Source organism: Acipenser ruthenus, chromosome 4, assembly GCF_902713425.1.
Source record: "Acipenser ruthenus chromosome 4, fAciRut3.2 maternal haplotype, whole genome shotgun sequence".
NCBI classification, from domain to species: Eukaryota; Metazoa; Chordata; class Actinopteri; order Acipenseriformes; family Acipenseridae; genus Acipenser; species Acipenser ruthenus.
Window position 1 is genome coordinate 97,615,427 of NC_081192.1, and position 207,932 is coordinate 97,823,358.

The 207,932-nt window shown below is 38.1% G+C and overlaps 1 protein-coding gene across 1 annotated transcript; it reads left to right on the plus strand.

Annotated features, from left to right (window-relative positions):
- Positions 1 to 4,567: 4,567 nt before the first annotated feature.
- Positions 4,568 to 165,298, plus strand: LOC117399531 (plexin domain-containing protein 2-like). The gene is made up of 14 exons (XM_059023146.1): positions 4,568 to 5,469; positions 63,931 to 64,139; positions 87,655 to 87,801; positions 96,627 to 96,696; positions 118,916 to 119,038; positions 122,022 to 122,140; positions 122,491 to 122,590; positions 126,899 to 126,994; positions 128,312 to 128,393; positions 136,897 to 136,957; positions 138,962 to 139,109; positions 143,027 to 143,065; positions 161,769 to 161,926; positions 164,379 to 165,298. Exons 1-14 carry the CDS (start codon positions 5,361 to 5,363, stop codon positions 164,496 to 164,498), a joined length of 1,581 nt encoding a protein of 526 aa, XP_058879129.1. The 5' UTR covers positions 4,568 to 5,360; the 3' UTR covers positions 164,499 to 165,298.
- The last annotated feature ends 42,634 nt before the right edge of the window (positions 165,299 to 207,932 follow it).

A 207,932-nucleotide genomic window follows, 5' to 3' on the forward strand; every position in this document is an offset into this window, starting at 1 on the left:
TGTAATTCTAATAGCCATATTGTAGCCCTCATTATCCAGTTTCTTTTCAACTGAAACAATTATGAAATTCAGTCCTTGTTAGATTAGAAAGATAGCATAGCTGAGCAGTTCTGTTACCTAAAATGTGGGAGAACCAACAGGATACATTTTTTGTATTTATTTTGTGTTGTATATATGGTCACCGAGAGCATTTGCAGTCAAGGTCCTATTTTCAAATAGATGCTACAGTAAATGATTTTATTGACCCAGCTCTCGATCTTACTGGATTATTATTATTATTATTATTTATTTCTTAGCAGACGCCTTTATCCAGGGCGACTTACAACTGGATGAGTATCTTGCCAGTCAGGAACTGGAGAAGATAGTGTATCAGGGGTGAAAATTTAGATTCCAGTGCTAGGGTACCTCATATAGCTCCAGCAAGATTAAATTCTGGTGCCAGTAAACAAGTTACATTTTTCTTCTCTTCTCTGTTTTTTTTTTTTTTTTTATTCCTTAGCAACCGTAGCTGATAGTTTTTCATTGGCTCTAGACAACCCACCCACAATCATCCACATACACAGGAGAGAAGGTTATTTACTGAAACACGAAACAATAAAAACTCTTTGAGGGGGGGGGGACACTGTATCTTGATAATTTAGGGCCAGCAGGCTATCTGGTGCTAAACTTTCTAAACAGTTTAGCACACTTTTCAAAACGATTTGCACCCCTGTATATGCAATACTGAAAACAGTTACTATTATGACCAAAGACAAATTCAGGATTTGAAGATATCCCCAGACCTTAATCAATCTTTAATATAAACTACAGTACACACAACCTTTTGTACCCATATGCATATACATGTGTACCTTACTATGTCATGCGATCCACGTACTGTAGCTAATGCATGCAGTAATTTGAGGTTTAGAAGGAACCATTTTGTATCTTGTGTTATTGGTGAACATGCCCTTAAGCAATGCTCGAATGTGAATGCAATGTTGCATGTTATTGGAAACATTTGCAACAAGTTATCCTATGTACATGTAAATGAGCTTTTATGGAGAACTCTGTAAATTCACCAGTATACTGAAACACCCAGGCTGACCGGAATTGAAACATTGCCCTATGTGGCAGTATCCACTTTGATTCCATGGCGATATCAAGATTTTTTTCACAGGAAGTGGCCAGTATGGGGTGGGTCATAAGGCTTTGATTTTGGCCTATATGACCACTTGGCACTTAGACATCAGTATTAAATATTGTGTTAGCTTGGTGGTACAATTAAAAAAAAAAAAAAAGCTTAACCCATTTTGCAGATCAGTGTTCTTGGTAAAGCATCCATAACAGTAAAAGAAGCAGACACACATCTGGCAAGCGGAATGATTGAGGCACCAGTCTAAACTTCCTAGTAACGCCTCTTTAGATTAGAAAGGTTTTTCTCCATCGTATTAATTACATTTTGACATCTGCGCTCTTCCTAGTGTGCTAGGTTGACAATCTGAGAGATTTTGCAGCAGTTCTCCCTAACAACTTTGTTCACTGAGAAGTAGCTGATAGCACAAACCCCAGCTCTTTAAATGACTCATTTGAGGCATGTATCTTACACAATCTCAAGGTAAATATATAAACCAAAGAGGAAATTCATGAAAAGTGTCACATCATTGTCTGGAAGGAAGCAAACACAAAAAACTCACTATAGACTAAACACACTACACTAAGTATGTTTTATTTTACTTTTTGTTTTTACTTTCCTTTTCAATGGTTTGTTAAATATTGCATTGCAGTGGGAGAGATGTATGAATTCATGAACAAACAATAAGGTTAAATTGAGTAAGCAATCACATTTAATAAAATGGTAAGTAAATATCAGTCAATCACTTCATGTGCAGTGCATCCAGAAACATACATTGAAAACTATATGGGGTTGTATGAGGCTAGAAGTCCCAGATTCCAGGTTTGTGAACAAACTATTGATTATTATATTAGAGGCTTTGAACTAATGCCCTATCCACACAACCTAAACAATTCAAGTTCAACCCACTTGAAAACCGTGATTGCCATTTTGAAATGCTGATGTTTGCTCATTATATAGTTGACGTGAATAGAGATATGAAGCATCCTAGCTAAATTATAACAATTAAACAAAATGGGTTCAGCTGAAATGAGTGTGCTGTTATAGCGTTTGTGGTCTGTATTCAGTCTTCAGTCTGTATATAAACCTCATTCTTGGGATCCATGCTAGAATGAATCAGCCCACAGAATTTTTTATTTTAATTTTTTCAATTGCATAATACAGTGGAATGCAATTCAGATAAAGTTTGTTTACATTAACTTTGCTTAAAGTTTTGTTAAACCCCGAGCTACTGCAAATATAAATATGAGATACAATGCAGTATTGTACAACTCATTTAAATATGCGTGTTATTGTATTATTTAGGGTTAATAGGATTGTAGGACAATGTTATTAAACAACCTTTTAAAGGTTGTATTTTAATAATTCAAGGCATTTGTGTCTCCTGTTTTCTTCTGTGGGCGTAGAGCATTTAGGTTACTACTCAGGAATGTATTTAAGTTAGTAATCAACAGTTTAGATCTAGCCCTGTGGAACATTAGAAAAGTCCAGGCGTTCTTGTGCATTAAGGGAGAACTGTTGTGGACAATGGTAACAATAAATGTTTGTATTGTTTTGATTATATTATGCTATGGGTGTTTGTGCACATATCTGAAGCTGTTGGTTTTGAAGCAACTAATTAATGAAATTATTTATACTCAGTATATCTGGTTTATTATTTCCAAACATCCGTCATATTAAAAGTACAGTATGTAAAATCCTGTTAGAGTTAGATATTTGCTCAACAACACAACTTAAAAACTTCATGCACAGGGGGCCTTTGTGACTAAGAAAAAAAGAAAATAAACAGAGAATAATTGACAGAAGAGGCAGAAGACTTCTGTCTCAGCACATGACAGATATATTGCTGGTGGCAGAATCTGGCATTTTTATGGTGGTTTGAAAATATATATATAGTGTAGCGTGTTAGCACGCCAACAGGAGACCCACCAGTTCCCAAGCAATAATAAATGTTCCAGAGATGATTGACAGCTTAGGGGTCCAAGGGAAGTTTTCCGCAGGTTATTTAGGGTCTGTTATTGGGGGGGGGGGGGGGTGTGGGGGATAAAAAGGAAAGAGACGGGGCTTCTATAGGGAGAGGGGGCAGATTTAGGCTGGGATTCCGGGAGGTGATACGCTATTAGAGCAGGTCATTACTGCTGTAACTAATAAAAAGAAAAATAAAGACTTTCATATTTGCAAAATGTAATGTGCTCCCGACCTCGTCATTATCAGGACAACCTGCTGTGCAAAGGTCTGTGCATTTTCCTACTCTGATGCATTATGAGTATCAACAATTTACTCAAAGCCTCCACTAGTGTTTTCTACTATCGTAACAACCTTAACTTGCATAAAGAAGGAAAGACATTGAGTGAAATAGCTTGCATCACTCGATTTTCAAGGTGTGGTAAGTATAATCAACAAGTACAGAGAAGCATCATCTGTAATTGACAAACCCAGGACTTGAAGACCCAAAACGCTGTCTAACAAGGATGAGCAATATTTGAAGATAATATCCTTAAGGAATAGAAAGAAGACAAGTGTTGAATTGACAGAAGGCACAGAGTCTAGTTTCGCCCAAAGCTTTAATTGCTATTTCAGGTTTTTCACTCCATCTTATTCGTATGATTCTGCTTGACACACGCATCCACAGTGTTTAAAATTCACATCCTAGCCTTTTATTTAATGTATTATGCCTATATTTAATGTATTTTTTAAAAATGTTGCATTTAATGTACTATGCCCTGTATTTCACTGTATTTAATGTATTATGCATTGTTCCTCACTATCTAAAGCACTTTGTGGTGGTGGTCCACTATGAAAGGTGCTATATAAAATAAATACTGATTGATTGATTGATTGATTGATATCTGCAGCATCAACAGAGCGTTCTGTGTGTGTCTCTCTCAGGTTCAATGAGAAATTCCTTACAGCATGTCCCCTTGGGTATACTGTCCTGAAATTGGGTCAAATGCCACCTGGGATACTCATTAATTGGTGCCAGTCTACTACATAACAGAGGCTTTTGTCTCCCCCTTGGGGAAGGTATTAGAAGCTCTTGAGGAGACTTCTATCACCTGAGAGAGACAGCTAAACAACGAGCTGCAATACCAGTCCTGTATTTGTAATATCCAACTATCGGTGGCTAATTGTCCAGAGGAGATCTTCTGATAAGTGTTATACTGCAGAAAGAAAAAAAAAATAAAGTGAAACAATATATGAAACCCCCCTTTCAAAACAAAAACACATATAAGTACTGTTTAATAAATCATGAAACACGTTTGCCGTACAAATGTTCCACATACTGTGACTTCCATAACCCTTCTAAAAAAAAAAAAAAAAAAAAAAAAAAAACAGCAGTTAATTGATTTTCTGACAGGCTTCATTGCATTCCAGCTTTGCAATGCAGATAATACTCACTGCACGTTGCTTTTTTGTTGTTGTATACGATTGTGTTTGTTTTTATGAGCTCTAACCCATCCCACTCAGTTTTTCTCTCTTCAAGTAGCAATTGGACAGAATACTTCCGGTTTCAGACACATTGTATCTGTAGAAACTGCAAACTGCGCTCAGTGGGAAAGTAAGCAGAGAGTCGAGATTGAATAGCCAAAGACAGCGTTGCTGTCTGGACAACTATTCTGCCGAGACCCCTAACTCATCAGAAAACAAACAGAAGCTGGAGCGTCACAAGTCTGGGTTCTCTACTGTCCCTCGCTTGATCCTTTGCAGTGCAGCCTGGATTTCAGAGAGCCGTTATGTTTTCTCATATACCTGTACAGCGGTTAATTTAGCAGAAGACTGTCTTTACGAACTCGTTAAGATAAATCTGCTAATTGAAACCATCTCAAATAACTATAATAAATTAAAGAAAACTTCAAAGCAAATTGGGTCATTTTGAAAGGTTTTGGACTACAAAAAAAATTGTCTGTCTGCAACAAGTTCCAAGTAGGCTAACCCAGACAGAAAAAAAGACTTAATTATCCCCATACAACACTCGTATTGCAAATTTTATTTGACCATTAGAATCAGCCATACCTATGGACCTGGATTGACCCTGAGTATTTTGAGCAGCACTTTCGTTTGTGGGACTGTGGACACACACAGATCGAACTCGCCGTCTGCGCAGCACGGCGAGCTGGGAGACTTGGGGGTCCTTATTGACTCGGCGATCAGAGCTGTGAAGAAGCGAGGGATTGACATTAAACTGTTTTTCAGTTTTAATTGAAAAAGTCAGCAAACCCCAAGCCGAGGAAGAACTCGCTGCATTATGTCGGGTTTTAAAAAAATCGACCTGATGGTTGGAGTTTTCTTACTTTTACAGACCTTTGGAAATCTGTTTCATCTAACTCACGGTGAAACTACAAAGGAAGGAAACGGTAAGGTCGCTTTGCATTTAATTAATGTTATTTAATTATTTGATTTTGGAACACATTTGGATTGTTTACAGGTGTTTTTGACAATTGAAGTGATAACAACCTGCACTTTAATGGATTGCTGTAAAATAAAAAAATAAAACGTGTGCTTCAGAGACGTTGATGTATACTTTAAGTTTATAGATGTGCAGAAGACAGGTATGTGTGTGGTTTTATGTAAGATAATGTTTAGACTTTGCCAGGTTTATTAGTAAAATGGTACTGTATTCAAAATGCAGTTGTACAGCATACGTTTTGATTTGGTCTCGTGTATCCTATTGCCTAAATGAATCGCCAAGATGTATTTGTCATGCGAACGATTTAATACAGGCTACAGTATTTGCCATGCGATTAGAATTTGTAAGTAAGCTCTCGTTACAAAACAACAGCAAAAACACCTTTCCCCTTTTTAAGATTCTTGGTTAATGACTGAAGACAGATGATTGATGAGACTGTGTGACTGTCCTTAATTGCCTTGTTTAAGATAAATGACTCATTTTTAACAGCTTGCCAGCTTCGTACTTTTCGAATGGACATTTTGTCTTTGGTGAGCCCAGAGACAAGTGGTAGTCTTAACCATTTCGCTAAGAACGTTAAAAAATGTAGGTCATAATCTATAGGATCTGTATCCGGGCTGGCAGGAGGGAAAGTGTGATGCTGGCAGAAGTCAATTGTGAAATATGCAATGCCACAGCAGCTGAGCGATAGGAACATCATGAGTATTATTTGTGTAATCCAGTAAAATAAAGTAAATATAAACCTAGGCTGCATTTCAAAAGCTAAAACTGCCGACAAAAAAAGCTGTAATATGACATTATTAATTTGGGTCTATTTTTTTATCATTTGTTTTTATTTCAAGTGTAATCGATAACTGCTACTACCCTTACCCAAAAGACCACATTGGAAACGAGTTAACAAATGTAGCTGTGATGATTTGACAAGCATTGCTTATTTAAATGTGCGGTTTTCCATCTTGGAAAGTAGAAGTAAGAAATAAACCCTTTGTCAACTGATGTATATTTTACTGATCATGACTGACTCATCTTGATATAGCACCTGTAGGTTATTGTTTAAAAGCGAAATGCACTTTATCAACGTAAAGACACCCACAACACTAGGACAATGTGAAGTGAAGGGAGCTGTTAATCATTTGTTTTATACTGCAGTACAATGCAAACATCTACTGTACATTAGCACTAAGTCTTCAGTCAGTGCACCTTCACAACATTTTCTTTTTAGCAAATTCATTCAATGACATTTTGGGCAAACCTGCAAAAATAGACATAATGTCTATGGATTTGTTTTTCTTTTCATACAGTACAACTGTATATAAATCACACACCATTTAAAGGAAAATCTGCCTTTTACACAAATCATGATGGATCTTTGACTATAATAAGTCAGCGTCAATGTAAGAACCTGAACTGTAAGATAAAAGCTAGGCTTCTTGTGTCTTCAAAACATCACAAATCAACATGTTTGTAATGATTTACAGGAATGGGTCCTATGATCTGTTCTGAGATTAACACTCCCACACCAGCTGTAGCTGCAGCTTTTTTTTTTCCATCAGTCACATCTTCAGCAGAATGGAAGTGCAAATGATATGACTTCTTGCAGTAAATGACAGTATGTTCTGGTTTACTTCCACACCAAGAAAAGGCTTTGGCATGCCGCTCAATGAATAAAGCAGCAACAGGCATGCTGGTCTAATAATAAGTCATAGTAACAACCAAACAGCTGCAGGGTGAAGTTTCTGTAATCAGAACACAGAGAATAACCCCATCTACTGTTCTGTGATGGGTAATCATTTAAAGCATTAGTTAAGTAAATACGTTTTCGCAAGCCACTCATTGGCTTGGAGCAGTGCAAAACAACCATCCAGCAATCTTCTTTTCTTTTGTTAATTCAACATTGAATCCTATTGTCTGTGCATTATAAATCACCCCAAAAATGTATTTTAATGTGAAAGTGTGCAGTACTTTAATTTAGACAGTAATAATGGGCTGTTCAATATCCACAGACACTATTTTTGTTTGTATGCAGTGAGATAAAAGGTTATGAATGAATTCCCAGATGTAATTTTAAAAATCACAATCCAGGCTGGTTAGCTTTGTTGGGAGTGATCCTATACTAATTCACAAATACCTTCAAGTTCAAATTTACCCTCAGCCTTTTACTTTTGCTCCAATATTGCATTGCACCATTTCTCCCTGTAGCCTTTGGCTCCACATGCTCTATCATCCAGCAAGACCTTTTGAAAGGTCATATCATCACATGCTGAAGGAAATTGTAGACAAACTATAGGCATTTATCTTTCAACAGTAAACAAACAGTAATAGCTTTGACAGCAAAACAATCTGCAGCAAAATTACAGAACCACCGTGAAGCTTTCTAAAAAGTGAAAGGAGGTACAAAGAAACACAGAAGGATAGCAGGTTCAACATTAAAAGCTGTCGGTGCAAGCCAGTCATACTTGCTGTTGTATCTCTTTTTGGTTTCAATTCAAACATGTACTGTGTTGGAACATGTAGTACACCTGGGTAAAATGAACAGTGTTTTGTAATATGGTGGTTTTGTGCTAAAAATAAAGAAGATACAAATCCTTAGGCAACGAGACAGATCAACATGAAGTTCACTAATAGGATCGCTTGTATTTTCTGTACGGATAATTTCTTCACCCAAGCCTTTTGTCACATTGGTTCTCCTGTAAGTATCGACCTTCTGTGGTTTCAGATACTGAAGAAATCACTGAGCGGCCTGACCCAATTAAACTAAGATAATGTATTCCAGTATCTGCACCATTTCCATATATGAAAACCAGTGCAGGCATATACTGCACAGAGGGTCCTTGCAACCATGTAACAAGCGCACAGTAAGAAAAAGACTACAGTCAAATGCAATCCCAAACATATACAGAAGGGTGGGATTGAAGAAAGTAAAGCCAGTTATCATGTTCACAATGTAGTGTGTAACAGAGAGACAGTTAAATATTATTATTATTATTATTATTATTATTATTATTATTTATTTCTTAGCAGACGGATAAATAGTTACATGAAATGTATAATGTACATTTATAGTAGTATTTGACATAAGTCATACTAAATGCTGTACTTTATAGAACATGATTCTGTCCGTGTAACTCTTTTAATTTAGATGCATTATACTGTTATTTTCTAATTATTGTATATGTTCCTGTGTTCTATATTATTGCACCACAAGTGATGATAAGTCACCATAGCGCTGTATTTATTATTATTATTATTATTATTATTATTATTATTATTATTATTATTATTATCATCATCATCATATGGGTCTCAACATGTTACAACCCTCTTTGAATTATTAGTCATATTATGTAGAAAAAATGGAATCAATCAATAATGGCGTTTGTATATAACATGGGTGGCCAAATTTCCTGACCCTACGAGCCCCTTGCCAAAATCTCCACGTGGCCGAGAGCCGTAAGACACATGCTGTAAAACATTAAATGTTTGCGAGCAAGACATTTTAAATGCTAGCATTGTTTTTTTGTTTTTTTTTCTAACATTATAACAGAGTCTTGCACTTACTCTGTGCAGTAGTTGTTATCTCTTGATGGCAGCAAAATGCAAAGAACGAGGGAGAGCATTGCAGAGCCTTACAGTTTCTGTGAAATTTTTATTGTACTATAGATCTACAGTGTATTATACTTTAAATGTAACACTGGTGTTTTTCCATTATTTATACCAGGGCTATTCAACCCTGGTCCTGGAGGGCCGCTGTCCTGCCTGTTTTTTGTTCTAACTGTACACTAAATTGATTAATTGGACCAATTAAGCTTCTAATAAGCACTTAATTGGTCCAATTAAGTAATTTAGGGTACAGTTGGAACAAAAGTCAGGAGGGACAGTGGCCCTCCAGGACCAGGGTTCAGTTTGTATTATACACTTTTAAATAAAATATATCGGTGCTGGGACAAATATCCGAACAAATATTTTTTGACATGTATTCGGACACAATAATTAGATGTTTGTATTCGCTAGAAGTTACAAAAATACCTTTGTTTAATTGGTGTTTTGTTTGTGTTTTTGTGGTGGTTGGCAGGGATGGGGTTAATTCCTGTACCTGCCAAAAACATGTGAGAATGTGGCTGCTCCTTAATATAATAATTGATGGAGCAGCCACATCCTATAAAAGGAGAGCCCAGGGATCCATTAACTGAGAGAAGCTGGTGAGTGTTGGTTTTTGTGTAGCGGCATGCTGTGGTTTGTTAGTAGTGAAGGCAAATGCCCAACCTATATGTTTGTATTTTGTTAGATCTGTTTATTTGTTACTATGTTCCTGTGTTTGTATTTTTGTTTTATTTTGTTTATTAAAGCGTGCTTGGTGCTTCGTACTGCAGTTTCCTGGTTTCTGAGTCTTCTTCCAGTCGTTACCTTGTCACAGCCTTGCACTTTTTTACCGCCTCACCAGAAGTTGCGTGAGAGTTTCAAAAATGGTAAATGAGAAAGGGCTCTGTGTGTTAAGTGAGATATATATATTTTAAAAAATGCGCAGGATCAACACAGCAACTCTTGAACCTCTATTTAAAAGTTTTAGACAGCAAAAAGTAAACAAACTAGGTTTACTTTATGAAAAAGTGTCTGGGCGGTGTTTACTGTGTAGAAACGGCAATGGCAAGGAATTATTTTTATTTATTTATTTTGAATACGCTGTCAACTTTATGTACTATTTATTTTGGGAATAAACAAAACAAAATTAATCTTGAACTGTTATTTGTCATCCTTTGTTTTGTAGTTAATTCACTGGGGTAAAGTAAGGCCTACACAATGTATTCTTTATTCCTGGCATATTTTTCTACTTTAACCTGTTACACATTGTAACATCTTGCTGTGAAATAAAGGCATGCACACAGGGGCCACTCCCCCATGCCCCTGCTGCTATGCTACCTCTGCCTGCGTTCTGAGCAGTATAAAAACTTTTATTACTTTTTGAAAACAAACGAATATCTGAACAAATATTTAAATTATGAGTGAATATCCGAATGTGAAAATCCTGTGTTCGTCCCAGCACTAAAATATATTCAGTTATTATGAAGCAAAATACGATAACTGCCAATTTCACCAAAACAACACATAAGAAGACACATTTTTGTAAGTTAGACAAGCTCTAACCTTGAATATCTGAATGCTCAGTTTTCAAGAATAGATGCTTTTTATTGGTATGACTGCTGCATGCGTTAAATACTTTTGAGAACATGCAGGCTCAAAGAACCTGAAGAGAGAGAAGGGGAGAGACGAAAGAATAATAAACACAAATTAATACAGAGAACACAAAAAATAAACTTGCTGTGTTTATTTTTACTTTTTCTCTTTTTCCTTTTTTCTTTTTTATTATTCTTTCTTCAGTTCATTCGAGCCACAAAGTGTGAGTCACCCAGCATTTTACGAGAACCGCACTTTAACTGTCCGGGAGCCACGTGTGGCTCGCGAGTCACGGTTTGGCCACCTCTGGTATATAAACCTGCAGAGCAGATCCCAAATATTGAAATTGCTGTACAAAAAAGTTAGATCTGAAATTAATTAATGAATTTACCACAATAGCTCATCAAGGTGGACGTTGCTTTTTCTTGCAAATTTCTAATCATAATTACATTTTTGTAAAGTAGGCTTGTAACAGTCTTTTATCTCACAAATATACAGTAATTAACCACATTTTGAAAGTGATTATATTAAAAGTTTTGGTTCTTGGTCAATGGTACTTTGAGAAAGGCGAAGACAGAGGCTATTTTAATCTGCGATTTACAGATTTACTTCAAACCTAATAGAAACCAAGTTCGTACCCCGCTGTTTAATTCTACAAAATGTTATCCTAATCAGATAATTGGTTCTACTTCTATCGTGAGAACATCGAAAGCAGAGAATTGGCTTGGTATTCCGTGGCCTTGACCTGGAAGTCAAATGTCAAAGGTTTCCTGCAATCCTTGTATATGCCTTAGTCTACCTTTTTGACAGACTTTCATAACCTACTTAGTTTGTGAGTTGTGCACTGTGAAAGATGGACCGATGGACAAACAGATGGACAGACAAACAGACAGGTGGATGGAAATCCTCATTTTAGTATTCTGCACCCAGCTTTGCAGGCTGCAGGTCATTAACATTTAATTACATAACTTTCAATGACAATAAATATTTTAGTCCTTTAGTCTAAAATAGAAATGAACAAAAATGTAACTGCTGGTGATGCATATTCCCAGTGGCAGGAATATAGTGGAGGTATCAGTACACAGTTCATGGTGATCTGCTTTCTCATGATACTGATTGCTACTAGAAGACTTCTTATACCATGCACACACTTTTTGTAGTCAGGGATTATCATTTGCCACACTTCTAAACAGATCAGTTTGAACTGCTTGAAACCGTCTTCATTTACAAACCTTTTTAAGTTTATCTAGCAATGCTTGATACAATTCATAAGTCTGTACAATTGAAATTAAAATAAATAATTTATTGCATGCTACTCTGGAGTGTAATTTTGAAAGTAATAAGAGTGTGTCGGTACTTAAGGGCACAATTGTATGTGTGAGAGAATTACATTTTAACTGAAAGCTTCAAAAGTTACATTACAAAGCATCAGTAATATAATATGCTGACACCATTTTTTCACAATCGAATTCCAGGCATGAGAGAAACAAAACTCATAATGGACTAGGAGTAGAGCATGCGCGTTAGGTCATTTCCAGCCTTATCACAGATGCTTAATACTAGATGCTATATAGTATATCCCTGATTCAGTATATTAGCTTTACATTGATTAGAGGAATGATGACATTTGGTGTTCAGTTACCTCCTTTTTCAGTATCTATTAAACTTGCCCCAGGCAAACAAGTGTGTTACTGATTTTCTTCATTTTCTGGTGATTTGCTGTTAAGGTAGGCTGTTTAAGACCATTCTCAGCTTCAGGTACTGTGTATTTAACATCCTTTATGATTCATCTGGTCAGATGTTGTTTTGTGAGCTACCATGAAGCTGGATAGTTTACTGAGTTATATGTTATAGTATACTGATATTAGCTAGACTTGCTATCTCAATCTATCTATCTCAATTTGTTTTTTTAACATCTCCTTTTTTATTATAAGCAACAGCTTTATGTTCTGCAGAATAGCCTGAATAAACCATCTGCAAAGGCTCTACAATAATCTATTAGGACTGTTATATTGCTATATATTCATTGTCCCCCAGCAGGGTCCTTGTTTTTACTCTTTCAAGTGGACTGCTTAGGTTACAACCCCTTGAGGCAAAACAAGAGAATAGTTATGTAGTATGGGCCCTTACACACTTTATACACAATCAGCCACAAATCTCAGGCACTTCTATTTTCTCCACACCTGTGATGACAGCTGATGGAATTTCCTGTGCTGCACCATTTTTTAGACTTGTGAAAAATCAGAAATGGCATGCAAATAAACTACCAGCAAACACTGGGAGCATAGATGTTTCAATCAATGCACCTGTGTTTGGGAGCAATACATTTTCATTATGGGTGTTCTGTCTAGTAAGTTATTTACTTAGCTGTTAATGAGTTGAATGGTGTTGTATTATTGTGAAAGTACATAGTACCTCATGGTGGCATTTTTCAGGGATCTGTTGGAGCCCTACCATATTTGGTGGATAGATATACACATTTGTATACTGTCCTAGGTAGGTATAATAATCAGCTTACCATAAAAGCACTATTCCCTATCCACATATTCATTTACTTTACTGAAAGCGTACAAAAAGAATGCAAACCCACTTGATCTAATAAAGAGATGGAAGTATCTTAATGTTCACATTTGTAAAGCCTAAATCACTAGGACTGGAATTACATTCCTTGATATTATATTATTAATATTGACTGGTACAGGTTTTACGTCCTGTAATTTTGACCAGTGATGGCTTTTCCCATGTGTTGTGAAGCAATAATGAAAGTGTATTTCTTTTCTTTGTTTGGGTTTTCCCTCACCACCCTTTCCCTTGACTTTTGGTTTTAAGGGAGTGCTTTTCCAGTCTGTCAGTGTGTGACCAGGATATTTGCTGATCCATATCCAACCTCGCTTCTGGCTTCTCATCCATCAAAGTGGCACAGCTTCAGCTACTGCTACCACTACAGAGAGTGGCCAGCTAACACAAAGCGATTGTCTCAGGGCTGCCAGCGATAGTTACAGCACCCTTGTCTGTCCTTCGGCATTTAATGCAGCTATCCACTGAATTTAGCCTATGCAAACAAGTGGCTTAATGGTTAAAAAATGGAGAGGGACCACAGAGCACTTATTTTTTTTCAGTTATTTGTTAAAAATACTTAATGGAGGTACAGTACTCGGCAAAATAAGATTTTAGAAAATGAATCAATTAAGTGTTGATAGCTAACTTCTTAAAGCCTCCAAAAAAAGTGCTTTTTAGTAGTAGACATCAAGTAAAAGTATCTTACTGTATCATTTCAGTCGCAACAGAATGCTATGTTTAGTAGATACCACATCTGATTAGCTTTAAAAAGTACATAAATAAACAGCAGGCATCATGTAAACGGTTGTTGTGAGTCTTGACCAAAGCCTCTGCAGTTCTTGCATCACTTTTCTTAAGGTTTTCTCTCTTTCAGAGGGAGGCTATGGTTTCCATAGGAACAGACCTTTGTCAAAGCTACTCAGGGTACAGCATTTCTACCACTTCCACTTGTCTCCCTCCGAGTTGATTTAAAGTCGTTTTGAAGAACAATGCCTCAACTAAGAGTATATAGGGATTATGACTCCCCGTTCTGAAGCCTTTTTAATGCTGAGCAGTGACTTATTGTTGCTTCATAGGAGTGTGAAAGACATTCCTAGTGATGAGGAGGGCTGCTGTCAGGGGAGGAAAATTGAGGCCAGCAGCTGCAGGGTCATTAAGCTGAGAGCCCCCTGTGACCACGCAGAATGGGTATGAAGCGTTTGCTTTGGAGGGAATGCAGTGCTGCTCCATTCACAGCCTACCCCAGAAGGAAACCTGCTGATGGATGATGTAGGGAATGCCTGTTGAAGGGAATTCCAGCAAGTTACTGCCTGGGATCAAGAACAGAAAAGTTACTTTTTAAAAAGAAAGAAGAACATGAAGAGCAAAAACTTAAACCTTAAGGTGAAGTGAAGGAAATAAAATGTTGAAAGGCTATTTGTGGCAGGGCGAAAGCCCTAAATTGTCAATAAATCTATTTTTATTTTATATAGCACCTTTCATAGTGGACCACCATCACAAAGTGCTTTACAAGATGCAGTAACAACAAAAAAAAATCCATATCGGGAAGGGTGGTGGGAAATTCACTGAAAGGAGACAGAACTTTATTTGTAATGCCGCTCAGGCGCACTGATTTATTTTTACCCGCAGAGGGTGCTGTTGTCCTTGGCCTGAATACTGGCAATAGTAAACAGGACCACGGGGTTACCAATACTGGTATACGGTCCAGTGCAGTTTCTCAAAAATAATAATGAAAACAAAAGACAAAAGAAAAAGGGAAAATAAAACGCAGTATTAAAACTACAAACAAAAGTGCTGCTTACGCAGTGCCCCCACTGCTGCTAAGCCGGTCAATACGGGCCTCCGACCTACGCTCAGCTATTTCTATAGACTGGGGTGGCCAGACTTCCCCGTATACCTACACACGTCCCTTCGGGTATGTAATTATTTCTCTTATTCTTTTGTTTCTTTTAAGGCAGGCTGTCCCACTCGGCCGTGCTTGCCTGCTCGCTCTTTGCACTCACGTCTTTCTCCAGCGTCACTGGGTATCCTCTCTCCGGCCACCCGAATGCACAACCAAGTGCAGTTCTTATGGGCCGAGCAATCCCCCAAGGCCCGCCTCTCAGCCACTTAGAGAGAGGGAAAGCTAACACACCCTCTTCCCCACCTCTCCGTGTCATCGCCATGACTGAAAGGCGGATCCTGCGAGACTGCTGCCCTCTTCCTGCAGAACCATGGACACACCAGACAGTCAGCACAGATCTCCCCTATCAGACCATAATACTTTAAATACAGAGAAATGCATAATACATGCTATACAGTAAAAAAAAAAAAACAGTGCATAATACATGATAGTAGCATAATACATGAAATAGTAGCAGCAACACAGCAGCTAATAGCAGATATCAGGCTTAAAGAGCATGGAAAACAAGAGAGAACAGGTGAGAGTTGATTTAAAGCGAGCGACGGTGGGAGCCTCAAGCACCAAAGCTGGGAGAGAGTTCCAAAGAATCGGAGCCATGAAGCTAAAAGAGCGTTCTCCAAGTGTGGTGCACTTTTGCTTGAGGATAACAAGCAGGCCAGAGTCGGAGGATCTCAGCTTGCGGGCAGGGACATAGTGGGTCAGCAATTTGAGGAGGTACTCAGGATCTGTGTGATGAAGGGCATTGTAGGTGAGCAGGAGAGTTTTGAAAGTAGTCCTGAACTTTACAGGTAGCCAGTGCAGCTGGGCAAGACGGGGGGGGGGGGGGACGGGGGGGGGGGTGGGGGGTGATGTGATCACGTTTTTTACATCTGGTTAGGATCCTGGCAGCAGCATTCTGAACTAGCTACAAACAGTTTATGGTGCGTGCCAGGAGACCACCATATAGAGAGTTGCAGTAGTCAAGTCGAGAGGAGACAAATGCATGACAAAGTATCTCTGCATCCAGGAGGAAAAGGTAGGGATGGACTGGAGATGTTTCGAAGATGGTAGAAGGAAGATTTGACCATGGAGGAGATGTGGGCATCAAAGGAGAGGTTGCTCTCAAGAAGTACAACAAGACTTCGTACTGTGGGGGGGAGGCAGCAGCAGACAGTTTCCGAGGCTCAGGGCAGCTATATTGAGATTCTTAAGATGAGTTTTAGATGCTACTAGGAGTTCAAATTTGCTGTTGTTCAGTTGAAGAAAATTGGCAGACATCCAGGTCTTGACGTCTTGAATGCAAGCCGAGCCAGACCGTGGCAGAAGGGCTTCCGGGATCGAGTTTTAAGTAGAGCTGAGTGTCGTCAGCATAGGAGTGAAACATGAGGCTGTGTTGGCAGATGAGGTGACCCAAGGGAAGCATTTAGATGTTGAAGAGAAGGGGCCCAAGAACAGACCCTTGGGGGGGATACCACAAGTGACGGTTAGCGACACTACAGCATCCAGCATAGAAAACAGAGTGCATGTGTCCGGATAGGTAAGAGGACATCCAGGAGAGACAGGTTCCAGAGGGCCCAGCCTGAAGGCAGTCAAGAAGAATGCCATGATCTGTGGTGTCAAAAGCAGCTGTTAGGTCAAGGAGGACAAGCACAGAGGGAGCACCAGCATCAGCATTAAGCAGGAGATCATTCACAATCCGGAGCAGAGCAGTTTCAGTACTGTGATGCGGCCGGAAGCCAGCCAGACTGTAGAGATTGAAGCAGATTGTTATCCGTGAGATGTTTCATCAGCTGACTGGCTACAGCTCTTTCGAGAGTTTTGGAGAGAAAAGGGAGATTGGAGATGTTACGGAAATTAGATAAGTCAGCTGGGTTGAGGGAGAGTTTTTTGAGTACTGGTGTAACTCGGGAACTAAAATGTAAATAGTGTGTGTGCGGGGGAATGTAAGGTTGGCAGGGTTGGGGTTAAATCTGTCCCTGCCAGCAATCACAGGTGTGGCCATTCCCCAATTAGATAATTGAGTGCTAATTGGGAAATGGCCACATGTATAAAATGAGCCAGAAATCTAGTGATGGGAAAAGTGAAGCCTCCTGAACCACTGAACCCTCTGAATCATTTGGTTTGCAAAAAAGAATTAACTGAGCCGAAGCACATGAAGCGCTTCATGCTCTTTAGTGCCATATCTTGGTAGATCTGCACAACTCAATACATTGAGAGTAAAGACAGCCCCCTATCTCCAGAGAGAAGGCATTTAGTAAAGTGGACAATTGCACTAATGCTCAGAGAAGGCAATGTGTTATATAGTGACATTCCATACACTTTTGACATACAATATCAAGCAATTGCATTTTTAATTTTCTCGGTTATTAATATAAACAATCGTTTCAGTGTAAATAAAGGAACATTTCAGTGCTTTTTCTAAAGACAGAGCTCAGCTGTTGTTTTTATCGAAATTGCCTGGAATATTTATTTTACATATCAACCACACATGCGATTAACCAATATAAGCTTCTTTAATAATCACACTACAAATATAAAGCGTTGTCCAACTGAAAACAAGCTGTTGGTGCTTGAAATAAAAGACAGCTTGATTTGATGAGACTTCAGCAACCGTAGTGTGTAAGACGGTGTGATAAGTAGGAGATTTGGATTCATGCTTATAAGCAGATTCTTCGGTGGCGCATGTAGTATAGCTCTAGCTATAAAGTAGATAGGTGGAAAACAGTGGGTTTGATTCCGTGTCGTTTCCATTTTTAAAGAAATTGTGTACTCTGTATCCTTTATACATGTGTAATCGGAGGACTTTTCTTTACCAATAATGTTCATAAAGAGCTGTTTGTACATACTAAATGCTTCATACCACTGTTTGCTTCAGTTGGTTCATGTGGGGTCGAATCAGCTGAGACTTCAGTCCCATCACTACAGAAATCCTTTGTTTGGTTGTTTGGTTGTTTGGTTGTTTGGGTGTGAGGTGAGGTGAGGTGAGGTGAGTGTTGTACTGTTTTGCAACTTGGTTATGAAGGCGAATGCATGCCCAGCCTATGTTTGTGTATTTTGTTTAAACCTTTTATTTTGGCCTTTGTGCTGTATTTTGTTTATTCCCGTTTGTTTATTTAATAAAGTGCGCAACAGTACCTTAAAACTGCAGCTTTCTGTCTCTGGGTCTAATTCCTGCCTGTAACCAGCCTGGGCCGTGAGGCGACCCTGTCACACTATTAGAATAAACTGTGAACACAAGATGGTGGGTGCACTTTGCTTTTTCAAAAACCATACACGAAAGTGCTAATAAGATATGGTTCTATTAAAATATTTCCATATTTCTAATTACAGAGATTTAATGTTATATAATTGAATGTCATCCAGCACTTTTGTATGATGTTATTTTAAAATGAAAAAAAAAAAATGTAAAATAATATCTTGGATGTTGCTGTTGTAAAATTTGGATGTTTTTAAAAATATATATTATTATTTATTTCTTAGCAGACGCTTTTATCTTACAATTGTTACAAGATATCACGTTATTTTTACATACAACATATAGTCCTTTTAAAAATGTGTTATACTTTCCAAAGATTTGATTTAACTGTGTAGTCGTGAACAAAATATGTGTTTGCTTTTTTATTATTCTATTAATCAGTTGTTGTTTTTTTAGGTTTTTTTTTAGCTCATTGTACTTTTCTGACATTTTGAAATAGTTGTGAGAAATATACTTGTTTCCAAGCAGCTACAATGTGGTGTTCCATTACCAAAGTTAAATAGAGGTTCATTGTGAGACTGTGCTGTTCCACACTGTCAGAAATCATTGTGAACGAATAACAGGTACAATTGCATTTTTTGGATTCTTATTTCCACCTTGCAGACAACACAGTGGGTCTGTTCATTACATGGCTGAATTATCAGATCCAATTGTAACTTTATGTAGGCAGTTTATGTAACCCAATATAATATGTGCAGACTTGTCTTTTTTTTTTTTTTGTAATCTAACCATCTGAATATTTTGTCTCTGTGCACTACATTTTATGGATTATGCTTTTTGAGTTTTGAGGATTGTGATTAGCTGTAAAATTCTGGCCCTTAGAATAAAAAAAAGAGTTAGCAGCACAGACCCAGACAGTTTGTGATATGACATCCTTCCTTTTAATGTTTTGTTTGACATACATTTGTTGCTTAAAGGATTTCCACTATTAGAAATGTATTATTTAGTACTGATCTGTACATTCTACTTTGTCCCCAGCATTTGAATAATGCCGGAGAGGGACAGTGAACATATCCACATTCAGGACTTGCAGGATTTTAGGTCTCAGGATCTGTAACAGGGTGATGTTACACACGTGGGTCGTCACTGAACAATACTGAGGTACATACAGAACATTGGGTGATGACACGCTGCACAATTGCGTAGATTTAATAAACACAAGTGCTGAAACAAAACAAAACAAAACAAAGCTACAAATAAAGGTTTGCCACACAAGGCGAGCGCTAGTCCCACTAGAAAGGACGTCCTGCTCCAGGAACCTACTACTCTATGTAAACCCTATCTATACACTGTTTGGGATCAACATTCCCTAAACTAACCTCTAAGGCCGACTTCCCTTGAACCGGGAAAGAACTGTCAGGCCAGCCCATCCAGAGAACTCTGTTCTCGCTGCTTAGCGGCCTCAGAGGTCGGGAGGGAGATTTATAACCAAGAATCATTATATTTCTGTCACACACCCCCACTGGAAATTTGACAAATCGCACCCTGACACAGCTACTTGTCTCAGGTAAGATTAGACTCTACTATTTTTCTGGCTGTAAGTTCGATCGCTAGAAATATCAAGAGAAAAATACTCTGTATACTGAATAATTATTAATTTATACTGAGATCTGGTGGTATTGTGTTTAAACTCTATTACAGTGTGCAGCGGTTTTGATAGGCCTAGGCTAGGCTGACTCAGAAATATGTCCGGGTTTGGTCTGTGGAAAAAGGTGGCAACCCTACACACAGTACACAAATTTATTTTCCCAAAATGTCTTAGGCTGTGCCTTGGTAGTAACTACTGTACTAGCTTATCCTAATTTCTGTGTAAAAGATTTGTTTGCACAGGCCTATCTGAATGACAAAAGATCGATTAATGCACCAGCAAAAGCAAATAATATCTGAGCCATCTGTATGCACATGCCATGCACCACTTCCAGTGCCTTTTGATTTATGTAATAGCTTGAGGTCATGAACCCATTGGGATGCATCTGAGAAATCCCACTTTGTTTTGACTTGAATCTGTCAAGGTTTGCAATGTGTTTTTTTTTTGTTTGTTTGTTTTTGCAGGGATCTTATTTCCATTTACCTGTTATATATATATATACAGACGTGCTCAAATTTGTTGGTACCCTTACAGCTCATTGAAATAATCCTTTATTCCTCCTGAAAAGTGATGAAATTAAAAGCTATTTTATCATGTATACTTGCATGCCTTTGGTATGTCATAGAATAAAGCAAAGAAGCTGTGAAAAGAGATGAATTATTGCTTATTCTACAAAGATATTCTACAATGGCCTGGACACATTTGTTGGTACCCCTTAGAAAAGATAATAAATAATTGGATTATAGTGATATTTCAAACTAATTAGTTTCTTTAATTAGTATCACACATGTCTCCAATCTTGTAATCAGTCATTCAGCCTATTTAAATGGAGAAAAGTAGTCACTGTGCTGTTTGGTATCATTGTGTGCACCACACTGAACATGGACCAGAGAAAGCAAAGGAGAGAGTTGTCTGAGGAGATCAGAAAGAAAATAATAGACAAGCATGGTAAAGGTAAAGGCTACAAGACCATCTCCAAGCAGCTTGATGTTCCTGTGACAACAGTTGCAAATATTATTAAGAAAGAGCTGAAACTTGCAGTCTGGAGAAGGCACCCATCAAACCTGAGACAACTGGAGCAGTTTGCTCAGGAAGAGTGGGCCAAACTACCTGTTAACAGGTGCAGAAGTCTCACTGAGAGCTACAGAAAACGTTTGATTGCAGTGATTGCCTCTAAAGGTTGTGCAACAAAATATTAGGTTAAGGGTCCCATCATTTTTGTCCATGCCATTTTCATTTGTTTTATTATTTACAATATTATGTTGAATAAAAAATCAAAAGCAAAGTCTGATTTCTATTAAATATGGAATAAACAATGGTGGATGCCAATTACTTTTGTCAGTTTCAAGTTATTTCAGAGAAAATTGTGCATTCTTCGTTTTTTGTGGAGGGGTACCAACAAACTTGAGCACGTCTGTATATATATATAATACAAATTGCAAGAAAAACATGTTACAAATGTTAGAAGAGTAAAAGTCTGGTTGGGGGGTAGATTACTCCTATTTACCATATGAGTAAAAGTCCTCAATGTGTCTCATGACTACAAATCAGTAAAATTTGCCCCATTTCATTGGTACCATATGAGGGTGGAGGGGTTACATGATGGTTCTTTTCTCAGGACTAGACTCAACCTTTGCAACTAAATGATCAACTTGTCAAGGGTAAAACAATTCATTTTTAAAGCATGGATGTAGCAGCTTTAATGGCTGAGTCAAGGCCTAAAGCTCAGATTTTTTAATTATCGTTTTGATGCAGCTGCTGACTTTGAAAGGTGTTGTATGCAGCTTCATCACCTGTCAGAGGTTTGCTTAGAAAAACCTGTCCTCTTTATTTCCCAGCACCCCAGCATGGTGTGTAAATGTGTGTGTGTGTGGAGGGAGGAGGGCTGTGCTGTTTAAGATGTTGCCAGCATGCTAGAAATTAAACAATAGCAGGGGTACTGACCCTGCTTCGCTTCCTTTTTAACCACTCCCCCCCCCCCCCCCCCTAAAGAAGCTTAATTTCCCCACCTCAGCATGCAGACAGATCTTCTTTGTCAAAAAGAATGCATACTCAAAAGACTACACTGCATAAATATTTTAATTACATGCTATTAAGTGCACAGAGCTTGGTGTTCTTAACTAGAATAAAGAATGTCAGTGTGGCTGCAAGAACTTTCACTGTCGCCCTATCAGATCAGACCATTTTTGCACAGCTCTTCATACAGATGCCTTTAATTTATCAGAAGCACAAAAGGAAAACAGCAGGTTGTGGGTCCTGCAAAGAAGAATGTTATAGCATTCATTTAAAAATGTAGGAGCCCTGTTAGGGAATACAGATAGTTTGAAACAGTTCCATATTGCAAGTGTTTGTTGTTGTGACATACGTTTACTGAGCAGGGAGCAAGTTACAGTTAATGCATGTTGCAAAACTAGTTACTGCAATGCATAGTACATTTTTATTATGTAATAACTTTCCCTTAATTAAATTGAATGCAGGGGATATACATTGTGCATTACAAGGTTTCTGTTACTTACAGTAAATGTGTTGCTTCATTTCGTCTAGCTTCTGTTTAACCGGGTTCCACCTTTTAAAATAAAGGGCAGATTTACTAAACTTTTGCTCCAGTACACCAGCTTTTTCAGAGTAATCTAAAACTGTTCATATTTCAATCACAGAAAATAGTACATTTGTCACAGTTTGTGTTTTTTTTTGTTGGATATTCTGTACAGTGCAAACGTCAAGCTTCATTTTACCTTGATGAGCCTTGTTTGACCAAGTTGGGTGCACATTTGCAATAAACAGTTTTTGAATTTTAGTAACTCAATCCTCCTGAAGGTTCTGTTCTGGAATGATTTGGTCTCTGTTGTTGGATTGTCATGGATTGGAAGATTCACACAGCATTTTGGTCTGTGTGAATTGCCTGTACCATCACAGAACTGTCATATTTTATGCTGTCTCTGCACTACCTTGTGAGGTGGTTCAGAGATGGCACTGAAGCATCTTAACTCCTGTGTGAAGTGCTATGCCGGCACTTTAGCGCTATAGTGGGCGTGGATTGAAAGTCAACATCCCACTTGACTGCATGTATACCGGAAGTGTTGGGTATTTTTGTCATGGGTGTTACACGCTTTAATTTTTTTTTAAATACAATGGCTGGTCAAGAACGAGGTAGTAATTGGAGTCTGGAATAAATTAAGGAATTGTTAACTTTATGGGCTGACGAGGAGGTGAATTCATAAGTAAAAGGGATGGTGCGTGATGCTGTAATTTATGGACGAATTGCAGTTGCCATGAAAATGATCTGTTGACTGTCAGGTTTGAAAGTTGTACTCACATGATCCCTTTGGCTGTGTGAAAGGGTTATGACGGTATTATACTGGCATTGATTGAGCAATTTCGTGCTGTGTGAATGGATATTTTAAAGAATTTCTTTAACGTCTCTGAGACGGCTCAGTAGCGGCATTTGTGTGTGAAAGGGGCTTTAGAGTTTGCTCTACTGTACTGCCTGGTTTGAGTGATACAGTAGATGTTGTGATAGAAGTTGTCAATCATACTTTCTTCATGGCTTTACCCTGTGCCAGGTTTATTTCTTGTAGGGCATCCAGCCATCTTTACTAATATCTTCAGTCCCCTCAATGTCACCTGTTCTCAACAAGAATCTGACGATTGCAGTCCTGTGATGTTTTTATTTATTCTTCTCACTCTTGATTCTGCTGCAGTCACTTCGATTGTATATGTAGTCTTTTTTTTGTTACCACAGCTTCTCACTAGAACATGTGAGCCCCAAGGTAGAAAGAATAGGAATGTCTGGAAACCAATTGATCCAGGGAAAATTACATATACTGGCTGCTGAAAAAATGATAAAGTGACCTTTACAGCAGAAGAAACTAAAAGTCGAATCTGAGTGTGGAACAGGTTCTAACAAGCAATGCATACCTACAAGTGTACGATGTCTGGATTGTGTTTTTGAAAACCTACCAGAATCAAATGAACCAGAAACCATGAAGGGGGCAGTAAAAGAAAGAGTAGACGCAATAAAGAAAAAGGGTTCCAACTGCTGTGCTTGATAGCAACATTTCAAACAGCTAGTGGCTTTAAAAACTGTATGGGTTTGCACCACTGCCCGCCAATATAGTTAGCTTCAGTCGGAAGTCACCGGAGAGCCCATGTAGGAAAATGGGAAGTTGTCCAGTATCTGGGAATTGCCATTTGCAGTGATTTGCAGTGATATTTTCTTTTTCTTTATTGCTTCTATTGTTTCTTACTGCCTGTGTCAATCACCCGATTCTTCAGAGAACGCATTATCCCTATCACATTACACATAATTGTTACATTTATTGTAACTTTAACTGACATTTAATGTAACTCCTGTGTCAATAAGTTACATTAATTTAAAAAAAAAAATCCGAAAGAAAAAAAAAACACCCACCTAAGTTATAAAACTTGAAATAAACAACCTATGCGATTTTTTCAAGGGCTTTGGGGTATTCTAAATGTTTGTATTTCTATTTTTGTAAGGTGTTTTTCTCTTTTCAGAATAATTGGTGCTAATGATACTTTAAAATAAAATACTTTATTTGCTCCAGGTTGACCATGTGGACAGACTTGGACAGGGGCACATTGCAATGTATTCTGGTACTTGTAGTTCTGCAAAACATGAACTCCGGTGAATGGTCCTAACTGCACCGAACAAAGACAGAATATCGTGTTGCACACAGTCGACACATTTTCGTAGAAAGAATGCTAGAGTATGTCAAAGTTGCAAAATAGGTTAACTATTCCATGTGTTTTTCAGAACATCTTGAACCTCCTTAAAATGATACTTGAAGTGGCCGTATGAACAAATGATCTATAAAAAACAGGGTTTAAAACAGGGTGGTATTTGTTCTGTATTTCGTCCTTCACATTTAAAGATTAAAAGAACAAATGCTGCAATACTGTATATTCAGTTAACTTTTGGTACACAAACCTAACCCACAAGCAGATCTCATTGTCCTTTTTCATTAGTTTTTTACGAGGAATACACCAGAGAAAATATCAGTAGGAGAGATTTCATCTTGAAGCAAACCAAGAAGCTAGCTTCGGCAGAAACATTTTGATCAGAAAACTGCAAAGCAGCAGGCAGCTGCAGCTCAATCTGGATTCAGTGCTCCACCGAGTGACACACGCAAGAGAAAACATATGTTACTTTCATTTTAAATTACTAAAACAATTTCATTTTTACAGTTTTGTATGTACATATACCTGTTTACACACTTTTTTTTTAATGCTTATTTTATTATAGTTTTTCATTTTTTTAAGTAGTGCTTTATATGAGGTAAGTTAGTAAAGAAACATTTTATGTTTAAATGTTCATTTAAACACAACATTCCGGCTGTGCAGATGTTTGATATGATGTGCTTGAATAAAGCTTTTGAGTTGTATCCGATAGTTTGTCTTTCATTTTAATATTGATGTTGTTTAAAATGTGACCGTCATAATGACTGCCTGCGGCAGTTTTAGCTATGAGTATAACCGCGGCAGTTCTGGTGTTAAAAATATTGTTTAATGTTTGCCATAATAACTGATTATTGTGTCTATGAATAGGACAAAATACATTTTGATTACAAGGCATTACATTTTATCCACAAAAAATGTCTTTTAAGGCCTCTTCCTCCTGTTCTCCTCCAATTAATATTAAATGTGGGGCATGTGGGAGTAAATTGTTACATGTACACTGCTGTGCAAAAGTCTTAGACGTTGCATTTTTCAAGTGATGCGAGCTATTTCACTCAATGTTTTTCCTTCTCTATGCAAGTCAAGGATGTTATAATGGTAGAAAACACTAGTGGAGGCTTTGAGTAAATTGTTGATGCTCATAATGCATCAGAATAGAAAAATGCAACATGTCAAAGACTTTTGCACAGCAGTGTATGATACTTGCTGTATATCATGTTTCAAAATGTAAAAAAAAAAAAAAATCCAGGTTGTATTCTTCATAATATGTATTAAACTGTTAAAAAAAAAATTCTTGTCTGATTTTCTTTCAACTGGAGCCTTGCATCTTGCTAGGGGGAATTAAGTCTGTCATCCCAGTAATCCCAGTAAGTGCCTTAGCATTAAACAATACTGCCTGTTTTGCTTCTTGGTGGCACATAAAGGGATGTTTTTTTTAAATTATTTCACCAGGACAAAGGAGACATTGGCATTAAAAGCAGGGACAAGAAGATTAAATGAAAAAAGGTTGTTCGTTTCAACTTGTAAGCCCTAGAGACAGAAGTTGGTTAGCTACAGCCTAGTTTTTATCAAGATTTTTTTTTTTATTTGTGTAAGGGCACAGCGTTAGAGGAAGCTGAGAGCACAGATACTGCACTGCTTTTTTAAGCATGAATCTGTACATTGGCTACATTTGTAACAAAAATTGTGGCAGCACGCTATGATTCCTGAAAATAATCTACTTGACTGTCCTTTTTTATTATGACCTGGGTTAAACAAACGTGCCATGCTACCGAATGTAATGTAATGTAAAAGGTACCAGTTTTTACATAGCCCTTCATGCTTTCTGTTCCTGATTATCTGTCCTGAATTAAAACCAAAATCATTCCCAAATGAAAACAGTTCAAGCATATTGTGAGGAAGATCACAAAACAGGACTGGAACAAATTCAGATTTTGGCAAGATATTCTTTTAGTATTGAAAAAGATGCTTCACATCAGCATTTCCATTAAAACCTTACAAAAGCCATGATGTTGGTGGAAAGCTGCTGTAAATTTGCTCAAAACTGATATTTCTTTGCAGCAGTTGTCCTGTGGTCAACCAGATATGCGTTCATTTTGTTTAGGTATAATTAATGTTGCATGCTTCTACTGTTGGTGGTGATAATGTTAAGGTAAACCTCACTGTATTTTGGAGAATGGCTTGACTGGTTAAACAAACACTCATTTATACACAGGGACAACAATAGCATTGCATTATTTACCCTACACTACACCGTGGTGTTTGCCAAAATAATTATACATTTTGTAATTGATCAAATAAAGAGTAATAAACAAGAAAAAAAACACATTTTAAGGTTCTGCATAGAAGTTGGTTGCCACTCCTTATTTTCTTCCATGAGATGACAAATGAGAACTAATGGTTTCTCAGCCTTTTTTATGCATAGCTAAAGCTTTTCACCAGACCTCAGACAGCATTTGAAATTCAAATCTGAGGACCTGGCATGCCATGCTGTTAACTATTGAACTACTGAGGCCTGTGTTTGCAGAAGACAGCTCTACTTGCATTATACTGATATGTAAAACCTCTGTGGAAAATACTTTTATTTGGACAGTCTAACTACACAGCTTTAGGAATGTACTGTAGACATACCCATAGGCTATAGATGAACGGATGAGATCCAAGTTTTGGTGGAATATCTGTTCATTAATTTATCGGAATATACTTTGATAGCCCATTGGGAAGTGATGTACTTTTATATAATCTTGGCTCAAGGCTAGAATCACAACTGTTTCCATTTCTATAACAGTATACCTCTTTGAGCATAGCTGAAGCAAATGCATATAAAAGAACTTCTCTTCTTCCAGCTGTCTTCACCCAAGCACAACTAACTACCTTCAGTCCAGTATGTGCAAAGCTTGACCGCCAACCTAATTTAAACCTTTGTTTGAGTGGGGAGATTGGTTACTACATTATCTATCAATGCACTAAGGTGTGACTAATGGAGAGATAAGAGATCAAACCTGTTTGCTACTTTGAGATGACACCAGTGTCTGGTCTCAGGAGATGTTATTAATTAAGCATTTATGTCAGTGTAACAGGGATCTTGCTTGTGGGTGCGTGCATTCGCTGCTGAGTGACAGGCAGGAGATCAAGACAGAGGTTGAAGTTGACATGCCCTGCAGGCGCGCAGGATTTATTTACACACACACACACACACACACACACACAGTGAGAACAGCTCACGTGACACTACCAGCCATGGTAGCTCACTGAGTACATATGGCCATCGTATGAAAAAAACAAAATAAAACACAATACAAAAAACTATAAAATAAAAGGTGCCGTAAAAATGGCGTGCTCTACTCCCTAATGCATGGAGGTCCTGCTTGCTCACCTCGCTACACTTTATGTGGAAATACCATCCCCGAACTAATCTTTATGTATCAACACAAACCCTGACTCCGGCCATTGGCGGTTTTGGCAGCTTCTTTTGGCTCCGATCCCAGCCCGTTGTCCGTGGCTTTGCAGCAGCCCCGAGGTGAACAAACAGGACCTCTTTATACCTGATACTGTGCTGGAACACACCTACCTGCTGATTATCCACAGTTGGCAATCACACACAGCAGGCAGGCTCTCCCAGGAGCGTCAGGTACTGCATTAAATTAATTACAACAATTACACACATTTACACAATACTGTTTAAATCTATACACAAAAAACCCTCTTCATGTGCAGGGCTCCTGCCCTGCTACAGTCTAAGTCTGACAGTCGTTACCTGTGTGTTATTGACAATTAAGTGTGCTGAGCCCAAGGGGAATGAAAAAAACTGCTTTTCTTTTATGGAGACATGGTTCACTTTAGCCTGCTGAAATTTAAGTAACCGCTTAAAGTGGGTATCAAGATTGTAATGTCCCATAGGCTTTAGATGGGCATATAGCTACCTCCAGACCCTCATCTCTCCCAACACCTGACCTCTCCGCTCCACCTGCACTAGAAGACTGCCTGTACTTCCTCTACGCTCCCCTGCCTCCAGAGCCCGCTCCTTCTCCACCCTCGCCCCGCAGTGGTGGAATGACCTTCCTACGGATGTCAGGGCTGCCCAGTGCCTGACCACCTTCTGGCACCTCCTCAAGACACACCTCTTCAGACAACACCTGTAAAACTCAACTCTTCCCTTCTGGACAATATAGCACTCTGCCTTTAATGCACTTTAACTTGCACTTATCTGCTCCATATTTTACTGTATTTACTCCTGCACTTAACCCAATCTGTAGTATTTTGTATTTAATCCTGCACTTAACCCAATCTGTAGTATTTTGTATTTCACCTGCACTAACCCTGATGTAACTATCAACACTGTTATCTGCTCTTGAACTACCCCGATATCAAATTGTACTGTATTTTGTATCTTGCTCTTAATTGTACTGTAATTCTTGATATGTATTTTTTGTATACAACTGTAAGTCGTCCTGGGTAAGGGCATCTGCTAAGAAATAAATAATAATAATAATATACCATAGGATAATGGCCACTCTTCTCTTTGATAGTGCTATATCTGAAATAATGCCAAAACTCTCTAGCAGCTGTTGTTTCTGAGATCTTCTGAGATCTTTGTCACAGTGTTGTGTGATATCTGACCATCTGTCTTACTGTATAAGCGTTGTGACAGGGTGGTGAGTGGTGTGATGAGAAATAACACAAACAACACTATTACTCCCAAAAACATTTGGATTTATTTTAAATGTACAAAAGAAAAGCAAGTCGCCCCTATACCAGCAGTGGTATAGGGGAATCTAAATACGGTGGGTTGCAGCCCCAAACAAAACAACACTCCAATAACCGCGATCCTCCGTGCATGAAACTGTGCTCTGTGATCCAGGTGGAAGTGGTACGAGTGTCCGTGATGTGCTGTGGAGTGAGGCTGTGAGTCGTGGTTGTGAGCTGGCTCCGTGGCTGCAGCTCCGGATCTCTGTGTTACTCCTCTGCCTAGACAAAAACAAAACAAAGACACGCAGCGGCTGATTTGTACAATCTCAGTGTTAAGGGGAGTACTCGCGTAGCTGTGCCAGGCTTTCTCCAATCGGTGCCTGCCCTATAGCCGATCGCAAGGGATTCATTTTATGTACGTGCTGCTATGCGCTTCTGCCAGTATGGCCAACTTCCGGTTTCTGCCTATCGTCGAGTCAACCAGTCTACGGGGAAGCATACCGCCCACCGTACACAGTGCCCTTTCTGGTCGGGAAGGAGATTTACAGCTTAGATTCTTTCTTTCTTTGTCACAGCATATACAGAGATTTCTGTCTGCAGCTACACCAATGGATTGTTGCTACATGTTCCTGCTATTAATTTACCTGGTGTTCATGCAAGCACTACATAGTGTTCTGTTTGGCTTCATCACTGTATGAAGTATGTTGTAGGAAAATAGCATTATCCATTTTATTAAGGCACTTACCAAAACTTCTTAAAAGTATAATGCAGTTCTGCTAGCGAAAACAAGCCCAAGCACATCCAGCCTTGTTTAGGTTACAAGAATCCAGGGGAAATGTAGGGCTGAGGCTCACAGGAACAAATCTGATTCATTCAAACATAAACACTTGTGCAAATCCAACTTTGAATGATCTCCAAAATACAGGGCTGCATGTTGGCTTTGGAGCCCGGAAACAGCTGTAAACCAACCCTTCAACAACACTGACACTACCACCTCCCCATATTTACACAGAGCGCTGTTTCCTGCATTCCTTAATGAACATGTTTTCACTGTCTCAGGGTTACTACAAATGGGTTTAAAGGAGAAGTAATACCAAAACGTATTCTAGTTAAGGGTTGACGAGTTTTAATGAACATGTTTTCTTCTCAAAATTGTTGTATGAAATAGTTATCTATAAATTATACCAATTAAAACCAGTTACATTAGACACTTCATGTCTGCTTTTTGTTCACCATGTGGTGCCCTATTAATAAATTGGGGCCTTCCTAAAACAGGTCATCTTTAATATTCATCACAAAATCCTCAGTGTGTAGAGTTTTGTAGTTAAAATGAATGTTGTGAAAGCTGAAGGAGATGCCTAGAAACCATTATCTCATTCTGCAGAGCTGTAGATAAAGACTTAACAGAGCATGTCGCTGATAAAATCAGTTTGTCTTGCTTCATCAGTGGCAAGACTGAGTCCCACCTGAGTGATCAAAACCAGAATTGAATAAAGAATTATTGTGATCATCACATCTTGAAAGCAACATATTGAAAATAAAAGTTGCTTATGTCATTTTACTTCCTTTGCTGAAGGATTGACTAATTTTGCTAGTGTTAATCCTTTGCTCTTGCAATAGTGACCATGTTTTTCACATGTCCCATTTAGGATTTAGGAGGTGTCTAATGAAATGACTAGTCTATACAACCTCTAGAACTCTATACAACAATTGGAAGCTTCCTCTCCGAACTATTGTCTACAACTGTTCTGAGGCTTTAGAGCTTATATTAAACAATACATGAAAGGGCAACAGCAGTCACCCAGGCGTGATTGCAAAGGATATCATTGTCAGTATTAAAAATCCTTAATTAAATTAATTTTCATCAGCATTAGCTGAAAGGAAAATCAGCTGCAGCTGAACTAATATAGGTTACGTAAAGCTGTGGGTTTTCAGTCTTTTTCTTAGAGACCAGGTGCCCACTTTAATAGTCATCTCCATCTACCCGCAGAATCTGATTCATTTGGAGACTTGTGCAGCCGAAACATCAGAATGGGTTTCTGTAACACTAATTGGGTCTGTTACATTTCATTGCTGAGCATTTCTTTATTCTCTTTAATATACTCTTCAGGTTCTTTGGCTGGTCACTGGTTTCTCTGTTGAAACCACCACTTCAGTCTTGTGACTAGACTGCAGGAAGTCCAAAGAAACCTAGTCTGAAAACACACACACTTATTTTGCATTTGAATGTTTTGTTTGTTTGTTTTTTTTTTGTATTTCTGAAGTACTTTTGGAAACAGAGGACTCCGTTTTGAGAATATGCCACAGATTTCATTTATATATTTTATTTAAAATCATGTAATCAAAGAATTAGCTAGAGCTGTACACAAAGGAGAACATTATATTTGGGGCTTCTGTTTTTCGTTTTTTATTAATTCAATTTTTCGGTGCTTATTTTTTAGCACAACAAAAGTGGCTGTTTAAATTTTGTCTCAGATTTTCGGGGAAGATGTATTGTACATTTATCAGAACAATGTCATTGCTTGGACTATGTCATTAGCCTCTTCTTGACCTCTTCATTTACCAACAGTCGATGTTTCTATAAAACACCAGGTTGTGTTTGTTTGGAAACCACAGCATTGCTTCTATTGTAAACTGTATACTTTGTTTAAAAATCTTCATTTTACTTTGAATCTTCATGATTCAAGAAGCATTTTTCTTCAATCATTAAAAAAAACAAACTGGCCCTAAGATCCTAGTTTCAAAGCAAACAAACGTTGGCATTGCTTTGGTTGTCTCTTTTTTGCTCTTTGCTTGGAGGCATTATTTTTTATTAGTTCTACATTTTGCTTAACTTCATTGTGATTTTTCAAAAGCCGTAGATCTTCCCTTTGTTGCTGCTGACAGTTTTTTTGGTCATGCTTTATTTTAAGGGCTGTTTTTTTGGTTTATTAACTCTTGACAAACATTGTTAATTTTTTAGGTAAGGGTTAGGTTTAATAAAAACCTAATTTAATTTGCAAAAAATTACTACAATAACAATGTCAACTGATTTCAAGCATATGATAGGGCTGTGGTGTTTGATTGATCACTGTCACAAAGACGGCCGGAGTGGGTGGCGTCAGACCAGAAAGGAATACACAGACAGACGGTGGTGATGAGAATCTGAGTGCAAATGGTAGCACTCAGCGTTTATTAACAAAGTAAAAGGTTGAAACAGAACACAAAACAGGACACGGCACTTGTAGCCAAAATAAACAGACAAACAAAATGAACTAACACTTAACAAACGGTGCACGGAGACAAACAAACACAGTGAGTACAAAACACTTATTATTTTCCTTAATTTTACGTTCTCCTTCTCTCTCACCCGTTCTCCACTCTCGAACACCCAACCTCGAGTGAGTGCTACGTGTCTCTATATATACTGTTGTGCTGGGATTCAATTACTAATTAATTATTCACTTGAATCCCAGCACGTGAATTCATTACGTGCAACCCCGTGCTCACATATTATTACATACTTTAAATGCACGTGAAGTGATAGTGCAATCCCGTGCCTAAATATAATTATACAATTTAAATCCTCGTGCTGTACACACCCATTTATATCCCGTGTACCAACTACAATACACCAACATTTAACACACCACACGCAACATACAACATATAACACACAAATGCACACAGGGGCGGGGCACATTGCCACAATCACCCATAGGGCTGTGGTGTTTGCAGTTTTAGCTGGCCTATTATATATTATTAACTAACAGTTAACAGAAAATAAATAATGTACATTAACATGTTTATTAGCTGTTTGTTAACAGTTAATAAACAAACAAACAAACAAAAAGAAAACAGCCCTTTAAATAAAACATAACCGTTTTTTCCCCCTTCTATAATTTACTTCAAGTTTGGCAGATGAATGCTGCCAAATAGCTAGATTCTGAAACCATTTTTCTTGCAGGGAATTATTTCCATCTGAACAGTACATTTTGGCTCTCTTCAGACTTTCCATAGATTTTGCGGTTTTGCAGCCTGCATTGATAAAACTATTTAAAAGATCTCATAAAAAGACATATGAAGGTCGTCCTGTATGGCATTGAATTTTTAAAATGTTGTAATATTAATTCATGTTTTCTTTGACAGCAAGTACAACTCGAATTGCATAATAATTTAAAATATGGAAATAAGGATACATAATCCCCACCCATTATGCCTTGTACAGTGGAACATCTGTACTGAATTCATTTGTTCAGTTTCCACATTTTGTTTTATGACAAAAGTCACCTCTGAATCAATTAAAATCGTTGACGATTACACACACAGTAAACCTGTTAATGGCAGCTGGAAGCCTTGATCTACTAAGACATGTGCTAAAAACAGCAATGGCTAAAAACAGCTATGCCCCACATACCCACAATTGTAAGTCGCCCTGGATAAGGGCGTCTGCTAAGAAATAAATAATAATAATAATAATAATAATACTGTATGCTGAACAAGTTCTGACAAATGTTTTGCTGTTTTCTATTCAGAATGTCATGCAGCACTCTGTTTTTAAAATTATACAGATTTTACAAACAAGCAACTGTTTCAAATTGTAATGTAAGGGGTATCATATTATTTGATTGAAACGTTACAAAAATGATATGCTGTAAAAAGTTTTAAATAGGGTATTGTGGTAAAGTATGGGGTAGAATAGCAGAGGGGAGTGAAGACCCCATGTAACACTGCAGGTGCAAGTGCTTCACTGACTTTGAATTAATATTATAAAATAAATCAGAGCGAGATCAAGTTGAACAAACAAATATGTATTTGATTTGCAGAGTTATTCATAAAAGTTTCATTAACAGTTACTTTCTCCGCTTTGACTGTCTCGCAGGATGCTGTGAGTCTTTGGGTGAAGCAAGACACACACACACACACACACACACACACACACCCCACCCCGCTCATTGTGTCAAACCCAGAACCGTACTTACCTTTTCTTTGGAGTATCCTTATATACTATAATGTATGTGTGTAAACCTTGTGCAAAATTCTGCGCTATGCGACAACTTGCAAATGTACATATAATTAGCTTAGTGAATAGAGCACCTGCTGGTTCATTTTTGAGCGCAGTGTGGCTTCCCCCTGCCACCTGGTAATTCTGGTCATTTACTGCCATTTAGTGAATGAGGCCCACAGTTGTGCACCAGGGGTCTGGATCAGAGACTGGATCATTTGTGCAGGGGTTAAACTGCTTGGGTTTTTTTTATCATAAAGTTGTACACAATGGATTACCCTTTCAGGCCCATTCATTTTGTGCTTCACAAATACAATCTAGTATAAGTATGTGATTTATTTCCTAAGCACATAGGCTGGCAGGCTGCAGGTCTGTTTTTTTTTTTTATGTTTTTGTGAAGGAGTCACCAGTTTTTCTACTGGGATAACAAATTATTTTTAATACCATTCTTGGCCCTGTTGCCTGAAGAAACTAACTTTACATTGATTCTTCTTTCATTTTATTAGCTGTGGATTGAAGAAACCTTCAGGAATATGATAATCTGTAAATTACATTTACAAATTAAAGATGGGCATGTCGGTGAGCTTTCTCTTCACATACTGTATATTTATATATGACACAATACTGAGACTTGTGCTGAATTAGTTTGTTTTAAAATTGTGTTAGTCTGCGGTTTTGTTTGTTTGTCTCTGTGTGATGTTCAGAGCTTTACTACACCCCCCTGCATACATTACTTTTAAACTTGTCTACCGCATTATCCCAGACTGCACCTGTTTAGTATGCGCTACATTAGCAAGTGCATGCTGATATATTGTAGAGGGTAATTGTTTCCAATTGTTTGTATTTAAATCTGGTGTAGGTCAATAGACTTAGTAGAAAGGCACTGAGGCCTTATTTTTTATCACAGGCCTGTTTTTTTTATTTTTTTATTTATTTTTTATAACAGAACACAAGACGACATGGTTCTTAGTGATAGTACCGGTTGCACATGAAATTAAAGAACAAGCTACTGATACAGTGACACCAGCTTATTTGTATCTTTTAGAGCAATTACCGGTAACCCAAACTGTTCTAAACTGTTCTATAAATATATTCTCCCCTGCAGGGCATTTGTAAGGCTTGAGCCACAGACAAACATTCAGTACAAGCTATTTCCATTCCCTCATAAACACTGTCTGTCTCGTGGAAAGTGTCACATCTCTTTTGCTTTAACTGCTCAAGGTCCACAGGTCTAGAAGTTAAAAACAAACAAACAAAAAAAGTCTGTTTGGCCACATTTAATTTAGAATATACAAATCAGTTATGGTACCCTTGCTTTTAGGGTATTTTTTTTTTTATCAGACATGCTGCTGATAACAGTACTTTTCTGTCGTGTGTATGTGTGTGTGTGTGCATGTGCGTATGGGTGGGTTTATTTTCCCTCTCATTTGTCAGACCCTTTAATCTGCTTCCTGTGATTAAATGCACCATGTTTAAAATTATTTAACAACATACCACATGAGCCAGACTTTGTTAAAACAAAGCAGAGTATAGTTCATCATAACAGGACTCATTTCTTTCCATTGTTTGTTCTACTCTCAAGAGGCATACATCCAGCATATTCCTGTGGCATCCCACAACAGTCTGTTTTTGTAGTGGTCTGCCCATACAGGCTTGAAGACCATTTGGGAAATATGCAAGTTTAATGCTTCCACATAATCTCATGTGATACAGTGAGTAAGATCAGTGTGCTGTGTACAACATATATAGTACATAGAATATACTATAACATACACATATAACAGCTTTCTTTGACCTTCGTGTATAACCAGGGACCAGGCTTAAGTAGCTTGCTCGTGAAGGACCTGAGCCACATGGCATTTTTGTAAATATAATGAACAAAAGACATGATTTGGATGTAAGTGAGAGTTCTGGCTGCAGTGTTTTGTGTAAGATAGATTCTCCAGATTTGGAGGCTAACATGCATTATGTTCCTAAAAGTAGCCAGACTCCTTCAGCAGAGTAGATAGACATGTCTAAATAGTCACTACTTAACAGTTATTGAAGAAAGTAGATTACTCTGCCATGTGTGCAATGTTATTTGGAATGTACAAGGTATTACGCATAAACCTCTACATTACCTCAGCATTGTAAATCCTGTTATAACGTTACTCTTCACATGCGATGAGCTTGAATGCGGGTGTTTCATTTGTTTGTCTTCTGTCTGGTGGAAAGTGGACAGTAAGAACTGGAGCTCTGTGCCATTTTTAACAGTCATCAGTTAGAAATGACTTTCGCTCATTCTCACCAGAGTTAGATTCAGTGAAAGCAATCACTTTCCATTTACTCCTCTCTTACAGCTGTGAGGGGTTCAGCTTGCGGTAGAGGGCAGAAAATAAAATAAAATGTGACAGCCCGTATTTATAGGAAGGAAATGCTATGCCTCAGAATTATTACTAGACTCTCTTTAGATTACATGTTTGATACAGTCCTAATTTGCGCATATCAATGCATATGCAAATGCTAGATAAGCCAATGCTGAGTGGGTTCACAATCCTCTAACAACGTTTAATAAGGACATGACCTTTACTTACAAAGCTTCCTTTAGTGTGAACGAAGATAATAACAAAAAATGCACTTTTATCAGAGATGCATTCATTTTGAATAAAACACCCTTGATACAAAAAAAATGAAATCGGTGGCTAGCCAATAAACACCGGGAAACAACGGGAAGCTGTATTACAGTTAAGAGACGGAGGATATAAAACAGAATTGTGGCGAAATGTACAAAAATGCCTACACACAAAAACCCCAGAAGAATGTGCCCGTGACCACAGGGATTTTGTTGTGGAAAACAGCAATGTAAAGAAGGTAGACCTTAAGTGTGCAAGTACTGTCCAGTTACTACTACTAGGAGGCTGTGTGGTCCAGTGGTTAAAGAAAAGGGCTTGTAACCAGGAAGTCCCTGGTTCAGATCCCACCTCAGCCACTGACTCATTGTGTGACCCTGAGCAAGTCACTTAACCTCCTTGTGCTCCGTCTTTCGGGTGAGACATAATTCTAAGTGACTCTGCAGCTGATGCATAGTTCACACACCCTAGTCTCTGTAAGTCGCCTTGGATAAAGGCGTCTGCTAAATAAACAAACAAATAACACTATACATATTTTGACACACACACAAAAAAAACGCTCAAGCATTTTATCAAAATCGAAAGCCCCGAAAAAAAATGTTACATAAAACTCAAAAATAGCTAAAAATAAGCACCAAAAAATACAATTAATAAAACCCGAAAAACATAAGCCCTGATTATACTGTATCTGTGGCCTCTTACTGTTCTTATCCAGTAGGCCTCAACTGCATCCTTAATTCATATGACATTAACAAGACAAACATTATTAGCGGACAAATTGTTTTTGCATTTCTTTTGCGGACAAGGTTATTTAACCCTAATTTCTTTACAAATATTGTAGCGTGCACATAGCAGTATAAATGTTAGAGGCGTGTCAACCCAGGTCATGCATGTTCAAAATGTGAACAACTTTGCACAGAAGGGACTATTCTGAAGAAAGTGCAAAGGCAAAAGGATTAAAACCATTTAACTGGTATAAAACTAAAATAAAACTCCTCTGCACTCCTACCTGTACCTATGTTGTTTCTGGATGTATACTGTAACAGTAGTTTTATTCCTGTCAGAAAATGTGACGATGTTTGAGCTTGCTTTAAAATGTTTTGTGACAATCTTTATTGTGCAAGAATTGTTTCCATTCTAACACAAAGTCGGAGGCGGACTCTTTGACACTCTGATGAAACATGTTTTCCATTCTAACACAGAGTCTGTGATCGACAAAGGCGGACTCATTGACTCTGATGAAACATGCCTTCCACGTTCATGTTCAGCCTAAGCTGTAATACAGTGGAACAAGCTTCTGACAATCTGAATCCTTGTGCTTTCAGTATATCCACAACTCGGTCAGCTAAGCTTTGTGTCTTAATGCACTGAAACATTGTGCTTTAAGTCTTCTGACTGGCTGTGCTGTCCTGCTTTGGTATCCACTCTTGGAAGAGGGGATAAAGGCTGTAAAAAGAAAGCCTCCCGTTGTTTCATTAGCCCAGATGTGCCGGAACAGGGGCTGCTTTATTACTTGCTTTTATTAACCTGCTTTATGATGCTATTGTTATCAAACCTTTTCAACTGCATTAGCTGCTCCTAGTCGCATGACAACCCCCACACTCAAACTGAGTCCTCACTAGGGGAGCAACTGGGGACCCCTGATATATATATATATATACAGACGTGCTCAAATTTGTTGGTACCCCTCCACAAAAAACGAAGAATGCACAATTTTCTCTGAAATAACTTGAAACTGACAAAAGTAATTGGCATCCACCATTGTTTATTCCATATTTAATGTAAATCAGACTTTGCTTTTGATTTCTTATTCAACATAATATTTTAAATAATAAAACAAATGAAAATGGCATGGACAAAAATGATGGGACCGCTAACCTAATATTTTGTTGCACGACCTTTAGAGGCAATCACTGCAATCAAACGTTTTCTGTAGCTCTCAATGAGACTTCTGCACCTGTTAACAGGTAGTTTGGCCCACTCTTCCTGAGCAAACTGCTCCAGCTGTCTCAGGTTTGATGGGTGCCTTCTCCAGACTGCAAGTTTCAGCTCTTTCCATAGATGTTCGATAGGATTCAGATCAGGACTCATAGAAGGCCACTTCAGAATAATCCAATGTTTTGTTCTTATCCATTCTTGGGTGCTTTTAGCTGTGTGTTTTGGGTCATTATCCTGTTGGAGGACCCATGACCTGTGACTGAGACAGAGCTTTCTGACACTGGGCAGTACGTTTCGCTCCAGAATGCCTTGATAGTCTTGAGATTTCATTGTGCCCTGCACAGATTCAAGGCACCCTGTGCCAGGCGCAGCAAAGCAGCCCCAAAACATAACCGAGTCTCCTCCATGTTTCACTGTAGGTATGGTGTTCTTTTCTTTGAAAGCTTCATTTTTTCGTCTGTGAACATAGAGCTGATGTGACTTGCCAAAAAGCTCCAGTTTTGACTCATCTGTCCAAAGGACATTCTCCCAGAAGGATTGTAGCTTGTCTATATGCATTTTAGCAAATTCCAGTCTGGCTTTTTTATGTTTTTCTTTCAAAAGTGGAGTCCTCCTGGGTCTTCTTCCATGGAGCCCACTTTCGCTCAAAAAGCGACGGATGGTGCGATCAGAAACTGACGTACCTTCACCTTGGAGTTCAGCTTGTATCTCTTTGGCAGTTATCCTTGGTTCTTTTTCTACCATTCGCACTATCCTTCTGTTCAATCTGGGGTCGATTTTCCTCTTGCGGCCGCGCCCAGGGAGGTTGGCTACAGTTCCATGGACCTTAAACTTCTTAATAATATTTGCAACTGTTGTCACAGGAACATCAAGCTGCTTGTAGATGGTCTTGTAGCCTTTACCTTTACCATGCTTGTCTATTATTTTCTTTGTGATCTCCTCAGACAACTCTCTCCTTTGCTTTCTCTGGTCCATGTTCAGTGTGGTGCACACAATGATACCAAACAGCACAGTGACTACTTTTCTCCATTTAAATAGGCTGAATGACTGATTACAAGATTGGAGACATGTGTGATACTAATTAAAGAAACTAATTAGTTTGAAATATCACTATAATCCAATTATTTATTATCTTTTCTAAGGGGTACCAACAAATGTGTCCAGGCCATTTTAGAATATCTTTGTAGAATAAGCAATAATTCATCTCTTTTCACAGCTTCTTTGCTTTATTCTATGACATACCAAAGGCATGCAAGTATACATGATAAAATAGCTTTTCATTTCATCACTTTTCAGGAGGTATGAAGCATTATTTCAGTGAGCTGTAAGGGTACCAACAAATTTGAGCATGTCTGTATATATATATATATATATATATATATATATATATATATATATATATATATATATATATATATAAATATATATATACTTATAATATGCAATTAGTGTAAATACTGCTTGGAAGCAAACTGGTAGATATAGTCACCATAATGTAGCATAGGAAGAATATTAGTAGTCGTTAATTTTAGTCTGCTAGACTGAGAAAAACCTTCTTATTCCTAAAAAGGAAACCTAATTTAGGTCCTAATTTTGAAGCCAATTTATTAATATGATACTTAAATGTAAGATGCTCTTTAATCCGTGTGCCTAAGTATTTATAAGAAGAAACTTTCTTAAGTATCTCTCCATGTAATGTAACAATAACCCAGGACAGATTTCTAACCTTCCTCCTATCAGAACAGAACAGCATTGTGTGCGTCTTCGATACATTCAGTAAGAATCTATCTTGAAATAGTTTTTGTACTTCTTTGACTTAATAATATCTACTCGTCTCTCATAGAAAAAACAGTATAAGACAGTATATATGATCATATATGGTGATCTATTTACATGTAATGTGTCAAATATGTCATATATATATATATATATATATATACATTTGCATAATGAATTTGAATGTTAGAATGCATGTTTTCACAATTATACAAAAATACCAAATATCTCCATTTATCTCCAATTCTGTTGTAGTAATAATAATAATAATAATAATAATAATAATTATTATTATTATTATTATTATTATTATTATTATTATTATTATTATTATTATTATTTGTTGTTGTTGTTGTGCTATTAATTAAAAAAGTAAGCAGTTCATCTAGTGCTATCTTGTAATATGTCAATTAATTTGGCATTTCAGCTTCTTGCTGTTACAGTACCTGAGAAGTATTGCTTCTTGCACTGGTAATTGTGTATAATTGATACAAAATTGCAGCCTAAAGGGAAATATCTGGCAACTTCTGCATATTCTTAGTTTACAAGTATGACAAAAGGTTTGTAAAAAACACATTTTAAAAAAAAAATAACTAAACTTTTCTGCTAAAGGTAAATATGGGAGGAATTCAAAGCAGCAATCTTGAACTATTTTGTGATGCCAATGGAATCACCAAGCAGATTTTACTGCAGAACAATGTTTTTTGTATTTCTTTCCTTAGCTACATACAGTAACATGCCTCATTAACCATTTGAAGCCTTCTTGTCATGTCAGTTCCATCAATAAATCCCCTTGGCTGCATATTCCATGCCAGTTATTGTATAACAATCAAGTTCTTTTTAGACTCTGTGGAAAAAAAAACTGGCTGAAGTGAAATCTTCCTTGTCTGTCTTTGCATTGGATCTGTAAGATCATGCTCAGGGCAGGAGTTATTTCATTCAGTTTGTTAACAAATAAGTTAGATGTTTTAAATGGTCTTAGGATTGCCTTTTAGTCAGCTGACAAATCTCACCTCTTAGGCATTGGCCAAACAATCCCACCGAGAGAGAGATGGACACAGGCTGCCAGGGGGTAGGGGTTTCTACTATATGAAGACGTTGAGATTAGTGCTGACTGATTTACTTGAGAATGACCCTTTTAACTCTCATAAAACCATGTTCTACGATTGAAAATGAATCCCTCTTTTGACCTTTTCTCTACAGCTAGATGCCAATATTATTTATGAATACAGTTGATGTGTGAATCCTACTACAGTGTATATATAGTATGAATACATAGCATGACATGCAAAAAAATAAATGATTAAAAATAAAACTGACAAACTGATCACGACTAATGGAATTCATGAACTGAACTTGTTTATTGATCCAAGGAGTGTTCCATTATCAGAATATATACACATTGGCAGGTGGCAGCTTTACACTTAGAACTAGGCAGCTGTTTCCACTCCAGAACTTAATTACTACAAAATAGTTTATACTGATTTTTAGTGTAGAGTTTATACATTGCGGTAACATAATGCAGAAAAAACTCAAAACTCAAAACTCAAACAAAGAAATTGCAGTCTCCACATTATACTTGTACTAATTCTGGAATCCAGCTGAAGTAAGTAATGTTGAAGCACAAATGTGCTCTGATATATAACCTGTAACCTTTATGTGGTAAATACAGTAGCAGATGCTAATGTAATTAACGGCATCAAAAAGGTCAGTGTATGTGTGAAAGTGTGGTTTCATCCATTATTTTTAAAATCAGAAATTAGCACAATGTGGCAAAATCAGGAGTAGCTTATGTCAGCCGATTTCTGCTATGATGCTCTGAGCTAAAATGCTAACTGTGTGGCAAGCAGTGCAATACACCCATGGGAGTCAAAATGCTATTTGAATATGCATGCCACCCATATACTGTAAAGCTACACTCCTTAAAAAACATGAATGGGGACACTGATTTAAAAAACACACACCACACATTTGTGTAATAAAAAGGAAAACGGGGCACAACATTCCCATGATACACAACAGCCCTTCTTAAAGGCTGCTGCACGCATTAGACGCTTCTATAAATTATGCAGCATGTATAAGAAAATGCAGTTACTGTAGATTGACTCTTCTGTCTATTAGCTTGTACAAGTGTATACTTCCAGGACAGAGAACACTACAACCCTATTAATCTTAAGCACTGCTTTAAAGCTGAAAACGTTTCTTTTTTTCTTCCTGGGAATCCATAAGAAAACAAATGATCTGTTGGTGCCCTATTGTATGTGTGCAAGATTTTCAGATTTTTTTGTTCTTTTTAATTACTTAATAAATAATGTTGTAATGTTGTTGAAGCTGACACCCTGGGATCCTTCAAGAAACTGCTTGATGAGATTTTGGGATCAATAAGCTACTAACAACCAAACGAGCAAGATGGGCTGAATGGCCTCCTCTCGTTTGTAAACTTTCTTATGTTCTTATGTTCTTAAATAGCCATTTCAAAACAAATCAAAGTTTATACTGAAAAGCTGAAGATTGCACTTTATAATGCACCCCAGCATGTTGGGGTATATTTAATAAAACATGTATTCAAACTTGGCTTTCAAAGGAATGTTGTAATTTGATGGCAAACAGTCTCTCAAATCTCCTGTGTACAGGTAGTACTGTCAGACAAGAACACCTGCATTCCTCAGCTGCTGATATTACACATTTTAGCCTAGCAAGGACAGTCTCAATTGTGTTAGAGAACACTCATTTGTAAGATAAATAGAAATGCTAAAAAGAGAGCGTTCAAATGTTTGCAATATTTGTCTACAGTGTTTTTAATATGTTATACATTTATCCCACTGTAAGAACTGTAATGGTGTATATTATTATATACTGTAGGTGTTTCAGAACACCCCCCAAATGCTTCTGACTCCTGTGCGGAGGTGTGACAGAGAGAATGATTATTGGTGATAAATCTCCCTCCCAACCTATGAGGTGCTGTGTAAAGGGAACAGAGTGCCCTGGACTGGATGGCCAGACAATTCATTCCTAGGCTTAGGCGGAAGTCGGTCATCTAGAAAGGGGGCGGGGCTGCGGTACACTAAATCATCGACCCGGAAGGGAAATGATGTGGCAGCCGCGGATTGGAGGAGCGGTTGCAGTCGTGAACCCTTTGCGGTCCATTTATTCAGCGCGTCTCAGGCACGTCAGGTCCAATTTATTTTCACATGCGCAGTTTATTTTAGATGTGCTGTTTAAAAGTATTTTTTTCACCGTAAAACAGGTTTAAAAGGCACTGCATATCAACGCTCAGTACTGCATCTCCAGCCCCGCCCCACCCCTTGTTCGCTGTATTTTTCACATACCTCTTCATAGTAGTGCATACCGATAAATCATCTCGTGATCACTCGTTTTATCACCAAACTCCTCAATAATGTGATCCAAGTCATTATTTTATGACTATAACATCTCAAAAAGCTCTGCAAATGTCTGTGATATTCTTTGAGCGCTGGATGCAGATGCAACTATCTTGTTTGTTTATGTCTGTGTTATCTCTGTGGTGGCGGGGGCGATGTGTATTGCTCAGATCCGCCCCTTTTTTTTCGGCTTTTCTCGGCTCCAATCAGTCTCACTCGGCCATTGCATGTTTTTCATCTTTTTCTAGAGAAAAAACGACTAGAGACCTGTTTTTTACGTCTTTTTGATGATGTTGGACAGAGTTCGACTTTGGACCGGAAAGGGTTAACCAAGGGGTCATGATTGACGCCATATAAGGGGACGTAGCGAGGTGATCTGTTCCTTTGTTATGGTTAAAGCTAACCCGGAAGGAGAACTGTATTGTTGTTTGTTGTTATTAGATGGCTAACACGATCCGGAGCACTACAGCATGACTGAACCCCTGGGTTAAACTGTGTAGTACACAGCCCTGGGTACTACCATTCTCTATTATTTATTGTGTTCAATTGACTCTGGATTATAAAATAAAACACCATTGCACCTGGATTATCGTTGTCTGTCTGTTAATGACCACCACATAAATCCAACGCCCACCCCCAAACCCCGCAGTTTAGAACTTGCAGTCAGCGAATAGAAAAAAAGGGGGTTCAAAATCTTTGTACATGTCCAATGGAATGCTTTGACATCTAGTGACCATATGCCGCTGCTGTTGTTGTTTTATGGCATACAAGCAAAAGAGCATTGTGTGTTATTTCTTTACCAAATAAGGAGAAAACTGAATTTGCAAACTCCCAATAGTTTTATTTCATGCAGACTAGTGTTGTTTACTTGGATTATTTTACAATGTACAGTAACTTATTTTTGAACTTAGTATGTTTGTAATGTATTCATTTGTTGATTTATATGTTTAATTTAAAGCATGGTTAATATTGATATTCGTAAATTATTTCTCTTTTTTACATCAGTTTAGCATTCCTGTGAACTTTTGAAAATACAAAATCGGGAGATTTTTTGTGGCGGCAGCGGGGGGTGGGTGGTAGGGTGTGGGGGGTGCTGGTACTGAATTAAAATATATACATGCAGTATCTTTTTTTTACTGTATCCCCTTAGAGCATGCTAGCGGGGAGTGCGGCGGGGGACGGTTGTGCTGAAGATATATACATTTTTTTTTTTTACTGTTTCCTCTGTGTAGAGCGAGCAAGCGATTGATCGAGTGGGCGGGGGCGTGTCAGCCGCTGGCTTGAGGGGGGCGCCGATAGGCTGACAAATAATAAAGTGCTTTCATTTCATTCGTCGTGTTATTTTTGTTTTGAATTGTTATTGCACATTTTTGTTTACTTATTATTCGTCAGCCAATCGGCACCCCCCTCAGGTTAGCGCCCTGTGCAGCCGCACTGCTCGCAACCCCCTTGGTACGGCCCTGCTTGTGAAGTACATAAATACAGCACTAAATGCATTCTATCTATACATACTGGGATGGGTAGGTTTTAATGACTGGAAATGCTATTAAACTACTCAGTCAGGTGCGCTGGTTTTTATCTGGTACCAAAAGTCAATTGAAACTGTCTTAAAAGACATCTTAATGATGAGGTTCCCTCCTGCACTTCTGACATCCCACCGGAGTATTCACGTTTGCAGTCCATTCGGATTAAAGTTGGAGGATATTTTCACCATCACAGTTACTGAATTTCGTCTTGCTTTTTGTCTCTGTGTTACAAAGGTTGTTAAAATATTCTATTATTTCATATGACTGGCATGCTATACTTGTTCCATGTGGAGCAGCAACTGATTTTCACAAAACTCTATTTGTTCGATTTATTAACAATAATAATAATATTGATATAAAGTAATAAAACCTATTACGATAGAATAGCCTAACTAAAGTATTTCTAATTAGATATATAAACTATAAAGCACTTGCTGCAGGGCCTGGAGAAGATACACGTACCTTATTTCTGCCAGTCAAGAAGCGATGACCTGTGACTCATTGAAAAGGACAGGATTCCCACAGTGTTGAAGGGTGATCAAAGACTTGCAGTTGGGAATCATGACATTCATGGTGAAGCAATACAATACGCAATGCGTATGTACTGTACGGTCCTTTAAAAAAGGAATATTGTATTCTAGAGAAGATATTAAAGAGGGACTGGAGGAACAACTGCTACTTCACAGTGCTCACATGCTTGTCTTTCTTACCTGAGCTACAACATAGCTTACATATGACATTTGTACCCCCTGGTGCTGCTGGTAGTAGCAGGATGGATGTTAAGTTCACAGAGTGAGAGAGTGGCCAGAAAGATTCAAGGAAGGAAGTATGTGTGCCTGTTGTTAACACTACCCTCTGCAATGTTATGTGCTAAGACAATAATGACTGGTTTCTGATGAATATTGCACATTAGGCTAAACTATTCAGATTTAGTGTAAAATTGAGCAAGATTGTTTTACACAGCCGCTTAAAGTATTTTCATTGAGGGGAATAAGGCAGTCATATTTAAGGATTCAGCAAGTTAGAAGTTGAGGCAACGTGTCATTTCAATTTTAGGGTCTAAGCAAGACCTTCAGGTCCTTCTGCAAGGAAAACCTGTGTGAACCTCGAGTGTCTGAAAATATTTTTTCTTGTTAATGTATCAGGACTGAACTGCTGTAAGCTGGACAAAGTGACACTCTTGAACTGTCAGTCAGCTACTGTACGTTTAATGATTCACAGAAGGGTTAATTCTCCTGATAATTCTGGCTGCTTTTTTAAATAAATGAGCTGTAAATACATCCTTTCTTTGTAGCAACAGGACTTCTTTATAGGTGTTGCATGTTTTCCTATTATCGTGTCACAGGGCTACCTATTATCTACAGTACCTTAAGTAATACAATGCCCCTACCAGCTGTTCTATCACTAAGAGAGCAGCTTTAAACTTAAAATCAAGTGTCTTACATAAACACAATTTGCAAGGATATAGTCAAATAATTAATATAGTTCAGATCCTGTTTGGTCCAGTTTAGTATGGCATTCTTATAGTACATGAACATTTAGATTATAATTTGTATTTTCATTGATTCATTAGCTTATAAAACAATTGAAATCGTGTGCCTGTGAAATCTGGAATCACATCAATGTTTGACACACATTACTTAACTGTGGTCATGCTGTGCATTTTGTGCTGCAGTATGTTTCAGTCAGTGTAAAGCATTTTGAGTGTGTTACCAACAGTGCCTTTGTGCAGATTCTTTCACGTCAGCGCCAATGAAATAGAAAGGCTCCTGATCCCATGGGGAGGACACACAGAGCACATCTAAGTGCAGACGCTTTCCAAAATGCATCTGAACGAGTGAAAGATATTGCATTCCTATAGGTTTAAGAAAAATGAAGAAGAAACATGCTAATAAGAAATATTTTGACTCTGGCCTTAAGTCTCATTTAGGTCCCATTTCTCATAAGTTTTATACATCAATACAGTATCCTGCACTTCAGATTAATTCATCTTTCTAAATATTCAGTACATGTTCCCCTTTGCTGTAGCTAATTTTAGTGTGTGTGCTTACTGGTGACCAGATGGAAGTGGGTGAACCATAGATTATACAGAATAACCCACAGTGGTGAAAGCAGGGAAACGGAATCACGTAGTGGTTAGAGATATGGGTTGTGATGCAGTGGTTTAAAATGTTCCCTCTTTTTGTGTCATTATAAGCCTCAGACCTGACACAAGGGAAGCCCATCTCTTATGGAATGGAATGGGAGGTTAAAACCACATTACACTCCGCATCACTGTTGTGCAGAATACAAAATATTAAAGTTCAAGATTAAATTGACAGCAACATTTTTTAAAATGAATGGCATGTGAAAACAGTTTTTTACCATGAGATTCACCGGCTGATGAATTGTGCTAAATAATAAGGAACCAAGGAATTAAAACTGCTCAAGACATGTCCGACTGACTGCGACGGTGCTAATTTGCTTGAAAAGTTCACAGCCAATTATCTGTACATGTAATTAAGCTGTTTAAAACCCACATATAAAAACAACCCAATTGAATGTGTTGTTTAGCCTGTGTGGCAATTGTGTAATCCAGCCAGGTCTGAACAGGAGACTGGAGGAGTATTGCCATTGCCATTTAATTATAGTAAATCATGTCTGCCCCTTTCTTCTATTCCAATTCATGCACATTTTTCAAGTTAGTGTGTGTACAGGGCACCATAACTGTTGATGCCATGTCTCTTGTCTCAGTTTCATTCCACAGAGCACTTTTACGGCTTTGTTTTTGCATGAAAAATTAGATCCATTTGCCTTTACAAGTTAAGAATCATTGCTGTCTAGGTGGTAATGTATTAGTATTGGGGGATCAGTAGTTTGTAACTGTCAAAGGCAAAGCTGCTAGTAAATGACAAACTGCATCTGTTTGTTCAAGTACTTAAATAATCCCAGAGGACCTGGATGCATCTTATTATAACAAAAACGATCCAAATATGTATTTGCCAAACCACTCATTATTTTTCATTGTGTTTTATTATTTAAATAGACAACAACACATTAAATGTAACAAGTAGTGTAGTATTTTATGTTGAACTTTATAGGCCATATGTCCAAAGAGTTTATTCCAGTCTTTAATTAACTCCTCCTGTTTTTTTTTTCTAAAGAGAAAAACACTTATTGACTTTATAAAGCTGCAAAAGTAGTATCAAACACCTAAGTAATACAACTGAATGTCCCTTAAGTGGTTTGTTTCTTGGTTTTGTACATTACTGTTGAATTTTCATCTTTAAAAAATAGGAGTTCATTAAAGATATGGCTCTACGTATGTTTAGAAAACATTTGAATGTTATTATTTTCTGGAATTCAAAGGATTGCAAAATGTTAATTCATCTTTCAGTCGCTTATTAAAGTATGGATCAAATGACTCATGTCAAGTATATAGGTCACATGTTTTGGGATTCCTCTGCCAGCTTTATTCACACACTTAGATTTGATGTTACTTGCTGTAGAATAGGCACATCTGTTTAAGTTTATACACCCCTCATTTAAGAATGACCTTTTATATTGTTTATTTTCGGTAATGTTGTACATGGGCAGGGTGCGATTTGATGGAGGGGATGGAGGGGATGGGGGGGGGGCGGGTTTCCTGGCTCTGCACTTTCAGTTGTCATCCCAGGGGGGATACATTTATCCCCCCGATAAAAGATTTTGAATTAACAATTATTTCTTCAGGAAATTTTAAATATATTTAAAATTATAAATGTATGCTGCATCATTTTTACGCAAACTGACTTAAAAAAAAAATCTCGCACTTCAGACCGTAAGATCAGTAGCACATTGTATTAACATGATTTTTTTTAAAAAAAGGAATGGAGTTTAGTTTCACTGGAGCCGGATCATAAATTTCGGCTGTATAAAATGGATCAGGCTCGGATTCCACTTACCCTTCATTGTCATCCAACAGTAGTGGTGTACGCACCGTAGCAAGGCAAATTTACCAATGAAAATCACGTCTGCTGATCACTAACTTATACAAAGGTAAGAATGCTTCATGATGTCTATTTTTACTGTCATGATGGTCGTGCGGTGTTGAGTTGGGGGTTACGTCTATTATATGATAATATATATGATCAGCGTCCAACTGAACCGTTTCTAAATGTTGGCAAGTATGACTGTATCCATAAAAAAATAACTGCATTTATCCAGCATGATGGCAGATTTGGCAAATGTGTGATTCCTAAAGATTTTTGAGCAGTTGATTCGGTATAATAAATACGTAACGTAGTGATCCTCTTAACTGTTTGAATTGTGTGCTGCAGATGTATCAAGGCTTGCCATGATGTTTTGTTGTTTGTCTGTTTTATCCCCCCACTGGAAATTTGACAAACCGCACCCTGTACATGTGTGTGAGACAGCAATGAACCTAGGGCACAGGAACATGCTAGCTTTCTAACAAGCGGTATGTTGGTATGTTTTATCAAGAGCTCACACACTTGGCAGCTTTAATGAGGCTGCATTTCACGGATGAATTTGGCCCCTGCAGAGTAATGTGATGTATATAAACACTTTGGACTAAATGACAAGGGAGTATATTCTTCTAGATGTAGCTTGTCTATTCAGTACCATTTTGTTAGCCTTCAAGAGCATTCCAGCACCTGCTGCTCTGTGCAAACACTTTGCACAAGTGGGAAAATGTATTCATTTAGACACAGAAGTGACTGACTGACGTGAAATTCAGGATACAATATGAATTATATGGTACCTATTTAAAACTTTGACATTTTTGCACAAAGCTTAAATTAATGAAAGGCATCTTGTCAAAGCGGAAAGCACAGTGAGAACTGTTTTTGCCAAATTTCCAATTACTGTATTACAGTGCTTTATTTTGCAATCATTTTCACAGATTTTCATCAGTATACATGCAGTACCGTACTTTGGTGTTTTAGACACACTGATGTATCTGACATTGTTAATTTATAATGCTCCGACTACAATGTAGTATAGCAACTCTCTCCAAGATTTTTACATACCAGATGGACCCCTGGAACCAATTAAATCGGATATGACCGGTTCTACTGTATGTATGTATGTATGTATGTATGTGTGGATCTGTTTCGATTGCACATTCTCCATTGCTTCATGACTTATGAACTGATAAAAACTATCTACATAGAATCTCTGGGAAAAAATACTAAATGAGTCAAACATGTGAAAAGGATTACATGAAAACAGGTGAGTTCAGTCATTGATGATGTGACAAACCAGTAAGAATCACCCATTAAGTGTGTGTGAAAACCACAGTCAGCGGTTGCATGATCCTTAAGAAAATATATTGCAGCCAACTTTTGGCTCTGTGTTACAGTTTTCTCTCTGCAGAGAGCACTTCTATTCCCTTTCTGTGCAATGATATTGTAACGACGAGGCAGACAGACCTGGGGGCTGGCTTCCGAGTTGCACATCCAGTAAAGGCGCTCCGCGTAGAGTGCGGGATGTGCCCTATAGCCTGGAACCGCAGTGCGAAAAAAAGACAGCTTGGCAGGAACACGTTTCGGAGGACATGTGTTTCAGCCTCTGTTTCCCAAGTCGCCAGGGGGTTGCAGCGGTGAACCGGGATTAATAATAACACAACTGGCAATTCCAAATTGGGGAGAAAAAATGAGTAAAAATCATTGGCAACGACTACATTTATATAAAATAAAAAAAATAAAAAAGGGAATGCATGACTGTGATTGGGGGAGTGCGAACAACGGCACAGAATTGGAGGGGGGGGGGGGCAAGGGGTATTTAAGCCTGGCACAGGGAGGGTGTGGGTGGAGAGTGAGTGTTACAGCTGTGGGAGAGAACCTATTTTTTTAATTACTGAGTCAGACACGCAGAGACTGTTAGCTTTGTGTGTGTTACCTGCCTGTTTGTTAACCCTTTTAGTTGTCCTGGGTTCCTTATTGTTTATCGCCTTTATTTTATTGAACGGCTCGTTCTTATAAATAAACTGTGAATTTGAGACCAGAATACCTGCCTGGATTGTTTCCTTTACCTCCATGTTGCAATATACTGCTGTGAATTTAGCAGGAGAGCTTGTCAAGAGTTGTGTAGATTAATTAGGAATAAGACAGGCCAGGCTTAAAAGCTCTAACGTGATATTGTAACAACTGACCTTTGCTTTATGAATTAGCTTTTTGGAGTTTTTCCTTTTCATTTTCTACACCACATCTAAACCAGAAAAAGGGGAGAGAAGATAGTTCTTTCAAAGTGTTTGCTACTGTAAATGTGTCTTGCTGTATACCTACTGTAGCCTACTTCTAGTACTGACAGAACTTTTCAGGATATTGGGAAATGTATTAACATGCATCTGGATTAGTGCCTCTGTTGTATTTTAGCGCTGTTTTGGGAACTGGTCCTATGATGCACTTCACGTTGCCATAGTGCTTATGCATCATTTCCTTGCATACAAAATTGGGAGGCATTGAAAGCGATGGATAATGCTTCACCATACAGAAAACGAAAGATCTTGCTGCAGATTTCAACATGACCGCAAACACTTTCAGCCATTCTGAAAAAACAGTATACAATAATGCAGGCCTATGAACAGCAAACTGTGGATTCAAGTCACCAGCGTTTCCGATTTGCTCAATACCTGATGCTGAGGACGCCTTTAGGGGTTTAAAAATGCCCTTAGTCAGAATGCAACATACAGATTGCAAGTGCTGTTCATTTGCAATGTATACTTTTTAAAAGTTCACTTCCAATAAACTGCACAATACTTTTAAATGTATAATTCTTTTCATTGCTCTGTAATTGAGATTTGATTTCAGTGTGACTGTAACTTTAATAAAAACTGACAACAGGCATTGGTTTAGACTCTTGGAATGACTGGTCCCTTGAAATTCTTATTAACGAGAATTGACTGAGTATAATAGAAAGGTTAAAGAGTTCAAAGTACAACTTAATATTATTGGATGAGTCTACTGGTGGGCATACACCTTTCGATCCAGCAGGGAAAACTGCCTTTTTAATGCAGTCCTGATCAGAGAATTAGTACTATTCCTGTTGACCATATGAGTTGTATTTCTGTTTGTCTGCTTATTTTAGTGGACATCTAATTACTAATACAATTTACACTGGTTGGTAACATCTCATAGCGCCAACAACTGGTCTATATGGTTTCCTGACATTTTGTTTGGATTTTTTCCGCCTTTCTAAATAAAATCACATAAGCGCATATGAATGTGGTTTTCCACTAGAAATGAAAACCCACAGAATTGGAGCACCCTGTGAAAGAAGGTGGTTTTCAAATTTGTTTTTCTTTTTTTTCTTCACAAAGTGGCCAGGGACAAAGTAGTGAATTGTTGGCTCATGCTGAGGTACAGACCCAAGGTTTGGCAGTGGTTTGAGGATATCTAGGCAGGAGGAAGACGTGGAGACTGAGATGGGGGGCTTCAGGCCAAGAGGATAATAAAGAGACTCAAAGAAGGACTGTTAAGGCCAAAAAACAGTTCCAGGCCAACAGTTGCATTCTTGTACAGAATGAAACAGAGCCTGTTGAAGAATACGTATGCCAGGAAAGTCATTTTCACTGAGGGAGCTGGCGGTCTCAGTGTTTGGCAAACATCCCATTAGGGATGGGCAGGGTGCTGAAACTACCGGTATATGGTGCCATGTGATTTTAAAGGCTCAAACATAAAGGTAACAGAGACTGTCAGAGGTCTGTAAGCAAAGTGAGATTAAGGAGAATTCCAGAGCGGACAGGTCAAGCAATTGTAAAGCAGGAACATACCACACATTTTAATTTTCTTATAATTTTTTTTACATATTTAACCCTTTAAGGACCAAGCATTTTTTCAGTGTGATGCTCTCCAAGTACCAGATTCTTTTGGCTGTATCTGACTCTCCTCCGATAATAATTCACTAATTAATATCTTATAGTAGAATCTTGGAATTGGTGTGCTTATTTTTTCAGAACACTCTGGGGAAGGTTATAAAGTACTTCAGAAACCATACATTTTTTTTTTTTTTTTTTTTTTGGCCCAGTAAGTCAAAGAAATGAAGTGCGTTTTTTATCGAGTTTACCCAATCACAGGCCCAGAATGACACTTCAGTATGATCGTGTTAATGTTTGGGGTTAATTAAAATTTTTCCATGTCAGGGTCTCTTCGATATCAGAGCAGACTTCGCATTTGCCACGATGAGACTGAACATTGTCGTCATCGAGACAGTCATCTGAAGCAGACTTTCAGTCTTTTTGGCAGTTCAGGTTTGATTTTTTGCAGCCAATCAAAGTTTTCATGGTAAACACAACAGCAGACATTGTGATCTAGAAGCTTTTGATCCAGCTACAATGGATTTTGTGGCTTATATTGAACTGAACTATACTAAATAAATTAAATTCAGTGCTTCATGAAACAATATATTACAGATTGCATTTGCAATTTTTAACTGCAGATGCCACGTCAGTTACAAAGAGGTGCCACGTCAGTTACATAATTTTTTAAAGTATGAATAAAATTATTCTGTTAATAATTTGCCATGACAGTAGTCATGAGAAAAGTTAGGATTATTCAAAGTTTCATTATTTTTTAAACAACCAATCTATAGAAAATGAAACTTTCACATCACAAACGTTGAAAATAAATCACAGCAAGTGAAAATCACACTGCAGGCACTAGACCATGTGACATGAAAAACAAGATGGCTGGTCACATGATTTGCATTAGCAGCAAATATCATGTGATTTCTGACACTGTAAATATCCCTCTAACATTATCTGCAAAAATAATTAGTAACTGATTCAATCTCATTTTAAACTCAAATGATCATTTTTCGTGTAACTACCCATTATATAAGCACATTGTAGTCAGGTTGCATTAAAGACAAGCTTGGTAAAGCACATATAAAAGAAAGTCAATTGGTAAATAGACAGTCAATTCATGTCTTGCACTTTAACTACATTTCATGTTCAACGTTATTACTTTATTCAGAGAAACTGGTCTCAAAAGACTTAAATAAAAGATGTGCTTGTCTGTCTTTGCACAAAAAAGCAAATGATGTTGCATTAAGGTAACCCATACATTTTTAATAAAATAAATAAATGTATTGTTTTACTTATTTAAGAAGGCTGTCATGCTAAAAGGCTGTTTTTTGTTTGTTAAAAATAGTTTTCACTAATATATATATATATATATATCTACACAGACGTGCTCAAATTTGTTGGTACCCCTCCACAAAATACGAAGAATGCACAATTTTCTCTGAAATAACTTGAAACTGACAAAAGTAATTGGCATCCACCATTGTTTATTCCATATTTAATAGAAATCAGACTTTGCTTTTGATTTTTTATTCAACATAATATTGTAAATAAGAAAACAAATGAAAATGGCATGGACAAAAATGATGGGACCGCTAACCTAATATTTTGTTGCACAACCTTTAGAGGCGATCACTGCAATCAAACGTTTTCTGTAGCTCTCAATGAGACTTCTGCACCTGTTAACAGGTAGTTTGGCCCCCTCTTCCTGAGCAAACTGCTCCAGTTGTCTCAGGTTTGATGGGTGCCTTCTCCAGACTGCAAGTTTCAGCTCTTTCCATAGATGTTCGATAGGATTCAGATCAGGACTCATAGAAGGCCACTTCAGAATAGTCCAATGTTTTGTTCTTATCCATTCTTGGGTGCTTTTAGCTGTGTGTTTTGGGTCATTATCCCGTTGGAGGACCCATGACCTGCGACTGAGACAGAGCTTTCTGACACTGGGCAGTACGTTTCGCTCCAGAATGCCTTGATAGTCTTGAGATTTCATTGTGCCCTGCACAGATTCAAGGCACCCTGTGCCAGGCACAGCAAAGCAGCCCCAAAACATAACCGAGCCTCCTCCATGTTTCACTGTAGGTATGGTGTTCTTTTCTTTGAAAGCTTTATTTTTTCGTCTGTGAACATAGAGCTGATGTGACTATCCAAAAAGCTCCAGTTTTGACTCATCTGTCCAAAGGACATTCTCCCAGGAGGATTGTGGCTTGTCAATATGCATTTTAGCAAATTCCAGTCTGGCTTTTTTATGTGTTTCTTTCAGAAGTGGAGTCCTCCTGGGTCTTCTTCCATGGAGCCCACTTTCGCTCAAAAAGCGACGGATGGTGCGATCAGAAACTGACGGACCTTCACCTTGGAGTTCAGCTTGTATCTCTTTGGCAGTTATCCTTGGTTCTTTTTCTACCATTCGCACTATCCTTCTGTTCACTATGGGGTCGATTTTCCTCTTGCGGCCGCGCCCAGGGAGGTTGGCTACAGTTCCATGGACCTTAAACTTCTTAATAATATTTGCAACTGTTGTCACAGGAACATCAAGCTGCTTGGAGATGGTCTTGTATCCTTTACCTTTACCATGCTTGTCTATTATTTTCTTTCTGATCTCCTCAGACAACTATCTCCTTTGCTTTCTCTGGTCCATGTTCAGTGTGGTGAACACAATGATACCAAACAGCACAGTGACTACTTTTCTCCATTTAAATAGGCTGAATGACTGATTACAAGATTGGAGACATGTGTGATACAAATTAAAGAAACTAATTAGTTTGAAATATCACTATAATCCAATTATTTATTATCTTTTCTAAGGGGTACCAACAAATGTGTCCAGGCCATTTTAGAATATCTTTGTAGAATAAGCAATAATTCATCTCTTTTCACAGCTTCTTTGCTTTATTCTATGACATACCAAAGGCATGCAAGTATACATGATAAAATAGCTTTTAATTTCATCACTTTTCAGGAGGAATGAAGCATTATTTCAATGAGCTGTAAGGGTACCAACAAATTTGAGCACGTCTGTATATATATATATATATATATATATATATATATATATATATATATATATATATATATATATATATTTATTGCATTTATATAGCGCTTTTTATACAAACGTATCAAAGCACTGTATAGTACTGTGGCAGAGTGTCCCGCCCCTATTTATTATTATTTGTATTTTTGTTTTTTGGCGCGGGTAAAAGCGCAGCGTCTTTTATTATTATATTTAAAAACCCTGTGAGGATGCATGGCTGATCAGCTACTGATTATTTAACTAGCTGACAGTCATGCATCCTTACCAAACGCGTGCAGACTCTGGCCGAGGGATAATAAGATAATTAACAACTAGTTAATCCCTCGGCCAGAGTATATAAACCTGCAGCTTTCTGCACTCGAGGTTGGGTGTACAGAGGAGAGTACGGGGAGCGGAGAGAGCGAGTCACATTTAAAAAAACAATTGCTAAAACGTGCTGGATTCTCCAGCACGACACTTACTTGTTTGTTTGTTTGTTGATTCGTTTGGCCCTCGTGCCCTTTTGTGTTTTGTTGTTTTGTTTAAATATTTTGTTTGTTTATTAATAAATACGCTGAGTGCCACTGCACTCAGCTTCAACCGCCCATCCATTGTTTTGGTTTCTACTTCCTGTTCCGTGACGTCACCACTGCGAGCCAGTCTGTCACAAGTACATAGCAGAAAAAAAGGACAAACCACAATTTTATTTAATTTATTTTAAAAAAAAAAGTTTATTCAGGAAAGCTATATGAGCTACACTTAGTTAGTTTACAACGGCGTCCTGATGAGAACAGCACCAGGTTACAGTTTAAGAGAGAAATATATATATATATATACTGTATATATATAAACATACATGACAGTACAACACATAGTATACATTAGAATTATGCAGTACATACACAAGGCTTTGTCAAGTACTGAAGCATCCGTTCTTTTAAAATTAGTGTGAGGTCTCTGAGTGCAGCAGGTAAACGGTTCCAGTCAGAGACAGCAGCAAAAGCAAAATATTTTCTACCCGCAACACTTTTTACAGTAGGTGTTATAATACATTCATATTTATATAGCATGTCACACATATAACTGCCACAGTCAGACCATTTAATAACAGTAAACACATAATAATACAAAAGCAGCAAAGTTACATTAAAACCTACTGCGTTAAGAAAGCCATTTTATAAAAGTGTGTTTTTAGTCTTGACTTGAAAACCGTAACGGTCCCAGCTTCCCTGACAAACGAAGACCGAGCATTCTATAATTTAGGAGCTCTACGAGAAAAAGCCCTACCTCTCGTGTTGCCTTTGTTGACCCTAGGAATAACCAGCAGATCTCAGAGTGCGGTTTGGAAGATACGGGGTCAGTAACCCCTTATTATTATTATTATTATTAATTAATTTCTTAGCAGACGCCCTTATCCAGGGCGACTTACAATTGTTACAAGATATCACATTATTTTTTACATATAATTACCCATTTATACAGTTGGGTTTTTACTGGAGCAATCTAGGTAAAGTACCTTGCTCAAGGGTACAGCAGCAGTGTCCCCCACAAGGGATTGAACCCACGACCCTCCGGTCAGAAGTCCAGAGCCCTAACCACTACTCCACACTGCTGCCCTACTACTCCACACTGCTAACCCCTGCAAATAACTAGGTGCTAATCCATTCAGGGCCTTGTAGGTTAACAGCAAAATCTTAAAATCAATTCTATGCTGCACATGGAGACAATGTAAAGAGGCAGAAACAGGGGTAATATGTTCACTTTTCCTGGTTTTAGTCAGAATTCTAGCGGTGGTATTCGGAACAAGCTGCAAGCGGGATACCATACGTTTTGGGACACCAGAAAAAAGTGCATTACAATAATCAATTCTAGATAAAAACAAAGGCATGCATTAGTCTCTCTGTATCAGATACGGAAATAATTGGTCTAAGTTTGGCTATATTTCTCAAATGGTAAAAGATACTTTAATAACTTCCCTAATATGAGTCTCAAATGATAGATCAGGATCAAAGATGACCCCCAAACTCTTAATTTCTAGTTTAAATTTTGATGAGAGACTGCAAGGGTCGAGCTCATGTAATCACACATTTCCTTTTAGTTGGTTCTATGATCCCACTAGCATACTCGGTGCAAGCGCTTGAAAGAGGTGGGGCGCACGGTATTCGTTTGAGAGAGGTGGGGCGCACAGTACCCCATGCACTCGGTGCGCATGGTGCTTACGACCAAGTGCGCACGGTACTACGGTTCTCGGTGCACTGTCACTCAATCAATCAATAAATCAATCAATCAAACGATCCATTTAAGTTTTATATAGCGCCTTTTGCAACAGGTCGCCACAAAGCGCTTTACAAAGGCAAAAACAATCATATTACTGAACAACAGTAGCATTTAAAAAAAGAACAGAATAAAAACAAAACAGAATATATAAGCTGTATTTTAAAAATATGATTTTAATCTAGATAAAAAAAATAATAATAATAATAATAAAATAAATAAAAAACATTAGGAACAATATGGGGGCAAGAGGATATCAGCTCATCTGGATGAAAATGCCAGGCTATAGAAATGGGTTTTTAGTCTAGACTTGAAGACATTGACTGAAGGGGCTTCTCTAATTGTGATGGACAAATTGTTCCATAATTTAGGTGCCATATAACTAAAAGATCTACCACCTGACGTTTTTTTCTGAATAATAGGTACAGACAGTAGGCCAGCATCCAGTGATCGGAGCGGGCGATTGGGGACATAGGGTTCCAAAATATCTTTAAGGTATGGAGGTGCGAGATCATTTAAAGCCTTCTAAGTTAGCAGCAACACCTTAAAATCTATTCTAAAACTAACCGGTAGCCAATGCAAAGATGCCAGCACCGGGGTGGTCCCGGCCCCACTACCACCCACACCAGCTCCGGTTCCTGGGTCTCCCATGGGAGCCCAGATCGAGCCGGAATCGCAGTCTTTGATGGCGGAGTAGGACACACTGTCTATTGCGGCCTCCTGGGGTGAGGACACCTTCCCCACAGAGATGGAGAGGGAGACGAACCAATGCTGTCGACCGAGGCGGAACCTAGCTCCGAGGTTGCTTTGGAGGCTAGTTTGCCACCATTGTCCAGCTCCATGTCGGCATTGATGGGACGCGCTGCAACCTTTTTGTAGGTCCCCTGGGCGACACTGATAGAGCCTTGCCGGTCCGTGTTTCGAACGCAGGCAGTGGCTCCCCGACCGCAATCCTTTCCACCGTTCCCTGACTTTATGGAGGACTTTACGATGTTCTCTGTGCTTCCTTGTATGTTTTCAAAGTGTGTGGACGCTATCCTGGCCCCCTTGCGGTTGCAGAGGATCAGAGTACTAAACTATCTCGACGACTGGCTGATTTGCTCTCAGTCGCGAGAGGGAGCCCACGCAGCGATTGTGACGCAGCACCGGGCAGGCTGGGCCTCACCATCAACGATGCGAAGAGTCGGCTTATACCAGTGCAGTGCACAATGTACTTGAGGCTCTGGCTGGACTCCGGTATGATGTGCCCATACCCGTCAGACGACAGAGTAGCAGCTATTCAGGGTTGCCTCTCTCTGTTTCAACATGGATCGCAGGTCCCTTTGGTGCAGTGCCAAAAATTGTTGGGTCTGATGGCCGCAGCTGTATCAGCCATCGAGCTGGATTTATTACGTATGTGCCCGCTCCAAGCATGGCTCAATGCATTTCACTTACACCCCAAGCGCGATGGACACCGTCGGCTGACCGTGTCTCACACGTGGTCCGTGGCCCTGCGATGGTGGAGGATGCCCTCTCACCTGCACGAGGGCGTGCGGATGGGAGGTGGTGTTAACTCGCCAAGTGATGATGACGGACGCCTCCAACTTGGATTGGGGGGCGGTCTGGGGAGGCAGTGGAGTCTGCAGCACCTGGTCGGGCCATTGGATAGCCCTGCATATAAATATGCTGGAGCTGCAGACTGCTTCCCTGGCTCTCCAGCACTTTCTCCTGGTGTTGCATTGAACACACGTGCTGGTCTGAATGGACAACACATCAGTGGTGGTGTATGTCAACCACCTGGGTGGCCTCCAGTCCCCGGGTTTGCATCGCATCGCCTTCCAGCTCCTGAATTGGAAACAACGGAAACTGCTGTCCCTACGGGTGACGCATCTTCCTGGAGTGGCGAACTGGGCAGCGGAACTCCTGTCGAGGAAAGGTGAGCATCCGTCAGAGTGGTGGAGTGCATTTGGGAATGGTTTGGGAAGGCGCAGGTCGATCTCTTCGCCTCAGCGGAGACGACGCATTGCCCCCTGTAGTATTCCCTCCACCGCTTAGGCTATCTCTGCGTGCCATGCCCCCGTAGATTCGGTATCTCCGGGTGCGCATTTCTTAGAAACCCATTTCCTGAAAGATGCTCGACAGTTACGCCCTCCCAGGAGGGTTGTTCTCCCCGAATGGAGCTTTGATGTTGTACTGGAGGCTCTCACGAAGGCCCCGTTTGAGCCCATACATAGCCATACATAGAGTTGAAGCATCTGTCTATGAAGACAGCCTTCCTCTTGGCTATCACCTCCGCAAAGCGGGACAGTTAGCTACAAGCACCTTCTCCAGGTTCTAGCGCTTGAATGTGGTAGATCCTTCTTTGCCTTCAATAGGCACGAGGGTTCTTGAGGTTGCATGCTCGCACCGCTAACCTAGGGTCAAGGGAACGTTAGGTTACTTACCGTAACCCTGGCTCCCTGAAAGAGCGAGGTCGCATCGGTTGCCCTCACGGCTTCGATGCAAAAAGAGAACATGGCTTCCGTGGTTTGACTATTTAATCCCTCTGTAGGCGGGACAGAGGTCATCAACCCAGGAAGGGGCCTATCGGCAGCTCTGGTATAGAGAGCTCAGAAAATACCTACCAATAGGCAGGCATATCCCATACATAATGTTTTGGTGGTCGTCTTCTCTTTCAGGGAACCAGGGTTACGGTAAGTAACCTAACGTTTTCCTCATTGTCTACAAATGCAGTACATTAGATAGATATGAAATACCTGTAAATTAGAGTTGGCTGTGCTGTTAGTGAACTGATTGATTACCTCTGTTCTGTTCAGGCTTGTACAGTAGTTTAAATTTTAGCTAGCTTTGAATCCTCTCTTATCTGTTGTGAAGATGAAGGAGCATGTCTGGTATCTGTATTAGGGCAGCAATCCATTTCATCGCTTATGACACAAAGAGATGCATGTGAATCCTTCTAGTTGCCGTGAAACACTGTGCTTCAGCATACTGAGTTTATGAGGTATATCGTTTGTTTTATAGTTTCCCCAAGAACAGTATCATAGTAGAAAATAGTAGGAAAATAATTTAAAATGGTGAATTTTATAGTACATTGCTCATCTTTCCCACATCAATCTAGTGAATTTGGAGTTTTAGAAATACAGTTCATTACACAGCTTAAACCAAAAAAGCAGTGAACTATGACGGTCTTGCTTTGTAATGTCTTGGTGAGGAAAATGATCAATGATTTTGATAATGGGGTTGAGGCATGCATAGCCTGCATAATATTGAGATAGGTGCTGAAATGGTGACTTATGGTAGAGTCAAAGTAATTGGGGATTGATTGTCTGATCATACTTAAACATTTTTACTTTCTATATTATTATATCAGTGTTCATAGTAACAGCATGGTTGAACGATAATAATTATTTCCATATTTATTTCTTATAATATTATGATGACGTCAAAACTAACAGTAACACGAATAATAAAGAATGAAGGGTTGTGTTTTCCATGCTAATATTAAAGATTATAAAGAGCATGTTATACAATATATCATTTGGTCTATTCTTTTTCTGCTGTATTGGCTTTGTTTCCGTGATTTAAATAAGTCAGTACTATCGGCAGACCTGAAACAAGATATCGGTTTGGTTGCCTGAGAATGTAGAAGCTTAACTAGTTTGAAACATTGTAACGAAGTGAAGTACTGACTGAATGGCCTGAGAAACAATTTAGAACACTGTCCGCATTAGTTTATGAAAACCTTTTTTTTTTAAGAACATAAGAACATAAGAAAGTTTACAAACGAGAGGAGGCCATTCAGCCCATCTTGCTCGTTTGGTTGTTAGTAGCTTATTGATCCCAGAATCTCATCAAGCAGCTTCTTGAAGGATCCCAGGGTGTCAGCTTCAACAACATTACTGGGGAGTTGGTTCCAGACCCTCACAATTCTCTGTGTAAAAAAGTGCCTCCTATTTTCTGTTCTGAATGCCCCTTTATCTAATCTCCATTTGTGACCCCTGGTCCTTGTTTCTTTTTTCAGGTCAAAGATGAGCAGGTAGTCATTCTCTCTCAACATTCAACAGCCATGCAGTGCTTTTGGTTTAACAAATGTGCTGGATTGCTGTAGTTCTATCAGGTTGAATAGCATTCCCTGCAGTGAACAGCTGGGAGGGTCACCATTTTTCAGATGTTATAACGCTGTTTTGGAATTTTATATTTAAACTTGGGGACCTGTGTGGTTAAGCCATCTGTACACAGAAATATAACTCCTTTTGTCAAATTAAATACAGCACTCTGATTGTCTAATGGTGGCAACATGATTTATATCATGCATGACCATATACGTGATGCACACATCTTTCATGGTCACAATTAATTGATTTACAAATCAGCATGATCTTATGCCTTGATAAACAATTTCATTAATTTACCACAAAAATGGTGAATACCAGCAGCAATGAATGCTCTTAATCATTTATCTTCTGATGTTTGTTTATTTATTTATTTATTTTAAATTTGGAATCGCCCATTCTTTTTTACCCAATTATAAGCCTGGCTCACCGCTGCAACCCCCACGCTGACTTGGGAGAGACAAAGACGAACACACGTGTCCTCCGATACGCGTGTCATCAACTGTCCGCTTCTTTTCACTCTGCAGGCCCGCCATGCAACTACCTCAGAGCTACAGTGTCGGAGGACCACGCAGCTCTGGGCTGCTTGCAGGCAGACCCGTAGGCGCCTGGCCAGTCTACAGGGGTCGCTGGTACACGGTGAGCTGAGGACTCCCTGGCCGACCTAAGCCCTCCCCATCCTGGACGGCACTCGGCCAATTGTGCGCCGCCCCGTGGGAACTCCCATCCACGGCCAGCAGTGGAATAACCTGGACTCGAACTGGCGACCTCCAGGCTATAGGGTGCATCCTGCACCACTCGGGAGCCCCCTGATTTGTTTTTCACAGGTTATACTGTAGGGAAAATAATGAGAGATTGGAGGCATGTGTCACAAGAGCAGTTTTGTCTAACATCTTCATGCCTTACCACAGTACCTGTCTATAATTATTCAGTAGCACGATTCTGGTTGTTACAGAGTCACTTACTGCTGTGAATGTTACGCTTAAACCAACCTTTAGTATAGTCTGTCTTGGGTCATCAAATGGGTCAACAGCTTCTCTCTGGCATAACATGAACTTCCTGAAGTGCAACTGCTGGCTCATTCAGCCATTACGTTAATTTCTTATGAAACCCCAGTGCCAACTACCCCATGTTCCCTGTAATGCATTACCAATTATGTATTCATCTCTGTAAATATTTTTTTTTTCCCCCAGGAGTATTATTCACACATCTCCTGCCTCAAACAGATGAGAATGTTTTGGTGAATTTAAGACTTTACAATCACAGATGGAAAAGACAGGACTGGTCCTCTCCAAAGTCAGTGGATAATAACAGAGCCAGTCAAGACCAGGACACCTCAGACCCTTGGAGGCTCCCAGACTTTCCTACAGAAGAGGACAATGACAATAACACTCAGGTCGAGGTAAGGTGCTCTTCAGTATGTTGTCAATGAAGCCAGCTATATGAACTGCACATAAGAAGACATGGCAAGCAAAATTATTGATTGGTTATATAGTATGCAAGGTGTATATATTTTACATTTGTTGATAAGAATTACAAACAAAACGATGGTACAGCAATAGGATCTAAATTAGGAATGCATTTTGCCAGTACATAAATGGGGAAATGGGAAGAACAATTACTTAGAAAATTGGAAAGAGAACCTTTAGAATACATTCGGTTTGTAGATGATACAGTTTCACAGTAATATTAAGGTGGACCTTCGATGGACAAGAAAAGAAATAGAATTTTTAGATACCATGGTAAAACTTGAATAAGGTTTAATTGAGACTGACCTCTTCTGTAAACCTGCTGACGTGCACCAGTATTTACACATGTCCTCTGCACATCCGATACACACTAAAAAGGCAATCCCAAAGGGTCTAGGAATAAGAATACAAAGAATATGCTCAAAAGAAAGTGATTATGTAAAACAAAGAAATGTTTTAAAAACAAATCTTAAAAAAGAGGATACACAGAAAGAATTATAGACAGTTAAGAAAAGTGGTGATCTACTAGATTATAAAAATAGAGATAAAAAGGTCAAAAGAGTCCCTAGACAGCTAATTTGGGCTCCCTAGGGCAGCAGTATGGAGTAGTGGTTAGGGCCCTGGACTCTTGACCAGAGGGTCGTGGGTTCAATGCCAGGTGGGGGACACTGCTGCTGTACCCTTGAGCAATGTACTTTACCTAGATTACTCCAGTAAAAACCCAACTGTATAAATGGGCAATTGTATGTAAAAATAATGTAATTGTATGTAAAAAAAAAAATAAATAATGTGATATCTTGTAACAATTGTAAGTCACCCTGGATAAGGGTGTCTGCTAAGAAATAAATAATAATAATAATAATAATTTGGATTCTAGCTTTAAATGCAGAATGATAATTGCCTTGTAAAACCCACATCAATTTGTATAAATCGCATGCAACAAACAGTTACCATAGTTACTCAAAGCATGAATTGAAAGCAATAATACTTTTCTTACATTCTACCTCATAGAAAACATTAATTTTACTTTAAGGTCTGTTTATTCTCGGGTTTATAAGAGGATAAAAACACTACGTGTTGAATACTTAACAGACTTTCGCTGCCTCTTCCAGCCGGTCCGTATCTCATCAAAACAGGCGCTCAAAGGCTCTCCTGCAGGTAAAGGAAAGTCCAGGTTCCGGTGTCTGTCTTGCTTGCATTGCGTCTCCACACCAGGAGATGAAAGAAATGTTTTTGCAAAAATAAGAGTCATTAACTATTTAGGTATTCCACTGAAACAGCAAATCCTCCACATGATGTGCACTCTTAATCCAAGTATATCTGGGATATTCCATCGTAGACTCCGGCACTGCTAGCTTAATAACAGACTGAATATATTTCAGTCTCTGTCGACTGCAAATGATATGTCCAACTATCTTCCTCCGGTTATCAATCGGGGCTAAGTTAGAGATTTGATTCCAAGTACTTTTAGGATTTTAGATGTCTTACGCGGCGGACTCCCACACCAAGGCAAACACTGGGGTCATTATCCCGTATCAGAGTTTCCGAAAACGGTGTATCTCTGTTCAAGCTGATTGCAGGCTGCAGGTCTTCAGATTGTCCAAGTTCAGAGCCTTGTTCTGCATGTCAGGGAGTCCTGATTGAAAGTTGTGCTATTCCTTTTCTAATCCTCTTTTCACCCCAGTGATTGGATAGTTTGTTTAATTGGGGCTGTGCCCGAGTCCACGTGGGGTGTTTTCCCATTGGCTGTTCTCTGTTCTCTGTCCGTGGTGTCAAAGCACTCAAAACCGTCTGTTTTTTACCTTTTAGAAGACACCCCTGGCGCCACAGTATTTATTCAGCGATGGTGAAGATAAACCACTTGTCCAGTATTTAGACTCTTTTTAAAAGCATTCTTTGTCAGTGGGGGAGTTTGTGACAAGAAACCAAGCAGACACAGAGAATGGCTTAGGACCCCCATGTATATTTTCAATTTCTGTTAATTTCATAAACAGAATGATATTATGACCCAACCTGACGCTACAGTTATTTTTTGTTTGTTTGTGGATAAGAAGAATTACAGGTACGTTACGTAAACAGTTGTAGCAACACGTGGGGGCGTGGAACACTATTTTTCTGAACCCCGCTACTTACTCTTTAAGTAGTGATGTTCTAGATCAGTGGTGCACAACTTTTTTGCTGGCTGGGCCAGATTGAAAACTTATGGCCACTAATACAGTAATACTTTTTTTTTTAGAACAACTGTATTCAGAATCAGTCAATGACAGTGTTGTTGTATAACACAAGAGACCAAAATATAAATGTTTGTTAACGGGTTAATTTATTTTAAGCTTTCTGTTTTTATGTAACACAACATTCTGGAATGATTGTTTCTTTTCAGAGGACCTGTGGGTGTTTGACAGCAGCATTTAGAAATAGCTTGACTAAACCAAACAAGGCATTACTTTCCAGTTGGATGCTCTGTTAATGGGACGTGTTGCACTGCTTCTGGGATACCAATTTAGGAATGCCAGGCTCTATTTTTGATGTTGACATCCGCATAACAGCTTGAAGATTATTGTCAGAAATCCGACTGCGCTGTTTCGATTTATTGAGACTAAGTATTGAAAAGGCATGCTCACAAATGAAAGTGCTTCCAAACAGACTAGCAAACTTCATGGCCCTCTGTCGCATTTTCAGAAATTTCAGAGATTTCATTCATGGAATTTGCTGTGAAGGTGCAGGTCGGCAAGTTCAAGCTTGTGGATCAGCTGAAAGTGGGTCAGCAAACAACTTCAGTTTATCTTTATCCCTCCGAAAGTCTGAGAATCGCTGCTGAAATGAATGCTGAAGCTTCTCCACTTCAGAATAGGGCACTGAGTCACAGTTATGATCAGAAACATCTGCTGGCAGGTAGGAAAGTGAGAAAGGTCATTGCATTTGCATATGAAATAGCTTCAGTTTAGTTTCAAATGTTGTGATTTGGTTGGCAAGGTCAGAAACAAGTTGTTTCTTTCCTTGAAGCTGGACATTCACATAGTTCAGATGGACAGTAAGGTCAGTAAGGAAAGCGAGATCACAAAGCCAATCGAGCATAGCAAATTCCCTGCTTTGATTGGTTTACTGATTGTCATTTTTGCAAAGATGTACATCCTGGAGAACCAATGCACGCACCATGAATGTAAAAACCAAACTTCAGGCATGAACCAATCACGATGGGGAGTTCTCCGTTTAGCTCCTGCCTCCGTTGCTAAGGAAGTGGCAGGTGTATATTTGATCACAGAAAGAAAGTAGACCTGTTTATCGGTGTTATTATATGAATAAAGCCGCTGTTCTGTAAAATTGGTAAATAAAACTATTTTGTGGAAAATTATATGTAAAAAAAGATCAAGTATTGCGGGCCACAGAGTGCTTCTCTGCAGGCCGTATGTTATGCACTGCTGTTCTAGATTATTGTACTGATCATATCTTACTTGTACTTGTAAAAGTTGATACGTCCATATCACATTGCATCGCTGCATAGACCTGTGGCTTAGCGTGTTAATTGCCTCTTTACTCTTGGTTAGTCATATCACCACATCATAAATAGAAAGATTTACATAATTGGCACATAAAAAATCCAATAAATAATAATTCCAGCAGTATTCCCAGTCATGTGTAAAATATTGGCTGTAGTTTGAAAACTAATGAGCGTGAGCTGCAATCGTCAGTGCCCCTTACTCTATTGAAGAGTACTGAGGACAATGGTGACTACTTCTGAAGTGAAAGCCAAGATAAGGTTGAGTGATGTAGACTCCAGGCATGTTTCTGATGTTGTTGTTGAGTGGGTGGTTGCCACAGTAGTGGTTAGGCATGCTTTATTATCAGTGTTGTGTGAAAAAGACATTTGTAGACCTGTAAGCTTATACCCCACTAAACAATAATCTCTTTGGCAAATCCTTTGGGCAAGATTTAATTTTGACACTTTTAGCTCGCATATATTTATGAAGTATATTTAGTCTAGAAATTATCAGTGTTATAAAAGATTCTTCAGATTTTTATTTGCATATAATAAAGAGGACTAAAGATGAAGACGTTTCTGGCATTTAAAGATAATAAACCAGTACCTTGACGTTGGCTCTTAAGTTTAACTCTTGTCATTGGACATCAGACACCACAGCATTTCAGTGACCTCAGTTGAAATGTAAAATAGCTGCTCACTCAGTTTCTTAAAGGCCATTTGATAATGACATCAAATTAGAGAGTCTCAGGGTGTGACTTCCAAGTGCTCTACCCAAAACCCAGGTTTGTTCTTTTTTGAAGAATCCTAGATGCTTAAGAAATGCTTTAGAAAAAGCAAGCGCAATTAACATGCTGCCCTTAACATTCTGCTCTTTTGCAAGCAATTTTGCAGGTATCATTTAAAAATAAAAGCAATTCTGAAGCACTGATATGGAGCTACCCAATAAAAAACCTGGAATTAAATGAAGAGGGAATTCCACAATTAGCTTTGTCAGGGATCCGCTTTTATTGTGAGCCACGGGCTCAGAGCAGTGTTTTAATGTAACCTAACTAACTTTCTCTGTAACTTTTATTTCTGGCATTAAACCTCATGGAACATTGGGCACTACCCCAGCAGATCAAGATTCAGCATTGCAAGTCATTAACTGATAAGGCTGATAATGTTAACAAAAATCTATATCACTTTATTTATTGCATTAGTCAGCAAAAACCTTTTGAAAACAAAGTTGCTGGAGGCCCTTATCAGGTGTCTGTTTTTATAACATTTTTCCAAAGTTTACAGTTAATTAACATTTGTTATCATATTATTCCTAGTGTGTAGTAGTTATCACTGAAGGTGTGGGTTGTGGGTTTAGATTTATACATTTATGAATGTTAAAGTTATATATCTGAGAATATGTTTGTATTATAAGATTGCATGTATGATATTTAAAAAATCAATACAAATATGTATGTGTAACACTGCTCAAGGTCGCATAGTCTTTGTGAGTGGAACGAATTAAAACCTTCTTGATCTACAAATGTAGAACTGCACTTGTGTTGTGTCGCCTCATGCAGCGCCTGTTGTGAATGAGCCTTAGTGCCCGTAATTAGAAACAGGACATTCCTGGAAGGTCTTTTCTTTAGAAATGTATCATGTGTTGTTGAGTAACCTGTTTGTTGCTTTAATCTGATAAATAATTTTAGATAACTGAAGGATTGATCACCAGACTTTATATTTTCCCTGACTTTGACCTGCATCAATGCCATTAAACCTGCTACAATAGAGTATGCACAACATAGCATATACTGTAAGGAAATGGCTTGAACAGAGGAGAAATTAGCTTCAAATATTGTTTTGAGGTGTTAATGCTGCTGTGAACACCTGTATTCTGTTACAAACTATAATTATTGCAAGCAGACAGTTAAATGACCAGTAATAAAACAAGAAGAAAGCCACCACACTATGAAGCACTCTACTACTAATGGAGTGATGTGTCACACAAATATAGGTAATACAGGCCCCTTAAACAACTAATTAAAAGGCTGTACATACTGTAAACGTGAAATCAATGTGTGTTGTATTCACCTTGACTTGGAATATAGTGTGTGTTTTATTCCCCCTAGTACGTCCTGTGGAAGACCTACAGACGTGCTCAAATTTGTTGGTACCCCTCCACAAAAAATGAAGAATGCACAATTTTCTCTGAAATAACTTGAAACTGACAAAAGTAATTGGCATCCACCATTGTTTATTCCATATTTAATAGAAATCAGACTTTGCTTTTGATTTTTTATTCAACATAATATTGTAAATAATAAAACAAATGAAAATGGCATGGACAAAAATGATGGGACCGCTAACCTAATATTTTGTTGCACAACCTTTAGAGGCAATCACTGCAATCAAACGTTTTCTGTAGCTCTCAATGAGACTTCTGCACCTGTTAACAGGTAGTTTGGTCCACTCTTCCTGAGCAAAATGCTCCAGCTGTCTCAGGTTTGATGGGTGCCTTCTCCAGACTGCAAGTTTCAGCTCTTTCCATAGATGTTCGATAGGATTCAGATCAGGACTCATAGAAGGCCACTTCAGAATAGTCCAATGTTTTGTTCTTATCCATTCTTGGGTGCTTTTAGCTGTGTGTTTTGGGTCATTATCCTGTTGGAGGACCCATGACCTGCGACTGAGACAGAGCTTTCTGACACTGGGCAGTACGTTTCGCTCCAGAATGCCTTGATAGTCTTGAGATTTCATTGTGCCCTGCACAGATTCAAGGCACTCTGTGCCAGGCGCAGCAAAGCAGCCCCAAAACATAACCGAGCCTCCTCCATGTTTCACTGTAGGTATGATGTTCTTTTCTTTGAAAGCTTCATTTTTCCGTCTGTGAACGTAGAGCTGATGTGACTTGCCAAAAAGCTCCAGTTTTGACTCATCTGTCCAAAGGACATTCTCCCAGAAGGATTGTGGCTTGTCAATATGCATTTTAGCAAATTCCAGTCTGGCTTTTTTATGTTTTTCTTTCAAAAGTGGAGTCCTCCTGGGTCTTCTTCCATGGAGCCCACTTTCGCTCAAAAAGCGACGGATGGTGCGATCAGAAACTGACGTACCTTCACCTTGGAGTTCAGCTTGTATCTCTTTGGCAGTTATCCTTGGTTCTTTTTCTACCATTCGCACTATCCTTCTGTTCAATCTGGGGTCGATTTTCCTCTTGCGGCCACGCCCAGGGAGGTTGGCTACAGTTCCATGGACCTTAAACTTCTTAATAATATTTGCAACTGTTGTCACAGGAACATCAAGCTGCTTGGAGATGGTCTTGTAGCCTTTACCTTTACCATGCTTCTCTATTATTTTCTTTCTGATCTCCTCAGACTACTCTCTCCTTTGCTTTCTCTGGTCCATGTTCAGTGTGGTGCACACAATGATACCAAACAGCACAGTGACTACTTTTCTCCATTTAAATAGGCTGAATGACTGATTACAAGATTGGAGACATGTGTGATACTAATTAGTTTGAAATATCACTATACTCCAATTATTTATTATCTTTTCTAAGGGGTACCAACAAATGTGTCCAGGCCATTTTAGAATATCTTTGTAGAATAAGCAATAATTCATCTCTTTTCACAGCTTCTTTGCTTTATTCTATGACATACCAAAGGCATGCAAGTATACATGATAAAATAGCTTTTAATTTCATCACTTTTCAGGAGGAATGAAGTCAGTTACATCCTCCAGACCATAGCTATCTATCTATGATCCAGACGGTGTGTACTTTCTAGAGTGCTGCTTCACGCTGTCAGAAACTCAGATTACAAGTTTGTGCACCAGAATTATTATTTTTATTTTTCTTACAGTTCTTCTTAGTTTACTTTGTACGTAACCTTGTGTTAGTCTGCCAAACAAATAAATAATAAAATGAATCGCTACTAGTTGTAGCCTATGTGTGTTTGTTATTTTTTATACACATACAAAATTAATCATATCTATAGTTAACTATTTTGCACAAATTATGATTAATACTTCTAAGTCATCTTGAGTAAAGTCAGCCAAATTACTAAATAATATTAATAATAATAATAATTGAGATATACACCTCATTTCCTAAATAAATAAATACAAACATCTACTGGTATTGTAACGTTATTGTACCCGAGGCTTAATTATATAACTTGTGATTACATATTTGAGCTTGAGGAATGAATGTATTTTATACATGACAATTTACAACTACGGTTAAATATTTTATAATTTTAATAATGACGGCAATTCACCTTAGTCCACAAGGTTAAGCGTAGTATCAGGTACGATACAACGACCTTTTAGGAGGATATTGCACATTCTAACGGATGACGTTCTTAAACGTCTATTATATTTTACACGCACATTAAATATAAATTTTATAAATGTTATTTTATTGTGTTAAACACTAAAAAATACCAAATATATACACATTTAAACATTGTTTATATAAAACGTACATGTTGCAGTTATGGATGTGCTTCAACGTGTGATTGATCACATGACTAATCCCAAAGGTTTACTGGATAGAAGAGGAATTGGGCAAACAGCGTTTTGCTATGTGCTGAATAAATACCACGGATTAGTTCCACAAATACCACTCTTTCGAGCCTCTTTTTTGTTGTTGTAAAAACAATGGTTGACTCCAAATGTATAGAAAAAAAAACACGTAAGAAATGCAATTGACTATTTTTGATTTTCTAAATATATATTATTATTATTTTGTCAAACTATATTTAATTTAATGTTTATGAACCCAGTCAACCAAATATAGATTCTCCCTAGTTTTTGTGATGTGCAGTTCGTTAACTGACTCGTTCTTTCCGGTTCAAATAAACCTACGTAAACAATCTTAATGCGGTCTACATTGATTGGTTTTGTGTCGTTGAGTCAGTGAATCAAATGAAAGAAATGAATCGATTCACCAAACTGAACTGAATCAAATGAATCGAGTCACTAAAAAGAATCGAACTGCCCGTCACTAGTGCTCCCCGACCCCATCCCCCTCTCCCGCCAAGTCTGACTCACTACTAGACCTACTAGCTAGTGGAGGACGTGCCAGTGGTGATGCTGAACTGGCGGGATTAGCAGCGCAGACAGCGCTGCTAGCTAAGGCATCACCATCAGGAGCAGTTTCCCCCTCATTTTTGATTTGGCTTTCCTTTCCCACGACACGTTTCAAATTCAGTAGCGACGACTAGCCTAGGCTACGTGACTTGATTACGTAGGGACCTCTCACTAGCTGACCACCACTGTTTCAAGATCAGTTACTTACCTCGGCCCACCCCATAACCTCTATGTACAAATAAGAGAGCAGGTCTGGAATCGGTGTGGCAGGATAGGATGCGCTTTTATGGAGGGCGGGAGAAATAACGAGGAGGCAGAGGCAACTTTAAATCTGATTGCTTTTATTAGAATGTTTACAGTGCAAACAGTGGAAAAAATAATAAATCATGACGCGAGGGGTACCGGATCCGGACAAATTAGGTGCCGGAACGAAAAATGTCAAATCTGAGAGGTGCCGGATCCTGTTCCCGGCAGGATGCGGCTCAAATTAAGCACTGTGTATATATATTTATATATATGTATGTATGTGTATATATATATATATATATATATATATATATATATATATATATATATATATATATATATATATATATATATATACAAATAAATATATATATATATAGGTAGTGGACAGAAAAATGTAAACACCAATGACCAATGTATAGTCACTTAATAGGGCTTTGGGCCACTATGGTATCCCGCTCTGTGGAGTTTATCGGCGGACCATTTTTGATGAAACTTGCTGCTCGCGCCCCAGGTTGAAATTTGCAGTCAATTGATCTGCAGTTGCTCGTCTGTTTTGCCTTGCACTTCGAATTAATGCACGGATATAACGATCCTGGAGTATGCGCTTCCGCCCACTGTTGCCCTTTGCCGATGATGTCTTTCCCTCGGAGTTCCATGCCGACATCACCTTAGACACCGTTGCTCGTGAAACATCAGCAAGTTGAGCTGTCTTGGTCACTGAAACTCCTGCCAAACAAGTCCCAATAATCACCCCTCTTTCAAAGTCACTGAGGTCTCCTCTTGCAGCCATGCTAGCCATAATTATAGGCAACCAGGCCTGTCCAGCATTTTTATAAATGACCCTAAGCATGCTGGGATGTTATTTGTTTAATTAACGCATGAGCCACACCTGTGTGGAAGCCCTTGCTTTAAATATACTTGGTGTCCCTCTCATTTACCCATTTTTTTGTCCACTACCTATTTATCCTTCTATGGGGCTGTTTTTACTCTAATGGCACAGGAAATTTAGTTCCAATACATGGTAAAATGGATTCTATAGCATACCAAAAGATATTGGCCAATCATCTGAAACCCTCCGCTACAAAACTTGTTTTAAAGCGCAACTGGACGTTCCAGCATGACATCTACTCAAAGTCCCGATCTGGTATGAGTTGAAAAAGGCTGTGCACAAGAGAATTTCAGAATTTGGATGAACTGGAACAATTTTGCATTGAAGAATGGTCAAAAATCACTAAAGAATCACGACAAAAGCTCATTGATAAATATCGTAATTGTTTAAAAGAGGTTATTATTGCTAAAGGTGCCTCAACTAGATATTAATTTAATTTTCCTTGTCAGGGTATGAATATAGCATTTTTGGAGTTTTGCAGAAAAAATTGCTGAAATAAATAATTGTGTGTGTGTATATATATATATATATATATATATATATATATATATATATATATATATATATATATATATAGTGAAGGATAAACACTCCTTTCACTTGCCAACATAATTTAAAAGGTTTGTTGCCCCTTTTAAAACACTGACCTGACAAAGGAAATGAAAGTTCAGCACTGTTGCACACTTTTATTTTACAATATAAAATAAAAATAAACCAAACAAAACCTAGCTCTCTTCGAGCACTAACTAAAACACACAGGAACACCCTTCCTAGCATGGGATGGATACACTGTTTACCTGTAAGAGACAAAACACACTGTTTACAAAAATAAACACAGCACAGTACTTACAAAATGATTGCTCAGACACAGAGTACTACTTTCTGTCTCTTTCTACTAAGCAGCCCTGACTATACTGACTGCTGATTTTAAATACATGGCAGCTGGCTTCAATTTACTTTACTACCAACTGCACACCATTAACAATAATACAATTTAAGCTGTCAGGGGGAGGATTATAACCCTGCTGCTGTCATGCAATAAACATTTTACCTGGCAGGGCTCTTGCCCTGCTACACTATATATATATATATATATATATATATATATATATATATATATATATATATATATGGCTGTAAGAAAATCGTGGGCTGTGAATTTGTTGCAGAAACCGCAACTTTTAACACAGACCACAACTTTTTATAGTTGCCGCAACTTTTAATGTGACTACAATGTTTCTACTATTTGTTATGTAATTGTGTTGCAAAATAATGCTGAAAAATAAACTGAAACAGAAAAGGAAACGTCACTCTCACATTGTCTTTTGGTAGTGGGGGATTGGTATGCCTTGTCATCCTCTCTAGCCAATCAGTGATCTTCTTTCCAGTTGCTATAGTTAGCAACGGGAAAGAAAACTGTGGGCCGTGATGCAAGTATTGTACTTATCCTTAGGAGCCCTAGTAAAGAGCATGCAAATCTGCATGCAATTATATTCCTGAGAAAAGAGAACTTGCAGGTTCTATTAACATTGTACATATACAGACGTGCTCAAATTTGTTGGTACCCCTCCACAAAAAACGAAGAATGCACAATTTTCTCTGAAATAACTTGAAACTGACAAAAGTAACTGGCATCCACTATTGGTTATTTCATATTTAATAGAAATCAGACTTTGCTTTTGATTTTTTATTCAACATAATATTGTAAATAATAAAACAAATGAAAATGGCATGGACAAAAATGATGGGACCGCTAACCTAATATTTTGTTGCACAACCTTTAGGCAATCACTGCAATCAAACGTTTTCTGTAGCTCTCAATGAGATTTCTGCACCTGTTAACAGGTAGTTTGGCCCACTCTTCCTGAGCAAACTGCTCCAGTTGTCTCAGGTTTGATGGGTGCCTTCTCCAGACTGCAAGTTTCAGCTCTTTCCCATAGATGTTCGATAGGATTCAGACCAGGACTCATAGAAGGCCACTTCAGAATAGTCCAATGTTTTGTTCTTATCCATTCTTGGGTGCTTTTAGCTGTGTGTTTTGGGTCATTATCCTGTTGGAGGACCCATGACCTGCGACTGAGACAGAGCTTTCTGACACTGGGCAGTACGTTTCGCTCCAGAATGCCTTGATAGTCTTGAGATTTCATTGTGCCCTGCACAGATTCAAGGCACCCTGTGCCAGGCGCAGCAAAGCAGCCCCAAAACATAACCGAGCCTCCTCCATGTTTCACTGTAGGTATGATGTTCTTTTCTTTGAAAGCTTCATTTTTTCGTCTGTGAAAATAGAGCTGATGTGACTTGCCAAAAAGCTCCAGTTTTGACTCATCTGTCCAAAGGACATTCTCCCAGAAGGATTGTGGCTTGTCAATATGCATTTTAGCAAATTCCAGTCTGGCTTTTTTATGTTTTTCTTTCAAAAGTGGAGTCCTCCTGGGTCTTCTTCCATGGAGCCCACTTTCGCTCAAAAAGCGACGGATGGTGCGATCAGAAACTGACGTACCTTCACCTTGGAGTTCAGCTTGTATCTCTTTGGCAGTTATCCTTGGTTCTTTTTCTACCATTCGCACTATCCTTCTGTTCAATCTGGGGTCGATTTTCCTCTTGCGGCCACGCCCAGGGAGGTTGGCTACAGTTCAGTCTTAATAATATTTGCAACTGTTGTCACAGGAACATCAAGCTGCTTGGAGATGGTCTTGTAGCCTTTACCTTTACCATGCTTGTCTATTATTTTCTTTCTGATTTCCTCAGACAGCTCTCTCCTTTGCTTTCTCTGGTCCATGTTCAGTGTGGTGCACACAATGATACCAAACAGCACAGTGACTAATTTTCTCCATTTAAATAGGCTGAATGACTGATTACAAGATTGGAGACATGTGTGATACTAATTAAAGAAACTAATTAGTTTGAAATATCACTATAATCCAGTTATTTATTATCTTTTCTAAGGGGTACCAACGAATGTGTCCAGGCCATTTTAGAATTTCTTTGTAGAATAAGCAATAATTCATCTCTTTTCACAGCTCCTTTGCTTTATTCTATGACATACCAAAGGCATGCAAGTATACATGATAAAATAGCTTTTAATTTCATCACTTTTCAGGAGGAATGAAGCATTATTTCAATGAGCTGTAAGGGTACCAACAAATTTGAGCACGTCTGTGTATATATATATATATATATATATATATATATATATATAATGTGTAAGGCATATATATATATATATATATATAATGTGTAAGGCATTTACTTCATGACACCTTTCAATCTGCACAGTTCATTAAAATTCAAGACAATGGAATCAATCAAAGATAGACTTCAGCTTCAAGGATCTTACTTTTGACTAATTATTTTTTTTATTTTATTTTTTTTCAGGTCTGTACCTCCCCTTTTTAAAAGCATGACCAATGTTTCAAACAGTCTAGTGGATAAGTTATTTAAGAATCTGAAATTAGAATCAGATTTAGAAAAACAATCTCCCCATACTAGAGATTAAAGTATTTGAGTTGTTCTAACAATCAAGGACATAACCAAGTTCCAGGTAGAGTGTTGGAATACAGCCGCATATTCAACTTGGCAGGAACAACCAAATGTGCCCCCCTCCCTCCCCAGCACTCCTTGGGTTTTTTTTTGCCAAGGCTGCTGAATCTGTGCCACCTTGTCGGTTTTGTGATAAATAATCTTATGCAGTAGAGCCTGGGCTCGAACAGGCTAAGCTCATTCCACACTTGACATGTACATCTGTCGGACTGGAACAATCAGTCATCAAACTGTGAAAAATAAAAAGTAGGGCAAAGAAACAATGTTATTTTGTTCAAGCTCTTCATTTTACAATACTTTTTAAAATATGTTAAACATGAGGTCTAAACATGTAAGGTTGCTTTTGAATTGTCCATTTACAGTTCTGGACGCATTTGAGCAGTAATTACATGTCAAGTTCACCAGAGGGGAAACCTTGCTGTGCTCCTTGGCTGCAAATCAGTTTTGTTTTTGTTGTTTAAAGTGGTCTCACTGCTGCCACACTGTTATCCTTTGTCACACAGAATACTGCCAAAGTCTAGATTGGCTATTCAATTCTGCATTATGAATACGCCATTACTTACTGATGTCTTTTAATACTCAGTTAAAATGCAACTGTATTTTTCACAGCACATTGAACGTTATCTACATATATCAACACTTTGTAACCTCCCTCATATTAAGCCCAACCAAATAAATTGTAATCATATTGATTGTGTAAATTACCTGGACAGCCTAAGATAGTATTTAGCTACAGAACTATAATACGCATGTAATCAATTTATAAACTTGGGCTCACCAGGTTTTAGCATGACTATAGCATTACTGACTAGATGTCAACATACAGTATATACATGATAAACTGATATATATGTTACCCTCATAGTCAGGATTCGGTCAGTCACCAAAAGAAATAACCATTTCACGATTTGAGCATTTACAAATTATCAAAGAACGAAATGAAAGGTTATTTCGGTCTTGGAGCAAATTATTTTGATCAAATTGCGAAATGGAAAATATCAAACAAGCAAAGAGCAAAACATCACTCTCCAGGGAGCTGACCACCCTGAGCGAGGAGGAGAAGGGGAGTCTGGAAGGTAACATCACTCCAGGAGCTGACTACCCTGAGCGATGAGAAGGGGAGTCTGGAATGTAACATCACTCTAGCAGCTGACTACCCTGAGCGAGGAGAAGGGGAGTCTAGAATGTAACATCACTTGCCAGGAGCTGACCACCCTGAGCGAGGAGGAGAAGGGGAGTCTGGAAGGTAACATCACTCTCCATGAGCTGACCACCCTGAGCGAGGAGAAGGGGTCTAGAATGTAACATCACTTGCCAGGAGCTGACCACCCTAAGCGAGGAGGAGAAGGGGAGTCTGGAAGGTAACATCACTCTCCATGAGCTGACCACCCTGAGCGAGGAGAAGGGGTCTAGAATGTAACATCACTTGCCAGGAGCTGACCACCCTAAGCGAGGAGGAGAAGGGGAGTCTGTAAGGTAAAATCACTCCAGGAGCTGACCACCCTGAGCGAGGAGAAGGGGAGTCTGGAAGGTAACAAGTGAAAGCTGGCTCCCGACGGTGGCCTGTCCAGGTGTTTTACAATGTATTGGGTACTTTACAAAGAATGCACGGAGCAGAATTTACCAAGGAGAGAATATATTTTACAGTTAGCATAGGAACTTCGCAAGAAGCATTTGGAACAGAGAGAAACTGCCAAGCGTGTACCCACAGCTGAAGCTGGCAACCCCGCTGAGAGCCGCAAGAGACGCCAATGCAGGTTAGCAAGTGCAATAAAAATAAAACTTCAAACAGTTGTGCTCTGTGCAGAAAGGCGGTTTGTGGAAAGTGCATTAGATTTTTTTTATAACTTCTTGTGCTGTGTGCTTCTGTAAAGCGTTTTCTTCTAAGTTTATCTACGTTGTTCAGTTGCTTTTGCGCATCTGATAATAAACCGATTGCTGTTGAAAAGTAAAAAATGTATTTCTATCGTTTCAGTTTTATAAATATGTATGTTGTAAACCGATGTCTGTTCAGATGTTTATTTACTTACATTTTCTTATTTTATTTTGTAAAATAAATGTTCATATGTGTATGTGTGTGTATGTGTGTGTATATATATATATATATATATATGCTTCTGTTTTTCAGATGTTTATGTAACGTACTCAATAAAAACAAAACAAAAAAAACTATTACATCCGACTGTTTCTCCGTTCGTTATACTATTTACAGTGTTTGAATACAGCCGTCAGAAAGTCTGCTGCGGGGCTTCTAGGTATGAATATATCTCCGGTCCTTCTAGTGTTAACTATGTTAACATTTTGTATCATAATGTTTTTAGTATTTTAAAAATGAATGGGAGTCTGAGTCGGCCCTTCCCGGTGTGCAGGGGCACCAGGCAGGGCTGCTCCTTGTCTGGCATGCTGTATTCCCTCTCCATTGAGCCTCTGCTGGCTCTGCTGAGGAGCAGGCTGTCGGGATGGGCGGTGCCTTGTTCCGTCCCTGCTGTGGCAGTAAAGGTGACCGCTGATGCTGATGACATTACCGTGTTTATCTGCAGTAACCAAGACGACCAGCTGTTACAACAGAGCCTGGAGACATGGATTTCCTTTTAACTTGTCCCAATGGTGATAAACCATTCCTTGAAGCCAATAGTTACATACCAGGGTAGTTAGGAATTGTTCCTCCTTAATTATTCAAATGCATTACTGTTGTGTCAATGTCTGCATTGATTTGTATTTGTTTCCTTGTGAAGGCCTGAAAAAAGGGCTTATTGAAAGCCAGGAACCTTGGACACAGTTTTAGCATTTTTATGTGTGGTTTCTTTTGGATTTGAGACCAGACAGCTTGTATTCTCCCAGCTATGTGAGCTCCCCTTCCATCCTGTGTGTCATCTGTTAATAATTTTCTTTTTGGTTATATAATATTGTTTGTATAACCCTTTAAGGACCAGGATCTTGTTGACACGATCATACTGAAGTGGACTTCTAGGACCGCGATCGTGTAAACACGATAAAAAAAGCACTTTGTTTTGATGACTTACAGGGCCACCGTACTTTGCAGAACAGGCTTGAAACACATATGAATGGGTAGGGGAGGGGCTGACGTTCACTTACTGATAGTTTTTTTTTTACATGTGACGTCACTGAGAGGGGCATTTAAGAAACGAGTGGATATAAGCATATACTATTTCATGAACTAAATCTATCAAGTACTTTTTTTCCTTATTATTGATAATAATGGAATGAATAACTTTATTTTTGAGAAAATAAATCAAGAGTAGTGTCCATTATTCCTTATAAAACATGTATTATGTCATTGCAATCACTCATGTGAAATAATGTCTTGTAATTTTCCCAAACATCAATATTTTTCAACAAAACTTTCAGGAAGTGTTGTAAGGTCGCTTTGGTCATAGAATAACATGTAATGTCTCTCTCTCTCTCTCTCTCTCTCTCTCTCTCTCTCTCTCTCTCTCTCTCTCTCTCTCTCTCTCTCTCTCTATATATATATATATATATATATATATATATATATAATATATATATATATATATAAAAATTAAAACAAAACATAAGTCTGTTTGGGCTTACACTCATTTCTCAAATCGATCCACCAACCTTGATTTATAGATTGAAGTCCAAAAGACCAATTGGTTGCACATCAAAATCACGACAAGATTTAATGTAATCTTTAAAAAAATATTTTCTTCATTTTATTAGTTAAAACATGTTATTTACTAAACCGAGCAAACAAACAAAAAGGTAGTAGAACTACGCATTTCAACACTATATACTGTGTGTGTATATATATATATATATATATATATATATATATATATATATATATATATATATATATATACAGACGTGCTCAAATCTGTTGGTACCCTTACAGCTCATTGAAATAATGCTTCATTCCTCCTGAAAAGTGATGAAATTAAAAGCTATTTTATCATGTATACTTACATGCCTTTGGTAAGTCATAGAATAAAGCAAAGAAGCTGTGAAAAGAGATGAATTATTGCTTATTCTACAAAGATATTCTAAAATGGCCTGGACACATTTGTCGGTACCCCTTAGAAAAAATAATAAATAACTGGATTATAGTGACATTTCAAACTAATTAGTTTCTTTAATTAGTATCACACATGTCTCCAATCTTGTAATCAGTCATTCAGCCTATTTAAATGGAGGAAAGTAGTCACTGTGCTGTTTGGTATCATTGTGTGCACCACACTGAACATGGACCAGAGAAAGCAAAGGAGAGAGTTGTCTGAGGAGATCAGAAAGAAAATAATAGACAAGCATGGTAAAGGTAAAGGCTACAAGACCATCTCCAAGCAGCTTGATGTTCCTGTGACAACAGTTGCAAATATTATTAAGAAGTTTAAGGTCCATGGAACTGTAGCCAACCTCCCTGGGCACGGCCGCAAGAGGAAAATCGACCCCAGATTGAACAGAAGGATAGTGCGAATGGTAGAAAAAGAACCAAGGATAACTGCCAAAGAGATACAAGCTGAACTCCAATGTGAAGGTACGTCAGTTTCTGATCGCACCATCCGTCGCTTTTTGAGCGAAAGTGGGCTCCATGGAAGAAGACCCAGGAGGACTCCACTTTTGAAAGAAAAACATAAAAAAGCCAGACTGGAATTTGCTAAAATGCATATTGACAAGCCACAATCCTTCTGGGAGAATGTCCTTTGGACAGATGAGTCAAAACTGGAGCTTTTTGGCAAGTCACATCAGCTCTATGTTCACAGATGAAAAAATGAAGCTTTCAAAGAAAAGAACACCATACCTACAGTGAAACATGGAGGAGGCTCGGTTATGTTTTGGGGCTGCTTTGCTGCGCCTGGCACAGGGTGCCTTGAATCTGTGCAGGGCACAATGAAATCTCAAGCCCATCAAGGCATTCTGGAGCGGAACGTACTGCCCAGTGTCAGAAAGCTCTGTCTCAGTCGCAGGTCATGGGTCCTCCAACAGGATAATGACCCAAAACACACAGCTAAAAGCACCCAAGAATGGATAAGAACAAAACATTGGACTATTCTGAAGTGGCCTTCTATGAGTCCTGATCTGAATCCTATCGAACATCTATCGAAAGAGCTGAAACTTGCAGTCTGGAGAAGTCACCCATCAAACCTGAGACAGCTGGAGCAGTTTGCTCAGGAACAGTGGGCCAAACTACCTGTTAACAGGTGCAGAAGTCTCATTGAGAGCTACAGAAAACGTTTGATTGCAGTGATTGCCTCTAAAGGTTGTGCAACAAAATATTAGGTTAGCGGTCCCATCATTTTTGTCCATGCCATTTTCATTTGTTTTATTATTTACAATATTATGTTGAATAAAAAATCTAAAGCAAAGTCTAATTTCTATTAAATATGGAATAAACAATGGTGGATGCCAATTACTTTTGTCAGTTTCAAGCTATTTCAGAGAAAATTGTGCATTCTTTGTTTTTTGTGGAGGGGTACCAACAAATTTGAGCATGTCTGTATATACTGTATATATATATAGTGTTGAAAGAAAGCGAAAAGTTTCTATGGTTTCTGAAGTACTTTATAATGTTCCCCAGAATGTTCTGAAAAAAAGGACACCATTTCCAAGATGCTACTGTAAAAAGTAGTTTTTTTTGCGAATTTTTATAGGAAGAGAGTCGAATACAGCTAAAAAACACCTGGTCCTGGTGGACTAAGTTGACTAAGTTGTTTTCCTCTCCGTTTTTCTCTGATAGACTTGGTTGCGGTAAACTTCCATGTATTTAAGATAGTGTAGTGCATGTTTTTTTAATATTTCCCTCTTGCCTTTACATGTTATTTTGATGCCTGATAACACATATAGACTGTTGTATCATGCACAGTTCATCACAGTTAGTGTGTTTTGTATTGCTATCTTTCTTGTCTTATTTTCAGACTTAGGTTCATCATAAATTGAAAGCAAGTACTGTCTATGGATCATGGTCTAATGGAAAATATTGACCAGGAATTCTGTTTTTTAAACCTTGTTCTGCATTTGATGTAGCATTGACACCTGAATTGCGTGCAGGGTGATTCATAAACAATGCACCATGTGAAATGATCCTTATTACAAAATGTTTGAATTGAGCACTGCCATGGCACGTGGTCATTTTCACAGAATGTTGTAACTACTTGGGACAGTCTCATGTGAATTGTCTTTGGCCTGTCTGGATAGTTTTCATGGAAGTTCTGTGCTGCACACTGAGCACTTTCCCATGAAAACAAAGTACATGTCATCAACACTGCTTGTTTTCCTGAACATCTTCATTCAGTTCTATAATGCTTCTGCTGCCTATTTCTTTCTTCTATTTCTTCCTTACTATAAAACCATTCAAATTCAAATGTGCTTATGGAATGCCCAACCCTTCGGCACTCAGAGGCACCCAACTTCTTTAGAGGAGTTTTAAAGTAAAACGTATATAAAGGAAATATATTCCTGTCAGAAAAGTTTAGGAGCCCATCTTTGAAGATGATACACATGGATACTTTCTTTTGCTGCTTTGTGTTCAAGTATTGGCACTTTTCCAGTGGGGACGAGTTTAATGCCTGGACATGGGTCCTGCTTGTTGAAATATCCATATCCGTCCCCTGGCTGATCTTTTTTTGCGCTTAGTAAGTGTGTATGGATTTTTCTAATGTTTTTCCTTTCCTGTATTTGTAGAATCTGGCACTGAATTACAAAGACAGGAATTAAATCTTACAGTTAGGGATCTAAAAGCCTCCAGGCCCAGGCAGTCCCCTCAGTTGATACATTGTTAGTAGAGAGTGGATTCAAACATATTCACTCCTTTCCATAAACACAAATGGCATATTGCTTTTAAAACAAAAGACATTGTAAGGATTAAGATATGCCACATGACCCTATGTACTGTATGTGTTATTAGTAACAAAAACCTTCAATAGTAAAACAAAAAAGTATTAACAAAAAAACTGAACTTATTATTACATTTTCTACTTACCTCACCATGTCTTCTAAGGGACACCACAGAGGGAAAAAATTGGCACAAGATAGCTAGCTTGCTGTCACTCTTTAGTTCACTTTGCAGCTCTCCACCAAAGAGTAGGTTTGGAATGTAACTAGTCAGGTGCTATGGACAGAATTTGCAGGATGGAGCAGCAGTGTGCACAAATGGGTGCATTCTCCAGGGCAATGTCAGTGCAAGAGAGACAGAGAAGGAGGCAGACAGATCAAAATCACTTTATCACCCTCTTCGATCTGGCATCTGTAATGCTGTTGCACGCTTACAGTACTGTCAATTTTTAGGGCATTTGATAAAACACTAAATTGTACTTTATTTTTTTACATACCACTGACTGATTTGACTAAGCAGCATGGTCCATAAAATCCTTGAAAACAAGTTTACAAAATACAGTAACCATAATTAACAAATTATATATATATATATATATATATATATATATATATATATATATATATATATATATATATATATATATATTATAATTATACATTTTCTGAGTTTAGATGAAGTGTTCCTTTGCAAGAGAAGGATTCTGTATTGTTTTATTAGCTCTCCTCATTGTTGTTTCTCCATAGAGACACAAAGCTGAGCTGGATATATTGATTCTGTATATTTACTCCTTGTTGAGTTTGCTGTTGGAGGCTTTGATTCACTTAATTCTTGAAGCTGCAGTGTTACACATGTATCAAGGTGCTTTTTCAAGCACACTTAGAAAGCAATCAATTTGCTTAATAGTGCAGCTCGAACACTTGTAGTGCTGTGCTTTCCAAAGTTAGATTGTAAATTAGATAGGCTTTTGTCAATTACAGGAAATTAGCGATGCCTAATGATCCTAAAAGCTTGCGTCTGTTCTTCAATTTTGAACCAGATGTACTAAGATTAAACTACCAGCACTTATCTTTTCTTTAGAAACATACCTTTTTCTAAGTCCAGTGAAATCTGTGGAGGATTGTGACAGAGAGTGAATCCTAGTCAACAATCTCCCTCCTGACCTGTGAGGGCTCTGTGTAACAGGAACAGTGTGCCCCGGTCTGGATGGTTGAGCAGTTCATTCCAGGGTCAGTTGGTAGCCCGCCATCCAGGAATGGGGCAGAGTCACAGTACCAGAATCATCGCACTAGTACGGTAAGCGATGTGTCAGTCATGGATTTGAGGAGACGTGATTGAACTAGCTAAGGATATTTTAGGGGATGTGACGCCGTAATGTGTTCCTTTGATGTGGTTACTGAAAGGACTTGTTTAGGAAATGGAGGAATTAATTATCATGAGTGTTTCGTATTTTGTTTGTTGGGTGTGCTAACTGTTTGTCATTTGTCTTTGTTAGACGGCTAAGCAGTAGCCGGGAGCTGTCATTACAAGCCAGCATTAAACCCGGACTACACTACACCACTGTTTCACAAACTCACTATCGGGAGAAGTGACCGTGTCTGTGTTGTGTGTTAATTATTAGTGTCTTATTGTTTCGGGACTGAAACCCTTGTTTTTCACTGAGCGATACACATTGCTGTGTAGCACCTGTTCTTATTATTTAAGTGTTGTTGACATGCAACCCAGCCAAATAAAGTAGCTGTTTTATTGAACTTCCACTGTCTTGTGTGTGTTATTCCTGAGCACTGCATCAACTATACCTGCGCACGGCGAGCCACTTTGCCACAAGGATTTTTCAAATTCTCTTTCTGTTGTAGTTCTCCTACTAAGTAGCAAAGCAACAAAACAGCATTACATGCAACATCTTCTTCTTGTTCGATAAGCATCCCAGTGCCACCAGCTGCAAATTTCTTTATCAGTAATGGTAATGGATTTCCAGTCACGGTTCATGAATGAAGTTCACCTTCATATTAGAAAGAATCTAACCAGATTTTAACTTGGTATTCTAGTTTCTGTTAAACTTGTGCTTATGTTTGTATCACAGAAGGATATACTGTATCAGAGGTTTTCTGAAGCAGAAAATCAAAGTAGGATTATTTTATCACCCTGCATTCATTGCAGAGGACATATTTCATTTTTTCACAGCTTATTGTGAAGCAATTCTTGAATCCTGTTATTGTTTAAGCTGTGTATACCATCTGCGATTTGACAGAAATGTTTGTTTATTTTGTTCCTCATTGCATACCTCCAAAACTGTATTTCTGGAGGACTCATTTGATCAAAGTATTGTATTCTTTCCTTATAGAAATATTTCTTAAACAGGTACAGAGTTACAAATATTTTAATATACGTATTTTGCAGTATAACAGTTTTTTATAAGATAATTATTCACCACTGTTCACTGCCATGTACGAGACATGGATGTCAAGTCTCAAGATTTACCTGTGAAACTCACGGTTTTTCATAATTTTGAGAGTCTCACGACCCTGCAATGGATTCTCACGTTTGTGCATATTAAGTTAGTTATTGTTTGTTAGGCAGCAAAACCCTTTATACATGATACAGTGGTAAATACAACTGCACAAGTGTATTATTATTTCTTTTTTGGGGGGGGGGGGGGGGTCACCATGAAGAGGTGTACATTACCATTCTATATTCCTATAGCTGCTACGCAAACTCCCCCCTTACTCCAAAGATAGAATTGCCTTGTTGTCTCAAACTGATGGTTTGTCTGCGCAAGCCTTCTATATTTCCGTAAACAACACGTCATTACTCGGACAGAGTCGAAGGAGAGGGTGTCAGACTGTCGCTGTGTTGTTCACGCAGAAATGATCACAGAAATAAAATAGAAATGAACATCAATGGGACTGTAATTATTAAAGTCGAAAAAATATAATGTTCTTTATGATGCCAGTCAGTGGTTATAAAGACAATAAAAAGAAAGACGTCATATGGTGAGAAATAACAGAACAATTGGAAATTGATGGTATGTCTATCTCTTTATTTCACCTTAATTTTGGTCAAAGTAATGGGGAACACCACACACTGGTTTCGTATTTCTGTAAAATGACGCTTCTTTGTTTTAAAAATGTTGACCAATAATAATAATAATCACATTCACACACAAGCTGAAGATTTTATTAAAACTGAAAATCAATAAAAAAAATATATATATATTAAACTAAAACTAATACTTCTCAGTGGTCTGTCATCACAGACCACCAGCATACAATAGTAAACTTTTCAACAGTAAACTTAACAATGCACTGCTTATTATTATTCAATTTTATACTCTAATGTGTAAGAGGAAGCGAGAGGCACTTTAGAATAATATGACAATTAAGAATTTTCTTTGTGTTTTTTTTTTTTTTACAGAAAGACACAGATCACAACTATTACATATCAAAAACATTTGGACCATCAGATTCCACAAGCAAAGAGTTGTGGGTCAACATTGATCAAATGGACAAAGACAAAGTGAAGATTCATGGGATTTTATCAAATACTCATCGTCAAGCTGCGGTAAGGTTTCATTGAACATGTTTTAATTAATTAATTAATTAATTAATTAATTAATTAATATATTTAGTGTTCAGAAAGGTCATAGATAATGCTAATCTAAGTCTGCTTATATTAAAACCATTAATACAAAAGGGTGCTGTGAGAAAGTTAGTTTAGTAAAATTGTATTCTATCGCAGGCATCTTAGATTTGTAATTCAACATTATTGCTTTAAGTTTCAAATGCATTTAGGCTATAGTTGTGGCATATTAATGCATTGAATTTCATAAGCGTGATGAGGCTTTATGTTGACAGTAGCAGGCATTCACTGGCATTCACCTCAAGAACTCTAGCAAATCAGATAACTTCATGCATTTGCCTTTATATTTTAACAAAGTACAACTACTAATTATCAAATTAATAATAAATACCCACAGCTCAAACTTCAACAATTGCATAAGGTCAAAGCTGATCTTAACAACAATCCAAAAGTAAAAACAAAATGATTTTATTTTAAAGATTATTTAGCAAACCAAGCATTAGTTGTTAATGTTTCAAACTTTCAGACATAAATGTCTTAATTTCATCATCTTCTGTCACTGCTTTATCTTTTACTAAAGAGCAGCACCTGTGTAGATCTTTTTATAGGCAGGAAAAAAGATATGCTAACTAAAGGATAATTTACAGTACGACATACCATGTGTTGTTTTGAGCAGTAATAAAGCCTTTGCCACATGATACCCAGCAGGATACGCATTTATAACTAGACTGCCTTTGAATTAACTGTATAACCGACTGTTGATTTTATATATATATATATATATATATATATATATATATATATATATATATATATATATATACACACACACACTACCGGTCAAAAGTTTTAGAACACCTCCATTTTTCCAGTTTTTATTGAAATTTACGCAGTTTAATGTCTCAATGTACTCTGAAATTAAAGCATAGAACAAATAAACAATTGGAGATAAAAAAAGAAATTATGGAATCGTTTTGTTTAACAAAATTTAATCTAAATTTTTGACTCATCAAAGTAGCCACCTTTTGCAGATATAACAGCCGAACACACTTGTGGCATTCTTTCTACAATGGAAATCAAATATTGTTCGGAAAGTTCTTCCCAACACTGTTGCAGAAGTTCCCACAAATGTGTTGCACTTGTAGGTTGCTTTGCTTTCACCCTTCTGTCCAGTTCATCCCAAACCAGTTCGATGGGGTTTAAGTCTGGAGACTGTGCTGGCCATTCCATGATCTGAAGCCTACCGTCTTATTCTTTTCTTCTAAAGTAGTTCTGACATAGCCTGGAGGTATGTTTTGGGTCATTATCTTGCTGTAGGATGAACCCCTGACCAACTAGGCGTATACCAGAGAGTATTGCATGGCGCTGCAAAATGCTGTGGTAGCAGTTTTGGTTCAGGGTGCCACTCACTCTGTGCAAGTCGCCGACTCTGGATCCAGCAAAAGAGCCCCAGACCATCACGCTTCCTCCTCCATGTTTGACAGTTGGTGTCACACACCGAGGAACCATCCTTTCGACCACTCGACGGCATACAAAAACCCTGCGTGATGAACCGAAGATTTCAAATTTTGATTCATCGGTCCATAAGACCTTCTTCCAGTCTTCAGTAGTCCACTGGCGGTGCTTCATGGCCCAGGCAAGCCTCTTTTTCTTATTTTGCCATCTTAGCAATGGCTTTCTTACTGCCACTCGACCTGTCAAACCTGCAGCTCGAAGTCTTCTCTTCACAGTTGAAACTGAGACTTGCTTACTTCGACCAGTGTTAAGCTGTGCTTGAAGCTGTTGTCCTGTGAGCCGCCTATCACGCAAGCTGTTGACTCTCAGAAACTTGTCTTCTGATTCTGTTGTGGCTTTGGGTGGCTCTTCCTGTCAGAGTTTCCTCCAGTTTCAAAGTCCCTTTTGATGGTGTAGGAAACTGTACTCACTGACACCATGGCTTTCTTTGCAATTTCTCTAAAGGAAAGACCTACACTTTTAAGGGTTATAATGGTCTGTCTGTCTTCCTTTGTTAATTGCCTTTTTCTCGCCATTATGAGAGCAATATACTACTTCCTGCAGTACAATACTGTCCAAATAATGCTTAAGAGGGTGTAGTAACACAGTCTGTTCCAACACTGCTTTTATACAGACAGAGGGTTTGTAAGTAATCAACAAAAGTTGGGACACCTGTAGGAATTGTTAGCATCAACTTTCAAGGCTTCCATTGCTGCAGAACAGCTGTAAGTTGTTAACCCATTACTTGTTCCCTGAAAAAGGCCTTTTTGTATAACTCTGAAATGTACATTATTTTTCAGTTTTTGGAAACCTAAACTTTTTTTTTAACCTCTGGCAGTTTACCGCTTACCTTTGTACCATTTCAGGTTATTCACTGGACTTGAACTGCTTAAATTTCAATAAAAACTGGAAAAATTGGGGTGTTCTAAAACTTTTGACCGGTAGTGTGTATGTGTATGTGTATATATATATATATATATATATATTATTTTACTTAATTTTTCTGTGATAATAACAACTGACTTCCGTGAAGAGCATGTGTGTGTGGTCAGACACGGTCAGCTTCTTGAAAGACTTACTAACACTTTCAAGAGAAGATGAATCACCCTCATTACAGCACTGTAGAAAGTAACATGTTTTTAAATCTAGCACTATCACGGTTTAAATAGCAGAGTGCATTTTCATTGCTGACTGTTTAGTTAACCTTAACCATAGGCAGATTAAACATTCATGACTAAATATCTTACACATGATTTGAAAAATAGAGTTATAACTGGCATACAAACGGTGATCATGACTTTACTAATGACTTCATCCTGAGGCCGATTGGCAGCATCAAATGGATATGGCTTGATAACACATTCTGTACTTGCCTCACTGAAGATTCTAGGACCAGCTCCATAGACCATATAGATCAGTGGTTCTCAACCCAGGTCCTGGAGACCCACTGTGTCTGCTGGTTTTCATTCCAACTGAGCTCTCAGTCACTTAACAAGACCCTTAATCGAAATGATAATTTGCTTAATTAGACATTTTTAATTGTTTTCAGATCTTAAACATTTGCAGAGTTCAAGTTACTTATAAAATGTTATAGATAACTTGAAATCTGCAACTGTTTAAGGCCTGAAAACAATTAAAAATGTCTATTTAAGCAAATTATCAGTTGGAATGAAAACCAGCAGACACAGAGGGTCCTCAGGACCGGGGTTGAGAAACACTGATATAGATGACTCCTATAAATGTTATATCTTTAACTAATTATGTATTTATCTTGAGGAAGGGTTAACCATTTCCTGCCGCAGGTATGCTCCATACCTATTTAATTAATATTTTGTCAAGGTCAAATATATAGGACACTGGGCAGCAAAGGATTATAATAAATAAAAACAAAACACAGTAAGAATGGTCCACCCACGCAAGTCAAAAGTAAAACATTACCTTGGATAATCAGCTAGAATACAAACATCTGCTCTTCAATTATTTCAACCTAATTGATACATTGGTCCAATTACAGCAATTATATTCCAGGTTTAAGCACTGTTGAGTGCTCTAAATTATAAATTATCGAAATATTCAAACAACCAAAGTAATAAACCATTGAACACATATGATACGCAAATAGGCACAATCAATTCATGCTTCATTCAATCTGCCAGGTTAAATCTCTATTATGTTGCACTGTTTTGTCGTCTAGGGAAAATTATTCTTACCAATTAGTATAATTTGACTTAGATTCAACACCTGTGCATTTGCACTGATGTTAACAACTTTCCGTTAATCTGTATTAGAAGGAGATCATTCTCCTGCAGTCACCAGGCATTGGACATGGTATTCCCCTGGCATTTCATATCTGGTTATTGGTTACTAGATGACAAGAACCATTTGAATGGAATGTAGATTTTTCTCTGGGTTGGTTGGTGACTATCTGCACACCTTCCAAAACAAGCTCTGGCTACAGGAAATAACCGTTTTCAGATGACTGTGTGTTATTGATTAAATTACAGGTCAATTGATGGCCTTATAGAATTGTTTAAAGGAATATACTGTAAGACTTCACTTTGATGTATTGTGTGTATTATTGTATATGCCATGGCTTTATTAGTTAACTCCAGTTTGCAGCACACCATTAGACTCCATTTGACGATTACTTGCAACATTAAACTAAAAAAAAACACCATACTTTGGGATCTATGAGAAATGTGAAGATACTAAATCATAATTTAATACTAAATCAATAAAGGAAGTAGATAAACAGTTTTATTTTTTGCCATTAGAATCCCATTAGAAGACAGGAATGCTGTCCTACTCATTTTAAAATTCCCCAGCACAGAGGCTGTGTCATTAACTTCAAAGGAACACATAGATTAAATAATCAAACAGGCAATAGTTTCACTTTAGCAGGTTCAATGTTTTCACACACTCTGATCCCTACCAACCCTACCCCCCTCCCCTCAGGACTCCATGCCCATTCAACCAAGAAACTAGCTGCCTTCTGTGTTGAATTGGGAATTGGGTATGGTAGAATGAACACAACACTGTGAAGCTTCTTCCTGCCCACTTTACAGAATGTTCAACAACTGTTACAGGCTGCCAGCTGAGACTTGATTCTGTTTATCCACGGCTCTCCTGCTCTCTGATAGCCTGCTGAGGTGCTGAACTTTAGGCATCTGAAACAAGTGAGGCCCTAGCAAAACACATATAACATAACCATATACAAACCCTTACAGGACCACAATGATTGCTTTTGAATTGTGTGTTCAAGTATGTAGTAATACTAAGGGCAGGTATTTTTTTTGTATCATGTAGGTTCAAAACAGACCTCAATAAATGAGTAATCTTCATACTAAGGGGGTGAGGGGTGGTAAATTAGTCTTGTGCTTGTAGCTTTATAGTTTGGATGTCTTTCAATTCTAGATGTGCTGCATTGGGGTGGGGGGTGAGGGTGTAAATATGCTGGCCCTCACAAGACTGCTTTATTTGTTATGCAAATACATAACAGATGTATGATATACATGACAGGTGTATCTCTGTGCTACAAGTCAGTTTCTGTCACAACAGGCAAAACACACTGTTCAAGGGCTGATATTGGGTGCTCTTTTGGTAGCTGCTTTACTATACAACCCGAAATACAGTGTTGTCTGAGCATAGTCCTACTGGAAACATGAATGATCACGATGGATTACAGCAGCCAGAGTGTGTGCAGAATTCCACATGCCTAGACAATTTATGTTTATGGAAACTGCAAAAGCAACGCCACACAGAGGCATGTTTATGGTTCCAGGGGTGCAAGGACCATGAAACGTGGACACAGGTGGCTGCCAAACTTTGGTTCCAACTAGCAGTGTTTATGTGTTGGGATCTCAAGGAAGGATATATCCATGTGTGCTTGATAGGGGGCTGAAGGTTCTATCAATGTCTGGGATCCATTTATTTTTCATTAATGGACTGGGTCCTACAATTCACTGGAAGGACAAGAAAGCTAACAGAAGAACACTTCCTGGAAACTGTGGCCTGCCATGAAGCACCAATACTACCATTTCAAAGATAGATGGTTTCAGTGCACACATTGTTTTTAATTGGTTTTCAGACTTTCATCACCCCCCCCCCTCCTCCCAGCTTGCCAAGTCACACATTTCTATCAGATGCTCGGTTTGCAAGTTTGGTGTATATTATCTGCTACTATACGATGCCTTTCAATGTACAAGCCTTGTAGAATGAAAAACACATTCCAGACTGCATGTGTTTTTGTTCAAGGATTACATTATTTACAATGTGAAAATCCATCTTGGATATTTGTCCAACTACAGTTATTCAAACACACAAATATTTGTTTTCATTGGATGTTGTTTGTTTTGCTAAAGTAGTGAAATATTTGCCATGTGAAAAAGGTGTGTATTTGTATTGAAATACTGAGCAATTATTAATAAACACTGCAGATCTCTAAAGGGGTCTAGCAAAATTAGCTCAGATTGGCAGACAGCTAGTGCAGTCTAGGAAGAAAAAAAAACTCCACTCAGCATAAGATACTGAACCTTCTAATCAAGGCTGTATTTTTTTTTTCACGGCGTGCACAGGTGTATCTGGCATCTCGCTACAGCGCCTGGAGTTTAGTCTTCTAACAATGACAAACAAAACAATTACTAGACTTGACAAAACAAACAAACACTCATGGTTAGTAGACTGGTTTTCCTTGTCGTTACGCTTGTAACCATGACACAAGGAACAGATCGCTCGGCCACATTCCCTGATATACCTTCAGTCACGCCCCCTTTCGTAGCGAGTACAATCACATCTCCTCCAATCCATGACTGACACATCGCCAGTAAGGTGCTGACTTCTAGTATTGTGGCTTCGCCCCCTTTTTGGATGGCTGACTTCCGAATGACCCTGGAATGAACTGTCAAACGATCCAGTCCGGGCCACACTGTTCCAGTTATACCATGCCCTCACAGCATTATACACCTCGCTCACTATACATTAGTGGGATCTACAATCCCAGAACTAATCTGTTTAATTATAAACAAACCCCGACTCCGACTACTAACAGGGCCGTTGGCGGTTTGATCCCGGGTCACTCTCACGGTGATCAGAGGATTACACAGCCAGGTCTCCATGTCTGGGTAGCGTGGACGATATTCAGCCCGTTGTCCTTGGTATTACAACAGCCCTGAGGAGAATAAACGGGACCTCTTTATACCTGACGCCCCGCTGGAACACACCTACCTGTTGATTATCCACAGCTGGCAATCACACACAGCAGGCAGGAGCGTCAGGTACTTCATTCATTATTTACAACAAACACACACTGCTTACAATATACATCCACACAAAAACCCCTCTTCATGTGCAGGGCGCCTGCCCTGCTACAGTGACTAGTTTGCTTTTTCGAGAAACATGCTGAGGATATATATATATTTTTTTTGTTAATGAATTTGGGTTCAGAAGTTTGATTGTGCACTAGGAATTTTTTTATAGTTGCTCATTCCTCATCAGGGATCAGCTTAAGACTCTCATTGCGTAGCAGTTTGAATCATTCCAGCTCATTATATGTACCACACACCCTTTGTACTATAACATTCAACTAAGGGTCACAAGAAAACCTGGAAAAGTTCAAATTGCTATACAACAGGAGTCTTCCCTACTTTATGTATGCAAATACTTATACTCTATCCACAGTACCTAAACAATGTGCAATCAACTTGTCACGCACAATCACATTTGACATGTGATGATTGTGCATTCTGTAGTTAGGTGTTTTAAATACCACGCATTACCTTTGTGTCATTGGTCCTGACCCCTTTGTCACTGTGCCACCTTTTTGCTTAACAGTGAATGGCATTACCATTTAGTACTGATAGCTTCAGGAGATTTGTACAGCAAGGCTACAGGATTTCAAAACCTTTTTAGTTGATGCATTTTCTATTTTTAATACAACTGTGTTTTGACACTGTTAAATGATCCCTTTTGTTTTTCATAGGGTTTTCTTATTCATTTAAACAACCAAAACTAAAGTACAGTTTGAAAAGTTATGGTTAAGGGACATGAGTATGTTCTTAGATTTCTGGCATCCTTCAAATTACGCCCCCACAATATTGTCTCCTCTGTCCTGGGCAGTTTGAATCTGAAGGAGCCGACCGGGATTGCTTGTCAGCTGCAGGTGTAATGAATTTTCATTTAGAAAAGTGCATTTCCAATTCGGTTGCTCAATCTTCATAATGCAGCTTCCTCAATCTTTGGGACATCTCATTGCATGGAAATATTTCTTCACAAAGGCTTTTGACACATGCACACATTTGTCTATTTGAGTTTTTACGTGCTTCATCAGTAAGCCTATTAATCTACAGTGACAGATTGGTTTTGTTGCTTCTGGCAAATTTGATTTTGAGAAAAGTAAAAAAAAAAAAAAAAACGGTACACATTAGCCAAAATATACCCTTTTGTCTGTATTGAAAGTAACATTTCTCAGGTTATATACCTGTTTAAATGTGGAGTTGCTGAAAACCAATGTCTTCTAAGTTGACAAATAAGGACAGTGTGTGTAAAGAGATTAAAATACTGTATTGAGTGATTTATATTTTCTGAAGGTTATCTACATAGCCTAAGCAACAAAAACCATATGGTTACTGTGAATTACACTATGAACAAAAAATATGAACCCAAATAAAAAACATTGTTACTGGAATTACACTGTTAGCAATATATAGGTACACAAACAAAACAGTGGCAATACTTCATTATTATTGTCAGCAAATCTTGTGCAATGACATATTAACTACATAATAATTTCCTTTTGAATATATGTCAAATTACTCAGTTATATTGAACCCTAAACTTGATATGAATTCCTCATAAACAACTTATTTTAAAACATCTGCAAAATGACCAAGTTTGTATTGTTTAATAAATCCATCCTTACTGTTTATAGAAATCTGGTATGAAATATTTGATCTCATATGTAATGTGAAACAGTGGGGCGAATAGTAAAAGGCAAGAGACTATAAAATATTTATAATAAATATTAGTATATACATTTCACTAACAACTAGTTTCAATGAGGTGTTTGTCAGTTGTTATGCTAAAGTTACAAGTTAGAATTGTCAGAAACTGATGATTTTAAAATAAGGTTGGTTAATCCCTCCATAAGGGAATATGAAAAGCAACCTCTTACTGTCATGAACTGGTAATGATGAAACATTTGTTATTCTTATAATATGAAAATAAATATTAGAGAAACAAAAGGAGTAAGTTTTATTGGTTTATTCTATTCTTTTAGAATGATTTAACTGACTTCGTTCTTTTGTAATTCCATGCAGAGAGTGAATCTGTCGTTTGATTTTCCGTTTTATGGACATTTCCTTCGTGAGATCACTGTGGCAACCGGTGGTAAGTGAATATCAATATAATGCTGATGGTTTTCAAACCCTGTGCAAGCAGTTTAGCTCTAAATTAGCATGCTATTAGGTGCCCTAATAGGAAAATGATAGACTTGTTGCAGATCAGCTAAAGAAAAGGATACTGGGAAAATGACACTATTGAAAATGAAGAGTGACATTGCATAGAGTGGAAACCTTGCTTAGCTGAGCAATAATATTTTACTTGTCACAAATAACACTGTTGCCTGTTTTTATTTATTTATTTTTTTTGGATGAATACTCGTAGACATTTTCGGTTTCATTTTTCTTTAAATCTAACCCCAAACAAAAGTTTCTAATATATGTTGTTAACATTTTTGATAAGTTGTTTTAGACCAATATGTCATTTTTAATATTTCGGATTGAAAGAATGCATACTGCAGTCTCTTTATTAGACGTAAGTGGGTTTTATAGGAAATTATTCCATAATAATAAATACAGTTTTGCATTTGTCATTGCTTAGACTTTATTGGAATATGCAGAAATCTGTTATTTCCTGATTCATCATAACCCTAACCCTTATTAAGCTCTGGAAGACACTTTTGTATGGGAATATTGTAAATTATTCCCATAGTAATGATCAATTTATACACTATTTAAACACTAACTCTAAATGGTAGTTTTTTAAATCACTTGTACAAAACAGCACTATATTCAAGTGTAAAAGGCAGAGACATTAAAATAGGGGTGCTCATAAACCTAATGCTTCTATTTGATAGCTTACGTCTTCCCATTAAACATCATCTAGGCTTGAAATGAAATAGTATAAAAATCTATTGGCACTTTAAAACTTCACCCACAGTTCTTAATCGTTCATTAGCTGTGACAAACAACACACTACCAGGAGGTCATTTTGAAGCTCTTAGGCTTAAGCTTTACAGAACCCATGCAATTGAAGTATACAGGCTTTAGCTTTTGCAAGCAGTAATGATCATTCTTGTCATAGTCACCATCAATTTGGCTCAAAGTCATTTTACGTGATTAATACTCCTCCTTCCTGTAATCCCTCTCCTCTTTTGAACATGTTCCAATTTGTGGCCTATTGGTGTTGACAAGAGGGGTAAATCTAGCATCAAAATACATTTCTTCTTGCTTTAAAATACCACTTAGGGTCATTTTGCACCAGAATTCTGTTCCTGCTACTTAGCAGAAAATGAAACCTTAAGTTCAGATGTGAACTTTCTCTTCTGTTGAAGGCCAATAGTGGCGTGTTGGGGTATTGGGCTATATATGAGTATTTACTGCAGTACAAAAAACAAAATGAAATGTTATAGAACCAGGAAGAAACAACTTTGATTTGTGAAAAAGTTCTTACATGATCATAGTTTTACAAAAGTGATGGAGATGTTACGCTGGATTGAAACAATCAGGAAATCTGTCCCTCTGTACCTAAATGATTCTGTAATTAAATCAGAAGGCAATTATTTGAATTTAGGAAAAGTCACTCACTTCTGTTTAGTCCAAAACCACACAAGCCTTTTAATAGTACATATATTTATTCTACAAGTGAAAAAACTTGTGAAAAAATCTACAGTGCTGTACACTCTGTAGAATCCCATACTGTACACTCATGCCAGATGCTACACATCTATTTAATGGACCATTGAACTGCAAGAGGTCACAGTACTAATGTTGTTTGTCAAGGTACTGTACTTCAGAAGTGAAAGCTTGGATTAATAGCCAGGATCTAAAATGAATCCGCAGGGTGTTGTAGGCTTTTATTCCTGCAGTTCCTGCTAAGTCAGGTACCAGAAGCAGTTTAGGTTTTTAGAATCCCAGTAGTGCAGTGCCCCTACAAATCTGAGAATAGCAACACGCAAACAAGAACACTCTGCAAGTACAGTAATAATTCAAACCAAAAGCAGTGTTGCCTTTCATTGTACAGTAACTTGATAAATGATCTTTGACAAAAATCTTTGACAAAAACAACTTCCATTTAAACATTGGGGTGTTGGTGATGGATCCCCAGGATTTCCTTTCGGGGGTGGGGGCGGGGGGGATCTGGTGATGGATCAAGATTTTTGCACATGGCTGATTTTTTTTTTTGTCCCACATAGTAATGGATTTCGGGGGGAGGGGTTCAAACCCCTAAAACCACCCCTCTAGCTACTCCAATGACTGTAGCTCACATCCTGCTGTTTGTATCTTCATAACACAGCTGTAGCGTTATTTCTTCTCATGTAATCCACAGTCAAAGGGTTAATAACTGATTAAATACAACCAATCAAAATGTCTGCAAATGTATTTTTCTCCCCTAAGGACTTCATGTTTTAGCTGTTGTTAACACATTTTCCTGGAGAGTTGTTGACCTCAATTAGTGTTTGTAGAGAGGGGGTGGAGTTTGTCATAAGGCTTTGAATAGGGTGTAAGAGCCACTGTATGTAGCCAAGACATTATTGATTCGATGTGAGAAGTCTGCAACAAGTTTATGTCTTTATTTATATTGAATTTCACAAGTGTTTCTTTGTGTTGTCCTGTGTAATTTATGTCAACAGGAAAGGGTGAGAGATATGTTGAATTATGTTGTTATATGCATACTGAGAATTAGCATTTAACAGTCTTTTAACTTGCAATCTGGTTCTAAAACACAGTTAGGTCCATGGAATGATAAGTAATGTGAAGCACCAGTAATGTGAAACACCAACATAAAAAAACACACTTTAAATGTATAGTAAGCTCTGATTACAAAAACATGCAATTGCCTGTTCTGAGATTAAGACCAGGGAAGCCACAGATCATTTGTCTCCCTCCCGGTAACAAGAAGTAAATTGATGCGCTGGAAGTCCTCATTAATGCACAGGATGAATTGCCATGGAGACCTTGCGATATTTGGAGTCATTAAAAAATGAAAATTGAAACAGATTATTGAGAGCAGATGATTAATGCAGGAGTGATACATTTGCATTCTCCTCACAACACAGCCAGGGAGCATTCACACTGCGAGCACTACACCTCCATTTTACCTGCCACATCTTCTGTCTACCTATCAAAACGGTATTTTGAAAGTTTATGCAGCATTTACTCAGGAAATCAATAGTGCTGTTTTTGTGGTGATAAAGGCTCTATGCCCACCCTGAGGTAACGTTTAGTGGCAGGCAGTGTGGAGAATAGTTATCAGAGCACTGCAGGTTGTTGGCGGAATTCAACAGACCACTTTATTTTATTCAGTTACGGATACAAATCAAACCACAGGGCTTGCCTGTTTTGTCAATCTTCTAGCACCTGCTTACAATTTAGAAATGAAATTGCATTGCCCTGAGGGGTAATTGATAAAGAGCCATTACAGAAAGAGTGACAGGGGGTCTGACTGGGTCTCTTAAACTGACGGCCCAGCCCTTGAAATAATTTATTTGTCTCAACTCAGTGTGATGACAGACATAAGAAAGATTAAAAAAAAGATACTGATGTATTTTTCCGCTGATATAGGGATGATATAGGGATCAATTTAAAAATACTTTTAAGCCAACTATGCTTTACTAGTTTAGAATTCATATTAAATTCTGTTAAAGTTAATAAGAAAATGAAATACCTGATTAACGGTGATCAGTCTCTCCCCCCTATTCTTCAAAGGTCACCCTATTTGCACAATTAATATTCTAGAATAGTTTGTAGTAATTGTAAATACCAATTTGTAGAATGTACTCTGTTGGTTTCAGTGTGTTCACAAAGTGCTGCTTTGGCCATGTTTCTTAGAGATCAATACCTTTGACCTTGAGTATGTTATAGACTTGTGGGATATTGGGAGACTAATGATGAATCATTGTCATTTTTAAACAACAAGATGTCTGTATTCATCTTTGCACTCTGAAAGGATGTAATTGAATATGATAATAGCCACTGAGGAAATATAAGACTTGAAGACTTGAAGATTACATTTCCAGCATTATTGGGTGATAAAAATTGTAATTCATAACTTGGTAAGAAAAGATTGTCTGGGATTCATTTTTTCAATGGACGAGTACCTGGGTTTTAGGGTATTTACACCAGGATGGTTGTAACATCAAGAAAAAATATATGAATTTTGTGTGAGCCATACATTATACTTATAGAGAAGAGCCTCTGTGCTACAACAGGTTTGGGAAACAAAAACCAGGGACTAAACTGACTGGGCATGAGACATTATGCACCACAATAATCAGGTGATCCAATTGTAATAATGCTAATAAAACAATTATAATGCAGCTAAAGCATCCCAGCCGATTCACCCGCATGAACTGTCTCAACCTGTACATAAAGTACCTCAATGGCCTGTTCTCTGTCCAGTGGATTTCACAGAGACCTCTTGCCAGCCGGTTGAATTCCAGCAGCTGCAGCATTCACTCAGGTCAGCCATCACGGTGATGGAAATGGGGTATTTACCGTATGGCTGTGTGTGCACTTCCTGTTCATGGTCTTCCCAAAGTGGACTCCAATTCGGTATTCATGCCACTTTAACGGTTGAAACTTCAGAGCGTAGGGCTGCATGATGTGCTTTCTGGTATCTTCTGTGACTGGAAGGAGTTTCAGTAACACGGAATATCTGTGAGCAATTTTCCCCATAGTGGAAAATTGTGACATGTTGGCCAGTTATTATTATTATTTATTTCTTAGCAGACGCCCTTATCCAGGGCGACTTACAATTGTAAGCAAATACATTTCAAGTGTTACAATACAAGTAATACAATAAGAGCAAGAAATACAATAACTTTTGTTCAAGCAAAGTACAAGTGTGACAAAACACAATTCAATAATACAGCAGATAATAGTGATAGTTACATCAGGATATGATTAAATAGTGATAGTTACATCAGGATATGATTAAATACAAAATACTACAGGTTAAACACTTGGCAGATTACAGTATTCTGAAGTACAGGATTAAATGCAGTAAAATAGGGGGCAGATAAGAGCAAAATAAAGCACATTTAAATGAAGGGTGATAGTGTCCCAGGATACAAACAGAGGAGTTCTACAGGTGCTGTTTGAAGAGGTGAGTCTTAAGGAGGCGCCGGAATGTGGTCAGGGACTGGGCAGTCCTGACATCTGTAGGAAGGTCATTCCACCACTGCGGAGCAAGGGTGGAGAAGGAGCGTGCTCTGGAGGCAGGGGAGCGTAGCGGAGGTAGAGCCAGTCTTCTAGTGCAGGTGGAGCAGAAATAGAATCAGTTGCTATTGATTTTTACAATAATACCACTGACTCCACTGAAAAAAGACCCCATTATTTCCTTAGTATTACTGGAACTGCAGGTTCTATTTGACAACTCAGTGCTTCACTCCCGAGAATATGATATGCTGGAGGACATAGGTGGCTCCTTACCCTGCTTTGGAGACAGGTTTTTACCATTAGCATCTGCCTACCCTGTCCTTGTTATGTTTTGAAATACAGAGACACAAATCAAGTTTAATGCTTGCTTTAGCAGACAATTCATTTTGCAGTAAAGCATGTTGCTAGTACTTTCACATAAACAAGAGCTGTGCACAACACACATATGCAAGGTTCTCCAATTTATTTACTTGTGGTTCCCTTTCAAGTACAAAATGTAACCATTACCGTATGGGTATTTACCTGAATAAGATATATCAAAGCTGACGCAGTCAAGGCCCGCACCCCAAGGGCATAAAAGTACTGCGCTCACAGATCTCGGCGCCATTTTTCCTTTCAAGAACAGACCTGACTGTCTTGTTCAGATAAGAATCTGCTGCTTCTAACTGCTATATATTTAGCAGAAGGACATGCTGGCGTTCCTGTCAGAGGACATGGAGTCCAATAGCACGTCCCATGTGGTTAAGCTCTCCCTGCCGGCAGAGCTTATACCGCTAATCAAGAAGGCCACTGCAATATTGTAAGTGCCCTGGCCTACAGTAGGGGAAACAAGGCAGGATTGCCCTGGCTGGAGGAGCCAGCCTGTGTCTGTCAGCATTTCCTCTGACAGCATTGCTGCTGCCAGCGTGGACACTGGCAGTATTTCCACTGCCAAGTTTGCCTTTGCTGGAGGAGTCAGCCTTGCCACTGTCAGCATTTCCACTGACATCATTGCTGCTGTCAGCATTGCCGCTGCCAACGTTGCTACTGGCAGGATTGCCCCGGCTGGAGGAGCCAGCCTTGCGTCTGTCAGCATTTCCGCTGACAGCATTGCCGCTGACTACATTGCCGCCTGTGGGCCCATTAGAACCTCCATTCAGGGGCCAGGACCCGGAACGAGACTGTTGGGCCTTTAAGGGGAAGGTAGCCTTTGAGGCCATGTGTGCTGCGCACAAGGGGGGACCCTGTGCATATTTTGTGTTTTGTTATGTGTTGTTATTATTTAATATGTATGTATGTATGTATATATTTGGGCACAGGTGTTTTAAAGTTGACAGGGAAGGGTTAATTGCTTTCCCTGCCAAAACAGTTCACGTGCAGACTGTGCCTGGACCTGATTGAATGATTAATAAGCAATCAAGTCCAGGCACAGCTGCATAAAGGAGGTGAAAATCTCTCACTCTGGGTTTGGGTGTTCAGGGAGTAAGTGTGAGTGAAAAGAGAAATAGTAAATAGTAAATAATTGCTACTCATGCTGGCTTTAAACCAGTTACATGTTTGGTTCACTGTTTTGTGTATCTGTCTGTTTTGGCCACCATGCCGTTTTGTTTTTGTAAAGTGTTTGTTTTGTTTTGTTAAAAACTTTTATTTAATTAATAAACATGCGCAGCAGTGCCTACTACCTCAAAGAACCGTGTCTCTCTTCCTGGTCTGACATTACCACCAAGATCCTTGTCACACCATTCCACCAGGTGCATGGCAACTTTGTGGGCTTTATTCCAGAGTGCATCTGTAAAAGACATTTGCAATGCAGCAGTGTGGGCTACTCCCCATACCTTTACTAAGTTCTACAGACTTAATGTCGTGGATCCTCAAAACTGGAAAAAACTGGAACTAGAGTGTTAAGGGCGGCTTCCCAGTTGACCCTTACAACACTGGCATAGAGGTGAGTTCTCCCTCATTATTTTAGCTATAGCTATTTGTTACTGGGGTTCCATCTGGTAATGCACAAGGTAGCCTCTCGGCTTGCCCTTGCGAGGCCTTTGGTGCACTCACCCATATGGTAATGGTTAAATTTCGTACTTGAAAGGGAATGTTAGGTTATTATCATAACCCTGGTTGCCTGAAATAGAAATGTAACCATTAACCTTCAAGGTCGCTGCGTCCATGATTGCAGCAGGCTTGAAGGAAAAATAAGATCTGTGAGCGCAATACTTTTATGTCCTCGGGGGCAGGCCACGACTGCGTCACAGACTCTGCAAGCAGCTTTGATATGTCTTATTCTGGTTTCAGGTCTCTACAAGGTAAAGATCCATACGGTAATGGTTACATTTCTATTTCAGGGAACCAGGGTTATGATAATAACCTAATGATCTGACACATAACTATACCCATATAGTGTTACATGTGATTAAAGCTTTTGTGTCTCAATGAACATGATGAAAAGTAGCCCAGTTACAGACATTAACTGTGTGAACATCACGAGTGTGAACTTTGTGGCAACAGAAGATGTGAAACAGATGGTCGTGGAGGCTAGACAGTGAGGTTTGGGATCTGATAATTATAAGCACTAGAAAATGAGTTACAGCAGTTCAAAATAGTTAATTGCAATGTGTCCTGTTCATTGTGGTGGTTGTGTATGTGGCACTATGCTGTGTAACTTAAATAGAAGATGAATACTGCAGATAGAAGTTTTTTTTACTTTATTATTTGCATAATTAATATGTTATTGTTTTCATTAATAGTACAGTAATTAAAAGATTTCCCTAGAGGGTCGACTTTCCAAATGAATATGAAATGTTTGTATTGCTGGTAATTTTATAACTGTATTGTTATTTGTTGTTGTAGTAAACTTTTTCTTTTTACACTTTTGGTGGCTTGCTAGGAAAATCAATTTGCAGTATCTTTTCCTCTGAGAAAAATAAATGAGTGTGATTAAGCTAGCTTGGACAAGTTCCATTATTAATCTAATTAAAGCAGTAGTTATTCTGCAGCAAAACAAAAGAGGAAGAGGCATTGCAGTCATCCCTAAGACAACCTGAGAGGACTGAATAACACTGTCTCCTAAGAATAATGAGTGCCTCTACCGCCAGTAATGAATAGAGGAGTCTCTCTTGCCCTCAGAACTTCATTCTGCTACTGCCTCCTGGACAAAGCAAGTTGATTTATTTTCTTACTAAAGCAGAGAGTCATAAAATACGACAGTACAATTTTAGAGCGAAGTTTAAGGTTGGCATGCTGAGATCAGAGCATGTCGGCAAACCAGAACAAGGAATGATCCAAATAACGGTGCACAGGCAACAATTGTGATGGTCTTGCTGTTGTGTAGTTACATAATGTATGGTCATGCTGAAAGACCAATTATTTTAAAATGCTTCATGTATGTAAGATTAGTATGTCTCAAGCAATAGAGTATCTTATCTAAAATAAAACAACTTATTCAAAATCCACTTGGTTACACACCCTCTCATTCATTTATAGCAAACATGATATTGGAAGTGATGTCCAAATGGTGGAGATTAAAATCAATGGAAGTATATATGGCATACATTTAAAAAGTACTGTCTGTTCATGTTTGTAAACTGTATATGAATAATGAAAATTAAAGTTGAAGTCCCTACAAAATAGACTTTTTTTCTTTTTGTTTTAGATCTACACAGCTCTTTTGAAATGTATGTGTGTTATATAGTTGATTGATTAAGAAAAAACACCCTGGTGCCTGATATTCTGTTTGTTCTTGTCACAAAGACTGCTGCAGTGGGTGACGTCAGACCAGAAACAGGAAGTAACACACAGAGACTTGGGGTTTTGGAGAAGCTGAGCGCGTGATCGCGCTCAGCATTTAATAATTAAACAAAACAGAAAATAAAAGGTTTGAACAAAACAGGACACGGCACTTGCGGTCAAAATAAATAGACAAACAAAACGGACAGACACTAACAAACAGGGACGAACAAACACGGTGAGAAACACTTCTTATTATTATTATTACTATTATTCTCATTACCTCCTCTCTCTCCCGTTCTTTCGCCCTGAACACCCAACCCAGAGTGAGTCAAATGTGCATCTATATATACTGTTGTGCTTGGATTCAATTACTAATTAATTATTCACTTGAATCCCAGCACATGAATTAATTACGTGCAACCTCGTGCTCACATATTAAATACTTTAAATGCACGTGAAGTGATGTGCAATCCCGTGCCTAAATACAATTATACATTTTAAATAACTTGTGCTGCACACACCCATTCATATCCCGTGCAGCCATCTCTATACACCAACATTAACACACGCACGCAACATACAACACAGAAATGCACACAGGGGCGGAGCACATTGCCACAGTTCTGTACAGGTGTGACGTTTGTAAAGCCATAACTTATATAACTCATGTGAGTGGTTATGTTGCAAGTTTCTATGGCAAGCCAAAAGAAAGCCTAAGCAATCAGATGAGGAAAAAGAAATTATGAAAGAAGATCAAATCGCAGAGAGGAAAGGTGCACAAGGGTCTGTGGAGTGAGCAGTTTATTATTTTATTAGGACCGTTAACCGCCTTCATTTTTGATGTCACAGTGTTTGTTTTTTGTGAAAGATCATAGGCATTTCTGTACTCCAATGTATTTGATTGACGTTTCAATAATTTCTGTGTTAATGGAATGGTCTGTAAATTCCACAAAGCTCCAAGCCATGTTTACAGTACAATTGAATTCTATTTTCTTGCACATTAGTTACATTGGGCTTAGGTAATAGCCAATAAATCATTCTTTGGATTAATGTTTAAATCAGCAATGAGCTGTTTGCTCTCGCTCTCTCTCGCTCTTTCTCTCTACTATGTTGGGTGAACTGGGCATGAACTGGTGACCCGGCACAGCGCAAGCCAATGTCTTAACCACTAAGCAATAGTCTGCATTCATGGTTTTAGAGCTTTTAGCCTCATCTCACCGACAGGGGACATATTTCATAACTACAGTATATCACACAACACTGCCTGTTACATGTATTGTTTACTGCCTTGTCTTCCCATCATCCCCTCTCTTTCAGTTTTGTCTAAGGTGCTTTCTATTACTTGAAACTTGTATTGTGTGCAACTAGGTGCCTTGTGTTTCAAGAGCCTTTGGTACTAAAATGTTATTTATCTCTTGGTCTAAGGACATTCTATAGCAAGTTATCAAGTGTATCAAGATCCGAAGCATGTCTGTTCGACTACCTGTCTACAGTCCATGTAGGTCACACATACATGAGTCTATGTATGTCACACATACATGTTTATAGAACAGTATATCAAGAGGACTGCCTAGCCAATTATGATTAAACTTGTTAAGGGTTATATATTATGTATGTATGTCACACCGTAGATGTAGATAATGGTTATTTGCTTTTTCATTATACTGAAGCTTCTAATTTTGTATTTACTGTTGTATTGCAGAGAGAGAGAGAGAGAGAGAGAGAGAGAGAGAGAGAGGGCGAGAGGGAGAGGAAGATGTAATTTAACATTTTCATTGGCAAAATCACATATAGCATATATACTTTACATAATTTTTTTGACTGCTTTACAGCCTCAATAATACAGTATATTTTCTTACTTTTATTACACAATGTAATTTCCATTTTCTGTCTCGTATTTAATGAGATATTAAACAAATCGTAACATTATTAAGTGTATATCATTTTTCCACTCAGATTCTGTGAAGTGCACCCATGTAGAAACATCCTGCACATCTGCAGAACTAAGGTAGAGCAGGAACAAATTGTTTCATTTCACGTTTGCTAAAAATACTGTGGCTGCCAGTATACAGGTGCCAAAAATCAATATCGCAATTTTAGCAGGAATGTAATTTGTTGAATACTAGTGTGCTGTATTCATTTCTTTTCATTTTGTTTTTCAAAATGTAATAGTTTCCTGGTGCTTGGTTTAATGTATACCATTTGACTAAGGTTGGTGTTATCATATACATGTCTCTCAAGAATTGTTTTTCATAGACAGTGCTTAAAGGAGATTTTTTTTTTTACAGATTTAGGCTGAACAAGAAAAATGAATCACTAGTCCAACACTTCAAAAAATAATACAGACTAGGTTTTCTGTTTTTATAGCAGTGGATGCTGTAATATACATGTAGAGTACATTTAAATTCAGTTTGTATTTAGACTAGAATGTAATTACAGTCAGCGTTTGATAGAATGCGTACAATTTAAACAAATCATTTGATTTGACCTTTGACTGTACTGCAGTTAGCAACTAAATGTAAGATTTTTAAGGTCATGTCTCTTAGTAATTGGAAAGCTGTGTAGAAACACTCTCGGGCACAAAGCATTTCCTCTGAAGTTGACCTTTATGTATTTGATTGTGGTAACATGTATTCAAACATAAATTACTTACTAGTTTTATTAGAATGACTTACAAACCATTAACTAGATCAAAGAACAACTTGCTAATGGGTTAATATTAATAAATACCTAGTAAACACATTCCCCCAAATACATTGAAAGTAGAGTTGACAAGAATAATCTTACCTGAAACTGTAGTAACCTCTAACAAATCTACATGGCGGTGATATTCTATTGATGTCTGTGTTTTATGAGAGACAGCCCTTTAGGCTAATTTCAACCCAGAGTGAGGAGAGTGGTGCATTAGACCTCTAGGACTGAGGCCCATACAATTAGTCTAATCATGAGCAGGTCATGATTTATAGTAACCGCTCCTTTGATAATTGAATTGGATCGATCACAGACAGTACCAGAAAACTAACGGAAATTGTTGCAGGACAAGAGCAGAGAAAATGACAAGTTACCCCACTTTGTGTTACTGACAAAAATACCCCTTTATTACCTTAATGCTCCTCTTGTCCCTCATCATATAATACAGTGTTGCCAAATAAAATTAAAACTTGTCATAATTCTGACTTCTTGATGTTAGGGTTCTACTGTAAAGTATTAATCCCATTTCCGCTGGAAGCCTGTGATTCAAGCTTGCAGTACATGATTATAAAGCATTGAACTAGAGTGGTTCATAGTAAGGTAAGTATTAAGTAGTCTTAAGTATTGGGACATGTAGTTTACTGGTTGTTACATGACCTGGTTTCCTACTGCACTCATTGCCCTTTTTCAAAGTAATATCCTAAAACCTAAAATATGAACATTTTGAGAAGTAATGCTATATTTACTTCAATCATATCTAGAAGACAGTAGAAGTCAAGCCAAGAAAAATCAATTTATGTACGTAAAGTACTGCCCATAAAACTGCCAGTACTGAATTTTATTTATTAGCTGCATTTACATTTTTAATTAAAAAAGACAAACAGACTCAACGATAGATTTAGCCAACAACCTTCTAGTTTTTAATTTGTCAGGATAATGTCAGAATAATATTATACACCAAATCCTGCACAGTCATTTCCAATATACAGTATATCTTTAAAAATGCAGAAGTAATCACAAAATCTGAAACCCCTCTGCCTGTGTACTGTAATTGTTTTGTGTTCTTTTAAGGTGGCCCTGGGTGCTGTGAATGGCGTGGTTAAATGGCAAGCACATTGCCTGTCTTGCACTTCCCTTTACTATGCAGGTCTAACATGAGCATTTTGAAAGAAGCACATGTTTTTAGTGCTCCCAGTATATTCATTCCAATATTTTTCTGTTTTGAAGACAAAAAATACAAAACGAGAATCTAGATGTTTTCCCCGATTTACTGATTTTTATTTTGACTCGTGGAGGTGAGACCGACCGATAGGTCTCCGAGGTTGGGAAGCAACTGATACTTCCCCCCCAAGGGTGACCTAGATATGAGAAAATGGGAAGACAACAGAGTTAGATAGATTTGGCCGGGGGTCCCCCTTGTCTCGCTGAGAACCTTCTTGGAGGAGGATGAAGCCAGCAGTGGCTGGACTTCTAAGGTTGGTAAGTGAGTTTCACTTACCCCCAAAGGGAGACAACTGCAGACTCTTAGTAACATCAGTGATTAATAAGAAACGTTATATCCAGGCGTTATTAAATTAACAGAGTGCACCTGGTTAATGCTAACCATGGCCACGGCAACTTCTGGCACCTTGCAGAGAATGGAGTAATAGTCACTTAACCTCCTTGTGCTCTGTCCTTCGGATGAGACGTAAAACCGAAGTCCTATGTAAGTGACTCTGCAGCAGCAGTTGTGATGCATAGTTCACCCCCAAGTCTCTGTAAGTCGCTTTGGATAAAAGTGTCTGCTAAATGACTAAATACTAATAATAATAATAACTTCATCTGAAAAGTGAGATTGTCTGCACCCCCTCAATGTTCTACTTCCTGTCATAAGTCAGCTGTCTGCTTTCCATTAAGACAGTGACATGCTTTGACCCACAGACACTGCTGAGGTGAAATGACCTACAAAGTAAAACAGTAACAGGCTCTCTATAACCTACCTGCAGTATGGATGAATAGGTCCATGAAAGATAACATTTATGGAATTGTTTCATTAGTTTTAACTCCAATAAACCCACAGGTAAAAATGTTCCTTTGTTTGGATCAATAATAAGGTTATTTGTAACGCAAGAGTGACTGAACAAGCAGTAGGGCTCTCCAGCATGACAGTAAAAACAAAGGGGAAGTATTTTTCTAAAAGGATTAGCAAATTATGTAAATTAGATTCCACCGTGGCTGGAGGATTGAGCCCCTGAGCAATGTGTACTGTAGGTGAGATGCATTGTAATTGTTTTCTTTGATTAAGAGCAACATTAATACAACTAACATGTGTGAGACAAATAGTACTGCAATGTTTTTTTAAAGATTCGACACAGCTGTTAAAGTGCACTCGTTGAACACAAAAACTATGGTGTCTTTTTCTGGAAGCAGTTTAAACGGCACACTTACTGCTGTTGCATTTCCCAAGGCAGTGTGAAATGACCCACAGACAGATGTAGTACCACTGTTGTCTTTCAAACATCAAGAAACCAACAGATTTCTGTTGTCTGGCCAGTGAAGTCAATGGGTTTTTGGTATTTCTTGATAACTGATGGGATTAAAACATGAATGAAATATTCCCATGTACACAATTAATGACTCATTTAATTCTGTTTTTTAATAATGGTTTCCACTTTCCAGTATGGCAGTATTTCCATTGTGCTTCTTTTAGTCTAGCCTGTGTAAACATTATAGGAAAAGGGAAATGTTGTTTTGTCTTTGGTTTTCATTTTTTAAATCTCTACACTTGAAGCATTTTTAAGCCTCTTATCTTTTTTGCCTTTGTATTGCATTCCCAAATTTGCATTCTTTAGAGTGAAACACTTCCAAAGCCAAGGCCTCATTCCAATTACCCCCCCACCCCCCCCCCCCCCCCCCCCACACACACACAGAATACTTGGATTCCCACCAAATCTCTAGAGCAAAAACTGATTAGTTAAATAGCATTAAGGGGAAAATATGTTTAAAGACAATGTTACAAATTTGAAGCTTCACAGCTTCCCCTGAGCAGTGGCTAGATAAAAATGTTTCAGACAATACTTTGCTTTACACTAATACAGGATAACATTGCACTGTTGTTTTGATTTTTAAATTCAGTCTCCAGCATATTTTAATTGTAATTGGCAGCCCACAAAGCTGGGATAGCCTACCCTCTCCATGTTGTTTTCTGAGCATATATCAATCTACTTTACAAATAACCTCAACACTTACATCTACACCTTTCTTCCAATATTGCTTCATTCAGTCAGAGGTTTGGGTCCCAGCATTTGTCACCTGTGCCCACCTATAGCTAATCATATTAGCCATACAGTATCCCTAGTAGATACAGAGGGAGGTGGCCATGGAACTTGCTTTGCAGTTTTTATCAAGGGACAAGATTTTATTACATGGCTGCCAACAGGTCACAGGAAGAGCTTGTTTTGCAAGGTTTTTTCTCGTTTGATGAACATGTTTCGACCCAGCTGTTCACCACCCTTAATACAACTCGCTGCTCCAGTTAATTAAGTTATATTCTTATATTTTCGACTTTCAAGATCCTCCACTAGAAGTGTAACTTCAACCATGCTGTTTGGGAATAAGAGAGGAGTTCAGTCTTCATAACACAAATTAGAAACATAAACTAATAAAAAAAAGTCTACACATATACCGTAAATGAATACAATGATAAAATACACTAAAAAACCTTAGGGCCTCATTCACTAAACAGCGGTAACATGTTGTGCACACAGTAAGCCCCTTTACACGTGCTGTGTTCACTAACTAGTGGCAGGCTACCTAGCGTGTTGGAAAAAGCATGTGGAAAAAGTACAGTGTTCGAGTCATTTAAATAAAAATATAAATGTTAATGGATGGAAATGTATGCTAATTACGTCACAAAATACTGCGAGGGATGTATTTGATATCCAAACCATCAGCAGAGTGGGACTAACCGAGGAATTTAAGTGCGCCAAGGTCCGACTGGAAATGACATCAGTAGAGTCACGCGACAAATGCGTAAGGGAGGCAGCACCTGTGTTGAAAACTGGAAGAAAGTGGATGGCAAAGAAAGCCGTGGAAGATGCAAAGGCTGCCCTTCGAATCGGTGATATTATGGGGCAAGTTCAGCATGGAAGATGGGGTCTTGGTCTGAGTTGAGGTTGCGTAAAGGCCAAGCCTCGCGCAGGACAACTGGAATCTGCTAGAGACTGGAAAATGCTGGCAGATGTTGGTCAACGGCTTATTTTTCCACCTGAGATTGCCACCACTAACCTTCGACCAGATATTGTCTTGTGGTCTGGATCAGCACGCCTTGTTCACCTGGTAGAGTTAACAGTGCCATGGGAGGATGCTGTAGATGAGGCGTATGAGAGGAAAAAACTGCGGTATGCTCAACTAGCCGCTGAAGCAGAACAGCAAGGATAGAGAGTCTGGGTTTACCAAGTGGAGGTTGGTTGTCGAGGATATGTGGCACACTCTAGAACCCGGTTTCTCAGAGACGTCGTTCAGTGGCCAAGAGTTGTGTCACACAGTAAAGAACTTATCTGAAGCAGCAGAGAGGAGCAGCAACTGGCTGTGGTTGAGACGAAAAGATTCTGGTTGGTGATCTCAAGCACAATAGAAAGAAAGAAACGCTAATGTACAGGTAAGTAAGCTGGGCTGTTGAGTAGGGGACGGAGGGGGATGATGCTGGGATCCCAGAATCACTGTCGAGCCCTCTTCAGTTGTCGTGGGCTAGTCGATAATATACACTGAGGATGGAAGGTGCCCACTTGAAGACCCCAGAGATGTACCCTACTTAGCCCAATCCAGACGGTTGTGATGCTGATGTGCTGGGGAGGCCGCACTGTGGATGATCCCCGGAGCCAGAATCGTAGCTGCTAGGGAGGCAAAATAAGATGATCCCTGGAGCCAGCATTACACTTCAGCCGTCAACACCAAGGAGAAGGATATCTACATCATCATATGGAAGGAAACGCAAATGGATGGAGACACAGATGGATCACATTAGTTTACTGTAAAGCTATGTCTTAGTTGGTGCTAATCTTGGCAAGAGCCGAGTTCAAAACAGCATGAAGTTTTAACATCTACTCTCATGTAATGGAAATCATTACTTAAGGGTGCTAACTTTACTAGGTGCCTCAGCATATGTTAAAAGTATCACTTACTGAAACCATGCGGTGTCACAGAACCAGGAGAAGAGCGCAAATGAGAGCAGAAGAGCACAGGAGAGTGAGAAGAAGGGTCAGGGAGAGAGTATTTCTTACCAGGCAGACGTTACTAAGGCTGTGTGAGGATGAGGTAATAACTGGATACAGATTGAGTACAGAGATCATACTAGCCTTATATGAGGAGATCAAATCTGATCTAGAGCCACTTATAGAGAGGAGTCATGCAGTGCCAGGTCTAGTGAAATTGCTGTCCACACTACATTATTTAACATCTGGGTTGTTTCAGACAGCTGTGTCAGCAATTGGTGGGATATCCCAACCCACGTTTTCCCGGTGTTTACAGCAGGCAGTGAAAGCCTTGTTGAAACACACCGGGAAGTATATCTATTATCCCAGAGAGACAGATGCTCTCCATCATGTAAAAGTGACCTATTATGAAGTGTCTGGCTTTCTAAATGTATTGATTGCACTCCTGTAGCACCCAGGTTATAGAACATATCTTTCATAATAGGAAACATTACCACTCCATTAATGTACAAATGGTGTGTGATGCAAAACTGAGGATTCTTGATGTGGTCGCCAGCTATCCTGGTGCAGCACACGACTCGTACATCCTCAGACAGTCCGGGATATATGAAGATTACGAGGCAGGTGTATATGGAGCGGGTTGGCTACTTTTCATATGCAACAATTTTGGCTATGTTCATATACTTATGTAGTCACCATGTACGTGTGATATTTAAGTAGGCTATGCTTAAAATAGCTTTAAAATATACAAAAGAAAATTATAGAAACTGTAAAGGTCCAAATTAATGTACACAGAGTGAGAGTTGAGTTGCAGTCATAAATACAAGCAATCAAACGGCATCGCTTTTTTAACATTAAAAAACTGACGTTTTGCCAAACACTTTTTAAAATGTAAATAATGAACTTTTAATTGACTGAGCAAGTGCTTCGCTTTTCACTAATATTACAACATAAATCAGAAGGAGATCAAGTTGAACAAAAAAATATGTATTTGATTTGCAGAGTTAAACATAAACGTTCCATTAACAGTTACTTTCTCCGCTTTGACTGTCTTGCAGGACACTGTGAGTCTTTGGGGAAAGCAAGACCCCCTCCCCCCCACACACACACACCCTTCTCCTCCTACGGAGTGCATTTATTTTGTCCTTAATGTTTTGCCAGATGATCCTCTTCATTGAAGTTAATATTCTCGCGGATTCAGCACCAAAAAGCCGTTCATAATTCCCCACCACTTCTGCTAATACATTTAGCTCCTGGTCTGTAAACTTTAGATTCGTCAATCTGTCCTCCAGGGTCGTTATCATTGTGACAAACTCAGAACCTTACTTACCTTTTCTTTCAAGTACCCTTATATACCACAATAAAGTGTGTGTAAACCTCTTGTAATAATTCCGAGCGATGTGACAACTTGCAAATTAATCATTTAGCTTGCTTTATTTGTGCATATAATTAGCTTAGTGAATAGAGCGACCACTACTTCATTTTGCACGCAGCGTAGCTTCACCCTGCCTCGCGGTAATTCTGGTCGTTTACCACCGTTTACTGAATGAGACCCATAGTGTACACCAACTAATATGCTGTACAATACACTGTTCTTCTGTTTCTATGACAATTTAAAATGGTTTCAGTCCTTAGTTTTCTAGTCTATAAATGCCTTTATAGTTACTTATAATCTGTGAACAATTGTTTAGCATCTTTACGCTGTTTTAAGCTTCACACAACTTCTGCTCAGGAGCCTGAAATTGGGCCAGCGTGATTCTTGTTAGCCCAATTGTCCCAGGGGTGTACTCAAGTCACCCAGCAGCGGAGTCAACAACTGGCAGATTCACCAGTTATTGACTCATGATGCTGTCTCCTTGGGATGCTGGCATCAGTTCATACACTGAATGAATACAAATTACTTCTTTCAGCAGACTGGCAGCATTATAATTACCATTGCAGTCAAACGGGGCATGCATCATTCAGCTAGTATTTGAAGAGATTAGCAAGGATACTGTTTCACACTGCAAGAAGCATGTTGCAGTCAAAGGGGTCCAGCCCCTAGACATGAGAAATAGGTATTACTACCTTAAAATTAGACACCTGCTTTACTTGGTAAATGTATTCCAAATAAATAAAATGTCAATGGCTGACTAATTGGCTTGTGAAAGAGACCTGAGATATTTGATATTGAGAACTAAATACAGAGGTGTATAGACTGGACTGTTTGCCGAAATCTCACTTTCCCCATTTATTAGTGAAATTAAAACTGAAAATTCTTGATTAAAGATACAAATTACAATTAACAATTCAATGAATCACAGACATAAACTGCAAGGTAAATAACTGTTGGTTTAATGATATTTACATTTTGATTAAAACTGAACACTATGTTGTTGATTTTTCAGCAACCAATAGAATGTGTACCTTTTTTCCAGTGGGAAATGAGCAATACCGTACAACCAGACACTCTGTATGAAAATATTCCAATGAATCTGGGATCAGTTGGAATCAAAGTGAGCACGTCTGTGGTTAGTTGATCTAATGGAAAGAGTTACTGCAATGCTATCAGCAGAAGAAGATTGAGTGATTCTGGAAGTGGAAGGTTTGGAACATTCTGGATTGGAATGTATAGATCTCTCAGTTGATGTATTACAATAGTATGAAACTGGGGCACTGTATTGCCTGCCAAGCCTTTGTGGAGATTCTCTCAGAAAATCCCATTTGGGAACCATGTTTTATTATTAGATGGATGAGAGCAAGACTGTGTCTGATAAGCAAGTCAGCAGTTTAGGCTTTTAAACTGGGACAGTTTTTTATAAATAGACTGCATCTCGCTACAAACAAACATAAGAAATGGACAGGATGCGGTTACATAATCTGCAACGTATTACAAAGGAATTCTGCTGGGATTCGTTACTGGTAGAAATTTCAGATTTACAGGATGTTCAAACCTTCAAATAGGACCCGAGTGGCTCTGTGGTTTTATGAGCTGTGCATTTCACTATCGTATATGGGTGTAAAGCTTTTGCTAGACTGTCTCAAGATGGGCCTGGTGATTTAGTAGACTGGCAATAAGATACTGGGGGTTATTTTTTCTGGAGGATCGCATTATTTCGACAGTTTTTTCCTGCACTGTACATATCCAGAACTGGAAACCCTGTGCGTGATCCATATGTATTCTTCCCTGTTTAACATGGAATTTGCTTTCCTGTGTTATCTAATAACCCATTTTTAAGTTTTGTGCTTTCCACATTTAATATAGCACACACAGACCTGAACAAGAAAAAGTTCACAAGATAACAAAGGAAAGCAAAAATCACTTCCAGATCCCTACTTTGAAATACTGCACTAAACCTGATGTCAATATTGCTATGTGTGCCTGGTTTGCCTGCTGTTCTTGTACCAAATTCCGTTTTGGGATAAATACTTATGCGTGACATAGAGGGGTTCCCCCTGTGTTTGTATTGACATTGGAATGAGCAGCCTGAGGAGATATCCCCTGAAATACCCCAGGGCCCAGTTACTTATTCAGTTTGAGGTACATTTGTGCATATTAGTGAAAAAGAATCTGGGATAGGAATAAGAAACGGGATTGTGAATAAGAAGCTGGCTGAATAAGAAGCCAGCTTCAGCATCGTGTTAATGTGGTAATAAATAAGTTGCAGACATATGCTTTTAAATAATATGGCCAAACCATACACCTAATATAAACATGGTATTTGAGTAGAATTGGACACCGTTGTTTTTTAGCTTTAAGTAGGATTTATAATTGAGTGTTTTAAGTTGTAGATGAGCATACAATAAATACAATACATTCCTTGAAGTCATTTCTCTTCAGTTTAACAATACAGTATCCAGTGTATTGGATTCATATGCGCTACTTGCTGTACCATTTTGTTTTAGCACAGTTCCTTTTTTTAGAGCATATTTATGATTCTGGAATGTTTTGATATTATGCTTGTTGCAATATTGACTTAACAATTAAACATTACTTAGCCCACTTTAGTACTTCTGAAATATATACATAAATAAATCAGATAGTTTGATGATTTTATTTAAAAGCATATGTCTGCAGTGCATTTATGTATGTATGTATGTATGTATGTATGTATGTATGTGTATGTATGTATGTATGTATTACTTTTTAATTTTTTATTTCCAAAGTATAGTTTGACATATTTGGGACTACCTTGAAAAATAATTCAAACTAGTCTCACTTTGACACAAAGGGGTAGTTGATCGTGTTTTGGTATTTATTCAGGTCGGCTTTGGGTAAAGTGAATTGTCTGCACAAACTGAATAAGATTTCGGCTTTCTAGAAATGTCAATTAACGATCCTCAAGGTGATGGGGTCAACCTGATCCTGATGGGATCTTATTTCGACTTGGGATAATAACATAAAAATGAAATGATTAAAACGTTTTTTTTCATGACGTATTAGACTAAAGCCTGTCTTCATCTGTGTAGAGAGAAAAAAGTAAGCGTCCTGAAATAAATGATAAATGATTAATTTAAAACTTTTGTGTACATCAAAAAAAAAAGTTTGCATTCATTTTCATTTTTGTACACTGCAGTTATTTCAAACTCCCATAATTTGTTCCAATCATGTTTGTTTGTTTCATGTTGTCCTCATTAAACAAGTGATTGGTAAGACTTTGCCCTTGTGTTTGCATTTGCGTTTTGACTGATTTTTCCACTGGTTTGGTACCATTTTCGATTGTGTTTATATAGCATTTGCTAACACAATTGAACCGGATGTATTGTTTTGGCAGATAAATCCGCTTAAATGCTCATTACTTATTCATTTAGGACCACAGAAAATTCTGCATGAAATGTGATCCGCCAGTGGATAAAACGGAGGATCACGTTTGAAAATAGGAGGATACTTTTTAACGGATTAACAGGTGGAAAAATTCTGCAGATTTTGCCATTTCCACCAAAAATGAAACCCCTTTTGAAAATCATGTCTAGTTTGATTCCAGTCCAAACAAAAGTAAGGCAAAGGACTGTTGTGATATCTGCACAATAACATAAGATCTGAACATTTTATTTAGGTTCATAACTGTGTCCACCCATAGTTTAGAAAGAAAAATGTCCCTATGAGCACTCCTAAGACATTTGTCAAGCTATGCTAACCCCAGACAGGAGTCAAAGTCACAGTGTCTCAGGCAATTGCATCCATGTTAACCATTATGTCATTGTAGTGGTTGCAGTGCAGATTTTACTTAAACCTCCATTGCACATCAGATCCGTTCCGTCATTTGTTACCCATTATCCATCCTAAGATTGTAATTGCACACCAGATGTGTTTGTGTACTGACTGCTTTAAGCAACATACAGTAAGAAATATACCAGTTTGTTACATCCTTCCTTTAGTTTAAAGCATATATCAGAATGTGCATTAGAACAATATTGAAAGCAGATTCAAATTGCATAGTCCACTTGGAAATTTGCACTGGCACAACTGACTGTTAAAACATGTTTATACATCTGGTGATAATTTCTTGAGTGTACCTGTATATGGTATGTGTCCTTGTTGTGAGTTTAATTTTGATGTGTTTGCCTGAAACCATTTAATTGGTCTCTCTTGTGTTTTAGGTTTTATCTACACAGGCGATGTTATACACAAAATGTTGACAGCCACACAGTACATAGCACCGCTGATGGCGAACTTTGACCCCAGTGTGTCTAGAAATTCAACAGTAAGATACTTTGATAATGGTAAGTAATGACTTTTAGTATCACTTGGTGGATACAAAAGACGTGTCCTACATTTTCTGATGTACAGTGTAAACCTGAATATGTTTTTTTTACCTGTAAAGATTGGCACCATGTTCTCACAACTGCAGGCTAAATGATTGGTAAATGGAGTTTGTTAAAATTGTGCCCATATTTCCAAGAGATGTGTGCTGTTAAAGTACTGGACTACCCTCTTCCATCCAGCACATACATTAAACCACAGCAGTTCAGAATCTATAGCACTCTAACAATGTTGTATAGTTTAGACTGGTGCTGTTTGGAAAATTGATGATTTACTTCATAAGCCTTTCTTACTAAGAGGTTATTTTGCACTTAAATGATCTGTTATAACCTGCTGTAGAATCGTGCATATCAAAGGACTGCAATTTGAATAGTCAAACACACTTTAGCCTGTGCTTGTTGAAAAAGAAAAAATAATAATGTAATAAATGTTACTTACCTGTTTTTGCATTTTCAATTGTTATGAAGCTCTCCAGTGTGCATTGCTGAAAGAAGTACATACTGTAGTAATCAACATAGTTGGGCATGTTACTGAAAAAAAGTAAATTATTACTCATTACTCAGAAAATAATAATATAATGTTTTGACAATTTTTGTAGTATGAATACATTTCATTTTTGGCATATAAACAATGTGCTGTATATTTCATGGCTTTCAATAATTTTGCATTATGAAGAGAAAATCACACAAACGTTAGAATTCAATACAGCCACAAATAGCAAATTAGCAATAACAACAACAACAAATAGTCTATAAAAAATGAACTATATGGTGATAAAGCAGGATTAAAAAAGACAAGACTAATGTCAGTGTACAACAGAGAAAAGGTAATGAGACTAACTCGCCTCTTTTTTGCGGAAAGTAACTGTAATATTATTACTCCGATAAAAAATGGAACGCGTTCTATTACCTCGTTGTTGACAAAAGTAATATTACAGGAACGTGTTACTTAAGTAGCGAATTACCCCAACTCTGGTAATCAAGTTACACCACACGGGAATATATAGTGTGTTTAGATGTGTGCAGTTCATTCATTTATTTATTAATTTATTCATGTATTTATTTTAGTTAATTTACAAAGTGCGAGCTCCCCAACACTAAAACTGGTCAAGTGAGATCCACCTGCCCAATGCAATGTTGCATTGCTGAGGTGAAGTGCAAATGTAACAGATTTCCTCAGAGTAAGGCATGGAAAGAAGACATTGAAGTGGCAGGGTTAATTTTACCCTTCAGATGAAATGACCAAGAAAGGGCATTTATTCAAAGTAAGTTACACAGCTTTGGATATCAGGTCCTACTGTAGGTACTTATTTACCTTTTTTTAAGGTACGTATCGACTTTAGTAATCAATCTATTGTTATTATGGAAAGAAAGAAAGGCATTTAATCTCTCGCAATTTCAGGTAACAGCAGTCCAGTTAAGGTGTCCCTCATGTTAAGTAAACAAAATGATTTCCATTTACAGGCTCTGATTCGAACGCTAACAGGAACTGATAACACTCACCCGGGATGCACTGCTGTTTAGAGCTCAATTAGTTTATCCATAAATGCAAGAATCCATAACGCAGGAGTGAAATAGTACATATAGAGCCAGTCCCAGCAGGGTCGGAATGACTCAATCAACACATCTATACCGCTAAGTCATGTATAAAGCTGTATGCCTTTTCCATCTTCATCTAAATGAACCAATAGTGCCCTAAAGTCACAAACATAATCCACTCTGCTTGTCTCTGTGCTATTGTGGGATTCTGTAACACAATCATTCCCTTTCTTGAAGGGAATGTTTGAGAAATCATTTATCAGGATTTCAAATAACTTCTCACACTCAAATTGGGAGCTCAGGATTCAAATTACGATTTGAAAATATATCTCTTGGACTCAACTTAGAGCAATTTCAACAGCTAGTTTCACAGACCCCGATTTAACACTAGTCTTGGACCTGACCTATGGTAACATTAGGTACTCCATGATTAGTGCTAATCCGGGTCTGTGAAACCAGCCACCAATGTTAAGATTTTCTTTAGTTTGAGGCATGATTTGAAGTTTAAAACACTGACAGGTTTGAGATAATGAGGAACATATTCAGCTAAAAGGTTATTTGTATGTAATGATTTAAAATATGTATTTTACGTTGAACTTATTTTTAAGAATTCTACTTGATTTGTAGTTCTTTAAGCACATCAAGTGTTGTACCTAGGGAAATCAGTGGGGATTGGTGTACATTAAATATATAATTATTCTCTTACCAAACTATTTTGATAGCAAAATTTAACATTATGGGTAATTGCATTCTGCTGGTAATACTTTCCCATTGCAGTTAGCAAGGCAAATTCTAATACTCCAATACATTATATATTTTGTTGTTTCGCGTGTGTGCTTCACATTTCCAATGCACTTCCCATACCAGCACATGCAAACAATATCATATTTATTACATAGAAATTGCAGATAATAAAGAGGGTATCTACTTAGAACAGCTGTTTATAGTAACGTAACCATTTAGTAGAGATGGAAGAAGGCATACTTTTTACTTTTTTGCATAGTTATTAAAAGTTGTTTTACCTGGAAAAGAGTTTAGAAAACGGGACTAAAAATGTTGGGATGTTCTTTTTTAATAGTTGGAACAACGAATCTAAGAGCCAGGAGAGTGTGTTCCAATGCCAATCCAGTCACTGTGATGCGTGTGTTCATATTGTTCATAATGTGAAAATGATAGAGGACCGACCTCGCTGGAAAATAGCTGGTTTATTTTTGTGAATTCTCTTGTCTAAACATTTTCAGATTTCAATTACTCGGCCTCCGATTATTCACGTAAATGTTTACGAAGATGTCTGATTCACTTGTCATTCAGAAAGTTTATCCTCCTGATATTTTAAAAACAAGAGTACAGAAAACATCACATGGTGAATTGCTTCTCTAAACATGCTTTCTTTCTTCTCGCTTAGGTACAGCACTGGTTGTCCAGTGGGACCATGTCCATCTGCAGGACAATTACAGCCTGGGCAGTTTTACCTTCCAGGCTACCCTGCACAATGATGGGCGCATAGTCTTTGCCTATAAAGATGTGAGTATTTCACTTTATGGTAGGTTTACGCCTGCTATAGTATTATTATTATTTGTTTATTTAGCAGACGCCTTTATCCAAGGCGACTTACAGAGACTAGGGTGTGTGAACTATGCATCAGCTGCAGAGTCACTTACAATTGTAAAAAACAGTAGCATTTCACAAGGGATGTGATAAGAGTGTGCCCATGATTGAAAATGACAATAAATAATACTTTCCCTTTTTTCTGATGGTGATTTATTTAAAGTTTCAAATTCAGCTCAGTCTTTCACATCTCTTTTACTGGTGTGGTGTAATTGCAGCCATTCATTTTCAGGTGTTTCTCACTATTTGATTTGAATGTCTTTCAGATTCCCACTTTGGTGACACAGATCAGCTCTGTCAATCATCCTGTCAAAGTGGGACTTTCTGATGCATTTGTGGTCGTCCACAGGATCCAGCAGATTCCAAGCAAGTAGAAATCATTTTTTAACCTATTGGGCCATTTTTGTTTCTTTATCAACAATAAAGTCAGTTCAGATGATCCATTTCCTGTACTTCAGAAATGATCCATTTTGTCTTTTAATTATACCACCATCTTCATTGTACTGGGGTTCAGATGTAATACCCTGCATTTATTTATTTATTTACATCTAAGGTACAATACAAAGGAAGAAACCCTTCCATCCTTGTATTCAGTAATGGAATACACCAATTAGCCTACTAATTAAAATATTCTCCTTGCAGTCATGGTTTTAAATAACCCTGTTCTTTGCTATTTTTCTTTAGTTTTGCTGTTTTGATATATAAAAAAAAAACTGGGTAACACTTTACATTGAGTCTCTAATTACTGTGTATTTACATAGTAGCTACTTAGTAAATCCATGTGTGTCTTACACATAATTACAATGTTGTTATGCATAGTTACAATGTACTTAATGTGCACATCTTTTTGCACAATATAACCTTAACACTTGTCACAAAGACGGCCGGAGTGGGTGGTGTCAGACCAGAGCCAGGAAATAAACAGAGACTTGGGGTTTTGATGAAGCTGAACGCGTGATCGCGCTCAGCATTTAATAATTAAACAGAACAGAAAATAAAAGGTTTTAACACAAAACACGGGACACGGCACTTCACGCCAAAAATAAAGAGACAAACAAAACGGACTATACAGTAAACAGACGGACAGACACACAAACAAACACGGTGAGTTTTAAATAAACAAGTATCGTGCTGGTCCTACCAGCACGTAATAGCAATTGATATTTAACCTAACTTTTATTTCTCCTTCTCTCTCACCCGTTCTCCACTCACGAACACCGAACCCTGAGTGAAAGAAACGTGCATCTATATATACTGTTGTGCTGGGATTCAATTACTAATTAATTATTCACTTGAATCCCAGCACGTGAATTAATTCTGTGCAACCCCGTGCTCGCATATTACATTTAACCAGCACGTGAAGTGATTTGTGCTCTCCTCGTGCCTAAATACAAATCTACACTTTTTAAATACACGTGAAACACAGACCCGTTTATATCCCGTGTACCAATGACTATACACCAACATTTACACACGCACGCAACACCCAACACATAATATGCACACAAGGGCGGGGCACATTGCCACACACTGCAAACATATTTACACACTAGGTACAACTGAACATTTTGCTTCAGAAGAATTTTGCACTTAAGGATGGAAAAGATTAAGTGCAGCATTTGAGAAAAAAAATATGGTTTAGGTAAAGTGTTTTCAGACAGTTAAACACAAAAAGCAATTACGCCAAGCAATATAGTTTAATGGGACAAATTCACAAAACATAATGGCATATTAAAACCTTATTCACAAACCCCCTTATCAGCATGGTGAAAGCAATGAGTTAGCTACTATATCCATCGGGCATTTGCAGGAATTGTCCTAATTATAATAAACAAGATTATTTAGAAACATATGCACTTGCTTCTTCTGCTGCTGCTTCTGCTTCTGCTTTTTCTGCTGCTTCTTCAGCTTCTTTTGCTACTGCTTCTTCTGCTTCTTCTGCTTCTTCTGCTGCTGCTTCTGCTTCTTATGCTTCTACTTTGCTACTGCTTCTTCTTCTTCTTCTTCTTCTTAAGGTTTTCTTAAATACAAAACATGTATTTATACTGTGTTCATAGAATGAACCCTAGTAATTAAGTTATGGGAGTTTGGAGCTTTTACCGCACAGGGCAGTATGACAGTTTTACAGTTCTTTCTGGATATAAATTGGTAGTCTGTGTACTGTAATTCACTAGAAGAGTGACAATCATTTATTCAATGTGTCAGACAGTTTACAGAATATAACAGACCTTTATTTGGCAGATATATTAAAAAAAAATATAATAGGAGTTCAAGCCTTCCCTCCACCCCCGTGTGGAACAAACACAGTTTTCAACAGTCAGCAAGGAGAACTGCTTCCAGCAGAGCAAAAACGAATAAAGCAGAACCTCCAATGCCACTGTAATTTTCTTTATGGCCGCAATTGCCAGACCCTGCAGGAGTAGTATTGTGTTAATATCTGAAGGAACATGGCAGTGCTGTACTGTACAATAACATTGCGGGAGCTGTAGCATGATGGCATTGGACATGTGATATCATGGCTTATTATGCAATGCAGAGATGCAATTAACTTTTCGTTCACTCCATTATGATAAACTGGTCTTTAATCCCAAGCAATTCCCAATGTGGAAGGTCTTAGTGATGTTTATATTTCAATGAAGATAGAGATTATGGATTTTGTTGTTGTCGTTATTTTCACTTAATAAGGCCTCCTTCGGTTTACTAGGGATTATGAATATTCTTTTAATCTAATTATATTGATATTTTGAACACATCATTGTGATTTAAATGGAGCACTGTGTTTATTATTGTTAGAAATGTACATATGATGAAGACCTCTTAGGTAAATATCTCATTTACAGAGCCATGTGGCAGCAGCATAGATCGATCCACAAATGCAGTCTGTTTAAAAAAATATTGCATACACATTTTAGTGCTAGATGCTTATGAATGTATCTTTGAGATGCAGGTTAAGGCCTCAAGCACAACAGATTTATTAGTCTGTCTCTACAGGGGTCAACCAAATCACATTTTTCTAAATCTAAGAAAAAAAAAACTGTTATAAGGAACTAATCCATCAGTTACATGGGGCGTTCAATCAACACTGCCAATGAAAGAATGACAGAGAGCATCAGAGATGAAAGCCATTCCAGCCAAGCCTAAAGGTCATGTCGTATTACGAATGATGGCTTTACAAAAATGGCCTTTTGGGATAAATTGTCTTCCGTTTCAAGGTTCACACATTTTAAAGTGAAATTCTGTCCTGCAATAGGAGCCCTGCACACGCAATTTGGTTTATAATTAAAGTTTTATATTGTTTTAATTGAAGTTTGGCAGGGCTGCGGTTAAAGCCCATCTCTATGAAAATCCATGTGCAGAATGTGGCCAGGTGCTAATTGATTGTCATTTAGCCCAGGCCAGATGGCATAAAAAAGGAGCCAGTTCCTTTGTTCTGGGCAGTGGTTAGCTTAGGAAAAGGACTGAGTACGTATAGCCTCTGCTTGGGTGCTACTTTATTTTGTATTTTTACATTAGAAGCACTGAACTGCAGCCTCCTGTGTCTGCTATCCTCGCGATAGTTGCCTTTTGAGCGCACAGTTGCCCTTCCACTGGATCCTATTAACTATTCCACTAATTCTGGAATTCTGGAAAGGAGACACACTTCAAAAGTTGCAGTATTTGTATCCATTGTACAGTAAGTTCAGTGGTGTTGTATAATAGGTTTAAGTGTAAAATCTACCTTAAAACTATTTCAGAATCCCTGAAATGACACTTGTCATTTTTGCCTGTGTGTGTGTCTGTAACTGAGTGATACTAGTGTTATGTAAAAATACTGAAATATCGGTCATTGCTGTAATAATTATATTTACCAAAATAGATTAGAACTGTATAATATCCAAAAAAGAATCATATAGTCCATTTTTTATTTTTATTTTTATTTTTTATTTATTTTGTCTTTTTTGGAAAACAATCATTTTGGCACTTGGCAAGCCCAAACAACCTAATTTAGACCTAGGGCCTGACAAGTCTACATTTTAACAGGACTTGAACTAGATCGATAGCCCGTGTGAGGCCACAGAGGTGTTTACACTCAGGAAAAGTAACCAGGATTTTTCTAAATAAGAATAAATGGCTTTTTAAGATCATTAAAATAAACCCCATTTTAGTTATATTTCACCTCCTATTAATATACATATATGTTAAAAGTCTTTTAGATACAGAAGGGGAAAACATACAAACTGGACCTCCTTTTCTGTATACAGGATAATCAATTGTGAAGATATAAAGAAGATGGCAGTTTGGCACTATGGATTGTATCATTCAGTGTGCAGAACTCATCTGTAACAGTCCTCGGCAGAGAAAGCAATGTGAATATTTTTCACTGTCACCAGCGCTGACAGTCTGTAATAACCATGGCCCAGTTTCATGCTTCATATACAATATAATGTGCAAGTGTCATAAATCTACCTTTGTTATTCTGTCCTAAGCTTATTGTTTACTGTATCTTAAGAAGTAAAAGCATACACCCCACCTCATGTATTTTACGTGTTTCAATAACATGGTGAACTAAAAAACAGAGGGGATCTCCTTTGATGTTTTGCAAACTTTGTTTCAAGTTCTGAACACGAAATCCTGGCTCAGTTTCTTGCCAACGGTATGTAGAAAGGACATTATCCAATTTTCTTTGTTTTTCAGATATTCGCAGAAGAACAATATACGAGTACCACAGAGTTGAGCTGCTGAAGATGAAGATTACAAGCTCGTCAGCAGTTGAGATGATTCCTCTTCCTAGTATGTAAATGGGGTAGCTTATTAAAAATCACTTCAGTATCATCAGTGATGCAGGGTTTATTTGTATGGCAGTTTGAGTTGGTAATACTTAAATTGGTTGCACAAATAGAAGGGTTGTGGAATAAAAACATGAAAAAAAAGTTTTGCATCACCTTATAGAACTAATTTTGCTTCATAAAATCTAATTAAACCTGATGAATAATGTTACGTTAAAATATTGAATTACATACCACTTTGTAATTTTACATACATGTAAATGTAATGAAAAACTGAGGTTGGCAATGGAACATGAAACAAGCAATATGATTGGTTGAGCAAGGTTCTAGCTGTCCATATATTGGATGGATACAGACAGTTGGAACCTTGTCACATATTCAAAATCACTGCGCTGCCTCACAGAATTTAAAGTACAGTTACAGATGTACAGTAACTGGAAAACAGAGTGGCCAATTACCAGCAAAAAAGTCCCAAATGTAGTAAGCAGACATGCTGATTTGGATAAAGAACAATTGAATGAACTGGAAGATACCAAAACAGAAAAAAATACCCCAACAAATAATAATAATCACTCTCTTTATACTCACTCATCCCAAATTTGTTATTTCAAATAATAATAATAATGTCTTTTTAGCAGTTTGTAAACGATACAGAAAAACACAAAAAGACACTTCTGCACATTATCCACCCATCTCCGACACAGACCTTGAAAAATTACTAAAATCAGCGATGTCGTTATTACTATTTCTTTTTTACTCCCATTCTGCTGGAACAACAGCGTCTTGCACTCACAGAAAAAATATATATTTCAGTGCTGTGTCAACTCTGCGTCCTGGTGGATCTTTTCAATGGCAATGGCAACACATGAAAAATAAATACGTTTACCACATCAATGCACCATGCGTTGATGTGGTAAACTTACTTTCTAATCACCCTGTGTATTTACTTACTTTTGCATGTTTCAATTAAATCAATGGACTCATCTTAACTTAGTGTGTAGTTCAAAGTTATAAATGGGACTACTTTTGTGGTCCTTTTACTGGCGTAAGGATATTAAATAAAAAACAACATTTTTTGCCCTAAAAATTACTTCTGCTTTTGTTTTTTCAAATCCACTATTTGACCTGGATTATAAATGCAATAAGGTCCTTCAGGGTATCCGTTTTAATAATTGAAACTACGGCAGTATTTAGTTCTACCACTGTTTAGATCAATTGAACAGACCCACTGTCTGCACACATGGATTGTAATGGGTGTGGTTGCTCAGTGCATCCATGTTCATTGTAAACCGTTTCCCTTCCTCCCCCCTGTTCTCTCTAGCTTGTTTGCAGTTCAGAAGCTGTGGTCCCTGTATCTCTTCCCAGATTGGATTTAACTGTAGCTGGTGTAACAAACTGCAAAGGTAGGCTCATTCCAAGTATATGTGTGTGTGTGTGTGTGCGTGTCCGTGTTAAATTCTGTATTCTACAACACTTTTATTGAATGCACTCAAAAGAATAAGAACATTTGGAGCACATTTTTATAGTTTTGATGGCGAAACGTCTTTATTTGTTTCGATATTTATTTAATATAGTTGCCTTTGTGGCAAAGTGATGAGTGAACACAGGTGAATACAATGCAGTGCGGAATAAACAGACAGACAATGATATCCAGGTGCAAGGGTGTTTATTGTTTGTTACAATGTCCAGAGCCTTATGGCAAACACCTGTAAATAATAAATGAAAAAGTGATACAGCAGCGTGTATCACTCTGCGTTGTAAATCCTCGGGTTTGACCCGAAACCAAAAGTCCAGTCTTTATCACACCCACACGAAATAACACAAAACACAAACTCAGTTTTTAGTGAGTGAAAATAGTGCTCATGGTGAAAGACAGTCCTCCGTGAAACGAAGGGTGAAAGTGCTGGTGTCTGGGTTGGTGCTGGCTTTCGCTACAGTTCCGGATCGTGTTAGTTGTAGTCTACAACAACAGACAAAACAGTTTTACTAACATGGACAAACAAAACACAACACTCACGGTTTCTGGAATCACAGTGTCTCCTTTTAGGTTGATCTAACCATTTACAAAGGAACAGATTACTTACACTACGACCCCTTTTATACCCTCCCCCATGACCCCTAGGTTAACGAGCGCATCTGCGCCTCCAATCCACGGATGCCACGCCGTTTCCCGTCCGGGTCATTGAGTTTGGGTACCGTAGCTCCACCCCTTTTCTAGATGGCTGTCTTCCACCTAACCCAAGGAATAAATTGTCATGTCATTTAGTCCAGGGTCTCTATTCCCTTTACACAGCGCCCTCACGGGTCGGGAGGGAGATCTAACACCAAGAATCATTCGGTCTCTGTCACAGCCTTATTTAAAGCAAAATAAATATATTGATTTCTTACATTAAGTATTTTCATAAAGCTTAACTGCTGCACACTCCCATCCACTCTACTGATACATTTGAGCAGTTCTGAAAGAAGCATGTGTTATAGCAAAGATTTCTTGTCATCTTTCAAAATGATATTTGATGATATTGGGTTGCCTGGTTCTGATTGCAAGCCTTGGTAGTCCGGATCTTCCTTGGCCGTTTCACCTAGAGATTGAAAATAATTCTACCCCTTCAACACCAACTTTTTAATCATTACCCAACCAGCAACCACCCCGAATGACTGACATGCTTTAACCCTTCTATACAGTTGGTCATTGCTCACTTGAATCAGGTTTCTTTCTCTCTGCAGTGTCCCAAATGCACTGTTTCTGCATCACATGCTCACCGTTAATCGTAGTCACAATATACATGCCTGAGACTCAGCTATCCTTCCAGCTTTCACTGCGGAAGGGTTGAGATGCAGAGCTGTGTTACTCCCGCTATCATAAAAAATGAATATAAAAAGCTATATTGATCTTCATGATAGAAAGAAAATAAAAGCACAACCCCCTTAGCACCCATAAGATGAACTGTTGCTGAATTCATATTTCATGAGAACTCCAGGTGTGCTTATTCTAGTGCAGAAGTGTGTGGACTGTATTATCTTTTAGGGAGGGAACAGAATGGCAACAGACAGACAGAGGCAGTGGGACATGAGCCATGACTTGAAAGCAATGCTGTTTAGAAGTGGATAGAATTGTTGGATTAAAACATTTGATATTCTTACTTGTATATGTGCAAGGTCATTTTAGCCAGTTGGAACATAGACTCCATTTATTACGCAACAACAGCACCAATCCAACAGCACACATTCAACCCAAACCATGTAACTATACCCTCAAGCATGCAGTTGAACTACTGAACGTCTAGCTTTAGCCATGCAGTTATACTGTCTATTGGCATTGATGAAACATGCGTCACAAATTAGAATTAGACACAATGTAGATGGTTTGGTTCAGTTCAAATACAGCACATCTCAGTTTTGTTACTGAAGATCTATACCCGCACATAATAACTAATAGATATAGTAAACCACACAATTTAATATTGCGTTGAATAAAATAAATAATTAAGCAGCATCATGAAATAAATTAAATAAACAAGCATCTTGATTGCTCCATATCTAATACAGTATAGTAACATGTCATTTTTGTATTCCTACTAATAAACACGTCTTTCGTTTAACGTGTCTTTGTGACCAGAATTTTCCACTTCCGCTTAAGTGGTTTTGAGAATGCCTCTTCATTTAAAAACCCAATGAATCGTGTACTGCAATTGCAAAAAAGAGTTACTAAATAAAATAGGTGAGAATTTGTATTCAAGGGTTAACTTTGTTGACAGCAAAATGTTTGTTATAAAAAAAATAAAAATAAAAAAAACACAGCCACATAAATAAATACTATTATTAATGTTTCATTAAACTTTAAAAGCATAGATGCAGTCCAGGATATACAAAAGAAGAAGCTAGACAGATACATACTACAACAGACATAACGCTGTCCTATTTGTCCATTTTTAGCACATATTCTCTGGATATTGATAGTTATTTTGTGTACCTGGTCCTGTACTATTACAAAATAGTGGCGTATCTAGATTTGAGCACCCAGGAGGGGGTTGGAGTTGGGGTTGGGGTCATGTGCTGAGAAAATAGTTACATATTCCTGGATGTGGCACCCCCCGCCCACACGCACACACAAAACAAAACCAAAAAACAATTCAAAACTAGCTGACAAAGTAGAATGGTCCATTGCAGTGTTTTAAACAAAAGTAAGTATTCCTTGGTATGCTGGCTGGAGTTATTACACTTACTGTATGTATTTGCCAAGTGTAATACAAAAGTTTTCAGTTATACATATAGAGGACAATTCTTCTGTTTGACCCCCTACTTCATTAATTTTGGTAGAAGATACATTTAATACAACAAATAGCAATGACACTCTTTATAAATGGGACTGGGCCCCGCTTAGTAAATGTTACTAACCTAGACACAGCTGACAGTAAGTAAAACAAATATGATGTGAATGACCACACATATTTTAGCTAGAGTGAGGGGGCTAAAATGTGTAGTAGCGTTTTAGATTGCAGGGCTTTCATAACCATGCAATAACATGGTAATAAGTGGGTACCAATGTTTTCTTCTCTGACATGGTAACTACTGGTGGAATTACATGAAAATCACCTGCACCACGGTGTCACCATGTAACTGCATCAGTTAATAAAGAGTCAGCGGTTATGTGTCGGGAGGTGGAGGTGGGTTTGCCAAAAGTTTTAGCTCCATTTGTTTGTTTGGATACCAGAGTGAAGCAAAGTTACATGGTGCGAGATCAATACTTAGCCTCAATCACAGTCAAGGACTAATTAAGAATCCATAGAAAGGAGGAAAATCTGTGCTTTAACTTTAAACAAAGGTTACTCTTGAAATGATTTTGCTTTCAATGAACTGGAAACGGTTTCCCCTAAGGGAGGCAGGATATCCACTGCAGCCTAACCCAAGGCAGTCACTGAGTCTTCACCTGTCCAGGCTCCCTTTACACTGATAACCGTAGTCCTACCACATATTTACAAATAATGAGCGTGACTATGGCAATGATTCAGATTTACTGCTACCAGTGCTTTGGTGGTTATATGACTTTTTAAAATTAAAATGTATGTTTCCTCTGTCCCACTTCATGATTTAGGGGTAGTCATATGTTGTTGTTTCTAGGTTGGCAACAAGTCCTGCAAAAGAGCCTTATTTCTGAAGTTTAATTAAACCAAAATACTAATAGGGATAATACACAGTACATTGTTTTAAAGCGTATAGCCTGAAGAGCAATTTTTTGTCAATTGTATTCCCTTCAGCATTGTTTCCATGTATTTCAGTAATCGGTGGAATATTGTTTTTGAATTACAGGGTTGCATTACAGATATTGTACTAACTTGAAGTAAAATACTTACTTCAGCGATAATTGGTCTTGTCTAATAAACGACAAGGCCTGCCGAATTTTGTTTCATACTATTTGTGATGTTTACCTCTGAGTTTACTGCATTTAAAAATGAGTCATCGCTTTTATATGTAATAGTGACATTGAACAGCACTGACCTGCTCTCTGGATAAGAATGGATACCATCAGATAAAAGGATGCTCACTAATTATCAGTTCCTCTGTGAAATGAAGTCTGCTATTGATAGTCTGCTGTCGGTAGTATTTTTAAATGGTCAGCAGCTCCTGAAGTGCTTCAAGTTACTGTTATCTTCAGGCACAAGGATAGAGCATGCACTGTATTTATTCTTCTTGAAAACTTTCTCTGTGCATCAGCGTCATTTCTCCAAATCTTGTTTGTCTTCTGCATCCATGTTGATAATGCCGGAAGACACGCAGCTTGCAAAGTTCACTTGTTTTTATTATCAATTCAACAGACCTGCGTGCTCTCTGAAGCTCCATTTATTAGACATATAATAACTCAGAGAAGACCGGAGTTATGGACTAGTAGTACAAACCATGGCCCCTGGGCATTGCTTAGAGTTATTGCTGTAAATTAAAGCTGCAACATGACACTCTGAGGCATGGTGTTTGTATGAAAGACTGGATGGCATTGCAGGGCAGGGTACCAAGCAGTCAAATTGATAGATCTACTAATAGATCTAGATTTTCTGCTTACAGGCCAGTTAGGACTTTGGAGCTGAAATATTACCAACCCCTAGTTTGATAGCTGCATACGTCAGCCTGATAGCATTGTGTAGCAGTGCTGATGTTTGTTTTCCTCCTGAAAACAGAGATGGAAGTAGCAGGGAAACCAAACATAAGGAGGACAGAAAATCTGTAATTTAGGATCATAATTTCAACAGTGTTAGAAAATAGTCAATAAAAGTAATACGCTACCTTTTGTTTTAGGAATTTTAGCTGCGCAACTTGTATGTTGGCATGAAATCAAAAACTAATTAGAATTACCTGACATTTTTATTTCTAACACAATATACAAATAACTGATACAATTTCTGATACAATATACAGTACATTGAAAATGATTAGTCAGACAGATACAAAATACCATGTTTTTCGCTTTTAGAAATTACAATGAAGCTATTTGTAGTAAATGAAGACTGTTATTATCAGGGAGAAAAAACAGAAAGTTTTGTTTAGAGAAAATGTAATCCACAGTATGTTATATAATAGTAATAATACTTCCTTTGTTATTGATATGCACTGTGGATGATGTGCCTAAAACAAAATATAAAGTGCTTGCTAAGCAAGACAGGGCTAAAAACAACAGCATGATACACACTGCTGCATTAGTGTAGTCGTTGTCATTGTAGCGCTGAAATACATTTTGAATTATGATCTGTTATCATTAGAGGAGTTTATAAAGAGCACTAAGTAATAAAGCGAGCAACACCTGCAATGAAGTTATGTTTTATGTTAGAAACGGAAACACTTATCATAGTGTTTTGTTATTTGGTACTTTTTAAGGCAGCAACAATAAATCAATCCAATATTTTATTTATATATCGCCTTTCATACAAAAAGTAAATCACAATACAATTCATGCGTAAAAAAACAAACTGAAAGCATCCACTCAAAGCGAGGCACACACACTATACTTTCTATTCATACACACCGTACATTGCTTATAAGCTGTAGGAGTGCTGCATGCAACGATTCAGCAACAATGATAGGAAAGCAGAACAATCTCACTGATTTCACAAAGAGAATAGTGGATGCCCATGCAGCCGTCTCGTCCCGCAACGCTGTTGTTGCACTGGCCAACATTTGCAGAAAACCAACATCTCAAAGCAAAAATCTGTTTGAAGAGAGATATTATGGATCAAGACACACAGACGTGTGCAGCGTATTGTGACAAACTTTCAACCTGGAAAAGAAACACCTGATTTCCGCTGGGAGCTGGGAGCTACGCATTGTGGACTAGGGCTGTTCCGTCTATTCCTTCCTTAAATAAAACCACTGGTGAATATTGGATGTGTATGTCCACTGTACCCACCATTTGGTTTTAAAGCTCATATAATTTCTGGGTGTTTGTATTCTACATTATTCAGTAGTTTACCTTTCTCTATGGATTAGAACATAGTTTCAACTTATCAGGTATGCTCTTGTTGCAACCTGCAAAAACAGGATGTGCTAAATATGCCAGTGATGCTCAGGGAAGCCATACAAAAATATAAACAAAGGAAATTTACATTTTTGTTATATTGATAGCTTTTTACAAGAAACACTACTGCAGATTTGATTTGAAAAAATGGATTATAAGGCACTCTCTTGAGATGTAGCTGCTCCCTACCCTTTTTTCTACCTTGTATCAACAAGGATAAAAGGTTAAAGTGTGAGTCATTCACTAGTAAATTCTGATTCCGATGGGTGAACATTTCAAAATGTTCATCCAAAGATAAAAGAAAGTCTTCTTTTCAGTAGAAAGGCAAGTTAAAGAATACAAATAAGCACCTGCCAGACAAGAGCTTGTGAAAGAGCTGTCTGACTTCACCCCTGGCTCCTCGGTCTCCAATTGATATGGAGCTGATTCTCACACAGTTGGGTCCACCTGTTTTAATGAGTGGAGATTGAGGAAGGGATACCGCTATCTGCAAATAGAGGGCAGTGTATTTGTCCATGGAGGAATACAAATGAGAAATAACTCTAAAATGATATTTATGCTCTCTAGACTAATTTAGCTAATTGAGTATCAGAGAATGCAAAATGTATTTCATGAAGCAGAAAATGACTTATTATGCAGGATAGATTTATTATTATTACACATAGTGTGCAGAATCTGCATGCAGTAATTGAGGATTTTTATGTATGGCCCCCCTGATGTTGACAAGTAAAATGGAAAGAAGGAAGCACCATGCCTCATACAAGTAATCCCTCAAACCTGGGACAGATAAGGTGATGAAAGACCACAAGGAAGCTATTGGAATTGATCAGCCTGAATGAGCTGACAAACTGCAGGTGTGAAAAAGCGAAACAGAAATGGCTTGATTTGAAATTAAGAGCATCCATACTGGTAACAGTCTTGTCAAAAAATCTCTCCATTATAATACAAAGGATCTCTTCATGACATTGGCTCACAATAAATGCAGGGCAGTTACAGGAGTGTTTTTCATATGCTAGGTACATATGCTAATACACCATATTTTAGCGTACATGGTCCCCAGTTTATGATTTTAATACACAGAAAATGGTTTTGAATCTGACATCTGAGTCTGTATATTATGTATCAGATGCATTAGACCTGATTTGTGATAATTGCTAACAGTGTGCTTGTTTAAAATTGAAGTAAGGTAAAAGGTGAATTATTCCTATTTTATGGAGATTATAAGGGTTTGTTATTATGTAGTTGCTAAGATAACCATTACTGAAGTCGATGTTTCCCACATTTCACACATCATGTACTGTGTTAAAATGTGCGATTTAAAAACTGCAAGCTGTTTCATGCTTCAGCTTTCATCTCCGAGTACCCAGAGTGATTTTCAGTTGAGGAAATCTAGGATGTACAGTATAACACCCACAACAACAATGCTGTAATCGCATCATGCCGGCAAAGTTTCTGTATTTTATTGTTTATTATCTCTAGATCGATAGTGTATTACTTTATGTGTCAACATATTAATTACTATGTTGTCATTACAGAATACAGTACAATAAAAACAGTACCAAAAAATAGCAGTTATAATACAAAAACGCATACATACACAGTTACATTTAGCATATGAAAAACACTCCTGTAACTGCCCTGTATTTATTGTGAGCCATGAAGAGATCCTTTGTATTATAATGGAGAGATTTTCTGACAAGACTGTTACCAGTATGGATGCTCTTAATTTCAAATCAAGCCATTTCTGTTTCGCTTTTTCACACCTGCAGTTTGTCAGCTCATTCAGGCTGATCAATTCCAATAGCTTCCTTGTGGTCTTTCATCACCATATCTGTCCCAGGTTTGAGGGATTACTTGTATGAGGTATGGTGCTTCCTTCTTTCCATTTTACTTGGGGCCATACATAAAAATCCTCAATTACTGCATGCAGATTCTGCACACTATGTGTAATAATAATAAATCTATCCTGCATAATAAGTCATTTTCTGCTTCATGAAATACGTTTTGCATTCTCTGATACTCAACCATACATATATTATCCTCAGTGGGTATGTCCTTTAATGCTGTTATTAATTTTTTTTATAATCGACTCTTCAGTACTGCCCCAGGCTGGTTTAATAGGCCACTCATGCTGTAAAATAAAAATGTGGCTTTTGTGCAGTTTGAGACCAATGTTTGGTCACGTGCTCCAAGTAATTGGTTTAATCAGTGCTTATTTGCTGAACAAGCTGGTTGTGACAGAAAATAGCCTAGCTCTCAGATCACAGCAGATATACTGTACACTGGAGATGAGAGAGCACCACTGAACTGAAGTGCGATCAGTGCTCTCACTACTGACCTCTGAGAGATTAGCATTAAGCCATTGCCATGATGTAAGCCTTAATGAATTGATTCTTTTATTTCAGATGTTCCAGTGGGTTTGACCGTCATCGGCAGGACTGGGTAGATAGCAGCTGCATTGACGAGGTACAACAGCCCTTTTGAAGTTTTAATGTTAAATACACAATGAAACAATTTGTATGTATTATATTCTCGGACTGGTTATATAGAACTCCCAAAGGCATTGCCTTGTGAATGCTAAATGATGTTGAAGCAAAGGAATGAGATTCACAAATGGGAATAGCCATGTTCATTTGTATCAGATCTCTTATGGAGGTTGGCACATTGATGAATGCACTACTTGTTATCACAGACTATTTAGTTAGTCTTGAGAAGCTGCTGAAACTTGGTAATTAACTTTTATAGATATAGAAGACAAAGTTTGGATTGATTAAATATGTCTACAGTGTGTTTATTAATCACTTATAGGAGCTGCTCAGAGGCTGCTCACTAGCCATTCATCCTTTTGACCTCTGGAGACCTGTGCTAAAATGTGACTTAGGTCCACCTAAAATGTGTTTGATGGTCTCCACTTAGTCCCTTTTCAAAAACCAATGCACAATTCTGCACGGTTGGCTGTGTTTACATGAGCGAGGCCCTGGGCTGAATGGCAGGGGTGATCAAGTCAGGATTGAGGTGGACTTATTGAGCTATGAAGGACGGTTCTCCAAGGACCTGTCTGAACCATGCCTGACTGTAACCTCTGCCCTGTCCCTCAACTTTCATCAGCACTAAAAAAAAAAAATAATGATACCACTGAAACAAGAACGATTTAGTTTAACTTGAATCTGTGCTGGAAACATGAACAATGTTGCTTTCATTTTTTAAAATACATCAATTTCACCTCAACCATTGTAATGAAACAGACAGCATTTTATCTTAAGCCACATCTGCTTGTTTTTCTGTGATAAAAAAAGGAAATTCAAAATGACTGGGAGACGTGCATTTCTCAGGTCAGGTGAAAATAAGTGGTCTATGTCACCTGCTGTTTCAAAACCCAGTTTTGGTATTGTTGTATTATTTTAATACAGCTATCTGAAGCTGAGCTGTCTTTTTTGATGTTTATTTCAGATGTCATGCAGTGACTTAACAATGCAATAATGGGAAGAGCAATAAATAATAATTCCCAACACTGCACACAGTTACAGCATACAACATAGGTTCAACTGAAATATATTGCTTGTTACAGTTTATTAGGTTTTAATTTGCTTAGTTGTTCACTTTCATAGATCATTGTGTTTAATCAATACACTGCACCCTGCAGGTAAAAAGGAATATTTATTTGTTACATGTGTTAGCGGAGGTCTGTGTTTATCCTTGTATATCAGTCTTATACTGTTGTTAAACAATATGTTTTGTTTCCACCCTTTGATCATCTACTTCTTTGGCAATGGATGTCATGTGCAAAGACATTTCCCAATTGGCTGGTAACACTGAAACCACTGAAAATCAATGGGGAGTCATTTACATTGGAATCCCCACAAATTCTATTTGAATTAATACCATGACCACTAGCTCTTACTATTTGATTAAACACAACTATGCTGTCAGAAGCCTACAATGAGTTGTAAGTCCTAGATGATTTAATACATATAAAAGCCTTTGATGACAATAATTAGAAGAGAGCAACCCAGCCATGGTCAATTATATGGTTTCTGGGGAAATATTTTCTTAATGGTCTTTGCTCCAAAAAAAAGCTGTTTGTAGGGTAGGGTAGGGTGTTTTTTTTTTTTTTCTTCTTTTTTTTTCTTAGTAACTGTTTCAGCACCAGATTAAGCCCTCCTCACACATTTCCTTTGCTATAGGAGTCACAACAAACACAACAATAAAACACTCCTTGTCCATTGCCATTTCCAAATGGAAGACATACACTACTAGTTCAATAATGGTGTATTTAAACCTGGCCTAGATTATTTCTACCTGTTTGTCCATACAGCTGAGAGATTATTTTGGCATTCAATCCAATGTGATTTCTTTAATGAGAATTACTAAAAATCCCACATTATGTCACTTGAAATTATAATCGTGTGTTACCTTCCAGTAGCTTTTTAATAAAATAAATACTGGAAATTGCCTTTTTTCCCCCTGCAGGCTAAGGAAAAGATTTGTGAAAATCTCCCAGAAGCCACTCAGCTGTATCCCTTTACCACCACTACTGTTCCCAAAACATCACCCAGACTCTTAACGACCAGCACTGCGTCTTCAACATCACATCTTCCGACCAGTATCCCAACGGAAGGTAGTCAAAAAATAATATCTTTCTATACTGTTAAAGCGCAACTTGATACCCGCCTAAAAAAATCACAGTTAAATTAACTAACCTGACATTCTATAATTGAGAGGTTCTAGATTAAGCAGCGGGGTTCCGACAAATATAGAGTGATACGTCTCCACATGTTGCTAGAACTGTTTAAATAATGTACCTGTCATTTTTCTTTTCATTGTTAACATCCTAACAACTTTGTACACTTATAACTTTAAAGTCTGTTTCAAAGCTCATTTCAAAATGTCCACTCTAGTGCACTGGGGCTTGAGATCTGTCATTTAAATCACTGCAGGAAGAATGATTAAAAAAACTAACAAAAACATAACAACTGGCATTTTTGTTCCATACCACATCAAGGCTTTTTATTGCTGTGTTACCTGTTTGACAATGTGGACAATAATCCTTACACTATCAGTGCACTAGAGCGGACATTTTGAAAGGAGCTTTGAAACAGACTTTAAAGTTATATGTGTAAAAAGTTGACAGTATGTTAATAATGAAAAGAATGACAGGTGCGTTATTTAAACATGAGGATGTGTAGCGCTGTATATTTTTCTGAACCCTGCTACTTACTCTTTAATAGCACCTCTATAGAGTTCCCAGGCATGTCTCGTCTCTAAGAACAGCTGATACACTAGCATGTAACCATTAACTTGTCCCCTTGAAACACTTCGCCCACAGTGGATGTAAGGAATACCAAAATTGTATGGTATTTTTTTACTGATTCTTACATAAATATGGGACAGGTTCATTATTGCACTTTGTTGTGCCAGTGTAAACAAATATTGGTTCCCCTGAATATTTGTTCCCACCAGCAAACATTTGTTCCCCCCTACATGCATGTTTGGTATTTATACTATTTTATGTAAATGATGTATTTATAATGCTAGTAAATGTGAGCAATGTTTGCTGGCTGTTATTATATATTATTGTAGGTGAGATTGGACCTTTCAGAGGGGACTGGATGGTACAAGTTTAGTGTTAGGGTTTGGGTTAAGGAAAATTGTTCTAAAATTAAGGTTTTAGTTGAAAGTGTATGGATATAGACTTAAAGAAGGGGGTACAAATATTCAGAAGGGGAACCAATATTCCTAAATATTTGTTCTGAGGGGAAACACATATTTGGGGGGAACATATATGCTCTGACACTGGCTAAAATGTTTAAGATCCCTTCTGAGGACAGCTTTAAACTCCTGACTTTTTAAAATCTTAACAAAAATAAATTTATTAAGATAACTGTGGCATTCCATGCTTATACCAATTCATTATTTAATTATATAGCCTAGATTTTCTGTAAGAAATCCATTTCACAAAAGCTCTGTGACAATACCTCTGACGTTGCTGTTAAAAAAATAATTCGTAACTATCAACAGAACAAGATCTTATATAAGACATGGTCTAGAAATGATGACCAGCATTTTAAGGTTAAAGGGTCTATAACAAAGCCTTTAGTAATAATTTCCCTTCCACTCATGAGTACATTAGTATTATTACTACTATTAATGTTGTACAGCCTGTATTACTAAACTCCACCAGCCAGACAAATAACCTTGTTTCAAGGGTCTGTCGCATTTTAATTACACAAACTTCTGTGGCAAATTACAGAGAAGCAGAGAAGAAAACCTGCTTAAGAAAAGGTCAATGTTCCTCAAAGCATTTACTAGTCTTCCTGTCAGAGAAAATAACTGCAGGCTACATAAAATCAATTGCTTCAGTTTATGTAAATGAATGTTCCAGAAACTGGTTTTCTACAATTAATGTTTAGCGGGATATATATTTTGTTTTTAAATATAATAATTGCTCATTAAAAAAAAAAAAAGTCAGAAACACAAATAGCCGACTTGTTCTCTCAATGTAAATATGTATGTAAAATGATGGTCTTCACACTCCATGTCACACAAAATGAGAAGATTCTGGAGGCCATTGTCATGTAGGTAAACGAGAGGTTACACAAGGGTTGCGGGGATACCTTTGAAACTGAACCTTTCCTTTTCTGTTTCCAATATGACAGGGAGTATAATTTCTGTAAAGGTCAGGTTTTAGCTGGTGTTTTCTAAACCTTTCCTGACACCAGCCAACAGTTTTAAGTTTGCATTTCCACTTGTACCGGTAATTGTTTAGTATTCCCTACATGTATGGCTGAGTTGCAGTAAGTGAATCAGAATTGAAAGAAAGAGGGGGTTTTTTCTATTTGAAGTGCAAGACTTCAAATCAGATTTCCCCTCCCCAAAGAAAGAAAGCTAGGAATTTCTGTATCCTTGCATGAGTGAGTTGAGTTTGATTCCTAAATGACAGAAGGTTTTATGTTGTTTTTAATTAATTTATTTTTTTCCTGCAAATGATTTTATCGTGGTAATGCATTGCATATATGGATATAAGAACATTACACTCTCTCACAGATAACCAGAACATAAGTCCTGCTGTAGTAAATAAAACAGATGTGTTGTAGCTAAGCTGTGGAGGCACTGTTGACACTTTCCCTTTACAACATCTTTCCAGTCATTATGAAGAAAGAAAAAACCTTGCTGGACAAACACTAACAAGTCTGGTGCTTTTGTTCTATTGTATGCTACCTGGTTATTAAAAGGCATGAATAATGTAGGGATGAATAGAAAATTGGAATTCACAGACAAGGAGCTCACCTGGGATGCAATTCTAAATAGGATTTGGTCTTTTTGGCATTGGTTTCTAATTGCAGGCAAAATTGATTTCATACTTCACATCTGCAATAAATATTTGTAGCCATCAGAACAGATGGGTGCCATTTAGATGCTGCAGGGTTTAATTTCACATAGCAGATTTTTTTTATACATTCCTTTTTTTAATAAAAAAAGCAACATTAAGGGGTAATTGTCAAGGCTTTAAGAAACATACCTCTCATTCTTGTAGTACTTTCTTCCAAGTCATTGTTCTGTACGCCTTTTAAAAAAAAAAAAAAAAATTCTTTACTTTGGCTTTGCCGACATATTACAGATTGTGTGTGGAGCAGCTCCTCACTGAAGCTAATAACCTATTTGAACATCCTTGCCCTGAAGCGTTTAATAAATATATTGCCACATAAGTGCTCTGTTTATTATTTCAACACTCTTCAGGAATGCTTCCCTCCCTGAAGGCAGATTGCAGTAGAAATGTTTTGTGGTGAAGTGAAGAATAATTGTCCCACACAGTCTTTGGGGTACCACTACACCTGTGGGATGGATTTTTTATTAAAAGGAGAGAATTATTTATTAAGAGATACAAAGATATTTAGTAATCGAGGTGCCTGAGTGGGAAATAGTGGGCATTAAAAGCCCCACTCCTAAAGCTGTAACATTTTGGGGTACGACTGTACTTGTGAGATGGCTTAATCACAGAAATCAATTGCAAATATTTAAATATATGTGCATTCTTTACTTCTGACATAATAAATGGCAAGTTTCTTTTCAGTCTTACTCAAACCAATGTGAACGGTTCCTTTCAAATCAGCATTCCCAGTGCTGTGAAAACTATACAGATGTACTGTGGCAGGTCTGTCTTTTAATGTGCATGACAAAGTTTGTAAATCTGTCACAATCTTTATGTAGTTGAAACCATGTGGAGTGTACTGCCAGTTGACAAAGATGAAAAACAAAACCGTATATTCAGCATCACTGTTGATGTCGGCCTCATAATATAAGGGTGACAGATACTATAGTTTCAACACCAAATGTAATGTTATCTTCAGACCTCATTAAAATGTTTAAACTAACACATGTGATAGCAGTTTAACTGCAGCCAAAGCAATTTTAAAGTGCTGAAGTATATGGCAGAATCTTTCTTTTGCATGTGTGCGTACCAACGTGTGACAGAGTATTTGCAATAGAAAAACTGATATACAGAGTAACAGCATTTTTTTTTTTTTTTTTTTGCAGATGACACAAAAATTGCACTGCACTTGAAAGACCACGGAGGTAAGCGCTGTGTTTTATATCCCTCTGTTGTGTGAGCATCGTTCTCTTATTGCTGCAGTATTGTACCTCCACACATCATTAATTTGAATGTTGTGTGGGGAGAAAACTGCTTGTTTCAAGGGATTTTAGTATTTTAGTAGACAGACCCTGTAAATGGAAGGCTGCCTGGGCAGAATTGTGTGAATAACTACTTGAAATAAGGGTCATCAGCATTCTTTATAGCACTTTATAGCACTTTATAAAACTGCAGAATTTACAGAATCAGTCTTGACAGGCTTTTATATGAATGCTATACAGTATATCACCGCTTTTTTCAAAACTGGAGGAATGCCCTACCCACCCACAATATTATTTTCTCTAACATCAACTCTGTGGGATATAAACACCCACCCATGTGCTGTATATGTACACTAGTTTATATGAATGTTCTGCATGTCCCTGCAACAGTTCAAATACATGAAGTTGTATACTACCAGTATATTATGTGGAACCCCAGTGGACATTTTATGTTTGTTTTGTTGTTGTCATTCTTGTTGGCATTTTAACCAAACACAGGCAATGCCATGTAGAAAATGAGGAAGCAATGGCAGGTGAATAATCTAGCATATTAATAAAAGCAAAGAGCCATCAGATGCTGCCTGTGATATGGTGCTCTCAGAAGGCTGAATTAATTGCAGGGCAATTTATAACATGTCAAACACATCCTTTTGACATCACAAGCTTCCCACGGCGGGGAGGCGAATCAACACTATGAAATAAAGTGGATTTACAATGTGGTGTTCTTTTGTGGATTTCTTTCTTTTATTACGTAGACATTTCTCAGGATCATTGATTGAGGGTTTGATTTTATACAATACGTAAGTCACATTAAATAGATTTAGATGGCCAAAATGTATTATTTTGATCTTGTTGCTAGCTTGTACTGATTTGTACACCATTAAAATTCCATCCTAATTTGGCCAGGCCCATTTAAGATGCTTTAGAAGTGTGCATTGAATTGCTATATTCCACCATTACCCTAAGAGATATAACTTTAGTAACCAGTCAAAAAGTAGAGCACCCCATAAATATGAATTCTAGAATGTCTGTTTTCTTAATACGGCAGGGTGCTGTTTCCAATACTGCCAATAAACAAACTAGCAGCTATCTTCGAGAAAAAACTAAACGTTTCAGTTGAGTGCAAAACTTTCAAATATTTATGACACACACCCTGCTTGGAGTCCAGCAGACCTACACAATAAATGGTCATTAAGTTTATACTGGGGTTGTAGGTCATATAGACTTTGTCATCACAAATAAATTGCAAATGTCGTGGATATATTACATTTTAACAGAACTAAATTGAATTAAATCTTTAACCTAATTTGTCTAGCTTTGCCTAGCGATAACGATCGATCTTACACCTCAAATACATCAGGCACTCAGGAAACAAAAGGATAATCAAACCCATCTCTGCGATTGAATTAGCCAGACTAGTGAGAGAAAGGTGGTTTAACACAGAGCCTGAAAGAAAGAGAAAAATGACCACTTTAAATTAGCTTAAAGAAAACAAGAGATTTAAGACAAATTGATTTAATACCACTAAGAGTACAAGATGCAAGTGTTTTTATTCTTAAACCGCCTAACAAGCACAGAATAACCCAGGCAATAAATTCCTAAGAAAATTCAACTGTTTACGATGTCTAACCAAAGTCGCAACCCAACATATTTGGCGTCTAAAGAAATGTAATTTCTTATGGTAAAATTAACGGGAATTCAGAATAAATTCAGAATTATTTAGCAAAAGTTATGCACGTTTTAAATGTTTCCCCTTTTAGCCAATCGGATCATGTGGCGGGAAATTCAAACCATCTCTTTGTTTGAAAAGTATAAAAGCCGACTCTAAACATTAGTTCCTTGCCCCTCGGATCTCCTGATCAGCTCCCTGGTCTCTGGCTACTGGCTACCTGCTCGCTGCTCTCTCGGATTCAAAGAAACTACAATACTGCACATGGAGCCCTCAGCTCTCAGTATTTATCCATTCAGGTCAGGGGCCCTGACGCTCGGAAAAACACAAGGTAACAGTACGCTGAAACTCGACTGCTGTCCAGGCTAGGTAACAATACTCTTAAATATCTATCCAGGTATTGTGCGATCCCTTGTTGTAGTGTCAATATGTACTAATATTTCATTGGCAAATTGTTGTTTAAAACCTTAGTTCTCTTTGTATTGCTTGTAATGTGATATTAATTGTGTAACTGTTTTGTGTGATTTTCAAACTTATTTTGTTGCATGCTTAATAAATGCCATCTTTCTAAGAAAAGATTCCCAGTATTGAGTCATTCGCTCATGTTGAACAAACATGATTTATGAACTTTGAACAGTCTGGAATGTGGTCTATTTTTGGCTTGTTGTAACGTGTAAATCCGCCATCATTTTCGGAGAGCGATATTGAAAACGGGTTTGTACATTATAATAGGATGCGGTTATTGTTTTAAGAATATTAAATGTCTTCTGGGTCATCTCAGAAGAAATTAGATTCATCTAAAAATTGTGTCGAGTGGATCTTCAATTATGAATTACATTTTGCAATTTCTTTGAGGTAAAATAACGACAAAGTCTGTAGGTGTTTCTTTTTCATTTGATTAGAACCGTTACTGTTTCAGAAGAGTACAAGTAAGCATTAGGATGAAGACATTAACTTCACTGTGTTAGGATCAGCTGTCTGTGATGGATAATGAAATGGAAATAAAAAAACCCTGACTACATCTGGTCGATAAAAGCTGATTACCAGATGTGTCCTTGGATAATGGCAAATCAATTATGAGTAAGGACAACACAAGGTTCCATGCAAATAGGCTGCTGATCCACTTGATTAGTAGTTGCTAATTTGAATCCAAATAAGATCTCATTGGAGCTTAGAGACTGATACAGGCAAAGCATGAATTTCAATTGACTACAGAAGCAAGCTCACTGCTGGGTGAAGGCATGTTGTAGCAATGTTTTAAAACTATTGACTTGTGCATTGACATAATTCATTAAGAAACCATTAAAATACCAGTACACATTAAATAGTCCTTAGTATTACAATTAATACTTAACAATATAATCACCAAGGGCAACGCAATGAATAAGAAAAAGAACTATGTGAGATAAACTGTATTGCCATTGAATTATCATTGCTGATTATCCTGTGTACTGTGTCTGTATTGTATGACTAGACAGTCACATTCTGGACCCCCAACAGACCTGAACGAAGGAAATGTTAGTGGTACTGCTATTCATTCTATTTTACCTTAAGGCAGGCATAGGCATGTCATTTGTTACATATGTCAAACCACAATCCTGTGCCATTAGTCTTCATGAACGCCTGAAGAAAACCCTGATTCCCAACACTGGCATACTCCAAAGGTGTATGGATACAGTAAAGCCAGGCTTACACTGCACGATTTTTGCTGATCGCCGACGAGCTGAGGAGTCGGCGACTAATTTCTTAAAATCTGGGACAAAATGAGGTTGTCGGGGACAAAATTGTCTGTAAGTTTGAGAGGGTCTACGATGCCCCGATATGGCTTCTGCGATCTCCCGACGCTCTTACAACATCCCGACAAATTTCTAACATGTCAGAAAACTTTAGTTCCCGACAAAGCAATTCGTGAAATGTGTGAGGGGCTACGGGCCGATTTATTGACGAATCCTGCCAGTAGCCAATAGGACAAGCTAGCAACAGTGGCGACGAAGAGAAAGGTTGTGCCCCGCAAGTTGTGGAGCCTCGAAATTGAGGAAAGGATGGTGGAGATGTGGCAGGAACACCTGTGTCTCTTTGAAATAAGTGACATTTCCTATCATGATCGCTCATTGAAGGAACAAAGATGGAGGGAAATTGCTTTGCAACTTCAGGTACCTGGTAAGTAAATAATTGTTATAACATATTAACGCCGAAGCAGATACTGTGTGTGGTAGTGTGTGCTCTCATGGCAATCAATTTCTACAGTCACTCGTATTCGATATCCCTTTCAAACCCCTACTGTATGCTTGTATTGCTCATTTAATCAAAATACGAGGAGGGGTGCGCGTCTGTGTGTGTGAGAAATAGAGAGAACGTAGATTACGTTGTAGCCTACTATTAAAGTTGTATTCTAGTCTGTTCAAAAGTGCAACACTCGCTCGTAGTACAAACTATTTATTAGTTTAAAAGTCTTCAAATTATTCATCAGAATTTGGTATTCTGATGAAGATCACTTGACGGCCAATCTCCCACGCCAATCTTTGAATCTAATAAATATTTTGTACTACGAGCGAGTGTTGCGCTTTCTGAACAGATTAGATTTTATATATTTGGATGCACCTCGACTTGAGTTGGTTCAGAGCACAGACGTCAAGGAAATAAATATTGACATTGCTATAGCCTAATGTTATAACTGTTATAAACTTTTTTTTATCGCAATATTGAACATGTGTGCAGTCTATGGCCCTGAAGTATAAGTTCTCATGCTGGAATTTGCAGAGTATGAAATTAGCAATATCCATGGTCCTATTATACACACATAGTACACGTTTTCTTCTTTTTTTCTGTGCAAAACAATGCACAGACAACAGCGAACACCTCCTCGCTTGAGTCCATGATTCTCCCGAATGATGTCTACGATTCTGCAATGAAAATAGGCGCAGTCCGCGACAAGATGTCTCGTGTAGTGTGTGTAGCTTGCAATCCCCGATCTACAGTGGAAAATCGTAGCTCAATCGGTTAGTGTGAGTGGCGCTGCGTCTCCCGATTGCAAAAATCGTGCAGTGTAAGCCTGGCTTTAGGCTCTCATGGAAGAGTTTACTAATTTGGTTCCCTCCCAGAAACAACTTCTTGCCTCATTGCACAGTTCTGCAGCATCTCTCCAAAGGATATACTGGTAGACCTGTCCATAGAACCTCTCCAAACAGTTGACAAAAGGTTTCATGAACTGCAACATGATTTAATTGTTAAGCATGATCTTAAACAAAACATTAATTAAAACAGCCCTTAAAGATTTATGGATAGGGCACACTGTTTACAAACAGATTATGGGCTAGATTCTCACAGTTTTTTGTTTTTGTAATTGGTGTTCCTTTTCCTTTTAGAAAACAATATGCAAATAATAATTGGCATTAAATAGCTTTGTGAATCCCAGACCAGGAAGTTGACAGAGACAAGTACTGTGGGTTGAAATGCAGAGTGCGCATTTATTTAAACAAAAATAAATCAAAAGGACATAAACAAACACAGCTCACAGAGCCAAAATAAAAATGTTTCTCAAAAACAAATCTCAAACACATAGCGATTGTATTTTCACTTAAATCTTTACCCCCCCCACCCTCTATCTCTCTCTCTCTCTCTCTCTCTCTCTCTCTCTCTCTCTCTCTCTCTCCATTCAAAGACCTCACCCCGAACACAGACCAGCTTCTGATTACTGATTCATTGTTTTTCTGTTGATTTGCACTGAAGTTTCAATGCTTTGCTGATTCAGAAAATTGTATTCCTGAGAAACAAAAATCTTAAAAGTGCTTTGGTTTGCGATTTATATTCAATCAAGCAGAATGTTTTATTCCACAAAAAGGAACACATATAAGAAAATAGCCTATTGCTGGACTTAGGTCTTGGAATTGATTGCATTGGTTTGAATAATTAAATCAATTATGTGAGCTTGATGTACAAGGTTTTGGGGAAAATAAAATATAAACTGAACAGCTATACTTGTTGGAGGATAGTAGAGTTCACATCTTGATTTTTTTCTTAGTTGAAAAAGCTGTTTATAATTTTTTATATAAAGAATGATCACAATAAAAGCTAGAGCACTAATACAACCGTGAGCTTGGAAGCTCAAGTCACAGCTTGCAATGCCTGCTATTGTATTCAGTGTATTTCACTTTCTGCTGAGAGTAATGTATGTTAGAATACAAATGGGGTGAATCTAAAATGGAAGGTATTTTAATCTGTGAAGTATTCCCGCGAGAAATATGAAATACACCCACTGAGCCGTGTTCTTTTTTTAAATTTATTTTGTAGCTGTTTACAGCTTTCTCTGCTGACAATGCCCCCTGCTGACACTGTAGATTAACAGTGCTGCAGTATTATGACCTGACGCTGTGCACGTAATTCATCTTATTCATGTCACACAGAAGCGTTGGAAATTGTTTGGCTAACAACTGACAATAAAAAAAAAAAATGAGTGGAACAGGCCAATGGGGTTCCAGCATGTCTCTAATCTCTGATGAGATCAGACAATCCTTCCAACTTTTTGATGTCAATTTCTCAGGTTCCTCATATGCCATTGATTGCTATAATTGATATGAAGATATTGGCTTCTTCAGCAGAATTAATTATATTCTATTGTATCTCAGTTCAAAAACAGACTTCAGCTACTTACCCATAGACCCACATCACATTATTCCTTTTCTAAAGGAGCTTGTTTCATTAATTGTAAACTTGGTTGCTTTTCTGGAAGGAGAATCCGCCCCTAACCAGCACGTCATCAGCAAGCGCATAAAGGCTCTGTGTGTTATTCTCCCGTGACGCTTCTTTTGTTTTGGCCTCTCAGTCACGAGCGGAGAGGCCAAAATTGGAGTCGGACTTAGAGCCTGGAGGAAGCGCAACTCTCAACCATGGATTCCCTGAGGTTTCCCCCTACATCAAAAATTAAAAATACAAGCGGTTTGTATTTAGTTCTGCAGGGTGTGTGGTCAGGCTGGAGAGGCTGGGCTCTTCCCCTCAGCGCAGTCATGCCCTGGGGCTTTCATTTTTTGGGGGTAGGTGGCAGTGCGCCACTGTGGGTTGCGTTAATCATTTATTATTATTTTTCCATTGATGGTTTGGCGGCCTCGTCTTTTGGGGGAGGTGGCCCATAACCACTTCTTATCTGCGGCACTGATGCATGAGATCGTTCATGTTTTTCCTAGTTGGCCTCGCTTTATCAGTATTTTTACTTCAATGCTTCTTTATTTTAAAGTACCCACTGTGAACCTATTGCATATAAAATAATGCACTACAAAATGATACTGTAGTGTGGTCTTTGGAATAATAATCAGGCTCAATCTATATCCAGTCAAACCTCAGAGAGGTAGTGTTTTAATAGTTGTATAAATTTAGCAGGGCTGACTTGAAACCGAGAACATGGCCGCTTGTTTATCTCTCATTCGCTTACAGTGTATGTAAATATAATATATATATATATATATATATATATATATATATATATATATATATATATATATATATTTACATACAGCTCTGGAAAAAATTAAGAGACCACTGCAAAATTATCAGTTTCTCTGGTTTTACTATTTATGGGTATGTGTTTGGGTAAAATGAACATTTTTGTTTTATTCTATGAACTACTGACAACATTTCTCCCAAATTCCAAGTAAAAATATTGTCATTTAGAGCATTTATTTGCAGAAAATGACAACTGGTCAAAATAACAAAAAAGATGCAGTGTTGTCAGACCTCGAATAATGCAAAGAAAATAAGTTCATATTCATTTTTAAACAACACAATACTAATGTTTTAACTTAGGAAGAGTTCAGAAATCAATATTTGGTGGAATAACCCTGATTTTCAAGCACAGCTTTCATGCGTCTTGGCATGCTCTCCACCAGTCTTTCACATTGATGTTGGGTGACTTTATGCCACTCCTGGCGCAAAAATTCAAGCTATTTCTGCTATTTTTAATTCTACAATACCATGAGAAATTCTCATTCTACCAATTCAATGAGTTACTTAAATAATAATAAACATGGCTCAATATTGCTCTACAGTTATTGAATTGGCCCCATAATGGTTTTAATTTTAAAATGTTATGAGCAAAACATACAAGTTTAATTGCTAAATCATGTGTATTTTATTGAGAATAGTTGAGTATTTCTATGCAATAACTTTTAAATGGTGTCCCATTGGTTTCTGACAATTGTACTTGATGTCAGTGTTTATTGATGAGAGCCATGGTGTGTGTAATGAAAAATGGATTTGGTCTGACAACCGTTACAAAGATTCATTATTTGGCTGCACAAGGACACACTTCTTATATCTGAGGCTCTTGTATCCGTGAAAACAGAAATATTATTCTAAATGAAATCTCACAAAATGTTACACACTGCATTACAAATAATATTTATGCTACATTACGCTATAAAAGCTGTAAAGCAGAGCAATGCTGACAAGTTAAGACCCAACACTACATCTCAGTATACAACGAAACATAGCATGTAACAAAATGTATGGACGCCTCTTCCTGTTTTAAAAATGTTATATATATATATATATATATATATATATATATATATATATATATATATATATATATATATATATATATATATATCATATTTGGCATGTCCAGTATTATCTAACAGTTCTTTCTGATGTGTAATATTGTCATGCATAATTAGGGCTACATTTACAACGGAAATCTATTAGATCTGTTATTCCTGCGTACTGTGAATACGATATAGCCAGAATATTGGATGCAGCATGCCACAAACAGGTACTGTACTTGTAATTATACTTTTATTCACAATCTCATTGCTATTATTATTATTATTATTATTATTATTATTATTATTATTAGTGGTAATAGTGCAATAGTTTCTTAGAGTTTTTTAAGTCTAAGATTGACAATATCCGTCTACACATTAGTATTTCTTCTCAGACTCCTCTGGCACAGTCTCTCGGTCTGTCTGGCTTTGTGGGTCCTCTCTATCCTGTTTTACACCTCTCACTTTTAATTATCTTACAGATCTGGTCCTTCGTATGAAAGCCACCTGTTGTCTGTTGGATCCTATCCCCTCTGTTCTTTTTGTCCTGTTTTGAGTTGCTCTTCCCCTTGGTGTTAATTACTATAAATGAGTCCATGAGTTCTGGTGTGGTTCCAGTTGCTTTTAAAACTGCTGCAGTCACGCCTGCGCCTAAAAAACCTCATATGGCCTTGGATAATCTTAATAATTTTTGCCCCATTTCAAATGTGACCTAAACTACTAGAACGAGCTGTCACTAGGCAATTAAACTGGCATCTCACTGCTAACAATCTTTTTTAACCCTTTCAATCTGGCTTCATAGCACTGAGACTGCCCTGGTCAAAGTCACTAATGATCTGTTAATGGCTGCTGACTCAGGTGCATTATCAGTTTTAATCCTCTTGGATCTTAGTGCGGCATTTGACGAGATCCTGCTTGATAGATTTCAAGTGTTTATTTGGCATCTCTGGCACTGCCCTTAACTGGTTTAGATCATATCTAACAGGATGTCAACAACTTATCTCCCTGGGTGGGTTTAGTTCTGAGGTTGGGCCAGTAACTTCTGGTGTCCCGCAAGGTTCTATCCTGGGGCCTGTTATTTAGTATTTATATATTTCCCCTCGGCCACATTTTAAGGTCTCATTTTTACGCAGACGACACTCAAATCTATATTAATTCTAAACCTGATATCAATGTTGCTGCCTCTACCCTAACTGCCTGTATCTCTGATATAAAAAATTGGATGTCGCAAAATTTTTTACACCTTAATTGTGACAAGACTGAGGTAATGCTGTTAGGTACTCCATGCCAGCTAGGTAAAACCAGTGCTTTAAATCTGTCTGTTGATGGAACCATGCTTGAGTTCAGATCTAAGATGAAAAATATGGGTGTGATTTTCAATCCTGGGTTAACTTTTGAATCGCATGTGCTGAATACTGTCAAGGTTTCTTTTTTTTCACCTTAAATATTGCCAGACTGTGTCCCATGCTTTCTCTACCTGCAGCTGAAAAACTGGTTCATGCTTTTGTTTTCTCCAGGATTGATTACTGTAACGCCCTGCTTACTAGGGTGTCTAATAGCACCCTCACTAAAATTCAACTCTGCAGCCAGAATTTTGTCAAGAGATCACATCACACTCCTGTTTTGGAGGCCTTGCACTGGCTGCCTATCAGGTTTAGAATTGATTTTAAAATTTTAATGCTGACATATAAGGCTCTTCATGGGCTTATATGTCAGCATTACTTATCTATCAGAACTTTTATCTTTTATCATTTTTACACTCCCACTCTGCTGATCTCAGACTGCTGTGTGTCCCGTCTGCTCTCCTGCGCTCTATGGGCGACAGGGCCTTCTGTTGCTATGCCCTCAAATTCTGGAACTCTATTCCACTAGAGATCAGGGACTCAGCTTCTTTGAGTGTTTTTAAAGCTCATTTAAAGACTTACTTTTTTAGCAAGGCATTTTTATGATTTTTATGATTGTTTTATTTCCTTGTGCTTTTTTATGTATAATCTGTTTATTTATTGATGTACTATTAATTGTGAAGCGCTCTGAGATGAATGCTTTTAAGGGTGCTACACAAAATAAAGTTTATTATTATTATTATTATTATTATTATTATTATTATTATTATTATTATTATTATTATTATTATTATTATTACTATTAGTGGCAAATACTGTAATCATAAAGCAAATCAAAGAATAAAAACAGTACTAATATTATTAATAATTTAGCTAATGCCTTTATCCAAGGTGACTTCCTTAACTTACTGCAGCAGCTTGTATTGATCGTTTTTGGATTTTTTACTATATCAAACAAAAGGCTTTGGACCTAAACAGGGTTGTTATAGCGAGGGTGTCCTGTATTTAGTATTTGACCTGTATGTTTAATATACGACACTTGCACATTTGAATATATAATGCGTGCACATTTGTTATTTCATTTTTGTTATTTTTCACCTCCCATAGTGTTCAACATTTAACAGATTGTATAAAGAAGTTTGGATCAGTGTTGATGGGTGCAGTTAGTTCAATCACAGCTGCTCTTTATAGCATCCAGAAAAACTTTAGACTTTATTGAAATAAACTTGACATAAGTTTCACAGCTGTTACTGATATTTTCCTTACCCAGAGAGTCCGTGCTGTAAAAGATTTGCATCCAGCCAAACGATACAAGATATTTACCCAAATCCCATGTTGTATTGATCTCAATTATGGCGTCAGATGTATAGCTGGTGATGGCTACCACTTTATAGTATGTGTGGAGTGTGGGGGTACAGTATAGATATGGTCGTCTTGCTTTGGGAGTGTTATACGAGGACAAACAACTTGCCCAACTGGACAAAAGCCAGTTAACTCGCAGTTTACAAGGTAGGCAGCTGCACGTCATCCTGTCATCTAAACTAATGCCACCCAAACCCCAAGGCTTTGCAGGTAGTCCAGGTAATATATGTTCCAAAAAAAGGACAGGGGTGCTGCTGTAATCTGTATTTCAACTCCTTCCCCAATGGGTTGTTATATTTGCAAAACCAGATGTTGTTGAGTTGGATGAAATAGTTTTTTTTTTTTTGCAGTCAAAAAACGATCTGGCATTCCCCTTTAATATGTTCCTGTTGAGATCACAGTCACAATCTGTTAGATGATCTCCAGTAATGGAAGCTTTCCAAGCGGTCAGTTTGTTTATTGCTTCCATGCAAGCAAATGGAAATCCATTTCTAGCCAGATGTTCTTACTGTAAGGTTAATCAAGTGATGCACTTGTAATGGAAATTACTTTTCTTACATTTTATTGCTGTTATTAAAATGTAGTTTCTAGTGTCCATTTTTAATACAAAAGATCATCATTGGTAGAATATGTAGAACAATATATTGTATTTACTGTAGAATGCTTGACAAATAGGATCTATAGATATTGCTATACTATACATAGGGCTTCTGTTTTTTGGTTTTTATTAATTGTATTTTTTGGTGCTTATTTTTAACTAGTTTCAAGTTTTTGGGACTTTAGTTTTTTATATAATGTGTGAAATTAGTATTTTCGGTTACTTTCCAAAATGCTTGAGTGTTTGTTTTTTTTCTGACAAAATATGTATAGTAGTAACTTGACTGTACTTACACACTTAAGTTGTACCTTCTTTCCTTTGCTGTCTTCCATAACGAAATCCCTATGGTCACGGGCAGATTCTTCTGGGATTGTAGGCATTTTTTTTACATTTCGCCACAATTCTGTTTTAAATCCTCTGTATCTTAACTGTAATACAGCTTTAAATCCCGCTAACAAGCCTCCATTCCTGATTGTAATCTTGTTTAAAATCTCGCGAGCGGAGTCTCCAATAGAAATGTAGGAATGTGCTGTCATTCAGCGGGTTTAAAGTATTCAGAACGAATCAATTGTAGATGCAAGTCAGGAAGGCGGGACATTGCCCAGCAGCAATGGGAAATGTATTTATAATTGTTTTTGTAGTAGGTTTTACTTTTTAATGGGAAAGGGTAAAGCCACCATGAATTGATTAACCATTTCCACAGTTTTTCCGGTGGTTTTTTTTGTATCGGGGGTGTTTTATCAGGTTTTATGTGTTAAAACCGAAAATCAGAAGCCCTGACTATACTGTGCATCATTATAACTATGGCCCCCATTTAAAAGTATTCAGTACATTTAGGGTGTTAAATAGAGTGACATAGGTATTTAAAATGTTTTATAAAAAAGACCTCCTCACATGATTTTATTTTGCTTTGCCTTGTATACTGAGTGATTAAAAAGTTAAAAAAAGATAGTTAGATCAAACATGACAGCCTGGCAATCTGCTGTTGAACAAATACATTCACTAAACAGAAAAAGGCACTAAATGATGGGTAACAAGACTGTAGAAATATCTATAGCTGGTATAATCAGTAAAAAAAGAAAAGACAAGGAGTCTTTTACAATATTTACAATACAATATGCATTTATATAGCGCCTTTCATCAAATGACCTCAAAGCACTTTAACATAGATAGCACAATAAAACAATAGTGAAAATAAATAAATATGAAAAAAAAATTATAAAAAGCTTAGGTTAAAAAAGCTAATTTATAAAAAGAAATGTTTAATCTAGATTTAAAAACAGTTAAAGTCCCAGCTTCCCCAACAAAAATGGGGACATCATTTAAAAATTACGGTGCTTTATAACAAAAAGCCCTTCTTCCCGTTTTTGTTTTATTAACCTTGGGAATAACCAACAATCCTGCTTTCTGTGATCTAAGATTGCAATTAGGAATACATGGGGTCAGCAGATCCTGTAAATAAATAGGCGCTAGTCGATTCAAGGCCTTGTAAGTTAAAAGCAGAATCTTGAAATCAACTCTAGATTGCACAGAGTGCTAATGTAAGGATTCAGCATGGAGAATCCACAGTGAATGAATGATTTATTGATTGCAATTACAGATGATTTAATGAACTGTGATGGGCCCTCAGGGCCCGATGACTCATCCGTGGGTACTCGAGGACTACCTACGCGAGGCCAGCTGGAAAAAAATGAACAGTTAAGAACATAAGAAAGTTTACAAACGAGAGGAGGCCATCTTGCTCGTTTCGTTGTTAGTAGCTTATTGATCCCAGAATCTCATCAAGCAGCTTCTTGAAGGATCCCAGGGTGTCAGCTTCAACAACATTACTGGGATGCAGTTATATGCATCCCAGTGCCGCAGATAGGAAGTAGCTATGGGCCGCCTCCCTCCGGGACGAGGCACGCTGCAAGGTGGCGGCTGGGGAGGAGGAGACTAAAACAAAAGAAGCGACATGGGAGAATAACACACAGAGCCTTTATGTGCTTGCTCATGATGTGTTGTTAGGGGCAGATTCTCCTTGCAGAAAAGCAACCAAGTTTACAATTCAGCACGGAGAATCCGCAATGAATCTGGCAAAATACAAAGTATTGACGCTACTAAAAGTAAGCAGCTTCTTATTATTTATTTATTTTTCGTCAGAGGAGGGAACGACTGGGTTCTATAGCTGATATTTCGAGCTGCAGCCTGGCCAAACCGAAAAAGGAAAAAAAAAATCTCTGTAAAATGTAAACTGCGCCTGAGATGTAAATATTTGTAATTTTAAGTGTAACTAAATATTTTAGTAGTTACTTTAATTAGTTATAATTGTATTCAAGTAACTTGTAATCGAACAGATTACTTTTATTTAATTTCCCAAACACTGGATAGATGTTTAATTTATTTTTATTTTTTTCACATTTTTCCCTAACCTGATATATAAACTATTTTCTAATAAGCAACATCTGATATTCTGAAAGATTGTTTTCATGTTACCTCAGCATGAATGAACAGTTTTGAATATCTAGTTCAATATGGAATGTTAATCTGTTTGCTAAAAAAACACCTCTCAGTTATTGTGCTAGTGCTTACATTTATGCACTTTTTATGTAGGTACATTCTACATAAAGTGGCGGCTACAGGTTGATTTTAAAGTCAGGCGGGTCTACTGTGATAAAACTTCACATGTACTGTACTGTACTGTGTGCCATTGGTGTTGCTGTGTTCCTGACTAAACGATGTAAATCGAACACAGGTTTGACATATTACACCAACATGCACACACTCCTGGATTGTGAAGGCTTGCATATTGACATTCCTGTGTACCATCACCTACCTTGGACATGTGTAAAGCTTCTTTCCTATCTGTTCAGACATCACATTGTTTGTGTAGATCTTGCAGTCAGAATGTCAATTACAAAGCATTCTAAATGTTTAAACCACAACAGATTCTATAAACAGATAGCACATTCAGTGTGGATTTTTCTAACCATTGAGAAAGCACTCGCACAGTCAACATTGCTATGGGGTAAACTCAACACACCTCTCATCACAGTTCTTAGGCATGGAAACCTCTGCTCACACACTGCTGTTTTCATCCTGCTCACTTCAGCCCAGAAAGAATCCACCCTCTTTCGCTTTCCATCTTCTAGCATGCTGGGCAACGCTTCATCTTCTACCACTTGAAACTCCTCATACTCATCTTTCAGAGCCTCTGAATCAGTGCTGGGTGAATCTAATTGCAAGCCTTGTAGCAAGGTTAACAGCAGTATCCTCTGCCAGGAAGGTCCTGAAGAACGTGGTCCTTGTAGCAGGGTTAACAGCAGTCTCCTCTGCCAGGAAGGTCCTGAAGAATGTTGTCCTTGTAGCAGGGTTAACAGCAGTCTCCTCTGCCAGGAAGGTCCTGAAGAATGTTGTCCTTGTAGCAGGGTTAACAGCAATCTCCTCTGCCAGGAAGGTCCTGAAGAATGTGGTCCTTGTAGCAGGGTTAACAGCAATCTCCTCTGCCAGGAAGGTCCTGAAGAATGTGGTCCTTGTAGCAGGGTTAACAGCAGTCTCCTCTGCCAGGAAGGTCCTGAAGAACGTGGTCCTTGTAGCAGGGTTAACAGCAGTCTCCTCTCCCAGGAAGGTCCTGAAGAACGTGGTCCTTGTAGCAGGGTTAACAGCAGTTTCCTCTGCCAGGAAGGTCCTGAAGAACGTGGTCCTTGTAGCAGGGTTAACAGCAGTATCCTCTGCCAGGAAGGTCCTGAAGAACGTGGTCCTTGTAGCAGGGTTAACAGCAGTCTCCTCTGCCAGGAAGGTCCTGAAGAATGTTGTCCTTGTAGCAGGGTTAACAGCAATCTCCTCTGCCAGGAAGGTCTTGAAGAATGTGGTCCTTGTAGCAGGGTTAACAGCAGTCTCCTCTGCCAGGAAGGTCCTGAAGAACGTGGTCCTTGTAGCAGGGTTAACAGCAATCTCCTCTGCCAGGAAGGTCCTAAAGAACGTGGTCCTTGTAGCAGGGTTAACAGCAGTCTCCTCTGCCAGGAAGGTCCTGAAGAACGTGGTCCTTGTAGCAGGGTTAACAGCAATCTCCTCGGCCAGGAAGGTCCTGACAGACATACCAACTGCTATGATGTTATTGTCATGTTGCTTTTCCAGGACATCATACTCCACTTTCGTTAAATCAGCCTGCCCTTTAATGTACCTCATGGAAACAAATTTCAAAAGCAATTTCCTCAGCAGATGACCCATCTCTGGTACCATGGCCCCTATTTTTCTTTCATCAGCCTGTAATATTAACAAAAAAAGTCTTCTGCAAAATAAATCATTAATTAAATAACAGATTGATTAAACTGTATTAGTACTACTACGACTACATAAATCTTTAAAGCTGGTAATTATGTTGCAATTAATGTTGTAATTATGTAATTATGCATTTAAAATGGTTACTCCTTGATGATAGTAAATGTTACAAAGCTAGCAGGAAAAGCTTGTTGAAATTATTCAACAGTAGCAAAATGAGAAGCAGCAAGGTCAGCTGAGTGAAGGGATCTCCCAGTCTTTCAGAGAAGCATTTTACCCGGCACTGCTTTTCAGCATCCTCATGCCTGGCAAAGTAACTTCTCAGAGCTGGATATTGATCAAGAACCCGCTCTACCACCCTCTAAAGAGACAGCCAACACGTCGGGCAATGTTTTAAAATCTCCAGATGGTCAACTTCAACAAACTCCTGAAACTTCCTTCCGTTTGGAACTGAGGACAAAAAACAAACACAGGATGTATATTACTGTAGGATTGCTCATTTTAGATGTATATATAATACTGTATATAGTAAAAATAATGTGTAAAAAAATAATGTAATTGTACGTAAAAATAATGTGATATCTTGTAACAATTGTAAGTCGCTCTGGATAAGGGTGTTTGCTAAGAAATAAATAATAATAATAATAATAATAATAATAATAATAGCACACATGAAAATAATACCTAATTAACATTAAGAAATCACCTATGCTCAAAATGCCAAAAGATGTCAATTAAAAAGTCATATACACCCAATGTTGAAAACATTTGGCTGCTTTTTACGAATGCGTGAGGGTACGATTTTTTTTTTCCTATCATGACATTGCAGTTGTCGCTTGCAAAGCCCACACAATTGTCCCACGAAATGTCAAGATCACTGTAAAATAATATTATAATTAATAATACAGTACGAAACGTTTTTATAAATATAAATAGTCTATGTACAGAATCTAGAAATGTTATATTAAAATAGGAGTTTTAAGTAACAATAAATATTCTTACCTTAAGGTTTTATTCAATGTATCGAAGACGGCTTCGCTTGTTCCAGTGTTGCAAACAGGCATGTCTAAAATCCTGCTGGCAGCCCCATCATCTTCAATGATTGTTTGATTCATCAATCATAACCGAGTATGGACTGGTTTTGTCAGCTCTGGGGCGATGTTCTTTTTTAAGTTTTGTGTCAGTTTAGACATCCTGTACTTGAATTGCTGTACGATTTTACTGTCAGGGAACATTTTGGTGGCAAGATCAGTAAAATGATCCGCGACAGCTGCTGGCAGGTTGTGCTCCGCAACAAATTGACAAAACAAAATCACTGCCTTCATGACCGCTTCGGTTGTTGGTGCTTGTTTCTGGTGAATGTACGATGTTATCGACTTATTCGTCTGTTTCTGGTTAAGGTTGTCACCGTGTAATTTTGTTCTGAAGTGCATTGTCAGATCATACACTCCTGACACCGCCACCTTAATGTCACAGCTACAAATGTTACAGAAAGCATATTTTTGACGCTACAATACAGTCAAACTGTGTTGTCCACTGTGGTAAAAATTTTGAAGAATACATCTTCAGCTTCTTATAGGAGGCAGTGTGGTCCAGTGGTTAAAGTCCAGGGCTTGTAACCAGAAGGTCACCGGTTCAAATCCCACCACTGCCACTGACTGGCTCACTGTGTGACCCTGAGCAAGTTACTTAACCTCCTTGTGCTCTATCCTGCAGATGAGATGTTAAAAAAAGGGGAGTTTGCGTAGCAGCTACAGGAATATAGAGTGGTAATGTACACCTCTTCATGGTGACCCCCCGACTCCCCCAAAATGAAATAACACACTTGGATAGTTATATTGGATTTACCGCTGTATCATGTATAAAGGGTTTTGCAGCCTCGCAAACATAAGAACATAAGAGCATAAGAAAGTTTACAAACGAGAGGAGGCCATTCGGCCCATCTTGCTCGTTTGGTTGTTAGTAGCTTATTGATCCCAGAATCTCATCAAGCAGCTTCTTGAAGGATCCCAGGGTGTCAGCTTCAACAGCATTACTGGGGAGTTGGTTCCAGACCCTTACAATTCTCTGTGTAAAAAAGTTCCTCCTATTTTCTGTTCTGAATGCCCCTTTATCTAATCTCCATTTGTGACCCCTGGTCCTTGTTTCTTTTTTCAGGTCGAAAAAGTCCCTGGGGTCGACATTGTCAATACCTTTTAGAATTTTGATTGCTTAAACAATAACAAACGTATGCACAAAAACATGAGAATCCATTGCACGGCCGTGAGACTCAAAATTGTGAAAAACCGCGAGTTTCATGGGTAAACCTTGAGACTTGACATCCATGCATTCTCAACTTGATTAGAGGTAGCCACTGAACACTTATGAACTTACATTAGAGGAAGGAGACTTTGTGAAAAACAACATCTGTAACAGTGTGTATTTCAGTGTTTAAAAGTAAAATGTCCAGATTGGTAATATTTGAGATGTTTAGATCCGCCACTGTTTAGACAAGTTGACTGGACTCATGGTTGTCTCCATGCCAAGACCGTGGCATACAATGAGTGTTTAACCCTTTCAGTCCTGAATTATTTTTGTCAAGCCGAAGAATGTGAAATGAAGTTATATAGTTCATAATGGAACTCCTTTATATGTGAGAACAGAACACACATTTATTTTTTTACACATATTTTGATAAATGGGACTTTAAAGTCCTGTCAGCACTTTAAGAACTCTAAACAGTGCTAAGAGAAGCTGGGACCTTGAGGTCCTGCCAGGACAGAAAGGGTTCATGTTTGAAATGTCTTAATTCTAGATGTACGTAGTGCTTCATGAGACAAATGTATGGTACACAATTGGGAGCGTGTGAGTTACAGAGCTCTCCTGGTTCAATGTTTTGCAGCCTCCCCTGCTGAGAGCACTGCTGAAAAGAAAGGCTCGCTGCACGCTGGCTTGATAGCAGGCATCCTTTTAATTGTTCTCATCATGGCAGTAGCAATCCTGGTGACAGTCTACATGTACCATCACCCCATGTCCGCCGCCAGTCTCTTCTTCATTGAGGTGAGTTACTGTTCACTTTTGAAATATGATTAGCGTTGCAGTGTGTTGCTGCCAATACAGTTTGTTAACATAAATTAGAATTTGTTGAGAAATTTAGCCAAAGAGTATCTGAAGGGATAAATAAGGAAACCTACTACTGTGTATTTAAAGTGGTTGGAGCTATCAACCACTTTAAAGAAATTTTATTCACTATATAATGTAGGTTTAAAATGTGCAGTTTTGAAAGAAACAAATGTTATAGCAAACATGTATTTGCATTTTGAAACTTGACTTGATCTGGTACAGCACTAGGTTAATGGGTATGTGGCTTCCAGGGAGTCTGTGACTGCTTCACTTCCTAGGTCATTGCACCCCTGCAGTGTCTTCTGGGTCAAAGCATCTTACTGGCTGAAAAGCATGTTTCCAGCAGGAAAGAAGCCCCTGAAATGACACAGGAAGTGCAAGACAAACTGAAAGCATGTCTTGCAAACAGATTTATTTAACCAAGTGTAGTGCCAGATGTCATACTTTTAAATGGAACATACTTGTTAAAAATGTGTAGGAAAAAAATTAGATTTGATGATTGAGACACTTTGAAATTAATTACAAAAGACATTTTGAAGCTTATTCTACAAATGTGTATTTGTCCAATCTCTTTTTATTTAAAATGATCCTTTCATGGAAAATATTGTAGTAGGACATAACCTTTCATGTCTCAGTATAGTGGCTTGGATATGATAGATCTGTTTAGCTTTCTGGGTCTATCATAGGCTTACAAAGCTGTGTTCACGCTTTGAAAAATTAAACTGTTATTCAACTGAACATGGCCTACTGCATCCAGCAGTTGCAATTCATAAGAAATATTTTGAAAGAAACAAGCACATTTTTTTTAATTGAATTTGTGTTGCACTTAACCTTCCTTAATTTAAGAGATTACTATCCGTGCAAGTTTAAAATTGATTTGTTCATTTTCTATTACAGACCATGTATGGTTTGAAAGATGGATAAAAGTATTCTGTTTTTAAATGCAAGTCTTGGATGTACATTACGAAGGGAAACAGCAATACATAATCAAGCCACTACTTACAGTATTAGTCCGGTTTAAAGATGAACTCCCACACAGAACAGGCTACGGTTGAAGCTTGACATCGTAAATGAATCCCTTTCCAAAAAATATATATCATTCTGTTGCAGTGCAATTCTCACATAAGGAGAAAAAGTCTTAAAATGGACATTTTTATGAACATATTTAGAGCTCATCCCTCCCTCCACAGCCTTGGAATCAATCTACATGCTGGTAATAAATAATGTTACAGCGTTTAGGTTTGGAATAGTAGCTTTATACACAACTGTATTATAGGATTTGCTAGATCAAGTGTGAGCATGGATATCATACAACAAAAATTAACCCTGTGGAAGTAATCTTAAAAAGCTGTTGCCCCCACACTGTCGAAGCTTCATATTTCAGAGACCACTCGAGGTAATGACTTCATATCTGCAGGGTGATATAAACACTGTATGCCAAATATGTTAGTTATCATATTGACCTCTGACCTCTAGCCCATTTGGTGTTGGCCAATAGAAATGTAACCATTTCACAGCCTCATTGTTATTACGCAGCCCATACCAATGCCACAGATTGCACTTCTTCGCATATTCGCTTTACATTGTTTTTTATGCCATTCTCCTTACATTATGCCACTGGTTTTTATAAATGTTTTTTTTTTGTTTATTTGTTTGTTAAAAAAAACACTTTCAATCAATTGTAATATCCCAGTTTAACAGAGGTTCTCTAATCAAAATAATTTTCTGAGATATCTTGTTTGAATTTTTCATTTGTTTTTTGTTTGGTTGTTTTTTTTTAGGTGTAGATTTTTGTTATTATTATTATTATTATTGTACAACTTGAATAAATTACTTTTAAAATAATACAAATGTTATATATCATAATAAAGTTAATATGTTTAATATATTAAAATAAGAAATAAAAACATTTCAGACACACACTAAGGCCAGCTCAAGTGTTTGAACTGTTGGAATATGGTTTAATTTAGACCAATGTATTGGCCTAACTGGGGTTAAACCAAACCTAAATTCAGCACTAAGGTAAGTGGAACTTTGCAATTCACCCTTCTAGTTTTCTTTACCCAAACAGCTTTGTGCTCCACTTTTCAGCTACTTTGGAAACCAGTTTTCTTTGTACTGCCAATATCGCACAAATATAAAAAAATATATATTTATGGTCATAGTGGGGTAGGGGATGTAAAACTTCAGACATTATTTTCAATTCAGACAGATTCAAATGAAATATCTTGGGGACTTTTATATGAGGAAAACTACTAAATCTTACTTACATCAATAACTGTGAATGTTGTAGCTAATGAAAATGCCCCATACTTTAAGTGTAGGAGTCTTCATTTACACACCTCTGGCTATTTACCTAACATGCCCTGTTTGTTTGTTTTATTTACAGAGGCGCCCAAGCAGATGGCCTGCAATGAAGTTCCGAAGGGGCTCTGGTCACCCTGCATACGCTGAAGTGGAGCCAGTTGGACAGGAAAAGGAAGGCTTTATTGTATCAGAACAGTGCTGAGATGTCAACAAGGACAGCTCACTCGTACTGGCATACAGGTGTGGGGGATTTTGCTGAAGTCTTTGATAAACCAGACGCGCTATAGCATACTGCTGTCCTCTGAAGAAAGACTAATGGATCAAGCCTTGAATTAAAAAAAAGAAACTCTTCTATCCAAGAGAACCACTACACAGTAGTCTTCCTTAGTGACACGGAAACACGTATCACAGATTAGACCAAGGCCTACTGGACAAAAATAGAACCTGAGAGGGTCTGGTTCACAGAGATCAATCGTCACGTGAATCTTGCATTTCTTATTGCCTTGGAGCTAAATTACACCAGAAATCCATAGCTCACTGAAACTTGACATCCACCTGTGTCAGAACCATTTAGGCAGCCGTTGTGAGTAGGTTTTTTTTTTTTAATGGATTTAGGTAACCAGATATATTTTATGTGTCTATGACAGTAATGGTGGGGGGGGTGGAGGGAATATATTTTTCAAATGACAAAGTTATTTCACATTTTTTGTTTTGATAAGGCATTTTGCACTCGTATATATTTAAAAGGGTTTGGGAGAGGTTTTTCTTTTCTTTTTGGATTGTAATCACATTAGTTTATTTGATATGTTTTTAATAGTTGTTTTCTTTTTTGCTAAACAGCAGTGAGTCAGCATTAGCAGAATTTTATTTCATACTACTTGATCACACACATCAGACATGTTAATCTCAAATTACATTCAAAACATTTTGACCTAGTTTTATTTGGTGCCTGTATGGGTAATACAGTTCTTGATATTTAATTCTGTAAGAACAGAAAGTTAAGGGGGGAAAATTAAGCTTTCAGAAACATAAGGCAATTTTATTAAACGCATAATGAAGGGTTGCTGTACTAAATTAACACATTTTTCATTGCCATTTATTTAAAATGTAACTAAGAAATCTCAAACGCAGAGTGAAGCAATACATGTACATTTCAATGTTGTAACCTTTAAATCAGCTCACTATTCATGAATGAAAAGGTAGCGTTGAGATGATGAGAAACATACTATTGCACAGTACAATTCCTCCCATTTCTTTCCTGGTCTGTAAATAACAATATTTTTGTTTAATAAATGAACTGCATATTATACTGTACTGGACTTATACTGTTAAACGGCATATAATTTAGTTTGAAATTCTTCATTGATAGGGGCATGGTTTACTTTAGAAGCCGCCGCTGTATACACTGTTGTGTGTCCACCAATTGTGCGGTATCACCCCTCACCGATCCCAGCTAGCGGTGTCGCGCCACTCAAGTGTGTCCCAGGCTTTAAGGTGCTGGTCACTACAACAATTGATGATGTTTTACAAAAGTAAAACTGTTGCGTTTTTTATTCTGTTTCCCTATATGATGAAGGGTTTATATATATATATATGTATTGTGATGCACACATTACTTGCATATAGATCTTTTTTAATTTTGCTTTTCTTTTGATAGCAGACGCAAGACAGGCTCTTGTGAATTTTAGGCAGCCTTTTTGTTCATCCATATGGGTTGATTAAATAATTAAATGATGAAATAATTACTAAGGGACTGTAACCTAATAGTCATTACACTTAGGATGTGAGGTTGCTTGGGTGGAGCAAGCTTTTCGGGGCTGCAGTGTTACTGCCTGCAGTGAGGTCATTTCTCATTGTTTTTCTTTAGTTTTCTTTTGAGCTTCCCTAGCAATGTGAGTTGCTAAAACCTTTAAACCAGGTATGTATATTTGAATGCAATCTTTTACAGTATATCTCTAATGCTTTCAGTCATAGGCACTTGAACATGTATGTTGTGAAACATGTGCAGCTTCAGGTTTCATAATGCATACCTTTTATGTTTATCTTTGGTGGGGAGTCTAGGGTTGCTCTGTCAGTTACTTTATTTTGTATTCACTTTTGAATGATTTGATTATGATTTTAATAGCATATAATTTTCATTTCATGCTAACGGTTTGTAAGGGTAAATCCTTTGTTTTATTATCATCAGTGTGAAGTAGAGCATTGTATCAGAACTTATTTTTTTTATGCATTAGGAAACCAAAACAGAAATCAAACAGTGCAAATGGTTTTAGCATTCCACAGAATTGTTATTACAAATGGATTGTAAATATAAATGAAATAGGAATGTTTGTATGATTCAGTTGCTTTGGCTCCTACATCGCCGTTCTGGGACTGGGATCTAGTCTTGCTCAAATGATATTTGTCAGTGAAAAGCCTAGTGTCTAGATGACAGGATTTACACCACACAATTTGTATCAGACAAGAAATGTGATTTGAAAAGCAAATCAAATTTGATGTGATACACCTAGTGAATTACATTAAATTATTAATGTTGTTGTCTCCCAATAAAAAAAAAATATATATATATATATTATATGCTGTATGTATATATATATATATATATATATATATATATATATATATATATATATATATATACAGCTATGGCCAAAGGTTTTGCATCACCTTATAGAATTAACCAATTTTGCTTCATAAAGTCAAATGAAACCTGCTGAATAATGTTACATTAACATACTGAATTACATACTGCTTTGTAGTTTTCCATATATTTAACGAAAAACTGACAAAAATGGAAAAATGTGACACTTAAAGAAATCTAACATGAAATACTGCACTACTATTATGGCTCCCATAATATATATATATATATATATATATATATATATATATATATATATATATATATATATATATATATATATGCATATACATACATACAGCATATAATATATATATATATATATATATTTTTATTGGTATATACAGTGCCTTGCGAAAGTATTCGGCCCCCTTGAACTTTGCGACCTTTTGCCACATTTCAGGCTTCAAACATAAAGATATGAAACTGTAATTTTTTGTGAAGAATCAACAACAAGTGGGACACAATCATGAAGTGGAACGAAATTTATTGGATATTTCAAACTTTTTTAACAAATAAAAAACTGAAAAATTGGGCGTGCAAAATTATTCAGCCCCCTTAAGTTAATACTTTGTAGCGCCACCTTTTGCTGCGATTACAGCTGTAAGTCGCTTGGGGTATGTCTCTATCAGTTTTGCACATCGAGAGACTGAAATTTTTGCCCATTCCTCCTTGCAAAACAGCTCGAGCTCAGTGAGGTTGGATGGAGAGCATTTGTGAACAGCAGTTTTCAGTTCTTTCCACAGATTCTCGATTGGATTCAGGTCTGGACTTTGACTTGGCCATTCTAACACCTGGATATGTTTATTTGTGAACCATTCCATTGTAGATTTTGCTTTATGTTTTGGATCATTGTCTTGTTGGAAGACAAATCTCCATCCCAGTCTCAGGTCTTTTGCAGACTCCATCAGGTTTTCTTCCAGAATGGTCCTGTATTTGGCTCCATCCATCTTCCCATCAATTTTAACCATCTTCCCTGTCCCTGCTGAAGAAAAGCAGGCCCAAACCATGATGCTGCCACCACCATGTTTGACAGTGGGGATGGTGTGTTCAGGGTGATGAGCTGTGTTGCTTTTACGCCAAACATAACGTTTTGCATTGTTGCCAAAAAGTTCGATTTTGGTTTCATCTGACCAGAGCACCTTCTTCCACATGTTTGGTGTGTCTCCCAGGTGGCTTGTGGCAAACTGTAAACGACACTTTTTATGGATATCTTTAAGAAATGGCTTTCTTCTTGCCACTCTTCCATAAAGGCCAGATTTCTGCAGTATACGACTGATTGTTATCCTATGGACAGAGTCTCCCACCTCAGCTGTAGATCTCTGCAGTTCATCCAGAGTGATCATGGGCCTCTTGGCTGCATCTCTGATCAGTCTTCTCCTTGTATAAGCTGAAAGTTTAGAGGGACGGCCAGGTCTTGGTAGATTTGCAGTGGTCTGATACTCCTTCCATTTCAATATTATCGCTTGCACAGTGCTCCTTGGGATGTTTAAAGCTTGGGAAATCTTTTTGTATCCAAATCCGTCTTTAAACTTCTCCACAACAGTATCTCGGACCTGCCTGGTGTGTTCCTTGTTCTTCATGATGCTCTCTGCGCTTTAAACGGACCTCTGAGACTATCACAGTGCAGGTGCATTTATACGGAGACTTGATTACACACAGGTGGATTCTATTTATCATCATTAGTCATTTAGGTCAACATTGGATCATTCAGAGATCCTCACTGAACTTCTGGAGAGAGTTTGCTGCAATGAAAGTAAAGGGGCTGAATAATTTTGCACGCCCAATTTTTCAGTTTTTTATTTGTTAAAAAAGTTTGAAATATCAAATAAATTTCATTCCACTTCATGATTGTGTCCCACTTGTTGTTGATTCTTCACAAAAAATTACAGTTTCATATCTTTATGTTTGAAGCCTGAAATGTGGCAAAAGGTCGCAAAGTTCAAGGGGGCCGAATACTTTCGCAAGGCACTGTATATATATATATAAATGAATACATAAATAAATAAATAGAAATCCCCAAGTAAGTGATTTTACCTGTGCTGCTTTCCATATCATACCAGAAGCACATACCAAATCTTATTTCACTGTCACCCTCTATCTTCACAAGAACTGACAAAGAGCACTAGAATATAAACAATAAAGCATCTCATTCTTCGGAATGGAGCACTAGAATTGAAAGAATAAAGCATCTCATTCTTCGGAATGGAGCACTAGAATTGAAAGAATAAAGCATCTCATTCTTCGGAATGGAGCACTAGAATTGAAAGAATAAAGCATTACATTCTTCGGAATGGAGCACTAGAATTGAAAGAATAAAGCATCTCATTCTTCGGAATGGAGCACTAGAATTGAAAGAATAAAGCATTACATTCTTCGGAATGGTGCCCTGGAAGCCGATTCTTCTTCTCGGCATAACTACACTGACACCAAAGAAGCATCATAATTGACACATGCTACCGTGGGGCACCTTCAAACAGAAGCTTTGCTTTCTTAGCTTTTTTTTTTTTTTTTTTTTTTTTGCCGACGCATTAATTTGACAAACATTAGAAAGCTCTGTTGTCTGATGAAAAAAAAGATGTCTTCAAGGAGAGATGAGCACTTCATTAAGCCAGTTAAGCCACTTTGCACCATACTGTATGTTGGCTGCCATTTATCAAATAAAATTACCTGAACCTGCCAATCTAATACCATTGTGCCAAGATGTGCCAAGAAGTTTGTAATGAAAGAATGATGCAGTGAATGGGTAATGCATTATCTGTGGACTACATTAATACTCAATTGAGGACCAAGTGGTGTTTCAGTGACCCCTGTGTGACTACGAAGGCTGTTTAACAACTTTCAGCTATGAATTTCACAATTGATTCATGTGAAAATATTCAACCGCACTACATTTATTGTGGTTTACTGTACTGCGTTCATCACCTACTCATTTTAAATCTTTTTTTTTTTTTTTTACCTGTTACCTTTTGAGAGGAAACATAATGTTTTGATGTAATTAAATACATTTAATTTAAGTGTTCTGTGTAAAAAAAAAATAATAGTACAATAAATCCATGAATTGACTGAAATAAACATAGCATAACTGTGTCGTGCATTTAGCATTAGACTTTCTGTAAACTGTCAAAAAAATGAAAAAGAACAAAATCTGAATTGTACTATTGTGAGGTTAATTGTAGTTTCAAGCTTTTTAACATTGCTTCTAGGATTCATTTAAAAAATCACACCACAATTGTCTGTAATTTCTGTAACTACTGTCATTTTGATTATTTTAAATAATAAATAAAGAATGTTGTTTAACTGAGTGCGATGTTTAATTGTGACTTTTTTTTTCATTTAAACCTTTAACTAAATATTGATAACCTTATTCCATTTATATATCCAAAGCTATGTCTGAACAACTTCATAGTACTCCATCTATATTAGGGGGCCACAAGTTGGCCAGAGGCTCGGGCACTGAAGTGTAACGCATCCTTCTCTCAATCCTTTTAAAATCTACCAGAAGGCATTACCAGTAGCAAATATTTCTTTAGAAAAATGCTAAGAATATATATGCTACAATACAAAAAAGGTTATTAAAAACATGTCTTTATTCAGATAATATCAGCGATAACAATCAACAGCCTGAATCTGAGTCTGACTTCTCTCCTTTAGCATCATTTTCTCCAAACCGATAGCGAGCTGTCAAAATGGTCTTCTTCCAGGAGCCTAATGGAATGTTCTTTGGACCTGCACCCTATTAAATGTATTGGCTTCTCAATTTGATATTCTCTGCCCCAGAGTTACTGCCTGGTTTAGGAGTATGTTTCCATTTTGTTCAAAAAAATGCAATGATAATTCCTTCATTGGATACAAGACTTAGGGTTAGGGTCAGGGGTTATGGCATTATTCCCTGCCTCAATTTATTTTGAAGTGTAGCTTGGACTTATTGGCACATCTGTCTTACCTACCTGGAATGTTCTGGACCCTCCATGAAGATACTTGCTTCACTAAAATGTAGCATTTGCTGGTAGAGGTCAAACCTGTAATTTGTTACAACAACTGCGTGTCAGTAACATATAATTCCCCCCCCCCCCCCCCCCCCTCCCAAAGACAACCACTAACCCTGTTACAGCAAGAAGCGACCTTTCAGTAGTTATGGAGAGCCACAAAGCCACTTCTGCATTTTGCCAAATCCTGAAAGTAACAGCAGGGAACTGAATTACTGGCTTATGTGTATACAGCTTTGAGAATCATCTAAGATGTGAACTAGCATGTGGTTTAAACATGCCCTATAATGTCGTCTGCAGTTTTCTTAAGGAATTATTATCCTCTGATACGAGAGGAGAGACTTAGTTGGAGAAACACATTGAAGTTTAAACTGAATGGTAAAAACATTTTGCAGCAAACCTGTTATTTCATGGTTCAATGCACAGGATATGACCTGGATGTTATTTCAATGTAATCTCTGTAACTGCAACTATAACTCCAATTAAGGACTAAAACCTGAGGCAGAAAAGGAAGACAATATTCTTTCACACCTTCATTTCTTTATATGAATATGGGTCATATTTTCAAGTATGTACTGCAGTCTTACAGATAAAGATTTGGATTCCAAAAGTCCCATGTTAACTTACAAAAGGCCTGTTTTGCAGCGTGCGGTTTGCAGTTCTGGTTTCTGGATGTACATTCCCAGAAGTTTCCTCCAATGAAGGGGGTTTCCTGCTGGTTGCTGCTAGTTGAATGAACCACAAAAAAGAATTGTAAAGATTTCAAACAGCACATCATATTTTATTAATTTGAAAATGACACAGTATACAAGGTAAATGGTCTTTTTTTTTATCACTTCACAACCTGATGACTCTACACAAGATACTGGGGTATCAGTTTAAAATTCTTGACATACTCTGAAAACTGAATTTACATTTTTTATTATACTGATAACAATTTCCAGACATCCTCTAGAGCAGTGGTCGGCAAGTAATTTAAATAGCGGGCCATTTGATCCCCTGGCAGCCGCAGAGCAGGCCAATTGCCGTTCCCCAATGACAACACCCCTCAACCCAACCCGCCGATACACGAGGGATTAAAAAAAAAAAAAAAAATTATAATCATTGAGATATATACATATGTTCATACGTTATTTAAAATTGTAACGGCCTAACTAAAACTATTGAAACTGAAAATTACCTTCTCTGTCTGACCTGCCATCCCAGCATGCACTGGGGGATGCGCCAGCAAAACCGATGCACGAAACAGGCTGACCCAAGAATCTTTGGAGGACTGCCTACGTATCGCCATCACATCTGTCACACCTGGGGCCGGTTGTACTAACGAGATCATAAAACAAGATCGGATCCGGGCTCACTAGAGCCGGGTCATGAAAAGGCATCATACTAAGCGGATCAGGATCAAGCTCCACTGATCCGAAATCTTGATCCGATCTTGGAGCTGCACAGCCGTAACTAGGAAAACTAACCAATGAGAAGCGAATATGCGTGGCGCAGAGATTGAAGATTCTTAATGTCAGAAAATGAAATGCATTTAATTTAAACGACATAAATCAGAAGCAACTACTGTACATGTATAATTTAAAACTTCAGCGATTCTATAAAAAAAGATTGAGTATATTAATACCGGTATCTGGATTTGTTTTGTGTTTTTAACTTCTAAAAATGTTTTAATAAATGTTACTGTAATCACGGCAGTGTGTATTTTCTGACGGACACACAAATATTTTACAGCGGTATAGCCACCATACACCGAAACAACTAGCAGCAGCGTCGGTTCAGGGCAAATTATCAACACATTTTGAGCACATGTAATCAGTGCTGACAGACAGCTGCAACTGGAAAATGTCGCGGACAGGGGGAGATTGAGGCTGTGAAAAGGTAAGCTTAAGTTATTGAAAAAAAAAGGAATTGGGGGAAAAAATGATATGCATAAAAAAAACTACAACGTTAAATCTAATTAAAGCAGTGATTTAGTTGTAATCGATAACATGAGAACGCCAGTATGACTTTGTCAACACAGAAAACGTAGAAATATTTATGAAACCTCATTACGCAGTCAGGTCTATTTTTTTCTGTAGCTATAAAAAACAGAAATGTCAGATATAGCTAAACACAAACTAATATTGTACAAAGTTTTTTTCTAATTGATATTATCTTAATACAGTACTGTTACAGCTATTTTTAAATGCATTGTTGCTTAATGTTTACCAAAACGTTAAATGATCTCCGTTTCAATCTGAAAGAAATATTTTTGAATATCCCTGAAAGCAGGTTTTAAAGTTTATTAAATTATCGTTACAATTATCCAAATTCAGTATAGTGCTTATTTAAATATTATTTTAGCAGTTTTAAAAAGGTTTCAGTTATGTATTTTGATGATGCATGGTCCAATTTAAAAACGTTCAATCAAGCTCTGATCTGATTCTGATCTTGGTCTATAACAAACATGGTTGATCCGATAGTTGGGCCGTATTCTTACTACTTCCTCTCTGAAAACCTCAAGAGGGTTTTGCCTATCTTTAAAAACCCGACCTATACATGTCTGACGGTTTCGAATAAAACAAATTGCGTTTCCTCAATTTTTCAAAAGTGGGATCAAGTTCTGAATGTTCTAAAGTTGCTTTATTATTATTATTATTATTATTATTATTATTATTATTATTATTATTTATTTTTTATTTTTTTTAAATATCCCCCCAAGGAGGCTTTTGCGGGCCGGAGAGCACAGGTCAGTGGGCCGGATTTGGCCCGCGGGACGCCAGTTGCTGACCATTGCTCTAGAGAGAGTCATTTATCAACATAGAGTTCACTCTATGTGTTTAACCGAGGAACAGGTTTGTGTTGATATTTGAATACAAACCAAGAGAAGCACTGTAATTTGAACTTTAAAAAAACAGCTTCTTGTGACATTTAATCCAGACTTCCTGGGTCAAGTCAGTTCATGCAATATTGAGGACAGTGTAATTGCCAGCCTATAGTTTAACTAAGAAATTGGATGAATAATAAGTCATGATAAGTAAAGGAAAAGCAAATCTACTGGAATGTTAGCATAAATCCTAATTGTGCCTTGGGGGTTCAAGGTAGGAAGACACAATGCAATTAATTTCAGCCCAAGACAAAATTGCCCAGTGTTTAAAAGGTAGGCCTACATTTACATACACATAAAAGCATGAGAACACAATATATCTTCTACCCTTATTGTTTCAAGTTATCCATCTAATTTTTTTCATTGGGGACTTTTTACCTGTTTCTATTCAAACACAGTAAACTTAAGACCCAGTTAAGGTTTAAATGATAAAATAGATTGATCTATCACATGGATATCTTCCCATTAAAGTTTTGTGATCTACGGTATTTATGTATTCCTCCACAACTTAAAAAAACTTTAAATTGTTAATTGATCACCATAACCTCCTAGATGTTAGAATTCAAAGCCAGCATCAAAGCAAGTTCAAGGAAGGTAAAGGCAGATTTTGATACAAAAAATGATAACCCAGAATCACTTAGAATGATTGCAAACATCATAAAAAGTCAAGGGAAGGTGGAAAAATGTAATACAATTATCCATTTTATTGTGCTGGTCCCATTGTGTCTTCTTATTTTATGGCTGTTGTGGGCTATGGCTGAATGTAAATATAAAACATGTATTTGTTGCATTTGCCTTTTAGTTGTCTTATCTTGAAAGACAGTCAATACAGAAACTTAAAATATCATGTCATAACGCAATGCTGCATTAGACTGACTCTTCCCCTAATTGGGTGCTAGGGAACCAGAAAGGTATCTATACTCTGGCGCATGTTTGTACACTGATGCACAGTTTGCATAACGACATCACTCATGCAGGGTACACTAATGGACTTTCTACATTTGTTGTTACATCAGTAACAACAAATGTAGGGGAGTGGAGGGTATCAGAAATGAATGACAGCTGAGTCCTCTATCACTTGTACAACCTGACAGACTGCATGATGGAATGCAACCATATTGTCCTTTGGTTTGTTCAGTGGCTGAAAGGCTTGGAATGGTAAAAAAAAACCTCTTTATTTATTTGGAACAGATGATTATTTCCAGATTTCATTGCATCCATAGTTATTAAAGTTCAGCTCTGAGTGATTTGGCATGCAAATACTGATGCAGACTTCTATATATTAAGCTCAGTACATTGATTACAAAGCCAAAATAAATTATGTACTGAAGAATGCACTGTATTTGTTATTGGCTATATGTTTCTTGATGGTCTACTTGGTACTCATTATGTAGGCTTAGTGTTCTACTTCATTAAAATCTAACATTTGGAAATAATTAAGAGGATGAACAAAAAAAAAACTTTTTATACGAGTAGCTCAGCACAGAACTGTAAATGTGCAAGTGACAGGAAATTAATTCAGTAAGGCCATTAATACATGCAAACTTGCTGCATGATGACAGCTTATTATCTGTATTTAAACACATAACTGATTAAAACAATAAAGTGATGTGATTATGCATATATCTTATCAAAAATAATTTAAAGTCTGACATCATTATGAAAGGGCAATATTTGTCTGTTAAGATGCCCTTGAATTTCTGAATATACTATGTCTGATTCAAGCATTCAAAATCCTAAAAGGTATAGACAATGTCGACCCAGGGGACTTTTTTGACCTGAAAAAAGAAACAAGGACCAGGGGTCACAAATGGAGATTAGATAAAGGGGCATTCAGAACAGAAAATAGGAGGCACTTTTTTACACAGAGAATTGTGAGGGTATGGAACCAACTCCCCAGTAATGTTGTTGAAGCTGACAACCTGGGATCATTCAAGAAGCTGCTTGATGAGATTCTGGGATCAATAAGCTACTAACAACCAAATAAGCAAGATGGGCTGAATGGCCTCCTCTCGTTTGTAAACTTTCTTATGTTCTTATGTTCTCATGTTGTATGAGGTGGAAACATGATGGTGGTCTATAGCCCAGACTGAGTTCTTAATCCAGTCAAGCATTGCTAAATATAGTTGAAGAGGTCGGTGAAAAAAAGTATTGAGCAGTTGAAACTGATCTGCTGAGAAGAGTGGCAAAACATTCAGTATTCACAGACGTGTGTAACAACCGTGTGCATGGTCTGACAAGCTGAAACTGTGAGCCCAAAAGCTTTCTCAATGTGAGGTCTGTAGTAACCACCAGACCGAGCAAAACCGTGTGTTAAAGGGGAAGTCTAAATCTACTGTGTTGATCCTGTCGTAGATTGGAGATTAATCGCGGAGAAGGATTTACATTCGGACTACTCAATGGAATTTAGGACATAAAATGAGAGAGCCAGTGTTGCCCTGCTCCTGTTCAATATAACCCATAATAGATTCTCCACATGAAACCTAATTACACGAAATATAGCTACCTTGAAGCTCAAGTGAGTGACTATTTCATGAAAGGTAACGTTTGATGAACCTTAATTAAGTAATTAGAGCACCTCATGTTATTCAGATCAAGAGCTTTTAAGCAAACTTGTTATTTGTAGAGAAATACATTTAAACAAGTTATATTGAAAGTTTGATACTATAGATTATTTTTTGATGCATAGTATACACTTAAGATTTTTTTCCTGACTTTTGAGATGACTGTTCTTTAACCCTTTGCGGTCCTATGTCGGACCAGGTCCGGCATTACAATTTTCCCTTTCCGGTCCGATGTCATCAAAAAGATGTAAAACACAGGTCTTGTCGTTTTTTCTCCGGAAAAAGCTGAGAAAACCATTCAATGGCTAAGTGAGACCGATTAGGAGAGAGAAGCCGAAAAAAAGGGGCGGATCTGAGCAATACACATAGCCCGGCACCACAGAGATAACACGGACATAAACAAACAAGATAGCTGCTTCTTTCTCCAGCACTCAAAGAATATCACAGACATTTGCAGAGCTTTTTGAGATGTTATAGTTATAAAATAATGACTTGGATCGCATTATTGAGGAGTTTGGTGATAAAACGAGTGATCAGGAGATGATTTATCGGTATGCACGACTATGAAGAGGTATGTGAAAAATACAGTGAACAAGGGGTGGGGCGGGGCTGGAGATGCAGTACTGAGTGTCCTGTTTATATGCAGTGCCTTTTAAACCTGTTTTAATCTGAGAAAAAATGCTTTTAAACAGTGCGTCTAAAATAAACTGTGCGTGTGAAAATAAATTGGACCTGACGCGCCTGACGCGCCTGACACGCGCTGAATAAATGGACCGCTAAGGGTTAAAAAAAAAAAAAAAACACTTGACCTGCTATCCTTACTGGGCCATTTCAATTATGCAATTCGCATCATCCACCCCATGACTCTTCCATTTTCACAGACACCTCATTTTTAGGATTCAGGGGTTTCATGAATCACCAGATTCTGAAGGCTGATCCCAGCTCAGCTCCAGTCCCATTGCAGGCATTCCATCCACAAGGTTGTCTTGCACCACAGGCTGTAACTGCTATCAGTCTTCTGTGCTCAAAACTGGATTCTTCCTATCCACTGGATCCTTGCTTTCATCGCAAATGCAAGAGACTCTCTCCATCTGGCTATAGGCACAATTAAATCATACATTAGTGGGATCCAGTATCACTTTTATTGGCAGTATCCCAACAGTCCATCTCACACAGCAAGGAATCATCAAGCATAGCCCGAGTACAATTTAGCATCAGTAATTGCATCTGGTTCTCATTCAGCCTCTACCATTAGACACCACACTCTCTCCAAACATTCAAAAGCAAATAATAGAAGATATCTGTTTCATAGTTTAACCGATAACGTTCAGGTATTTTAACATATAAATAATTGACGGTAAAGATATCAATGTTATATTCAAGTCACGCGACATTAAGCTCCACACCGCCGTCAAGAGCCAGATCAATATTTATTCTACATTTTTCTCCAGCTTGCCTCCAATACTCAGATCGTGGAAGCCATTTCCTCAGCAATCTAGTTGTATGTCCGCTCATCCTTTCAAATACTACAAACATTAATACATGGTGAGAGACGTGGTACAAGACTGGAAATATGTCTTGATTATGAGTTAAGGAGTTCCACTATTAGGAGAATGACTGGAGTTATGAAACCCAAATCTCTGAATGTGAGTTCACCTTTTCCATTCCATGCAGACATGATAGTAGCAAACCGCTGATCGATCCCTAACTAACACATAGGATGGTCTCACCACTCTCGTCTCCAGAACCGTCTTTCTCCGCAATCATTTTGGATCGAGCAGCTACTTCTGCAGCCAGAGCCAACATCGATCTCCATCCGGTCGAGGAGCATGGGCCGCTGGTCCTTTGCAGCAGTCGAGTCATACATCCATTCATCCCCTAACAACATAGCAATAGCCATCAAAGAATAGCTAGCATGCATGGAGTGGAGTTTACCTGACTGCCAGGGCCACCAGAGGTTTTCCCCTTCTAGTAAGGTTTTTTCCCTCTCCACTGAGCGGCAGGTAATCACATAACTAGGCTTGCTACTTTTCGATTGTAATCGGTAAAGCTCGTAAAACATCGAATTCCCCAAAAATATGAGTTCGACTGAAATAAATTTATATAGGATAAACGTCAGTAAAACCACTCGCTATTTTTTTATTTGATTTTTTTACCAAAAATAATAATTTAAGAAATCATCTCGTCTGTGTAGTTTTTATACTTGTTGTCTGTCCCATCTCCATTCCTCTCTGAATGGCTAGGGGTCACTCTCAGTCAAATCAGTGGTTCCTTAACCCTTTGCGGTCCATTGTCGGACTGGGTCTGACATTGCAATTATTCCTCACAGGTCCTTTGTCGGACTGGGTCCGACATCATTATAGCAACGCAATAAACGGGTGTTTAGTCGTTTTTTCTCCAGAAAAAGCCGAGAAAACCATTCAATTGCAGAGTGGGACATGGCAAAAAAAAAAAGGCGTATCTCATGAATAGTCATACATGGTATCAGGTATCAGATAACGGGGCGTTCATAGTAAACAAGCTGGCTGAGTGCGTCAGCGCACAGAGACTATCATGGACATTTGCAGAGCTTTTTTCAGATGTTATAGTAATAAAATAATGACTTGGATCGCATTATTGAGGAGTTTGGTGATAAAACGAGTGATCCGGAGATGATCGATCGGTATGTACGACTATTATTATTATTATTATTTATTTCTTACATAGGTGAACGCTATAGCAAACAAAAGGGTGGGGCGGGGCTGGAGATGCCTAGTGAGTGCTTTGTTGATATGCAGGGCCATTTAAACCCGTTTGACTTTGAAAAAAAATACTTTTAAACAGCGCGTATAAAATTAACTGCGCGTGTGAAAATTAATTAGACCTGGCGTGCCTGACGCGCAATTAATAAATGGAACGCAAAGGGTTAATAGGCTAGTGTAGTTTCACCGTCAGTCATTTCATCCTGTCCTGACAGATCTCGTTGGCTGAAGCAGTGCTAGAATGCTCTTATTTGTTTAAATGACTGTCAATCATCAGACTGACTGTGCACTTTCATTTGCCAGCTATAGCCTGTCATTCAAAGCGCATACTTTGAAATTAGCGGGTTAAGGTGTAAGTAAGCATTTGCTATTATAGGTATATACTGTGACAGTTACTAGTTTGATTTGAAAATGGGGGCCAGTCTGCCTTGCCTCCAGTGAGTCCAGCTGTGCTTAAGGAGAGGGGCAGAGTACGGAATAAGTGTAAGTTAGTTCTGTTTGTGCTGTCTGTGCATATTGTTTTTACTTTTAAATGAATGCTATAGAAGTCTGTGTAATACACTTTATATGCTGCATTTTCTATGGTTTATTTGAGACATTTTTAAAAAATTTGTGTAGGATCTATATCTAGGTATAGCTTCGCTGTGACCAAAAATTATTTCAATTAGAATGTTGGTAACCATGGTTTTGTTGCATGGTTTCTCAATGGCATAAAATTTTTTTTTTTTTTTTAAGCACAAAGGTCAATTTCTTAGCAGACGCTAAGATTTCACCCATGCTCTGCTTGAATTGAAAAATAAAGATAAAAAAAACTGGTAAATTCTTTCAAAAATAAACGTTGATTTGGCAAAAAAATTAAAACCAAATAGTAGCAAGCCTACACATAACCATACCACACTAACACTATTTTAACCTCTCCAGTTTGCCTCGTGTGTCCATTCCTTTCCCATTTTTCCGGCTGTTTCTTTTATGTTATGCACTGGCACAACTCTATTGTTTATCTCCCGGTGAGGGTCTCTGCGGGGAGCCTGGGGTCCATCCTTTAGGGGTGTAAGTGAGGATCCACTCCCCCGACCTCAGGTCAGCCACTACCTTGTCCTTGCAATAGGGAGGTTCTCACCGAGTGAGTCAGAGGGGACCCCTGGCTACACTATCCTTACGCAGCTCATGAGCCTATTCTACCTCACCACGTGAGGCGCTGTCCTTCCTTCGCTCGGGATGTGACCCGCTTTATGCTGTCAGTGACCAAGTCCCAGACGAACCCATCTCTTTTGCAGGTTCCCTGTGGGCTGCCTTCTCGCTCCCAGCTTCGGAGGCCTGTGCCTCACCTCTCGCAAGGGCAGCACCAGACCAGTCAGGGAACCCTTTACTATCTCTCCTTTCAGTCCTAAGCTGTTGGACTATTCCTATCACCCCGAGAGGTGCCTCTGCTGAGCAGAGCCCTTTTATATGTTTTCAGATACTCAGGAATGTGACCTTTGACCAAGCTCTGTCCTCGGCAATAGAAGAGCTCATCGGTCAGGATCTCTTTTCTATCCTAATTTCGATCCTACACAGCTACCTGCTGTGTAGGTGAGTCCATTCGCTGCTGAGTGACAGGCAGGAGATTGAGACAGAGGTTGAAGTTGATATGCCCCGCAGGCAAACAAGATTTATTTACATAAAAACACACTGAACAGCTCACGTGACCCTACCAGCAATGGCAGCGCACAGAGCACATACAACACAGTGTACGAAAACTTTGGTAGGATCTACATATCTGAACTAATCTTCTCTGTTCAATAATAAACTAACATTGCTGAAGAGCTAGATCATGGCGGATAAACGGTTAGAGCGGATATGTGACAGGCAGACATGTGACGGGCGGATATGCGACTGATTACTGTATTTATTAACTAATAGTAATGCATTCTGATGATTGATAGAGAATCTGAACCCAATACTTTTGGGCACTACTTTGTTGATACCTACAGGGCACATTGTTTATACGAGCAACTCATAAATCATTTTAAAAAGACCTGCAGCAATTAGGAAGATGACTGACATCCTGTATTCCTCAGGTACCTCAGTTACAGGTCCACCTTGTGGTCCTGTGTGGTTCAAACTGTCTGTGGTTATAATAGGCACTCAGATGTCAGATATTTCTTTCAGTAGGGCTTTTAGAGTAGACAGCGTCTGAGGATGAAAGTATAGTTAGACTACATTTGGAGCAGTGTGTCAGGCCCTGTCATTGTTTGCTGTAATGAGCTAATTCAGTGTTTCTCAAACGTATTGGACTGCACCCCCCCCCCCCCCCCCCCCTCCTCTTCTCTGTGGTACTTGACACCCCCCTCCACACACATGTACATCATTGTAATAAGAGCCAACTTAAAACTGCAAATAATAGTTTACCGTTTGTGACCAACGTTTACTAACGTGCACACCACGTAGTAAGCCGATAAACAACGTACATTACCACATGGCAGCTGGATTTATCATATAGTATGCAAGACTAAAAGGCACTTAAAAGCACCATTTAGAAACTCTGATATGCCTGGAGTTGTCAGCTGTAAGTATATATATATATAATTATTATTATTTATTATTATTTATTTCTTAGCAGACGCCCTTATCCAGGGCGACTTACAATTGTTACAAGATATCACGTTATACATTATTTCACATTGTTATACAGATATCACATTATTTTTACATACAATTACCCATTTATACAGTTGGGTTTTTACTGGAGCAATCTAGGTAAAGTACCTTGCTCAAAGGTACAACAGCAGTGTCCCCCACTGGGGATTGAACCCACAACCCTCCGGTCAAGAGTCCAGAGCCCTAACCACTGCTCCACACTATATATAGGTTAAGATGTGCATAGTCATTTTTACAATTTTTTTTCCTGAACCTTTTCTTTTCTCACACACACCCAGGATACATTATGTACAGGGGGGGGGTAAAACATTGTGGTCTGTTTACTTTAATGCAACTGCAAAAGTATGAAACTGAATTTATAAAACAAACACGTGCTGAATTCCTGACAATATTAAAATGTGTGAATAATATTAAACAGAGGATGATTGAAATTCATGTATGCCACCTTGTCTAATCAGGTTCTTAATGTATTCTGTTTTATCCTGCAGGGCCACTGTTCTTACATTCTAAAATGTATTCTTCAGCTTTTGCCCCCAAAACACAATCCAGTTTGTAAATCGCACTCTAACAAAATAATTGCGATTCATCTCATTGTCACTGTGACACAAACAGTCAAGTAACAATAATACAAAAAAAAATTCAAGGTTTTTCAATGTGATCGCCTGCTTTATTTGAGGAAATTGGTCTCCAAGTCACACTTGCAAAGACGAAGCTGCACATACATCAAAATCAGTATGTACCTGACAGCCCTTCATTAGTTAACAATAAAGAATAGAGGAACCCTAATGCATCTCACAAAGTGTATTACTGACTATCATTCGCTCCCCTTTTCTTGCAAACCAAGTGATTTGTCATTCAAATCACACAGCTAACTGGAAATGAAGGCTGTAAAAACAGACACCCATGATTACAAATGGAATCAAATAAATTCTACCTTTTGAAAGTCATGCTTGAAAGAAACAGTTCTGCCACACACAATTCTCCATTCCTACCTAATAGTGAACGATTATATTGTTATACTGGAAAGGCTGTTGAGAGAGCTATTTGTAAATGTTGTCTCTCTTTGTCTAACTTAACTAAAAATTAAACACATGGCAAGATAAATTACTGACACTAGACAAAGGATATCCATTGAATTTCCAGAGAGAAACACAGAAGCAGTGGATATAATAAACTGTATTGTAGTATCTTCATAATAACTACCACAGTGTAACCACAATACATTTTCATATGCTATATAAAATGATTCGGATAGTGTTTTTACCTTGTCTACAAGACAACAGATGGACCTAATTCCTGAAACCTATGAAGGTACAAAACAATCCAGTGAAAAGTGTCAACAATTTTAACACCATTCCCTTAAATGGCAAAAAAAGTTTTCCTATTACAGTAAATTAAAAACTTAAATCCCACAACATACATGCTGTATGTTTAACTCTATGTACTATTGAATTGGAGTTGATATATATTTTTCAAGATAACTGATTGTAAGGGTTTGAATGAGAAAATACAGTGCTCCCCCTTTATATGGCTGCCCTTTATACTGCAGAACAGGTTATAAGGCGGTACGGTTATGGCTCCCATTTGCCCCATAAAGCCATTACACTAACACTAGTATTCTCATTATAAGGCAGAACACAAATAGCAATCTCTTAACTATGGCTCCCGACTACAGCCTTATAAGGGGGCGCCCTGTACTGACACATTGTTTGTCTATGTGATAGCTTAATTGTATGGCCTAATTATATATGTTTTCCTAAAACCTATAATTGCAATAGTTTCAAACAAGAAAATATTTAAAATATAGTATTTTAAATGATTTATGTTGGCAAATTGAAATGGAGAAATGAAAACAGTATGATAATCACCAATCCTGGTTTCCAGCAACAAGTAATGGCCTTGATGTCACTGCACATTACATTGCCAGCTGAGCAGAGAGTTCAAGGAACAGTGGGAGTCTGTTTACTATCACGTATCGAAGCAGAAAGTGATATGCTGCTGCTCTTAAAGGGGTAGAATGAAACAAAATCATGAGAGAATACTTTTGTTATTCTCTGGGAAGCCAACAGCGCATTTTTGGATTAGGTAGAGACTATTCCAGTCTCAAAGCATCTGATTTAGGTAACAGATTTTGTGTTTGGGGGTTTTAGAGACATGCTTGAACAGCAAACTAGCTTTCAGCAGAATAAAATGTGTTGATGAAGTGGCCGTCGTGGAAGGTCTGGAAATATATAATTACACCCAGCAGTATCTATTTTTGCCTCTGAATTTTAATAAGGTAAACCATACATGTTTCATTTGTATTGAACTGTATGGGTGATTAAAGTGTTTCCGAAGGACATAACTTACAGGTGATAAGTAGTCATATAGAGAGAGGAAAAGGTCTCCTCACAGTACAGGGAACTGTGTGGCTTTCATCTTCTAATATATATAGTAAGGTCTAGCACTGCATGTAGGAATGAACCAGACATCTTTATGCATCTTTAGGTTACAATATCAGGAGACCTTGGCTGCAGACGTTTTGATCTAGACGCTATTCTGCTGCATTTCTATCACTGGGGTGAGTCTTTAAGAGGAAAGTCAACTCCAGGCACACAGCAATGGAATTAGCACACACACACACACGTGTTTTGAATGTAAAGTGGACGTTCATTGGTGGGAATGCATTGGGTGTAAGAGTTGACTATTCAGTGAGTCCAGTGGAAAGTACTTTTTGTTATTGCAGCATAAACAGTTTGGGGAGACACTTAGCTGTCATTTATTTATTTTTTAACCAATAAAGATGCCATTTTCCAATTTCAGTGTTATATACACACCAATACTGGTGGCCTGTTTCTTTAGCCCACCTTATACACTCATCTCGCAGTTGCTGTAGGTAGGTACAATTTAGCAGCACATATGGTAGATGTATTTTTATTTGCAAAACATTGGTGTTTCTACAGCCTGGGATCAAAATTTTCATTTCCCACTGCTGTTTTAAATATTTATTTTTACAACAACAAAGACAGCCAGGCTTTCAGAATGGCATGTGGATATGTATGGTTTGAATAAAATAAAAAAAAACCCATACATTATGGTTGAGCTTACGTTATACAGGCCACATTTGATAACTCCCCTGCCTCCAAAGCCCGCTCCTTCTCCACCCTTGCTCTGCAGTGGTGGAATGACCTTCCTACAGATGTCAGGACTGCCCAGTCCCTGACCACATTCCGGCGCCTCCTTAAGACTCACCTCTTCAAAGAGCACCTGTAGAACTCCTCTGTTTGTATCCTGGGACACTATCACCCTTCATGTAAATGTGCTTTATTTTGCTCTTATCAGCCCCTATTTTACTGCATTTAATCCTGTACTTCAGAATACTGTAATCTGCCAAGTTTTTAACCTGTAGTACTTTGTATTTAATCACATCCTGATGTAACTATCACTATTTAATCATATCCTGATGTAACTATCACTATTACCTGCTGTATTATTGAATTGTGGTTTGTCAAACTTGTACTTTACTTGAACAAAAGTTATTGTATTTCTTGCTCTTATTGTATTACTTGTATTGTAACGCTTGAAATGTTTTTGCTTACGATTGTAAGTCGCCCTGGATAAGGGCGTCTGCTAAGAAAGAAATAATAACTGGTCAGAACAGATCTGTGGGGTTTACTTCGATGCCTCTTACTTTGTCACCATTGTTTGAAGAGTCTGCGGCAGTTTCTTGACATGTAACACAGCCTGCGTTTCCCAGGCTCCAGTTACCTTTATTTGAAACAGAAAAGTACTTCAGTATTCCCCTAAACATTTATATAGAGCCCTTTAATAACTCCCCACAATGAGCTCCAATGTATTCATAATGCAACCCCTCCAATTGGGGCAGATTTTAGAGTGTGGTAGTGCAGGCTATGAAGTGACTTGACTGGGAGCCATCAGTGAAGCAATGCAGTGGTTCAGGCAGGGAACTCACTTTTAATCAATCAAGTCAAGCATATAAGTGTTGATAACCAGGCAATTGTCAATCAAAATAGCAGTACCTTATTGCTAACAACTTAATTACTTGTCCAGTGAAGGTCAGGGAAAGGATTCAAATCTTACCTGATCCATTACCTCCCTGCTGAGAGTTAGAGTTTGCCTCGACCTGTTTTTTGGCTTCATCTGAGGAAGAGGGCAGCTATCCTGCTCCCTGCCCATGGCTTTGCTACAGTCAGCCTCTCCACTTATCAGAGGAAAAATTTATGGGCAGGGGTTCCCTGAGGTGAGCCCAAAGGCCAAATTATATGTTAAATGTGTTATCCTAGAACGTATAATATGCATAAAAGTGTTATCCTGTCTAATCCATAATAAATATTTTATCTATCGCATGAGTTCCGTGACTGAATTACCTCACCCACTGGCTACAGAACAAAATGTATGATCGTGTTTTAGACAGGATTGTGAAGGAATTGAAACATGCTCTTTCAACCAAAGGTGTGGGTGTACTGGTTTTGAAACCTACATCAACATTTCGTTTTTTAAAAGACTTTCAAAAAGTATGACTTACAGCTTCCTTGTGAAGAAATAGAAGCGATCAAACAGCACATTGGTACAGCCCCACCAGAATTGCCTAAACTCGTGATTTAGTTGTACAGTGTCTCCTGGGGCTATGGGCGATCAGACATCATTAATTGGTAAGCTATGAGGTCATATCTGTGTTATTGAGTCTCATTGCTTTCTTCTTGGGGTGAGGAACCTTTGAGGTTTGGTTGCATTTGATGGGAGGTGCTTCCGAAAGAGGGTATATACCGTATATACTGTAGCTAGGGACCAAAAAAAGCAGCGGATAGATGTAGTTATACAATGCAGTATTTTGGACATAGTAATCTGTACTGTAGTATAGTGAAGTCCAATATGATGTATTCTCTGTGACCAGGATGCTGCAACAAGATACAATATTGGATTTGGATATGGAGCAGATATCCCTTTTGCCTGTCACTGGAAGGTGCTGACCAATATTATTTTAACTCTATTAGCTCTGCGCTGTATAATATAGACGCCGGCGTGTAAAACTTCAACTTCCTCTTGCTCCGCCATTTAAAATGACAGCCTTGTAAGTCGTGTATCAAATGAAAGGGGAAGCTTGGCGCTTTCTAATGACATTTCACATGCTTTCTTCCGTTTATCTGTTGTCACGTAATCAAGCGCGAAAGTTGAACTCACAGAAGTCACAGAAGTCACAGAGAGGAGATAGAGAGAGAGACAGAAACAGAGCGAACGCAGCAACGAAAATACAAAATATATAATTCTGAAAGAAAAACATATTATAAATGCAAATGGCATTTCCCGAAAGGACAAGACCACCTTCAAAGTATGTTAAAAAAAATTAAAAATGGACTGCTTCTGAGGTTTTAGAGGAGATAGAGAGATGGAGTGATACCGAAAGTGATGGAGGCTCCGGTATAGAGAGCTGCGATTCTGCTGAGGAGAACGGATATGGGGAAGGATTGGATCCTTTGCAGGACATGTAAGTATAATATTCCTTCTAATTATACTTATTTAGATAATATAGTTTATAAAGTATAATAGATTAGGTTTTTTCCCTCATCAAATAATTACGTGTGTGTGTTAGCTTGACCATTGCTGCAGGCTGTAATCTGATCTTGGTGCAGACTTGGGCACCTGCACATTTACTGATACGATCAGAACCATTGGTTTACATACCAAGCTATGTGAATTTGAATGAGTGTGTGTCTATGTAAATATCTGTAATAGCTATAAAGGTGTATTCTACATAAATAATAATATCTAAATAATAATAATGGTTGAAAAAATTCCAAGCACTTCAGCAACAACTAAAATAATACAGATTTATTTTATTAGTTTTTCGTTCAATTTGCTCAATTTTTTACCAGATGCTCCTTAGATATTGAAGTCTTATTGTAAATAGTTATATTCGAGCTGGCATTTCTAACCCTAACCCTAACCTAATTTTTTTTTTCTAAAAAGCATTTATTATTTTCTGTGTTTTTTCTAACCTATTATAAAAATGGTGAGTCTAGGATTGTTACTGATGTATTTTCCTGAATCCCCAGTTGTCCCCTTTCATTTGATATAAGGCACTTGCATGTAACCCCTATAGTTATAAGGATTTATGTAAAAAACTAAAAACAATGAAAAACAGACAAAAATGGCTTGGAGTTTATAGGGTTAATAAGGATTAAATCCTGAGATGTAATTTCCCTAGAACAGTGTCCTGCATCATGGAGAAGATGGATGGTAGTGCTGAATAATTTGTGTATCGTTGAGGGAAGCTATTTAGTGTGCTTTTTCTTGTTTTTTTTTGCTTATGTTAGTTTTTATGCATGTGTAACACTGTGACAAAGAGAGAGTGAATTCTTGTTTTAGATCTCCCTTCCGACCGGTGAGGGCACTGGGGAGGAGGAGCAGGCGGAGCCGCGGTGCGCAACGTCACAGACCCGGTTGGGAAGCGTGGTGGCAATCACGCATTGGCTGACGGCGGTTGCCCTCGCTGACCAATGGGGACAGGACGGGGCGTACAAAAGGGTGCGTGGCCCGGGGTTCTGTTCCTTCTGGCAAGGTACCGTGCGTGTGTGTGAGAGAGAGAGAGAGAGAAAACAAACTGACAGAGAAACCAAAGAAGGGAGTTGGAAGACGGTTCGTTTGCGCTTTTGGATTACTGTGCTAACCCTTCCACTCTTTTGTATTATAGAGCACTAATGGGACGCTCCGGGAGTCCGTCGGAGGAGCGACAAACCCGGAAGTTCTGGGTTTTATTACCCCCCCGTGTTTTCCCGGATTACAAAAGAAGACGGATTGTTTTGTTGTTTTTGTTGTTTGTTTATTTTGGGACTGCAACCCCGTTTTTCATTACGGTGTCGGGTTACACATTGTTGTGTACCCCGGCTTCCCTATTGTTTATTATTATTATTATTATGAGTGCGTGCTGGCAAAAGGAATAAAAACCCAGACGCTAAATTGAAAGGACTGGAGTCGATTCTTTTACACCACACAACGCCTATCCTGTCACAAACACAGTTAAGACTGCCCTGTTCACATGTATTCTGCACTCATATGTGTATGTGAATGGAACAAGTACCTTGTAAACAATGTGTTGCTACTTCAGGATTTTTACAATAAACACATGTCTTTTAAAATGTATGTAGGTGATTTTTTTGGCGACCTTGTTCCTGTATCCTATAAGTTGATATGTGCCTTATCACACTGAACTGGCATAGTCACTCTACATCTTGTGATACTTTATTATTATTATTATTATGAGTGCGTGCTGGCAAAAGGAATAAAAACCCAGACGCTAAATTGAAAGAACTGGAGTCGATTCTTTTACACCACACAACGCCTATCTTGTCACACGTGGTGGATCCAGCCACTTTGGTGGCGGTTCTGGAGGCTTTGGACAGCCGAAGGGAGGCCGAGGAAAGGAGGAGGGAGGAGCAATACACAGCCGTCATCGAGAGGGTCGGGATGGGGATGACGGCGGCAGCAGGCCCTGTGATGGTGGCCCCGAAGGCCCGGGCTCAGAAAATGACGGCGGAGGATGACCCGGAAGCCTACCGCATGACCCCGGGAGTACTGGGCGAGCCAACTTGGCCTCTGCTTGGGGAAGCACAAGCAGCGTACCGGGCCATGACGGGCGACAACGCTGCCCAGTACGACCTGGTGAAACAAGCTATCCTCCGTCATCTCAACATAACGGGGGAGACCCACCGGGTCAGGTTCCGGGAGTTTCGGCGGCCACCGAACACCCGGCCCAGGGTGGTGGCACAGCGGTTGTGCGACCACATGGTGCAATGGCTGAACCCTAGTCAGAAAACCGGGATTCAGATGGGGGAGGCCATTGTTATGGAGCAGTTCTGCCATGTGGTCGGGGCTGACACGCAGGCCTGAATTCGCCGGCACAACCCCACTACCCTGGAACAAGCCGTGGCAGTGGCGGAACATTTTGAGGACGCCCACCTGTCCACCCAGACCACCCTGCTGAACTGCCCCTCCCCCTCCGTTACCAAGGGACCACTACCCAACCCGCCCGGACCAAGACCTGCCAGATCACCGGCCCCGTCGGGCCAGCCGGGCCCCTTACCATGGCGGCAGAGGTTGGCCCCCACCTGGGGTAGAATGGTTTCCCCCGCCCCGCTGTCATACCAACAGCGGGACAAATATGTACCGCCCTTGCCCTCTGCCCCACCAGTCTGTTTTAGGTGCCAGCAGCCGGGACACATCGCCAGGTACTGCCCGGCAGCCATGGAGTGCGACGTGGCTGCGTGTCACCTGGCGTCTGAGACAGGTAGGAAATGGGGAAATGGTCGGGAGGGCCCGTGTATGGTTGATGTTGTATTGGGGAATGTGAACACCCACGCGTTAGTGGACACAGGGTGTGAGCAAACTTTAATTCGAACAGCTCTCCTTGGCGGTATGTCGTGGCAGCCACAAGGCCAGATGGCAATCTCCTGTATCCATGGGGATACGGCGACATACCCCACTCTAAAAGTATATTTATTGGTAGGCCCGATAAAGCGCCACCTAGTAGTGGGGGTGGCTGAAAAGTTGCCACATCCAGTTATTCTGGGTCGAGACTGGCCGCAATATAAAGATTTAGTAAAAATATCGGCAGCCTCGACCACACGTGTAGACACGGCAGACCCCCGGGGAAGGGAAGTAATTGGTACTGTTTTTCCCTTCCATACAGAGCTGTTTTCTCCACTTTTTCGTCCTAGAAAAACACGTAAGGAGAGACGGAAGGAAAAGTGGGAAAGCGCATCGATAAGACACGGTTGGGGTCTGGCGGGAGATGGTGCTGATGGTCCCAAATGTCAATCGAATGGAGTCGGAACACAGTGTGACCGGGCGAGCAAGGTTACTGGACCCTCGAGGGTAGAGACTGCTCCAGCCCCTGTCAATATCCCGGACGTGTGGGCCTCAAGCGCGGACCTAGTGTGGGGGCAGAACAACGACCCCACACTGGTGCACACTTGTGAACAGGTCCGGTCTATTGAGGGTAAGGATGTTGACGGCATTGGGACGCTGGTATATCCCCATTTCGTGATAGAGGGGCACTTGCTTTATAGAGCAAACCCAGCCCCGGGCACAGGACAGCCTGTCAAACAGTTGATGGTTCCCCCGTCCTGTCGACCAGAGGTCATGAGGCTGGCGCATGACGTCCCCTTTGCAGGACATCTTGGCGTGGACAAGACGAGGGACCGAATACTGGCTCGATTTTACTGGGCAGGGCTCTACACCGAAGTGGCGAAATATGTAGCTAGCTGCCCAGAATGTCAGAGAGTAGCACCGGGTCGAGTGCGCCCCGACCCTCTGGTCCCACTGCCTATTATCTCCACTCCCTTTGAATGCGTTGCAATGGACATAGTTGGGCCAGTGCTGCCTTCTGATTCCGGGTACACGCACATATTAGTGATGGTGGATTATGCAACGCGGTACCCGGAAGCAGTTCCGTTGCGGTCCACTAATGCCACTGCAATTGCAAAGGAGTTAAGTCAGATTATGGCTAGGGTAGGGGTCCCAAAAGAAATATTGACTGATCATGGAACAAACTTCTTGTCAAAAATGCTACAGCAGGTGTACAAAATTCTAAAAATACGTCCCATTAGGACGTCCGTTTATCATCCCCAAACGGATGGGCTGGTGGAACGTTTTAACCAAACATTGAAGCAAATGTTAAAATGGTTTGTGAGTCAGGAGCAGCAACATTGGGCTACCCTTCTTCCTTACCTACTCTTCGCAGTGAGAGAGGTGCCTCAGAGCTCAACGGGATTTTCCCCCTTCAAGCTATTATATGGCCGGCAGCCACGGGGCATCCTCGACCTGTTGAGAGAAGGTTGGGAAGAACACAAGGGCTCCTCTAAAAATGTAGTGCAGCATGTGCTCTTACTGCGTGATCGCCTTGATTTAATTGGTCGACTGGCTCAGGACAATCTCAGATCGGCTCAACAGCGGCAACAGCGGCATTACAATACCAATGCACGAATTCGAACCTTTCGGCCAGGAGATAAGGTAATGCTGCTTCTTCCATCATTGGAATCGAAACTGTGTGCTAAATGGCAGGGGCCATATGAGGTGATACGGGCCATAGGATTAGTGAATTATGAAATTAGACAGCCTGATCACCGAAATAAAACAGAAATCTATCATGTCAATTTGTTAAAGCCCTGGAAGGCAAGGGAGGTCTTATTCATAGCCCCAGACGAGATGGAGGATGACTTAGGACCCTGTATAGAGACCCCTAGCCCCAGCCAGATTTCAATGGGGAAACAGTTACTTCTGGATCAGCAAGTAGAATTGCGTAAGTTGATTGGGAAATTTGGGGTTGTGTTTTCTGACATGCCCGGCAGGACTAACCTTACCAAATATGCTGTTATTACTCCGCCAGGTGTCACTATTCGGGAGAGGCCCTACCGGATCCCAGAAAGCCGGCGGAGTGGCGTCCAGAACGAGGTGAGGGCGATGCTTGAACTTGGGGTCATTGAGCCTTCCAGAAGCGAGTGGTGCAGTCCTATTGTTATAGTGGCCAAGAAGGACGGCACTAATCGCTTCTGTGTCGATTTTCGAAAGGTCAATGCTATCGCCAAGTTCGACGCCTACCCCGTGCCTCGGATCGACGAACTCCTCAACCGACTGGGGATGGCCAGGTTTATCTCAACTTTGGACCTGACGAAGGGATATTGGCAGATCCCTTTAACCCGCGATTCATGTGAAAAAACGGCATTTTCAACTCCGGATGGTCTCTTCCATTTTAAAACCATGCCGTTTGGGCTACATGGTGCGCCCGCCGCCTTTCAGAGACTGATGGACGAGATGTTACATCCCCATCGTGAGTATGCAGCAGCTTATATTGACGATGTGGTGATATATAGCTCCACCTGGAGAGAGCATGTAATTCGACTTACAGCCGTCCTTCAGTCTCTAAGGGCTGCCCGGCTGACAGCCAACCTAAAAAAATGTGCGTTTGCGAAATCTGAAACTCAGTACTTAGGATTTATCATGGGAAACGGACAGGTGAAACCCGTAGCCACCAAAGTCCAGGCTTTGGTGGACGCGGCGGTCCCCAAAACGAAATCCCAGGTGAGGTCATTGTTAGGATTGGCCGGTTATTACCGCCGCTTTATCCCCGAGTATGAACGAAAAGTGCGCCAAATTTAGTCAAGTGGTCAGAAGAGTGTCAGGGAGCGTTTGAGACCATTAAGTGCAAACTGTGCCAGGCTCCTGCGCTAATATTACCAGACTTTAGCAAGAGATTCCTCCTCCATACTGACGCGTCAGAGGTTGGTTTGGGGGCGGTCTTGTCCCAGAGGATTAACTGGGTGGAGCACCCCATTCTTTACATCAGCAAAAAAATGCTTCCTAGGGAGCGCAATTACTCGGTTGTAGAGAAGGAGTGCTTGGCCATTAAATGGGCGACTCACTCCCTCAGATATTACTTATTGGGACATTCATTTGATCTAGTCACGGACCACGCCCCACTCAGATGGTTAAGCACTATGAAGGATAGCAATGCCCGGATAACTCGGTGGTATTTGGCATTGCAGCCTTACATGTATCGTATGGTACATCGTGCAGGGAAAGATCACCAAAATGCGGATTATTTTTCCCAGGAGGGGGGAGTAATGGGGTTGGTATGTTTGGCTGAGTGTTCCTTCGGCTCCACTCTGAGCGGTGGGATATGTGACAAAGAGAGAGTGAATTCTTGTTTTAGATCTCCCTTCCGACCGGTGAGGGCACTGGGGAGGAGGAGCAGGCAGAGCCGCGGTGCGCAACGTCACAGACCCGGTCGGGAAGCGTGGTGGCAATCACGCATTGGCTGACGGCGGTTGCCCTCGCTGACCAATGGAGACGGGACGGGGTGTACAAAAGGGGGCGTGGCCCGGGGTTCTGTTCCTTCTGGCAAGGTACCGTGCGTGTGTGTGAGAGAGAGAGAGAGAGAAAACAAACTGACAGAGAAACCAAGGAAGGGAGTTGGAAGACGGTTTGTTTGCGCTTGTGGATTACTGTGCTAACCCTTCCACTCTTTTGTATTATAGAGCACTAATGGGACGCTCCGGGATTCCGTCGGAGGAGTGACAAACCCGGAAGTGCTGGGTTTTATTACCCCCCCCCCGTGTTTTCCCGGATTACAAAAGAAGACGGATTGTTTTGTTGTTTTTGTTGTTTGTTTATTTTGGGACTGCAACCCCGTTTTTCATTACGTTGTCGGGTTACACATTGTTGTGTACCCCGGCTTCCCTATTGTTTATTATTATTATTATTATTTATGAGTGTGTGCTGGCAAAAGGAATAAAAACCCAGACGCTAAATTGAATGGACTGGAGTCGATTCTTTTACACCACACAACGCCTATCCTGTCACAAACACAGTTAAGACTGCCCTGTTCACATGTATTCTGCACTCATATGTGTATGTGAATGGAACAAGTACCTTGTAAACAATGTGTTGCTACTTTAGGATTTTTACAATAAACACATGTCTTTTAAAATGTATGTAGGTGATTTTTTTGGCGACCTTGTTCCTGTATCCTATAAGTTGATATGTGCCTTATCACACTGAACTGGCATAGTCACTCTACAGCTTGTGATACTGAAGGCATGTGTGATGCGGTTTGTGTACCCTTCCGTACCGAGGAGATGTTACACATGCAAATGAGAAATTGCAGAATTTTACCGAAATGATATAAAGGGTAAGCAGGTACTTGATACCATATATGTACCACTTTTTATCTCCTTTTGTTTCTTGCTGTTTTTTAATTTTTTATCCCCCAAAATTGTATTAGCAAGAAAGAAAATACATCTGGCTTACAGAGGGAAAAGCACCCAGGTTATTCTGGATTACCACAGTAATCACAATTTTCAGTGCTTTTAGAGTAATTAAAAAAAAAAAAAATGTCAAACTCTCATACTGCAGATATATAATTCCAAGATGTTCTGCTATTTTTAGGCACAGCTTGCTGAAACAAAAACTTGCTATTTAACAACATACCTGTACGGTAAATCAAAGGGCATGGATACAGACATATTGATCCAGAAACACTTACATATTACGTACTGATTAAAACAAACTACCTAGAAATATCTTAAACACCACAAAAAGTAAAGACAACAAAACATACCTTATAAATGCTGTCCATCTTAAAATCAATAAAGTCACAGTATACAAAATGTAGCTGACAAGTATATTGATGTTCGTGCTAATATGAACTTTGTACAGTAAACAGTTGACCCAGTAGGTTACTGACCTACACAAGTGTTCTTTCCATCTGTCAGCACAGCTACATCTCCCTGTCCATCACTCATCCAGTTCTTCTCTGTAGCTCTCAGTGGTATAACAATCCCTCACAGTGCTGGCGCAGGTGAGGAATCTGAGATCTTAATGCCATTTCCACATTGCCAAAATGTAAACAACATTCCACTTGGATTCCTGGTGCAGAAAACTAGGCCCATATGTGGAGCACATCTGTGAGGGCAATTGAGCGCTTGTGCAGTTATCATTGGAAATATTATTAACCATAAGGGATGAAGTAATAGAGGCAGTCGTAGGTTACAAAAATAATGATTTACATAAACCAGTGAAGATTCATTTCAGGAGTTGGGTAATATGCCAATAGATTTAATTTTTCATTGACTGTTCTAGTAGAGGTTAAAATATAACAATGTCGCATTTAGTTCACTTTGGCATTGACATTGTTTAGATGCAAATGATTTAGTTTAGTATGGCACAGCATTGTACACAACAGTTGACAATTAACATGTAATGTTTATTGTCCTGAGGCACAACTTTTCGCCTTGATATTTTTAAACTCAACCTATGTTAAACTAATACCAAACAAACCTATTAATCAATGTATTGTTTATTAATTTGTAACTAAACTTGTAATTATTGCACATTGATTAAATGGTTATTAAAAACAAAAACATGATTCAGAAGGAGATGGAGAGCTGCTGGAAAACTGGAAAAAGGTATATCTGTGTTGGGGGGAAGCTGTGATAGAAAGGAGGTTAATGAACTACACCTGTAAGGGTAGGTTGTGCCTTGAAAAAGAACATTTAGAAGAAATAACAAAGTCCTTTGACTCTTAATACAAGTCCACATTCTGTGAAGTACAAACATCACGATAAAGATAAGGTGTGTTAAACAGAAGGGCAATACATCATTGAGACAGTTCAGCATGGGAGGCAATAAAAAGGGACTAACAGACTGCTGTTAACCAAGAAGCAGACGTCATCGCCTTTTATCTGCAGAGTACCTTGCCTCTGCCCAGAATAAGCACCGGGGTGCTATACTACAAACGGCAACTCTGGTTCTACTGCGACATCCATTGTACAGCATGAGGGTCTCCCTTCACATGGGTCACAGGAAGATGCATCATACCTGATGAATTACATAAACAGCCGTGACTCGAATCAAACTCTTACTGCCTCGTAGACTCCTGTGGTGGTCAGTACATAAACTTTAAGATGGATACCACATGGATCAACATAATACAGAATACTTCAGTTCCAAAAGAAGTGGTGCATCACAAGTTTACTGAGCCAGGGCACAGCTGTCTTCCCAATGACAGTGAGTTTGGAGACATTGAAAAAAGAATGAAAGGTTAAATGTCTAAGAGACACAAATGGCAAAATCATAGATGAAGAAAAAAAAATAGCAAATATATTAAATGATTATTTTTCACAAGTTTTTACAAGGAGGACACAGACAGCATGCCCCACATGTCGACCTGTTCTTATCCAATTTTAAATAACTTTAGCATAACAAAGGCAGAAGTGTTAAAGGGACTAGGAGCTCTTAAAATAAACAAATCCCCTGGGCCGGATGAGATCCTTCCAATAATACTCAAAGAAATGAAAGAAGTTATTTACAAACCGCTAACCAAGATCATGCAACAGTCTCTTGACACAGGGGTTGTACCGACAGACTGGAAAATAACAAACGTAATACTGATCCACAAAAAGGGAGACAAAACCAAACCAGGTAACTACAGACCAATAAGCCTGACTTCTATTATATGTAAACTTATGGAGACTATAATAAGATCCAAAATGGAAAATTACCTATATGGTAACAATATCCTGGGAGACAGTCAGCATGGTTTTAGGAAAGGGAGATCATGTCTAACTAACCTACTTGACTTTTTTGAGGATGCAACATTGAAAATGGATAATTGCAAAGCATACGACATGGTTTATTTAGATTTCCAGAAAGCTTTTGACAAAGTCCTGCATAAAAGATTAATTCTCAAACTGAACGCAGTAGAGATTCAAGGAAATGCATGCACATGGATTAGGAAGTGGTTAACATGTAGAAAACAGAAAGTACTGATTAGAGGAGAAATCTCAAAATGGAGCGAGGTAACCAGTGGTGTACCACAGGGATCAGTATTAGGTCCTCTGCTATTCCTAATCTACATTAGTGATTTAGATTCTGGTATAGTAATCAAACTCGTTAAATTTGCAGACGACACAAAAATAGGAGGAGTGGCAAACACTGTTGCAGCAGCAAAGGTCATTCAAAATTATCTAGACAGCATTCAGAACTGGGCAGACACATGGCAAATAACATTTAATAGAGAAAAGTGTAAAGTATTGCATGCAGGCAATAAAAATGTGCATGATAAATATAATATGGGAGATACTGAAATTGAAGAAGGGAACTATAAAAAAAGACCTAGGAGTTTATGTTGACTCAGAAATGTCTTCATCTAGACAATGTGGGGAAGCTATAAAAAAGGCCAACAAGATGCTTGGATATATTGTGAGAAGTGTTGAATTTAAATCAAGGGAAGTAATGTTAAAACTTTACAATGCATTAGTAAGACCTCACCTAGAATATTGTGTTCGGTTCTGGTCACCTCGTTACAAAAAGAATATTGCTGCTCTAGAAAGAGTGCAAAGAAGAGCAACCAGAATTATCCCGGGTTTAAAAGGCATGTCGTATGCAGACAGGCTAAAAGAATTGAATCTATTCAGTCTTGAACAAAGACTACATGGCGATCTGATTCAAACATTCAAAATCCTAAAAGGTATAGACAATGTCGACCCAGGGGACTTTTTTGAACTGAAAAAAGAAACAAGGACCAGGGGTCACAAATGGAGATTAGATAAAGGGGCATTCAGAACAGAACATAGGAGGCACTTTTTTACACAGAGAATTGTAAGGGTCTGGAACCAACTCCCCAGTAATGTTGTTGAAGTTGAAACCCTGGGATCTTTCAAGAAGCTGCTTGATGAGATTCTGGGATCAATAAGCTACTAACAACCAAACGAGCAAGATGGGCTGAATGGCCTCCTCTCGTTTGTAAATTTTCTTATGTTCTTATGTTCTTATGTTCTTATGAAATACAACGCATTAGTATACCATCTTGATGCCCAGCTCAAGATTGTAAAGGAGTCCAGGTTGTAGAAATGGAGCCTGGCATCTTCAAGAGCAACAAATTGTTGGAAGACATGTTGTTAAATAGGAATGTGAATGCTGATGATGACATGGTACAGTAGCTGAAAATAAAGCAGACATGAAGGTTTGTAAGGAGATGTTCATGAACACTTACAGTGCTAAGATACACAGTGCTCTCAAGAAGTCCTTTTTAAAGCGGATGCTTGTAAGAACTTGCTGGCAGAAGCTGATGAAACTGTAATGGACTGGCGTTTTGTGTTTCTCAAAGACAAAGTCAGCTGTGCTGATTGTCCTTCCTCTACCTCCGCCAACTCCCAAATGATGTGATAACCTCAATATAGCACAGTGGTCCATAGCATGCTGGTGCTTAGGTTACATCACGATACTACAATGTCCTTACCAATGTGATACCATTTGGTTGAAATATGGAAATCTAACCTCAAACACTATAATCGTTGTACCCTTGTGCTACCTTCCATATCGCCTTTGAAAATCACTTAAGAAATGTTGGTTAAGTGTACGTTTTTAAATAAAGAGTGAGTTAAAATTTTGTGAATAAGGTCGGCTGAAAGGTCCCCTTCCTAAAGAAATGTGTTTTCATTTAGGAAGTAATCTTGTGTTGTCAGGCTTTAGTTGAATTGTTTAGGTTATGTACATTTAATATAAGGATAAAACAATACATTCTTGGAACCTCTGCATTCAAATTCAGAAGAGATCTTTCTAGCAGCTGTACCCGCTTGTTGAAAATGTAAAGAATAAATATTACAATACAGTAAGCAGCCTGAGAGGCCTTGTTTGTACTGCTGCTCTACTGTAGTATTTTTTATTCTTTACATGCATTCTGTTATCTCCAGCTTTTAAATTATGAAGCGCTACGTCCCTGTTAATCATCTGCATGGTTAAACTAACCCAGTGAATGGATAAAAAAGTCTTTCTTCTCCTTGTTAAAAATGTATCAAGTTATTTTAGTGAATGTGGTATGTGTTAATAAAAACCTGTCTGCTGTTACTGCATGTCTGGCATGATAAAACTGGTGAGTTTAATTGAGCCAAAAACTCATTAGGAATTTATTTTATACAGAATCCATTAGAATTCCTAGCAGTATTGTAGGCACTGTGAAATCATCAGCATTCACTGTTCAACATAAAAGTACAACAGCTACAATACTTTTGCCAATGTATTTTTTTTAATACAAGCTATTAATAGCTTGCTCCCATTTACTTAAACATTCATAACCAGCCTCTTAAAGATAAATACAAGTTATACACAACAGAATTTTGATCCACCTATCTCAAATCTCCAATAGAGGGCACTGTCTATGTTTTGCATTCTGTGCTGAATATTTGTTCTGTTAACTGGACTAATAGCTTTGCAAATAAATAAATAAAAGCCTTGTAGTTCTAAAAGAGCTATCTTTACAGTTATAAAGATAGACTCCTGTGGCATTAACATCTCCCATTCCAATAATAAGGTGTTACGGAGATTGGATTTTATTACACAAATCATTAAGATTTTCATTAAGGAAATAGTGAAAACAGTTTTCTGTTTAATGCCATAATTATGTCAAGGACACTAAACTAAGATGACTAGAGTACTGAAACCATGACTGTATCTTTGATGTAAATGCACTAACAAAGGATAATTAAAAGCCAAGATTTCTCATTTTTGCATTTTCAGTTAAATATACCCAAGTTTATTAGATATTTTGTAAAATGCATTCAAAACTTCTGCACAAATATACCATGTGCCCCTTACAGGAGTTTTACCACCAATTCCCTGGTGGGACAAGTAAATGCTTGGCATGAAAATAAATTAAACAGACCCCTGGGGCTTTAAAGACTTTTGAAATAGTTTAAGGTTTAATAATAATATTGTTTCAAGTAATAACCTGAGATTAAACATCTTGACTTATTATTTTTTGGTCCTGCTTGTAGTTCTAAACAAACATTCTCGTTAAAATGAACTCAGATTAGACTAATTACATCACTGTACAGAAAAAAGAAAGATGCTGCTGCAGATTTTAACATTCCAACAAACAGTTTGTCAACCAATTAAAAAAATGGGGTACAATAATAGAGGTCTATGAACAGCAAACTGGATGCAAGTCGTCAGTGTGTCTGATCTGCTCAATACCCTGATGTTTAGGGTGCTTTGCTGTTTGAAAATCCTGTTATCAGAATGGGACATGCAGGTTTCAAGTGCAGTTCATTTGCTATGTATACTTTTTAAAAATTAACTTGCAACTGTATTTTCAATAAAATACACAGTACTTTTAAATGTATAATATGTTTAATTGTTCTGTAATTAAAATATGATTTCAGTTTTACTGTAACTTCAATATAAATCTTAGACTCCTGATTATACAAAATACTGATAATACACATTGTTTTGCTGGTCCCTTGAAATTTTGTTTTAAGAACAATTGATTGTATATATTAGCACCACTTTCTGGACAATTAATACATAATAATTTTGTTACAAAATGCAGATGGTGGTGCTGATTTGATGGTGAATAGTAGACCTGAAAATGCAGGTCAATTTTTAAATTAACAGCAGGTAGGGCAAACATCTTGTATTCAAACTATTTCAATATATGCACATAAAAAAGCTTCCAAGCATGAACTCAATCAAAAGTCTTTACCATCTAAGGCTCATCAATGAAAAAGTTCACACTGGAATGTAAATCAGAAGGAACGCTTTGTGTCTGATGCTGCTGGGGTTTCAATAGACTATAGAAAAAACATCTGTGATCTCAGCAAATACCATATCAGATAATAGTTCATAATCAAGCCTCTTTCTAATGAAATTCAATGACAACCATATTGATATTTAATGCAATATTAAATGCAAATTCCCAGAGAGGTACTCAGGCACAACAGGAATAGAAGATGTCTCAGCTATATCATATAAGCAAGATTTTTACAAAGTCAAAGGAGGAATTATAAACCTTTAAAGAATATGACGTTCTATTGTTAATGTCAGCCAATTTAAGTTATTGGTAGAATGTGGTAGAGCTGAAAGAATCCGCAGATACTTAGTATTGTAATCATTTGACAGCTGGCTAAAAAACTGCAGGAAGTCGGATATTACTAACAGTCCTGAACCTCTGTGTTTTACCTACATATATATCCAGATTAGCCCTGCTGATGTAGTTCTGTTTTTCATATATGTGCAAGGGCATTACAGAAGGCCATCCTACTTTCTACATTACCATTCCAATTAAAGGGAGACCAGGGCTTTGAACTCAAGCCGAGAACTTCATTGACTGAAGAAGAAGCTTCCAGCAGATAGGGAACTCATTATCTCTCGGTCCAGCGTAGCTACAGTACCCACTTTAAGAATACTTTTTTGAGCGTAGTCTTGCATGGAAGGGATTGTATTAATTTCACAAAATGTATTCAATTGACAAAAAAAAAAATCTACAACATGCACTTTTTTTGCAAAGTAAAATATGTATTATTTGTATTTTAAATTCTTAAGCTGGTCAATAATTATTAAGTACAGCAGATCCTAAGAGAATCAATATGATCAACTTACGTAAGGTCTCATGAGTTCTTCTACCATAAAATATACTGTATAAGGCAATATGTGGAATGGTAAACAAATTACAAGTTTCACAATGTAAATATTTCTAAATAACTGTACATAAAAATCACAATTAGAAAGAATAATGATTTAAAATAATATTTAAATTGAGAAACGTATATTGCCCTTTTTTTCCAGAGATGTCTTATCAGACAACTGCCATTATTAAATTTCACAAAAGGTCGAGGCAATGGTCCATTGTGCCACTTTCAAAACTGCTGCCTAACATGCTGGTAAATCCAGTTCCAAGTCTGGATCCCCAGAGGTTTCCTCTTTTTCGTGCAGGGGAGTGTGTGTCATTTACAAGGGGGTCCTGTCAACAAACATATACAATAAAACAACACAATATCACGTGTGGTACTGACTTAATCATTTTAGGAGTCATAAGCAAAGAACATTCACCCGAACATGTGCGGATCCTAAACATTTACATGAAGCCCTAAACAATTTACAGAGATCATTTTTAAAACATTTAAGAGAGACTATCAAATGTACTCCTTATATCATGGTTAAAAGAGTAAAGTAAAGGACATTTTACCCAAACATGTGCCAACCCTTGGAACGACCAGGCTGGCAGAATCACAGGAATGCAGATTGTAGTTGGTATCATACCTATTAACCAGAGCAGTGAAATAACAAGGCACCAATCCTTTAAGAAACTTAAACACAAAACAGTACCAATGATAAAGCCTTCGGTCTGTAAGTGAAAGCCAGCCTTATTTTACATACATGTCGCAATGATGAGTCAAGGTGGGACATTCTAATACAAATCTGCAGCATCAGTTGTAAAGTACGTCTGGTTTATGTAAAGACTGAGTAGAAGTGAACTGGTAAATGTAATCACCATAATCAAGGACAGGGAGAATAGTAGTAGTCACCAATTTTGATCGGCTAGACTGAGAAAAGATCTTCCTATTTTTAAAAAGGAAGCCTAACTTAGGTCTTACTTTTGAATAATTGTAGGCAGGTTTTGTGTTTGTAACTTTCAAGACCAGTGTATGATCCCAAAACCACTGTTCGCACATATCTTCAAATGCACCATTAAAACAATTCGTTTTTTTTAAGAATTGCCAATTATGTATTATATTTTCGCCCCTCCCCAATTTACTTGGCACTATATCAAAAATGAAATATCTATGATCATAGAAAATTGTATGCTTCTAGGATAAAGTGCACAATATTTGGGCTTCGCTTCTCTGCTATAACGCTTCTTAATCCAGTGTTACCGGAATACAAATCCTTCCTTTGAAACAGTATTCTTGTTGGCTATTTCCCCAAACATTTTATTAATGTGCGTAGGTAATGCAGGCAGGCCTTTTTTGTTATATATTCCTATTTTTCTGTCTCTATGCAACATAGGTTCCTGCTGTGGTGGTCATATCATTGAACTACAATAATAAGCATGTGTTTGTTAACAGACTCACTGCAACAGCTGTTTCTGCAATAGCTCTTCCACCTTGCACAACAGGAAATCTATACTGGCAGGCATGCCATCAACCTAGAGAGAGACAACTGCATTCAAATCAAACTTACAAAGTATTCTTTAGATTAAATTATGTTTCAAACAAAAATCTGATCACAAAAAAGGATTAAGTTATGTTGGTTTCATTTATTATTAATGTTTTATGTAAATGAGAAACATTTATATTAATCATATATGATTCTTTTTTTTTTTTTGTGTAGACTGTCTTTCCGGACAACACATATATTAAGTGTAGCAACTGAAATAGATGGCAATGGCTTTTGAGTGGTATTGTTTTATTTTTACTTTAACTCAGCCCTGAAAAACAAATTGAATGTTGGAACTCAATCTTGACCCAATTAAGCAACTGGAAAGTGAAGTTGCCCTCTTTGCCCAGACTGAATCAGATCGAAAACATCTTTTTAGGATTACAAAAACACTTGAACTACTGTAGACTTGCAAAGTTAAACCATCAGATTTGTTTTCCTAATAACAAGTGAAAAGAAACAGCTTGCAAGCTAGCCTCCATATTCTGCATACTGGTCTTAGGGGAAAGTTGCTAAAATGAAGAGATATGTGTTTCAAAATCCACCCATTCAGTGTGTCTCATTACGCAGAAATAAATCTGAGTGTCAATAGATTATAATTCATTAGCAGTTGACAATAAAACAGTTGCCACATTCATTTTTCAACATGAGCAGTCACTTATTGTTCTGTCAGAAATTAGTCAGAGCTGCTTACTTTAGACCTTTAATTTTTTTCTGATAGATTTTCAAGGCAGCTCCATTTTTCTGAAAGTGGAAACAAATTATCCTTTGCAATTTCTCATGTTTCTCCAAAGCCACTACATTCATCAAACAGACAGGAATGAATATTCTTCAAATTATTATGGCGAGCCAAACAAGTAGCTGGTGACAAACTGTTTTACAGTTTGATAAAAAAAAAATACATTGTCAGGAAGAAGGTTTTATACCATGGGTAAACAAGCATTTTATTCTTTATTTTTATTAAAGATAACTACAACTTTAAAGCTAGTTAAAAAAGAAACATGCAGGGGGCTCCTGAGTGGCGCATCTGATAAAGGCACTCCGCGTGGAGTGCAGGATGCGCCCTATAGCCTGGAGGTCGCCGGTTCGAGTCTCAAGTCCTAATTTTGGCGACTTGTTACAACTCTGAAATCTTCCCTTGACCTGTTTGACCTGTTTCACGTGACAATGTGACTTTTCAACTCCGAGAGTTTACAGGATCTTGAAAGTCTCCCAAAAGTTGGGATGAATGTAGTGTTTCAGTTTACATAGGGTATAAAGTCAGACAATAAGGCCCAGGTGGGCATATATTATGTATATTTAAAAATTGACAAGGCGTTTATGTTTTTATTTCAATTATTTTTTAGACATAAATGTTATGAATTTATTGTAATTTGGCTAGGGTCGGGCTGAAGAAAGAGAGACATCTAGGTTTAATTGGCCTTATGTTAAGAGAAAGGGAAAATAGTAGTTAAGAATAACTTCCTTTTAGTCGATAAAACAATTCAAATTAAAATCTTAAACTCTTTGCTGCTTTGAATTAAAAATAAAAAATAAAAATATACATTTCCTTTCTTGACGTTCGAACTTGTGCGCAAAGCAGGTGGCACTTTTTTACACAGAGAATTGTGAGGGTATGGAACCAACTCCCCAGTAATGTTGTTGAAGCTGACACCCTGGGATCCTTCAAGAAGCTGCTTGATGAGATTCTGGGATCAATAAGCTACTAACAACAAAACGAGCAAGATGGGCTGAATGGCCTCCTCTCGTTTGTAAACGTTCTTATGTTCTTATGTTCTTATGTAAAGCGACACCAACATTTTTTTTGTTTGTAAAGAAAATAAATATTCAGATCACTACAGTATTTTTACAGAGATCATTTAAATTAGGACGTTAACATTAAAGAAGGTCACAATGACCTAATGAATATTTAGGACAATATTCTCAAGGCTGTCCAAGATCAACAGCATAGCAGATGGAAACTCTTTGGGGGGAACATTCATATGCATGCTATTTTAGTTTTTCTTATTTCTGAGAAATGTCTTACACTTCAGTTTGTCAAAGCATTTAATATGTGTTTAATCCCAGATTGAGACCCCCTAGTCACTGTGGCACTGAAAACATTTATAAAATATTAAGGAGTCTATTTATGACTGTGGGCTTCTCAATTTAAAAGTAACTTAAATATTCACCTGGCATCCTGCTGCTTTCCGATATGTTTGGGCATGATTGAAAAATAAATACATATAAATACTGCAGATGAGGTTTATAGGGAGTTGTGACAGAGAGAGAATGATTCTTGGGGTTAGATCTCCCGATCTGTGAGGGTGCTGTGTAAAAGGAACAGAGTACCCTTAACTAAATGGCATGACAATTTATTCCTTGGGGTAGGTGGAAGTCAGTCATTTAGGAAGGGGGCGGAGCTAAGGTACCCAAACTCAATGACTTGGACGGGAAAAGGCGTGGCATCCGAGGATTGGAGGAGTGGATGCAATCGTTAACCTAGGGGTCATGAGCAAGGATATAAACAGGGGTTGTAGTGTAAGTGATCTGTTCCTTTATAAATGGTTAGAACAACCTAAAAGGAGACTGCTGTGATAAGAACCATGAGTGTTGTGTTTGTTTGTTTTTCTAGTAAAAAACTGTTTGTTTTGTTTTCTAAAGACTACTAACATATCCGGAGCTGCAGCCACAGGCTAGCATCAAACCCGGACACCAGCACTTCCCTGTTTCTCAACGTCTATTCACCACGAGCACTAGTTTCATGCACTAAATAAAGTGTTCTGTGTTACATGTGGGTGAGGAAAGAACCTGGACTTTTGGTCAAACCCAAGGATTACAAACAAAGTGATACACGCCGTTGTATCACTTCCATCATTTATTATTTACAGGTGAAAATCATTGTCTGTCTGTTTTTGTATCCGCTCTGCACAGCACACACCTGTAACCACTCACCACCTTGCCACAGGAGCATTAAAAAACACTGTAATGAAAAGAGACGTAAGACAGTGTAGGCTATCGCAAGTGGTAGTCAATACCTTTTCAACATGGTACAGTAGTGTTACAAGTGCTCCCCATTTAAGTCCATAATTACAACTTTTGTCAATCTCCTGTGCACAAAATTAGAGGCACCTTGTCCTGTACAAGCAGACATGTAATTTATGGGATTCTCCATCCATGCCAGAAATGTTAGCATTGGAGAGACTGGTCAATAACTTTAGACTTTAATCTGTGAACATCACAGGGATGTGAAAAGCTAGAATAAATACAACTCTGAGGCCTGTCACTCTCTGCATGGTGATGAAGCACCTTCACTGGGAAAGCTTCAATGAAGCACACAAGCGTACATTCAAAAAGGCGTGAAAACAAAAAATGAGTTGAAGGATTTGTGTTATCACTTGCACAGCATAACTCGGAGGCACATCATTTAATACTAGTTTTTCCTTGAACAAGGCAGACCTGGTAAAAGTGTACACAGGTTATAACAGCAGCACACATAGGCTAAACTTTGACAGTTGCAATTAGCCATAGCTGAGAATGCGATTTTGTGGTTCTTTTATTCGTAAGGCTGTATTTTTTTCACGATTATAATGGATTTTTATGAAATGTATCCATTGCCATGTAATATGTAGTTCCCTGTGAAAATTACCATTTCTGACGGAAGAGACTGGATTTATTATGAGAGACTTGTTTTTATTTTCACTGATGTCAGGTGGACATAAAAACAAAATATTCTATAATTTAGCATGTACTGTTTTTTCAGGTAAGCATTTCAATTAGGGCTGTCTATTATCGCAGTTAACTTCTGCGATTAACGCATACATTTTTTATAAGCTTAATTTTTTGAACGCACGTTAACCGCACTAGTGTTTTGTTCCTCTTAGCATACTGTAATTAATTTCCTGTGGTATGATTTTAGTGCATGCCAGGATTGAATGCAAAACTTGTCACAGAACCGCATTATGTAGCAAAGATGAAGGACTTTCAGTGAATAGGACGTTTATTTTTATTTTTTTAACTTTCTCATGGGTTATTGGATAGAAGAGGGTTACTTGTATCTACTGTTAAAGTCAGTTCCAGTATCACAGAAGTGCATCTAGTCTGCTGTACCACCTGCATGCTAAACATGCTTTCACTTCTCAAAATACACTCTAGTAGTTTTTCTGCTACAGACAACAACAATTCAACAACAAATGAAACCCGTCCGTTTCGACAGAGTGCTTGAGGATCACTGCAAACCCATGAATCAAGCTAAGTACGATACTATATGTATAACCAGTGCTGATGATCATTTTTGATTACCTTGTAAGCAGGGGTCTCTAAATGCAGGCCGGAGTGTGGGCATGGAGTCTCTCAATACAGGTTTGAGTGAGATCTTTTAATATTTGTGACAATATTACATAATTCTTCTATTCGACACAAGGAATTTCCATGTAATACTGGCACACACTCAATTAAGTGTAGATTGGGTTAAGTCTTTGAAATGGAAACACAGCTTTCACTCACTGAGTGGGAGAGACCACTCACACTCTAGCTGCACTCATTTTAGTATGATGAGTGTGCGTGATGTCTCTGAAATTAATTTTTAATAGTTTTATAGTTTTGTTTATCTTGGGATTTATCCTCCATGGTCTTTTGTCCTCCATGGTTGTTAGCTTGCTGACATCCACCTGGGTGTAAAAAAAAAGAAGCTGGCTCAGTCGTAGGATTGGAGGACACCTACT

Bases quoted from the DNA above. Each gene is read 5' to 3' on its own strand.
- LOC117399531 (XM_059023146.1), top strand. From the start codon at position 5,361: ATGTCGGGTTTTAAAAAAATCGACCTGATGGTTGGAGTTTTCTTACTT. The intron at 122,591-126,898 runs GCAAGTAGAAAT...TTTGTTTTTCAG, and splicing joins CAGGATCCAGCAGATTCCAA to ATATTCGCAGAAGAACAATA. The intron at 139,110-143,026 runs GTAGTCAAAAAA...TTTTTTTTGCAG, and splicing joins GACCAGTATCCCAACGGAAG to ATGACACAAAAATTGCACTG.